Raw genomic sequence first — 288358 nt, forward strand, 5'->3', positions numbered from 1 at the left:
TCTGCCTATAATTCTTCTATGCACACAGAGTCATGTTTTCACATTAGTCCCAAAACGAAATTTCTTTGCCAATTTGAAAGCACACTTACTGCTCTTTTTTTTTAAGGGGCAAGTGTAAATCACTTTTACAGACTGACACATTATGAAACCACCATGTGTAACTACAACAAAAACAATTCCCATTTCTATTATTCATTTCTTAAGTTACCACATACATACCCTCTCAAACTGTAAACTCACCTTTAAAATTAGTTAGTTGTGAAAGAAATGTGACACTCAAACAGCAGATTATCAGAGCCAGGATCTCTGTTCTGTTCACCTCTCTCCTCTCAGCAGAACCAGATAATGGCAAACTTTCCCTCTATTTTTCCACACATATACATGTAAGTTTCAAATCTCAGTGCTTCCCCCTTTTTTTCAATTGTAATCACACATTTCTATTGGTTGAAAACCAACCCTTTTCCAAAAGTACCCTTCCCCCAACTTGACTTCTGCCTAGTACCCTTCCCCCAACTTGACTTCTGCCTGCTACCATAGCAACAGCTCATGGAACACTGCTGTGTGCAGTTAGGTCAGAAGTTCGACACACAATGTTTCAATTCCACAGAGCAAGAGTGCTTGACTTTTCAAACCTAACAGCAAATCCATAGTACTGTTCTTTGGTTACACATTTTTTTGTACCAATACAAAACATGCTTCTATTAATTTTCACATACAGCCTAGTTTTTATTCTAGAATGGTATGAAACAGCCAATCAGTTCTTTTTGTTTTAAAAAAATATGTATGCCTCCATTTCCAAACTGTCTTTCTTTTCATATTGCCATTCTACTGAAAGACACCTCCTGAGTGCATCCAGTTCTCCTTTGAAGATGTTCACAGTGTGGATTGTAGGGCACAGCTATGTCTTCTGGAGTGAAAAGTTTGCAGAGAAAACAGATATGGTGAGAGACCTTGCTTTGCCAAATGTAGACATTAAATGGATTGGTCAGAGAGGGTTAAAGTGGCACCAGTTGATGCCATTGGTGAAATCCTTCATGCAAATCCAACACCCTGACCTCATAATAGTGCACTGTGGTGGCAATGACCTAGGCACTTTGACTGGGGTAGGTCTGGAAATGCTTATGAAGGACACCTTTGCACAACTGTTTTCACTTTTCCCTAAAACTGCCTTTGTGTTTTCCAACATATGCCAAAGGCAAAAATGGAACTGGTCCAATCATTTCTGTCCGCAGATTGACAAAGCAAGAAAGCACGTCAACAAATCTGTTTCTGCTTTCCTCCGTGACTATGGTATGGGTGCCATTTACCACAACAACTTGCGTTATGACATGCAAGACATTTATAGAGGAGATGGTGTGCACTTCAATGATGAAGGGAACAGAGTCTTCCTCTTGAACCTTAGACTCTGCATCGGTACTTACTTGTAGGTACCACTAAAAAAATGACTTCATAAACACAACGGCTCTTTTTAGAGCCCCCTAATATCTATACACTTAAATCTGATTTTCATTTCTTTTTTTATTTTATTTTTTTTACCGTACGCTTACCGTAAGCGTACCCCGTGATTTTTTTTAAAATCAATAAATGTTTTTTTTGTATTTTTCTGTCCTTCTTTGACCCCCTTACAAATGTTAGGGGGTCTGTAACTCTCCTCATTGCCCCCTTTTCTTGTTTTCACTCTTTTTTTTTCAGAGTGAAACACAGAAAATGGCGGCCGCCGCTTCCTGGTTTCGGCCGATCCGAATGTTTACTAAGATCTAAGAGCCAATCAGAATCGCGCTCGCGCACGCCACCGTACGCTTACCGTAAGCGTACCCCGTGATTTTTTTTTAAATCAATAAATGTTTGTTTTGTACTGTACAGTCCTTCTTTGACCCCCTCACAAATGTAAGGGGGTCTGTAACTCTCCTCATTGCCCCCTTTTCTTGTTTTCACTCTTTTTTTTTCAGAGTGAAACACAGAAAATGGCGGCCGCCGCTTCCTGGTTTCGGCCGATTCGAATGTTTACTAAGATCTAAGAGCCAATCAGAATCGCGCTCGCGCACGCCACCGTACGCTTACCGTAAGCGTACGGTAAGCGTACCGTAAGCGGGCTCAGATATATATATTGATTTAAAGGCTATTTTCTCAGAATCTACTGAACAGATTTACACCAAACCTACAAAAGGCACTTCCTTGACCTAGGGACTACCTCTCTGCCAAATTTTGAGTAATTCTGTTCAGCCGTTCGGGCTGTAGCTCGTTCTAAAGGTCCTATGGAAAAATGCATGGGAAAAACGCGTTTTGGGACCCCCCTTTTATCTCAGCCCCCGCTTGACGGATCCCCCCGAGACTTTCAGGGTAGGAGCGGAGCGTAGCGCCCCACCTATTTTGACAAATTCGCGAGGATTCGTCGACCGGCGCCAAAGTTATTCAAAATAGAATGTTGAGGTTTTCCTATGGAAACGTGGTCCTAACTATAACTGGCGACCGCCAGTAGGTAATATATATATATATATATATACACACACATTACCTACTGGCAGTCGCCAGTAGGTAGTTATAGTTAGGACCTATTTTCCATAGGAAATCTGCAATATTCTATTTGGAATAACGTTGGCACCGATTGACGAATCTTCGCGAAATTTTCCAAACTTTTGGCCAGCTCTGGTCCGCTCCTATCCTGAAAATTTCACAGTGATTCATCAAGCGGGGGCCGAGAAAAAAGGGGGGTCCCAAAACACGTTTTCCCCATGCATTTTCCCATAGGACATGTTGACGCAGCTACAGCCCGAACCGCTGAACGGAATTACACCAAATTTGGCAAAGAAGTAGTCCTCAGTGCAGACTCGTGCCTTTTGCTCAAATGGTGTAAATCCGTTCAGTAGTTCCTGAGAAAATTAGAGTTAAAAAGATAGATATATCTGGGCGAAGCCTAACCACACATCTCATCGTGAGATCTGATTGGCTGTCAGCACTTCATCCAAGAAGTGTTGGCAGCCATCTTCGGACCAATATACATGATAGCACCTCATTAAAAAGCATTGCAGTTAATAGAAGGTTTTAAGACTTTAGTTACATTATAAATCATTTGTTGATGGTACCCTACTCATTTTAGGAATTGTGGTGTGTTCAAAGGTGATTTTACCATGTGAAACAGCCTTCTGCTGTGATATCATAAATCATGTTTGAGAGAAAACTATTTTCTCATGCTTTTCCCACAGAGGTTTGGAAGGTGACTATAACCTAAACTGAGAGCATATGTTCTGTAAATTCACATTATCTTTCTCAGTCATGTGAGAATGAAGTCTGACATTCTCAGTAAAACATGTACATCCAACAAGGGCAGAGACTGTCAGTTGATTCCTTTGTGTTCTACTGCAGCTTACCAGAGTGTTCTAAATAACAACTAGAGCGCTAACAGTCCTACTTATGACAAACGTATTGCACACCTGAAGCAATCTTGATTGGAATAAAGTGGTAACTCTTAAAACATTTAATTTACAAAGGAACAAAATGAGGGGGTTCATTTTGCCATAGAAATTATGATTAGTGCTGCAGAAAGACAAATTAGGGCACATTTTGACTTCTCAAATCCTCTTCTATTTCATTAAAAAATTCTGACATGCAGACTGAAACATGCACTTTGAATACCAGCATCAGACTTCCCTGGTCAGCAGTAGCTTTACTACAGTGATCTAATAAGCAACTAGAGTGCTAACATTCAGAATTTATGGCAAATGTGTGACACATCTGAATGCCTTCTTGATGGAACCAAAGTAAAAAACTGAAAGTATTTCGCACTGAGGAGACTGCAGTAAATGAGGAAATTAGGAAACTTCATAACAAATAAATCTCCCAAGATGGCCACCAGAGACAAAAGAGCACAAATGTAGCCCAAATATCACCCAAATGTAGCCCAAGTATAGCCCAATGACAGAATGTCCCAGAGTGTTCTAACGAACAACTAGAGCGCTAACAGTCTTACTTATGACAAAAGTATGGCACACCTGAAGCCATCTTGATTGGAATAAAGTGATAACACTTGAAACATTTAATTTACAAAGGAACAAAATGAGGGGGTTCATTTTGCCATAGAAATTATGATTAGTGCTGCAAAAAGAAAAATTAGGGCACATTTTGACTTCTCAAATCCTCTTCTATTTCATAAAAAAAATTCTGACAGGCAGACTGAAACATGCCCTTTGAATACCAGTAGCAGACTTCCCTGGTGAGCAGTAGCTTTACTACAGTGATCTAATGAGCAACTAGAGTGCTAACATTCAGAATTGATGGCAAATTTGTGACACATCTGAATGCCTTCTTGATGGAACCAAAGTAAAAAACTTTAAGTATTTCCTACTGAGGAGATTGCAGTAAATGAGGAAATTAGGAAACTTCATAACAAATAAATCTCCCGAGATGGCCACCAGAGAAAAAACAGCTCAAATGTAGCCCAAATATCACCCAGATGTAGCCCAAGTATAGCCCAATGACAGAATGTACCAGATTTTTCTTAAGAACAACTAGAGTGCTTACTGTCTTACTTATGACAAAAGTATGGCACACCTGAACCCATCTTGATTGGGCTAAACTGTTAACACTTAAAACATTTAATTTAAAAAGGAACACAATGAGGGGATTCATTTTGCCATAGAAATTATGATTAGTGCTGAAGAAAGAAACATTAGGGCACATTTTGAGTGACTTCTCAAATCCTCGTCTATTTCATTAAAAATTCTGATATGCAGACTGAAACATGCACTTTTAATACCAGCAGCAGACTTCCGTGGTGATCAGTAGCTTTAGTACAGTCATCTAATGAGCAACTAGAGTGCTAACATTCAGAATTTATGGCAAATGTGTGACATATCTGAATACCTTCTTGATAGAATCAAAGTAAAAAACTGAAAGCATTTCCTACTGAGGAGACTGCAGTAAATGAGGAACTTAGGAAACTTCATAACAAATAAATTTCCCAAGATGGCCACCAGAGACAAAAGAGTCCAAATGCAGCACAAATATCACCCAGATGTAGCCCACATGTAGCCCAATAACAGAAGTGTGCAAAACACTTATTTTTGTGTATTTGCAGTTTTATATAGTGCAGACTTGTCAGGTATTGGAGTGCTTTACATGAGCATTGGTTACATCACACAAGATCAAATTCATTTTGGTTGTAGACATGGGGAGATTAAGTGATTTGACCAGAATCACAGAATGTTGAGCTGAAGCAGAAACTCCAACCTGGTTCCCCAGTTGCAAAGTCTGCAGCTCTGGAAGTAACACCACATCCTCTCCCCTAGGTGCAACATTTAATCAAGTGGTCAACTGGATAAAAAAACATAAAGATTACAAATAATTTAAAAGTTCTTTGTCGCTATTTGAAAATTCTGAAAATATGTCCTCATTTTAGTTTTTTAGAGCACTAACCATAATTATGATGCAAATAAGACCCTCTCATATATGTAATTTCTAAAGGAAATGCTCTAGGTATTACAGTTTTGATTATATCAAGATGACGTCAGGCGTTCCACACTTTTGTAATAAATATAGAATGTTAGCAATCTATTTGTTCATTGGGATACTGTTGAGAGGCAGAGGACAGGGGCACAGACTCTGAATATTGAAGGCAGGTAGGAGAGTGCAGAGGCAACAATTTGACCACACTGGGCAGGCAGGAAGGGCAGTGGCAGCACAACAGACTATGGAGGGCAGTGATAATACCAAAGGGGGGGAGTAGAGAGGTACATCTGGATAGAATCTACCTCCTGTATAACTTTTAATAAACAATGTGATTCTACCCTATATATATGAACAATATTTAGTATTTTTTGTATTTTGGTGATGTGAAATAGGGTGTGTTTTAGTGATCCATGAAATGTCATGGAAAAGCACTAAGTGTTTTTAAAATACCCTCACACACTATGAATCCAATAGTGTCATGCTTCATAATAGGGGTCTTCCCGTCCCTCTACGGGGCGGGGCGTGCTACAACCTGCGGATACGCGGGAGCACTGTTGTTATGAAAAAATAATAGGCTATGTGTGGTGAGGGGGTGAGATTGGTAGGGTTAGTGAAAATTACGAAAAAAATAATTAAAAATTCCCTGGCTAGTAGAAAAAACAATTTTATTCATTTCTCTGGCTGGGAACATTAAGAATGGGGATGTGTAGGGCGTGTGTCTTAATGCGATACCCCCTACTGGGTCAACATGTTTCGTAAGCAGTCCCCACTGCTTTACTCATCAGGACCGAATATGATCCCTACTGCACCACAATATAAAACTAGTTTATATGTATTGTATGCCTATTATTCATAAAAACAAACCACAAAAAATGTATGGGTCTGGAGAAAGTTTATAAGGGTACGTTGACCCCTGTAAATATTAACCAACTTGGAATACTATTTGGAGTGATAATCGGGCGTCTTGAGTTTGCACTGGAGGGAATGATGCCTCGAATAAACAATGATAAAAGGATCTTTCCTCGCCTCTGTATGCCTCCGTGCTGCTCCGTATGGAGGGCAGTGGAAAGGGGGGCAGGGGCAACAAACCAACAATACAGGACTGGCAAGAGAGGCTGTGGCAATATAATAGACCATTGTAGGCAGAAGGAAGAGGCAGTGGTAGTACAACCATACATGCCAACAGACCCGTTTCAACCAGGAAACGTCCAATGTTTTTAAGCTCAAATGGGCTTTATTTGATCTGTCTCCTGTTTACAATCTCCTCTTTTTCAATGTAACTCAAAGGGGAAAATCAATACCCCAGTTTTTTTTCAAAATCTCCCTCTTACCAAGTTCAAAATGTTCGCAAGTATGGTACATTGGATCATGGAAGGCAGGAGGAATTGGGGTAGGGACATGGACTTGGATAACAGAAGACAGGAGGGACATGGAGAGGTGCACTAAACTGACCCTGATTTGCAGCAGCACAATACACCACACAGGGCATGCAGGACAGGAGTGCAGCACAACAATCCATAAAAAGCAATAGGGAGGGCACAGGACCATGCACATGGACAACAGAGAAAAGAGGGGAAAGAGGCAATGGTAGCTAGCTGACCATAATAGACAGACAGGAGAGAAAGCTGCAGCATAGCAGACCATAAAGGGCAGGAGGGACGGATCAGGGGCATTACAATGGAACAGACAAGCCAGGAGGGAAGGAATAGGGGTCTGCACATGGAAACAGAGGGCTGGGGGCAAGGGGGCAGGGCAGGAGCAGCAAGATGACCATGGAGGTCAGGCAGGATGGGCACTAGAAACAAGACACACCATGGAGAGCAACAATGAGACTATGGTGGCATACACACAGACCATGGAGGGAAGGTGGGAGGGGGTCAGGGGCAGCTAGCTGACCACACAGGGAAGGTGGGAAGGGCCATGGCAGCACAGAAGACCATGCATGGCAAGCGGGAGGGTTAGTGGCAGCACAATGGCTATGATGGGCAAGAAGGAGGGTACAGGGGCATGCACAAAGGACCATGAAGGATAGAAGGGAGGGTCAGGACCTGGGCACAGACAAGAGAGTTCAGAGGAAGGGGCCTCACAACAGACCGCGCGGGGCAGGCAGGAGGAGCAGTTGCAGCACAACAGACCAGGGAGGGCAGAAGGGTGTGGCAGTAAAATGGACCATGGAGGACAGGAGGAAGGGGATAGGGGCATGGCATGTGGACAGGCAGGGTGTAGGTGGCAGGGACAGGTTACAGTCATCTGACAATGCTAGGCAGGTGGGAGGGGAGTGGCAGCTCAACAGAACACTCAGAGTGGATAGGAGTGGCAGGTCCATGGAACATGGTGGACAAAAAGGATGGAGCAGGGGCATTCACAAAGACATCGGAGGGCAGGGGGAAGGAGAATATGGGCAGCAAGCTAAGCACAGAGGCTAAGCAGAAGGTCAATGATGGGCCATAGAATTGGGCAATGGAGGGCAGGAGGAGTGGACTGATACATCATGCTAAATGGAGGGCAGTGGCAGCACATCAGACCATGCATGGCAGGAGGGAGGAGGCTAGTCCATGGATTCAGACAACAGAGGATAGGGAGGAGGTGGATGGGGCAGCAAGCTAACTCCTCAGAGAAGGTGGGTATTAGGAACTTTATTGTTTTTAAAATGTGTGTCTGTGCGAATTACTTAAAATATGAACAAGTATGCAGCATAATCTCACTTTTATTCAGGAAGAAGAGGACGTTTGTGACTGTGACTCTGGGCTCACTTGGCAGAGACACCCCCTGACCCTCCACCCCCATCACAAAATGTAATGCCCGTGAAAAGGGTAGGTGGACGCAGTGTTATATACAACATAGTCCTGAGAGCACAATTGAAAATGAAAACTAGATATAGTATATGCTAAAAACTATGCACCAAAAAGTGTGATATAAGATAAACCAGGCGTGAAATATAATATGCAATACATTGTGCGCAATTACAGATTCATTGGAGAGCGCGAGATAGCACAGGCACTAGCGCGTGCTATGCGATATGCGCCTTGAAGTGTAATAGGCACAGGGCAGTGTTGTGTAGCCTAACTAGTCTCTAAGGTTGTAATATAAAATATGTGCTGGGGAGTGTAACGTTGCATATGCACTGTGACAAAGATATGGATCCCAGATTGTAATATGTATGGCATAGCGCTGTACGTTATAACATAGGCATCGAGAAAAGCAAGTTAGATGGTGCAATTTAACCCGTGCGAAGGCAAGTGTGGCATGACATATTCACGGGGTGGTGTTACAGTGCACATGGGCTAGAGAGTGTCATAGCATACGCACTAGCTGGTGGAATACAACACAGAGGTGTGTGGCACTCGGCGGGCACTGGTGGGTGTAACACAGCATTGGGCTCAGCCAGGAGCACGCTGTGACTCTCAAATGAGGTTCGTCTCCTTTCCAGAGAGTAAAATAAAAATCAGTGGTTTAACTACATGGTCCAGCATGCCCCTGCAAAGCACTACGCAAGCCCACTAAGGGCGGGAACTTGACCATAAAGCATGCTGGTCCTCTCCTAATGACTTCATCAATGCAGTGGCCCAGGAAGAAGAGGATAAATCCTCGAAACGCGTCGGCCTGAAACTGTCACTCTGGACTGCTTCTGCTGGTTGCTAACTTTAATAAAACCTTTGGTTTTCAACAGTAGTGTGTGCCTCCGGGAATGCTGGGGCATTTTGTGTTTGAATATTAAATCGCGGCAGCCCTGCCGCGCTGGAGAGCACCGTCTCGTACACATGGAGAGGCCGTGGTGGAAACCATTTCCTTACCTGCTCGGCGCTACTTGTCAAGAATTCCTGTCATACAGGAGAGCTGTTACATAACTCAAGGGAAACACGCCCTTATGTAAACAGGAGAGCTGTTACATAACTCAAGGAAAACACGCCCTATAAAGGGAGGAACCGGGAGGTACAAGGCTGTCGGATATTGTGTTTACACCGACGTACCTGCTTCGTGAAGAGCAGTGTTCCGGAGTGGTGCTCCAGTAAGGCAAGAACGGAGGTAGGTCGAGTCGTTACTCCCTGGGCCGTGTCTTGCCCCATCGTCACCTGTGAAGGACCCGGAAGCTCTACCGGTCAACCATTGAGCTTCGCTTTTTGACTCGGCTGAGTCCAAGCGCAGTGGCGCTTTTGCTGGTTGGAGTCGTAACTCCCAGCCCGACCAGAGACACAGGGACTGCCAGCTGTAACGCACACCAGGAGGTGTTTGCCGCGTTACAGACTCGGAAGTCCACAGGATCGATCGAGCGGCTGCTCTCGGTTCAGTCTTCTTGCTTGTGATTGGGGTATCGGTGACGCATCACCAGGAGGTGACTCCGCGTCCCGGTGCAGTCTGAGGAAGAGGTTGAGCGGCTGCTCCCTTCAGGTAGAGACCCCGGCTGGGTGTTTCCCTGACTCCTCGATTCTCCCCAACACTCTTCGTGCCCCTCACAGCCTACCGATTGGCATTGTCGGCCATTTCATTTCTGCCCTCTGTTGGCATACGCCGGGATCGGCGTATATGCAGAGGACGGTTAGGACCATCCGTGCTGTGGGCTGGTAACGTACTTAGCCTGGAGGATTCCAGTGACTATAACTTTTGTTTGTTCTTTGTATTTTATTTGCCTTCATTAAAAGAACTAACCCTTCACAAGTGGTTGCGTCCTCATTGTCGTGTCTGTTAAACGATCCTGAGACGTTCAGGGCGTTACACTACTGTTGTCAGCGAAGAAGACCAGCGAACCACCCAGAACCCTATTCAGGGTAAGAATATCTCTGTTTAAAAAAAGCCATCGGAGCCGCACTCAGCGGTTTAACTACATGGTCCAGCATGCCCCTGCAAAGCACTACGCAAGCCCACTAAGGGCGGGAACTTGACCATAAAGCATGCTGGTCCTCTCCTAATGACTTCATCAATGCAGTGGCCCAGGAAGAAGAGGATAAATCCTCGAAACGCGTCGGCCTGAAACTGTCACTCTGGACTGCTTCTGCTGGTTGCTAACTTTAATAAAACCTTTGGTTTTCAACAGTAGTGTGTGCCTCCAGGAATGCTGGGGCATTTTGTGTTTGAATATATATATATATATATATATATATATATATATATATAGAGAGAGAGAGAGAGAGAGATATATAGATATATAGATATATATATAGATATATATATATATTATCTACTGGCGGTCGCCAGTAGATAGTTATAGTTAGGACCGAGTTTCCATAGGAAATCTCACAATTCTATTTTGATTAACTTTGGCGCCGGTTGACGAATCCTCGCGAAATTTTCAAAACTAATGGGGCGCTCCGTTCAGCTCCTACCCTGAAAGTCTCAGGGTGATTCGTCAAGCGGGGGCTGAGAAAAAAGGGGGGTCCCAAAACACGTTTTTCCCATGCATTTTTCCATAGGACCTTTAGACACAGCTACAGCCTGAACGGCTGAACAGAATTACTTGAAATTTGGCAGAGAGGTAGCCATAAGGTCAAGGAAGTGCCTTTTGCAGGTCTGGTGTAAATCTGTTCAGTATTTCCTGAGAAAATAGCATTTAAAAGCATATTAATATCCATACGCGCGTACCGTGCGCGCACTGAGCTAGCCCTGTGCGCGCACCTTGCAGTGCGCGAGCGTAATTCTGATTGGTTGTTAGATGTCAGTAAACATTCGAATCAGTCGAAATCAAGAAGTGTCGGCCGCCATTTTGTGTGTCGCACTAAAAAGGAAAGGTGGAGACCGTGAACAGGGGGCAGGGTAGGGAGTTCTAGACCCCCTAGTCATTGTGAGGGGGGCGCAGTAGGACCACGAAGGGCAAAAAAAAGATTTAAATTTTTTAAAAAACATCGTGAGGTGCGCGCACTCTACGCGTACCCGAAAAAACCTTAAAAACATCACGTGGTGCGCGCACCCAGCGCGCACCCGAAAAAAAACATAAAAAAAAAAGAAATAAAAATCACTTTTAAGTGTTGAGATATTAGGTGGCTCTAAAAAGAGCCCTTGTGTTCATTGAGTGTTTTTTGGTACCTACAAGTAAGTACCGATGCAGAGTCTAAAGTTCAAGAACCCATACCATAGTCTCTGAGGAAAGCAGAAACAGACTTATTGACGTGCTTTCTTGCTTTGTCAATCTGCGGACAAAATTGGTTGGACCAGTTCCACTTTTGCCTTTGGCATATATTAGAATATACAAAGGCAGTTTGTGGAAAAAGTGACATCAATTGCACAAAGGTGTCCTTAATAAGCATTTCCAGACCTACCCCAGTTAAAGTGCCTAGGTCATTTCCACCACAGTGCACAATAATAAGGTTAGGCTGTGGGAGATGTAGAAAGGTTTTCAACAAAGGCATTAATTGGTGCCACTTTAACCCTCTCTGACCAATCCATTTAATGTCTACATTTGGCAAAGCAAGGTCTCTCACCATACCTCTTTTTTCTGCAAATTTTTCACTCCAGAAGACATAGCTGTGACCTACAATCCACACTGTGAACATCTTTCAAGGAGAACAGGATGCACTCAGGAGGTGTCTTTCAGTAGAATGGCAATATGAAAAGAAAGACAGTTGAAAAATGGAGGCATACATACTTTTTTTTAATAAAAAGAACTCATTGGCTGTTTCAAACCATTCTACACTAAAAACTAGGCTGTATGTTTACATTTTTAAAAGCATGTTTTGGATTGGTTCAGAAAAATGTGTTCCCACTGAACATTACTTTGGATTTGCTGTTAGGTTTGAAAAGTCAAGCAGTCTTGCTCTTTGGATTTGAAACATTGTCTGCTGAACTTCTGACCTCTCTGCTCACACCTGTGTTCCATGAGCTGTTGCTATGGTAGCAGGCAGAAGTCATGTTGGGGGAAGGGATGATTTGCAAAGGGGTTGAAAGTTGCAACCAATAGAAATGTGTGATTCCATTTGAAAAAATGTGGGAAGGACTGTGATTTTACATTAACATGTATATGTGGGAAAAAAGAGAGGGAATAATTGCCATTTACTGGTTGTGGAGAGAGGAGAGAGGTGTACAGCTCTGAGATTCTGGATCTGATAATCTGCTGTTTGAGTGCCACATTTCTTTCTCAACTAATTAATTTTAAAGGTGAGTTATGAGTTTGAGAGGGGAAGTATGTGGTGTATTTTGATATAAATAATAGAATTGTCATTCTTGTTTTAAAGTTGTGTTTTACATTTTGTGGTTTAGAAGATATTTAACTATCTTGAACTTGTAAGATATTATGGAGTATGTCTTCACTGTAAGTTAAGGTGTAGTGGTATCAGTGAGGAATATTGTTTTGTGACTAGAATTACATCATGAGTCTGTCTGCACACAGGATTTGTTGACAGAGATTTAATTCGTGTTGCTTTTGTTCTGTTAGCCTTGCACTCGCAGAAAAGGGTTAGTTTGTTATCTTAAAGTGTGATGGTTAGCATTCAGCAGAAATCATTTACTGACCAATGAGAGGCAAATGCAAACACATTTGAAAATAGTATGGTACATTTTCCTACCACTTTAAAAGTTGTGTTTTACATTTTATGTTAAGGAAGATATTTAAGTGGCTTGAACATGTTATATATTATGGAGTATGTCTTCATTATAAGTTAATGTGTACTGGTATCACCCAGGAATACTGTTTTCTACCTAGAATCATACCATGAGACAGTGAGCACACAGGAAATGTAAACAGAGATTTCATTCCGGTGGTCTTGCTCTATTACCCTTGCACTCGCAGGAAAGGGGCAGCTTGTTTTTTGTAACACTCTAGTCTAATCAGTAACCCTCTAACACATGGTCATGGACTCAAGGAGCTGTTAGGACATGTGCTCCTTTGTGCTTGTCTAAACTAGAAGGAACATGTGTCAGGCTGTTACAGTAATTATCACTTGCTCTACCCCAGTAGTAAATGTGCTTTCAAATTGCCAAAGGAAATATCGCTTTCTGCCTAGAATCAGACCATGAGTCTGTGTGCATACAGGAATTGTTGTCAGCGTTTTAATTTGTGTTGCTGTTGTTCTGTAAAACTTGCACATTCAGGAAAGGCCCAGCTTGTTTTCCTCCAATGTGTTGGTTAGCACTCAGCAGAAATCAGTATCTCAAAAATGTGAGGCAAATGCAAACACATTTGAAAATAGCATGGTAGATTTTTCATCAATTCTTGCAATGGCTGAGGTGGTTCCTACATGTTGAAAACTCCAATTAACCCTTACCACACATGTACTCTTACACACATGTCTGTACTCTTCATGCAGTTGTGGGAGTCTCCATGCAGATCTCTCTTGCAGCTGACAATACACAGTCTCCAGAAACACACTCTGCACACACGCAGCAGCTTCTGCTACACTCCCATGTGTAATAGTCAGCTCTGTGTGCTGTTTCAGATAGCAGTGTGTAACGCAAACAGATTCAACGTCACCAAGGCTCATTTCCTTTGCTCTAGTCTAATCAGTCACCCTCTAACACATGGTCATGGTCTCAAGGAGCTGTGTTGACATGTGCTCCTTTCTGCCTGTCTAAACTAGAAGGAACATGTGTCAGGCTGTTACAGTAATTATCACTTGCTCTACCCCAGTAGTAAATGTGCTTTCAAATTGCCAAAGGAAATATCGCTTTCTGCCTAGAATCAGACCATGAGTCTGTGTGCACACAGGAATTGTTGTCAGCGTTTTAATGTGTGTTGATGTTGTTCTGTAAAACTTGCACATTCAGGAAAGGCCCAGCTTGTTTTCTTCCAATGTGTTGGTTAGCACTCAAAAGAAATCAGCATCTCAAAAATGTGAGGCAAATGCAAACACATTTGAAAATAGCATGGTAGATTTTTCATCAATTCTTGCAATAGCTGAGGTTGTTCCTACATGTTGAAAACTCCAATTAACCCTTACCACACATGTACTCTTACACACATGTCTGTACTCTTCATGCAGTTGTGGGAGTCTCCATGCAGATCTGTCTTGCAGCTGACAATACACAGTCTCCAGAAACACACTCTTTGCACACACGTAGCAGCTTCTGCTACACTCCCATGCGTAATAGTCAGCTCTGTGTGGTGTTTCAGATAGCAGTTTGTAACGCAAACAGATTCAACGTCACCAAGGCTCATTTCCTTTGCTCTAGTCTAATCACTCACCCTCTAACACATGGTCATGGTCTCAAGGAGCTGTTAGGACATGTGCTCCTTTCTGCCTGTCTAAACTAGAAGGAACATGTGTCAGGCTGTTACAGTAATTATCACTTGCTCTACCCCAGTAGTAAATGTGCTTTCAAATTGCCAAAGGAAATATCGCTTTCTGCCTAGAATCAGACCATGAGTCTGTGTGCACACAGGAATTGTTGTCAGCGTTTTAATTTGTGTTGCTGTTGTTCTGTAAAACTTGCACATTCAGGAAAGGCCCAGCTTGTTTTCTTCCAATGTGTTGGTAGCACTCAGCAGAAATCAGTATCTCAAAAATGTGAGGCAAATGCAAACACATTTGAAAATAGCATGGTAGATTTTTCATCAATTCTTGCAATGGCTGAGGTGGTTCCTGCTTGTTGAAAACTCCAATTAACCCTTACCACACATGTACTCTTACACACATGTCTGTACTCTTCATGCAGTTGTGGGAGTCTCCATGCAGATCTCTCTTGCAGCTGACAATACACAGTCTCCAGAAACACACTCTTTGCACACACGCAGCAGCTTCTGCTACACTCCCATGCGTAATAGTCAGCTCTGTGTGGTGTTTCAGATAGCAGTGTGTAACGCAAATAGATTCAACGTCACCAAGGCTCATTTCCTTTGCTCTAGTCTAATCACTCACCCTCTAACACATGGTCATGGTCTCAAGGAGCTGTTAGGACATGTGCTCTTTTCTGCCTGTCTAAACTAGAAGGAACATGTGTCAGGCTGTTACAGTAATTATCACTTGCTCTACCCCAGTAGTAAATGTGCTTTCAAATTGCCAAAGGAAATATCGCTTTCTGCCTAGAATCAGACCATGAGTCTGTGTGCATACAGGAATTGTTGTCAGTGTTTTAATTTGTGTTGCTGTTGTTCTGTAAAACTTGATCATTCAGGAAAGGCCCAGCTTGTTTTCTTCCAATGTGTTGGTTAGCACTCAGCAGAAATCAACACTACATGAATGTTCTGTATTCAATCAAGAACTTTTGAAATTGGAAAATGAAGAGATTATAAAACTGGAAGCTGTGGATAAAATAGAACATGAACGAATAACTGTTATATTGACAGGAAAATTGGGTACTAAATTGGATTCTCTGGAGAAAAACATTTCAAAAACAGCAGGTGTGGAAAAGAATCTTTATGTGTGTATGAGCTGTAGAGGAATTTTAAGACGGAATTTGGATGTAGAGAAAGGTTTAGTGAATGGAGCTATGGGAAAAGTTGTGGGTTTTATTAATTACCAGAAAAAAGTTGGAATTGAATGTTTAAAAATAAAATTTGATCAGATACAAGAGGTTAAAGACATTTGTCGTTGTTCAGTTCGTTTCTTGCTTGTGAAAGACTTATATGTGCGTAGGAAGCAGTTTCCATTTTCTCTAGCATATGCTGTAACTATTCACAAATCTCAAGGATTAACTGTAGATAGTGCTTTTATAAACATTGGATCTAGTGTGTTTAAAGAAGGTATGGCATATGTTGCTTTGTCACGCGTGAAAAAATTATCTGGTTTATTCATGATAGACTTTGATGACTCAAAAGTAAGTGCTGATGCAAACTGTGTAAAGGAGTATAATAGATTAAGAAGAAGCTATGCTCCTCATTTAGGTCAGTATCCTGTGTTTGAAAAACGTGTTGTTTGTCGGAAAAGGAGATTTGAGGATATCTGTAATGAGGATGTACAGAAGAGAAAACAAAAAGATAGTGATGTGACTGCAAGCAAAAAGAAAAAGGACAGTGTGGAAGAGGTTGTTGGTTGTCATTTTGAAAATAGCTCTGGTGTCAACTGCTACGCAAATGTAGTGCTGAATGTTGTATTTTATCTTGAATTTTTGCAAGAGCATATAACACTAAATCATGAAAAAAGATTCTGTTCTTTGCTGAGTCTCCTCTATGAGAAGCTGAGTAATGATAAAACTAAAATAGAAAGTGCTTCTGATGTTAGAAATCTTTTAGATGTATGTTCTGGACGTACACAGTTTACACAAAATGTCCAGCAAGATGCACAGGAATTCTTGATGTATATCCTGATGGTACTGGAAGATGAAGGGGTAGAAGTAGAAAATGTATTTGGTGTCTCTTATAAATGGGAACATTGTTGTGAGAACTGTATGAACACAAGCAGAAGTAATGTTGATTCTGAAAGGTTCATATATTTACCATTACCAGAGAGTAAAACAGTGACTTTTAGTAAATTAGTTAAAGATGCTAATCACAACATGGAATGTTCTCAATGTAAATCAGACATGTTGTCAACGTTATTTTTAAAGAAATATGGACAGTATGTAATTTTAATGATGCAACGTTGTAGAGCTGATGGTTCAAAATTGGACACTTTAATAAAGAAGTTTACAGGACAACAATTATCAATATCTGGAAAAACTTTTGTTGCAGTTGTAATAATTTTTCATGATGGACCTTCTATAACTTCTGGTCATTACACAGTTTATCTTAAATGTGAAAAAGGATGGACACTGTGTAATGATTCTCAATTGATTTTCAAGCAACGTTTGCCTTATGATTTACCCAATTGTTACCTAATTTTTCTGAGACCCAAGTTTTAAATACTAACATCATCATTGGAAGAAAGCATTATTAAAATTTAAAAGGATTTAAATTGGATATTTCGCTCAAAAGAGATTTTAAACTTACCATTTGGCCGTAAGGAAAGGTAAAACAAACAATTGTGGACTTCTTTGACAGATATTATTTTGGAAAATGTTCTTTTGCAACAAGGTTTACAGATGTTATTTTTTGGAAATTGTTATTCTTCTTAAAAGGTATTTTTAACATTTCTATTAAAGTATGTTTTAGTGAGGATACATTTGGGGCTTTTTTAAACAATCTTTCAGATTGTTTTTTTTTTGCCCGCTGTTAAATGATGAATACAATTGATTTCACTATTTTCAGTGAAAATCAAAACATTCTGAAAACAGCAAAAAAAGGGCAAAAAATTGCTTTGCTAAATATGAAAAAACATGTACTGTTTAATAAAGTGTATTGTTGAATATTAATACTTTTTTTCTTTTTTTCAGAACTAGAAAGAAAATTTAGAAGATGTTATTCAGTTATCTTTGCAATTAAATAAAAACATTTAATTCTAAATTATTTATTTTGATGGTCAGGTAAGTTTAACATATCTGTATGTGTCACTGGTTTCGTTTCATGCTTCCTTTTCTTCACCTCTCCTTACTCTACTTTTCTCATTTCTCTTCTCACTCTCTCTTCCTGCTTTACTACTCTTTTGTAACTTCCTCACTCCTTCTACACTACTCCCCTTCCTTTACTACCTCCATCACTAATTTTTCATCCATGTTTCTTTTTCTGTATCCATATGTCTTAGTCTTTTTAACTGCCTTACTCCTTCTCAGTTGTTTGCTCTCTGTGTCTGTATCTGTCACTCTTAGTTTGTCTGTTTTACCCTTAATTTCCTTAACATCTCTGGGGCACATTTACAAGCCACCTGCGCCACCACTACGTCAATTTTCTTGACGAACTAGTTGCGCAGGGTGCTTTTCCATATTTACAAGGAGAGGATAAGCCTCTTTGTGTGTCTTTTCCTCTCCTTGTAAATACAGCCAATTCAAATGCAGCACTAAAATGAGCTATTATGTTTTTTGGGTACCTATACATAAATACTGATGCAGAGTTTAAAGTTTAATAGGAAGACTCTCTTCCCTTCATCTGTGAAATGTACACCATCTCTTTTTTAATTACCACTGCAGAAGAAGTGCTTGCCTGAGCTGCCGAAGATGTGCTCAGCTGAGCTGCTGCAGATGTCGTCGGCTGAGCAGGTGGAGGGTTTGCTCCAGAAGCTCGACGAAAAGTCACTGGATGCATTGCCTCAACGTGCCTCGTCATAGTATGAATACTAAAAGAATACTTCTTGTTAGGATTCCCACGTGACAAGACGCGCTGACACAGTTTGCAGGTGACCTTTGGTGCAGTCACCTTCTTTTGTCCCTCTGGAAAAGTGAAAAACTGCCATATAAAGGAGTCTTTCTGCTTCCTCTGCCTCTGTCTCTCAAGAGTGTCCTGTTCACTCTCAGAAGATGGCTGCTGCTCTGCCATTGTATCTCAACACACAGATTAGCTCCTTCTCCTAGGGAATCAGAACTAACAATGAGGGGGGTGGGTGTGATTTTGGAAGAATCTGGAACTAAAAGTACTTTGAACCAATGAAAAGTGATGTTTCTTCATCACATGACTTGCCATGAGGGGATTGGGTGTGGTATTGAAACAATATGAAACTGAAAGTAATGAAAACCAATTAGAAGTGTTGTTTTATTCATCACATACTCCGAGGTGCGCGCACCGAGCAAGCTCCCTGCGCGCACGGTACAATTACGCATGCGCGAACGCGTATGCGCGCATGCGCTTACGTACTGTGCGTGTACGTAACGCATGTATGCGTACGTAAATAACGTACGCCGGAATTCATGAATTCATGAAAAATGTACGCAAACGTACTAGGTGCGCGCTCTGAGCGCGCACCCTAAGAATTTATATTAAAAAAAAAAGTGGACATAACTTAATAGAAGATATTAACTATGCTGTTCAACTTTATCTTAATTAAAACTTTAAAAAAAAATGAGCCACACAAAAATACAAAAATTAGCATTTAAAAAACCTTTGAAATTCACTGAAAAAACCATAGGTTTCACACACGTTATAGTTAGGAATTAGCATTTAAAAAACCTTGCAAATTCACTGAAAAAACCATAGGTTTCACACACGTTATAGTTAGGAATTAGCATTTAAAAAACCTTGCAAATTCACTGAAAAAACCAGAGGTTTCACACACGTTATAGTTAGCTGGACATTTTACTCGTAAAAAACCAATGAAATTCCCCCGTTATAGTTAGTTCAGCTAACTATAACTCGCGCGCCCGCAATCCACTGCTGATGACGTCACATATTACATCACTCATGACATGGTCAGTGACATCACTGATGACATCTCAAATGACATCACTGATTACATCACTGATGACACCATCCTTGTGATAGAGTAGCACATCTTCTCACACTCTAATATAACCTTTGATACACCGACTAAAAATTTAAGAGTTCCATTCTCAAAACCATACATACTGCAATACCAATAACTACATACCCAATTATTAACTCTTAGGTCTACATACACCTCCACACACTCACCTGTACAGTCACTCATACTTACAGTCACTCCATACAAAAGTATCATATGAATTTATACACACACCTATATAGACACTCACACACTACCAATCATCCATAGAGGTACTCTCACACTTACTCAATCATGCAAATAATCACACTCCCATTTACTCACCTAGGCAGTGAAACACACTCACGTTCACTTACTCATAAAAATAGTATCACATTCTTACGCTCTTAGAGAATCATTGATACAAGCACACACTCATCCATACAGTCACTCTCACAATCACACACTCTCACATCTACCCATTTATATACTCTTACACGCATATATACTGCCTTTCACATATGTAGTTAGTCACACATGTACCACTGAGATATACATTCAATCCCTAACACACCTATACATACACTCACCCAACCATACAGTCCATCACAGATGCAGTCTTAAAACCATGCACCCATAGAATCACCCACTCACACATCTATGCATAGAGTGACACACACCCTACCCACACAAACATTCATGAACCCATACATATACTTAGACAACCAATCAATTACCCATATAGAGACTCATATAGCTGTTCTCAAAACCATGCAGCCACTTATACACCAACATACAGACACATACACACATTTACACAGTTTAGTCACTAGTCTGCAGTAAGATACATTTAATGACTAACTTAAAGAATCATGTTATGCACCACAGAAAATCATCCATTTACACACTTGTAGACCCACTCATTCTTAAACAGGCCTTTCCCTATATATATTAAACATATTGAAATTTTTCAAAAACACATACTCACTGGATGAACTAGCAGTTGCGTTTGCAGAGTGGTAGAGAAAGGGGGCTGGGCCTCCAACCAGCGCTCAGGAATTCCACTGTGTAGGACTTATAGGAGCTACCAGGAGGGCTTTTTGGCCCCCCAAAGCCCCTCAGGAGTAAAGTGGACCTCATCCCACAACCAGTAGTGCCCCAGGAGGTGCGTGTGCAGAGTGTTGGAGAAAAGGGGGCATGGCCTCCGAAAACGTCTTAGCCATGCCACTGTGTGGGACTTACTGGCAGTAACAGGAGGGGTATTTGGCCCCCAAGGACATCCTTGGGGGTCAACTACCCCTCCTATTACCTCCAGTAAGTCCCACACAGCAGGGTTGCTGAGTTCTGATACCAGGCCACACCCCCTTTGTCCACCACTCTGCAAACGCGCCTCCTGGCGCCCTCTTGGTTGGGCGATGAAGTCCTCTTTGCTCCTGGGGGACCTTAGGGGCCAACTAGCATATCTGTTACCTTCAGTGTGCCCCTCACAGTGGGATTGTTGTGAGGTGGTCACAGGCCATGCCCCCTCTCCCTATCACTCTGCAAACGCGCCTCCTGGATGTTTGTTTTTGTTTTTTGCGTTCTCTCACATAAAGCAGGAAAACACCCGAAAAAGGGGCTTCACCCTCACCAAATGAAGCACATCAAGAAACAGTTTTCAGAATAAAGCATGGGGTTTTATAAGAGCAACACTCTCTAACAGAAAGGCTTTCCCAGATGTCCCATGAATATAGCATGCAAATGTATATAGATATATATATATATGTGCAAGCAAGAGTAACATACTTACAAGTAAGCAGATTATAATAACGAAACATTCATAGATCAAATGAAAGAGAAATAGAACACAAGCCAGTAATAATAATAATAATAATAATAATACTGTACTTCCACTACATGAAATAGGAAGTAAACCCTATCAAAGGAAAGCATGGAAATATTTAAAATATATACACATAATACATCAGATGATTATGACACACATATAAATGAACGCCCAGAACCACTGAATTCCTGAATGTGCACACAGACACACTCACACATCACAATACCAATAATCAGAGAAAATACTGTACCAGTTGCAATATCTTCATCTTAGCTCTTAAAAGACTTGGGGATACCCAATCACAGTCAAGAGACTCCTCAAGTCAGGAAATGCAGCACTGAGTAGACGCGTCCATCCCTCAGGACAAAATCCCGCTTCCAGGTCAACAGACACCAGTTTTACAATATTCTCAATGCACTCAAAGTTTCAGAGAAGCCCTCCTCTGCACCCAGGAAACTTACTGGAGTTGGCCGAGCTCCATGCAAGCATTCTGAAGGCAAAGGAATTCTCAAGTATTTTCCTGCGCTCCCACACGTTCCAGACCCTTATCTTAATGAAGCTTACGAAAGTAGAAAACATCTCCAAAAGTACAGAAAACAATCTTGAACGTGAATAACCTAAATAACGTGAGAAACCTGGTGGCCTGCGTGTGTGTGCAGAACTCAAGCTAGACAGAGTCAGAATTCAAGGTGGAGTTTAGGGCATGTCAAAGCCAATAGTAAAAACTTCATAAAACTTCCCAATGTATAACATAATGCACATTTGTGCACCACTGCCTATGGCACCACACACTTCATTTCCCATTGTACAACAAAATGCACATTTGGGCACCACTGCATATAACACTACACTCCGAGACAGAGAAGTACATTCCACATATTTCTCTCTCTCATTCTTTCAAACGCACATCCCACACATTTTGTCCTGGCAATGCTAAGGCTGTTTCACTCTGTGAAACACTCCCACTCTGAAGCTACAAGGAGACGCAAAATGGAATCTCAAGGCAACTTCCATTTGGTAGTCAAAGGTCATCACGTGGTCCCAATACATGGGAGTGCCCACTACAACCTCTTAATTGAGTTGGTTGGTCAGTAATTTATTTTTGACCTACTCACTTACATTGTACTCTGAGAGAACATGTGAAACATAACCACACGAATGGTACACCACTCTCATACAAAGCAACCATTAATGGCAACCTTTTCAACTTTGCTCTCAGTGATACTGTCGTAGTAGAAAATCAAATCATCTGATTCATATTTTACTTTTGTTATTCAACTTCTCAAGGGTCAGTGTTTCTTAACCCTTTCTTTCACTTCGGCAAAGAAGCCCAATATGGTAATGGTTTTGGGCATATTCACAAATTCGTTGCCACCCTCAGCATGGACCCCTGTGTAGCTTTGCGACAAATTCAGTCAGTGGGTCTGTGAGTGGGTGTGTGAGTATGTGAATGGGTCTCTGAGTGGATGCATGAGTGTCTGATTGGGTCTGTGAATGGGTGTCTGAATGGATCTGTGAGTAGTTGTGTAACAGTGTGAGTGAGTCTGTGAGTGGGTATGTGACTATGAGAATGAGTCTGGGAGTGGATGCATGAGTGTCTGAGTGGGTCTGTGAGTCGGTGTCAGAAAATGAGTAGCTTTGTGTCTGGGTGTGTGAGTGTCTGAGAGGGTCTGTGAGTGGGTGCCTGAGTGTCTGAGAGGGTATCTGAGTGGGTGCATGACTGTCTGAGTGGGTGTGTGAATGGGAGTGTGAGTGTCTGGGTGGGTCTGTGAGAATGTGCATGAGTGTCTGAGTGTGTGTATGAGTGTCTGAGAGGGTCTGTGAGTTGGTGCATGAGTGTCTGAGTGGGTATGTGAGTGGGCACATGAGTGTCTGAGTGGGTCTGTTGCTAGGTGTATCAGTTTCTTAGTGGGTCTGTGAAAGGGCGTGCGAGTCTCTGAGTGGGTCTGTGAGTTGGTGCATGAATGCTTGAGTGGGTCTGTGTGTGATCACATGAGTATTTGAGTGGGTTTGTGAGTTGGTGTGTAAGTCTCTGAATGGGCATGTGAATGGGTGTGTGAGTCTCTGAGTTGGTCTGTAAGCGAGTGTGTGATTCTCTGAGTGAGTGAAAGAGTGTGAGAGCTTTTCTGAGTGAGTACATTAGTGTCTGAGTGAGTATCTGAATATATATTTTTTTATTTTTTCAGTGATATTCCCAAATACATCACAAGTGGATCTGTGAGTGTCTGAGAGGGTCTATGAGTAGGTGCATGAGTGTCTGAGTGGGTCTGTGAGTGTCTGAATGGGTCTGTGAGTGGGTGCATGAGTGTCTGAGTGGGTCGCTTAGTGGGTGTGTGAGTGACTGAGTGTCTGAGAGGGTCTGTGAGTCACTGAATGAGTGGATCTGTGACTGGGTATGTGAGTCTATGAGTGGGGCTGTGTGTGGATCTATGAGTCTCTGAGTGGGTCTGTGAGTGGGAGTGGGCTATCTGAGTGGGTCAGTACATGGGTGCATGAATGCCAAAGTGGGTCTGTGAGGGGGTGTGTAAGTCTCTGAGTAGGTTAGTGAGTAGATGCATGCGTGTCTGAGTAAGTCAGCGAGTGAGTGTGTGTGCCTGACTGGCTCTGTGATTGGGTGTATCAGTCTCTGAGTGGGTCTATGAGTGGGTCAGTGAGTCTCTGAGTGGGTGCATGAGTGCCTGAGTGGTATGTGAGTGTGTGCATGAGTGTCTGAGAGGGTCTGTGAGTGGATACAGGAGTGTCTGAGTGTGTCTGTGACTGGGTGTGTGAGTCTCTGAGTGGGTGTCCAAGTGAGTGTAAGAGTGTGAGTAGGTTTCTGAGTTAGTACATTAGTGTCTGAGTATCTGAATGTATTATTTTTTTTCGTGATATTCGTGGCGTTTTGAGCGCTACATAGTGTGTGTTTGTGGTCCACCCTTTGTGTTCCTGAAGGTGCTCTGGATGTGGATTTGATTGGGGGCACCAGTTTTCCACTCCCACACCTTAGCCTTCTTGCTTCGAATTCTTATTCCTACCCCCCTAGGGGTGTGAATGCTGGTGACAGGCTCTCCCATGGGATCTTCTTTTTTTGTGCTGGGGCTTGACTGCACTGCTGGACAGTCTTTGTACTGTTGACTTTGTGTTCCTTCTTTCTCTCATTACAGCATCACTTGCTGTAGGTTCCTTAATTGGCGACTTCTTTTGGCTTCCAAAGCTCACCAGTTGCCTCTTGTGGTACCTAGTTGTGGGTGTCTACTCTTTTCGGACCCTGCTCCTCTGAGCACTCTGGCTGTGCCTTCCTGCTTGTGATGCTTCTTGTTTTTAACGGCTTGCTTTGCCACTGTTTCCTGAGGATTTTTTTTACTTCGGGGTTTTGTCCTCCCCCATGCCCTTTCTTCTGGCTGCCTTAGTGGGGGACTGGTGTAAGTCAAGCCTCATTTGGTGCAGCTTCATGATGTAATGACTGGGATGACTATAAAGTGTGAGGAGGTAATGCTAACTAATGTTATGTTGTTATGTTATGTTTATTTTTACATCGTGCTAATCACCTGTGATGGTATCCAGGTACTTTGCAGGTGGTGGGCAGCTGTCTCTTGTTGAGGTTAATCGAAGAACCATGACTTCAGCTTCTTGCAGAACTTGAGAAGCAATGAGGAGGCTCTGATGTGGTAAGAGACTTGTAATCAAGTTATATTCATTCTTCTTCCTTGACCCAGTCTTTAAAATCTTCCTGCACTCCCTGCTGCGTGTCTGGCTCCATGTCCAGTCTGTTGTTTCCTTTGGTAGCTGCCTCAGGGGGTTCCTGGGTAGAGGTGATCCTTTAGAGGCACATTTGGAGAGGAGTAATATTTTTTTTAGGTCTCGCCTGGCATTAGCAGCGAGGGCTTTTTGTAATCAATTCAGATTTGAAAGCTAGATGTGCACGCGTACGGAGGGACAAAAACATGCACGCACATGGACAGACACATGTGCAAACGCGCTCGCCTGGACATCCCAACGCCATCTTTGTTTACTTTAAATAGACTTGCGCACTCTTGTCCACTTTTCCGACGGCCCATGTGGACAGCCCTTGGAACAGCCGCCGCTGCTGCTGCTCTTCCTCACGGCAGGCTTGAAACTGTTACTCCCGCCGGCACTGCGCTGCTTCTTCCCCAGCTTCGCGGCCGGGTTGGCTGCCTTGACCTTCTTCCGGGGACGGTACTTGTTTCCTCTGGCGACAGCTGCCGCTGCTGCTGCTGCTCTTCTTCACAGCAGGCTTGAAACTGTTACTCCCGCCGGCACTGCACAGCTTCTCTCCCGGCTTTGCGGCCGAGTTGGCTGCCTTGACCTTCTTCCGGGGACGGTACTTGTTTTTTTTTGTTTGTTGTTTAAACTTTAAGACTAAGTGCGGCGTAAGTAGACTCTGGCCACCAGGCAGGTGGACGACAAACGGGCATCTGCAAGAGCGGCCCCTCCGCTATCGCAGCTCGGCAAAGTGTGAGACTTGCCTCCCTCATCAGATAAACAGAGATTAGCAACCCTTGTGGGATTTCCTCATTAAAGCCCGAGGTGCCGGGGGCGGTCAGCTGCAGCCTTGATACACATGCGGCAGTGCCGGGCTTCTTCAGTCCCACCACCCCTCCCATTCTCTTTCCGAGTGAGACTGACCTTACCCTCGCCCATTTCCACTTGATTCGGTTGTTGACATTTGGGTGTTTGGATTTATACTGATACGCTGAGATAGAAGCTTCTGTGACTGGCAAGGAGGCCCGTCTTTGCACATGTGATGCATGGCACTGGTGCTAGATTAAAGAGACATATGGTGGAACCGAGACTCCGCCGTCTTGGTAGTCGCCACCTCCCCTCTGATATTTGTAGCACTGACAGGCCGCAGGTTTCTAAACAAAACTTCGGGCTCCAGCACCTATTGTTTAACAAATTAAGCTCTGCTCTACTGCGCGACATCCAGCCAGTTCATACAGATAATGGGAAATGGGAAACTGGAAGACCCTGAATGTAAATCGATATTAGCTAAAAGGTCAAGGTAGGTGGTTTTCGAAGTAAGACATCCAAAAGGCCTACTGACGGCTGTGACGTGCTGCCTGTTCTACCTGGATCGTATCATGTCATTTTGAGGGGGCGAGAGATGGTCTAAAGGCGTCTATTCTTGTCATATATTTTATTTATCAACCACTGTAGCTACCAACCCACGTATTGTTTTCTGTCTGACACATATAGTTTATTGTCTAAAGCCCATATGCTTCCCTACATCTGGATGAAATACATCATTGCAGCTGATCATGTGGATTTTCCACAAAAGACCTCTCTACGGATGCCCCCAGGCTTGGTATCCCAGAATCGGAATTACGGCTGTCTCGGACCGGTCTGAATCTCCACGTGAAAAACAGCAAATGCTGTCCCAGTTTTACTCATTTGAACTGAGAAATTTAGCAACATTCAACAGTATGTAAATACATGGAAGTTCGGATTTTAAGCAAACACGTAAGCTTGTGAATTGACCCAAATATTGCTTTACAGTGCTTAGTGAAAGGTAGATGGACACTTTCATGTGGGTAATAAGGCGCAATTCTGTTTTATTCCATGTTACCTCTCGGTACATTCTGTAGCTACGGTGGCCGGGACAAATGGAGCTGGGCACGAGCCCTTCCAAATGCTTTCACTGACTAGGACGGGACAATGCATAACGAAAGCACCACAATGCAAAGGAACAATCATAACTGAACTGTCTCCTCCCACGGAGCACAGGACATCACGAGTTCTCTAAAAACAAGCATTAAAAATGCAATAGGTCTCGCCTTTGATTAACTTAAAGCCATTTGCTTTGCTATACAATACCATTAGCAAAGCAAATGGCTTTAACTTAATCAAAGGCGAGACCTATTGCATTTTCAATGCTTGTTCTTTTAGGTAGTCAGCAAAGTGACTGGAAGCACTTCATGATGTAATACCGTGATGAGGAAAAGGGAATCAGGGTAAAGAGATACCAGTGGAACGTGTCAATGAATGCACTACAGCGCTACAACCTTGAAACGATATAACCTACAAACTGTTGTAGGTACAAATATATTGGACGGGTCGCAATTCATTAATATTTCACTAAACCTTATAAAGTCCCTCAGCCTAACTGTGGCATTACTTGTGTTTTTAGTTGACTCCACAAAGCAGTTTAACAACTAGTTTCCAGTTGTTCAGCTGTGTTGCTGTGGTGAGACAAACCATCTGCCAGAGGCTCTTGGCCACATCCGTCAGAAAAGTCAACACGATATCCGGAGGCTGCAGGACAGGCCACTCACTGCCTCTGAAAGTCCTGATGGCTCGACCTCATCTTCCTACTCTAAGGACATGACAGCCATTCTATTTCTAACCATGAAAAAATGGGTCTTTCTAGGACAAAAAGCATAGAACTCTGCCAAGCACAAGCTGACCTGTGTTGTCAGGAAGCATGCAGCACGTTTCATTAGCAGACCAATAACAGAAGTCAGACAAACTGCAATATTGCAATATACTAGAGAGAAACGTCATCTGTCGGGCACCAAATGCTCTGCTGTCACAGAAGACGGATGCTGGAGATCCAGGCAGGTACAGAAATAAAACAATAATTTATTTTATATTCTGAAACAGCACAGCGATAGGTGAGCACCGCCCAGACCAATGCATACTGCAATTTCTCAAATCAGTCGCCTCTATTTCAGAAGTCGTTGTGTCAGTGGGGGTGACTCTCATTAGTGCAGCAGGTGCAGTGGCACCGAGCACAGGACTGCGAGGGGCCGCGGCATCGCAATAATACAGTTTTTGATACACAACAAGAGGGCAGGCGTCCCACTTTCCTTACTTTCATCAGGCGCCATGCTGCCCTTGCCACACCACTGTCTTGTTTTAATATGGTCTGCTGTAAGGATAGTTAACATGAACTGTGTCGCTTTCATTTTTCACTGCTAGGTGACCGGGAGCCATTCTGGGTAGTAAAAGTAAAATGTTTTGTTAATGAAAGTCGGCGTCTGAGGCACTACAGCTGGAGATAAATAAAGAGTCTCAAGATAATCCCTGGATAAGATGGAGTATTGACAGAAGGGCCGCAGCAAATCTCCTGATACCAACGAGGTTCTATTTTGGGGCACTTCAGGTCATGGTAGGATAGGACTCTTTTGGATTTCCCTTGTACTTGTTGGACAGGATCCCTGCTATGCCTCTACTCTTAGATAAGCGAGCCATATGGCTGTAATAATTCACTCATTGTTGCGACTCAGATGTTCGCTGCCAAAATATGTGACGTTGGATTGTGGAGGCGCACATGTGTTCCCATACACAAGTGCACTTCCGGCCAGGTTGGCAGGGAGGAAGAGAAGCAAAATTCCAGGCCTTGCTGATAAAACAGTTGCATAAATCATAGCCTTTCCAAATGCTTCCCATCGGAAAAGACTCTGAATAGATTTGTGGGGATGCGTACTCAATAAAGCTTAAGAAAAGTCGTTTTCTAGAAAAATGTGTCAAACAAAGACCCTGACTGCAATTTGGGTGAAACGGAATCCCCATGTATAAATCTGCTCCCAGAATCACAACCGCCCAATATTCCAGCATTCGGGTTTCCCGGGTGCATGAACACAAGACTTGGTTTTTACATGACAGTGACTGTCAGGCATCAGCTTCAACAGCAGCCAGGACTCCGAGCCCAGCCCAGCCCTGCCCCGCATTTTTCTCTGACAAGCTACCAGAATCACTCTTCCCCGACCTTCCCTCTCTCCCGGTCCACACAGAAGCCCCTACATCCTCTCAGCAGGCGGCACATGTGCGTTGTAAACCTCCCAGGATAGGGAAAGCCGCGCAGAATACCACACAGAAATGCTATGTCGACACAGTTAATCCCCCTCCCAAGGGGTTACAGTTGTAACTGCACAATACAAGTGGGGTGTTACCGCATGGTAACAGTAATTACAAGTGCGGAGTTAGTGCCCACCAGTAGCATGCAACTCATAACTGGGGCCTTAATGAGTTCAGGGCTTGAAGGGTCAGTCTGGGGTACTGCACCGAAGTTGGTCGCGCATTTTCTCATTTAATACCCGTTTCCGTGTATAAATGAGAAGAAACATGTTGCCCAGCAGATGTATAAGTGTGTTGTTCAGTATGAAAGTGAAATGTTTGTTCCCCCGTAGCTTCAAATGATAAAAGATTGCTTGAGGCTCAATCAGGGTGGCAGATACGGGGCTGAAGAAGATTATGTTTGTTGGTGGGAGGGGCAGAATAGGAAGGTCGATAAGGTGGTAACAGAGTGGAGAAGATACAAAAATGCGGAAATATTTTCTAGGGATAGAATCTTTTTCAGGAGCATAGAGACAAAGGACAGTACAATTTCGTGAATGTGTGAATGCAGGAAGGGAGGCTCAGTTTGCATGGCGACCACATGTCTGAGGGGGTTAGCCCTAGAGAAATGTGGTACAGGTCAAATGTCACACACACATACATGTATAGAGGAATGCACTGTCAATCGAGGATTGATCTGAAAACACCTTATACACCTTAGAATCACTACTGAAGGGGGCTCTCTTTTCTTTAACTTCTCCAAACAATGATCTCAGGTTCAGCCTGGGACGGATTCTCTAACCATCGGCAGGCGGTTTCTGTTGAATCCACCTGAACTCCTGAAGCATAAAACAATGGAAAGTTGAACACATCAAAAATACATTTTTGGGGGGCGTGGCTAGCAGCTGTAGAACATGGCCGTAACCTAGAGAGGCTCCGAGCTCCGAGGACACCTTCTAATTAATCTGCATACTTATCCGGCTGCTCCCTCTCCACCAATTTGCAGCCCGTGACATCGGAGGCCTGGGGGAGTACGCCCAACCCGGGCTGAGGCAGATTCAGCGTTCCAGGCGGCGCGGACGACGATCGCATAAAGTGGGACCAACCCCGGCGAGGTGAGCCGGGGAGTAACGTGCCGGCAGGGCCAACCGCGGAGTGACGAGCGGAGGAAGGCGCGAGATACGGAGGAGTGGAGCGGGATGGGAGGGGCCGCCTCCCCGCCGGCAGTGATCCAGCACTGGTGCGGGCCCCGGGACGGGGGCGCAGCGGTGGAAGACAGCAGCGCGAAAACGGCGACAGGCTGCATACCGCTCCCTGGCCTTGCTGCGGCTCCCGCGGATCTCCGAGGAGAGGTGGTGAGGTAGATGTGCAAGTGCGTGCCCCGCTGTGCCGCTACCACATTCGGGGCACGCGCTGCTAAGAGACAGTGATATGGCGGCGGAGCGGCTTTCCCAGAGTGCGCCCACAAACTACAACATCCCCGCATAGCTGACGAGAGCGGCGGGGCGCGGAGCGCAGCGTTCTCCTGCCTGGACTATACCCGGTTCAGTCTGGATCGGCAGTCCGAAGGGCCTTTACCGGGACCCCCTGAACATATACGCAACTTGGTATGAGGCGGATTCACAGATCCAGGAGGTGAATACTTTTATCCAGCAGGGGGTCTACCGCGGTGAGGTGAGCCGGGGAGTGGAGTACCAACAGGGCCCGCTGCGTGAGGTGCTTGACACTAGGGGAGGGCGGGAGGCGCCCCCTCCACTCCGGCAGAAGTGCGGCAGTGGTACTGCTCCAAGAGCAGTAGTACAGCAGTGGGGGATAAAACGGAGACGGGCTATGCTCCGCTTCTCGAGAGGGTGCGATTCCCGCGGCTCTCCACAAGGGGGCAGTGCAGCGCCCATTGCACCACCGAGTAACGTGTTGGCAGATCATTCCTGTAGAGGTACGCCTATAAACTAGCTGCATTGCCCCAGCGTATCTGGCAGGGCAACGCAATGTGATGCGGGGGACTTTTGTGCTTGGGTCATCCCTGGATATGGTGAATAAGTGCTGACCGCCAAATTTAAGAACCTCTCTGAAGCGTAAAGACAGCGTGAGACACGCAGACAGAGCCAGTCATTGGGTAATTCGAGCTGCGCACTACGGGAGGAACGGGGGTGAGAAACCCGACAGGCCGCTGGGGCTGTAAGAGCCCTCTGGCAGGCGGCGGTGACTACCACCCCTGACCTCCATATTGGCGCGCACGTGCTCCAACCGCAAACATGAGCGGCAGACATGCGAAAGGACCGAACCAAACGAAGCTGGAAAAGTACGCATATACAAAGTCGCAACCGGATCACGCGGACCAGGATGCGACACCGGGGCCAAGTATGAATGCCACTGAAGCCCAGGATGTGACGCTGCAAGATATTATGGCTACATTAAATAAAGTACACACGTCCTTGGACTCACGCATTGGGTCTCTTTCTGCAGAATTCTCCTTAATCAGAGCTGACCTCAACAAAATGTCCACTAGAGAGTCAGAGGTGGAGGTCACGACAACAACCCTCACGAAGGACACGGATATCCTTAAGAAGCAAATGTTACAACTTACGGCGGACAACAAACTGTTGGCCGCCAAACTGGAGGACCAGGAAGGACGGTCGAGACGCAATAACATATGCCTTATGGGCGTGGCGGAATGGTCAGGTGGTCCAGCTCTTGACCTGTTTGTTGAGGACCTTATTACAAACCATCTCCACCCGCGAGGCCTATCTAACTACTTCTCAGTTGAAAGGGCACATAGAGTCCCAGGAGGCAGGCCCACACCAGGGGCCCCCCCACGCCCTATCCTGGCCCGCATTTTCAATTATCGAGATAGAGACATAATACTGCAGGTTGCATGCACTGCTTCCCCTTTACGAATTGACAACGCTACTATTAACATATTTTCGGATTATATTGCAGCAGTCACAAAGCAGCGTCGTGGCTTTCTTGAGGTAAAAAAGGCCCTCCATGAACGCGGGATCAAGTATTCAATGCTGTTTCCCGCGAAACTGAGGGTGGAGGCTGAAGGAAAAACATGGTTTTTTATGTCTCCAGAAGAAGCCCAGGAGTGGCTGGAAGGTTGGCGCAAAGCCCCGCGCTCGGATCGCCGGAGGGAAGGCCATGATCGCCGCCAGGGAACTGACGTGCAAGAAAAACGGGAATAGTCGGCCGTGAGGGGAAGACACCTTACTTCAGGGAGTACAGAAGGAATGAACTGCGGTGATAAGGCGATCAGACCATAAGCATGCTGTACTGCTGAGGCCTTGAATCCGACCAGTCTCACTACCTGTGACGACGATATTGTAACCGCACTGCAAAAACCACGCTTAAGGGCTCGAGAGGATGCTTGTCGGGATATGGACGGCCCATTGAAAAGAGTCCATGCCCTTCAGTCACTTCATTTGAGCTTGCCAGAGGGGAGGGAGAAGAGCCGCTATAGATACAGAGGGACAAGAGGTGTCCAAGGACAGCGGACGATTGCTCTCACCCCCAAGTTATGGTAACGGGACAGGGTATGAAGCACTATGCACTGTTGGGGTGGCGGGTAGTTGTAAGTCCGTCAAGCAGGGAGGCAGGGAGGAGGATGGGGGGTATGGGATTGTTAACACAGTATTGGATGTTATTGGTTAATATTTTCTTAAGGGCAGTGACTACAAACTGGTTTGTAAGGGCTGGTTACAGGAAGTGCATGCGATCTACATCCTTGACTACACGCATTAATTGTGACAGGACTGATGGTACAGGATCACTCACAGGCTGAGTCCGCAGCGTCCCCAGTGTCCCCAATTGCTCCCATGTCATTGGTCACGTGGAATGTCCGGGGGCTAGGGGATAAGATTAAAAGAGGTCTAGTCTTACAGTATCTGAAACGATGTGCACCGGCGGTGGCCCTCCTACAGGAGACACACTTAATGGGAGCAACCTGTAAGGCGCTGGACCGGTGGGGTTTTAAAATGATTGTGCACTCCGAGTTCTCTTCTGGATCACGCGGGGTGGGTATCTTGGTGAAGAAGCAGTTTCCGCTGATAGTTAATCAGAAATGGACAGATGACCAGGGCCGCTTTGCGGCTATATCATGTCAGTGGGAGGGAAGATCCTTCAATGTGGTATCGGTATATATCCCTCCTGCTCTCCATGCAGGGGCCCTCCCGGCCTTCAGTAGGTTTCTACTCGATCTCCCAGAGGGGGAAATGATAATTGGGGGGGACTTCAATGTCGCAATCAGCGGTACTCTTGACCGATATCCTCCTAAACCTCCCACTAACACAGTATCCCACATAGAGAGTTTCCTGGACGCACTTGGTCTTATAGATGTCTGGAGATGCCGTCACCCCACGACACGCCAGTTCACTTACCAGTCGGGAGTACATAATAGTCTATCTAGGATAGACTATTTTTTGACAACTTCAGATAGCTACCAGAACGTAGTGGACATAGACATCAGGCCTAGGGGGATATCAGATCATTCTCCGGTGCTGCTGACATACACGTGCCGCAACGCAGCTAGACGGTGCATTTACCCCATACACCCAGGTTATTTGCACAACCCCAAAATCCTCAAAGACCTCCACTCTACAACACAGCACTATTTTAAAGAAAATGCAAAGTCGGTCCAATCTCCAACCACCCTTTGGGAGGCCTATAAAACTGTTCTTCGTGGACAAGCTGTTACCTCCATAGTAGGTCATAAACGCGAAAAGCAACAGGAGGTACTTGATATAGAATCAAGGCTACGTCAGGCCGAAGAGCATCACGCCAAAAACCCGACGGTGGAAACATCCCACTCCCTGTGTATTAAGCAGCGAGAATATAGGAAAAACTTAAAGGAGATGACAAAGTCCAGACTGAAGGCTACACTCCATAAGCTATATGAAATTGGGGATAAGGTGGGTAAACTTTTGGCCTGGCTCGACAAAAAGGAGCGAGCACGGAGCTGGATAGCGCAGATAAAAACTTGAGAAGGAGTAACGGTCTCGGACCCTCAAGCTATTGTAAAGGAGTTGGCCAATTACTTCACCCAGGTCTATGCGTCCTCCACTAACAATATGATTGAGGAGGCACAGGCTTACCTTAAAGACATCAAGATGACCACGTTAACGCCAGAGGCAAACCACATGCTGGAAGCTGACATCACGACAGAAGAATTACAATTAGCAATCAGATCTCTGCAGTCTGGGAAGGTGATGGGGCCAAACGGCATACCCATCGAACATTATAAAAAAATGGCGGCCGTGCTCTCCCCCCACCTGTTAAATATGTATCTGGAAAGTCTAGAAGCGGGAGAACTCCCACGGGACCAAAGAACGGCCACCATAGTGGCGATTCCTAAACCTGGAAAACCTCCTGAGGAATGTACCTCGTATCGCCCAATATCCTTGCTTAACGCTGAAGCGAAAATACTCGCTAAACTTTTGGCGACTCGATTAACCCCGCACATGACTACCCTAATACACCCAGATCAATCGGGATTCATGCCAGGTCGTAACACGGCTCTTAATCTGCGGCGCCTTCAGGGGGTGTTAGACCTGGCATCATTGGCATGAGTCTCTCCTCCATTTTTTTCTGTTTGCCTCCTCTGTTTACGATGTTTTTGCTGGATTATTGCTTTGGGCACTGTGCCACTGCTGATCAGTGCCACAGTGCAAGTGCTCCCTATGTTAAATTGTTACCATGATTGGCTTGGTTGACTTACTGTTCAGACCCTAGTCTAGTGCACTGCGTGTGCCAAGGGCGTGTAAGTTAACTGCTGCTGGTGGGCTTGCAGCACTGGTTGTGCCACCCACAGAAGCAGCGTGTAAAATGTGTCTCAGGCCTGCCACCGCAGCGCCTGCGTGCAGTCCCTGACTGCCATGTCGACTTGGTAAGGAAACCTACTTGCCAGTCTCTAAACCTTCACTTTACCACATTTCAGACACCTCTATGGTAGGCCCTAGGGCAGGGTGCATTGTTGGTAAAAGGTAGGTCATGCCCTGATGTGTGTGGCATGACCTAATAGTGAATTACAGCCATTTTCGTTTTTTCACTATTGAAGGGCTACCTGCCTCCAATAGGCCAGACTGGGCAGACGGATTATTAACTCCATTATAATCTATCTGACTCAGGGGGCATGGTAGCAAGTCGAGTTTAGTATCCCTGAACTCAGAATTTAATAACACACCCTTTAGGATGGATGGTTTTTAAATTCTATGTTCGAAAATAGCACTTTTAGAAAGTGGCTATTTTCTTGTCCAACTATCTACCGGTCTCTGCTGGTTTGGTGTGTGTGTCAGGGGCTGGGTGGCTCCAGAGGTCTGAATGAGTCAGTGTGGGGTGAATGGGGCGTTTACACATAGAGTGAGGGAAGAGTAGCCTGCCCTGCCTGACACAATACTGGCTCCGCCTCCTGCTGGGTGACTGATAGCCCTGCTCCTGCCAGTGACAATACTGGCTCCGCCTCCTGCTGGGCGGCTGAGGACCCTGCCCTGCTCAGTGAATAGGCCAGGTGCCTCTGCCTGGCAACACCCACAACAAACCTGAGATGGTGGGAATTTCCCTGCTTGGACAAAGGGAACAAAGGAGAAATGGGGTATAAGAGAAGGACCCCTGAACCAAGAACTCAGATCACTTCTGACAAGGAAACCTGTACCAAGGACAAGAAGCCTGCTGATCAAAGGACTTGCCTCCCCTTTCTGCCAGAGTGCTGTTTTGCTGTGGAGGAACCTGAAAGCTGCTTCTTTATTTTTGCCAAGGAACAAGGAGAGAGGAACTTGGTGTGTACTCTCTGAACACTTGCTAGGAAATCTCCAAGGACTGGAAGAGTGCCAGTCTCCTGTTGAAGTCACAGGGCCAAAGGACTTCACTATCTACTGAATTGCTGAATTGCTGGAAAGCGTTGTTTCCAGTACACAAGGGAAAATCTGCAGTCTCGACGCCAGCAGCAACGCCAGTGAGCAGTGGGTATCGGCCCCGGCTCCAAGTGACCCCGTCTCGACGCCGGTATCGACGCCAGTGAGGAGTGAGTATCGGCTCTACCTCCAAGCGACCCCGTCCCGACGCCGCTGCTGATCGCACCGACTCGACGCCCTTCTCGACGCCGTGAGCGCTGCTCCGGCCCGACATCCCTCGACACCGCTGCGGATTGACCCGACTCCGAGGCACGATCGACGCCGGCCTCGACGCCGACATCTCGACGCCGTGGATCCTCGTTTTCTCCGTTTCTCAAGGTACTGTACTTGTGGGGTCTGTTGCGACTCCAGGCTCGACGTAGCGCTCCTCGCGGTCAACGCCGAACCTTGGGAATCTTGTAGGCTCGACGTCGTGTGACTCCTGTGGGGGTTACATTGTTGCCAAAGAACTGTGCTCAGAAGAATACTTTGCTAAAGAACTATTTGCCAAGAAGAAACCTTACTTGAACTATTATTTTTCCTTCCAAAGAGTATTTATTAAGACTGTGGTATATTTTTGTCGTTATTTGGTCTTGTGCTAAGCCTTATATAAAAATACTATTTTTATAATAACTTCTGTGTCGTGTCCATCTGTAGTGTATTCACTTTATTACTGTATGTGGTCATAAATGCTTAACACACTGCCTCCGAGATAAGCCTGTCTGCTCTGCCAAGCTACCAAGGGGGTAGCAGGGGTTATCTGAGTGTGTAATCCCCTTGCCCTGACTAGAGTTGGTTGGTCCCTATTTGTCAGAAGTGTATACCTCTGCCAACTAGAGACCGCCGGTTCTAACATTGGTGGTCAGCGGTGAGGATTTGAACTTTGCATTTATGACTCATGTGCAGTGATTAGTGTACGCTACATAGTGAAAGCAGACCATAACACAGCCACAGTCTGTTTGGTAGGATATTCTATTTTTGTTCTCCGCTTTCCTGGAGCTTATTTTTTTAAACACTGCCAGTTTTGACCATGGAGAATGCCAGAGCTGCTACACCTGTGGAGATTGTTGTGGGGGAATTTGATAAGGAGAAGATAGATTCCTACACGCTAAAAGATCTAAAAGGATTTTGCAAGCAGTTTAAAGTTCCGACCACAGGTGTCTCAAAGAAAGAGGGCTTCCTCAAAGCGCTGAAGGCCTGGTTAGAGGCCAGAAATCCCTCTGATCCGGTGGTGGTACCGGAAGAGGAAGAAGAAGAGGAAGAGGAAGAGCCCACAGGTGGGCCAGTGTCATCTCCAGGCAGTAGTGCGTCCTCTAGGAGCCTTTCCCCCGAAGAATTAGAAGACAGGGAGAAGGAGAGGGGGTACAAATTAGAAATGGCAAAACTTAAATTAGGAGGGCAGTTGGAATTAGAGAATGCAAGAAGCAAGAGAGAAGCTGAAATGGAGAGCAAAAGATTAGATTTTGAGAGAGAGAAATTAGCGTTTGAACGTGAGAAGATGGTGAGGGAGATGGAGCTTAAAACTAAGAGTTTAGAGTTGAATCCCTCTGGTGGCAGCACTCCATCTGTGCCTGCAGAAAGTAGGTTTTATTTTCCTAAAGATGTGATCAAAGATTACAGTAAGAATGAAGATATTAGCCAATGGTTTAAAGCATATGAGTTAGCGTTATTGGCCCACCGGGTCCCTGAGAAGGATTGGGGAACGGGGTTGTGGAGCCGCTTTACAAACGAGGGGAGAGATACCTTGTTGAGCATGCCTGAAGAAGAAAGGGCGTCTTATACTCATATGAAAAATGCTTTAATGCTGAGATATGGTTTAACTCCAGAAAAGTACAGACAAACCTTTAGAGAATGTAAGAAGTTGCCTGGTACTACGTGGGTTGAATATGTGTCTTTTTTCTGCAGAACCATGGATGGTTGGATAAAGGGTAGCAAGGTTGATAGTTATGATGCTCTTTATGATTTGTTTGCTTGGGAGCACTTGTCTAATAACTGTTTTCCAGAGCTACGCCAGCACCTTGTTGATAGCAAGCTATCTAACCCTAGAAAACTTGCTGAGGAGGCGGACCGCTGGGTCAGTACCAGGGTCCACAAGGGTCCAGTGGGAGACTCAGCCAAAGGTGGGCAGGGTCCCCAGCAGAAGAGTGGGGGGGACAGGGGTAAACAGAGGGAGTTTCAGAAAGGGCCCCAAAGTAGTCCCCAAGGGAACCAAGGGAAGGGTTCCCAGCCTCCCCCTGTAAAGAAGCCAGAGGCCCCGACAGGTAAACCTGTTCACAGGGGCCCCATGACCTGCTATGCCTGTAAGCAGGTGGGACACCGTTATTATGATCCCCAGTGTCCCATGAAGGATTCGAATGCACCGCCGCGTGCACCCCCTCGTCAGGTAGCGAGTGTAGCCCTGGGAGGGGATGAGATGGGTGCCCCCGGTGGGTGGGGTCCCGCAGAAATGTCCCTGGTCTCTTTAGGAGATGTGGAAATGGTCCCTCCAACCCCTCTGCCTAATAACACTAAGAAATATAGGCAGTGGGTGACCATTAATGGCCATAGGGTGGAAGCTCTCAGAGACACCGGAGCGAGTGTGACAGCTGTCAAGTGTCACTTGGTGTCCAGAGAGCAGGTGGTCCCTCATGCATTCTACCCCGTTGTAGCTGCTGACAACTCACAGAGTCAGTGTGAGGTAGCTCAAGTTCCCTTTGAGTGGGGGGGGGGGTCTCAGGTACTCTTCAGGTTGCTGTGAGGCCCACCATGCCTGTTGATTGTCTCCTGGGCAATGATTTGGAGGACTCCCCTTGGGCTAAGGTGGAGAGAAAATCGCATCTGGAAATGTTGGGTCTGCCTGAGTGGGTATGTGCGACCACCCGGTCCATGTCAGTCAGTAAGGGTGTTGATGGGGCCCTGGAGCCTGAAAGTATGGCCCAGGTCCCAACCGTGAAGAGAAGGGGCAGGGGGCGCGGGAAACCGTCCCCCATCGTTCCCGCGGTCCAGGAGGGAGCAGACCCTGAGGGGGATGCCCTGGAACCGACAGGAGAACAAGTGGCCGAACTGGGAGACCTGCCCGAGCTGACCCATTGGCAGCAGGATGGTGGTCCCTCCAGGGAGGAATTTTGTGCTGAACAGAAAGCGTGCCCTTCTCTTGTGGGTATGAGGCAGCAGGCCTCAGCCCAAACGACAGGTGATCAGTCAGGATCACATTGGGTCTACTGGGAGAACGACCTCCTGTATAGCGAGCCTAAGGCTGCTGAACCTGGGTCAGCCCGTGTGCTGGTGGTACCCCAGCGCTTCAGAGCCTTCCTACTGGGGTTGGCTCATGACGTTCCGTTAGCTGGACATCTGGGGCAGGACAAGACCTATGACAGGCTTGTCACCCATTTTTATTGGCCCCAGATGAGAAGGGATTCAGATATCCATTGTAGGACCTGTCAAACTTGCCAGGCAAGTGGGAAAAGTGGGCGGAAGCAGAAGGCTCCCCTCCAACCTTTTCCCGTCGTCAGTACCCCCTTTGAGCGAGTGGGAATTGACATTGTGGGGCCACTGGACCCCAAGACAGCCATGGGCAACAGGTTTATCCTGGTCTTGGTGGACCATGCCACCCGGTACCCGGAAGCCATCCCTCTCCGCACAGTGACGGCCCCCGTGGTGGGACGGGCACTGATGGGTGTTTTCTCCCGCATGGGGTTCCCCAGAGAGGTGGTGTCAGACCGGGGCACCAACTTAATTTCGAATTATATGAAGTCTCTGTGGAAGGAGTGTGGGGTAACCTACAAGTTTACCACTCCTTACCACCCTCAAGGTAACGGGCTGGTTGAGAGATTCAACCGGACCCTAAAAGGCATGATCATGGGTCTTGAAGAACCAATGAGGCGTAAATGGGACGTCCTCTTGCCATGCCTGCTGTTTGCTTACCGTGAGGTGCCACAGAAGTCTCTAGGGTTCAGCCCCTTTGAGCTTTTGTATGGTCACCCGGTAAGAGGACCTTTGAGTCTGGTCAAAGAAGGCTGGGAGCAATCTCCCAGGAAACCTCCCCAGGATGTATATAGTTACATGCTGGCCTTTAGGAACCAGACTCGGCGCTTCAGAGATCTTGCTCAGGCAAATCTGGAGGCCAGCCAGGAAGAGATGAAGCGGTGGTACGATCAGAATGCCACTCTGGTTGAGCTTCAACCTGGTCAGAAAGTTTGGGTCATGGCCCCTGTGGAACCTTGTGCGCTCAAGGACAGGTGGACCGGACCATTTGAGGTTGTGGAGAAAAAGAGCGATGTCACCTACTTGGTGGACTTGAAGTCTCCCAGGAACCCCTTAAGGGTCCTGCATGTCAACCGGTTAAAGCCCCACTTAGAAAGGTCCGAAGTGGGCATGCTCCTTGCCACAGATGCTGGGATGGAGGAGGAGAGTGAGCCTCTTCCTGACCTCCTGTGTGCAAAAGAAAAAGATGGGTCAGTGGATGGTGTTGTCCTCTCTGACACACTGACCCCTGAGCAGCAGCAAGATTGTCGCCATCTGTTGGTACAATTCCCTGATCTGTTCTCCTTAATCCCTGGTGTCACTCAGTGGTGTGTCCATGATGTGGACACTGGGGACAGCACTCCTGTGAGGCACAAGGCCTACAGGGTGACTGAAAAGGTCAGAGCATATATCAAGGAGGAGGTCTCCAAGATGTTTGCCTTAGGGGTGGTTGAGTCCTCTAGCAGTCCTTGGGCCAGCCCAGTGGTCTTGGTCCCAAAGGCTGCGGCGCCTGGTGCTTCACCAGAACTTCGGTTCTGTGTGGATTACCGAGGACTCAATTCGGTCACCAAGACTGACGCGCACCCCATCCCCAGAGCTGATGAGCTCATCGATCGGTTGGGGGCTGCCCGGTACCTTAGTACGTTTGATCTAACGTCTGGGTACTGGCAGATCGCCTTGACTGATGGGGCAAAAGAGAGGTCTGCATTCTCCACACCAGATGGGCACTACCAGTTCCGTGTGATGCCCTTTGGGATGAAGAATGCCCCTGCCACATTCCAGAGGTTGGTTAACCAGGTATTGGCCGGGCTGGAAGATTTCAGCGCCGCCTACCTGGACGATATAGCAGTGTTCAGCGCCAGCTGGGAGGAACACTTGCGCCACCTCCAGGAAGTGTTGTTGGCCCTGCGCAGAGCAGGCCTCACAATCAAGGCTAGTAAGTGCCAGATTGGGCAGGGTTCAGTGGTGTACTTGGGGCACCAAGTAGGGAGCGGCAAGGTGGCCCCCCTGCAACCCAAGATAGATACCATCCTGGCTTGGGAACCGCCCAAAACCCAGACTCAGGTGAGAGCCTTCTTGGGTCTCACGGGTTACTACAGGAGGTTTGTCAAGGGGTATGGCAACATTGTGCACCCCTTGACCTCGCTGACTTCCAGGAAGCAGCCGAGACTTGTGATCTGGACTGACGCCTGTCAGAACGCCTTTGACACCCTGAAAACTGCAATGTGTACAGCACCGGTCCTCCAGGCACCCGACTTTTCAAAAGAATTCATTGTCCAGACAGACGCTTCAGAGCATGGTGTGGGGGCTGTTCTAGCACAGATGAATGAGGAGGGCCGAGACTTACCTGTAGCCTTCATCAGCCGGAGGTTACTTCCCAGGGAACAAAGGTGGAGTGCGATAGAGCGTGAGGCATTTGCTGTGGTCTGGGCGCTGAAGAAGCTAAGACCCTACCTGTTTGGGACTCACTTCCGGGTTCAGACAGACCACAGGCCCCTCAGATGGTTAATGCAGATGAGGGGTGAGAACCCAAAACTGTTGAGGTGGTCCATTTCCCTACAGGGGATGGACTTTACGGTGGAACACCGCCCTGGTACAGATCACGCCAATGCTGATGGTCTGTCCAGATTTTTCCGCCTTAGTGATGAGGACTCCCTGGGTGAAGGGTAGTTCTCCCCACATTTCAGCTGGAGGGGACACGTGTTAGACCTGGCATCATTGGCATGAGTCTCTCCTCCATTTTTTCTGTTTGCCTCCTCTGTTTACGATGTTTTTGCTGGATTATTGCTTTGGGCAGCGTGTAAAATGTGTCTCAGGCCTGCCACCGCAGCGCCTGCGTGCAGTCCCTGACTGCCATGTCGACTTGGTAAGGCAACCTACTTGCCAGTCTCTAAACCTTCACTTTACCACATTTCAGACACCTCTATGGTAGGCCCTAGGGCAGGGTGCATTGTTGGTAAAAGGTAGGTCATGCCCTGATGTGTGTGGCATGACCTAATAGTGAATTACAGCCATTTTCGTTTTTTCACTATTGAAGGGCTACCTGCCTCCAATAGGCCAGACTGGGCAGACGGATTATTAACTCCATTATAATCTATCTGACTCAGGGAGCATGGTAGCAAGTCGAGTTTAGTATCCCTGAACTCAGAATTTAATAACACACCCTTTAGGATGGATGGTTTTTAAATTCTATGTTCGAAAATAGCACTTTTAGAAAGTGGCTATTTTCTTGTCCAACTATCTACCGGTCTCTGCTGGTTTGGTGTGTGTGTCAGGGGCTGGGTGGCTCCAGAGGTCTGAATGAGTCAGTGTGGGGTGAATGGGGCGTTTACACATAGAGTGAGGGAAGAGTAGCCTGCCCTGCCTGACACAATACTGGCTCCGCCTCCTGCTGGGCGACTGATAGCCCTGCTCCTGCCAGTGACAATACTGGCTCCGCCTCCTGCTGGGCGGCTGAGGACCCTGCCCTGCTCAGTGAATAGGCCAGGTGCCTCTGCCTGGCAACACCCACAACAAACCTGAGATGGTGGGAATTTCCCTGCTTGGACAAAGGGAACAAAGGAGAAATGGGGTATAAGAGAAGGACCCCTGAACCAAGAACTCAGATCACTTCTGACAAGGAAACCTGTACCAAGGACAAGAAGCCTGCTGATCAAAGGACTTGCCTCCCCTTTCTGCCAGAGTGCTGTTTTGCTGTGGAGGAACCTGAAAGCTGCTTCTTTATTTTTGCCAAGGAACAAGGAGAGAGGAACTTGGTGTGTACTCTCTGAACACTTGCTAGGAAATCTCCAAGGACTGGAAGAGTGCCAGTCTCCTGTTGAAGTCACAGGGCCAAAGGACTTCACTATCTACTGAATTGCTGAATTGCTGGAAAGCGTTGTTTCCAGTACACAAGGGAAAATCTGCAGTCTCGACGCCAGCAGCAACGCCAGTGAGCAGTGGGTATCGGCCCCGGCTCCAAGTGACCCCGTCTCGACGCCGGTATCGACGCCAGTGAGGAGTGAGTATCGGCTCTACCTCCAAGCGACCCCGTCCCGACGCCGCTGCTGATCGCACCGACTCGACGCCCTTCTCGACGCCGTGAGCGCTGCTCCGGCCCGACATCCCTCGACACCGCTGCGGATTGACCCGACTCCGAGGCACGATCGACGCCGGCCTCGACGCCGACATCTCGACGCCGTGGATCCTCGTTTTCTCCGTTTCTCAAGGTACTGTACTTGTGGGGTCTGTTGCGACTCCAGGCTCGACGTAGCGCTCCTCGCGGTCAACGCCGAACCTTGGGAATCTTGTAGGCTCGACGTCGTGTGACTCCTGTGGGGGTTACATTGTTGCCAAAGAACTGTGCTCAGAAGAATACTTTGCTAAAGAACTATTTGCCAAGAAGAAACCTTACTTGAACTATTATTTTTCCTTCCAAAGAGTATTTATTAAGACTGTGGTATATTTTTGTCGTTATTTGGTCTTGTGCTAAGCCTTATATAAAAATACTATTTTTATAATAACTTCTGTGTCGTGTCCATCTGTAGTGTATTCACTTTATTACTGTATGTGGTCATAAATGCTTAACACACTGCCTCCGAGATAAGCCTGTCTGCTCTGCCAAGCTACCAAGGGGGTAGCAGGGGTTATCTGAGTGTGTAATCCCCTTGCCCTGACTAGAGTTGGTTGGTCCCTATTTGTCAGAAGTGTATACCTCTGCCAACTAGAGACCGCCGGTTCTAACAGGGGGTGATAGCCCATGTACCCTATATTCAAGAACCAGCTGTGATTCTCTCATTGGATGCACGTATGGCATTCGATATGGTAGAGTGGCCCTTCCTTTTTGCGGTCCTTAGACATCTGGGCTTTGGCCCTAAATTCTGTGCTTGGGTGCACCTACTATACTCGAAACCTTTAGCACATGTCACAGCAAATGGTCACGTGTCGGAGCACTTCCCGCTGGGGCGCGGAACCCGTCAAGGCTGCCCCCTATCCCCATTGCTATTCGCACTTGTGTTGGAGCCACTGGCGGCGGTGATTCGGTGGGAACCGACTATTCGGGGACTTAGATGGACTGCGGGATGGGAAGACCGCATATCCTTATATGCTGACGACGTTTTGCTTTACCTGGCCTCCCCCAGGCGGTCCATTTTAGTACTACTGAATGTCTGTGAAAATTATGGGCGAGTGTCTGGCTACACTATTAATTGGTCCAAATCGGTCTTGTTTGTGCTCGTTGGCTCGACACCATACCTTCCTAAAGATTGCGATCTTCTAATCACGACAGAGGGCTTCAAGTATTTGGGTATTTATGTTATGCCTAGGCCCGATGAATTCTTTAAAAAAAATCTTATGCCCCCCCTGGAACGTCTAAAACGAGATACAGCGCACTGGCGCACTTTGCCTTTAACGCTGCTTGGTAAGGCAGCACTCTTTAAAATGATGGCGCTGCCACGGTTTCTATATGCCTTAGAGAACTCCCCATTTCCGGTACCAACGAGCTATTTTAAGACAATAACAGCAGAGGTCTCTAGTTTGCTATGGGAAAACAAACCAGCGCGCATTGCAATGGACAAACTGGTTAGGGGTTGGTATGATGGAGGTATAGCACTCCCAAACATACAATTGTACTACTGGGCGGCACAGTTGGCATTCCAGGCAGACAGATGCGGGTTGGGAGACGGGGGACTCATGGCGGCCCTCTACAACAAAAAACGATCTAATCCATTGATAGGAACGACGGCAAACACAGTGGCCATATAGAACTTGGCACATAGGAAACTGGGATGGCTGGGGGTCATAACACAACTCACTCCACTCTGGGATACACAGCGACTGGGGCGACTTAGGAAAAGTAAGGGATTCAATAGTTGGGACGCAATAGGCATCTCCACGGTAGGTGACCTCTGGGTCAAACGGGGGGTGATCACGTTCGAGCGCCTACAGGAGCAATACGAACTGGCACCCTCTGAGCAATTCAGATACATGCAGATTAAACATGCCTTACAGGCGGTTATACCACCGAAAACCGCATTGCCGGAGGCCTCACTCCTAGAGGATAAGCTGCTGACCGAATATATGCCGAAAAAGGCCACCTCTTTTACTTACTGTAAATTGATTAATAACCTACCTGACCCAACGCAAGCACTGAGGGACAAGTAGTCTTCAGACCTTGGGGATCTTGACGAGACAGACTGGCAGATGGCACTCTCATCACCACGGGAAGTTGCAATACCCTCAAGATTAAGATTAGTACAGTTAAAGATATTACACCGTGTATATTACACAAGGTTAACTCTACACAAAATAGGGAGTGCCCACCATCAGTATTGCTTGCGAGAGTGTGGGGAAGAGGGTACGTTTTACCACACTATATGGCACTGTCCGAAAATCATGCCATACTGGACGGCAGTGACGAGAACCATATCACAGACGGAGGGGGAGTCAGTGGTACCGGAGCCTAAAAGATGTTTATTAAATATATGGGAACCCAATGACTTGAATCATCCAGCACAGGACTGGGTAACTTTGGGAATGATGGTCGCAAAGCGAAACATAGCCAGACTGTGGGGTTCCAGGTGCTCACCGACACTCGCGGAATGGTGTATGGACATGGATGAGGCCATGGTCGCAGAAAAAGCTGCATATGTCAATCGAGGCTGTCCCCAGAAATGGGGGAGAATATGGGGAGCCTGGAACAAGTATAGGGGCTTTATATGTGACCCACCTGAATTGCCAAATGAGGACGTTTCGGATTGAAGTGGGGAGGGAATGTAAAGAATTGTGTGGATTGATTAATGTGATCCATTATGTACTGTTTGTAACAAGGATATGCATACTATCTAAGAGTACTGAACCAGCCAAATGCAATAACTGTTTCATTTATATGACTTTGCTATGCCCTAACTTTAACAAAATAAAAAAAGATTTTCAAAAAAAAAATACATTTTTGAACAATGATCACCATTAGACATTAATAAGCAACCCCGGAGTACAAGTGGAATTTTCTTTCTAGCAGTTGAGTTGAGCACTATGACTCCCACGCGGCAGCCATCTTGTCTCCTATCATTCTTTAAACTGCGCGTATAAAGAAAATGAAGATATATCAAAGACGTTTACACGTGGCCGCAACCATGAAATACAGCCTCGCACTCCAGGCAGAACTAATGTTAGAAGAACAGGAAAGATCGCCTATTAGGAGGATCTCATCTGAAGAAAATCTGCGAAGCCAAATATTTTGAAAACACGAGGTAGCAATGGGGCGCCCATTTAGACGACGGGGTCGAGATTCCTGCAAAAGGTTTATAACAACAACAGCTCGAGTACCCAGAGCTATCTGGCAATCTTTTCTGCTGCGACACACCGGGCGCCCGCCTCACCAGCCTGTAAAACTCTTACCCTTCACAGTTGATATAGCACAGTGTATTATCGCACCTCACAGAGCAGGTTATCGCATCTCTGCTGGCGGCAGCTTGGCAGGTTGCAAAGAAAAGCCACCTTGCATTTGTCAGCGGCCCTCCCCGGCCCCCTTCTTGACCTCAAGACGGAGCTGAGTGGGTTCTCTCTGGCGGGATTAGACCAGAGAGGCAGGAAGTGGAGCGAGAGCGCCCGAGAGAAGGTGTGAAAGCAACGCGGGGCATGTGTCTGTGTTTATTTTGGGAATTCGCTGCAATCCGCTGATAGATGCTATGAATAAATAGCAACTGGGGAGATGGCGTGTGAAGCAGAAACAGGAATCTGTAACTGCTGGCAGTTAAAAGCATCAGACACACACAAAGCCAAGAACTTTTTAGCTCATTGCGCTCTGAAAATGTTCTGCTAATGACTGGTTATCTAAGCCAAATAGGTCCAGGGACATTTTATAGTTCTGCACAAGAACATCCTCAGGGCACAGGCAATGCCTTTTACATTTAGAATTGACATTTACTGGTATTTATAGGATTTTCGATGCTTTTCATGCTGACAAATCATCTTTGGATTCGAAGACTGGGAGGGCAAACCCAGGGGGAGAATGTGATGTTGCCTCAGACTAAGATGTATTGATTTAACGATCCACATGGCTCATCTTTTACCAAGACTTTCAGTATGCTCCACCTGTCAGAGCTGTCATCAATGCATTTTAAAAAGGGACAGATCCTACCCATATGTGTGGTACACATTTTGAAAGTGGTACACTTTCCAGGACCCACCCATGAATGATAGCTCTGCCTGTTTTAAGTCTCGCTGCTTTTGGTAGCGGTGCTGTAAAAATATTAAGAGTGGGTTGCTGGCCATCAGCGTCACATAACTAAAGCTACAAGTGCTGCTTAATGAGTGAATGTACCAAGTGAGCCAAAGTCATGTAGGTATAGTAGTGGGCATCCACCAGTGCATTTTGGGGCATGACAGAACCACGTTCATAAAGTCAAGGGGCAATCAGGAGTTAATGGGCCCAACTGTGTGGGTTGAGGCCTTTTACTCTTGATATCCCGGGTTCTCAACCTACTATGGATCCTGAGCAACTGGGACAAGTACCCCTTCAGTACTTAAGCCTAAGGGCTTGTTTACAAGTCTGGCGGTCCATGGATCGCCTGACTTCCAGGGGTGCGTCAGTGGCAGTCCCCCGACCGCCCTATTACACTTAGGGCGGTCGGGCCGCCATTGCCCCATCGCAGCCGCCAGGGAACAATCATTCCCTGGTGGTGGTGCAGCTGTGTTGAGGCAGTAATACGTTTGGCGGGACCGTCACAGTCCCGCCAAGCATCTTGCAAGTTTCCTCTCCATCACGGTTTTCATGACGGCTCCTCCGTGATGAAAACCATGGCAGAGAGGAAACATAGGGGGCCCTACAGGGCACCCTTTGCCTCACACCATGTTGATACACTCCCCCTCTGTGTACACACACACCAGTTCTTGCACGGCATACACTTAGCAGTCCTTGCCGTGCGGAAACAGTTTTTGATGTTTCAATTACGGTGCCCATTTTTAGTGCACCACCGTGGGAACGCCTAAAGAAAGCCCGCCAGACAGGAGGAAACTATTAATCTCTCAGGTGTACCAAACAAGGCTTTCGTGATGCGGTGGCGGTGCGGACCTAGCGTCGCATGACCAAACTCGTAATCAGGCTCATAGTGTTAGTGCTGGTCGTGAAGTCCAAGGTTTTTTGTCGGGGCGGTAAACACTGAGGGGTGAGCACAAGTTCACAACTCAAAATATGCTCAGGAGCATCAATAAATGATTGTCCATTCAAAAACTAGCTTTTATGAAAAGGATTTATATACAAACACAAAGTAAAATACAACATACACAAACAATTCACACAGTCCACTGAGGTCAGGGTCTAGTGGTTCATAGGCGGGTCCCTAAGTCTCACTGCCCTCTCTCCCCCTCTAATTTTAGTGGTTATTCCTTATTCACTATAGGGGACATTCATGTTAAGCCACACTAGTAGTCTAAGTCTCTGGAGTCCCACTCTGATTCTTTATCAAAGTCAAAAGTGTCCCAGGGCTGAAGTGCTATTTGAAAGGGAAGTTCTCCTGGGGCCGTCTGGCCGGACAATCAATCTTACCCACACCAGCAGGATCTGAGTCTCTGAGCACGCCGCCTTTGCATGTGCTGAAGCTACAGCATGTGCCTTCAGTAGTGTGTCTTTGAGGGGGTTCTCAATGCTCCTCTGATACTAGTAAGTTTCTTGAGTTCCTCCCCACTGGTGGAGGGGCAATGCTTTTGGTGCTGGCCCTCAGTCATTGCTTGGGTCCACTCGGTCACCACACTCCTTGCCTTGTGCCCCTCCATTATATAGTGTCAAGGCTCCTCCTCCTCCACGCACAGCCTACTGGCATAGGGGCTTACCGACTTGGTACTTGCACACGGGCAACGCCCCAATCAGTGTAGCAATGATCACAGCTCACTTCACGGTGACCCTCCTCTGTCATACGAGGGTCGCAGACTGTTCTCTGCACACCGGCAATGGTCTGATCAGTGCAGCAGTCATCTCCTCACACCTTGCTACAGGCATTCAATCACCAGGATCCCCCACTGGACCTCGCTCCCTCCAACGTTCTCCTCTTCCTCACAGGGCACACTGGCCTCAGTAAGCAAGCAGGCGCTAGTGCACCGGGCTCCCTGAGTGATGTCCCCTCACCCAGTTGGCAGATTAGCAGGACTTGGCTCCCAGACCTGGTCACAGGCATACGTTTTGCAGAGCTTCTCCTCACACAGCCTGACTGGCTGCTTGACAGTTGACAAATTTGGGGGACTAGTGCTCCCTTTCTTATAGTCCATTTCCAGACACCAAATGTGATTTACAGTCTGAGTCTTTGAAGTCAATGTTGGGGGTCTGCTTCCATTTGAAGTATCCTCTCCTCTGTTCTGCCCTTTCTCTAGAAAGCAGTCTGTCAAGCAGGCATGACACAAATCTGATACTCCCACAACATATTCCATGGGAGTGACTAGAGTTTTACACCTGGATGCCCTCCACAGTGATATGTGTGTCAAAAAGTTACCACAGTGTCTCAGTCATACTCTTTATGGTTCACTTATCAGCCCCATCTCCTTCCTGAGATATGCCTGGCCCCTTCCCAGTGGGTGCTCTCTGAATCAAAGAGCACCATTTTAAGTGTACTTAATATCCTGGCTCTACCTTCTTCCAGTGTGTCCCACTCAGCTGACAGGAATGCAGCAATACACAAATCTGAATGGCAGAATTGCTTTACCTGCTCTCCTCATGTTTCAGCCCTGCGTCCCCAAAAACGGAACCCAGAGTATTCCATGTAGTGTGCACTTCACAGGTACATATACACCCAGCACATGTGTAACACACACACACACACTGCGCAGCACTCCACGTTGTTTAGACCAAGGGTGAGTTAAGCACACAACAGAAGAACTATAATGAGTGAGTCTGTAGGCCTCACTCCAGTGACACACATAACATGCATTGGCAAAGCCAATAGGTCTTGCCTATGCAAGATATATTGGCTTTGCCAATGTGTTTTAGCCATGGTGTACACCAGCGTGGCTGCTGTTTAGCATGGCTAAAAGTTAGTGGCATAGAGGAAAGGGGCGTGGAATGTCAGAGTGGAATGTTGTAGAGTGGAATAGAGTGTTGGAGAGTGGATTGGCAGAGAGTGGAGTGTATTTGAGTGACATAGTGTGAAGTTGCATAGAGTGGCATACATTGGAGTGGCATAGAGTAGAGTGGACTGGTATAGAATGCATTGGTGTCGAACGTGGAAGAGTATCATGGGATTGAATTCAATGGGGCACAACGCAACTTGGCACAATGCTGTGGCGCAGATTAAAGTGGTGCATAGTAGAGTGCAGTGATGCAGAGTGGAGTGGCACAGAGTGAAGTGGCGCAGAGTGCAATGGTACAGAGTAGAGTGGTGCAGAGTGCAGTAGTGTTGAGTGCAGTGGCATAGAGTGGCGTGGATTTGAGTGATGCAGAGGGCAGCGGCACTGAGTAGAGTCGAGAGGCACAGAGTTCAGTGCCATAAAGTGCAGAGTAGAATTGAGTGGCATAGGGTGGAGCAGAATAGAGTATAATAGAGTGGTGTAGAGCAGAGTATAATGCTGTAGAGTGCAGTGGCATAGAATGCAGTGGCGTAGAGTGAAGTTGTGTAGAATAGAGTGGTAGATTTCAGTGGTGGGGATTGCAGTGTTGCAGAGTAGAGCATTAGGGTGAAGTGGAATGGAGTGACGTAGAGTACAGTGATGCAGAGTCGAGTGCAGTGACGTACATTGCAGTGACTTAGAGTTCAGTTGTGCAAAGTGCATTGGCATAGAGTGCAGTGGTTAAGATTAGAGTGTCACAGAGTGGAGTAGAGTGGCATAGAGTGCAGTAGCGTAGAGTAGATTGCAGTGATGTAGAGTGAAGTGGTGCAGGGTAGAATGCAGTTGCATAGAGTGGCATTGAGTGTAATGACATATAGTAAAGTGGTGTAGAGTGCAGTGGCGTAGAGTAGATTAGACTGGCATACAGTGGATTTGGATAGACTGCAGGGGTATAGAGTAGCGTGATACAAAGTAAAGTGCATTGGCGTAGAGTTTATAGGCATGGAGTGCAGTGGAGCAGAGAACAGTCAGTGTTGCAGAGTGGCATAGAGTGGAGTTCTGCAAAGTAGATTGGTGTGACCTAGGCTGGAGGGGTGTAGAGTGCAGTGGAGAAGAGTGAAGTGGTGTAAAGCCGAGTGGCAAAGACTGCATTGGCATAGAATAGAATGGCACAGGGTAGAGTAGAGAGGCATAGCGTGAAGCGGCATAGAGTGAAGTAATGCAGAGTGCAGTGACGTGGAGTGATGTAAAGTGAAGTAGTGCAGAGTAGAGTGCAGTGGAGTGGTGCAGAGTAGAGTGTAGTAGCATAAAGTAGAGTATGCTAGATGTGATAGTGCACTGCCATTACAGACAACACATTTTCAATTAAAATGACCATCCATTTGCACAGGCATACAGTTTTACTAATAAAACTATACAGTGCACAAACGAAAATGCGTGGAAATTGCATTACCTAGTGTAATGATTTGTTTGATCATATTAAAGTATTTGTTTGCAACAAAAAAGGGTGCTTCAGTTTTGTTCCAAATTCTGATATATTCTGAAATACTTACACAGTTCATTTAAATGTTTAGTGATGAAAAATACTCTTTCCTACCTCATGTATCCTGCAAGATTGTCACATAAATCTTTTCACTTTGAAGTGAGAGAAAGAAAAGTAAACAAGCACCCCTGGAAGACAGCACGTGACATTTGACCTGGGTTTTTGAATGCACATTAAAAGTGACAAGATAAGAACAAGATTTACAGGCCTGTTTACGGAAAGGGAGCATTCGAATGGATACTGTAAATAAGGTTCGGGCAAGGGAAGGTATAAACTTAAGTTGGACAGTCTGAAACAAATAAAGCCAGCAAATGGAAAGCAAAAGAGGGTGAGTTACAAACCAGAAAGCCAATGGCAAGCGATGGGCAGAATGCATTCCTAAGTCAGCTTTCTGAATGTCCTCAAGATGTATTTAACAAACCAGACAGCTGCGTTGCCTGGTAGGCTGCGACCTAAAAAAGGTCATGCACACTCCTACTGATCACTACACAGTATGCTGGCACCACCGCACTCGTGCTGCTTAACTCCTGGAAAAGCCAGTCAGTAGCTTTTAACCCTTATGAGTATAGGGTTTGGGCACCCCTCCTGAACTGAACACACCATAATCTGTGAGACAGGCCAATGTCATGGCACAAACGCTTGATCCGTGTTGGACCACAACAACAAAAGTCAGCAGTAGGGATCCTGACCTCATTATAGCTGAGGCATTCAGGGCAGTGGCGCACATCCATCACCATGTGATAAACCTGTAGGGCACTTACCACAAATATATGAATAAAATAATGTATGGTATTATTATTTATTCAATGTATATCCTCCATCAAGTAATATTCTCCACTGAGTATCTATGTAACTGGAAATAACCAATAGAATGCAAGCGATTGAAGTCTTAATTGGTTTTCACAAATTACGATGATCAATTTTAAAGACGCATCTAGTAAACTATAGTGCTTTTATTCAAATTGACACTGATATATAAGCCTTCTTCACCAGATAACCAGGTTCCAACTTACACCAGTAACTGGTTTGACCCATGACTGATGCTGTTTAGGTAATAGTGCACTTTATCACAAAAACTTCCTCACCAGTTTGGGGCATCCAAAAATAACCAGAGGTTGTTCCTCAGTAAAATGACTAAGGATTATTGGATTACTTTTAAATTTGATTTATTTGCAGCTCCTTACTTCGTGTAGTCTTTTGAAAGAAATATAGTTCTGAGACCGTACTAAAAACTAATTGCAGGATGGAACATCTCAGGAGCAGACTCTAAACCAGCCAGCATTTGAGTGGCTATGAGTGGCTATTAAGGGTAAAGTGACTTAGTTGGTTAACATGAGGGAAAATAAAAATGCTATAGATAAAAAACACAGATTTAAAAAAAAACATAATTTACAATACGCTGAATAAACAAGGGTTGTCTAAGACCACAAAGTTAGAAAAGAATGCTGGTGCTTATTTACAGAAGAGAACTAAGGGCCCCTTTACGATGGCAGGTGGACAAAGTCTGTCCGCCACCATAACGGTAAACGGGATGACCGCCAGAGGTGCGCCGGTCCCGCTATGCCAATTAGGATGCGCCCGCCACCCTGGCGGTCGCATCTGCATATTATACATTGCGGTGGGCGGTGTTTCAGCAGCACCAGCCGCAATGCAAAATGAGCATGTTGTGCATTGGCATGAACAACGTGACAGGCACCGCGTGGTGCCTGCCACCCTGTGCATGCCAATGAAGGGGGGTACCATGGGTACCCCCCAAGTGCAGGCAGCCACCCCCATTCCCCCAGCCCCCCGGGAGCCCGCAAGCACGAGTTTCGCTTGTACCGGTAGGGTGGCAATTGCCACGGATTTACCTGACTATTATACTTCCTATATGAGTATTGTTTCACACGATTTTATGCACGAATTGTGTTTATCCTGCAGTAGCCTTTACTTTATTACATCTAGGTCCTGAAGAAAGCCGGGTCAATTGACCATTTCGGCTGAAACATGTCGACCGCATTAGACTTAGCCAGGAAATAGTCCATTTTTTCAAGACTATTAGGTTCTTTTAGTATGACACTTGGACAATTTTTAATAAACACATTTTTTGCCCAGGTAGCCATTTTTAACTTTCACTTACACTGGAGCACTGCACGTCACTAGAGTTCGTATAGTTTGAACATACACCTTGGCAAGAGTCTTTCTCAGGAGCATCAGGTCAGGTACCCAGCAGGGCCTGGTGGCTCAAGCCTGTGGCCCTAGATCTAGATCTCCTAGAGTCCCAGATGACGAAGCTCCGCCAGTAAGGGTGGGCTGATGGACTCTGAACTCTGGCCAGGTGATTAGCAAACTATCTGAAGAGGTCTCTTGGTATTTTTCACAGCGTTCAGCGGCCGTCTGTTCTCCTTGAACGGACTGAGCATCTCCTGTTAGTTGTTAGGTATTGATTGGGGATTGGAGTTGTTTCAGTCCTTAATTAATTCCACTGTGACCCTTATTCACATTGTGTTTTTGGAAATCTATTTCCCCTAAATAATTACTGATTGTTCAAACCTTCTAAATAAGCACAAATGTGTAAGAGGAAAGATACATTTCATCATATGCATCGAATTTGCCTACAATGTTACAAAATACAGGATTTTTTTGCTTTGAAATTAGATCAGTTTTAAATTAAAATTTGATATATTGAAAATAGAGAGATAACATATGAAATCGATTTTAAACTTTAATGCACCAAACAAATTAAACTTATAGTGTCATAATGCATTTGTGCCCTACTGAAATATGTGTTCTCATCACACTTCATGAGTAAGGGAAATAATCCTCAGTTGTACATATCATGCTACTGCTATATTTGAATTACTTGCAAAAAATGATGTTAAAAAGCAAGCAATTATTTTAAATTACAAGTATATAAGAAATTATTTAACATAAAGAAGCTGCCTGCTTTCGCACAGCAAGTGTCACTAAGTCAAGCTAAAAGTTACAAAATTACAGTCAGAAAAGTGAAAGTAAACAGACGTCTTTCTGTCCATGTTAAAAAAAAAACAATAATAGCACCTTGACCTTTAGCTGTCTGTCTTTGAACAACCAGAAAATGCTCAAAAGGAAAAAAAACACTTCTGTTGACGATTTGTTGCTTAATATTCATTTGAATCCCTACAAGGCCCCATGGGACTGCTGCAGGGTTGGATTGGGATTAAAATTCGTCCGGCCCACATTTGCATAATGCCTTTCAGCAAAACACTGCTTCTGCGAATTTTTATTTTAAAAGAAAATGGGGGGGGGGGGGTTAAAAAAAAATTACAATGGGTTTACAATGGTGAAACACACCTGAAAACAAGTGAGGCCACTTCTGCTCAGGCCCCTGACCCGCTCAGTATGCACACATTAATTGACCGGCCCAGCGAGAGAAAGGGAGTGAAACCTCTGCACGTTGATAAAAGGGAGGTAATGGACGCCCATCTACCTCCAGAAAGGCCACTCAGGCACCCACTGGGCCACTGGCGGCATCCGAACAATGCAGAAACCACCCAAATCGACCCCCAGGCTGCTCAAAAAAGCAGCAGCCCACAGCTGGAATTCGGACACCGGCCCCTCTGGCTGTCACATCTCCTGCACTCCCAACACCAGGTTTGCCTCAGCATGAGTCTTCCAAGCATATGGATTTAGTTTCAGTGAGGTTTTTCTGACTCAGCACCCCAACTTCACCTCAACACAATCGTGTTTCCGGAGCTTTGGGAAGCCCCTTCTTGTTAGGAGGGGCACTAAGAAAAAAACAAAAAATTGAATAAAATAATCAAATAATTTAAGCTCAACTTCGCCGTGCCTGCTCATAGCCCAAAGACAGTATTTGTTTAGTTAGGTCACAAAAGTGAAAGACATTCCTGAAATAATAATTGAAATATCTGTCCATCATACTTTAGAGCAGAAAAATCGGGATGAGTGGTGTTCCTTTCTTTTTCTTCCCGTATTTTTTCTCTGTAGAAGATGGCAGAAGGTGATGAGGGCCCCTCGCAGTCCAAGAATAGCAGCTGTGCCCATCGCCTAAAAGTAGACCAGCTAAATACGGTCTTATTGTGGGTAATGACAATCCTTATAAAGTCAGCAATATAATAGTGATTTGGATTTTCTTGCGGGGAATGGAAAGTACAGTGCTTAATTTGTAAACAAAAATGAAGTGCCAGGGCCCTTCTAAGAAGGTCACTGCAGCCTGCACCACCCAATGCCCCAGCCAGTTGTGCCAATGATAGTACAAACATAACACCTAACTATCAGACTCCTACAAGAGTGCCAATTTAGGCTATTTCAGGCCACACAAAGCTATAATAATGTTGTGAGAGGCTAGTATTATTCATTTTCAATGCCATTTGACTTAATAAACACGGCTGTTGTGCTCATCTCAGACAGTACCACCATGTGGTGGACTGTCACTAGAGCTGGTGCTCAGAATTAAGTGCTGGTGCCGAGCATCATAAACCACCTGCTCAAATTAAGCAATGAAAGTGCATTCCCTCAACTGAAAGTGCTGGACTATGAAATAAGGCCCTGCTTGACCATCAGCAGTGACTGGTGGTCAGAATTTCTGGAATTGGATTATAATTTCAGGTGGGCAACGGGTGGCCGACTAATCTCAACTCTTGTCAGGGTGAACCCTCATAGTCACTAAATTAACCCGAGTTCAACCCACTGGCCGTTATGGCACAGACCAGAGAGAATTTAGCACAATGTGCAAAGTATTTATGAAAGACCAAAACAGTAATATGGTCAAGACACCAAGCAATACAAATCCTAAACTCAATTAGAAGAATAGAACAAAATGTAATAACCAAAATGATACCATAATGTAGAAATAACATCAAAAAGAATGAATTGCCAAATTTACAATATATTCCAGTAGTTCGGGCTCCAGTTTTTAGATGGTATCTCCAATTTGTCGAATATGCAAAGCCCTGAAGAAGTTTAGCAGACAAAACACATGTTGGCTGTTATTTTAAAACTGGACATGAAAGATTTTTTTTGGTCATCAGTGTCCAACTTCTGAATTAATTGCACATGTATTGAGAAAATTTATAAGATCTCTGTACTGCTTACATTTGGTTTATACACAACAGATTGGCACTTTGTCAAATGCCATCTGTGTAATTTCTTGAAAAATATTGTGCATTTTAAAATATTGTGTTTTGTATGTATAATCAATTATGATTTTTTTGTAAAATATATTGGAATAAATATTATATCACTGCAGTCTTCTTTGGGATTTAATTCATATTGAATGCTCCAGACTATTATGAATTATCTCATTTGATATTGCTGTTAGCAATTTCCATATGTACACTCTGTGGCAGCATGAGTGTTGTCTGTTGCAGCACCTTCTCTTATTTGATTATTTGTTTGTGATATTGACCACACCTTGTGGGGGGATTGTGCGAGTGTGCGACTGCTGCAAATTGTGATAGTTGTTTGCTCTTCCCTCTTCTTGTGCTCTTAGAGTCTCTAAGTGCTCCACCTTAGGTCCATGGGTTCTTGGAGGTATACATTTTGGGATCACAAGACGCATATTCTGGATTAAAAGGGGTTTATTGAAGAAATGCACAGAGACCCCCAGGAGCTACCCTCTCAACTCCTCAGCCAAGCTTCACTGCTGGACTCTACAATCCAGATTCCAGCAGTAGAACCTTGTTGCTAGGAGATAGAATGAGTACAGTAAAACACAGAGAAATCAATAAAGCACAGATATAATCAAAACATAACACATCTCCCTTTTTCAACAAAAAATTATAAGTGAACAACTGAAAATCTGAAAGAATAAATAACAATGGCAATTGCAATCAAACAGATAAGAAGAAAAGATTTAAGTGATACAAACAAGACGATTAATAGTGATGATTAATTGCAAACATAACTCTCCAGTTTTTTCGGTCTAAACTTAATACGCTCACTTGGAACTCTTCTAGAGATGTCATTTGATCTGTTAACTAAATTAGGATTTTTATCCAACCACACTTTCACTTCAACATCGTTACATTTGACAGCCCTGCGTACATTCCACCATTTACCATCAGACAAATTGATTAAATTGCCTTGAACCTTCACAACTTTTTTAGGTTCAGATGATTTAGAAACACCCTTTTTCACAATATTGCCCGCACACAACCTTACAAAATCACCTTCCTTGAAACTTTTGAAACTCTTTTCTAACTTATCATTATGTCTCCTTTGATAAGCATTTTGATAAATCTCAACCTTATTGCGTATGTCCGTGTCATTAATATTTTTCTTACCACTCCTGCCCATCTATGCTGGTACCAACACAGTACAAGGAACTGTACCTTTATGCAAACTAAAAGGAGTCTCCCCAGTTACGGAATGTGGTGTAGTTCTGTAATTCCATAACAATTTCTTAACCTCAGTTCTCCAACATCCATTCATAGATAAAGATAATTGAATGTTTTCTCCCAACACATGGTTAAAACGTTCCAGTGAAACATTTCCCCTGGGATGATAAACAGGAGTCTTTAAATGTCTGATGCCTAACCTTTTAAGAAAAACACCAAACTCCTCAGAAATAAATTGTGGACCGTTATCTGTTAAAATCTCAGCAGGGCATCCCTCCCTTCAAAAGACTTCATCACAAAATGTAATAACACTGCTTGATTTGACTTCACTGACAAAAGCAACTTCTGGACACTTTGAATAATAATCCATCATTACGATGGCGTACTTTTCAGATGCAGCTAAACATTCAAATGGACCACATATATCAATTCCCAATCTCTCCCATGGGTTTTCTGGTAATTTAGTGGGAGTAATGGGTGATTCTCTCAAGACATGGGACTTGTCACTGCATGTGCAAGATACACACTCTCTCACAAATCTTTTGACGTCCCTATCCATGCCCGGACACCAGAAATCCATTCTAGCTTTTCTCTTGACTGCCGACATTCCTCCATGACCTTCATGCAATAAGTCCATCAATCTGGTCCTTAAGGATTCGGGCACAACTAATTTGTCACATCTCCTTACAATGCCACCCTCAACAGATAACTCCTCCCACACATCTTTGTAACTTCTAACATCATCATCTAACTTACAACCATAGGCAATAGGTAACATCTTGATAATCTTAACCAAAGTCGCATCTGCAGCAATAGCTTCCTTCCACTCATTCTCGCTGATAGCCTGACAAACATCAACGATGTTAGCTACCATCCACTCCTCTTCATCAATATTATCCCCCTCATCACTATCTACAGGCAAATGGGATAAACAATCCGCATTCACGTAATTCACACCAGGAACATACTTCAACTCAAATGAAAATTCTTGTAAACGATACAACCATTTTGCAATACGTGGTGTGGCTCTTCCAGCCCCTGCTGTGGTAAAAATATCCAGCAAAGGCCTGTGACCTGTGTAAAGCTCGAATTTAGTGCCCCAAACATACACTCGAAAGTGTTGTACACCCCACCAACAAGCAAGCGCTTCCTTTTCGATGGTAGAATAGGAAGACTCCGTACCCTTCAGAGTACGTGATGCAAAACCCACTACCCTTTCTTTTCCATCACTTCTTTGCATTAGTACCACACCAAGACCATAACCGCTGGCATCAGTCACAATTATAGTTTCATCCTGTGGGTTGAACGGACTCAAAGCAGTAGCATTTGCCACAGGTTTTTTGATGGCCACAAACGCTGACTGACACTCTGCAGACCATACAAATGGTCCCCCTTTTTCATGAGGTCACACAAAGGATATACCAGTTCAGAAAAATGGTAAACAAATTTGGCATAGTACTCGGTCAAACCGAGAAAAGATCTTAATTGGTCTTTGTCTTGAGGGGAGGGAGCCTTTTCAAGATCTTCTACTAAATTCAATCTAGGTTTGATTCCCTCAAAAGACAAGTTATGTCCCAAATAATCAACCGTTTGTTCACCAAATGTACATTTTTGGAGACTAATAATAAGGCCCGCACTTTCCAACTTAGTGAGCACTTCCAACAAAGTTGCATTGTAATGCATTTCATCTCCACCCCATATCAACACATCGTCTTGGAATATTAACACATTTTTTACATCTTTTAAAACCGATTGCATCACTCTTTGGAATACCGCTGATGCCGAGGCTAAACCAAAGGGCATCCTAACAAATTGAAAAGCACCTTCAGGTGTTATGAAGGACGTCAAGTGTTTTGATTCAGGTTGTAAACGCACCTGATGGTAGGCACTGGATAAATCTAAAGTAGTAAAACATTTGCCACCTGCAACACTAGACAACATTTCATTAATACACGGCAAAGGATGTCTGTCCAACCATATACATTCGTTTAAGTATCTTAAATCCACACACATGCGAATATTTCCATTGGGTTTGTGTGCGATCACATTCAGACTTAACCACTCCGATGCCTCTATGGGTTCTATTATTCCCTATTTGCATAATCTTTGTAGCTCATCCTTTAATTTTCCTCTTAATGCCAAGGGAACATTACGGACCTTGTGTACTTTGGGTACGGCGTCCTTCTTTAGTACAATCAGTCAAAGTAATTTATGGTAATAATGCATTTAGGAGGAACATATGCACCAGAGGTCTTGTAGAAGCATTGCTGTCCATTACAACCATTACTTCTACATCAGAATAACTTTCACTTTCTGCCTCAACTGTGGAATGGAGTAAAACAACATCATGTATGATGTTTACAGATTTTTTACCATTATGAAAGTTTTCTCCCTTACAAACTCTCGAAAAATGACCAATTCTTTTACATTTGTAGCAACGACTTTTAGAAGCAGGACAATGACTGGCTTCAGCTCTGTGTTTATTGCTACCACATCTATAACATAATTTTTTTTTTAATCCCGCATCTTGCTTCACAGAAGGAATTATCTTGTCTTCAATATCTATTCTTGTAGTTTTCTTAGAGGGATTTAGCATACATATCTTGCTTTGCTCTGGATAATTTTTTTGTTTATTGTCAGCTAAATCTTTGACGTATTGAGAGGTATTCTCAATACATTTCGCGATCTCCAAAGACTTATCTAAGGTGGGATATTTTAAGTCTAACAATTTCTCTTGAATCCTCAAATTATTGGTTCTATTAATTAATTGATCCCTGATGATTTCATCTCTCAAGTCTTTAAATCTATAAGTTACTGCTAATCTCCTTAGGGCTGCGACGTACTGGTCAATTTTCTCACCTTGTTTTTGAGTGCGAGAGAAAAATTTATGTCTCTCAACTACTAAACTAAATTTTTTACCAAAGTTCTCTGACAATGCGGACATGGCACTCCCATATACATCATACTGGTCATCCTCAGACTCAGAGTTCACGTTATCGGCATTTGCCTGGAAACTGGGCAACATGCTTAAAACCTTCCTACCCTCAACACCCAAACTTAGCTTCAAAATAGCAAATTTTCTTTTCGGCAAAAATATATCTCCCCCAATGGCTTCTAAATACATAACAAAAGCTTCCTTCCAATCTTCCCACTCCATGCATGTGGGACAAGGTTCCTGTAAAAAGGTGGGTGGTGGGGGAATGTTCTGAGTAGCCATGGTTCACAGTACCACTGAATCACAAATGTTAAATAAATAAATAGCGATATGCTATTAGCCACTAGTCCCAAAATAGTATCAAGTATCAATAAGTAGGTGTCCCAAAATAATATCAAGAGAAAACAATAGCAAAAAAAATTCCTTTAGTGCTATTTACTTATAAATGTCAACAATGTGTTTATGGAAAGGTAAATACTTCAGTTTCAGGTGATCTAAGTTCGTCAGATTCAGATGATCTCTCGTATTGATGTGAGGCTTAAATGCGATCTCAACGGAGACTTCCGTGTATCCAAGCAACAACAAAACACTGGGCAAGCGTCAGACGCGTCCTTGCATTGCACCAATCAAATGAGTTTTCTCCGGTGACGTCTGAACCTTTGTGCGGATCACTTCCGCATGAGTACGTGTATACGTCAACACGTTACAGATGCAGACGATGCGAACGTCACCCTTGAGACGCGGACGATGGCGATCCCTTTTTACCGTTCACAGTGCCCAGCTCATTCACGAATGGCGCACTCCCTCCTTACAGCGGCATGCTCCTCGTACATTCCTCAGAGTGGCACACTCCTTGCAGGCTCTTCTCTCTCTACATCTTCAACACGGTAAGAATCTTCAGACATTCGCAGTTCCATACCTTGTTTTCAAGACGTCTCTGATAGATTGTTCACGCAGAGGTAACCCGTGTACGTCACAAGCACTCACAGTTAATGTCGATGTTTTCTTACAAACTGCAACCGCCCTCTGTCACCAGGATGATAATGGTCAGGATCAATCCATTCAATGTCACAGCACAATCTCCTTCACGACTCCGGCAAGGAACAGTTCAGATTCGCGATGATCGTGAAACGAGTGCGAACTGGGGGTCTTCAAATTTTCCAGAGTGCCTAAAAAAGAACGCTGTAGTTTCTTCAAAAATAGAATGTCCTAAGATATCCAAAATTTTGGGGATCACAAGACGCATATTCTGGATTAAAAGGGGTTTATTGAAGAAATGCACAGAGACCCCCAGAAGCTACCCTCTCAGCTCCTCAACCAAGCTTCACTGCTGGACTCTACAATCCAGATTCCAGCAGTAGAACCTTGTTGCTAGGAGATAGAATGAGTACAGTAAAACACAGAGAAATCAATAAAGCACAGCTATAATGAAAACATAACATACACCTGTGGCTGCTTGGGCACATTTTCAAAACTTCTTTTCCAGAGGCCCAGAGCTTCAAGGGGACCGACCATATAAAGTATCCATACAGCAGTTCCACAGCATCAGAATGAATTTCAGGTTTGTCCTGTAGGAAAAAGAGTTTTTCTTTAGATAAAGTTTAAACAGTTTGGAACAGAGTTTTACTGTCATTAATTAAGAGCAATTATTTTCTTTTTTTGTTTTTACTCTCTATGATCATTGTAATATTAATATAGTAGCGTACAAAGAAAAGCTTACTGTGCAGCCTTAGAAGAATATAAAACAGCAATTACACTGGCAAAACAGCTTACTTTACCACCAAAATCCAGGAGGCCACAAATTCCCCAAAATAATTATTTCAAACGGTCTATGCGCTGATGAAGTGTCCGCGGGATACAATGTTTTCACCAGACCAAAACTTTGTAGACAAGCTGGCAGGTTTTTTTCAAAGCAAAGTTCAGTCTGTAAATAATGACCTTCTAAATTCAGCCAAGGATGAGGATGTAGGGCGCAATGATCCAGCTCAGTCTGAGGATAAGGCCTCTCATTGTGGCCTAGTGCAATTCCCACTGTTAGGAGAGGAGGAAGTGGCTGACTTATTGTTAAAAATCAAATCAGGCTCTCCTCTAGATCCCTGTCCACCGCATATATTACATTTGGTTTCAGGTGAGATAAGTATCCCAGTGTCTTCCATTTTAAACCAAATTATAGTTTCAGGGGTCTTCCCAACTATCTGGAAAAAAGCTTGTATTCGCCCTCCTTTAAAAAAACCTAAGCTGGATCCCTCAGACGAGAAAAACTACCGTCCCATCTCCTGCCTGCCGCTACCTGCCAAGGTTCTCAAGAAGGCTATGAACTCAGAATTAACAACATATCTAGAGACCAATTATATCCTTAATTCTACCCAACATGGCTTTAGATCATTACATTCTACTGAGTCAGCCTTAATTATGGCAGCAGAGGAAATACGTAAGGTGATGGATGGTGGAGGAAGGGTTGCATTGGTCCTGCTTGATTTAACAGCAGCCTTCGACACCGTGAACCACACAGTACTCGTACGAAGGCTACAGGAAGTAGGTATCAGTGGTATAGCTCTCGCCCTCCTCACCTCTGAAACTCAACGCAGATAAAACTGAGGTGGTAGAGTTTGGACAGAAAATCTCGGTCTGGAACCAACTTTGGTGGCCAACTGCAGCTGGCATCTGTCCGACTCTGGTTAAAAAAGCTAGGAACCTCGGTCTTATGTTTAACAAAGACCTTACTTGGGCTCCCCAGATTAATCAAGTCTCATCAGCCTGCTTCTTCATGTTAAAAGGCCTTCGGAAGATTCTTCCATGTATCCCTTTCTCTATAAGAAAAACAGTGGTAAGAGCCATGGTCCTATCTAGAATTGACTACTGAAATGCCCTCTATTTGGGAGCAGGTGCAGCTCAACTCTCCAAACTCCAGTCAATTAAAAACGCGGCAGCAAGAGTCCTGCTGAAACTACCTAAACACTATCCTACATCCACCAGCATAAAACAGCTTCACTGGCTTCCAGTGAGACGACGCATTGACTTCAAAACACTCTGCCTGATGCACAAAGCCCTGTTTGGTGGTGGGGCAAAGGATGTGCAATCCTTGTTTGCTGGATATGTACCAATCACGATCTTTAAGATCATCTTCCCTTGGTCTGGTACAACTTCCAAAGATAAAGAAAGCAAGGTGTGGAGGGAAGCGCTTCTCCTTCTTAGCGGCCAAACTATGGAATTCACTGCCCACACATCTGAGACTTAAACCCAGCAGATATGTGTTCTGAAAGGAAATCAAAACATGGCTCTTTTCCTAACCCTGAACATGGTGGTCACTGTCTCTGCACATAACTTAGCGCCAAGACGCCTCGGCAATAGTACGCTCTATAAATACACTCAGTCACTCAGTCAGTCAGTCAACTACAAGTAAACAGTGCATTTGAACATGAAAAATACCATTAACTGTTAAGATGTTTTCCATTTTCTAATCACCACACATTAAAATCAACTTACCAAAAAATTATTCTGTGTTCAATGCTAACATCTTTTTTTTGTAAAGAAAATACCAAGCTTTATATTTCATGTAGAATTCATAATCCACCTTGCCATTTTTTCATTAGACATATTTTTCTGTTTAAAAAGGGTAGAAGATGGCACCATAATTTGACTGTAGATTTTAATATTCTTCCAAGGACTGGACCTAGGATCAATGTCTTGCTTTCTGTCAGTTACACTGACTATATTTGTAATTGTTTTTCTAAAACGGGTTTTGTCATACACCCATAATAGAGTTTTGTTCTTGGTGCTCCAGACTGAATACATTTCTCAATAGTTGTACTTGTGACTTTTTAAACCAACATAGGAATCCATAACAGCCTTAATAGACTCTATCGTGCCTCCAGACTCCAGACTCCATTAATTGATTTTAGTATATGTTAATACTAACTGTACACTTAGGGGTCCATTATGATGTCGTGGCAATCCGCCCGACATCTTTGGCCGCCCGCCCACCATTTACTCCCCGCCATATTACAATGGCGGGGGTTACAGCGGCGGACGGAAAGACCGTCCGCCGCATTTCCGCTGGCAGGCAATCATTCCGATTGCCTGCCGGACAGAACTCGGGCCTTATATGGTGGTGGTGTCTGGAAGACACCGCCATCCATATCAGGATGCCTGGCAGAGAAGGCCTTTCCATGGCGGAAAGGCATGCATGAATTGCTTTGGGGGCCCGTTGCAGGCCCCCGGGGGGCTTGGGGTTGGGGGCTGCACTTGGGGGTACCTATGGTACCCCCCTACACTGGCATGCACAAGGTGGCAGGCACCACACGGTGCCTGTCACGTTGTGCATGCCAACATGCACATTTAATATTGTGGCGGGTGCTGCTTACAGCACCGCCCGCCACAATGTTAAATGTGTGGGATGTGACCACCAGGGTAGCGGCCGCATACTAATGCGCACAGCAGGACCGCCGCACCTCTGGCGGTCGGTCCCGTTCACCATTTCAGTGTCCGCCCGCCATCGTAATGGGCCCCTTAGAATCATGTCCACATGGAAGTCATTTTCTCAGATCAGAGGTATGATGTTACTCTTCCTGAGTCCAGATTATATTTTTCTATCCAACCAGAGTATCCCATTTGAATTTCTCTTGCCTCATCTTTTTTCTCAATTTACACCATGGGCTGATGCTGTTAAAAACCCATAATGTGTGAAATCATTAGGGTAGGACTACTTCAGCAAAGTGCCTCAGCAGAGGTCGTAGGGTGTTCATTATCTAGAGAGCGAACGTTTGTTCATATACAGAGGGTCCTATTTTTGGGTTAACTGAACTAAAAGGCCCTGAACTGCTCACCAACTAAGCCAGCAACCACTCAGGCTCACAATATGATCGAAATGCAACGTATAGGTATGTGAAGCACCAATAGCACACACAATAAGTTTCATTCCATAGTTTATAATATTCATTTATTGAATCATTTCATATGAGAAAACATCAATACATTGATAAAAACATCAGTATCATATATGTAAACTCATGAAACATTGTAATCCTCCAAATTAATCACTGTTGCGTACTTTCACTCTAGCATCATATTGCCCATTTAACAGATGAGAAAATACTTTGGGCAGATTTATCAAACCTTCATGCAGCGCAGCAAGCCATCTGTGCTGTGTGACAGGGAAAGGGCAAGAATGGTCTGTATTTAACATTATATGGTGCATACCTATCCTTTCCTTGAGCTGTCGCACAAACTGCTGCCTAGTGTCAACACAGGCACCCTTGCGCCATGGTGCATTGATGCATGCATTGTAGACAGGATCTTTTTTGTGCCGGAGAGGACACCCTCCTGCACAAAAGCAATTCTCTGAGGCATTTTCCTCTTTCTATGTCTGCTGCAGAATTCGGCACACATAGAAAGAGAAAAAAATGAGGAGAAATAAAGATATTTCTCCTCGTTACGCCTCACCCGGGGAGGCGTAGCATTTGAACGTATCCCCAGGTCTAGTACCAATGGTAAATATGGGAAACAGCCACTACAACGCAGCTGTTTCCACACATACCCTTCCATACATGCATTACAACATATGGTAAAACCTTTACCATGCATACCTTTACAATGAATTAAGGTGTAAAGGTATGTATGGTAAAGGTATGTATTTGATGGGTAAATACCGTTACCACGCATAGCTTTTATTACACATGCCCTTACAACGAGATACGTAGAAAAGGCATGTGTGTTAAAGGGATGTGTGTGGTAAGGGTGGTGGAGGCTATCAGTGTCATTAGAGGAAACAGAAAGACCGTTCTGCTTCCTCTTTACGACATGCACCGTGCCTCAGAAGACTTTTGGAGAGGAGACGTTGTGGAGAGGTAAGAGGGATTTCAGTTTTTAAATAAAATGAATTTAAGGGCTTGGGGGTTGGGTCATGGAGGGGGCTGTTTCTAGGGTTCAGGGGAGGGGTATTCGTTAGAAGGGTTTGGGGGTGGGGGAATCGATCAGGGGGCTGTTTCTAGGCTTCAGAGCAGGGGAGGAGTATTTGTTAGAAGGGTTTGGGGTGGGAGAATAGCGCAGGGGTTCATTTTTAGTGTTCAGGTGAGAGGTATATGTTAGAAGGGTTTGGAGGTGGGGGAATTGCGTGGGGGTTCATTTTTAGGGGTGAGGGGAATTTGTTAGAAGGGTTTTCAGGTAGGGGAATCAGGCAGGGGTCAATCTTTAGGGTTCAGGGCAGGGGAAGGGTATTTGTTAGAAGGGTTTGGGGGTGGGAGAATTGCGCAGGACTCCAATTTTAGGGTTCAGGGCAGGGGTATATCTTAGAAGCATTGTGGCGCGGGGGTCGCGCAGAAGTACAGGGGAGGGGTATTTAATAATAAAAAAGATCTCGGGGCTGGAAGGGGGAGGGCACAAGGTAGTAGTCATGAGACTTGGGGCAGGGGTCTGAGATAACCTTTACCAGGAATATGCCCTTACCATGCACGGCTTTATAAAAAAAATTGTTGTAAAGGTATGTGTGGTAAAGGCATATTCGTTGTGTGGTAAAGGCATTCAAGTTGTAACGCATGCATGGTAAAGGCATGCATTGCAACGGAATGCACTGTAACGTCACACAACCGGTAAATATGGGAATGTACCAAAATCCATGGGTGGATGCATGGGAACACCCAGGCTCCACAAATGGAACGCCGCCCTGGAGCAGAATAGCGCAATGTAGCAATTTTCCCTGCATTGCATAACTCTAGATTTATCAAGCCACGCAAGACTACTCAAGTGGCCTTGTGTGGCTTAATAAATCTGACGGAAGGGCGAGGCACCAATGATAAATCTGCCCCTTCATTTTCTCAACTCCATATTTCAAAACTGTTATCCAGCAAATGTAGACCTGTCTTTCACTGGGTAAAACCAACAGGTGTTTTGTGGTGCTAACACTGCTTCTTTGTGGTTGTAGAGATAACAGCAAAAAGCATAATTGTTTTCAAATTTAATATACATCAAAAGAAAAACATGAATCATTCTAATGTGATATACATTACCCAGACAATACAGTTAAAAATCCCAAATAAATTCACACCAGAAATCAAATAATATTTGTATGCTAATACCTTGCTCAAAACTGGTCACAGTTTTAGCATCCACCATATCATTAGAAATCATGCATCTTACTGCAATTCAGAGATCTTTAGTGTAATCTCAAAATAACAATAATCATACCATCAGTACAACCAAAAGAGTTATCTGACACCCAGTAGATTAAAACCAAATAACAATTATGTCGTTGATGGAGGTTTCACTAGTACAAAACATCATCTATTAATTACAAAACAGTAGAAAATGTTTATACTTCTATCCAAAGATTGGGCATAGGGTGATAGGTCATTGAGTATAGAAGCCAAGTTCAAGGAGGATAGTCTGTTTCAGAATAGATACCCAATTACTTAGATAAAATATCCCAGTAACTACCTAGACAGTCAGAACTGATGGGGAGTCTCTATGTGATAGTGATCTATTCTCCAAAGTCCTATTCTATATAACACACACTTCTAAGGGGAATTAAATGAAGTCATGGCTTTTCTACAATACTGCCAAATATCCTTAGTAATATATATAGTATTTCCATACCTATATTATAAAATGTTCTTTACTCTTATCGCACTGCGTTGTGTCTTTGGCGTACCAATTGAAACTCAATTCACTTTGCTTTAAGTATGTCAGTGTTTGTGGTAGGCGTCGAAGGATATTTCTTAGATCAATCCAAAATCTAAAAGAAATACATACAATCCATTACTTTTCAATATATGGAGGGTTTATGAAAATAAGAGACAAAACCCTCTAATTATTTATTTAGAGTTTTATATAGCGCTAGCTAGACCCAAAGGTATCAGAGCGCTTTAAAAGTAGTGTGCATAGGACAATTTTATATACAAGAGAGGATACGTGTAGGTCACATGAAGTCAGCAAGAGCTAAAAGCAGAACATATAAAAATAATGAGAGAACATCGTCAAATTACATTGATACATCAACAGGTCATGACGTTACACAATACAGCAAAAAGGTAATGACAATTAGTGAAAAAAGTGGGACATACTGGATCAGATGGCTATAACGAGAGAGTCACTTGAGTGGGGTAATGTCCGTGGGAAACGTAGATGGATTGTATGCGAGTTGATGCACTTGTTCAGTAGCATAGATTTGAGATCTCGTTTAAAGCGGAAGAAGGAGGGGTTGCATCTGAGCTCTTTTGAGAATGCGTTCCATAGCCTGGGGGTATTTCCTGAGAAGGCACGTGTCAGGGTGGATTTCTTTCTCAGCTTAGGGGGTATGAAAAGAAGTGTGCTGGAACCTCTCAGTGCCCAAGTGAGTTTATTTGCTTGGTATGAGGGATTGTTCGTATGAAGGGATTTGTGGGTGATACATGAGGTTTTGATGATTCATCTTCCTTCAATGGGAAGCCAGTTGAGACTCTAAAGGGCCAGAGAGATGTGATCAAGCCATTTTATTCCTGTGAGGAATATCGCCACCGCTTTTGAGAGTGGCTCTCAGAGGAGCAAGTTGACTTTTAGGAGTTCCAGCGATGATGGCGTTGCCATAGTCCAGTTTAAAGAGGACGAGCGATTGCACAGCAGTCTTAAGGTCATTGGTGGGGATAAAAGTTTTTTTTTTTAGGTGCTTTAGTGTTATAAGGGCTCCTTTCACTGAGTTTTTGATGTGCTCCTTCATTGCTCTCTTAACAGAAGCCTGGCGTCATGTTTCTGTCTAGTGTGACGCCTAGGGATTTTACAGAGTTGGAAAGGGAAAGAGAGCAGTCTAATGCATTCAAGTTCTTGAGCCATTCTAGGATTGGTAAGAAATTGTTTTTAGGTGAGAGGAGTAGCAGTTCAGTCTTGCTTGTGTCCAGTTATAGGTGGTTGGAGATTAACCAGTATTGTATCTTTTTTAGTGTGTCATTCAGATGGATGATGTCTCTAGGGGACTTTATATTGTAGTATAGTTGTGTGTCGTCAGCATATAGAGGGTTTCGACCCCTGCTTGTTTCAGAATCGTTGTGAAAGGTTCCATGAAGAGATTAAATAGGGCAGAAGAAAGGATTGAACCTTGAGGAATACCTTGTGGCGATAGAACAGGTTTTGAGAGACAAATGTTAATTTTTTTTTGTTGAGAACAATATTGCATCTAGGATGAGAACCATTTCAATACAGTGATGTTAATGCCAGAATGACTCTTGAGGGTCTCGAGTAGGGCCGAATGGTTCACAGTGATAAAAGCCGCCGATAGATCAAGTAGGATAAGAAGGCAAGAGTCCCTTTCATCAAGAGATTTGTGAATGTCATTAAAGATATTTAGCAGAGCCATTTCAGTGCTGCAGCCTCTACTGAAGCCTGATTGGAAAGTTGTCAAGAAGGATGAATTTGTCAATATGGTGGTTGAGTTGAAGTAAGACACATTTCTCGATTGCTTTGGCTAGGAATGGACGGTTGGTGATCAGTCTGGGGTTATTAAAGTTGTTGGGGTCAGTACCTAGTTTTTTAAGGATGGGTGAGACTTGTCCTAGTTGGAGAGAGTTAGGGACTCCGCCAGATGAAAGAGAGGCATTAACAATTTTGGTGCAAAAAATAGAGATGATATGGTTGAAGTTCTGTACTAAGGCGGACAGGAGTGAGTTTGTAGTGTGGGATGTGGGCTTCAAATTTACAATTATTTTGAAGACTTCATCTTCTGTGATCAGTTTGAAGTCAGTTCATTATTTTTTGGTTAGAGGGGATCAGTGCTGGTGTTGGTATTTCTTGGCTCCACTTGGTCCTTTGTTGAGTTATGTAATGTAGTCTCCATGGAACTTTGCATGTCAGTAGAGTCGTCTAGCTGGGATGATGGCACTGAATCTGGGATAAGCAAAAGTTCGATCTTAGCACTTTTGTCAGAGAAGAAGTTGCCTATTTCATTGCAGCGTTCGTAGGAGGCTGTTGTTTCGTGCTGGGGGTAATGGTGGTTTGTTGTTTGATGATATTGAATAGAGTCCTTGGTCTGTTTTTCGCATGGTCAAGTTGATTGTGAAAGAAAGTGGCTTCTTCTCTAAAGATGTGTTTTTTGTATTAGAGACATTCAGATCTGAGGAGTGCGAAGTGTTAAAGTCAAGGGTTCTGTTTCCATAGCCTTTCAGTCAGTCTAAAGTGTCTCCTCTCATCGTTAAGGTCTGAGTCAAACCAGGATCTGGATTGGATTTTTCTAGAACTCTTTAATTTGATCGAGGCCAGTTGGTCCAAAACATCCGCTGTCACTGAGCTATTTAGGGTGGTGAGGTCATCAACGGAGTTAGGGTAAGGTTATGAGTGTAGATGGGCACTGAGTCTAGATTCCAGCTGTTAGTGGGGGATTTGCTTGAGATTCCTTTTCCAGTGCATGAGTTTATTGGCTGATGCAGGGTGAGTACAGGGACTTGCCTTGAGATAAAATCATATTTGGTGGTGGTCAGACCAGTCTATGGGTATGATGGATTGGTGGGAGACAAGATCGTTTCCTGTAATTATAGCATCTAGCGTGGAGCCTTTTTTTGTGGGTCTGTTTGTTGCAGAGCTGTTTAAGGTCGTTCAATTTATGAATGTTTAAAGGATTCTTGACTGTGGTGTCTTCTGTGTCATCCCAGTGCAGATTAATGTGACCTAGAAGCACATCTATGGTCTCAGTAAGAGAGAACTTTGTTATTAGGTCGGTTAGTTCTTCAGTGAAGAGTATACTATCCCCGGGGGGGGTGATAGATCGTATGAAGTGAGATAGAGGTGGTGCCTTTTATTGAGAGATCAACTCCGAGATATTCAAAGGTTGAGTAGTTCATGGATTCCTAGTGTGTTCAGTTTGAATTCACCTTTATTGATGATCGCTAATCCATCCCCTGTTCGTATAGGTTTATCTCGTCTAATGATCGAATATCCAGGAGGAGTGAGCAAGTCCAACATGGGGGTAGAGTGTTCATGAAGCCAGGTTTCCGTTAAGAAAGCAATGTCAATGTCGTCATTTAAAATGGTTTCTGATATTTCTGTCGCATGTTTTACTGCCGATCTGCAGTTAAGAAGCATGCAGGAAAGAGAGTTGTTAGGAGTAAAGTGTAGTGTCTGAATCATGGTGTATTGGGTTGGTGGTCTGGGTGATACATTAGTTCAAGGGAATCCATTTGTGCTCAAGATTGCTGGGATTGCGGACAGAGACTTGGGGTCTATATGTTGATTATTTGTGTTGTATGATTTGCAGAGTGGTTCAACTTCAAGTGGGGATATGGGATTGAGTGCTCGGTAGGGTCTGCGGGACATACGACTCAAAGTGATGGAGGTTGTGCAGAGTGGCGGCTGATATAGTAAGAGTCTTTTGACAAGTCCACTTCTCTATATTTGGAGTAAGGTGGCGTGTTAATTTGGTCAGGATCGCAAGAACACATTGAACCTGAGAGAGGTCATTACCTAGAGAACCTGGAGAAATAGGGTAAGTGTGTCAGGGAGGGAACCAGTTCTATAGGGAGGAAGAAGGGCGGAGGGTCCCATGACAATAGAGGGCAGGTGGTGATCAATAGTGGGGAGGGCAGTGTCCTTGGAGCTGGAACTTGCGGGTAGGAATTGGTTTTGGAGAGTTCCAAATTGAGAGTGGGTGTTGTGAAAAAGATGGGTTCAAAAGTGTCTCTGAGAGCTCTGTGTTGTTGTGGCTTTTCTCTAGAGTTGTCGTGGTGGAGGGAAAATGGGTGTGCTCCAGAATAGGGGATGTGATATTAGAGGGGAGTGATGTAGAGGTGTATGGAACATCATTGGAGTCCCAGGGGATGAAATCATTTTGGTATAGTGAGGATAGAAGAGATGGGAAGTGCTGGCCAAAGGTAGAAAGATGACGGTCGTTCGCTTGTAAAAGGATGTTACCCATCCTGAAAATAGATATGAAGACTTCCCCCACTGAAACTCTGGGAAGGAGCAGTGGTGAGTTTAGTGCCGCAGAGAATTTGGGTGGTTTTTGTGACTTAAAGGTGGAGGAGGAATGTTTGCCTCCACTTTGCTGGGTATTTAGAGTAGAAAATCAAGTCAGTCTTTTTATTGCCGTTAAAAGTGCTAGAGTAGATATTTGCAATTCGTTTTTCTGGATGTTGTTTCAGTAGGTTATGTTGAAACTTTTTTTAGCAATACATGATAGATTAATTGGATATTTTATGTTCCACGAGTTGGGGCCGTACCTCTCGAGTTTGGTGACTAGGGGTCTAGGGTGGAGTTCAGGAATTGTTGCTGTGACTAGACCTCTGGGGAGGTGCTGGGGAGATATCTGAGTGGTCCTCAGGCAGGTCGCAGGCAGGGGGCTACTCTCGCAGATAGGAGATCGGTTGGAGGCATTTGAGTTGACTCAAGCAACAGTCACTATTCTGCAGGGCACCAGTGGACAATGATTGATTGTGGAGGAGGGGTAGTGGTGTCATAGGTGTAGATCAGTTCTGAGAACGGAAATTGAGTTGTAATGTAATTGTAGGTAAACTGGGTTAAGTTCATATAAGTCATTAGGGAGGGATCATTCCAAGAATGCCGCTCTTTTGTATAGACTTAATGTTGAGGACAGTCCTACTTTGCTTGTAACGAAGGTTGAGAATAGTCCTACTTTGCTTTTAGTTAAGCTGTATGTGTGAAGTCTTATCTCTGTGTCAATTAGGAAGGGCAGCCATGTCAGTAGAGAGATACCGAAAGATGGGGACTCAAAATGGATGAAAGGTCGACACAGTAAGCCCCCAGCTGGGCCACCGGGTCAACAGGAGTTTAGTGGCAAGTGGAGAAAGATTCACGGGGACCACAACAAACGTGCAGAAATAAAAGAAAACCTCCGGAACTCCGGTGGAGGGATGGGAGCCAGTAATTTTCAGAAAGGGTAATTACTGGGTAATTCCCTTATAGCAAAGGGTTGCGTAACTCACACTCTCAAGTAATTGAGTTCCGTCAGTAAGTAGACTTGAAATGGCATGGGAGTAGGAGCGGCTCCTTGTAGTCACACATTTGTCAAGGTGAGATCGCTGCCCGGCATTGCCCTCTATACACCGTGAAGGTAGCCACCACAGCGTGAGGAGGGCAATGCCATTTCGAGTCTACTTTCTGACGGAACTTGATTACTCGAGAGTGTGAGTGACGCAACCCTTTGCTATAAAGGAATTACCCAGTAAAAATCCTAAACAGGACTGGAGGGTGTTTTGATTGGGATCCTGATCGTCCTGATGAATGCCAGAGTAACCCAACACTGAGGGCGCAGTCTAATCAGCAGAAACATGTCGACACTTTTACAGTAAGGAGGGTTGAATTGATCCTAATTTTCTCTTTTCACCACCATCCTTCATGTTTTTAACCCTGGCCAGGTGATCCAGGAATAAAATAATACCACCGACACACCGAGCTAGTTTTCACCTTCATCAACTGCACATTATATGGTGATCCTGCTATTTTATGTTTGTATTGTCTTCCCCTCCCCTTTGCTCCACCCCAGGCATTGGTCTGAGCAGGGGTGTCAGTTAGCAAGCCCGATGATGAAGCATGTCACAATTTGTGAGTGAGGGCAGTCTTTTATCACAGAGCACATGCCACTTTTGAACCATAGTAGACATTCCTACCTCTCTGTTGTGTGAATTATACTATATCATATAACCCTTTTCCTTCCTAATAGTTCTAACTAACACTGCTACAATCTCCAAACAGACACAGTGAAACTGAATTCATACTACTAATTCTAATAGAAGTCAATAGCGTCAGTCAACGATATATTATCAACAACTAATTCCTGAACCCAAATGTAATTGATAGTCATGGTCCCACTGATTTACAGCTTGTCAAATCACATAGGCAAAGGACCATTCACTTTACAACATTTACCAAAAGGCTCTAAAATTCCAACTTCTAGGCTTGAGTGCTTAGATATCAATCTACAATAAGATAAAAAACACTCCTACGCTCTTCAGCATTCATATGTGAAAGTCAGAACTCTCACCTTTGTATTATTTTAGTTCCATCATATCAGGTAATTGGTACAAACCTGCCATATAGTAAACTGCCCTCCTATGTAGTGCTTCCCACAGCGTCTGACGTAATTTCCTGAGCAGCAAAAGCTCTCAAACTAACCGGAATTAAAAGTACTGAAAGAAGAGTCATCAGTTTGCACTTCTATTGTTCTCCATGGACCAAGAGACCAAATACAAGATAATAGTACAACTATTATACAGGGTTCATGGATTCTAACAGAAACACCATTCACCTCAATTTAAGAACAAATATTCTTGTTGGGTCAAAAAATATAATCCATCTAAAATAGAAGGATCCCTTATGAACTCTGTTTAGCATCCTATTGATGTGCAACATCGAACACTGTGCGTCTCGTATGATGTGTAGCCATAATGGTCCCCACGTCCATCGTGTATTCACTTTGCTATGTCATAATATTCATACCAAACAAATTCCTCAATCTATTCATCGTCACAAGATTCATAAATACATTCCTATTTAGAATCAAAGCTTTAATAATGTTCAAGTTTTTCTTCTTTTTTGCTGAATGTATTTTATTGACTTTCCAAAAAAAACAACACAGCTATACACAATAAACATGCTTGTTTTCTTCCACATGCATTCAGCACTGGAATGATTCAGTCTTAGACCCCCAAGTGACACACCTACCAAAGGTGTGGAGTGCACAGTGTTTCAAATTTCACAAGTATATTGTACCAGGGTTTTCATAGGCTTCAGGAGGAGCTCTAGTACACAGTGTTTTAGTGAAAGATTAATCAAACTGGCCACTGCCTCCTTCAGTTGGCCAAACCTTTTCGCCCCATAAGTCTACGCTACTCCACACACCTAAACCATCGTCTTGTTTACAGTGTTGGCATGGCAGGGATTCAAGTCTGTTGTGTAAATAATACTTTTATAAATGGAAATTAAGTTTTTTAATTAGCAAATTCAATATATTAGAAATTGTATATTTCACAAATATATATAAATGTATATATATATTATCTACTGGCGGTCGCCAGTAGATAGTTATAGTTAGGACCGTGTTTCCATAGGAAATCTGAAAATTCCATTTTGAATAACTTTGGCGCCGGTTGACGAATCCTCGCGAAATTTTCAAAACTAATGGAACGCTCCGCCCAGCTCCTACCCTGAAAGTCTCGGGGTGATTCGTCAAGTGGGGGCTGAGAAAAAAGGGGGGTCCCAAAACACGTTTTCCCCATGCATTTTCCCATAGGACCTTTAGTCGAAGGTACAGCCCGAACGGCTGAACAGAATTACTTGAAATTTGGCAAAGAGGTAGTCCTCAGGTCAGGGATGTGCCTTTTGCATATATGGAGTCAATCTGTTCAGTAGTTCCTGAGAAAATTGCAGTTAAATGTACATAAATATCTATAGGCTCGCACCGTGCGCGCACGGTGCCGTGCTCGAGCGTAATTCTGATTGGTGGTTTCATGTCAGTCAACGTTCGAATCGGTCGAAATCAGGAAGTGTCGGCCGCCATTTTGTGTGTTTTGTGTGTGACAGTGAAAAAGAAAGGTGGAGAACGTGAAAAGGGGTCAGGGTAGAGAGTTCCTGACCCCCTAGCCTTTGTCAGGGGGTCCCTGAAGGACCCCGAAGGGTGAAAAAAACATTTTATTTTTTTTTCAAAAAATCGCGTGGTGCGCGCACGGTGCGCGCATTGTGCGCGCACGGTGAAAAACCTTAAAAAAATAAATAAATATATAAAAAATTTAATAAAACATACATAACTTAGCATTTAAAAAACCTTACAAATTCACTTAAAAAACCATAGGTTTCACACACGTTATAGTTAGGAATTAGCATTTAAAAAACCTTTCAAATTCACTTAAAAAACCATAGGTTTCACACATGTTATAGTTAGCTGGACATTTCACTCGTAAAAAACCATTGAAATTCCCCCGTTATAGTTAGTTCAGATAACTATAACTCGCGCGACCGCCACTCTATCACAAGGATGATGTCATCAGTGATGTCATGAGTGATGCCACTGACCATGTCATGAGTGATGTAATATGTGACATCATGAGCAGTGGATTGCGGGCGCATGAGTGAAATGTCCAGCTAACTATAACATGTGTGAAACCTATGGTTTTTTAAGTGAATATATATATATTCACTGAAAAAAAACATAGGTTTAAGGGACGTTATAGTTAGTTGGACATTTGACTCATTTAAAACCAGAGAAATTCGCCCGTTATAGTTAGTTGAGCTAACTATAACTCGCACGCCCGCAATGCACTGGTGATGACGTCACATATTACATCACTCATGACATGGTCAGTGACATCACTTATGACATCACTGATGACATCTCAAATGACATCACTGATGAAATCATCCAGTGAATGTGTGTTTCTGTAAAGTTTAAATATTTTTCATATATATCTATGCCAAGGTATATTGAAGAAAGAGTGGATTTACAAGTGCCTGAATGGATTATTTAGTAGGTGTGTGACTGACTGTATAAGTGAGTGATTGAACATGTGTTACTGAATGTATGGTTTAGTGACTAAACTGTGTGAAAGTCTGTGTTAGTGTCTCAGTTGGTGTATAAGTGGCTTCATGGGTTGGTGAGTAGCTACATGAGTGTCTATATGGGTTATTGATTTGTTGTCTGAGTATCTGTATGGGTGCCTGAGTGTTTGTATGGGTGGGTGGGAGTGTATGTGACTATGTGCATAGATGTCTGAGTGGGTGATTCACTGGTTGTATGGATTACAAAGCGTATCTGGGAAGGGCTGTATGGGTGAGTTAGAGTGTGTATGGGTGTGTTGGTGAGTGAATGAATGCCTCACTTATGTGTGAGTAACTACATATGTTTTAAGACAGTATATGTGAGTGTTGGAGTATATAAATGACTATACGTGAGAGTAAGTTATTTGAAGAGTGGGTGTATAAATGAGTGTCTGCTTATATCAGTGATTGTATAAGACAGTAAGTATGTGTTAGTAGCTGCATAAATAAGTGATGTGGTGTGTGTATAAATAACAGAGTTGTTGTGTATAACTGTATACATGAGTAAATGGGTATGTGATAGATTCTTTGCATGACTGACTAGGTGTGTGAGTAACTGTATGAATGAGTAGCAGAGTGTGACTGTATGTATAGATGTATAAGTGCATATTATAGTACTGTATTGATGATTAACTGCATGTATAAGTGACTGGATGTGTGTAGACTTAGGAAATAGTGGGTGGTATGTAGTATATGGCATTCTTGTGTGTATGGTTTCAAAAATAGTAGTCTGTATTTTAGAGGGCGTGTATTAAAGTTTATATTAGGGCATCAGTATGTGCATCAGATTATCATGTGGATGATGTCATCAGTGATGTCATCAGTGATGTCATTTGAGATGTCATCAGTGATGTCATTAGTGATGTTACTTACCATGTCATGAGTGATGTAATATGTGATGTCATCACCAGTGCATTGCAGTCGCGCGAGTTATAGTTAGCTCAACTAACTATAACGGGCAAATTTCTCTGGTTTTATATGAGTCAAATGTCCAAGTAACAATAACGTCCCTGAAACCTATGGTTTTTTTAGTGAATTTCTAAGGTTTTTTAAATGCTAATTCCTAACTATAACATCTGTAAAACCTATGTTTTTTTTCAGTGAATTTCAAAGGTTTTTAAATGCTAATGCCTAACTGTAACGTCTGTAAAACCTATGGTTTTTTCAGTGAATTTCTAAGGTTTTTTTAATGCTAATTCCAAACTATAACGTATGTAAAACGTATGTTTTTTTCAGTGAGTTTCAAAGGTTTTTTACATGTTAATTTCATATTTTAATATTTGTAAAACCTATATTTTTTCTATTTTTTTTATAATATTTTGGAACTCTATTATCCTTTTTTTTTAATTTGAAAAATTATGTAATTTTTTATATCTTTTGTTGAGAAAACTAGACTCCCGTACTGGTAGTGTACCAAGCTCCATCACAACGCAAATCCTATCCGCCATATTGCAAAACTCGTTAAGGATGCGCATTTTGTATCCGACAGCTTTGTAGCACAGTGTCCCGCCTAACATCATATACGTGTAAGGTCGCGCCAGCTCCTAGTTTGGTATGCGATGGGTGCGCGGTACCAATACGCTCATTACGTCATATACGTATAGGGTCACACCAGCTGCGCGTTCCGTATGCGACAAGTGCACGCTGCCAGGCCCTGTGTTACGTAATAGACGTATGGTATCGCGACGGGTACGCCATTCCCTCAATTATAGTTTAAATGTATATGAGAGCAAGCGATAATCTAAAATATTTTCCACAGTTATAGATTTCTAACTGTAATAAACTTATATTATGGTAAATATATTTTCTCAAATCACGTCGGGTGCGGCCTCCTTGCGCGCTCGGTGCGCGATTGCCATGTGACCTTAAAAAAAATCTTTTGATTGGTTCATAACATTTCCCATTGTAACAGTTGGAGGACACCCCACCCATTTTAGTCATTCTCTCTACACCGTTTGATGAGAGACACCTCTTCTGCTTACAGAGCTTTTTTGAAAAGTTTTTTGCTGTATACACATATATTATAGTTCACACAACATGCAATGATCATCTTGATCAATAATCATGCTCTGTACAGTAGCCTTCCACATGTGATAGCCATGCATCTGAAACGTTACATCAAAAAACAAATGTGTGTTACACGATGCCCCTGGTGTGTGTGTGTGTGTGTGTGCGCCTTATTGAGCTCACTTTCGGCCTGGGTATTGGTGGCTCGAAGGGGTATCATCAGCCATGGGCAGAGTGCACATCCTAGATCACATGTGACAAACACTAAAGAATAATGTTTAGATTTCTGTTGCAGTATGCTCTGTTGTCAGGCTTTACCACTACAGTAGTGTGTCATATGTGAGACTTTCAGCTTCACGTTTGACATGCATTGCTTGACTGTAATGAGCGTTATCACTGTGTATGACGTAACCTCACTGCTGATCCTCCCTCCATCCGAGCACATTCACATGTGTGCGCTTCGCAATAGCAACACTTTCAATAATACCGCACACCATTGACACGCGTGTCTGCGCATATCCACCAGCTTGACAACGACATGTGATGTTGTCCATTCAATGTTTTCGGACAGCATCTCATTAGTGATAGTTGTCGCCCTCCTGGTACATGCTACATTAATGTAAATTGCGGATTGTACGACGTCAAAACTGCAACAGGGACACACACATAAGTACACTTCCTGCCCAGGCAGGAACTGAACAACGCCTAGGTCTCCGGAAAAATTATTTACACCCCTACGCTGGCCTGGCGTACGCAAGTCCAGCCCACTTTGCATGCGTATAAATAGGATAACGACGATGCCACATGTCCCAGTTCTTCCACACTGCTTCAGGTGATATGGCCGCATCCACCTCGCATATCACAATGCACAATAAAAAAAATTGATCCATGAAGTGTACATCATCCTGGCTATCAAAACTACATCTGAATTGTGAACCCTGCTGGCCGTCGTGTTTGGACACACACCAATGACAGCAGGTGAGCAGTGGTGCCTGGGTGCACAGGGGCTGCAATTGAGCACATTGCGGCGGGAGGGATGGGGTGCATCAGCCTGGGTGCACAGGTGCAAACAAGCGATGTTGCCGTGCATAATGATGTGATCTCTGACCTCATTCAGTCACATCTCTGTCTCATTTTAAGGACCTGCTGGACCGTACTGTAGGCCTGAGCCAGCGGGCAGCACTGCCCTACAGACACGTGGCGTTGGCTTTTGGGGAACTGTAATGAGCTCTACTAAGTGTACATGCACACAGGTTTGCGCCAATGCATTGCACGTGCACATTATGCTTCTAGCATGCGCTCTGTTCCTTTGTATGTGAACGTTGGCATAACATATTATTTACCTTTGTGTATTCTCATGCACTCCAACTCCTCTTTGAACCACGATTACCACTAACAGTTGGTAGATCGTACTTCAAGAAGGAAGGATGCACTCAACTGGCGTTCTCTCTTAAGCTTGAAATAAACCTTCATTTACCTTAAGACGTTTCCACCATTATATTATTTCTCCCTTTTCAGACACTAAGTTAGTTGCACGAAAAAGCACGCAGCAGGTGCTCAACCGGTGATAATGCTCTGGCCTTTCTGACGCCTTCCATCGTGGTATCAAGACACTGTCCCACATCGGAGACCTGCTGTGCCACCCTGAGAGGCACCCCGGAGTCGGAGCTCGCACCGGTACGTCGTTGGACACACCGGTTGTGGCAGGTGAGCAGTGAAGCCTCGGGGCGCAGGAGCTGCATTTGAGCACAGTGCGGGGGAAGGGGCTGGGGCGCAGCAGCCTGGGTGCACATGAGCAGGCAAGCGATGTTGCTGTAGATAATAATGTAATCTCTGGCCTCATTCATATCTCTGTTTCATTTTAAAGACTTGCTGGACCGCACTGTTTCTCGCGGACCCCAGCCTCCCAGACACACGGGTGACGAAAGGTGAACAGTGAGGGCTGGGTGCAGTAGGCCGACGCTCTGTCTCCTCCTCCCTCTGTTCTTTTGACTCTCCCTCCCCTTCTCCCTTCCACCCACTCGCTCTCTGTCCCATTCTCACTTTCTTCCTTTCATTCTGACTACCTTTCTTTTTCTCTTGGACATGGCACACATACTTATGTTTCTTTTTTCTCTTGCAGCTTTTGTACCCTGCTTCCGGAGGAGTCCCACCCACTTCTTTCATGTTTTACTGTTGTTTGTTCGAATAAAGTTACGTTTCCATTTATTTGTGTTGTTTTAATAAAAGCTTTTATTTTTACCAATAAATAAGTGAGTGTATGTGTCTTCTTTTTCTGACAGCACTTGTCTGTAGTTTATTGTGAAAATCGGCGGTTGATAGGAGGTTATGAGGGAAAACATTTGTAATTTTGCAGTGCAGCTACCAAATATAAACCAACAGACTATTACATAAATGAAGCCTGGGTAATTTTACAACGGCAAGGGTGCTATGAGTGTATCACTTTATAACACCATGAGTACTGCCCGTGTGATTACAGAACCAATATGGCACTGCCTAGGGCCACCAAGGCTTCAAGGACTGGCGAGACCCACCCTGCATATTTAAGTAAAGCCCCGGAGGTTGCCGATCCCCGGTCTTGAGTTGGCCTCGAAGCACCCCGAACAATTCGTAAACAATACGGAGGTGTCTATCCCCTAGGCTGCGAAACGTCTCTGTGCCCTGCCATGCCTAATTGACATGTGAGATTAAGGTCCCCAGCGCTGCAGAGACCCCGCAATATAATAAAAGGATTGGCCCCGGAACATTACCCACCAGTGGGCTCATTTAAATGAACGGGTGAGACCCCGCTTCATTTTTTTTTCTCCATTTTTACCATCCGAATCCGCTTTATTGAAGCGATGCGAGGTTTTCCTCCTCTCACTTCAATGATGCAAACAAGAATTTACTATCACAGGGTGGAAGCCATGCTGCAGCCCTGTAATAGCAAACATAAATGTCCCACAGATGCACACCCCGGGACATTGTATGAGCTGCGCCTGGGAGGTGGCACTCCATAGGGCCATGATGCATTGGTTACTGCATAACTACGGAATTAGTATAAACTCAGACTAACACTACTTGCACACGTATAGTACAGCAACCAGAGTGTAGTGAAGAGGCAGAGGAAGCCCAAAATCAAAAAATATAAATCCTACCAGAGGTAGGATCACATAGTTTGATGAGCCGACGACCCTGGTATGAGTAGAAACAGCTTCACCAAGAAAACGGGTCTTCAGCAGAACGCAAGCAAGCTCAAAATCTTGGTGAGTACTGCCTTCTTTTTACCTTCTCCTGCTCGTCGCCAAATTTATGTAGTGAAGAGGAAGACAGCAGTGGATTTGATAAGTAGATTTATTGCAGGAAAAGAAGACAGCTTAAACAGCCACCAACAGGACCAGACATCAAGGCAACCGTCTTCTACAGCACCGTGTACAAACTCCCCAAGATTCCCCTCATGACAGCCCTACATTCTAACTTTACATACTTACATTATAGTAGCATTACATACTAACATTCTACTATGACTTACATTGGAATACTACACAGAGCACATGACTTTACAGCAATGAGCTCATGGTTTCATCTTGAGACCGGTAGGGGTGAGTAGTTCGCTTCCCACTCCCTGTATTGTATAAATGCAAACTAACACTACTTCCACAGGTATGCTACAGCGCCCATAACACATCACTTTACAGCAATGAGCTCATGGTTTAATCCCCGAGTCTTCAGAGCAGTAGGGGTGAGTAGTTTGTTTCCCACTCCCTGTATAGTATAAACGCATACTAACACTACTTACACAGTTATACTACAGCAGCCAGTATGCTACAGCGCCCTGAGCCCATCACTTTACAGCAATCAGCTCGGATTGATCCCCGAGTCTTCACACCGGTAGGCGTGAGTACTTCACTTCCCACTTCCGGTATAGTATAAACGCACGGTAGAGGTCAGTAGTTCGCTTCCCACTCCCTGTATGGTATAAATGCCTACTAACACTACTTCCACAGGTATGGTACAAAGACCAGAGCACATCACTTTACAGCAATGAGCTCACGGTTTAGGCTCTCGGTTGCATACCCGAGTATAGCAGCATCTCATCTCATCTGAGCAACACCGCACTTTCAGTCTGGTAGGAGTGACTACTTCGCTTCGCACTCCCCCACAGAGGTTACAGTGCTCCTATCCTCCTGTTTCCTACTCTTTTCGCCCTTTTTCCCCTTACTCATTTCAACGGAATCACAAAATGGCTGCCAACACTTCCTAGTTGCAACAGCTCGCAGTCAATAAGCATCAAGCTTGTGCTCGTAATGACTCAGCCAATCAGATGGCAGAATTCCCAAATATCGATATCTGCAAATTTCAATATTTCTCCAAAACTACTGAACAGATTTACACCAAATAAACAAAAGCATGCTTTCTAGACCAAGACCCTTCTCCCTGCCAATTGTGGGGTAATTCCGGTCACCCATTCGACCTGTAGCCTGGTCTAAAGTTTCCTATGGAAATTAACATGGAGAAAACACGTTTTGGGACCCCCTTTTTTTTGGGCCCCCTTGATGAATCACCCCCAAACTTTCAACATAGGAGCTGATATGAACAAAGAATTAGTTTGGATAATTTCATGAAGATTCATCAAACGACGCCAAAGTTATAAGCAAAACAAAAAATGTTCTTCCTATGGAAACTTGGTCCTAACTAGACCTACCTACTGGCAACCGCATCGGTGCTATGTAACTTTGATGTGAGACTATACGGATTGACAGTTTTGTTTTGCTATTTCTACTCTGTTATGTTTAGGTGGTCTAAGAAGAAGATCGAGTTGGAATACTTATTACTCATATTTAGAATATAGAAAACAAAGATGAAAGAGGCTACTATCAAGAATAAGAGTCAGAAAAGAAGTAAAAAGACTAATTAAGGGCCCACTTGGGCTAAGTACATTTCGTATATTTCGTATATTTCGTATATTTTGTATATTTCTCATTCGAATATTTTCATTTATATGATACATTACGTACATTATTGAATTTCATATGTATGCGTATGTTCCTCTTTTCATCAATTCTTGAATCATTCACCCACTTGGGTATAACGTGAAATGCATTTAATTTCATTGATCTATAATAATTTTTACTCCACTTGGGGCGCTTGGTTGAGGTACCTGGTGTTTTAGAATAGGATACATAGAAAATGATGGCCAAGGAAATGTTTGATTTGGATTTAGGTGAAATAATCTAAAAAACGAGCAGCGGCTTTGAATTATGAATAAGCATATATTGTGCCAGCCGTTATATAAGCAATACTGTGTGTGCATTGAATTGCGTATATTTATGAATTTAGAATTTACTTAGAATTTACCATGCATTTTCTTTCCTTCAATTGTAATGCTTTATTGAGGTTCCATTGTGTTTGGAAAAAGTATTATGCTTTTTTTACCGTTCTAAGATGGCCGCCATGCCGCTTGCATGGAGTACATGCAAACCACTGTCCTCTCTCATTTTTTAGCTTCGCAAATTTTGAACGTAGCTCCGATGTTCGTTTGGATGTATTTATACTGTTGTGTTTTAACAGAAAGTTACCCGTGACCAAGACGATATGTTCGTCGAAACGCGTTGGGTACTTATTTGGCTTAAAATGCACATGAATTAAATCCTTTTGATTCATTCAAGACGCTGTTTTCCTCATTGGGGAAGGAGTGCATACGTGTATTTCATACACTTGGTGAAACTTTAATTAATACAGGACTTCCTCAGACCCTGCATTGCACCGCCGCTTTTGTGTCCCGGTATCTGAGGATGTGGAAGCTTTATATGTGTATATATATACATATATATATACATATATATATTCACTGAAAAAACCATAGGTTTCACACATGTTATAGTTAGCTGGACATTTTACTGATAAAAAACCAATGAAATTCCCCCGTTATAGTTACTGCAGGCAACTATAACTCACGCGACCGCAATCCTCTGCTGATGCTAATACTGTATTTAGACACTTATTTGCCCATGTCTTCTTCCATTAAATTTTAGCTTTACATATATTACAAATATTTTTTTTTCATAAAGACACATATGTCATCAGCAAAAGATTGCGGTCGCGTGAGTTATAGTTGCCTGCAGTAACTATAACGGGGGAATTTCATTGGTTTTTTATCAGTAAAATGTCCAGCTAACTATAACATGTGTGAAACCTATGGTTTTTTCAGTGAATTTGCAAGGTTTTTTAAATGCTAAGTTACTTTACGCCATTCGTGGCGTGCGCGCCCAGTTAACGCAGTTCGTTCCGTGCGCGCACGATGCGCTTCGCGCACCGTGCGCGCACAGTGAGCACGCGGTGCGCTTCGCGCACCGCGCGCCCACTTTACGCAGTTAGTGCCGTGCACGCACAATGGTCACGCGGTGCGCTGCGCGCACCGCGTACCCACGTTAAGCGGACCGTGCGCACATGGGGGACTTATTTTGCGCATCTTTGTGAAATGTATTCTTTGTTAACTTCTTACATGTTTTATGCCATGCACAAATGGTGCCCTTCGGGCAGCATTTGCACACGGGGTGGGGAGAATGTGGATAATTTTTTTGTTTTTTACAATTTTTTACCGTACGCGTACGGTAAGCGTAATCGGTGATTTTCCGAAAAAAAATTATTTTTTTTTTTTGGGCTTGGGGGTGGTTTGGGGACCCCTGTATCAATGCTGGGTGGTTAGGATCTCATGAAACTGCCTCTTTACACATTTTTGGGGTTCAATTTTGCTGCCCAACTCAGGAAGCGAGAGAGAAAATGGCGGCCGCCGCTTCCTGGTTTCGACCGATTTGAATGTTTACTAAGATCTAAGAGCCAATCAGAATCGCGCTCGCGCACGCCACCGTACGCGTACGGTAAGCTTACGGTAAGCACACGGTAAGCGCACCGTAAGCTGCCACAGATATATATATTGATTTAAAGGCTATTTTCTCAGAATCTACTGAACAGATTTACACCAAACCTACAAAAGGCACTTCCTTGACCTGGGGACTACCTCTCTGCCAAATTTCATTAAATTCTGTTCAGCCGTTCGGGCTGTAGCCCTGTCTAAAGGTCCTATGGAAAAATGCATGGGAAAAACGCGTTTTGGGACCCCCCTTTTATCTCAGCCCCCGCTTGACGAATCCCCCCGAGACTTTCAGGGTAGGAGCGGAGCGTAGCGCCCCACCTATTTTGAAAAATTCGCGAGGATTCGTCAACCGGCGCCAAAGTTATTCAAAATAGAATGTTGCGGATTTCCTATGGAAACGTGGTCCTAACTATAACTACCTACTGGCGACCGCCAGTAGGTAATATATATATATATATATATATATATATATATATATATATATATATATATATATATATATATATATATATATATATGTATATTACCTACTGGCGGTTGCCAGTAGGTAGTTATAGTTAGGACCTATTATCCAGGTAATCCGCAACATTCTATTTGGAATAACTTTGGCGCCGGTTGACGAATCTTTGCAAAATTTTCAAACCTGGTGGGGCGCTCTGGTCTGCTCCTATCCTGAAAGTCTCGGAGGGATTCGTCAAGCGGGAGCCGAGAAAAAAGGGGGGTCCCAAAACATGTTTTCCCCATGCAATTTTCCATAGGAACCTTTAATCGCAGCTACAGCCCGAACTGCTGAACGGAATTACACCAAATTTGGCAAAAAGGTAGCCCTTGGTTCAAAGTCATGCCTTTTGGTTAAATGGTGTAAATCCGTTCAGTAGTTCCTGAGAAAATTAAAAGTAAAATCACATATATATCTGGGCGGAGCCTAACCACACATCTCATCGTGAGATCTGATTGGCTGTCAGCACTTCATCCAAGAAGTGTTGGCAGCCATCTTGGGACCAATATACATGATAGCACCTGATTAAAAAAGCATTGCAGTTAATAGAAGGTTTTAAGACTTTAGTTACATTATAAATCATTTGTTGATGGTACCATACTCATTTTAGGAATTGTGGTGTGTTCTAAGGTGATTTTACCATGTGAAAAAGCCTTCTGCTGGGATATCATGAATCATGTTTGAGAGAAAACTATTTTCTCATGCTTTTCCCACAGAGGTTTGGAAGGTGATCTATAAGCTAAAACTGAGAGCATATTTTCTGTACATTCACATTATCTTTCTCAGTCATGTGGGAATGAAGTCTGACATTCTCAGTAAAACATGTACATCCAACAAGGACAGAGACTGTCAGTTGATTCCTTTGTGTTCTACTGCAGCTTCCCAGAGTGTTCTAAAGAACAACTAGAGCGCTAACAGTCCTACTTATGACAAACGTATTGCACACCTGAAGCCATCTTGATTGGAATAAAGTGGTAACTCTTAAAACATTTAATTTAAAAGGGAACAAAATGAGGGGGTTCATTTTGCCATAGAAAGTATGATTAGTGCTGCAGAAAGAAAAATTAGGGCACATTTTGAGTGACTTCTCAAATCCTCTTCTATTTCATAAAAAAATTCTGACATGCAGACTGAAACATGCACTTTCAATACCAGCAGCAGACTTCCCTGGTGAGCAGTAGCTGTACTACAGTGATCTAATGAGCAACTAGAGTGCTAACATTCTGAGTTTATGGCAAATGTGTGACGCCTCTGAATACCTTCTTGATGGAATCAAAGTAAAAAACTGAAAGTATTTCCTACTGAGGAGACTGCAGTAAATGCGGAAATTAGGAAACTTCATAACAAATAAGTCTCCCAAGAGGGCCACCCGAGACAAAAGAGCCCAAATGTAGCACAAATATCACCCAGATGTAGCCCAAGTATAGCCCAATGACAGAATGTCTCAGAGTGTTCTAAAGAACAACTAGAGCGCTAACAGTCTTACTTATGACAAAAGTATGGCACACCTGAAGCAATCTTGATTGGAATAAAGTGGTAACTCTTAAAACATTTAATTTGCAAAGGAACAAAATGAGAGGGTTCATTTTGCCATAGAAATTATGATTAGCGCTGCAGAAAGAAAAATTAGGGCACATTTTGACTTCTCAAATCCTCTTCTATTTTATTAAAAAATTCTGACATGCAGACTGAAACATGCACTTTGAATACCAGCATCAGACTTCCCTGGTGAGCAGTAGCTTTACTACAGTGATCTAATAAGCAATTAGAGTGCTAACATTCAGAATTTATGGCAAATGTGTAACACATCTGAATGCCTTCTTGATGGAACCAAAGTAAAAAACTGAAAGTATTTCCTACTGCGGAGACTGCAGTAAATGAGAAAATTAGGAAACTTCATAACAAATAAATCTCCCAAGATGGTCACCAGAGACAAAAGAGCCCAAATGCAGCACAAATATCACCCAGATGTAGCCCACATGTAGCCCAATGACAGAAGTGTGCAAAACACTTTTTATTTTTTGTGTTTTTGCAGTTTCATATAGTGCAGACTTGTCAGGTATTGGAGTGCTTTACATGAGCATTGGTTACATCACACAAGAACAAATTCATTTTGGTTGTAGACATGGGGAGATTAAGTGATTTGACCAGAATCACAGAATGCCGAGCTGAATCAGAAACTCCAACCTGGTTTCCCAGTTGCAAAGACTGCAGCTCTGGAAGTAACACCACATCCTCTCCCCTAAGTGCAACATTTAATCAAGTGGTCAACTGGATAAAAAGACATAAAGATAACAAATAATTTAAAAGTGCTTTGTCGCTATTTGAAAACTCAGAAAATATGTCCTCATTTTAGTTTTTTAGAGCACTAACCATAATTTTGATGCAAATAAGACCTTCTCATATATGTAATTTCTAAAGGAAATGCTCTAGGTATTACAGTTTTGATTACATCAAGATGACGTCAGGCGTTCCACACTTTGTAATAAATATATAATGTTAGCAATCTAATTGTTCATTAGGTTACTGTTGAGAGGCAGAGGCCAGGGGCACGGATTCTGAAAATTGAAGGCAGGTAGGAGGGTGCAGAGGCAACAATTTGACCACACTGGGCAGGCAGGAAGGGTAGTGGCAGCACAACAGACTATGGAGGGCAGTGGCAACAAACCAACAATACAGGACTGGCAAGAGAGGCTGTGGCAATATAATAGACCATTGTGGGCAGAAGGAAGAGGCAGTGATAGTGCAACCATACATGCCAACAGACCCGATTCAGCCAGGAAATCTCCCTCTTACCAAGTTCAAAATGTTCGCAAGTATGGTACATTGGATCATGGAAGGCAGGAGGAATTGGGATAGGGACATGGACTCGGATAGCAGAGGACAGGAGGGACATGGAGAGGTGCACCAAACTTACCCTACAGGGCAGGCATCAGGGTTTGCAGCAACATAATACACCACACAGGGCACGGGAGTGCAGCACAACAATCCATAGAAAGCAATAGGGAGGGGACAGGACCATGCACATGGACAACAGAGAACAGAGGGGAAAGAGGCAATGGTAGCTAGCTGACCATATTGGACAGACAGGAGAGAAAGCTGCAGCATAACAGACCATAGAGGGCAGGAGGGATGGATCAGGGGCATTACAATGGAACAGACAAGCCAGGAGGGAGGGAATAGGGGTCTGTACATGGAAACAGAGGGCTGGGGCAAGGGGGCAGGGCAGGAGCAGCAAGATGACCATGGAGGTCAGGCAGGATGGGCACTAGAAGCAAGACACACCATGGAGAGCAACAGTGAGAATATGATGGCATACACACAGACCATGGAGGGAAGGTGGGAGGGAGTCAGGGGCAGCTAGCTGACCACACATGGAAGGTGGGAGGGACCGTGGCAGCACAGAAGACCATGCATAGCAAGCGGGAGGGTTAGTGGCAGCACAATGGCTATGATGGGCAAGAAGGAGGATGCAAGGACATGCACAAAGGACCATGGAGGATGGAAGGGAGGGTCAGGACCTGGGCACAGACAAGAGATTTCAGGGGAAGGGGCCTCACAACAGACCACGTGGGGCAGGCAGGAGGAGCAGTTGCAGCACAACAGACCAGGGAGGGCAGAAGGGTGTGGCAGTACAATGGACCATGAAGGACATGATGAAAGGGATAGGGGCATGGAATGTGGACAGGCAAGGTGGAGGTGGCAGGGACGGGTTACAGTCATCTGACAATGCTAGGCAGGTGGGAGGGGAGTGGCAGCTCAACAGAACACTCAGAGTAGATAGGAGTGGCAGGTCCATGGAACATGGTGGGCAAAAAGGATGGAGTAGGGGCATGCACAAGACATCGGAGGAAAGGGAGAAGGAGAATAGGGGCAGCAAGCTAAGCACAGAGGCTAAGCAGAAGGTCAATGATGGGGCATCGAATTGGGCAATGGAGGGCAGGAGGAGTGGACTGGTACATCATGCTAAATGGAGGGCAGTGGCAGCACATCAGACCATGCATGGCAGGAGGGAGGAGGCTAGTCCATGGATTCAGACAACAGAGGATAGAGAGGAGGTGAATGGGGCAGCAAGCTAACTGTTCAGAGAAGGCAGGTATTAGGAACTTTATTGTTTTTAAAATGTGTGTCTGTGCGAACTACTTAAAATATGAACAAGTATGCAGCATAATCTCACTTTTATTCAGGAAGAAGAGGACGTTTGTGACTGACTCCGGGCTCACTTGGCAGAAACACCCCCTGACCCTCCATCCCCCCATCGCAAAATGTAATGCCCGTGAAAAGGGTAGGTGAACGCAGTGTTATATAGAATATAGTCCTGAGAGCACGATTGAAAATGAAAACTAGATATAAGATGAACCGGGGTGTGAAATATAATATTGTTTTTAATTTTTTAATTTTACAGAGTTTTATATAGCGCGTACTAGACCCAAATCGGGTATCAGAGTGCTTTACATAGCACCAGTTGCATTACATGAGCATGAGGACACATTCATTTTTTTTTGTTTTTTTTGTTAGACACGGGGAGATTAAGTGATTTGCCCAGAATCACAGGATGTTCAGCTTTATTGCAGAGACTCGAACCCAGTTCCCCGGCTCCGAGGTCGGCCGCCCTAGCCGTTAGGCCAACTCCTCTCCCCGATATGCAATATGCAATACATTGTGTGCAATGACAGATTCATTGGAGAGCGCGAGATAGCAGAGGCACTAGCGTGTGCTATGCGATATGCACCTTGGAGTGTAATATGCACAGGGCAGTGTTGTGTAACCTAACTAGTCTCTGAAGTTGTAATATAAAATATGTGCTGGGGAGTGTAACATTGAATATGCACTGTGACAAAGATATGGATCCCAGATTGTAATATGTATGGCATAGCGCTTGCGTTATAACATAGGCATCGAGGAAGGCACGTTAGATGGGGCAATATAACCCATGCGAAGGCAAGTGTGGCATGTCATATTCACGGGGTGGTGTTACAGCGCACATGGGCTAGAGAGTGTCATAGCAGAAGCACTAGCTGGTTGAATACAACACAGAGGTGTGTGGCACTCGGCGGGCACTGGGAGAGAGTCAGAGCTCAGCCAGGAGCATGCTGTGACTCTCAAGTGAGGTTCGTCTCCTTTCCAGAGAGTAAAATAAAAAGTATTTCATATCCGGCGGTGGATGTGTGTTGTATTAACCGTGAGGGGGGTTTCTTGCATAGTTTTGGTCGAATTTTTGTCGAATCCCCTTTGAATGGCTTGGTGTGCGTGTGTATTAAATGTGCCCGTCAATAGCTACCCATGTTTGTATAAATAAACGACAAGGGTTTCTACTTAGAGAGTACCCACCGGAGGGGGCACCAGGATTAGGCACGGGAGGGCGTCAGACACGTCAGAGCTTCACTAGCGGTGTAAATACATTCCACGTGGATTCATTGTATGCATAGTCACCTTATAATGAATATCACGCAAATCGTCGTGGTGATAGGTAGGTACAGTTTGTCCAGCATATCCTAGGTGTTTCTATAAATATATAAAAAAAAAAAGAAAGGCCGGCATCGGGGGATAGGGTCCCCGGGGCCATAAGCGGCCTGAGGAGGGGGGCAACGCAACCCCCTCCTAAAGAATAAAAAAAAAAGGCCATGCCCCGGGGTCGATTAAGGCCTCGGAAGGGGGGCCACGCGGCCCACTTCCAAATTATTTTTTTCTAAAAAATTTTTTAGGGGGCATGTCCTGGGGGATGGGGTCCCCAGGGCCAATAAATTAGAAAAAGAAGGGGGGCCGCACAGCCCCCTTCTAAAAAAATAAATAAATAAATAAAAGACCGGCATCACGCCGGAGGCCTCGCCCCCTCCTTGCCGCACTCTGCAAATGCGCCCCCTGGCGAGTTGTAAGCTGGGGAATTAATTCCCCTTCAATACTGAGGGTCCCTGAGGGCCAACTAGCCCAACAGGTATCTCCAGTATACGGCAGGGAGCTGCGTTGCAGACAGGTGTTCTGAGGCCATGCCCCTTTTTACACCTCTCTGCAACGCAGCTCTGTGGCGCTTACTGGAGGTACCTAGTGGGCTAGTTTGACCCTAGGGACCCTTAGGATTCAAGGGGACTTAATCTCTCAACTTAGAACGACCACAGGGCCCGTTTACACAATGGTGAAGGGAGGGGACGGGGCCTGAGGTGACGTGTGCAAACACGCCCTGTGGCGCGTTTTAAGTTGGGGAAATAATTCCCTTTCAATCCTGAGGGACCCTGGGGGCCAACTAGCCCACAAGGTGCTTCCAGTAAGCGCCACTGCACTGCGTTGCAGAGAGGTGGTGCAGGCCGTGCCCCTTTTTACACCTCTCTGCAATGGTGCTTACTGGACGTACCTAGTGGGCTATTTTGCCCCTAGGGACCCTCAGGATTCAAGGGGACTTAATCTCCCAACTTAAAACGGCCACAGGGCGTGTTTACACAGTGGGGAAGGGAGGGGACAGGGTCTAAGGTGACGTGCGCAAACACGCCCTATGGCGCGTTTTAAGTTGGGGAAATAATTCCCCTTCAATCCTGAGGGCCTCTGGGGGCTAACTAGCCCACCAGGTGCTTCCAGTAAGCACCACTGCGCTGCGTTGCAGAGAGGTGGTCCAGGCCGTGCCACCTTTTACACCTCTCTGCAACGCAGCTCTGTGGCGCTTACTGGAGGTACCTAGTGGGCTATTTGGACCCTAGGGACCCACAGAATTCAAATGAACTTAATTTCCCAACTAAAAACGGCCACAGGGTGTGTTTACACAGTGGTGAAGGGAGGGGACGGGGTCTGAGGTGAAGTGTGCAAACACGCCCCGTGGCGCGTTTAAAGTTGGGGAAATAATTCACCTTCCATCCTGAGGGACCCTGGGGGCCAACTACCCCACCAGGTGCTTCCAGTAAGCACCACTGCGCTGCGTTGCAGAGAGGTGGTCTAGGCCATGCCCCTTTTTGTATCTCTCTGCAACACAGCTCTGTGGCGCTTACTGGAGGTACCTAGTGGGCTAGTTGGACCCTAGGGACCTCTCAGGATTCAAGGGGACTTAATCTCCCAACTTAAAATGGCCACAGGGTGTGTTTACACAGTGGGGAAGGGCGGGGACGGGGCCTGAGGTGACGTGTGCAAACACACCCTGTGGCGTGTTTTAAGAGGTAGTTTTAATCCCCCTGCCCTACTATGTACTAGGGACTTACACAGGAGGTCATGCTAATCGCAGGGGGACCCCAAGGCATAGTGTTCCCTAGTGTATGTAGGTGTTTTCACTGTATTCTAAGTGTCTTTTAACATAGCACTGGCTCTAGGACTGGTTAGTCAGACTCAGTTACCACCAGTATCTGTCTGAAAAAGTTGAGGGAACAGGATGATTTTGCAACAAGGCTTCTTTCTGCTCTTCTGTTTGTTCTTTCTGCACATTATCCTTCTTCCTGCACTTTTCTTTGTCTTTGAGGACTTCTGTTGCTTCTTTCTGCATTCCTTTTTTTTCTTTCTGTGCGTTTTTTCTTCTTTCTTCACATCCTATCTCTGTAGTCATAGTTAGAAATTAGCATTTAAAAAACCATTGAAATTCACAGAAAAAAACATAGGTTTCTGGCACGTTATAGTTAGGAATTGGCATTTAAAAAACCTTAGAAATTCACTGAAAAAAACAGAGGTTTCAGGGGCGTTATAGTTAGCTGGACTTTTCACTCGTACAAAACCATTGAAATTCCCCCGTTATAGTTAGCTCAGCTAACTATACCTCGCGCGCCCGCAATGCACTGCTGATGACGTCACATATTACATCACTCGTGACATGGTCAGTGACATCACTCATGACACCACGGATGACATCTCAAATGACATCACTGATGACATCACTGATGATATCATCCTTGTGATAGAGTGGCAAACCTCCTCTCACCCTAATATAACCTTTGATACACACATTCAAAAATAGAAACTAAAATTTTCAAAACAATGGACATACCAATACCAGTTACAACAACCTATTCAGTAATTCTAAGATCCACATACACATTGAGATATACATATATAAAACATATTTAATTTTCAGAAAAACACACATTCACTGGATGATGTCATCAGTGATGTCATGAGTGATGTCACTGACCATAACAGGGGAATTTCAGTGGTTTTGTACGAGTGAAAAGTCCAGCTAACTAACTGAATATTTATATATATATGTTTAAAGGACACAGCACCTGCCGCTACCACTTTGGAAAGAAACACTCCATTATGGTAAAGAACTCCCTAACCCATAATGCACTTGCTACGAGGGCGGAGACTATAAGTTTGAGCAGCTGTGGGGGCTTGTGTTAATGCCAGTGATCAAGGGCAGATGCCCGAAACACGTATGGCGCTTTGTGTCATGGAGGAGTAACGCGCTGTTTGGCATACCTGCAATAAAGAAGGGTTTACCTCTGACTGTGTTGGCGTTCTCAAGCAAGGTGACTTTTTTCTGTTGGGAATTTAAAAGCGGCGCTCCTCATCGCGAGAACGCCCCTCGCATATCCTGCCGACCACGGACCCGTCACTGGGGTCTTGTGGAGTCTGAGGTCCATCTATTGTGGGCATGGTTATTTTGCGAGACTGTGCAGTTTTCCTCCATGTCAGCCCACTTGGGATATATTGTTTAAAGGACACAGCACCTGCCGCTACCACTTTGGAAAGAAACACCCATTATGGTAAAGAACTCCCTAACCCATAATGCACTTGCTATGAGGGCGGAGACTATAAGTTTGAGCAGCTGTGGGGGCTTGTGTTAATGCCAGTGATCAAGGGCAGATGCCCGAAACGCGTATGGCGCTTTGTGTCATGGAGGAGTAACGCGCTGTTTGGCATACCTGCAATAAATAAGGGTTTACCTCTGACTGTGTTGGCGTTCTCAAGCAAGGTGACTTTTTTCTGTTGGGAATTTAAAAGCGGCGCTCCTCGTCGCGAGAACGCCCCTCGCATATCCTGCCGACCACGGACCCGTCACTGGGGTCTTGTGGAGTCTGAGGTCCATCTATTGTGGGCATGGTTATTTTGCGAGACGGTGCAGTTTTCCTCCATGTCAGCCCACTTGGGATATATTGTTTAAAGGACACAGCACCTGCCGCTACCACTTTGGAAAGAAACACTCCATTATGGTAAAGAATTCCCTAACCCATAATGCACTTGCTATGAGGGCGGAGACTATAAGTTTGAGCAGCTGTGGGGGCTTGTGTTAATGCCAGTGATCAAGGGCAGATGCCCGAAACGCGTATGGTGCTTTGTGTCATGGAGGAGTAACGCGCTGTTTGGCATACCTGCAATAAAGAAGGGTTTACCTCTGACTGTGTTGGCGTTCTCAAGCAAGGTGACTTTTTTCTGTTGGGAATTTAAAAGCGGCGCTCCTCGTCGCGAGAACGCCCCTCGCATATCCTGCCGGCCACGGACCCGTCACTGGGGTCTTGTGGAGTCTGAGGTCCATCTATTGTGGGCATGGTTATTTTGCGAGACTGTGCAGTTTTCCTCCATGTCAGCCCACTTGGGATATATTGTTTAAAGGACACAGCACCTGCCGCTACCACTTTGGAAAGAAACACTCCATTATGGTAAAGAACTCCCTAACCCATAATGCACTTGCTATGAGGGCGGAGACTATAAGTTTGAGCAGCTGTGGGGGCTTGTGTTAATGCCAGTGATCAAGGGCAGATGCCCGAAACGCGTATGGCACTTTGTGTCATGGAGGAGTAACGCGCTGTTTGGCATACCTGCAATAAAGAAGGGTTTACCTCTGACTGTGTTGGCGTTCTCAAGCAAGGTGACTTTTTTCTGTTGGGAATTTAAAAGCGGCGCTCCTCGTCGCGAGAACACCCCTCGCATATCCTGCCGACCACGGACCCGTCACTGGGGTCTTGTGGAGTCTGAGGTCCATCTATTGTGGGCATGGTTATTTTGCGAGACTGTGCAGTTTTCCTCCATGTCAGCCCACTTGGGATATATTGTTTAAAGGACACAGCACCTGCCGCTACCACTTTAAAAAGAAACACTCCATTATGGTAAAGAACTCCCTAACCCATAATGCACTTGCTATGAGGGCGGAGACTATAAGTTTGAGCAGCTGTGGGGGCTTGTGTTAATGCCAGTGATCAAGGGCAGATGCCCGAAACGCGTATGGCGCTTTGTGTCATGGAGGAGTAACGCGCTGTTTGGCATACCTGCAATAAAGAAGGGTTTACCTCTGACTGTGTTGGCGTTCTCAAGCAAGGTGACTTTTTTCTGTTGGGAATTTAAAAGCGGCGCTCCTCGTCGCGAGAACGCCCCTCGCATATCCTGCCGACCACGGACCCGTCACTGGGGTCTTGTGGAGTCTGAGGTCCATCTATTGTGGGCATGGTTATTTTGCGAGACTGTGCAGTTTTCCTCCATGTCAGCCCACTTGGGATATATTGTTTAAAGGACACAGCACCTGCCGCTACCACTTTGGAAAGAAACACTCCATTATGGTAAAGAACTCCCTAACCCATAATGCACTTGCTATGAGGGCGGAGACTATAAGTTTGAGCAGCTGTGGGTGCTTGTGTTAATGCCAGTGATCAAGGGCAGATGCCCGAAACGCGTATGGCGCTTTGTGTCATGGAGGAGTAACGCGCTGTTTGGCATACCTGCAATAAAGAAGGGTTTACCTCTGACTGTGTTGGCGTTCTCAAGCAAGGTGACTTTTTTCTGTTGGGAATTTAAAAGCGGCGCTCCTCGTCGCGAGAACGCCCCTCGCATATCCTGCCGACCACGGACCCGTCACTGGGGTCTTGTGGAGTCTGAGGTCCATCTATTGTGGGCATGGTTATTTTGCGAGACTGTGCAGTTTTCCTCCATGTCAGCCCACTTGGGATATATTGTTTAAAGGACACAGCACCTGCCGCTACCACTTTGGAAAGAAACACTCCATTATGGTAAAGAACTCCCTAACCCATAATGCACTTGCTATGAGGGCGGAGACTATAAGTTTGAGCAGCTGTGGGGGCTTGTGTTAATGCCAGTGATCAAGGGCAGATGCCCGAAACGCGTATGGCGCTTTGTGTCATGGAGGAGTAACGCGCTGTTTGGCATACCTGCAATAAAGAAGGGTTTACCTCTGACTGTGTTGGCGTTCTCAAGCAAGGTGACTTTTTTCTGTTGGGAATTTAAAAGCGGCGCTCCTCGTCGCGAGAACGCCCCTCGCATATCCTGCCGACCACGGACCCGTCACTGGGGTCTTGTGGAGTCTGAGGTCCATCTATTGTGGGCATGGTTATTTTGCGAGACTGTGCAGTTTTCCTCCATGTCAGCCCACTTGGGATATATTGTTTAAAGGACACAGCACCTGCCGCTACCACTTTGGAAAGAAACACTCCATTATGGTAAAGAACTCCCTAACCCATAATGCACTTGCTATGAGGGCGGAGACTATAAGTTTGAGCAGCTGTGGGGGCTTGTGTTAATGCCAGTGATCAAGGGCAGATGCCCGAAACGCGTATGGCGCTTTGTGTCATGGAGGAGTAACGCGCTGTTTGGCATACCTGCAATAAAGAAGGGTTTACCTCTGACTGTGTTGGCGTTCTCAAGCAAGGTGACTTTTTTCTGTTGGGAATTTAAAAGCGGCGCTCCTCGTCGCGAGAACGCCCCTCGCATATCCTGCCGACCACGGACCCGTCACTGGGGTCTTGTGGAGTCTGAGGTCCATCTATTGTGGGCATGGTTATTTTGCGAGACTGTGCAGTTTTCCTCCATGTCAGCCCACTTGGGATATATTGTTTAAAGGACACAGCACCTACCGCTACCACTTTGGAAAGAAACACTCCATTATGGTAAAGAACTCCCTAACCCATAATGCACTTGCTATGAGGGCGGAGACTATAAGTTTGAGCAGCTGTGGGGGCTTGTGTTAATGCCAGTGATCAAGGGCAGATGCCCGAAACGCGTATGGCGCTTTGTGTCATGGAGGAGTAACGCGCTGTTTGGCATACCTGCAATAAAGAAGGGTTTACCTCTGACTGTGTTGGCGTTCTCAAGCAAGGTGACTTTTTTCTGTTGGGAATTTAAAAGCGGCGCTCCTCGTCGCGAGAACGCCCCTCGCATATCCTGCCGACCACGGACCCGTCACTGGGGTCTTGTGGAGTCTGAGGTCCATCTATTGTGGGCATGGTTATTTTGCGAGACTGTGCAGTTTTCCTCCATGTCAGCCCACTTGGGATATATTGTTTAAAGGACACAGCACCTGCCGCTACCACTTTGGAAAGAAACACTCCATTATGGTAAAGAACTCCCTAACCCATAATGCACTTGCTATGAGGGCGGAGACTATAAGTTTGAGCAGCTGTGGGGGCTTGTGTTAATGCCAGTGATCAAGGGCAGATGCCCGAAACGCGTATGGCGCTTTGTGTCATGGAGGAGTAACGCGCTGTTTGGCATACCTGCAATAAAGAAGGGTTTACCTCTGACTGTGTTGGCGTTCTCAAGCAAGGTGACTTTTTTCTGTTGGGAATTTAAAAGCGGCGCGCCTCGTCGCGAGAACGCCCCTCGCATATCCTGCCGACCACGGACCCGTCACTGGGGTCTTGTGGAGTCTGAGGTCCATCTATTGTGGGCATGGTTATTTTGTGAGACTGTGCAGTTTTCCTCCATGTCAGCCCACTTGGGATATATTGTTTAAAGGACACAGCACCTGCCGCTACCACTTTGGAAAGAAACACTCCATTATGGTAAAGAACTCCCTAACCCATAATGCACTTGCTATGAGGGCGGAGACTATAAGTTTGAGCAGCTGTGGGGGCTTGTGTTAATGCCAGTGATCAAGGGCAGATGCCCGAAACGCGTATGGCGCTTTGTGTCATGGAGGAGTAACGCGCTGTTTGGCATACCTGCAATAAAGAAGGGGTTACCTCTGACTGTGTTGGCGTTCTCAAGCAAGGTGACTTTTTTCTGTTGGGAATTTAAAAGCGGCGCTCCTCGTCGCGAGAACGCCCCTCGCATATCCTGCCGACCACGGACCCGTCACTGGGGTCTTGTGGAGTCTGAGGTCCATCTATTGTGGGCATGGTTATTTTGCGAGACTGTGCAGTTTTCCTCCATGTCAGCCCACTTGGGATATATTGTTTAAAGGACACAGCACCTGCCGCTACCACTTTGGAAAGAAACACTCCATTATGGTAAAGAACTCCCTAACCCATAATGCACTTGCTATGAGGGCGGAGACTATAAGTTTGAGCAGCTGTGGGGGCTTGTGTTAATGCCAGTGATCAAGGGCAGATGCCCGAAACGCGTATGGCGCTTTGTGTCATGGAGGAGTAACGCGCTGTTTGGCATACCTGCAATAAAGAAGGGTTTACCTCTGACTGTGTTGGCGTTCTCAAGCAAGGTGACTTTTTTCTGTTGGGAATTTAAAAGCGGCGCTCCTCGTCGCGAGAACGCCCCTCGCATATCCTGCCGACCACGGACCCGTCACTGGGGTCTTGTGGAGTCTGAGGTCCATCTATTGTGGGCATGGTTATTTTGCGAGACTGTGCAGTTTTCCTCCATGTCAGCCCACTTGGGATATATTGTTTAAAGGACACAGCACCTGCCGCTACCACTTTGGAAAGAAACACTCCATTATGGTAAAGAACACCCTAACCCATAATGCACTTGCTATGAGGGCGGAGACTATAAGTTTGAGCAGCTGTGGGGGCTTGTGTTAATGCCAGTGATCAAGGGCAGATGCCCGAAACGCGTATGGCGCTTTGTGTCATGGAGGAGTAACGCGCTGTTTGGCATACCTGCAATAAAGAAGGGTTTACCTCTGACTGTGTTGGCGTTCTCAAGCAAGGTGACTTTTTTCTGTTGGGAATATATATATATATATATATATAATATATATATATATATATATATATATATATATATATATATATATATATATATATATATTCACTGAAAAAACCATAGGTTTCACACATGTTATAGTTAGCGGAAATTTTACTGATAAAAAACCAATGAAATTCCCCCGTTATAGTTAGTGCAGGAAACTATAACTCACGCGACCGCAATCCTCTGCTGATGCTAATACTGTATTTAGACACTTATTTGCCCATGTCTTCTTCCATAAATTTTTAGCTATACATATATTACAAATATTTTTTGTTCATAAAGACACATATGTCATCAGCAGAAGATTGCGGTCGCGTGAGTTATAGTTTCCTGCACTAACTATAACGGGGGAATTTCATTGGTTTTTTATCAGTAAAATTTCCGCTAACTATAACATGTGTGAAACCTATGGTTTTTTCAGTGAATTTGCAAGGTTTTTTAAATGCTAATTCCTAACTATAACGTGTGTGAAACCTATGGTTTTTTCAGTGAATTTGTACGTTTTTTTAAATGCTAAGTTACTTTACGCCATTCGTGGCGTGCGCGCCCACTTAACGCAGTTCGTTCCGTGCGCGCACAGTGAGCACGCGGTGCGCTTCGAGCACCGCGCGCCCACTTTACGCAGTTAGTGCCGTGCACGCACGGTGGGCACGCGGTGCGCTACGCGCACCGCGTGCCCATGTTACGCTAGATGGGCCATGTACGCACGATGCGCTTCTCGCACCGTGCGCACATGGAGGACATATTATGCGCTTCCTTGTGATAGGTAATCTGTTGAAATTTTTTGGGGAAATGCTGTGCTCTTATATGCCATGCACAAATGGTGGCCTTCGGCCACCATTTGCACACGGGGTGGAGAGAGTGGGGTTTTTTTTTTTAAATAATTTTTTACCGTACGCGTACGGTAAGCGTACGGTAAGCGTAATCGGCGAAATTTTCGAAAAATAAAAAATTAACGTTTTTTGCCTTGGGAGATCTTTGAAGCCTCAACTAACATGGTTATGTGCATGGGCGCTGTCTAAACAGCCCCTGTATATGTTTTTGGCATTTGTTTATCAGCTCCCCCCTCAGAGTGCGAGAGAGAAAATGGCGGCGGCCGCCGCTTCCTGGTTTCGACCGATTCGAATGTTTACTAAGATCTAAGGGCCAATCAGAATCGCGCTCGCGCACGCCACCGTACGCGTACGGTAAGCGCACCGTAAGCGCACCGTAAGCTGGCTCAGATATATATATTGATTTAAAGGCTATTTTCTCAGAATCTACTGAACAGATTTACACCAAACCTACAAAAGGCACTTCCTTGACCTGAGGACTACCTCTCTGCCAAATTTCAAGTAATTCTGTTCAGCCGTTCGGGCTGTAGCTGTGTCTAAAGGTCCTATGGAAAAATGCATGGGAAAAACTCGTTTTGGGACCCCCCTTTTATCTCAGCCCCCGCTTGACGAATCCCCCCGAGACTTTCAGGGTAGGAGCGGAGCGTAGCGCCCCACCTATTTTGAAAAATTCGCGAGGATTCGTCAACCGGCGCCAAAGTTATTCAAAATAGAATGTTGCGGATTTCCTATGGAAACGTGGTCCTAACTATAACTACCTACTGGCGACCGCCAGTAGGTAATATATATATATATATTATCTACTGGCCAGTAGATAGTTATAGTTAGGACCGTGTTTCCATAGGAAATCTGAAAATTCTATTTTGAATAACTTTGGCGCCGGTTGACGAATCCTCGCGAATTTTTCAAAATAGGTGGGGCGCTCCGCTCTGCTCCTACCCTGAAAGTCTCGGGGTGATTAGTCAAGCGGGGGCCAAGACAAAAGGGGGGTCCCAAAACGCGTTTTCCCCATGCATTTTTCCATAGGAACTTTAGTCGAAGATACAGCCCAAACGGCTGAACAGAATTACGTGAAATTTGGCAGAGAGGTAGCCATAAGGTCAAGGAAGTGCCTTTTGAAGGTCTTGTGTAAATCTGTTCAGTATTTCCTGAGAAAATAGCATTTAAAACCATATCAATATCTATACGCGCGCACCGTGCGCGCACTGTGCGCGCACCCTGCCGTGCGTGAGCGCAATTCTGATTGGTTGTTAGATGTCAGTAAACATTCGAATCGGTCGAAATCAGGAAGTGGTGGCCGCAATTTTGTCTCTCGCAGTCTGAGGCAGTGAAAAACAAAGGTGGAGAACGTGAAAAGGGGGCAGGGTGGACAGTTCCTGACCCCCTAGCCTTTGTCAGGGGGTGACTGAAGGACCCCCAAGGGTGAAAAAAACATTTATTTTTTTGTCAAAAATGCGCGGGGTGCGCGCACGGAGCGCGCACGGTGCGAGCACGGCACCCACAATGCTTCGTGGGCGCTCGGTGCGCGTAGCACACGTTGCGCGCACGGTGAAAAACCTGAAAAAAAAATAATATTAATAAATACATAACTTAGCATTTAAAAAACCGTACAAATTCACTTAAAAAACCATAGGTTTCACACACGTTATAGTTAGGAATTAGCATTTAAAAAACCTTGCAAATTCACTTAAAAAACCATAGGTTTCACACATGTTATAGTTAGCTGGACATTTCCCTCGTAAAAAAACAATGAAATTCCCCCGTTATAGTTAGTGCAGGCAACTATAACTCACGCGACCGCAATCCTCTGCTGATGACGTCAGATATTAAATGTGAGGTGGGTCGCACACCGCTCGTCATACTAGCAAATAGCCCCATAGGATTCTGGAGGATGTAGTGACAGCGGCGGGTACACCTATGCCACGAGTAAAAAGTTAAAATGCCATCCCTGGACACGTGTTTCGAGGTAATTGCCTCTCGTCAGCAGGGAGCAGGTAAGTATGCGGGGTGCCAAGTAGACTGCCAAAAAATTATTATCATGTATAGTACCTCTCACGGCGCGCGGGTGCGGGATCCGGGCTCGTCAACCCATGGCTCAGGGAGCTTAAATACAAAATGTGAGGTGGGTCGCACACCGCTCGTCATACTAGCAAATAGCCCCATAGGATTCTGGAGGATGTAGTGACAGCGGCGGGTACACCTATGCCACGAGTAAAAAGTTAAAATGCCATCCCTGGACACGTGTTTCGAGGTAATTGCCTCTCGTCAGCAGGGAGCAGGTAAGTATGCGGGGTGCCAAGTAGACTGCCAAAAAATTATTGTCAGGTATAGTACCTCTCACGGCGCGCGGGTGCGGGATCCGGGCACGTCAACCCATGGCTCAGGGAGCTTAAATACAAAATGTGAGGTGGGTCGCACACCGCTCGTCATACTAGCAAATAGCCCCATAGGATTCTGGAGGATGTAGTGACAGCGGCGGGTACACCTATGCCACGAGTAAAAAGTTAAAATGCCATCCCTGGACACGTGTTTCGAGGTAATTGCCTCTCGTCAGCAGGGAGCAGGTAAGTATGCGGGGTGCCAAGTAGACTGCCAAAAAATTATTATCAGGTATAGTACCTCTCACGGCGCGCGGGTGCGGGATCCGGGCTCGTCAACCCATGGCTCAGGGAGCTTAAATACAAAATGTGAGGTGGGTCGCACACCGCTCGTCATACTAGCAAATAGCCCCATAGGATTCTGGAGGATGTAGTGACAGCGGCGGGTACACCTATGCCACGAGTAAAAAGTTAAAATGCCATCCCTGGACACGTGTTTCGAGGTAATTGCCTCTCGTCAGCAGGGAGCAGGTAAGTATGCGGGGTGCCAAGTAGACTGCCAAAAAATTATTATCAGGTATAGTACCTCTCACGGCGCGCGGGTGCGGGATCCGGGCTCGTCAACCACGCAGACTTGCATTCACACTCGAGCATAGGTGTATCCGCCGACGCTGACCTTCAGGGACCATTTTCATTGGGGGAACACGCCTGGTAGGTGTAGCAGTGTGCGACCAATCTGGTTTAACTTTATATTCAGGCTCCCTTGAGCCGGTGGAGTCGACGGACTCATGGTTACACACCTGCGCGCTACGAGAGGTTCTAGACCTGATAACGATTTTAGCAGCTTACACAGCAACCCCACACATTTTCCTACTCCCTGCTGACGAGAGGCAACTACCTCGAAACACGTGTCCAGGGATGGCACACGCCATGCATACTTGCATTCACACTCGAGCATAGGTGTATCCGCCGACGCTGACCTTCAGGGACCATTTTCATTGGGGGAACACGCCTGGTAGGTGTAGCAGTGTGCGACCAATCTGGTTTAACTTTATATTCAGGCTCCCTTGAGCCGGTGGAGTCGACGGACTCATGGTTACGCACCTGCGCGCTACGAGAGGTACTAGACCTGATAACGATTTTAGCAGCTTACACAGCAACCCCACACATTTTCCTACTCCCTGCTGACGAGAGGCAACTACCTCGAAACACATGTCCAGGGATGGCACACGCCACGCATACTTGCATTCACACTCGAGCATAGGTGTATCCGCCGACGCTGACCTTCAGGGACCATTTTCATTGGGGGAACACGCCTGTAGGTGTAGCAGTGTGCGACCAATCTGGTTTAACTTTATATTCAGGCTCCCTTGAGCCGGTGGAGTCGACGGACTCATGGTTACGCACCTGCGCGCTACGAGAGGTACTAGACCTGATAACGATTTTAGCAGCTTACACAGCAACCCCACACATTTTCCTACTCCCTGCTGACGAGAGGCAACTACCTCGAAACACGTGTCCAGGGATGGCACACGCCACGCATACTTGCATTCACACTCGAGCATAGGTGTATCCGCCGACGCTGACCTTCAGGGACCATTTTCATTGGGGGAACACGCCTGGTAGGTGTAGCAGTGTGCGACCAATCTGGTTTAACTTTATATTCAGGCTCCCTTGAGCCGGTGGAGTCGACGGACTCATGGTTACGCACCTGCGCGCTAAAAACTTTGAAAATTCACTGAAAAAGCAAAGGTTTCAGGGGCGTTATAGTTAGGAATTGGCATTTAAAAAACCTTAGAAATTCACTGAAAAAAACATAGGTTTCAGGGGCATTATAGTTAGCTGGACATTTCCCTCATACAAAACCCTAGAAATTCCCCTGTTATAGTTAGTTCAGCTAACTATAACTCGTGCCCCCGCAATGCACTGCTGATGACATCACATATTACATCACTCATGACATGGTCAGTGACATCACTGATGACATCACTGATGACATCTCAAATGACATCACTGATGACATCACTGATGACATCATCCAGTGAGTATGTGTTTCTGTACAGTTTTAATATGTTTAATATATATAGGGAAAGGCCTGTTGAAGAATGAGTGGGTGTACAAGTGTGTGAATGGATGATTTTCTAGGTGCGTAACTGACTCTATAAGTGTGTCATTAAATGTATCTTACTGCAGACTAGTGACTAAACTGTGTAAATGTCTGTATGTGTCTGTGTGTTGGTGTATAAGTGGCTGCATGGTTTTGTGAATAGCTATATGAGTGTCTATATGGGTTATTGATTGGTTGTCTGAGTATCTGTATGGGTGCCTGAGTGTTTGTGTGGGTAGGGTGTGTGTGACTCTCTGCATAGATGTGTGAGTGGGTGATTCTATGGGTGCATGGTTTTAAGAGTGCAACTGTGATGGACTGTATGGTTGGGTGAGTGTATGTATGGGTGTGTTAGTGATTGAATGTATATCTCAGTTGTATATGTGTCAGTAACTACATATGTGAAACGCAGTGTATATGTGTGTAAGAGTATATAACTATCTATATGTCAGCGTGTGTGATTGCGGGAGTGGCTGTATGGATGAGTGTGTGCTTGTATTAGTAATTGTATAAGAGCATCAGAATTTGTTAGTATTTTTATGAGTAAGTGAACTTGAGTGTGTTTAACTGAATAGGTGAGTAAATTGAACAGTGTTTAATTATTTGCATGATTGACTAGGTGTGTCAGGACCTCAATGGATGATTGGCGGTGTGTGAGTGTCTATATAGGTGTATAAATGCATATGATAGTCTTGTACGGAGTGACTGTAAGTATGAGTGACTGTAAAGGTGAGTGAGTGGAGATGTATGTAGACCTAAGAGTCAATGAGTGGGTATGTAGTTATTGGTATTGGAGTATCTATGGTTTTCAAAATGGCCGTCTGAAATTTTGAGTCGGTGTATCAAAGGTCATACTAGGGTGTGAGAAGATGCACTAATTTATCACATGGATGACGTCATCAGTGATGTCATCAGTGATGTCACTGACCATGTCATGAGTGATGTAATATGTGACGTCATCAGCAGTGCATTGCGGGGGCGCGAGTTATAGTTAGCTGAACTAACTATAACAGGGGAATTTCTAGGGTTTTGTACGAGGGAAATGTCCAGCTAACTATAACGCCCCTGAAACCTATGGCTTTTTCAGTGAATTTCTAAGGTTTTTTAAATGCCAATTCCTAACTATAATGCCCCTGAAACCTTTGGTTTTTTCAGTGAATTTCAAAGGTTTTTTAAATGCCAATTCCTAACTATAACGTGCATGAAATCTATGGTTTTTTCAGTGAATTTCAAAGGTTTTTTAAATGCTAATTCCTATCTATAACTTATCTCTAAAGATATCATGTTTAATGATTTTCGTTGGATTTCTATATTTTTCAAATTCAGTGTGTCAATTTCATTAATTATGTTTTTTTTTTAATTCTTTTTTCTCACCATTTTTTAAACCTATTTTTTAATTAATTCTTTTAAAAATTAAAAAATATTATTTGTTTTTATTGGGTTTTTCAAACATATTTTGTTATATTTTTTTAAAAATATTTTTTTAACTATATGTTCAAAACTTTATTTTATATATTTTTTTTTCCATGTTTTTGGATCCGCGCACCCTATGCGCACCGTTCTCGATCCCTACGCGTTAGCATCCGCGCATGGTATGCGTTGGGTACGTGCTTAGTGCGCGATCACAAAGCGACCGGTACGCAGCCCCCAGCCTATACGCGACACGTTCGATGTACGTAACGCGACGTTTACGTGCTTCCGCGATGCGTCATCTGTGTCTATGACGCGGTAGGTGCGCGGATCCCGCGAAATATTTGACATTTAAAAAAACATATATATGTATTTCATGTGAATATTAATTGAAGACAAACTCTAAACTAGTCTTAAAAGTAATATATTTTTACATGTAATCCTATTATTTTTTTTTTATTCAATTTCGCGGATGCGCGCTGGGTGCGTGATGCGTAAGCGCAGGGTGCGCGTATCCCATGTGACCTGCAAAAAAAGAGATTTGATTGGTTCATTACACTTCCTGTTCTAACTATTGAAAGACCCCACCCACTTAAATCATTCTTCTTTCACCTTCTTTGGAGGAGCATCTCTTTGCAAAGAAGAAGATTTGTTAGACTAAGTTTACACTTAGCTCTAACTTTTTTCAACTAAGAATGGCTTCAGGGCAGCAGGCATCACCTGCATCTCCTCATTCATCTGAGGATGAATTTTTGGAGGAGGCACCACGCCCACAACGTTTTTCTTCAGTGGTGTGGAAATGTTTTACTTTTCCCGAGGGGCAAACGAAGACCAATGCCACCTTGGTCACATGCAAGATTTGCAAAAGAGTGCTGTCACGAGGGGATCCTAACAAGAAATACTTGTGCGGCACAGCAAGTATGATGAAGCACCTAAGGACCCTTCATCCGAACAATCTTGCACGAGAAGAGTGCAAACGGATGAGAAACACTCCTGCACCTGTGCCTTCCACCTCATCGTAGCCGAGCACTTCAAGAGTTCATCCATCAGCCCAAAACTTGGACATCCGTCCTCAATTTCAATTTTTAAAAAGTGCTCTGCACTAAGTGCAATGCGACTTTGTGCTACGGTGAGCAGTCGATCGATCTGATCTGCCGCCGGCAAGAAAGTCACAATTGGTAGGTTTTTTGGGGTTTTTTTTTTTGTTCCCTGAAGTTGATTGTTTGGTTCCTCCTGTTTTGTTTTTTGGGTTTGTTTCCAGAAAAACCAAAAAAATCACAAAATTGTTAGAAAAACCAAAAAAAAATTTATAAAAGAAGAAAGAAGAAAAAAAAAAGTTCTTCTAAGAACTAACTTTCCTGGTTTAAAAAAAGAGCTAAATTTCTTTGTTAGTGTGTGAAAGTTTAGATGAATGTATGTGTAGTACGTAATTGACTGAATGAATGCATTAGTAGCATATGGTGAATGTATAAGTGCAGAACTATGAGGAAATGCTGCAGCATCACACAGTAACCTCTTTAACTGCAGTGTGCTGTAGTACTTCCGAAGCACAGGGATGCAACATATGTACATAAATATGTTGCAAATCTATGCTTCTTTCTGCAAGGCTGCTTAAACTGCAGCCATGTGGTGACACAGGCACCCTTGCACCATAGTGCAAGGATATCTGTGTCATATGCTGTTTGTTTTTCTGCAGGAAGACACACCTTCCTGCACAAAAACAATGAGAAAATGCATTTTTCTCCTGCAATGTATGCTGAACATTTCAGCATGCATTGAAGATATAAAAATGTGGAGAAAAGAAAACAATTCTCCTTGTTGTGCTTTCCTACACCAATTTTAGAATGGTGCAGCATTCACACACATATCGAGATTTATGATTTCTGATAAATCTAGACATGTGTCTTGTTCTATGAGTATTCAGTGCAATCATGCACAACAACAGCTATAGAACACCCTTTCAATGCAAAGTGGTGTGCATAATGAAGTTGTATTTACATGGAGTATAAAAAGTGCACAGAGTGCCTTTTCCTCTCTTTGTAAATATGAAAGAGTGTCTTGCGCAATAACTATGTTACAAAAAGTGACATATTTCCGGTTTTAAAATTCCTTGCGAATGATAGAAGGTAAGCACAGAGTTTTGTCTGCAAAGATGTTCAAAGAAGAATGATTGAAATGATTGCGGTCCTTCAATAGGTACAATGGGAAATATTATGAACCCCTCAAATCTCTTTTTTTGCAGGTCACGTGATATCTGATTATGGTCAGATTTCAAAACTACATAGGTATAAACAGAGTGTTTTTAGAAACGTGTTTCAACTTTGTAGCTTCTTGCAGACCTCCTCATTCTGCATATTGAGACTTAGTTAAACTTACCTTCACAATAATAGGAATAAAAAATGGTATACATTTTTTTCAGATTTTCATTGCAATCTAAATTCATATAACTTGCTTATTTTAAAATTTGGATCTGTGAAAGAAAAGAAAAAAATGTAATAATACATTTTTTACAACACAGCATAATTTCCACAAAGTAATTTGTTTGCCTTTTTTGCTGTTCTCAGAGTATATTGAATTTCACTAGAAATAGTGATTTCAATCGTACTCATCACTTAACAGCGGGCAAAAAAAAAACAATCAGAAAGATTGTTAAAAAAAAACAACATGCTATTCTAAGTAAAATACCACAAGATACAAATCACACATATATAACATGCTTATGGCTAATAAAATGTTATAAGTTTAACTTACAAAAACTGTAAATGTTGCCGCTTTAAAATATTCACTGAATCTAAGGATGAATTTTTGGAGGAGGCACCACGCCCACAACGTTTTTCTTCAGTGGTGTGGACATTTTTTACTTTTCCCGAGGGGCAAACAAAGACCAATGCCACCTTGGGCACGTGCAAGATTTGCAAAAGAGTGCTGTCGCGAGGGGATCCTAACAAGAAATACTTGTGCGGGACGGCAAGTATGGTGAAGCACCTAAGGACCCTTCATCCGAACAATCTTGCACGAGAAGAGTGCAAACGGATGAGAAACACTCCTGCTCCTGCGCCTTTCTGAGTTTCTTTTTTTTCTGGCATGATTTCTCTATTTTAACGTTGAAAAACAGTATCTGTAAAAAAGAATCACAAATAAATGTATATTAATAACTTTCAAATTTATACTATTCATTACTGTACAAACACATTTTATATCAAAACTGACTAAGAAACTATAGCCCTGAACCACAAGTGTGACGATGGTTAAAACACTAGATGCATAGTGCATACTACTTTGAATCAGTTCATGCCCTAAAGCCTATCTCACTAAAAGACTACATGCTAACTGACTGAATGATTACAGTACTATAAGGAGACACACTGGGTGAGTAACAAGGTGTTTGCTAGAAGTGTATGAATACTGACTGGGGAATTGAAGGTGTGAAAGACAACTGTGTAGGTGGTTAAGAGGACTGCATACATAGTGGATAGGCGTTTGAAGCAGTCCATGTGCTAAGGCCTGGCTCACTGCATGAGTACTTGGGTACTGACTGAATGATTAGAGTACAGCAAGGAGAGTGCCTGGCTGAATTTATAAGTGGTTGGCTTTTGGCACAGTGAATGGATTAGTACTTGGTACTGAATGGGTCACGAGAGGAATGCAAAGGGAGGGACAGGATGTTTGCTGGACTGTATGGATACTGACTAGGGAATTGAAGGTGTGAAAGACAAGTGTATAGTATGTTAGAAGACTGCATGCATACTGCATAGACATTTGAAGCAGTCTATGTGGTAATGTATGGTTCACAACATGAGTACTTGGAAACTGACTAAATCATCAGACTACTGCTAGGACAGTGCCTGGGTGAAACTTTTAAATGTTCAGTTCTGGCGCAGTGAAGAGAATAGTACATGGTACTGCACTTTAGTATCAAACCCGACTCATTTTATCAATGCATAAGCAAAGACTAGCTTCTAATGCTACTAAAACTTGACAACATGACCGGTTTTAAAACAGTTATCTGTCAGCAAATACACGATGTTACCAAATGCTTCTCTCACAATCCTTACCCAAATGCACACAGACTCACAGTGTGATTTTAGACAAGCAACACTATCCTAGGAGTTTACCAAAACTCATTCACTAGTCTAGAAGAGGTAAGGGTACTGCACACAATCTACATATTTAGGTACTGCACTTTAGTGTCAAAGCCTGACTCATTTTATCAATGCATAAGCAAAGACTGGCTTCTAATGCTACTAAAACTTGACAACATGACAGGTTTTAAAACAGTTATCTGTCAGCAAATACACGATGTTACCAAATGCTTCTCTCACAGTGATTCCCAAATGTACACAGACTCACAGTGTGATTCTAGACAAGCAACACTATCCCTAGCAGCTTACCAAAACTCATTCACTACTGTGCAAGGGGTAAGGAGACTACACACAATCTACATATTAAAGTACAGCACATTAGTGTCAAAGCATGACTCATTTTATCAATGCATAAGCAAAGACTGGCTTCTAATGCTACTAAAACTTGACAACATGACAGGTTTTAAAACAGTTATCTGTCAGCAAATACACGCTGTTACCAAATGCTTCTCTCACAGTGGTTCCCAAATGCACACAGACTCACAGTGTGATTCTAGACAACAACCACTATCCCTAGGAGTTTACCAAAACTCATTCACTACTGTGGAAGTGGTAAGGGAACTGCACACAATCTACATATTTCAGGACTGCACTTTTGTGTCAAAGCCTAACTCATTTAATCAACGCATAAGCAAAGACTGGCTTCTAATGCTACTAAAACTTGACAACATGACAGGTTTTAAAAGAGTTATCTGTCAGCAAATACACAATGTTACCAAATGCTTCTCTCACAGTGGTTCCCAAATGCACACAGACTCACAGTGTGATTCTAGACAAGCACCACTAACCCTAGGAGTTTACCAAAACTCATTCACTACAGTAGAAGTGGTAAGGGAACTGCACACAATCTACATATTTCAGGACTGCACTTTTGTGTCAAAGCCTGACTCATTTAATCAAACCATAAGCAAAAACTGCCTTTTAATGCTACTAAAACTTGACAACAAGACAGGTTTTAAAACAGTTATCTCTCAGCAAATACACGATGTTATCAAATGCTTCTCTCACAGTGGTTCCCAAATGCACACAGACTCACAGTGTGATTCTAGACAAGCAACACTATCCCTAGCAGCTTACCAAAACTCATTCACCACTGTGCAAGGGGTAAGGAGATTACACTCAATCTACATATTAAAGTACAGCACATTAGTGTCAAAGCATGACTCATTTTATCAATGCATAAGCAAAGACTGGCTTCTAATGCTACTAAAACTTGACAACATGACAGGTTTTAAAACAGTTATCTGTCAGTAAATACACGATGTTACCAAATGCTTCTCTCACAGTGGTTCCCAAATGCACACAGACTCACAGTGTGATTATAGACAACAACCACTATCCCTGGGAGTTTACCAAAACTCATTCACACCTGTGGAAGTGGTAAGGGAACTGCACACAATCTACATATTTCAGGACTGCACTTTTGTGTCAAAGCCTAACTCATTTAATCAACGCATAAGCAAAGACTGGCTTCTAATGCTACTAAAACTTGACAACATGACAGGTTTTAAAAGAGTTATCTGTCGGCAAATACACGATGTTACCAAATGCTTCTCTCACAGTGGTTCCCAAATGCACACAGACTCACAGTGTATTATAGACAACAACCACTATCCCAAGGAGTTTACCAAACTCATTCACTACTGTGGAAGTGGTAAGGGAACTGCACACAATCTACATATTTCAGGACTGCACTTTTGTGTCAAAGCCTAACTCATTTAATCAACGTATAAGCAAAGACTGGCTTCTAATGCTACTAAAACTTGACAACATGACAGGTTTTAAAAGAGTTATCTGTCAGAAAATACATGATGTTACCAAATGCTTCTCTCACAGTGGTTCCCAAATGCACACACACTCACAGTGTGATTCTAGACAAGCACCACTATCTCTAGGAGTTTACCAAAACTCATTCTCTACAGTGGAAGTGGTAAGGGAACTGCACACAATCTACATATTTCAGGACTGCACTTTTGTGTCAAAGCCTGACTCATTTAATCAAAGCATAAGCAAAAACTGCCTTCTAATGCTACTAAAACTTGACAACTAGACAGGTTTTAAAGCAGTTATCTTTCAGCAAATACACGATGTTACCAAATGCTTCTCTCACAGTGGTTCCCACATGCACACAGACTCACAGTGTGATTCTAGACAAGCAACACTATCCCTAGCAGCTTACCAAAACTCATTCACTACTGTGCAAGGGGTAAGGAGACTACACACAATCTACATATTAAAGTACAGCACATTAGTGTCAAAGCATGACTCATTTTATCAATGCATAAGCAAAGACTGGCTTCTAATGCTACTAAAACTTGACAACATGACAGGTTTTAAAAAAGTTATCTGTCAGCAAATACACGATGTTACCAAATGCTTCTCTCACAGTGGTTCCCAAATGCACACAGACTCACTGTGTGATTCTAGACAAACAACAATATCCCTTGCACTATACCAAATCACATTTCTTCATCTAGAAGGAGTACTACATTTTAGTGTAGAAACATAACTCATTTCACAAATTCATAAACAATGACTGGTTTCTAATTCTACCAAAATATAAAAATAGCACAGTTATCTGTCTGCAAACACATGAAAACACAAATGCTTATCACAGAATGGTTTCTACATGCACACACACTGTCAACAAGATTGTAGAGAAAAAAAGTACTCCCTACACTTTAGCAGGAGAAATACATTAGTCTGATTAAATTCAAAATAGTCTACATACATCCCCTCACAATTAAATAACTCACCTTTCAAGTTGTTTTGTAGATTAAGAAGTATATCAGTCACACACCAGATATCAGTCACACACCAGATTTTCTTATACAGAATCTCTGCACTGTGCACCTGTCAGCAGAACCAAAGAATGGCAAAGTTTCCCTCTCATTTCCCACACATATACATGTAAACATCAAATCACATTCCTTCCCACATAAACTCAAAAGCAAACACACATTTCTATTGGTTAAACATTTTAACCCTTTCCAAATGACATACATTTGAACCCTTCCCCAATCTGCCTTCTGCCCGTTACCATAGAAACAGGTCATGGAACACTGTACTGAGCTCACAGGTCACAAGTTCAGCACACAATGTTGCTAATCAAGACAGCAAGTGTGCTTGACTTATCAACATATCAGCTTATCATATATAATGTTCCTTACAATCAGTTTTTGTTAACCAATAAGAATCATGCATTTAAAAAACAGAAATATACACCCTACCTTTCAGTGTAGAAGGTTGTCAAACAACCAAGGATTTCTTGTCTTTTTTCAAAACTGCATCTTAGCCACCATTTTAGAAACATCTTACTTTCCAAACTGCCATTTCATTTACAAGAGACCATCTGAGTGCATCCAGACCTCCTTTCAAGATGCTTAGAGTGTGGATTGTGGGACACAGCTATATTTTCTGGAGCCAAAGGTATGCAGAAAACAAAGGCATTCACAAAGACCTAGGTTTGCCAAATGTAGACATTAAATGGATTGGACAGAGAGGGTTAAAGTGGCACCAATTGATGCCATTGGTGAAATCCTTCAAGCATATCCAACACCCTGACCTCATAATAGTGCACTGTGGTGGCAATGACCTAGGCACTTTGACTGGGGTAGGTCTGGAAATCCTTATGAAGGACACCTTTGCAGAACTGATTTCACTTTTCCCCAAAACTGCCTTTGTGTATTCTAACATATGCCAAAGGCAGAAATGGAACTGGTCCGATCATTTTTGTCCACAAATTGAGAAAGCTAGGAAACATGTGAATAAATCTGTTTCTGCTTTTCTCCGAGACTATAGCATGGGGTCCATTTACAATAACAATCTGCACTTTCATATGCGAGAGATGTATAGGAGAGATGGAGTACACTTTACTGATGAAGGAAACAGAGTCTTCCTCAACAACTTTAGACTCTGTATTGATACTTACTTATAAGTACCAAAAACTCTCAATGAACACAATGGCTCTTTTTAGAGCCACTCAAGAACAAAACACTTAAGCTTGATCTTTATCTCCCAAAAATTTTAATGATTTTTTCCTTATATCCGCGCACCCAACGCGATAGAATCCGTGCACCTAGCGCGTTAGAATGCGCGCTCCCTGCACGCATTTTGCCGTTTAAAAAAAAAAGGGGCCCAGGGGGTCCTTCTGGGACCCCTAAGCACCTCTAGAGGGTCGGAGTATTTCCACTCTTCCCCTTTATATGTTTTACACACTTATTCCCCTTGCTTCTTCAGCCTCGCTTCTACCGAGGCAGAAAATGGCCGCCAACAGTTCCTGGTTTCGAATGTAGACAGATACTCAACAGCCAATTAGCATTCAGCGTGCGATCGGGAGGGTGCGCGCTCGGTTCGGGGAGGGTGCGCTTACGGTGCGGGTAGGGTGCGCGGATCCTCCCCGGCCATAGATATCACTAACTATTTTACCCTAAATTTCTCAGGAACTACTGAACAGATTCACAGAATTTATGCAAAAGGTACGAGTCTGAACTGAGGACTACCTCTTTGCCAAATTTGGTGTCATTCCGTTCAGCGGTTCAGGCTGTAGCTGCAACAACAGATCCTACGGGAAATTACATGGGGAAAAAACGTTTTGGGACCCCCCTTTTTTCTCGGCCCCCGCTTGACGAATCACCACGAAACTTTCACGGTAGGAGCGGAGCAGAGCTGGCCAAAAGTTTGGAAAATTTCACGAAGATTCGTCAACCGGCACCAGACTTATTGGGAATAGAATGTTGCGGATTTCCTATGGAAAATAGGTCCTAGCTATAACTATCTACTGGCGACCGCCAGTAGATAATATATATATAGATGTATGTAAAGGTTACATTTGTTCTTCTTGTTTTTGATAATGTTTTAGTTTTTTATGTTATTTGCAGTTAGAAATTTATGTTGGATTCTTTTCTTTTTCTAAAGAAATGTAACTGTAATTTCTGAGTATTTGATTTTGTTTATTTAAATTTGTTATGTATTTCTAGTGTTAATGTCTAATAAAATGTATTTTTTTGTAAATGCATTTATATAGTATTGCAACATTTATTTAAGTTTTATTTTAATTAATAAATGTATTCTAAGTTATTTTGTTTTTCCTGTGTAATCTTATAAATTGGAATTTTTTAATATTTGTTTTGGTAATTATACGCCTTTAGTGTCCAGCACCTTCTCCAAAATGGGTTTGCATTGGAGTGGGAATAGTAAATGTGACCCTTTTGGTGTTGAACACCTTCTCCAAAATGGTTTGTAGTTTGCACTCATGTAAAGTGTGTTTTATCAGAATAATAATGAATACATTTATTATTTCAATATTTTATTGTTACATTATTTTAAAGAAAAATACATAAGTTTTACATGTTACAGTGGTGTAACATTTTTATGTGCCTGTTTTGGTATATTGTCACATGTAGTGTATTCTTAACAGTTTTAGGATGCATATTTTTTTAAAAGTATAAACAAATTGCATATAATTATTTATTCATACGTATTTTTTATACCTAGGCCATTGTATTTTTGCATTTTTATAATCCATGATTTAGTATATATTATTTAGCACTATATAAGAAGGAGTTATATTTTTATGGAGCTATTTTATTTATGCTTTACATATACATTTGTATGTGTTCAATACATTGTTTAGTAGTTTTTAATGTTTTAACAAATGTTTACAAATGCTTTTTATACTTTTAAATAACTTTTTGTAACATTTCTATTGATTTATATTGGGAAATCTTTTTTTATTTTATTTTAGCAGCCATTATTTTACTGCTACCTGTATTTTGTACTCTATTAGTTTCATTTTGAGGTGGATTTCTTTTATCTTGGTTGTGGTTCCCTATTGCTGTTTGAAAGACGAGGTAAGAGCTTTATTAGGCTTTTATTTAGGGTTTTGGGGTAGGTGTTGAGCGGCTTGGTGTAGTTAGTGTGGGTTATGGTGTTTCATTTTATTTGGTAAGGTTGTTTAGTGGTAGTTTGGGTTTTGTTGTTATGCAGAGTGGTAGGCCTAACTATACCAAGTTAGGAGTAGTAGTATGTTATTGCAGATATAGTCGTGTTTTGTCCTATGAGCCTGATTAAGAGTTTGGTGGTGTGGAAGCGGGCTACCACACCACCGCCCCGCTCCCACACCGCCAAACAGGACCGCCGGCCACCTGCCAGATTACGTATAATTTCGTGGTGTGGGGTCGGGTGGCATGGCTGTCCTGCAGTAGTGCAGTACAAAGGCTTAGACTGCCAATGCACGTTCCACCACAGCATGGACTGTGCAGTCAGTGCCGTGCAGGGGCAGAGGTGCATGCACACAGGGGGGCACAGCATGCGCCCCCCTTCTTGCACCACCATGCACACGGGCAAGAGTGGGCGTTTCCTCACTGCCAGCAGTTTCATGGCATGAGAACAGCCATGAGACCCCTGGTGGGGAAGAAACTTGTAGTATGCTTGGCGGTGCCGCAGCAGCACCACAAAGCATATTGCACCCTCAAGACCGCTGCGCCACTGCCAGGGATCACGGCTCCCTGGCAGTTGTGGCGGTTCCCTGGAGGTCCTACCGCCGCACTCATAATACAGCGGTCACACTGCTGGTGCGGCTGCCCCCAACTGCCACCGCACCTCCACTAGAAGATGGACCGACAAACTCGTAATTTGTAGAGTTGTAATGTTGTGTTTGTACTGTATGTCGGTATGGTATGTTTTTAGGTTAGGAAGTTGAAAAGCAACATTTGCAGCTATTTTCAATGCATTGATTAAAAAAAGGAAATTCATTTGGTATCAATAAACATTTGTTAATTTCCTGGAGCATTTATCACTTTGAATGTTTCAGGTTTTTTAATGGTTTCCAATGACTGTGGATTACTTTGTAAGATTTAATTTGGACATATATTTTTTGCATTTTTTGGGATATTAATTTTTATTTTTTGCCTTTTTGTGGATTGCATTTGTTGGAAGTGAAGGTGGATCAAGAACATCAGCTACATAACTGTAAGTGCAATATCTTTATTTTTCGGTGGAACATATTATATTTGATTATTTATTTTAGTTTTACTGCAATGGGAACATTTTATACTATACGTGTGTTTAAATCCGTCAACTTCTTTTGAGTATTTTAATTAAATATTAAAATAATGTATTTGTATTTATCAGTCTTATTTTTGTTAATATATTTTGTTATAGACTAATAATTATTTTAATATTTATTTTAGATTATTTATGTTATAGTGGTGTTGGTTTTTATTGTATTTTAGCTGGGAGTATATTGGTAAGTAGGTGGTTTGAGTTTTTCCTAGTGTGGCCCAAAGGTATTGTGCCGTCCTTTCAGTGCATTGTTGGTGTTGGTTTGTTGAGCCATGGTCCTGTCATACACATTCCATCATAGTATTTGGAATTTGAGTTGGCATCTGTGTCCAGAGCAGTGCAGTCTGCCAACCCCAAGTATCTTTGAAGTTGACCTTTATTGGACATAGTATTTGTTCAATATTTTGTAAAATGGGTATGTTAAAGGTACATAGCCAGGGCTTTTAATGTCCCCCATGGTGAATTATTGCATGGCTTACCATGGCAGAGTCTTCGCCAAGGAAAAGCATTTCAACGCAGGAATCATAATATGAATGGCGGTGCCTGCAAGGCAATGCCACCATATTGTGTGCCTTTTCCGCCCGGCCGGCAATCCGACTGGCGGAAAAGCAGCGGACGGTCTTTCCGTCTGACGCGGTGCCCCTCGCTATACTAATATGGCGGGGTGAAACAGGGACATCTGGCAGGCGGATCGCCGGCCCGGCAGTGGCGATCCCCCCACAATCCTAATAGGCCCCTTAGCGCCTCATTACGACATCGGCAGTTCATCAGCCAGATCGCTGATGCAGTGTTCGCCAGAGCACCACAAAGGCAGCGGTGTTCAGACCACTGTATTCTGAGTGGACCACCGGGCCAGCAGTCCGTAGTCAGAGGTCCCACCAAGACAGAATGGTTCAGCCATTGAGAAGTGCAGCGCCTTCTGCAGGTCCATGCACTGTGTGCCATGCACTATGTCGTGTATTGCACACAGTGTAAGCACGATAGTGCATGCAGAGGGGGGCATAACATGTGGCCCCAACACTACCCCCCACTTGGGGCACCTTACTTCCCTTTTGCCATCCATTTAAAGGCTGTGGGACAGGGAACGGGTAATCCCGACGGCAGTGCCTGCCTTAGCACCGCCGCTATTCCCAGCCACCTTTGTCTCCGTGGCACCACCGGGATCCAAGATCCTAGCAGTGTCTGCAGTTTAGTAGCAGGCTGGTGAGGGTCCTGGGACTGCCGTACTTGTAATAACACACTTAGATAGTTTTGGGGGATGATGGGGTGTTAGGGTTAGGTTTAACATACTTACTTTGAAAGTTCCTTTGTCCAGATTGAGGAGTGTGGAGTTGCATTTTTCAGTGTGCAGTACTTCATTTTAGCTGAAGTGTTTCTTCAGTACCTTAGAAATGATATGCATAATAAATGAGTGAGTTTAGTAATTTATTTGTATATCTGCGTTTTAAAATTATGTTGTTACGTTGTTGTTACATTGTTTTTTTAAACATAGGTGCCTTGTTATTTTGTTGGAGTATTCCTTTTGGTTTTTTGTCCTGCAGTCCGACACAGTGTTGTTTTCTTCTTAATTAGGTTTATGTTTTGATTTTCAAGATTGTTTTATGGTAGTTTGTTTTATGGTAAATTGTATTGGTTAGTTTGTGTAAAGTAAAAAAAAAAATCTTCAGTTATTTGCTTTTTGTTGGATGCTAATTAGCATTTCTGTTTTAATTTTAAATATGTGTATTTGTTTGATTGTTGCATTATTGATATATTTTAAATGCATTTTATTTAATTTTTTGTGTGTGTGGTAATATTAATTTTGTTGTAATAATGTTAAATTTTTTTCAAATGCGTTTATTTTGAATATCATATCTATTGTGAATAGATATCTTTATATATGTGAACCATTTTATTTTTATTGTTTTCATGTTTTTATATTTTATTTATGGGTACTTTATTGTCGTATTTTATATTTATTTTATGTAAAAAATTAGTTTAGGATTTAAAATATTAGTTTTTCCTCATGTTTCACAATATTATTGTAGTCGATATTGTGTTTCAATATTTTTTATATTGTCTATATATTTAATTCGTAGAGGATATTTTGTGTTTTCAATATTTGTGTATTCGATATTGTTAAATTTAGATCTTTTTAACTGTAATATTTTTGTCATTCATATTTGTGGCTTGTTTTGTAAAGTACAAAATACCACTTTCTTTAAAAGATATTATATTGACAATATTCTGGTGAATCAGTATTGTTCTCCACAATATTATGTCATGTAACCAGTTAAATGTACAAACATTCTTGTATTATTAGATTATTATTAGATTGGCCTGTGTTCTTAGCAATAAATAGAAAGGTTTTAAAGCCATTGATTTTTAAGTATACCTCTTTAATATGCCAGATAGCACTGAACATTTTAACTGGGGAGAGAATGTAGCCTAACGGGCTAGGATAGTCGATCTCAAATCTGAGGAACCAGGTTCAAGCCTTCGACACCAGCTCCCACTGCACACTAGTCGCCAGACTACACGACGCAGGCATACAAGGAACAGCCCTGGACTGGATCCTATTATTCCTCACCGGAAGAAGCCAAAGGATCAGACTCCCACCCTTCCTCTCCGACTCCACGAAAATCACCTGCGGAGTCCCACAGGGTTCATCCCTGAGCCCCACCCTCTTCAACATCTACATGGCCCCCCTCACAGCCATTGTGCGACAACATGGCCTCAACATCGTATCCTGCACCGACGACACCCAGCTCATCCTCTCCCTCACCAAAGACCCCACCACTGCCAAACTCAACTTCCAGAAAGGAATGCAAGACGTCGCAGTCTGGATGACCAACAGCTGATTGAAGCTCAATGCCGAGAAGACAGAAGTCCTTGTCCTTAGTACCACCCCTCCTGCATGGGACAGCACCTGGTGGCCGGCCACCCTTGGAAGCCCACCTACCCCCTCAGACCACGCCAAGAACCTCGGCATCGTACTCAACTCATCACTCACCATGAACCAACAGGTCCAATGCCGTCACCTTCAGCTGCTTCAACACCCTCTGCATCCTCCGCAAGACCTTCAAGTGGATCCCCCCTGAGTCAAGGAAGACAGTCACCCACACACTCCTCACCAGCAGACTGGACTATGGAAATGCACTCTACGCCGGCATCAACAAGTCCCTACTTCACGAACTCCAGACAATACAGAACACCACCGCCAAACTCGTCTTCGGCATCCCCCGACACGAACACATCAGTCAACACCTACGAAGTCTCCACTGGCTCCCCGTGGAGAAAAGAGTAACTTTCAAAATCCTCTCTCACGCCTACAAATGCCTACACAACGGACCCAAATTCCTCAATGACAGAATCAACTTCCACGTACCCAAAACAAACCTTCGATCTTCCAACCTCGCACTGGCCGAAACCCCACGCATCCACAGAGCCAGAGCAGGCAGAAGATCATTCTCTCACATTGCAACCAAGACCTGGAACGAGCTACCGGCAGACATCAGATGCACCCCCTCCCTGAACACCTTCAGGAAGACCCTCAAGACATGGCTGTTCGCCTAAACAGATCTGCGGACCCCCCCTCAGTGCCTTGAGACCCTCATGGGTGAATAGCCCGCTTACAATTCCCTGATTGATTGATTGAAGTCTCAGCAATGACGTTCAACATACTATGATTCTGGGCAAATCACCTAATTTCCCCGTGCTATATAAAACTATGGGAAAAAATTACCATGAATTTTTTAAATAGGGTAACTGGCAAAGGATATCTTTCAATTTGTCTTAAAAATATACATGTGAATTTTTAAATCTCCTAAATCTCCTAAATAAGTTGTATGGCCAGATTGTTCAATAAACTTGATCTTTGAATTGAATTACAACATGGTCGAAAATTAGCATTGACCAAGACCTTCCTTGTATAAGAAAGCCACTATTACCATTCAGTATCACTCAGGTGGTCCAAACAGTCCTGTTGCCAATTTAGATCTTAGGGGCCGATTAAGATTTCGGTCAGAGTTTCCTCTGACCGACACCGTGGCGAAAACTAGACCGACTGACCTCTGGTTGGTGGTCCTGACTACCTAACTATGATTCTCCCATTCCTCTATGGGAGCTTGTGTTACGGCTGTACACCGGCCGTAACATAAGCTCCCATAGAGAAATGTGTTAATTCCTGTACCTTGTGGCAGGCACCTCAAAGTGCCTGCCACAAGGTGCAGATATTAACAGGGGGGCACCATAGGTGCCCCATCGGCCCCCAACCGCTTTCCGACAGGGTTTCCATGTCGGAAAGGCCGGCATGGATACCCTGCCAGAAACCGTGCATCGTAATCCTGACGGCGTAAACAGCCCTCCATATGGATTACGGGCAGGTTCCAACTGGCTAAGGGGATCCTTGAGCCCGTCCGCAGCCAGCCGGAATGACCGACCAGTTTCAATTCCGACCAGCTGTATCGTAATCAGCTGGTCGGAATTGAAACCGATGATGTTGGTCGTAATGCCTCCGACCTAAGGTTGGAGGCTTTACGAACGACATTGTATTCAGCCCCTAAGCTGGCAAGTACAGAAGTTTGCACACATTCTAGAATTTGTATATTAAATATTAGGAATTATAATTAATCAATTGTTTTGTTGACAAGTCTTGTTTAGTTTATTATAAACTTAAACAGTGTACATTAGTTAGATTTGAAAAAGTCGCTTCTATCCTTTATAGCCAAGTTCAAACCAAATTTTATTTCAAACAAGGCACTTTGAGAACTTGTTTGTTATTAGTCCCAGTGTAAGAAGGGTACAATGCAAATTTCGAGACCAGGTTCACCAGCTGTGTCAGATATGAATAGCTGGCAGTGGCATTGTGTGACTTAGATGTTTCAGTTAAAATGTTCCTGGGAATACTACATTTTGACCACAAAGGAATTTTATCCCTCGGTCTAGGTCTGGTGCAGAAATGGAAGATGCCACGGGAAGAGAAGGCTCCATATAGTGGGATTCCAACAGAATATCTATAACAGATCATCATATGGCCAAAATATTGTGTCAAAAAAATCAAGGATCAAAATATTGTGATGGGAGGTTGAATTACTATACTTAACTCAACATATATGTTCCATGACAAAATATATATCTAGCTATGTAGATATGGAGTTAAGAATAGTAAATTTCTTCTTACCTGTGCATACCTTCTAGTTATTTTGTTCTTCAATATTTTGATATTTTTGTTCCACTATACAATCTCATACAAGATAAGGGTACCAATAAACAAGATATAGCATGAACACAGAATATAACAACTCTGTCATCTATAGCTATCTGTGTGCAGCATCCAAAGCAAGGGGTGGTACCTATGCCTTAAATGAGACAGAAGGGAAAGGGTCATGTGGCCTCATGGTCACAAATAGATAAGTAATACAGGGATCCACAGACCGATGGATATGGGAGATGTTATATATTATTGCATACTAATGGTTGACATTTTCCGTTCCTCTGAGAGCAAACAAGTTGTATCCTGCTGGGTTCCATGTCTGGCAGTGGCCCCTCCAGTTTTATTGCATTGCTCAAATTTCAGCCCACCCAATTTTGATAAAACGAAACGAGCCAGAAAAAGCATAAGAATATAGGGAGCTCATCTCTGGTATTCTTCATACTCTCATTTTAGTATCACATCAATGTGCTCTAGCTACATTGGGAGCATCCTCTTTTTTCCAGGACTTAGATCACTTGGCTGGGCTTGCCACACTTTTTTGGAGAGTCCAGGGAGACCCTAATCATATCTACTGGTAGTAATCATATGATATGTTGTGTCATTGACGAATAGAGCAGGCTTGCATGTAAATCTATAAATAATAGTTGCAACACAAGCACATGGCCAGGAAAATATTGATGCCCCTATGCTATTATTCTGATGGGCCTGCCCTTGGTCAGCTGTTCTCTTTTACTACTTCTATATTTCCATCAACAGCTATGTGAAACAAACTGGAATGTATCTCTAAGACATCTTGCACTGCAAAATGGTCTTTGCCGACATGGTTATTATTAAATAATACATATCAATTAAACAAGTAAATAAATGTAGTGGCCTTACCTATAAACTAGCTGAAATACACTGTCAATTGCTTGTGAAAGTGTATGAAATGCAATCCTATGAATCGAATGAGTGGCACATACCTTTTAATATTCAAACCGGTAAGGTTATTAGCATTTTAGTTAGTTTACTAGGTGATGGAACTATAGTTAAGTACTTCTGCTTCAGATCAAAGATTGAGGAATTGCATAGCCAGCTTTAGCCTCTGATAATCACACTTAGAAAGCCTGAGCACTGGAGTGCCCTCTTTTAGAAATGTTGCTAATCTCACTGAAAAAACATCTCTACAGAACCTGGGCAAGGGAATTGGGAGGATGGTACTTGGTCTTTGAAGGCAAAGACCCTGATTATAAGTTAAGTAGAGGAGATGTCCCTGATAGGAGACAACTCCACCCATTTATAACCGGCCTGGTGATCATACTCCTCACTTTCTTGAGCACAAGAACACTGAACACAATTTTAATGGCCAGAAAATCTGACTAGTAAACTTTTTTTAGGTTTAGGCTGCAAGAGCAAGCCAGCCCCTGTCAGACACCCTCCTCAAGCACAGGGGAAGCAAGCACTATCCTTATCTTCCAGCATGCTGTTTCCTGTCTCTGGTCAGATTGCTTGCCATTTTATAGCACTTTAAATGGCAAGTGTTACTACTAGTCAGCAGATTAGCATTCATTTGATTAATCACAGGTTGAAAGGCTGCAATGCTCCAGCTGAGATACAAGCTTGTGTACTACAGGTTAATATTATACATTGTATTGATACTTGACATGTGTATAGTGCCTTCCTATCCTGTTTGTTGCCTAGAACCACTGCACATTTTCCAGCTCTTGTATGTATGGTTGTAAGTGTGAGTGAATGGATAGTTTCCAATATAGAAGAGCTTTGTGCACTGCATGAGATTCTGAGTGATGCTCCCGACTGTGTACACTGATTCTGTGCTTGGAAATGTATATGATTAGATAAAGTGTGCAAGGGCAACTTTACATTTCACACATATATGTGTGTTTGTGTGTATGTAAATATGCTTTCACAAAAAAACAAAGGTTAAATATAAGTTATAGTTACGAAAACTTTATTCATGTTTGTTATACAAACCCAAATAAAACTACATAAACATTAGAAAGTCAAAAGTTATAGTTATATCTTTTATTTATCATTTACACACCACTTTCAAAGTAATATCTCATGCTTATAACTCACATTTATTTTTACGCACCACCTTAAAATTCAGAACACAGTCACCTCCATACACCGTTTTCTCACCTCACTCGCCACACTACATTAACTATAACTAGCTACTGTAGTAGACTTCTTCCACCAGTTTAATTGTGGAAGGAGTAAATAATTTGTGGGGTAGGCTGAATGATGTGTAAAGAAAAAAGGGGGTACCAAAACGTGGTTAAGTTGAATATATTTAATATACACTATTAAAGTTCGTGTTGGGCCAAAACCGGGAGTCGATTTTGTTTAAATTTGGCAGGATTACATATTATGGTGCACACATACTTATTTTATGTAATGCAAGTAAATTATGTAATTATGTTATAAGGTTTAATGTATTGAAAGTTAGTAATATTTGTTATTGGGGTACCTTTGCAAAATATGGGGGTATTTCGCTGTTGTGCCACGGTACATAGTTACCACAAGTCATTAGCTGATTAGATACTCATTGGCTTTACAAAAATAAAAGGCAGACATGTTGTTTATAAGTACGTTTTCTCTGTGTTGTGTGTGACACACCTTCCGATGTAGGTAAGTATTAGGTTTGGTGTTTTTGCCCAAACTATTACCATTTTAGTAAAGTGGTAATAGGTAGGGCAAGTCAGTATAACTTTTTATATAACTTTTTTAAACTATTGGGTAATGTGGGAGTAGTGTGGTGGATATAAACAAGGAAAGGAGTGAAGAGGTTCAATAGGTAGTGGACTTCCCCTCCTCTGTAAATTATGAAAAACCAAACTAAGTCCAACTTTTAACTACAGAAATGTTACTATCCTTCTTTCTTCAGTATTGGAAAAAGCTGGACAGTTTTCCTAAGTCTGTATAGGAAAAATACACTGTTTTGTTAAAACAACCCTCACCCACCAAAAGGTCCCTTGGTGGCATGCTTCATCATCGGGTTCTTCCCACCCCGCTGCGGGACGGGGCGTGCTACGACGGACGACGAAGTGGGAGCACTTATTAGTAATGTGATGATATGTGTGATGTGAGAGTGGAAGGTTCTGGATATAGTGGGATTAAAAAATACCTTGCTGTGTGGAAACTACATTTTAATACTCCTTGTAGCTTATATTATTAAAATCGGGGAGTAGCGGTTTGTATGCTACAATGGGCTACTACCTCCCTAGTCTACATGTTTCGAAGCCATCCCCCTGACTTCTCTTCAAAAAGTGATCCCTGTACCACTCTATGTTAGAAAACAACTTTGTGGTTGTGCCTACTCAATTTTGCACATTATAGTGCCTATAGAAAAACATGCACTGATACGATACCTAATTGGTATGATCATACGAGTTTTGGTTACTACTGTTACCAAACTATAGCCCCATGAGCTTTTTCATGGGAGGGGAGAAGCGCTTGTAGTCACAAAGTTATCAAAGCTGCTCTCTCACCCCAGCAATGCCTCCCCGTGGCCCGTGGTTTTTCCTATGCAAACTTAGGAAAACTGACCAGCTTTCTCTAATACTGAAGAAAGAAGGATAGGAGTACTGTGGTACTCCAAAACATTTTTCAAAGTTTAACATTTTTGTTTATAAATGTTTCTACATTTTTATACCACTGTATGGTGAAGTGCATTTTTTTAAAGTATGACAGTAATTTTTTATAATTACTGAGCTACTTCGTACACTTTTATGTGCATATGTAAATATGTAAAAAATTAAAAAAACACTTTAGCACATTATATGATTAAAATACTGTGTATTATAGTGTATTTCCATTTTATTTTCTGTACCACGGTACTCCCTATTTGTTTTGAAAGATAAATAAACTTAAATATTATTCCCTGTGGACTTCAACTGAAAACAAGATGGCTGCCTTTCACTTTTGTAAAGGAAGTCATTAGCAAATCAGCAAATGACTTGTCATCGCTAAATACCTCAGGAGTACTGCAGTATTACCACGGCCACAGATATACCTAAATGAAAAACACTTAAAACATATGAAATACTTAACCTACTTTCGTTCAGTTCTCCACAAAACCATCTGCGCACCATAACATATAACCCTTCCAAATTTTGTAAAACTCAGATGAAAGGCTATGTAAAATGCATTGGATTGTATGCCTGTTTGGTGACCCTCCCCTTTTCTTTGCACCCCTTAACAAAACACCACAAAACATTCAGGACTCCAAGAATTATATGAGGGCAGTAGGTCTGCAAACTCTTATGGACATTCGTCAAACAGATGCAATGTTATTAATTGACAAAAAATATAAAAAACCTAGCTGTGATCACGTGCCACTCTACTATAAATATATATATGTGTGTGTGTGTGTGTATAAAGAACCCACATTCATCCACATATACCTCCCATTTAAAGGGGATACTTCCTCTATTAGTGAAGACAGTTTGCTTCGGCAGAATGCCGTCCCTCATAGAGGAAGGAACCAAAGTTTCCAGTGGCCTGACCTACTGGCCTTGCAAGCTGTGTGGTGATTAGAAGCAAAATGTGGATGTCAATTGAACAAACCAGTGAGTTAAGATGGCTGGCTGAAAGACCCTCTTAGTAAGTATGCTTTTATTTAAAAAAAAAAACGTTATTAAAACAAACGACCTTCGCTAATGCCAGATTTAAAACACAAATTCTACATAGGTGCCTATGGCCAGAGTTCGGCGGACAGGTTACCCCGTCACAAACATGACAGATATCCCATCCACTGTATTACAAATGCATTATATACAATGGTACTTCTAGCATGGCGGACAGGATATCTGTCACATTTGCCAGTAGGTAGTTATAATTAGGACCTAGTTTCCATTGCAAAAGCGTTTTTTGTTTTGTTAATAACTTTAGCGCCATTTGACGACTCTTCACCAAATTTTCAAAACTACTTTGCCAATCACTCCTACTGTTGGCTGCAAAGATTCAGGGTGATCCATTAGGCTGGGGCCAAGAAGAAGGAAGGGTCCCAAAATGTATTTACCCCATGCAATATTCCTTAGGAATTTTAGACACAAGGGGAGCTGCATGTTTGCAGCTCCCTTTGCCCAAAAGCAATGCCAGCTCCTGCAGGAGGCGGGGAGCCGGCGGGACTGTGGGGGCATTGGGGCATGACCATGTCATGAATGATGTAATATGTGACATCATCAGCAGTGCATTGCGGGTACGCAAGTTATAGTTAGCTCAACTAACTATAACGGCGGAATTTCTCTGGTTCAGTACAAGTGAAATGTCCAACTAACTATAACGTCCCTGTAACCTATGGTTTTTTCAGTGAATTTCTAAGGTTTTTTAAATGCTAATTTCTAACTATAACGTGCCTGAAACCTATGGTTTTTCCAGTGAATACATATATATATATATATATATATATTCGCTGAAAAAACCTAGGTTTTACAGACGTTATAGTTAGGAATTAGCATTTTAAAAAACCTTTGAAATTCACTGAAAAAAGCATAGTTTTTACAAATGTTATAGTTAGGAATTAGCATTTAAAAAACCTTAGAAATTCACTGAAAAAACCATAGGTTTCAGGGACGTTTTAGTTAGTTGGACATTTGACTCATTTAAAACCAGAGAAATTCGCCTGTTATAGTTAGTTAAGCTAACTAAAACTCGCGCGCCTGCAATGCACTGATAGTGACGTCACATATTACATCACTCATGACATGGTCAGTGACATCACTTATGACATCACTGATGACATCTCAACTATCATCACTGATGACATCATCCAGTGAATGTGTGTTTCTGTAAAGTTTAAATATTTTTCATATGTATCTATGCCAAGGTGTATTGAGGAAATTGTGGATTTACAAGTGCCTGAATGGATTATTTAGTAGGTGCGTGACTGACTGTATAAGTGAGTGATTGAACATGTGTTACTGAATGTATGGGTTAGTGACTAAACTGTGTGAAAGTCTGTATTAGTGTCTCAGTTGGTGTATAAGCAGCTGCATGGATTGGTGAGTAGCTACATGAGTGCCTATATGGGTTATTGATTTGTTGTCTGAGTATCTGTATGGGTGCCTGAGTGTCTGTATGGGTGGGTGGGGGGTTGGGTGACTATGTGCATAGATGTCTGAGTGGGTGATTCACTGGTTGTATGGATTAAAAAGTGCATCTGGGAAGGGCTGTATGGGTGAGTTAGAGTGTGTATGGGTATGTTGGTGAGTGAATGAATGTCTCAGTGGTATATATGTGAGTAACTACATATATTTTAAGACAGTATATGTGATTGTTGGAGTATATATAAATGACTATACGTGAGAGTAAGTTATTTGAAGAGTGGGTGTATGAATGAGTGTCTGCTAATATCAGTGATTGTATAAGACAGGAAGTATGTGTTAGTACCCGCATAGATAAATGATGTGGTGCGTGTATAAATAACGGAGTTGGTGTGTATAACTGTATACATGAGTAAATGGGTATGTGATAGATTCTTTGCATGACTGACTAGGTGTGTGAGTAACTGTATGGATGAGTGGCGGAGTGTGACTGTATGTATAGATGTATAAGTGCATATTATAGTACTGCATTGATGATTAACTGCATGTATAAGTGACTGGATGTGTGTAGACCTAGGAAATAGTGGGTGGTATGTAGTATCTGGCATTCTTGTGTGTATGGTTTCAAAAATAGTAGTCTGTATTTTAGAGTGCATGTATCAAAGTTTATATTAGGCCATCAGTATGTGCATCAGATTATCATGTGGATGATGTCATCAGTGATGTCATCAGTGATGTCATTTGAGATGTCATCAGTGATGTAATCAGTGATGTCACTGACCATATCATGAGCGTTGTAATGTGTGACATCATCATCAGTGCATTGCGGGCGCGTGAGTTATAGTGAGCTCAATTAACTATAACGGGTGAATTTCTCTGGTTTTATATGAGTCAAATGTCCAACTAACTATAATGTCCCTGAAACCTATGGTTTTTTCAGTGAATTTCTAAGGTTTTTTAAATGCTAATTCCTAACTATAACGTTTGTAAAACCTATGTTTTTTTCAGTGAATATATATATACACATATGTGTATCAATAGAACAATTGGTTTGTCAGGTTGCCACATTTCTTTTGTTTAGTTTACATATAATTTGTTTTTTATAAAGTGACTGGCTACACAGCACTAAGAAAATGCAACAAAAATGCAACAAACCACCATTAAGATACATATTCTAATGTCATACCCATTTTAATGTACTTTTCTTGGGAACACATACAGATACATTGCTTTAGTCATATTGCTGCCTTTGTCTCTTAATTACATGTGAGCTTGCATTAGATATTTTGTATTGTTGTCAGAGTGTTACAGGAAAACCTGCTGTTATTGTGTATTATTGAGCGATATGATAACAGCAGCTTTCACATCTGCTGGCTTCGTGGTGGGAATACTGTCTGACAGACCGAAAATAAACATTGACATGCCAGGGAGGCTCTCTCAACCAAATGTGAGCTTTAGGATTCAGTGAACACTAAAAAGATTCAGTACCCAGCTTGGAATTAATATTGAAATGTAGGACGGTCCCCTCCAGTCACGCAGTGGTATATCATTTCAAGGTTAAAGATGAGTGAGGGTGCATTTAAAATTTGATTTAATATCAGATATAAAACTACATTTTAACCCTCTGTGGACTCCATTAAATCCCTTGTCAAAGCACAAAGTCCGGACCAAGAAACAAATTGGGCCGGGTCCAGCAAAGCGAGCAGCCTGCTAATTGACTTTCATCACAACAACACAGAGATCAAAAAATTACTCACGTCTATTGATGGAAAACAGATTAGCAATTCACCCACTGGTATGCACCCATGAATATATCAGCAAAAGGATGTACAATCACACACAGCAATGTCAGGGCATTAAAGTTCCAAAATGATAAAAATCGAGTCCAAATTGAAATATATTAAAATAACACAAAAGAAACGCTATCTTGGCAAGCAGGGTACAAAAGGGAACAGGAAACAAAAGAAACATGGAAAAATATGAGACATGTTTTGTAATCTGTGATGAAGCTGAAGAGCTGTAAGAATCTTTATGCGACACAAACTAATTTTGAACATTTCAAGTAACATATGAATAAACATGCACTAACCACATGTTGAAGAGACTTGGAAAACAAATGTGAGAGAACTTAGTTACTGCAAGCTAAAAGTATGGAGATGATTGTAAGATAGATTAAATCATATTAATTTGAATAATATAGGTTTATATTTTATTAATCAACATTAGCATAATTATTTAGTGTGATAGAATTTCAAAGTGATGTACTTATGTGTTATAAAACTCCTAACCATCCTTATGGAAGTAGTAAATTGTAATAAGAATTCATAAAATCAAACGTAATGTAGATAACTTTATGTGTGTTATTGAGAGTTATCGTTCTGAATTTCATCTTCTGCATATGTGAAATCGTGCACCAAATGAGAAAAGCAAAAAGTGGTGATACACTGTCATATTGAGGGTAACTATCATCAAACCTTCAGATAATAATCTTCACCTATGTGCTAATATGGGTCACTTGAAACTAGATTTTTTATAATTTGGAATAATTGTATACGTTGGTACTTTAAAATTACAGTAAAATGACATAGTTACATGAATTCTTTGCAAACAGATTTTAACATTTCTGAATTCATATAATTTGAAATGGTCTATTACAATATCTATTTACCTTTATGAAATGTATATTTCACTACTTATATCCCGTATATTCTTAAATTGACTTTATCCTAGGCCTGCATTTTACTATACTTGTCTTATGCTCGTGAGAAGCTTTCTCAAACTTACACTGTGAAGTGAAACTGTTACTTCCTAGAAGGAGTTCTCCCTTGCTTAGTAGGACTGCTTGCAACACAATTGATACTTTGGGAACATATGCGATGGGAAACTGTCCTCTTGAACTTATGTGCGTACTGCTATAGGATCATTGTTTGGAGGTTTATGTGTACAGGATGACCCTACAATTTACATGACTAGTACCACCTCTTTCTGTAATATGTTTCTTCCTTTTTGCCTTATGACAATCATCTTATATGAACTTACCAATTGACTGAGTAGTCTGGCATGATGAGATGACTAAGGAGGTATCACCCCGAAACTAGAGGACTGTATTATACCTTGATTTGATGGATGAAAGGCTGCTGCTACTGGGGCTGCTGCCGCTTTCCTCTGTTGAGGAGAGGCTGCTTTGATTTCCTGCATCTTTCATTGGGAATTCCTGGCTGACTTCATTCATGCTCATTCCTTTTTGTGGACTATACGAGCTCACTCCCTTTGGACTGACGCATACGCTGTGTGCGCCATACTTGGACTCCTTCTCGATAGGACACTGCCTATGAGCTATTGTGGCTCAGGTTATTGCTGAACTCTCCTAATCCTTTCGTCAACTTATGGCAAGCCCAAACTAACTAGACTATCCTGAACACGTTTAGGCAAGAAATGTTTGCTAATAATGTGATGACCTTTATTTGAAACCTTTCATAAACTAAAATTTAACTAGAAACCTGAGTCTATGGTTTATCATGGCTTGTCTCTTTGAAGTTGGTTGTGCATTCTGAATTCATCTATTAATGCCAAGGAGAGACCAGCTTAGAGAAATCTCCGAGCATCAGGTACTAATGTTATTGTTTTGTATGACCCTAGCAGAATTATTGGTTTGAATGATTCAAGTCTGTCTACATTTCTTCAGAAGGTTCAGACTAACAGTGATAATCCTTTAATTGTATAGTCCGGTTTTGAGAGTCATATACATGAACTTAATTATTAGCTTGTGAATTGGTTATTCAATTCCTGATCCTCATTAGATATCCGGATATTGTATCCCTTAAATCCAGCCCCTCACAGGCAAACAACAAGATCCATTGGAGGATCAAGTGAGTGCTGATGAGCTTAGTCACGTAAAATAAATCAGATATGAAAAAGGGCCCAGTTTCCGCTGGAACACCTGCTGTGGGTGGCGTTCTTGCAAACCTTATGGATAAGCAAGAGCTATAATTATAAGTATCCCACCTGCATCACATTGGCCAAACACATGGGGAAGATGAAAGGTCAGGCACCAATAAAGAACAATTTGAGGCTGGCTAAAGATCAAGCCACTAAATCACAATCCAATCTTTAAATCAACTTTTATGCTCAGTCATGCTGTGTACACACCATCACCCACAAATAACATTATCATCAAGGGCATTGTATAAATGGCAAGCAGCTGCAGCCATTCAGCAACACAATACACCATGGGCAAGAAACATTGATGCACAACAAAGCACAGTTTTGCAAGTTTCAAGGATGTGCAATGAAGCCAATAAGAAAATCTGCACAACTAATCATTTGATGAGCATAGGCCAGATGCTGGGTACCAAAACTAATTGACGTGTTCCAGTGCAATGTGATGTCAACAGAAATAAACTGAAAAATGAAAACTCCAACAGGAGATAGATACTGCCAACACCTACATCATCAGGCAAAGGGAGCCCACTCATCCTCTAGTAGATCCGCTGAGAGGTTCAAGACACACAGCTGACACAGGTCAGTTGAGTAGGAGACTCTCGTTTACACAACCATGTCTACTGCTTGAATGCTTTTTATTTCAGTATTCATGCATTTCCATGGTGTGGTGTGTGTACGGTGGAGGTGCGCTGATGTAAGATGTATGTCAATTCATTCCAGGACACAATGATGGTCTCAGATCTGGAGGGTCATGCATGCTTGAGCATGTTATTAGCAGTGGTAAGCATGTGTAAGATCAGTGGATCTGTGTCACAGGCACAATACAGCTGCTGGACATGGCGATTGTTCGTGGTGTTTGTAATGATGTGATGTGGAGCTGAAATCTCCTGGAATCTCACAACAATATTACTACAGAACATGAGAACAAATACATCACTGTGTTTGGAAGGGGAACTCAGGGAGTGGTTTCTGGCGGTACATGGGCTGTATCCTGCACTAATGTGGTGGGTGTGAGGATATTGTCGTGGGCTATGAAGATTCTGACACAACGGAGGAGTGTGCATCTGTATGACTATGATCTCCAGAGCTTGTTCGAGATTTCTGCTGCCAAAGGCGTGAAGGCCAAAGTACACATATAATCACAATCCTCATTTCCCAGCAAATGGCCATAAACTCATGGACACACACAAGCACATCAACATGTTATTTATTCCGCATAAACATTACACCCAACAACATATTTAACAAGGTGTGTGCAGACTTCATAGCTCTTTACTAGTGAACATATCTCTGCAGTCATCCCATGCCTGAGGGTATACCTGTCAGGCAGTGATAAAATATAAATTAAAGAATAAAAAGATTGCTTTAGGAAGCCACGCACTCTTAATATTGTTATCTTTTACATCTCAGACGCATTAAACTGATATGATAGATACATCTAAAAAACACAAGTGACTTGGTATATGAGATGAGTGATCTTGTTATGCTTTTATTAGCGCTCTGGCACCCAAACCTGTGTGCGCTAACAACAAATAAAACTATTAGTACATTGGAATGTTGAGAGCTATTGAAGAAAGCAGGCTATAAGGCAACAGAATCACACATATAAAAGCATAAATAACATTTGAGTCATTTTCACGTATTTTGAACCACATGCATCTTTCTCGCGGACAGGAATAACTGAGTTTGCACATCACTCAAAGTTAGAACATGTTTAAGCAAACAACAGATTACCTTGGTTAGAACGTTTAAAATGTATATCTTTTACTTCTGCTTGTGTGTTAAATGGAAGGAATGTCTCTGAATGGAACCCATATATCCTTCTGAGCATCAGCCTTTCAATTGTACACACGCTGTAAAGCTGACACCTTGGCAAAAAAACAATGTCTACTGGATAAATTGGTTTCCTCGGATGAACAAATTGTGCCGCCCTTTATATCTTACCACCTGAGGCGAAGGTCTAGGTGTGCCAAGTAACAGGGCAGGCTCTGCTGACCTCTGCGCCATTTCATGGTGGTACCTGAATGGTAGGCCTACTTCATTTCTGAAGGTGAAAGCTGCATTAGGCGACGGAGTACGAAGGCACGTATTGGAGATGGGTCTGAGGGAGGGAGAAAAAAACATCACACAATTGGATTATGATGAGGATAGCATAGAGGAGGGAGAGATTATTGAGGAGGAAAGAGGGGGGCACAGGAAGGATGGGGGGCAGTAATTATGTGCCTAGTATGTTGCAGATACAAGAGAAAGGAGATGGTTGCCTGGCCCAGGTCAAAGCCATTCGACCCCCTGCACGACTGGTTAGGCACCTGGATCTAGTGCGGACACCTACCTTGATGCAAGGTAAGGCTGATGGGGGATATGGTCATCACGTTCTTCCCAAGAGCAGCGTGTCAACAGGGATGGACCCGGGCAGAGAGGAGGCGGATTGGGAGGTCCTGTATGTGAGGGATACTGGTGTAGGCACGGAGGCGTAGAAGACGAAGGGGAGGCTACTAAAGCAGGGGCGATGGGAAGTCAATGCGACATCATACAGAGAATTATATCAGACACGAATGACGCAGGAGAGGGAGGAAAAGACGGTAATAAGTTGCAAATAGAAGGGGCCAGGGAAAGTCACAAGATTAAGTTGCAGAAACTGCCATACATGGCTGCGACAAAGCCACTGGGGGGACACCTCATGCTGACCACAAAATAAAAAATATGGAAGGGAGAGTATGTAGAGATGCTGAAGCTACCACACAGGAAATTAAGGTCAAAAGAGGGATCAAAGGAAGAGGAGCTGGAGTTGTTAAAGAGGCCTAAAGTGCCCATGCCAATAGAAAACTGGACAGCAGCTTCCCTGATATTTGCAAGCGTGAAAAGTACCCAGAGAGCAGCATGCCCTTGTTTAAATTAGGAGGGCACAGGTGACTTATGGGGGATATGCAAAGTCACACTATTTTTTTTGTTGCCACAGTCAGCTAAATACATTTAGATGAATACATATATAAATACACGAGGAAACACTACCAATGATAAATAGGTTAAAAAAGGAAGAATAAAAAAACAGTTTATCCACATTTCATAACTAACAGTAAAATAGCATTATTAAGCTGTATTCAAAACACCAAAGACACCATATCTTTTGGGCTATGGCTTTAACGAGCCTCGCTGTTTCTTTTCCATTTATAGATGGGGGCCCAGATACATTTCCCTAAGTTTTTTAGCCCTCCATCCTTTCCTTTCATATATACCCTTTTTGAAGTTATAAATAGCTAAAAGCCATGTAAGCCACTGTTGAAATGTGGGGGGGCCCGAATCCAGACAAGCAGAAGCTATACAAATTCTTGCTATTGCCATGGCCACAAAAACAAACTTTTGTTGCGCCTCTGGCACTCCTTCCTTCGTGACCCCTAATAACATACAATCTTCTGTAAGGCTTATTTTAAGCCTCGTAGACTGCTTCAGAAAGTTTTCTATAGCTGTCTTCAAGGGTTTTAAGGTCGAACAAGAAGCAAACAAATGGATAGCATCAGCCTCAGTGCTACGACATCTAGGGCAGAGGACTCCTTCAGTGCCACCCTATTGAGTGATCTTGGCTGGCGTATAATATAGCGAAAACATTGTTTTATAACGCTGTGCCTGCAGGCCGGTCAATCTCAATATGGAGTGGCCCAGTGTGAGTGAGTCGAAGAACTCAGCACCATCAATACCTAGCCTTTGCTGCCGCTTCTCACAGTGTTTCTCTAAATCATCAGACAACAACTGCATCAGCCCTCCATATATCTGGGTGATAGTACAGCCCTCTGGATCCCTTATCGCCTCCATTATGGGCTCTCCCCCCCCCTTTCTTTTTCCCAATATAGCTTCGGACCTGTAAATATTTGAAAAACTATTTCCTGTCAACGTTAAAAAACAACCGGACCTTCTCAAATGGTACTACTCTGCATGAATCAAGCAGATCCCCAATCTTCCCCACTCCTAATGCATCCCACCGCAACATGACTCCATCATAAAAGATTTCAGGAAATGATGGGTTTCCAAAAAAGCGGAGTGTAAAAATTCATCCTACCTAACCCTAGTTTTGTCAAACGATAGTACAGACAGAGGATGCAGCCCCTCAGGTCTTGAATTTAACTTTTTTTTAGTAGCTAGGTTTGCTGTATTTCAGAAGCCAATTAGAGGCCTCTTTCCCTAGTAGCAATTCGTATATATCTGGGGGGCATCACTTCTCCACAGATCTACAACATTTCCACCAAGCAGTCCCCGGATATACTGAGTTACTGCAGCCCAATAATACATTTTTAAATCTGGGACAGCCCACCCCCCCCTCCCTAGTGAGGGACATGAATCTAAGCGCCCTTCTGGACTTTCCATGTGCCCATATAAACTTATTAACCATCTTTTCCATCCCCTTAAACCAATGATTTTCAAACTCTAAGGATATCGTTCTAAAAAAAATACAGAATCTTTGGAAGAAATATCATTTTAATGATATTGCACAGTCCCACAATTGAAAGATGCAAATTATTCAGCCTATCTAAATCTTTCTTTCTCTTTTGAATTGCTGGGACCAGATTTTCTCCTACAGTTTTACTCAGTTCGGATGTTATAGTGATCCCTAAGTGAACTGCAGATCCTGTCACACGTGGATACGACAGGCAGGTCTTACTATTTATTACAATTTGTGTTTTATACCGATTAAGCAAGTAACCTGAAACCCCTCTAAATGTTTTTCCTCATTCTCGATCTCCCTTAGGGCTTCTTAGGGGTTAGGTGTCATTACTGCAAGATCATCCGCATATCCCAGGATTTTGGTGTCTAGGCCTTGAAGCCAGATGGGTTAAATTATCGTATTGGCCTCAATTTTCTGGATTAGGCGGTCTATGTAAAACACGAATAAAAGGGTAGAACTGGGACACCCCTGTCTAGTCCCCCGAGTTATATGAGAAGGATCGGTTTGACCACCCATTAATCGGAGTCGGCCACGAGGGGCTCTATACAGTGCCTGAATGGCCTCGATAAGCCCCTTTCAGATCCCCACCCTCCTGAGAGAGGCCCATAGATACTCCCAGGAGACCCTATCAAACGCCTTCTCTGCGTCAAGTAGGATAAGCGCCATGGGGTCTCCGGTGACAGATGTACTATCAAATAGAGTAATCACTCTGCGTATATGATCGGCCGTTCCTCTGCGTGGAATAAGCCTGTGTTGCCTGGGGGATATCATCTTCCCTATAGTACTACTCAGCCGATTGGTCAGCATTTTAGACAAGACCTTTGTGTCACTATTCCTAAGGCTTATCGGACTGTAGGATCCCATCTCGTTTGAGGGTTTCCCCTTCTTTGGAAAAATAATAATGTTAGCCCAAGCCCAAAAATCTGTGGGAGCCTCTCCTTTCTGCACTTGACATATTATATGGATTAGGTGGGCCCCTAGAGCAGGAAAAACAAAACTTATGGAACTATAGCGGAATTTGATCGGGACCCACAGCTTTACCAGAGGGGAATTCTTTTAGCGCGCTTTGTGTTTCTTCCCCTGTGAATGGAGCGTCAAGGGAATCCGCATCTTCCTGTGAAAATTGCTCAATCTGGAGCAACTTTAAGTATACCTTTATATGCTTCACGTCCTGATTTCCCTTCTCTCCATATAGTTTTTCATAATACCTGTGGAATTCCTCCCGTATATCCCTGGATCTGGAGACAAGTCCATCCTTGTAGTTCTTAATCTCCATAATCTTCCCCCAACAGTTTTCTGTCTTGTCCATATGGCTAATAAGTGCCCCACTTGCTCACTATATTAATTGCAGTTTTGCCGCCAGGCCATATATTTCTCTGACGCCCTTGATGCCGAAATTTTGCCAGCAGATGCTTTTGCTAAGGCGAGTTTCTGCAGGATTCCCTCAATTCATAAGCCAATAGTTATAGCCCTGACAAATTGCTCTTCTATATCCACCATTGAGCTATAAATCAAATTTAAGCGCTGGGATACTTTCTAATTCCAATTCAGAGAAAAGCTCAAAGTCTCCCCTCTGATCGCAGCTTAAAGAGCATCCCATTCCACTCCACACCCCACACTTCCCCTGTTGACCTCTAGAAACTCTCCCAGCCATTTTTTCACATGGCTAATATATTCAGGATCCTGCAGCAAACCCCTATCAAATGTCCAAGTTCCTTCTGGAATGTCTACCCCTGTGCTAATTACTTCTAAAACCAGGGGGTTGTGGTCTGACATGACCTTGGTGAACTTATTGATGGTGCATGCCGCAAGCAGTTGCTGTGAAACCAGAAAGAAACCTAGGCGCGCTAATGCTCTATGCAGGGCAGAGAAATATGTACTACCCCCCTCCTGAGGTTTTAAATATGACCGGACATCTATAAGTTGGTTATCTTGCAGCAGCTGAGTGAGGTTGCAAACAACTTTCTTTTTTAGGCCAGAGTAGTTCCGGGAGTTCCCATTCCATAGCCCACCCAAGCCATTGATATTCAGTTCACCACAAAGTATAATTGGTAGTGGCCATTCGGTGAGCTCCGAATTAAGAAATTTAAAAATGTCATGATCATCACTCGTGGATCCATAAACTGAGCAAAGAGTAAAATTAAGCACCATACATTGACACAAGTGCCCAGTGACCAAATCTATTAGTTGCCCTTTTAAAGAAAAAAGAATTCCCTCTTCCCGGCCAAAATGGCCACCCTCCTTGTTTTGGTCCCTTGCGTATTGTATGCCACTAGCTAATATCCCAACTGCTCTAATGGACTTTTCTTGCTTCCCTCAATGTGCGTTTAATGTAAACAGACTATATAGGCATGCATCATCTGCAATTCTTTTTTGATTTTCCATCGCTTCGCCGGGTCGTTTACTGTCACAATTTGCATACTAGTTGTGCTATTTTAAGCCGTACCAACATTTTCTCCTTTTCTGCCCCAACCTCTTTAGTTTCCTCATGTAACTGTGTTTTTCTCTTTTCCCCCATTGTCCACCCCCCTGGGTGGCCTACCCTCTACCTGAACCCTTCCCCCTCCACTTCGCCCTTGCTTACCCCCCAACCTCCTCCCCCACCTACACTGTGAGACCAGCAGACCAAAGGTCTAAGTGATGGAGCCTGTACTCGAACCCCCCCGTCACCCACTGGGTCATAACTAGCTTTTTTTTATTTTTTACTTTTTATTTCCTTCTTCCCCATTTTTTATAGTTGTTATTAGAGATATCCCATTATGTTCCCTCTTATTCCGTCAATGAGAGCCATGCGTTCCAAACCAGGACTAAATTGCTAAAGATAGGGGCTATTCAGCCTGGTCTGTTTCAGTTTACCAATGTACTCTTTTGAGTGGATTTCATCGGTAAAAACTCTCATGTTGTTTTGAAATATGATTTTCAGGGGGCCGGATTCATCAGGTATGCTTCTGCCCCCAGAGCCTGGCATGGTTGGATCAATTGCCTAAGCTTCCACCGTCTCTCCACTGTAAAGTGACAAAAATCTGGTCTTGTGAAGAAAGACTGTACTTCATACATTCTTTTGGAGTCGGGCATGCATTTGAAAACACTTCTTCACCGAGTAGTAAGTCCCCAAAATAAATTAAGATTGCTCTTGGTTTCGAAATTCCTCCATTACGTGACTGACGTGGCTTTTTAAGTGTCAGTGGAAAGCGAACCACCCGCTGAATATCTAGGTCCCAATTCCAGTCTTAGAGTTCTGGAAAGGCTCCCTTAATTAGATTCAACATATAGGTCCAAATATTGTTGCCCTCAATACCTTCTTTGATGCCTATTATTCTTAAATTATTCCTCCGCAGGTTGGATGTCTGCTATTTGTGCCTCCTGCACCTCTATCTGGGTTTCGGCTCTAGCCACACCCTCTTCAAGAGTAGCATTGCGCTCTTCTGCAACCAACAGCCTTGTGTTCATGTCTGCACAGGCTTTAGCCATCTTTCTAACCATACCTTGAAGCTTTTTAGTTACCAACCATTTTTTTTTCCATCCAGTCTGGTTTCTTCTTGGAGCTGCTTGATGGATTCATAGATTTCAAGGATGGCTCCTCCATTTGCGTTGTCTTTGCATGACTGGAGATTTCCTCTCGTCCAAAAAGATCAGGGTAGACTTTCTGTGTAGCTGAACAGTCCCATTTCAAAGCAGATTTTGCATTATACTTGGATAATTCATCCGCAGTCCGCCCTGATGACTGTGGGTCTCTGTTCTTTCTGGAGAGCCTTTTCCATCTAACCACTGTCTCGGGTTCTGCCCGTTGGCTACATGGGCTTGAACTGGAAAGTTGGACATTACTCCCGGCTTATGAGTCCGTAGAACTGACGTTGGAGCCATACGTGAATGAGAAAAATGTATCCCCCAGCTCCTGAGCATCTTCCAGCCCCTTGAGCCCCATTGATTCTTCAATCAATGCACTAGTGTCCATATTGTCTAATGCCTGTGTCTGTGAAAGCCGGGCAGGATAATGGTGCCTAATTGCCTCAGTTGTAACTATTTGCGATGGAAGCTCCAACTCCTTTACTTGGCACTTCTACCATATTAGAGAGTCTGCGCCGTTGAGGCCAGGCTTAATCTTCACGAGGTTGTCAGCATCCCCATACAAATCCTTCGGAACGCCATCACCAAGGGCTCCCACTGCTTCAGCCACGAAGACTCCAACAGGGATAGTAATAGTAGGGAAAAATTCAGTGATACTCTGTTGCTGCTGAAATTGAGACTGGGATTGTGTCTGCTGTTGAGGTGGATATTTAGTCGGAGAGTCTCGTATTTCTCCATTCGTTTTCTCCAACCTTCCTTCCCCTGTCATTTATCTTTTTTATGATTATCCAGGCTCTGCTTTCCCTTCGAGAGCATTTTAGGATTAGCAATAACAGTACTGGTGCAATTTCCTGGCTTCCCCACCTTAGAACGCTGCTGGGACATAGTGCTTTCATTAGGGGATGCTGCTGCTGGAGTAATTGCATTGATATTGGTGTTTTTGGCCCGAACAGAGCGGTTTGCCTTTGGAGGTATCCTTCCTCTCATATAGATCCTGGCCATGAGCAACCTGTCCTACTGGCTCCTCCTCCTCCCAAGATCAAAGCCAGAGACGATGTGAGCCACAGCACTCAGCGAGACCACAGCACACCAGCCGGTACGGTAATCATCAATGCCGCCTCAGCTTGTTGGGACTTTAATAAAACCCACCGCTATTGATAAAGCAAGGAGAAAGGTAATGAAGGTTTTGGTAGAGTAGAGCATCCTGAATTGAAGAACGCAGCAATATATTTTTTCAGGGGCGCAGAGTACACTTGTCTCGCTTCGGGATGGAGCTCTACCTGATCCATATAAAAGAGTTTCTAGAAAAGGTCTTAGATATACAAAGGTATCCTAGAGCTTCCTAGGTTGGGGGTGGGGGGGTCAGAAAAGTCATAAGGACTTTTCTGAGTGCCGCCTGGTAGCTACTTTTTACATGTTTACAAATTTAACTTTATGGTTGGGAACAAGTTACTCTGGGAGCAGGCAATAAGGTTAAGATAGGACATAGATAGATAGATGTTTTGAGAAATAGAGAAGAGGTTACAGGGGTAAAGTTCAACAGTTAATAACCGAGCAGCGATTTTTTAAATAGTTGCAAAGAAGGGAGAAGTGTAGGGAAACCTTAGGGGTGGGGGAGGAGGATATGTAGGTGAATCAATGTATAGCAAGGTGTAGTTTTGTAAGGCAAAGGCCAAAGGTAATGTTTGTGAGGTGCACCTGTCTTCATTAAAGCAGACTTTTTCACACATATTAGAGCATTATGGTGGTCTGTGCTGCGCCCTTTCGGCCCAATAAAGGCATATGGTCCACCGTAGCGCATCCCTTTGAAGATATCAGTCCCCGGTGGAAGCAGTGCATCACAGTAAGTGAAGGCCGACACAAGCTGAGATGCCTGTGATCAGGAGCCTGCTGCACTGCCACCATACATAAGCTGCCATCTTGGGCATGTGAGCTTCCACGTCAATCCAGAATGACGCCGACCCTTGAGTGACTGCTATTCCCACGAGATGGGGCAGCTGTTGAAACACCTTGAAACACCCATGGTGCATCCAGGATAACCTGCCAGCCTGACAGAAGCTTTTCCCCAGCAAAGAAGAGCGGCAAGTCCACTGCACAGGGGAGTGGCTGGGAAGCCTGCATGAGGTCTTTTTTAATCTATACAGCGGAACCCCCCCATTAAAGTGGTGCACCGGAGGTCGATCTCGACAGCTTCCTGGTTCTGAGAGTGGGGCGACGGGAACCCATATTGAAGGTACAGTTAACAGCTGTTGGGGGCAGACTCAGCTATCTCGCTCCCTAAGTGCCCATAAAGAAGAGTGCATATAGACAAAATCGAAATGGAGACTGCTGGGGAAAGAGAATGTTAACAGCTACTGAATTCACACTGGCATTAAACCCCACCACACCCTCAGACATATGAGACAATGGAATGACCATGTCCTTGAAGAAAGATATGGGGGGCAATAATAAAAGAGAATTTCCAAACATGCCTTAGCAACCTCCATAATATGATCTCAAACATGGTGACCACTCAGATGCAGGCCTTGAAATCTGACATGGCGGTGGGCTTCTCCGTTATCACGAAACAGTTACAAACCTTGGGGGATCGAGTGGCCACAAATGAGAACGGCATAATCACCATGAGCCAAGAGATGGAGAAAACATAGGACTATGGTGCTAAGCTGGAGGTAGAGGTACACTTGCTATGGGAGAAATGCACAGACCTGGAGGATCACATAGACAATATATGCATATGCAATGTAAGAAAGGCGCACAAGGGGGAAGATGTGGTTCAGTTCTGTTGAAACGTCCCCAAGGGAAGCCCAAAGTATGACATACCCATTGTTCGGGCACTTAGGGTGGAAGCCCCTAATCTACTCCTGGATTGAGACCGAGAGATATTATTTCAAAACTTGGTATCTCAAAGATGAAAGATAGAATGAAGTGAGAGGCATGAAAGATGGGCCAGATGAACTACAATGACCAAAGCATACCCATAGATCTTTATTAGGATCTCTCCTAGACCACTCTCAATAAGAGGATCTGAGAACGCAGGCATCAAGCAGACACCATACCTCTAAACTTTCTCACAGGTGATAACCACGGAACACCTTTTAGAACTTGCTGCCTGTAGTGGAGAATTATTCAAGGACTCCGGGAGGAGGTGTGGGGTGGGTTTAAGGGAGGAAAATGGTGAAGTTGCTAGCTTTGAATCAAAGTGAGCAGAGGTGTCTATATACCAAGCTTTTCAGTGTAACTAAGGGCACACATACCACACACAAAGTTTGGGATGGGGCGGGCAAATAGAGTGGACCTAACTATCTGACCCAATGGTTAAAATAGTTTCTTGAAACATAAATGGGTTGAACTCTCCTGTTAAATGCCATAAAATATGACGGTTGCTCAGGGAAGCACATTTAGATATTGAGTGTGAATAGGAGATGCAACTGAGATTGGCAGATACCTGTTTGATCAGGCATAAACTTTACCCCACTGAATACTTTGCCGCCGACACAGACAAGAAGGGAAGAGTGATGATTGCAATTCATAGAAACTTCCATTTTGAGACACTTAGAATGCCTAGAAACTGGTATGTTCATCTGCCGGGAAAATACAAAAGGTTACCTTGCAATATTCTTAACATATACACCCCAAACCAGACAAGCACAATTCTTGTCCTGCATGATGGTGCAGATTGGAAAATGGGATCCCTCCAGCTTGATCTAGATGGGGTTTTTTAGACTAGCCCCTGATGCTTATCTAGACTGACACCCACAAGACTGTTATCTATATAACAAAATGTCATCAAGGGTGTTGCAAGAGATAACGGACTTGGGTTTGGTGGACCTCTGGCGAACCAAGCACCCAGATGATACCAAATTCACTTTTTTCTCTCACGTCCACAGGTCCTATTCTCATATCGATTTGATGTGGGGTGCACTAGACATATTGGAGGACATCCTCTATGTTACCCGTAGTATAGTAGCAGTATCAGATCACACCCTGCTTGGTTGGAAGTGTAGAAAACACCTGAATAGGAAGAATCTGCTGGACTGAAGATTCAATAAGACACAGCAATTGATCAATACATCGAACTAACAGCCCTCAAGAGTCATCCCCAAACACAAGGTGGGGTGCTTTCAAGGAGGCTATTCACGGAAGGTGCATCGCAAAAATGCGCATCTACACCACTCAGGAACATGGATTAGAATCTTCCTAGAAACCCATCTGACCACAGCAGTAGAGCGCCACTGAACCATGGGTTGCCTGAAGGCTTTACTTGAAGCTGTCTCCATAAAGGGGCAGATTGCCCTCCTGAAAACTGAAGAGTCAGAGAAAGCATTGATATGCTTACAATTGCAATTCTACGAACATGGTTAAAGGACGAGGTCCTTCTTGGCAGGGTGGTTAAAATCCCACAAAACTCGCAAACAGATTCGCACAATCCACTGGGAAGGGCAGGAGGCCCTGGTAGTAAATGTAGATAAGATCCAGGCTTTCCAAAACATCTATGCATCCTTATACCAGGAGGAGAGGGTAGCATCGTCAAAAGTGGAAGCCTTTATCTCTGCCACCCACCTACTGAGCCTAAATAAAGCTAGCTAGGACAAATTGGAGGAGTTCTTCATTGTGGAGGAGGTTAACATGTCCATCTGTGACCTCCACCCTGACACGTCACCGTGGCCAAACGTGCTAACAAATCATTTCTATAAGCATTTTAGGCCACTAATAATTCCACACTTAGGTGCCGATTCCGATCCGGGTCAGAAACCACTCCGATGGTGCCGGATCCGGAGTGTTTTCCGACCGAGCCGGAGTCCTGCAGTCTGACCGAGCGAGTACACAGACTCGGTTCGGTCGGACTCCCGTAGAAGTCAATGGGAGTCGGTCGTACGACGTGTACATGGGCTCCCATTGACTGAATGGGTATGTCTCACGCAAGGGTGCCCTCTACAGTGGGTACGCGTCGGTGCCATCCGCACCGTACATGCCTGTGTTGGGGGGACCTTTGGGTCTCCACCTGTTTCCTAGTCGTAGGGCTGCAGGTGACAGGGGGTCCGACAAGGACCCCCAAAGGCAACCACCCGGACGTTTTGCGAGCCGGACACTCAAGCTTGCACAGGCTGTCCGACGCGTGCATCGTACTGGCTCGGTCGTAAATCGCATCCATTGCACACCACGGTTAGCTTCCGACCGAGACGTAACGAGCGGTTCGGACCCGGAAATGACTCGGTCGGTGAATTTCACGTAGCTCGCATCATACTTGCTCGCTCGTACAGCTGCACGAGTCAGGCGGAAAATGCTTACGGCTCGTAGTTTTTCCGGCCGGATCGCGTTCGGTGCCCTTCCGACCCGGATCGGAATCGGCCCCTTAGTGGAATTGTTTAATTCCTTCCTATAATCTCAGGCCGTAACCTCAACAATGGCAGAAGCCAATACTATTCTTATACATAAACCTGGCAAACCAGCAGATAGATGCGAGGCATACGCCTGATAGCACTGCTAAATACAGATGTTAAAATCTTCATAAAAGTGCTAGAAAACAGGCTGGCCCCATCCATGCTGTTCCATCTACACCCAGATATATCAGGATTTATCTCACAGCAGCAGGCTGTAGATAATATTAGGAGAGTACTGCACCTGATTGAGAAAGCCAACTGTAGAGGGATACCTAGGGGTCGATTCCGATCCTGTATTTTTTTGTCCCGTACGACTCGTATCCGTATTTTTTTCCGTACGAATCGTACAAGTCACGTCCAACCCGTGAAGTACGATTCGTACGGGAAAAAGTACATACGGATCAGCCCTATCCGTAAGAATCAGATCGGGAAAAGTTGTACGAGACGTACCCGGACACTTGTCCGTACGAATCGTAAAAATGCAGTCCGACCGTCCTAGTACGATCCAGACCGGCTTTCCGATTTACACGGGGAATGACTTGAACATATGCAATGTCTGTGTACGCACCGTACAGTAGCAATGTCGGTGTACGCACCGTACATAGCAATGGGGGTGTACGCACCGTACATAGCAATGGGGTTGTACGCACCATACATACCAATGGGGGTGTACGCACCGTACATAGCAATGGGGGTGTGCGCACCATACATAAGCGATGGCGGTGTACGCACCGTACATAGCAATGGGGGTGTACGCACCGTACATAGCGATGGGGGTGTCCGCACCGTACATAAGCGATGGCGGGGTATGCACCGTACAGAGCAATGGGGGTGTACGCACCGTACATAAGCGATGGCGGTGTACGCATCGTACATAGCAATGGGGGTGTACGCACCGTACATAGCGATGGGGTTGTTCACACCGTACATAAGCGATGGCGGGGTACGCACCGTACAGAGCAATGGGGGTGTACGCACCATACATAAGTGATGGTGGTCTTCGCACCGTACAGAGCAATGGGGGTGTACGCACCGTACATAAGCGATGGCGGAGTACGCACCGTACATAGCAATGGAGTGTACGCACCGTACATAGCGATGGGGGTGTTCGCACCATACATAAGCGAAGGCGGTGTACGCACCGTACATAGCGATGGCGGTGTACGCACCATACATAAGCGATGGCGGTGTACGCACCGTACAGAGCAATGGGGGTGTTCGCACCGTACATAGCAATGGCGGTGTACGCAGCGTACATAGCAATGGCGGTGTACGCACCGTACATACACAACGCATGGGGGTGTGTGTCTGTACAGCTCGTACCCCTGTACCGTACTAAACCACGAACACTGTAAAACAGCACAAGGAGGGTCTATTCGACTCGCACAACACCACAAAACACGTCTACACTGCACAAAAAATGGAAAGGACTGACCTGGACACATCCAAACAGGCAAACAGAGGGGCAAACTCACAACCACCCCTTATAACACACCCACCAAAAATTCAAACTGAGCCACACCCACAAATGGACCAATAAAAAGGGCCCCCACACACAAACCATGAGCCTTTGCAACAGACTCACTGCAGCTACAGAGCACAACAACAACAGCACCCATCCACCTTAACATATACACCTTCACACACCCTCCTTCACACATACCCCCTCTACACATTCACACCCACACCGTCACATTCAGACCCACAACCATCCACACCCTCACCCTACACCATGCCCACAGACAAGAATCCAAATTTCACAAGGGAGGAGCTGGAGATCCTTGTCAATAAAGTCATCAGAGTCTAGCCACAGCTATTTGGAACATTGGTAAGACAGAACAGCATAGCTGAAAAGTCACGCCTGTGGCAGAGGATTGTCGATAGGGTGAATGCTGTTGCACCCATCAGAAGGACCAGGAATGAATGCCAAGCCAGGTGGTACGATCTGCGGAGGGCGGTCAAGCGCAAAATGAATGAGGACTACGCCCAGAGCAACATCACTGGAGGTGGTGTGCCCCGCAGACCAGTACATTACCATCCCTGGGAGGAGAAGGTGATGGCCATGCTTCCGCCGGTGGGAGTACATGGACTCCAAGGAGTTGCAGAGCCTGGTGGGTACACAAACAACTTACGTAACATGGAGGTAATTCCATCCACACCCCAACTACACCAAATGCACGCAACTACCCCCAAGCCATCACCGGCCAGAACAACACTAATGCCAATAACATGTGTATGCCTCATTGAGAAAGCAAGGCCATGCTATGTCCCATGCTACATGAAGCACCAACCCAAGTATGGATGTCCGGTATGCTGGGAGGGTGGGTGGCACAAAACGCATGTTTGAATCATAAATCATACACAATTGCCCTCATCCCATATGGCCCAGCTACATACCCATGCACCATGCGCAATGCACAGGGATTGGGAAAGTACTGACAAGATAGCTCACACTTGGCCCTGGTGTAGGCAGCACAAGGCCCTCCTGTGACCAGTGCAAACACAAACACCAAGACAACAAGGTCAGATATCTAGGACAGGAACTCACACTCACTCTCAAGGCAGCATGCTCCATGGGGGGACAGCTACATCACCTGGGAGCCCCAGGGCCAAATCACACTACACACACCAGCAGGCCCTGTCACACACACCCCTTACACAAGCAGACACCACCAGGACAGGCAATGGATTTACCCACTGTCACAATGGACATGCAACACAACAACACCAATACATAGCCGAAGAAGCATCCAAGCCACAAATCGACATGTCAAAGACTCAGGAGAACATATCAAACTGTCCCCCGCAACATACCCATCCACAAGTGAACATTGAGGAGAATGCTAGGCACATACAACTACCTGGAGGAACAGTGCCAACTTGAATGTGTATCAAACATGCATGTTGCATGAAACAGCATTAACATTGTCTGTCTCTCACACACAGGGCAACGTGATGAATATCCCCCCAACAATGGGGGGGGAAGAATCACAGTCACAGGCTCTGGAGGAACCTGATCCCACCGGCAGCGACGCCTCTCAACACTCCGCCGATGACCCCGACCGACCTGGACCCTCTGGTGTCCAAGCCCCTGCAGAACCTGGTTCAGGAACATCTGTGCCAACCACCACCCCCATTCCTGCCACATCCCAGGAGACACCGAGGAGCCCTGCCCGCAGTGAACAACTGAGCCAGTCTGACTAGGAGGGACAAGGTGCGGCGGGCACCCAGGAGGAGGCAGACAACACCGCCACTGCCGTCCCTCAGGGGTCCCGTAGACCAGATGTGCCCACAACGGCAGGCCAGGCTTGTGTGGGCAGGGATGGTGGGAGTGGAGGACGGCGGAGGCAAGAACCTGATCAGCCAGCTGAAGGGACTGGTATGTCACACATCCACCATATCATGGAGGCATACCGGAGTGACACCAGGGAGTTCAGCCAGGTAGTGGTGACCATCACAGAGATCAAGAACCAGCAGGCCGAGCAACACGCCAGTCAACAAGAACACCAAGGACGGATGGAGGCAAGACTGGCTGAGCTCCTGGCTGTGCAAAGGGACATAAGCCATTCACTCCGTCGGATCGCTGACAACATGGCCAACCCTCCCTGTGCCACCAGGCGCAGACCACCACCAGCCACAGGGAGGGAGGAGGAGGAGGATTCGTCCGACGGAGCGTCCCAAGCATCGTCAAGGCCTGCCTCTGAGGGTCCCGCGAGGAAGGTGGGTCGTCCACGGAAAAGACCATGAGAGGCAGCGGCCCATCCACATCTCCCAGGTCACCTGGCCTGCCACCTGGCATTCATGTGTGACAGCATCACCTCATCTGACATCATCTGCCACATGGACTTGCTGGTCACAGTCTGACCAATGATGCCAAACACTGTGTTCTGGACTCTGATGAATTCAAATGCCAAGGATCCCATCTCCCCCTGTGAACTTTGGATTCTATGGTGCCTGCATAGCACTTTTTTCTGTGCACCAATCACGCCCCAGACCTATAAATAAAAAATTAAGACATTACATTTTATGTTGCAGTCATTTAGCATGAGTCCACAACATACGTGTGGGGATGTGTCGAAGTATGCCTGAGTGTGGAACAAACTCCAGCCATCCATACACTTGGATCTGAGTCCGGTCGAGGACACACATGGGTCACAATGTTTCACAAAATACAGACATGGAGCCCAATACTCACCCGTGATGGCCTCAAGCTGCTGAGGGGGTGCTTGCAATACTGCTCAGACAGACCAATTTGGAAGAGTATCATGAAGGTGTAGAGGTCATGGTGTAAATTGAAACAACGATGTGATTAAGCATTTACTAAAGACATTAATTCCCTTCTCTGGATCGTGTTTTCTCTGTTATGTTGACCGAAGCTTGGACTCCATTTTGTATTGTCATGCTTCCACGTGTTCCCCACGAGAAGAGTCCAACCTCTGTGTTAGTTGCTCTTGTAATCTGCCTAGTAACAGTCTATAAATAGCTCCTTTGTCCATCTGGCACATGCCCAGACTTGACCACATCTGTTATCAGTTAGCCTTGCTTGACCATGTTTTCGCGGGCTCAAGGAGTGCGTTAGCTCCGCCCACATATTGATTCAGTATCGAAAATGACCATAAATGGTAATGTTCTTCGGCCTCATGTTGTATCCACCCACTTATGAGCCCCTCTACTGTGTATAAAAGGGGACCATGTACGTAGGTTCTTTGTGCTACTCTATGCAATACTGAAGAGTGTTGTGTGGATTGTAGGACCACCCTTAAGGGTTAATAAATGCTGTCTTTGTACTTTGCAGTTTCCGTGCCAACTTCCTTATAGATTCCATTACAGGAGAGCGAACCCTTGTGTCCTGCGGGCCTAGCTGGGGCCTGTATTCATCAATTGGCGCCCGTCACGTGGGGCTCATCGGCGACTCGGATGCTCGAAGGACTGGTCGCGACGAAGGTGAGGAATTTGGCCGGGGACATGATCACTGCCAGCGGCGCCTTAGCCCTGGCATCCCAAGGTTTTTCTTCCTTCCCTTCCGAGCTGACCGTCTGGGTGGCGCCGGTCCTCGACTGAGACCTCTTCTGTCGGTCTTGCCGTGAAAGCCGTTTGGGCGATTGTGGAGCTTGGCAGTTGGAATCTGGACTCTTGATTGGTAAGAACCGGTGTACGGTACTTGCTCCGAGTTTTTGAAGCCTGATCTGGCTATTTGAGTTTGATTTGTGATGACTAGTCATATTTTGTATTTGTGAATATATATGCGTTGCAACCCATATAGGCAGGTCATGTGGAGAGATTTCTCCGGAGCTGTGTAACTTTGAACGGCGCAACGATTAAGTGCCATTTTTCTATAATATTGCACATTTTGCATTATTTCTGAGCATGCCTGCTTTCAGCGCACTCCGTAAGTGGTGTTGCTGTTTTGGGAACCGGTTGAACCTCGAGGAATCTGCTCCAGCTCCCCCAGAGGGGACTCCTAATAGGGATATGTATGTGAAGCATGGTCTTTCTTCCATAATGTACAGCACAGTATGGAGGAAATATACAAAAAAAGATCCTGAGTTGCGATGGCCTTTGTATGGATCGTTTGATATACGTAAGATTGAGTATGTGGAACAGTGTATGTGTAAGCGGCGTGCTCGTCAGGATTTGTTTGAGTGTGTACGGTTGTGGGTGAAGGAGGTGCGTGAGCGAGAGAAGCGTGAGAAAGCGCTGTTTGATAAAGAACAACGGAAGAATGATCATGTGCGAGCACAGGAAGCGAAGCGTCGGGAGGACAGAAAGCAGACGGACAGGCAAGAGAAAGAGCGTAGGCTGCAAGTTTCGGGTCAATATGCTGTTCGGCAGCCACTTTATCCTGTCCTTAATAATCTTGATGATGATTTTTATTTACTAGATCGTTCTCCGCCCCCTTATGTCGGCGCATCTGCTCCGAGGCCGCAAGATTCTGTCCCGGGTCCGGGTAAGGTAGATACGCGGTCCATGTTATCAGCCGAACAAATGGCTGAGCTTCGGCAAATTTCCTTCCGTGCACTTAAAGGCAAGATATCCATAGAGGAATTATTCCATACTTGGGGGCCGTGGCAGGAGAGAGATAAATTGTATTTTCTGGGTCATTTCGCGGAGGAAGTGATTGATGCTTTCCGGAAACGTTCTGGTGTTTTTGAGCCCGACGAAGTGTCATCGGATGCTAAAGCATTGCGTAATGGTGTTTTCTCTTTTTCTAAGGCTCCAGATATGGCTCGGCGGCTGTTCGCCTTGCGGGACGAGGTGCTGGTCTTTAAAGAGAAAGCGCGCCAGCGAGCAGGGGAGGAGAAGCAGTCGGATTCGTGCACAACAGAGGGCCACTCATCCACCTCCCAGTCAGATAAGGATGACATAGTGCATGTTAAACCAATGCGAGAGGCGGCGCCTTTGTATGTTCCTCCTAAAGGAGCGGGGACTAGCTCGGACATTACCTCTGCCGATGCTAAGGGATATTTTGTGTATAATTGGGTTTACACTCCGTGGCATAGGGCTGATGTTATGGCATTGAAGAATGCGCTGCCCGACCCCCGCAAGAATCCAGCGGCCTTCTATGAAGAAGTCGAGGGGGCCTTGAATTCTTGCGTTATGACTTTAGCAGATATAGATTTGTTCTTTGGGCTTATTCTACCACCAGATATGTGGCGATCTGTGCGAAAGGTAGATGATGTTGCCACTTTTAAGGCTCGATGGTCTGAACTGGAGGATGAGGATAGGGAGAGGAAGCCTGCGCAGAAACCGCCCCAGAATATTTTAGATCTCCCTGCTGCTATTGTGGCTAAGTTGAAGACAATTATCCCCCCTAAAAAGATTGACTGGAATATGTTAGCTGCATGTAAACAGAAAGTTGACGAGTCAGTTGCGGACTTCTTTACGCGCTTTGAGGAGACGTTTCATGATTTTAGTGGACAGTCGCTTACCGACGATACGGGACGCCACCTTTTTGCGGATAAATATGTGGCTAATCTGCTGCCGGCAGTTGCGGCTCGTCTAAAAGCGAGTGAAAGTTCTTGGTCCTCCGCTACACCGACGGCCCTCCTGACTATCGCCCAGTATTATGAGCGTCAGGAGCAAGAAGCAAAGGGCCAGGAGGAAAAGAAGTCGAAAGATTTGAAAACAAAGGTGATGTTGGCGCAAGTCTATGGCCCGCCTCGACGGGGTAGTAATAGAGGTAGGGGAGGATCTTATGGTCCTCCCTCGGGCCGGTCTGATTTGAATAGGAATCAATGTGCGTATTGTAAGCAATCGGGTCATTGGGCTAGGGACTGCCCGGTGTTGCATGCATCGCGTCAGGGGCATACCCACGGTGGCCCGCGAGGTAGAGGGGGTTTCTCGAACTTTCGAGGGAATTCTAACGAACAGGCTCGTTTTGACTCTGCTGGGCAGCACCGAGATAGATCAAATGTTTTTGATCGCCAGCATCAGTATCAAGCGTCAGGGATGACCGGTCGGGGTACCATGACTCTCAGCATGCATAGGAATGCGTTGGATGGGGGTTAGAATCAGTTGAGGTGCCGGTCGATCAGAAGGGCCCTTATGTATCGGCTGAGGTTTTGGGCTCTACTGATCAGTTCCTAGTGGATACAGGAGCGACACGTAGTGCGCTATCTAAGCAATTGGTTCCGGGGGCTCCCCCATCCGGCTTAATGGTCACATCGGTAGGGTTTGACGGTACACTCTCCCGAAGCCCTCTTTCACAGCCCCTCATGTTTAAGGTTGATTCTTTTTCTGCACCTTGTCCGTTTCTGCTTGCCCCGTACACACCGGACAATATTATGGGTCTTGATATGTTAAAGCATTTTAGGGCTACGATCCGTTGCTCCCCTGCTGGGGTGCGGGTAATATTGAATGACAATTACCCCCGATCTGAACGGATGTGTACGATGTCAGAGGATGCGCTGTTATCTACCCTCCCTCGTGCTTTGTGGGCAACTTCGGATACTGATGTAGGACAAATGGTGATTCCACCGGTCCACATTAGCGTCCAGGAGGGGGCGGCGTTACCACGCCTCCCACAGTACCGTATTTCCCAGGAGGGGGAGGAGGCTCTCATACAGATAGTGCAGGATTTGATAGCGGTAGGGGTAGTGGAGGAAGTCCCCTATAACATTTGTAACAGTCCGATTCTTCCCATACTGAAAAAGGATACGGATGCCAGAGTTTATCGGTTTATAATTGATTTGAGAGAAGTGAACAAGATCGTGATACCTCAATACCCAGTGGTTTCCGATATCACGACGTTGCTTACTTTGGTCCCGCCTACGGCGACCATGTTCTCAGTGATTGATTTGAAGAATGCCTTCTTTTCCATTCCCATTCACCCTGATAGCCGATATCTTTTTGGGTTTACATTAAATAATACATCTTATTGTTTCTGTAGGATTCCCCAGGGCTATACAGAAAGCCCTAGCATTTACAGTCAGGCTTTGAAACGACAATTGGATTCCTTTGTTCTGCTCGAGGGGGTCGCCCTCATTCAATATGTTGATGACATCTTGCTGGCGGCTGACACCCTGGAGTTGTGTGAAAAAAGTACGTTATCCTTACTTTCCTTTCTAGCGTCCCACAATCATAAGGTATCTAGGAAGAAATTGCAATTCTGTAGACCAAAGGTGACTTATTTGGGTCACCTTTTGTCTAAGGAGGGACGTGCACTCACACCGGATCGTATCCAAGTAATTTTGGATACACCGAGACCGTCCACACAGAAGGATGTGCGTGCATTTTTGGGCCTTGTTTCTTTTTGTAGACAGTGGATACTGGGGTTTTCGCACATAGCTAAGCCATTGTTAGCCCTCTTGACAAAGGACACGCCTATCCCAATCCCTTGGTCAGATGAGTGTGATACTGCTTTTCAGCAACTACGACAGGCCCTTTGTTCAGCACCAGTGTTAGGGACCCCGGATAATGCAAAACCCTTTTCGTTGTATGTGCATGAGAAAGATGGATGTGCATTGTCAGTTTTAGTGCAGATGCACGGCGATAAGCAGCGCCCATGTGCATATTTTTCGGCTGTACTTGATCCTGTCGCCCGAGCATTACCCGGGTGTTTTCGCTCGGTTGCGGCGACAGCTGTGTCAATACGCCAAAGCGAGGGAATTGTGTTATCTCATAAGGTGTTGGTATTAGTCCCCCATGCTGTTGATGCCCTGCTCAATCAAATATAGACGCAGCATTTGACCAGCGCCCGTTTAACGGGATATGAGTTGACGCTTTTGGCTCCTCATATTACGTTGAAAAGGTGCGTAACGTTAAACCCGGCAACATTGTTGCCATACCTCGAAACCCAGCCTGAGGCGCGGAAAGCGCATGATTGTATTCTCTTGACTGAGGAACAAACAAAGGGTCGTATTGATCTCCAGGATACGCCCTTTCCAGATGTAGATGGAGAACTGTGGGTGGATGGATCCTGTCTGAAGCTACCAGATGGTACGACTTCAGCAGCATATGCAATTACCACATTACACACGATAGTGGAGACAGCACGCATACCACAGAAATCGGCTCAAGCAGCGGAACTGATAGCATTAACACGAGCATGTGAGCTCAGTACAGGACTATGTGTGAATGTTTATACAGATAGCCGCTATGCCTTCGGAGTAGCGCATGACTTTGGCCTACTCTGGAAGGAGAGAGGGTTTTTAACGTCACATGGAGTACAGATAATGCATGGAGAGTTAGTTCATAATCTTTTAACTGCATTGACATACCCAAAGAAAATTGCCATCGTTAAGTGTAGCGCCCATAGGAAAGTGGTTGATAAAGTTGGAGAAGGGAATGCGTTAGCGGATCGAGTAGCACGGGAGACTGCGATGCAGCCCGGTATTACTGCCATGTATGTAGTGAAGTCACAGGTGGAGCTTCCGCAATTGTAAAATTGCTTACCCAAGTCTGGGAGCATCCAGAGATTGCTAGCACAGCAAAGAGGGTGGTGCAGACCTGTATGATCTGCCTGAGGTACAACCCAGGAAAGGGTACTCGAACTCCAGCAGGAGGGTTTGTGACACCCACTGCACCCTTTGAGGTTCTGCAGATGGATTACATCCAGCTGGAGCGCTGTAACAATCTGAAGTATGTTCTAGTAGTGGTTTGCGCCTTCAGCAAATGGGTTGAAGCGTACCCTACGAAAGACAATACTGCAATGACTACTGCGAAACTGCTGCTGAAGGAGTTCTTCCCTCGATATGGCGTTTGTAGACTTCTGTGGAGTGATAACGGCCCTCACTTTGTAGCGGATGTTATAAAGTATGTCCTGAAGGGTCTAGGCATCACTCAGAAGTTCCACGCTGTGTTTCACCCTCAGTCTGCAGGCCTAGTTGAGAAGTATAATGGTACACTGAAGCTTAAGATCGCCAAAATTCAAGCTTCGACGTCTTTGACTTGGCCAGACGCTCTGCCACTGGCGTTATTGTCAATTAGATCAGTACCGCACTCTCGAACTGGCCTTACGCCATATGAGGTTGTTTTCGGACGCCCAATGAATATTTGGGGTCCGCCAAAACCTAAGGCTGTGTATGATGTACCTTGTGTAATGATGAGCGATTATCTGGCACAGTTAACGGATAACTTGGTTTCTATCCATCAACAGGTCCGAGAGGCGCTCCCTGATCGGTCTACCGGCGAAGGACATGGTCTCCGGCCTGGTGACCATGTCATGGTGAAAGTCTTCGACAGAACGAACAGCTTGGAGCCGAGATGGGTGGGCCCTGAGCAGGTCCTCCTCGCAACGAGGACGGCTGTGCGAGTCTCCAACCGAAAGAATTGGATCCACTCTCTGCACTGTAGGAAGGTGCCGCCCGGATTGGTGGAACCTGCCGTGCTGACCGATCAACGAGAAATTTTGGCTGCAGAGACAGGCCGTGCTGCGGAGCCAAACGCCACTGAGGAGCTCTTTCCGGACCACGCGACTTCTGGAGGAAGGCGATATCATCTTCGACCAAGGAAGTGAGTTTTCCAGTACCGGGACATACTGTCAGAACGGCCCTTGGGTTAGTGAAACGGAGAGCCGATGAGGCAAGGGGGGGGGATCAGCCCTGCATTAGTGTAGCGACACCCGTCTTGGCCCGCTGGTGAAGAAATCAACCGCTGCCCAAGGGGAAGAGTTCTGACAGACTTTTAGTTTCAGGAAGATATTGGGTTTTATTTTTGCTTTGATATGGAGAAAAAGAAAATCCTTTGTGCATTAGGGTTCATGTTGACAGTAGCCATTGTTGGGATAACCACATGGTTCGTGGAGGATGTAACTCCCGCTCGGAAGATTCTTGTGTTGACAACTCCGGTGCCTGAGGAGCACTACTTTTATACATTACCGTATCAAGAGTTGAAGCATCGACAATCTTACTTGAATAACACTTTCATCCAGATGCTGCATCATACCCACGTTGCTACGAATGCTACGAACTGTTGGATATGTGGGATGATGCCAGCTCATCAGAAGAAAGGAGGAACGCCATTTATACCACTTCCTTTCTCTCATAATGGCTCTTGTAGAGCATGGTATACTTTGCTTTTTGCCACTCGGAAACCAACAGTGGGACGATTGCTTTTCAGACTTAATAAAGAATGCCATCAAGACAAAAATGGGTATCCACAAGCGAATGGGACAATTTGGGAGTGGGAAGAGTACCGACCAGACAATGAATCCATTCCCTACATCTTCACGAACACAAGAGACACTGTGGGAAAAGACAAATTTGTGATTCAAGTAGCACAAGCTCAAGCGGACCTGTGTGTCCAGAGTGTGGGTTTCATCCCTGTTGGTGTTAGTGATTGCATTACTGTTTTGAATATTGATGGGTTGAACAATAGTACCTTCTTGGCCTCCCATAATACGTACTTTGTGTGTGGAAATAAAGGTTATTACCGTCTGCCGGCTGGGTGGTCTGGGGTATGCTATGTATCATTTCTATTACCTCCTGTATTCCTAGCACCCGCATCTTATCATAAGGATCTGAAATTATTGAATAATGTGACTGTAAATAGGTATAAACGTACTCTATCAATTGACGATGTAGATCAGACTGACACCAGTCTGCAGCAGTATATTGATTTTAACTTAGGACTGTTTTTCTTTGTTGGAGCTGCCCTGAACAGTAGGAAGATCCGAAGATTAACAAGAGTGGTAGAAGCTGTGACAAATCAGACTGCTGCTGCTCTTGAGAATCTTACGGAGGAATTGCAGATTACTAGAATTGTTGCATTACAGAATCGTATGGTATTAGACGTTATGCTAGCTGACAGAGGAGGAGCATGTAAAATTATTGGAAGTAGCTGTTGTGTGTTTATTCCTGATCATACGCCATCAGTTTATAATGCCATCAATAAACTGCATAAAATTGCAGCTGAGATCCATACAGAAAACGGCACTTGGTCCTTTTCTGGATGGTTTTGGGCGTTAATTACTGCCTGGGGATGGAAGGTTCTAACTGGTCTCTGCATTATTGTAGCGGTTCTGTTTTCGTGCTGTATCTGCGTTCAATGTGGTCCCTTGCTCTGCTCATTATGTGTATCATTCTGTATCCCTGATAAGAAAGCTATTGCCGATGTTGCTCACCAGAAACGTTTAGCTAAAGAAGTTGAAGAAATGATGACAATTGACATACATGATGATTATCCTAACAAACCGGATGTCTTCAGTAAATGCTGAAAGGGTCGTCTGTTGTAAATTGAAACAACGATGTGATTAAGCATTTACTAAAGACATTAATTCCCTTCTCTGGATCGTGTTTTCTCTGTTATGTTGACCGAAGCTTGGACTCCATTTTGTATTGTCATGCTTCCACGTGTTCCCCACGAGAAGAGTCCAACCTCTGTGTTAGTTGCTCTTGTAATCTGCCTAGTAACAGTCTATAAATAGCTCCTTTGTCCATCTGGCACATGCCCAGACTTGACCACATCTGTTATCAGTTAGCCTTGCTTGACCATGTTTTCGCGGGCTCAAGGAGTGCGTTAGCTCCGCCCACATATTGATTCAGTATCGAAAATGACCATAAATGGTAATGTTCTTCGGCCTCATGTTGTATCCACCCACTTATGAGCCCCTCTACTGTGTATAAAAGGGGACCATGTACGTAGGTTCTTTGTGCTACTCTATGCAATACTGAAGAGTGTTGTGTGGATTGTAGGACCACCCTTAAGGGTTAATAAATGCTGTCTTTGTACTTTGCAGTTTCCGTGCCAACTTCCTTATAGATTCCATTACAGGAGAGCGAACCCTTGTGTCCTGCGGGCCTAGCTGGGGCCTGTATTCATCAATGGGTCATGTTAATGTGCCCGGGGAGGGAGTCCCAGGTCTGTTTGGCGAGGTGGGAGAACTATCTCATGCATGCAGATTTTATGTGGATGTGATGAATGGTGGCCAGGGCAAGGTGGGCTGCATGGAGTTGGGCCAACGGGATGTTGGATGACAGACATCCAAGGTCGGTGTTGGGTCTAGGGTTGTGGACTGCCTCCTGAGTGTGGTTGAGGAGTCTGAAGGTGATCCTGCAGCACACGGTGAGCCATTGTACCTATCTCAGGTGGACGGTGATGTGGCTGGGGCGGGGGATGTTGCAGATGAGGTGTGCGGATGCACCCTGGATGTGGACAACTTCTCCTGCAGTTGTGCTGTTGTGCTCCGTAGAGGCCGGTGCTGTAGTTGAGCCGGCTGGTGTCGTGGACCAGGGGGACGGACTGTCTTGCCTTGGAGTGGATCCATCTGTGGGTCATTTGCAGCATGTGGAGGGTGTTTCAGCATGAGGTGCAGATGGTGGTGAGTTGCATGGAAATTGTCAGCGATGGGTCCATGATGAACACCAGCTTGCGTGCGTGGCCACTGGGTGCTGGTGCGGTGCACAGACCAGTGGGACACAAGGAGTTGACCCAGCTTTAAGGGGACAATCCTCAGATGATGACCTCTGTCCTGTCCAAGTCCAGCCTCAGGTGGCTGATGTTCAGCCATTCCTCAACGGATCTCATGCCTTCTTGAAGTTTGGATCTGACAATGGCTGGGTCTTTGGTGAGTTCGAGGAGCAGCTGGGTGTCAATGGCATACGAGATGATGATGAGGTCGTGTGCGTATGTGATGGTGGAGAGGGGGCTCATGGAGACATTGAAGATCGTCACGCTGAGAGAAGAGCCCTGTGGCATGGGCCAGATGACCCCAGTGTACTACATGTTGCAGGGTGGAGGCAGACTCCCTGGACCTTGCTGGTGAGCGACTTTCCGATTTAACCCTGGGCCCTCCTCTGGATACCAGTGTTGGAGATGTGTGAGCTGACAGTGTGGTAGCACATGGTGTAGAATGCCATTGAGAGGTCAAGGGTGGTGGCATCACCATTGTCGAGCATGGCAAAGTTGGCGTTGGTGTTGGCAATGCTGACAGTTGCAGTGGTGTGATTACTGTGGAAGATGGTCTGATGCCGGTTGCCTGGAGATGGTTGCATGGAGGAAAATTGTCTTTTGCTTGTTGAGTGTCTTCCTGATGACATTTGCTGGGTAGGGGAGCAGGGTGATGTACCAGGAGATCCTGCGGTACTGCCGTCCGTTGTTTAAGAAGGGCCTGGGTCTCTGCATGCCTCCTGCACCCATGGAATGTGGCAAACTCAAAGGAGACATTCAGTACACGCTGGACGTGGGCTTCAAGGATGTGGAATGATGTGGTTTAGATGTTGTGTGGGAAGGGGCCTGATGGAGAGCTAGAGTGTATGTTGCACATGAGCCAGGTTGTGTCATTGCTGCTGATGGGAGTCCATAACCTGATGGGGGTTTGTCCTGCGGATAATAGTGCTGTCTGCCTCTGGGTGCCAAGGCTGTCGTGTATGCCCATGAGCTTGCAGTGGTACAAAGTTGCAAGGGATGTGATCTGCCTTGCAAGGGTGGGGTGTCTTGGATGGAGATCTGCTGTCAGTTCACTCACAATGCTGATGAGCTCCTTAATGTTGTGTGTTTGGGTGTCTCGGCACTATCTGAAGGATCTCCACTGATGGCTCTTTGTGTTGCAAGGTTTGCACAAGAGTCCGGCTAAGTCTGTAGGAGTCCAGTAGGTCTGCCTTGTCCCAGGTGCCTTAACTGTTGTTCTGCTTCACAGGAAAGTCCGTAAATGTGGCAAGATTGTTGGATCAGTTGCTGATCCAGTGCGTGAGGTTGCAGGGTGTGGCGGGGGTGTTGTTTTGAGTGTCCCACACAGCTCGTCTGTGGTGACTTACATCAAGCATCTTTGGGGGATCGGTAGCGGGGTGTGGGGCAGTGTGTTGCTTGTCGGAGACGTGGTTTCAAATGTTGATGGACCAATGATGGATGGTGGTGTGGTTCCCCTCCAGCAAGAAGTTACTGGCCCCCAGCCACATGTAGCCCGCGGAGGTGAGGGCGTGCGTGCAGATGTACGTGTTGATGGCTTAGCGGAATAGTGGATGTAGGCCCGCAGATCTGTAGAGGAGTGTTACACTGAGGGTTGCCATGGAGTTGCAGCAAACCCGGATTTGTGACTCTGAGGGTGTACTTGTGAATAAATAGCAATTCATCCCCCGGGATTGGTGTTGCCGTCCCTGCGGGTGATCTTGTATCCGTCTGAGATGGCAATGAAGACGTCATGTGCTGAGGATGCTTTTGTCCAGGTTACTGTCATGAAGGTGATGTGTGGGGCTGTTGAGGAGGTAACAGAGTCCAATGGCGTGCTGGTAGACGGAGAGGGTGTGGGGTAGGAGGCACATTACCTGGTTGTTCTGACAGGGTCTTGTAGGCTGTGCAGCGCTGTGTAGGCAGTTGGAGTAGCACACTCAGCATGCAAAGGTGTCGTGTGTGTGCTTAGGGGTTGCCTGATAGCAGGAGGATGATTGTCACGATGACATTGCTTGGAGAGTGGCTGCAGCATGAGCCTGTTGTGTGACGTGGGTCATGCAAAGACTAGAGGGTCGTTCACTGTGCATGTTGCAGGCGCAGACGTTCCTGCCTTTGGCACGGCGCTGGGGCTACAGTGGCACAGAAAAGCTGCTGCCTGCATTTCGAATAGGTGGAGGGGGAAGGGCAGAGCATTTTTGAGGCGTGGGGGTTGCAGAATCAGGGCACTCGGTGGAGCGGTGCCGCAGGTGAGGCAGCAGCAGGCGGAAGGGGTTAGAAATGAGGCAAAAATTAGCACACAAAGACAAGGTCTGAAAGTCACAGTGCAACAGGTGTATGTAAAGGAAGGAGTGTCAGGTTACTCATGGGTCACTACGAGAAAATGTATGAACAGTCACCATAAATTACAGCCACTGAATCAGGCAACAAAATGCGGAGAGGCGCAAAGGAGACACACCATCAGCAGGCGTTCACGTCTCGTTGTGGGGAGCAACCTGCACAAATACATACCCAACCAGGTACTTCATGCACACTAGAGATCATTACCCATAAAGCACTGCATGCATGTTGCCAAAGTACACATACACACAGATGCTCAATCTTTGACTAATATGCCATAGATTACGCATTCAAACTGTCAAGAGAGCTGCAGTGGCAGAGATGAGGCACTTTGGATTGTGCTGAACACCTTTATTCCTGTCAAGGCTCACCTTCAGCTTCCCGCTGGTTGCCGTTGTCTTGCACAGGAACAGAAGCTGCTAGTTTCCCGACTCCAACTACCAATCATTCAGCCCCAAGGAATGTCTTGGGCTCTAACTGATCAGCAAGGGGGAAGGGGGAATTGGATAAAATAACAAACGAGAGAAGAGACTGGTTCTGGACCTTCTGGTTTTCCTATCTGGAATTCTTCTTCAGCTATCTCTCTGCTACTGAAGATTCCTGAGGTAACTAAGCATACAACATAATATTATTATTATTCCTCCTCTACTCTACTCTGTCTCTTTTCTTCTTTCCTGTAATGGTGTTTCCTACCTACCCAGGTATCCTGAACTCTGTGCCTCTCTTCTTGTTCAACTCTGCCTTTTTCTTCTTTCTTGTTATTGATGTCACTAATTATCTGTAAAACATATATTCGTTATTATCCCTATTTATCTTGTAGTCTTAATATCTTTTAACCCTCTCTCTTTTGACCTACCATCAATCTTTCTTCTCGTGAATTCTCTTCTTTCTTTTCTGCTTCTAGTTATACTAATAACTGTAGAATTCTAGAGGATTCTTTATACTTGAACTTCTCCAGTTGCTTCCTCTCCTATGGTTACTGCGGATTGTTATGGCTCTGGTAAGTCTTACTCCTTACTTTCTTAGTTGGCTTTTTTCTATAGTCTTAATATGTTTTTTCCCTAGTAACCTTTACTGTAAAACTGCAATGTACTTCTTTTCTTTTCAGGACTCGGTAACTGATCTCAGCTGTCCCTGGTAAGTCTTTATTTATTGCGTCACCCAACACTACTTATCATTTAATGTGACCTTTGATAATCTATCAATGATTCACTTAGCTTTCTTCTGTCTTCTCTTCAGGTGCTGTAGAAGTCGTGTCTCGTTTCCTGAAGCGACGAGGAAAAACTCCGAACTCTACTCTCAGTAAGTTGCCTCTACGGACTCTGCGACTTTTTCTGTTCTCTTCGGTAAGTATCGACACAACTCTCTTGCGTCACTCTGGAAAACTTCTTTGACAAGTATTCTCTTCAGAACTGGGAACTCTCTCTAACACGTCTTCTCTGAGGAAAAATCTTGGTGAAGTGCACACTACCTCAGGCGCGCGCGCGTCACATCATCTCCCTCTAGATCTGTTAGCAACTAGACCGCCGACTCCAACGTCTGAGCGGCCATCTTGGAAATGTGGGCATGCCACAAACTCGACCATTGAAAACCATTCAAAACTGAAGCGCCCATAGAACTTAATTCCTTGCGCTTCGTTTTGGAACTCAAAATAGGGATCCTGACAATTCCACATACACACACAAAGGGATATGCATCCATATTAACAGACTCACAGGTCAGTTGACAGAACATGTGCGACATACGCTGGACACCCCCTGCACAACATGGATGATGTAAATCCCAATGAACTGGCACACAAGTTAAGGGGATGAGCCAAACACATCCTGCTGCACACGGAGAGGCTGCAATTCCCCATGGAGCCTGTTGTTGTGATGTCCCCCACTATGTCCACCCGTAGCATCTGCACTGTTTCAGAGGCAAGGTTTACACACATTGATGCCTTCATCAGACGCCACACTCAACTACAGATGACTGTCAAGAAGGGTGACTATCATGTCATGGGAGTGATGCTACATGTGATATGCTCCATGGTGATAAGACATGTATGCATGATACCACAACATGCACAGAAGCAGTCCCCACACATTCCAAACCCGTACCACCACAAAAAATCCTTGCTGCAAACCTTCCCAAGACTGACCTTTCCACATGTCCATGCATGGAACGCTGATTCAGCACACGTTGGAATCCTCATGAGGAATAGCAGGAGGACAACGATGACACGAGCAGACAACAGGCGCAAAATACCTGGGAATGACAGACACACAAGAAGTCACCTAAAACAAATAACATGAACTATGTTTGACACATCTAAATTGCTAAGAAAGTCTCTCCGCAAAACTGTGTGGCATGACATCATCATTCGAGTGACCCATCAGAACACACATCCAAGTCACTTTGCATTCAGTCATCTGGACACACACATTGCAACACATGCCACTCAATGCTACAAGCTTGCACACTCATACCCAGTGACTCACCATTATGAGAAGAAGTTGCGTATCATCCTCCTCCTCATCACTAGCCTCGTGAGCAAGCCCTTGATCCTCCACGGGTGGATGTTCCCACTCATCCGAATCCAGGATGAGTGGCACTGCCTTCTCAACTGCCATGTTGTGCAGCATGCAGCACACGAGGAAGATTAGCCAGACCTTCTCCGGGGCATAAGGGAGGGACCCGCCTGTCTTGTCCAGGCACCGGAATCGTCTCTTCAGGAGGCCAAACGTCCTCTTAATCACTCGCCTGGTCTGCCCCTGTGCATTGTTGTACCTGTGGTCTGCAGCTATTCTTGGGTTGCGGAGAGGTGTCATTAGCCATGGCATGTTGGGATATCCAGAGTCCCCTACATGGAAATATCATGTAAAAAAGTGGGTCAGGAGATGCCGTAAGAGCCAAAGATACCGCAACACAGAGGACAAACAGAGTATGCCCACCAACAAGACATGCTCGTTCGTTGTGCAGCCGCAGCATCATTTGAGGCACCCTGCTACACCTCATGATGTAGGCATCGTGTGCTGATCCTGGAAAACGTGCACAGACATGGGAAATCAGCATGTTAGCAAGACACACCACAAGGGCATTAATCGAGTGGTAATGATTTCTATTGCGATAGACTTGTTCCTGTGCCTGTGGTGGTACCAAAGCCACATGTGTACCATTAATGGACCCAATGACATGGTGCATCCCTGCCAGGGCATAGAAATCACCCTTGACATCTGTCAACTCCTCAGGAATAGGAAATGTGATGAATTCATCAAGGTGCTCCAACATGGCTGCTGAAACATCACGCAGGACACGGCTGAACATTGTCTGTGACATGCCACCAACATCAGCTATGGTGAATTGAAACTTACCTGTGGCAAAAAAATGTAGGGCTGCCATCACCTTCATCTTTGGGGTCAGCGCAGTAGGATACCTGTGTCGCGGTTGGAGGTGTGGTGCCAGCCTGTCGGTCAAGTCCTCAATCAACTGTTGAGTGAATCTGTAACGTCGGATGCAGGCACGTTCCCTCATGGCACCCAAGTCTGGCATTGGTCTTGGGACAGGCGGTGCCCTGCAAGACAGTGATTGTAAGAATGAAGATTGAGAGTCTGCCAATATCAATGTCAATGAACATAGCACATGCTACACTGCTAATACACATCAGGTAACTATGGAGTCGGGTGTGTGCAATACATACAGGACACATATGCCAGCTTGCTGGCACTCCTACAAAACGCCAGATACACCTGTTGATAGTCAAGTCAACATGACATGCCCTGAAATGATTTGGGGGCCAGACTGAGTGAAGAGCCACAGATATCACCGAGTGACACACAACCACATAGCTGCAGTGGAAGGATGTCATCTCATCCAGACAGCTGACTGAAAGGCACACGCACAGGTCACATGGAATGTCAAATGTACATATCAAACACAGTGCGATGAAAGGGTACACGTGACAACACAAAGACACAGCCATTGAGACAACGCAGACATGTATGACTGGGAAAATATGATGTCCGATGCACACAGACCCTACAGCCGTGAGAATCCACATGTGGCATGGTGTGCGTCGATGTGTTCCATGCCCATCTCCACACAGACCTGCTGACAGACCATCTGCTGTTGTATGCACCAACAGCAGATGCAGTTGACGGGACACTGACATCAAGCTCATGGGAACACATGACACACACCTGACATAGTCCCAAAGGGGCACGCTGATCGTGACAGGTCAGTTGATAGAGTGTCCCTGTCCCTGGCATCAGGAGACAGGTGCGGGTGTTGATGACTGTGCCATCCCACTGCTGCTGTGCATGACACAGTTGGACTACAGACACACATGTGGCAAGTGTCACGGTGATGTGTGCCACATAGTGCCCCATCACACATGACATGTGTCCACAGGTTATCACACATCAATTGTGCAACTAGATGAGATGACCTGGGCAATATCACTGGCTAACACACCTAGGGCCTGCACATAAAAGTATGCAATGACAAGTACTTCATGGACATCCTTGTGCGACTGGTAGCCCTCCATTCCTGGCATGTGTATGCCTGTATTACCATTGTAAGCGTGTGAAATGCTTACCCGTACGTGTGCGCACTAGTAGTACACGTATGTGTACTACTAGTGCGCACCCGTAAGGGGATCGCAATAGTAGTACACGTACCTGTATGCACTAATAGTACACATACGTGTACTACTAGTGCGTATCCGTAAGGGGATCGCAATAGTAGTACACGTACGTGTACGCACTAGTAGTACATGTACGTGTACTATCAGTGCGTACCCGTAAGGGGATCACAGTACTAGTGCGTACAGGTACGTGTACTACTAGTGCGTCCCCGTAAGGGGATCGCACTAGTAGTACACGTACCTGTACGCACTAGTAGTACACGTACATGTAGTACACGTACGTGTACTACTAGTGCGTACAGGTACGTGTACTACTAGTGCGTACCCATAAGGGGATCGCAATAGTAGTACACGTACGTGTACTACTAGTGCGTACCCATAAGTGGATCGCAATAGTAGTACACGTACCTGTACGCACTAGTAGTACATGTACGTGTACTACTAGTGCGTACCCGTAAGGGGATCGCAATAGTAGTACACATACGTGTGCGCACTAGTAGTACACATACGTGTACTACTAGTGCGTACCCATAAGGGGATCGCACTAGTAGTACACGTGGTGTGAAGTGTTGCACCACAGCTGCATGGTGGAGGCAACATATCTACCCATCTGATGTGACAAGTAAGCCGTGCTTTGTGTCTGACTTGCAGAGCTAGCACGACACCTGTGACTCCCCACTGGCAAATGGCACATGTGCAGAGTGAGGGTTGTATCCGCTGTTGTCAATGACAGGCGAGTGATCTGTTCCTGGGTGTGTCTGTCTAGTCTGCTGAGGGTGCGTCAGTGGAGTGGGACATGTGACTGCTTGGCATGTTCTGGCCATCAGCCTGCTGTTGCATGTGCTGCACAGTGTGTGGCATGATCAGTGAGTGTGTTGCACCCCTCATGCCACCTGTTGACTTCCAATGCCATGTAGTGCATTGGCGCTTGCACACAGGGCTATTTCTAGTTGTGAATGAGGCAATTCATGTCAGCATCCTATGCCCTGTTCAACATTTCAAAGATGTTCTAATGTGTGTCTCTGGGACATGGAGCAGGTGTATTGATGTTGTGTCACTTTGTCATCCTGACAGGTAACTGCCTACGAGAAGGGAGTGATCTGGAACAACGTTGTCAGGGCCGTGAGAACTGCGGGGGAGCTTAGTCGGCAGCTGCCACAGGTCCGCAAGAGGTGGCAGGACATCCGGTGCTGAACCCGACGGACCGCCCGGGTCCAGCTGGGGCTGGACCCTTCTCGCCCCCACGGCGGCAGCCGATGCCTGACCCCCCCACATGAGACGTGTCCTGGCGGTGATCTTCCCTGACCTCCATAGGCAGTTACAGGAGAGACTGCAGCAAGGAGGGGTAGGTACATGGCTTTTGGTTGTGTTATGCGTCGCCTGCTTTTGAAAGTGCTCTTTTTCATCCCTTCCCCTCCTTGACATGTGTCCCCTGGTCTGTGTGTAATCACATTTGCACATGGTCATCTAGGGTGCCAGTGAATCTAAGTGCACATAGCTGTCTGCATCATGTTGGAGGGTGGTCTGTGACTTGTGTTGGTACCTTGCCTGTGCCATGACCTGTTCACTATGTTGGGGGTCCATATTTGTTGTCACTGGTGATGATTCTCAACATAGGAGTGTGAGCTTTCAACTGAGCCCCCTTGCAGCATGCATGACCAATGTTGTGGCCTCAGACATGATGTGCATGAGTGGGAGATATGCATAGTGCCATGATGGTTGAACATGGTACAGTCAGCTCATTCCAGGACCACGGAGCAGTGTGCCCACTACAGTCCCCTGAGACACCCTGGCCTCCTAATCATGTGTGTCATCCAACACTGTGCACATTCACTGTGGGTTCAGCATAGGTCTGCCTCTGTGGCATTGTTCCCTGGCCTAGTTTGTATTTTTCAAATGTGTGCTACATGTGTCCACTGGACAGGGATACACCATTTTGCTTAGGCATACTCACACTGGGCAGTGCCTGTGTGGCTATTCACAACAATCTGTTGATGGTTGTTTGTCACAAATATGTGTTGCCAGCCCCACGAGGTGATGTTGTGTCAATGAAGCAAGTTTTCAAGCACAGTTATTGTAACCCTGAATAAGAGGTGTCACTTCTTGATCTGTATCAGTCACATTGACTCAGGTATGGGGGTGTGTGCGGGAGGGGCATACATGTGCAACCCTGATTTTTCATTGCCAGGTCTGACTTGTGTGTGAGAATTGGCTGTACAGAAAATCAACGTGCAGTGCCCCTGTGATGGTGGCCAGTGCTTAATATTCGTGCTTTGCAGCCTGTGTCAGTTTTTTACAAACATGTATCGTGCTCATACATTTTTGGCACCTGTGTGTGGTTCAGATGCAACACAGTTTTGACTTTGTGTGCTGACATCTGTGTGTACATTCTGGCTTGCCATGAGGGTGTCCCCACAGTACAGCTACGTTTTTTTTCAAACCAATTGCAGGCCCATTAGCTTATGCATTGTCCTGGGTGTGGACATGTGTGCCACTCCAGATGACAGGCAGTAGGTCATATGTGTAGCCAACTGTGTAATCAGGTGACGGATAGCCATGAGACAAATGACATAATTCAAGTTGTTACTCTAAATAATTTGTACCTTGGCACTCACAGCACTTGTCAACAGTTCTTCATGTTTTAAATGTGGTAATTTGATGATTTGTGTTAAGAACAATTATGTGCCTGCATGAAAGATATCTCCAGAGGAAGTGCACGCCAAACGGCATTTCCACTTTCATTGAACACACTGGCACCTTTTCAAAGAAGCCACTGTTAGAATTAATTGGTGTTGCAGATTCTCCATATACAAGTTCCCACTGAGGTCTGGATTTTGTGAGACTCCTTTGTTGTTGGTGATACGAACTAACGAGTGTCAAGACATCAAGACCTCCGTGGGCACATGTATATGTACTTTCTGCAACACCATTCATTTCTAACTGTGGCTTCTTAGAAAAGGTGTCAGCTTCTTCAATGACAGGGTAAATGTACTTTTATGTGCACTGCCTTGTGCGACATATTTCATCCAGGCACATGAGTGTTCTTTTCACAAGATGGCGAATTTCCACATTCAAAACATGTCGATTGTGTAAAGTATTGTGAGTCCCAAGGTAACCACATTTTTTTGTTTTGTGTTCCAAAGTACTTACAGGTCTCTGAGTGTGGTGACACCTGGAGTATTGAGGTGTGTTAGTTTACCTTGGGTGCACCACTACTTTTTCTTTCAGGGTAAACAAGAGGTGGCATGAATTCATTGTATTGCTGTGCTCACCGGTTCACAGACACTAGCTTCTCAGTGTATTTCTCATTCAAGTTGTGGCCTGGTGTGTTCTTTTTTTCATGGTGTCCAAGTGGCATAGTGGGTCTACCAACTGGGCAGTACAGGGCATACATACGTGCGGAGTAATGTAGCTGTTACTCATGATGCATTGCCGGATATGCACTGTGACCAATTGTTTTGTGCTCATGTGTCAGATATATCTTGGAAAAGCCAGAAGCAGAGAAATGGGTCTAAAGTTACTATAGATCTTACGTTCTAACAACATTGTTTTGAGCAAAGGAACAACCTTACCAGCTTCCAAATAGCTGGAACAGTACTGGATAATAATGAAAGGTTTTATCACCTGCTTAATGACCTCCACCACCAGTGCTAACATCGCCGGAGGACAAGAGACCAGGTGCTTTCTCTCCAGGAATGTTAGAAGCTGTAGGTTTGGGCCCCTGAATGAGAGCGTGGCTGTTCTCCAGTTTTATCTACCACATGGTGCTGGTATTGGTTAATGGGGAGAAATCAGGAATGGTTCCTATATATAGAGGAACACGTCAGAGCTGCTTACTCACTCCCTTTCTGTTTACTCTTGCAGTGGAATTAATTGCAGCTATTATTTGCCACCAGCTAGAAATAATGAGCATGCTTTTTGGTGGGGAGCAACACAAAATACACCTGTTTGCTGAGGACGTGGTATTCAGGCAAAATGTCAAAAATGTTATATCGACCTACATAAATATCGAGTTGCAAATATTGTAATACAGAAATATCGTCAGCAAGAAGGTCACTGACAAGAATATCGATTGTAAGGTAAGTATTAACGATGTTGAAAATATAGAATATGTTAATATTAATTACAAAAATATCTATGTTGGTAATATCAATGTTAAAAATATCGTTGTTTATAATATCGATTTTCTCTTATTTTTGTGTATTTTAATATACATGTTAATTGTATATGTTATAAATTGTATAAATATTGTTAATATTTTTTAACAGTTTGTAAATTTTTAGTCGTTTTTAAATTTAATGTCTTACACCCTTATGCATCAAGCCAAAATCCAGTCGGTAAAATACCGATTCCTTATTAGCTCCCGGTATTAAGTAGCAAATACCCAATCCCAATGCATCAACCCAAAAGCAGAAATCGGTATTTAAGGAATCCTTAAATAGCGATTCTTTAAATAGGGATTCCTTAAATACCGATTCCTTAAATAGCTCTTGCATTTAAGGAATCCCAAAGTGAGATTCCTTAAATGCAATGCATCAAAGTTAAAAAATTAGCGATTTCGCTAATAAGGGGAGCAAATTACCATGAAGATGAACTGCATGGTAATTTGCAAAAACTTTGAAAAATGCACTTTTGTGCATTTTTCAAAGTGTCATGTTGCGCACACACATGCCCTTAGAGCATGTGTGTGTGCAACATATGTGCACATATCATTTTCAGGGGTGCAACAGGGTGTCCTTTTGACACCCTGGCACCCTTGAAAGTGCTCCAGCTATTAGCGATTCGGTAATACCGAATCGCTAATACAGAATGGCTTTACATTCATTCCTATGGGCCTCCAAGCCCATAGGAATGAATGGGTAGGTATTCCTTATTACCGATTCGGTATTACCGATTCGGTAATAAGGAATGTTAAGGAATCGCTATTTGAATAGCGATTCCTACATGCATAGCCTTTTGCCATTCCTTATTAGCGATTCCTTATTTTTCGCTAATAAGGAATCGCAAATGCTAATGTTGATGCATATGCCCCATAGTTTTTTGTCATTTTCAATAGCATAGCGGGTTATGGGGTTTATAAGGGTATAGGGTGGGAAGTAAATTGGTTGTAATTTATTAATAATACATTTCTAATTAATATTAATTATTTAATTGATAATTATGTATGTTAACTGTATAAAAATGTTTTTTTAAAGTTACGTTTTGGTGCGAATTTTGGGTTTTGTAGGGGTATAGTGTGGGAAGTAAATTAACTATAATTCATCTTTAATTAATTATTTAATTGATAAATATTTATGTAAATTGAATAATTAATTTTTTTAAGTTAAGTTTGAGGGATGGGTTGTGTTTTTTGTAGGGGTAATGGGTTGGATGTAGATTAATTATAGTTAATTAATAATTCATTTTTAAATAATAATAATAATTATTCCATTTATTATTATTTATGGTAATTGTCTAATTCATTTTTTTAGGATAAGTTTTAAATTTGGGTTGTGGGTTTTGTAGGGGTACACGATGGGAAGTGAATTAATTTTAAATAATTAAAAATATTTATTATTCTAATTAATTATTTAATTGATAATAAATTATGTAAATTGTGTAATACATTTTTTTATTATTGGGTGCGTTGTGGTTTTTGTATGGGTAAAGGGTGTGTAGGAGATTCATACAGATAACTGTTGAGAAGTTAATTAAATATAATTATTTTACTATTCGTTAATTATTATTAATATAATTGAAACTGAATTATGTAAAATGTGTAAATATAATTTAAAGAAAAAACTTAGATGTGTGTTGTGTAGTTTGTATAGGTATAGGGTAAACATTTATTTAAGTTATAAAAAAATAAAAATTGTTCTTTTTTTAATTTATGTTATTTATTATTGTATATGTTAATTGTTTTCTGCTTTTTAAATGCAAATACTATTGTATTTATTTGTTGATGTTATTTTGAGAATATAGGGCCTCATTACGATCTGACCGCCATTGTTTCGGGCACAGGACCGTCCAACAAGGATAGTCGTAAACATGCCTATGTCTATTGTGGCGGCAGCACAAGCGGCAATAGAAAATGAGATGTTTGGGAGGGGCACCACATGTGACCCCTGCCCTGCTGGGGCCCCCAAATTCCCTTTATGTCTGCCTTTACATGGCATTCGGACTGCCATGCAAAGGCAGAGGGAAAGGGACATCCTAATCCCTATGGTGGTGCCTCCGCAGGCACCATCCCCACTGTAGGGATCAAGGCTCCGATAATTGCCCCCACGGGCTTCTTGAGCCGGTCAGAGACGGCAGTCTTTACCCCCCCAAATTGCTCTGACCGCCGGTATTGTAATCCAGTGGTCGGACCAATACTCTAGATGTCGGCTGGACCGTCACCGACGGCCTGTCGGCGGCAGTTTGCCCGACATCCTTATCGTATCCACTGTTTGGTATTTTAATTATAATAATATTTGCATTCATTTATGATATGTATTAAAGATTATAAAAAATATGTAATTAGTTTTAAAAATATATATATATATATATAATTTTCAAATTGAAATATTTATATTTTTTGTTCTTTGTTATAATTTTGCTTATATTTTGTTTTCTCGAAGTGAATTAGTCTGTTTCTAATCTTACATAGAGTGAAATGGGAAAAATAAATTTAACCCTTTGCAATCCAACACTTTCCCTAGTTTTGCACTGAGCGGGGTGGGAATAGTAAATTTGACCCCTCTGCAAACCAACACTTTCCCTACTGTTGCACTGACTGGAGTAGGAATAATAAATGTTACCCCTCTGCAATCCATCACTTTTCCTATTTTTACACTGACTGGAGTGGGAATAGGAAATTTTACCCATCTGAAATCCAACATTTGCTCTACTGTTGCACGGACTGGAGTGACAATAGTAAATTTGACCCCTATGCAATCCAACACTTCACCTACTGTTGTACTGAGTGGAGTGGGAATAGTAAATTCCTCCCCTCCACAATCCAACACTTTACCTATGGTTGCATTGACTGGAGTGGGAATAGTAAAGTTTATCTCTTCACAATCCAACACTTTCTATACTTTTGTACTGACTGAAGTGGGAATAGGAGATTTTTCACCTGCTGAGTCCAACAATTCCCTACTGTTACAGAATTTGGAGTCGAAATAGTATATGTATTATTTGTATAATTGTATAGTTTAGTTTATATTGTTTAAATGTATATTATGTTTTTGTGTATATACATTATATTAATTATAATTATTGTTTTTAAAATGCAATTTTCTTTTCTAAATTGTAATTTGTTCTTTGTAAGTAAATTGGTATGTTTTCAAATATATATATGTTATTGGGTATACGTATATATATATATATATTTATTTGGTATATTATGACATTTAACATAAATTATAAAATTATATTATAAATTGAAAATATTACTTTAATACTATTTTTTAATTATATATAACTATATATATATATATATATATATATATATATTAATATATCTGCGATTCCACAGCGTCTCAGCCTTTTCACAGCCACACAGGGACACGGACCACAGATTTGTGCCAATTCTCGTTTTTATTCAGATGCCGCCATATTAATATATATGTGTGTTTTATTTTGTGAATAAGTATTATAGTTATATTTATTTTGAAATTCATTAAGCACAGTTAATATGTATTATATTACTGTTACTTTTAAATATATTTAATGTATAATATATATTTTTTAAACAATATATTGTACAATTATATTAGTGATAATGATATTTTTAATCCTATATTTTTGGCCTTTACATTATGGTGCCGATTCCGATCCTGTAAAACCCGGGTACGAATGGTCGTACGGAGCGTATTCTCTGTACGACTCGTACCCGGGAAAACCACCTTACAAACCCGCAAGTACGATTCGTACAGAAATACCATTTCCGTACAAGTCGTACAAAACACCGACCGGGAAAAAAATACCCATAATTCCGATCCGGGATGTGAGACCGGCCTTGTGGCGTGGACCCTCCCGACCAGTAAGCAACCCTGCAACCACACTTGATCCCCGGTATCACAGACTTCCGGCCACCATGGCCCAACAAACCCGATGGCCGGCCGGGGCCCCAGCAAAACCCAAGACACTACCACGCATGCCCGGCTGAGGGAGAGAGAAACCCCCAAGCCAGACCGGGAGACGCCGTCTCTGTCACACCTCTGATCTCCTCCCCAAGGAGGGTTTCGATCGGCCACCAGGCCCCCGGTGAGCGGGCGCCTCGCATGCTGGGCGTCTGGGGTCCCTCCCAGACCAACCTGAACAGATCAAAGGGCAGAGCGGCAGGAAATCCCGACACACCGCTCCCAGGCACCAAGACCCCTCTCTGCGAGGACTCCGGACTTCAAAGAGGAGGGGGAGTATAACAAGGGGTGCTGAAGGGACAGGCGGTAGAGAAGACCTGGACCTACGAGAGCCCTGCTGACCTGGTCGCGGCTCGATCGATCTCTGAACCCAGGGACGCTACCTGACCCACGAAACCATCTGAGCCCTGCTGACGCTGTCGCGGCTCCCCGAACTCTGAAACCATCTGAGCCCTGCTGATGCTGTCGCGGCTCCCCGAACTCTGAAACCATCTGAGCCCTGCTGACGCTGTCGCGGCTCCCCGAACTCTGAAACCATCTGAGCCCTGCTGACGCTGTCGCTGCTCCCCGAACTCTGAACCATCTGAGCCCTGCTGATGCTGTCGCGGATCCCCGACCTCTGAACCATCTGAGCCCTGCTGACGCTGTCGCGGCTCCCCGAACTCTGAACCATCTGAGCCCTGCTGACGCCGTCGCGGCTCCCGAGAATCTGAAACCACCTGTGCCTGCTGAGAGACTCGCTGCGCTCCCCTCCAGGAGAATCGGCGGAGATTGCCGAGTGAACCCAAATCCCCCAGCTCGAGGATTGAGAGCTGTGCGAAGGATACTCCGCAGAGACACTGAACTTAAAGACTGTCCCGCTACCCCAATACCCCCATCACGAAACCGCCGCCGCATGTGGCATTGATTCAACAGCTGCATCTCGGATCATAAAGATCCCCTGAAACTATCGATAAAGTATACTGTCTTACTAAGAACTACTGTGTGGTGTCCCTCTGTCAAATAGTGTAAGCTCAGCATGTGCGATCCTAGGAACGAGACACTTCCAGGAAGAGCCTCCCCGCCATTGCTCGGCCTAACTCTGGGAGAGGTGGGTCAAAGGGTGGTCAGGAACGTATTCCGAAGCCCCCCGGAGAACGCCCTTCCAACACGGGACATCGCGTACGTGACGTCCGGACGGAGTCAGGCAGCATTTTACGGACCAGCTAGTACGATCCGTGCCGACATCAGTCCGCACCGCTCATTTTTTACGGCAGCCAAAAACTCCCGGGAAATTGAGGACGACGAGAAGAAGGAGCACCGGTACGCGACGGACAGCCATGGACCCCATCCTACGTGTCATCCCGGCCCTCCTAGCCTACGACCTGGTGCACCGAAACCGACGCAGACACCGCAGAAGGTCAGAACAACATCCAGGGGCAAAGGGGTGGGGGGGGCGAGGGGCAGGAAACAGAACCCCCCCCCAAGTTAAACATATATATCCTGCACATAACTTACCCCCATGGTCTGGTCACTTCGGGGGGCGTGTCCACCAATCCCACGTACCACCACAACGGAAGTGGACATGGACGCGTACCCGTCACCACTACAATGGTGGTATGGGCCGTACCCACACTCTGGGGGCGTGGGTACGGGCCGTACCCCCATTGTTGTGGTGATGGAGGGGTATGTGCCGTACCCACGCCCTCACAGCGTGGGTACGGCGCGTACCCCTCCATCACCACTCCACTGGTGGTACGGGCCGTACCCACACCCCCCAGAGCGTGGGTACGGGCCGTACCACCACTGTAGTGGTGATGGAGGTGTACGCGCCGTACCCACGCTGTGGGGGCGTGGGTACGGGCCGTACCACCATTGGGGTGGTGATGGAGGGGTACGCGCCATACTCACGCTGTGGGGGCATGGGTACGGCCCGTACCGCCATTGTTGTGGTGATGGAGGGGTATGCGCCGTACCCACGCCCTCACAGCGTGGGTACAGCGCGTACCCCTCCATCACCACTCCACTGGTGGTAAGGGCCGTACCCACGCCCCCACAGCGTGGGTACGGCGCGTACACCTCCATCACCACCCCAATGGTGGTACGGCCCATACCCACGCCCCCACAGCGTGGGTACGGCGCGTACACCCTATGAATGCGGGGTTAGGGTCCGTCCCACCTGTACCCCTACGGCACCAGTACAGAATGTATACAAGGCGTACACACGCCACAAAAGTTGGCTAAGGGCCTGTTGCAGCATATAAGCAGTATATTGGTGTGTGTGTATGCACAGGACAGCAGTGTACTGCACCAAGGGGGTGGGTGGTGGGTGGGTGGGGGGCAGCAGAGGACTCCCAGCAGTGGACAGAGACATGGGGGAGGGTGCATATCATTCCCAGCAGTGCCCAGACACATGAGGGGTGGGTGCATATCACTCCCAGCAGTGCCCAGACATATGAGGGGTGGGTGCATATCACTCCCAGCAGTGCCCAGACATATGAGGGGTGGGTGCAGAGGACTCCCAGCAGTGCCCAGACATATGAGGGGTGGGTGCAGAGGCCTCCCAGCAGTGCCCAGACATATGAGGGGTGGGTGCATATCACTCCCAGCAGTGCCAGACATATGAGGGGTGGGTGTAGAGGACTCCTAGCAGTGCCCAGACATATGAGGGGTGGGTGCAGAGGCCTCCCAGCAGTGCCCAGACATATGAGGGGTGGGTGCAGAGGACTCCCAGCAGTGCCCAGACATATGAGGGGTGGGTGCAGAGGCCTCCCAGCAGTGCCCAGACATATGAGGGGTGGGTGCATATCACTCCCAGCAGTGCCCAGACATATGAGGGGTGGGTGCAGATGACTCCCAGCAGTGCCCAGACATATGAGGGGTGGGTGCAGAGGCCTCCCAGCAGTGCCCAGACATATGAGGGGTGGGTGCAGAGGACTCCCAGCAGTGCCCAGACATATGAGGGGTGGGTGCAGAGGCCTCCCAGCAGTGCCCAGACACATGAGGGGTGGGTGCAGAGGCCTCAGATGACCACAACTCCATGGGTCCATGAACGCATCCCCAATGTGCGACTATGTTGAGAGTGCCATATCAACACATCACTGACAGCAGTGTCCCACTCCCATGAGGATGGATGTCATTCCCCCACTGCATGACACACCACATGTGGGTGCGATGACAAATGACACATGCATACCCACCCCTTGCGGAGGCTGCACAATACACACACTGAGATCATGTCACAAGACTGTATAGTCATGTGAAACCCACTAAACTAAGAGAGCCAAAGGGAACACACACTGTCACGCACATTCCAGGACTGATAGGAATGTACAGGTGCTGGCACAGCCACCAAGTTGCTGTCTCTCATGGAAGGAATAGGGTGGACTTCCCACAGATACAATGCCCACAATTGTCAGTCAGGTGACCAAATACCCTGCAGAACAAGTACCATATGTGTGCTAGGCTGGAAGTACACACATGCATAGTGCGGAAAAGGGACCATTTCCCCATGGAGGCATGGCAACATACTCTATACACAAGTACAGTGACTACCAAGGATGGCACAGACGATGCAGCTGAACACATTGCTGAGCAGGCATGGACATAGTTGAAGGGATCCATCAGCCACCAAGGGAATGTAGACACAGGTCAGCACAACAATGGTGCAACTCCCTGCAGGGAAGATGTCAGGTGCCACAGAGGAAGGAACACTCCTTGGGACAATGTCTCAAAACACAAAGAGCATACACGACCAAATAATCATTGCAGAGACCTTGTGATGCCACGCAGATACCAGGGTCCACCCCATGAGCAGCAGACAACTACATTTCCCAGATACCCAACACATGATCACGACCCCAACTCATGGAGCATCGGAAAAGCAATTGTGTGCAAAGGAAAAACAAAATGCTTTATTCAGCATGAAAACAAAAAGTAGAAAAGGACACTATTTACAAAGGCCATAGGCCAGTCCAGACACGAAGTCCTGGGGGGGGACACATGGCCATGCGTCTCCCCTGGCTTGCCTGCACATTAGATACCTCTGGTTGATCGACTGGGGTGGGGGCATCATGTGGGGAAGGACCAGGCACCGCAGGGACAAGAGGGGGTAGGGCAGGTGTTGGGGGTGCAGGGATGGATGACTCCACCACAGGGGGTGGGGCAGCGCCAAAGGTGGAGGTCAGTACTGCGCTGCACACATCCGCAAGATCTTGCAGCGTCTCCCCTGCACCCGAAGAAACCACAGGCCCCAAGGAGGGGGGGGTTGGAGGGATGGGTTGCAGCGCTACTGGGGGAGGTGGTGGAAAGGGGGGGGACTCTACTCCCCTACCCGTGGAGTGCCTTGCCCGTTTGCGCACAGGTGTAACAGTGGGGCTGAGGCCCAGCACAGCCAAGTAGGTCTCCTTCTCAGACTGTGGGGCAGGGGAGCGGAGGGGAGTGACATCCGAGGGACTGGGGAGTGAGGCATGCGGACTCCTACTGTGGCTGCGTGTCTGCCTGTGTGCCCTAGACCCAGTGGGTGTGCCTTCTTCCCCCTGAGTGTGCGTGACAGGAGGTGTGCGCTTGCCCTTCCCTGTTGGTGTGCTGCCTGTGTCTGGTGTGGTGCCTGCCCGGGAAGGTGTGTGTGTGCTTGGGACAGGAATGGGAGTGGGAAGTGTGGATAGCGCAGAGGTAGGTGGGGGGACGAAGCGCTGCAGGAGACTCACTGCTGCCGTCAGTGACGAGTCCATGGACCTCAGCAACATCCGTTGGTCAGACATCGCTGATGACATGCCCTCCATGTACGACACCATCTGTGTCAGTAGTCTGGTGTGGCCATGGAGGACAGTCAGGATCGATGTCTGCCCAACCTGCAACTGCCGCTGAATGTCCACAGACTTGGAAGTGAGGGCAGCAGGGGAGACAGGAGCAGGGGGTGCGGTGCCTGGCACGAAGGAGACACGTTGTTGCCCTACACGGACAGAAGGGACCCGAGCAACTGGGAGGGCGGTGATGGGAATGGAGGGGGCGGTGACAGTTGTAGTGCTGCTGCCAGCTGTTGGAGCAGCCTCCGCCCCCTCAGGGAGTTCAGCTTCGGACCCGTCTGCATCGTAGTCGGTGGTGGTACTACCCAGGTCTTCCGCCGCACTCCCCTCGCCCTCCGTGCCACTTGATGCTGCCGACTCGCCAGGTGTGGTGGCACTGGTGCTGGATCCCTCCTCCACGTCCGTGTAGGTGTCTCCCTCGGTGTCCCCCGATGATGCTGTGGGCAAGGTGAAGAGACAGGAAATAATCAGTCACCTGTGTACATCTGACACATGAGTCCAAACTAAATAGGTCACAGTGCATATCATGAAAAGCATCATGAGGAACATCTAGAATACCCAGCACATATGTAAGCCCTGCACTCCCCAGTTGGTTCACCCAACATGCCCCCTGAAATAATGAAAATCAGGACACCACAGCAAATAACTGGATATCCAATTATACAGAGAAGCTAGTGTCTGTGAACAGTGGAGCACAGACAGACCATGACGGCATGCCACCTCCTGCTCACTGTGAACAAAATAGTATTGGTGCACCCAATGCCAAATAACAGACGCCAATGCTGAAGGGGTCCCCACACTCATAGACCTGTGATTACTGTAGAAAAGCAAATGTAATACTATCTGATCCATTGGGAAGCACAAAACTTTACACAATTGACATATTTGGAATGTGTGAATGCCCCACCTGTGGAACAGAACACACATGTGCATGAATATCAGAAGTCACACAAGGAGGTGCACACAAAACTACATTTACACAGTCATAGTATGAGCTGCCCGCCTAATGCCAAGAAGCCAATGTTAAGAAGAAATGTGGTATCAGGAAGTACACATACATGGTACCACGGTGGTCGGGATGACTTGACACCGGTAAGTTGCCTTCAGCAACAACCAAGGACTAACCCAAATGCTAACAAACTGTGGGAACATGGATATGTATAAATCCTAAACAACTTTTGGCCTGAAATGTGCCCATGTTCTAATTGTTCCAGCGTGTTCCACAAAAGTCTAAAAGTGGTACTTGTGCACTCCCTTGGGAGACATCTGTCATGCAGGCACATCATTGTCCTTCACAAAAATCAAAGTGAAGCATATAAACTATTGGGACATGTTGACAAGTCTAGTGAGTGCCAGGGCACATGCCTTCTTGAATAACAACTTAAAACATGCCACCTGTCACATGGCCATCCGTACCATGATGACACAGTTGGCAACACATCTGACACACTACCTGTCATGTGGAGTGGCACACATGTCCAGACTCAGGACAATGCATTAGCAAATGGCCCTGAAATTGTGTTGGAATAAGGAGCACCTGCACTGAGGAGCCACCCTGATGGGAACGAAGAATGTCCACACAGATGTCAGCACACACAGACCAAACCACATAGCATCTGGAGCACACACCCGTGCCAATAATGGATGAGCAGGAAACATGTTTTTTAACTTGTGACACATGCTGCAAAGCACAAACATGACACCCTGCACAACATGCCTGGGTCACTGCACGTTGAGTGCCTGTCCAGACAATCATCACACACTGGTCAGACCTGGCAAGGAGACATAAGGTATGGACACGTAGTCCTTTCCCGCAAAAACACCCCATACCTGAGACAATGTGATTGAGACAGCTCAAAAAGTGACATCTCTCAATCTGGGTTTACTAAAAAGTGCATCAGGAAATCCTAAATGTACTCCACATCACCTCGTGAGGCTGCCAACACATATTTGTGACACAAAACCTCAACAGATTGTTGTACATAGACACACAGGCACTGGCCAGTGTGAGGATGCAGAAGCAAAACGGGGTCAGCCTGTACAATGGGCACATGTAGCACACTTTAGATAAATACAAATGAGGCCAGGGAACAATGCCACAGAGGGAAAACTATGCTGAACACATTGAGAATGGGCACAGTGTTGGATGACACACATGATACCGAGGCAAGGGTGTCTTAGGGTACTGAAGTGGGCACACTGCTCCATGGGCCTGGAATTATCTGACTGTAACATGAGCTACCGTCCCGGCACTATGCATATCTCCCACTCATGCACATCATGTCTGAGGCCACAACATCGGTCATGCATGCTGCAAGTCTGTTCATTTGAACACTCACACTCCTATGTTGAGACTCAGCATCAGTGGCAACTGATATGGACCCCCAAATGACTGAACAGGACAGGGCACAGGCAAGGTAACAACACATGTCTCCGACCCCACCCCCACATGATGCAGACAGCAATGTGCACTTGGATTAACCGCCAGCCTAGATGACCATGTGCAATAGTGATTACACACAGACCAGGGAACACATGTCAAGGAGGGGAAAGGAGGAAGAACAGCAGCGGATGACTTTGGGGAACAGAAAATGCAATGCACATATTAACCCTGCCAGTGTATCCATGCGACTGGGCACTTCCCAAAGCTGGTGACACACAACAAACACACATGTACCTACCCCCTTGCTGCTGCTGCATCGCCTGTAACCGCCTATCCATGTCAGGGAAAACCACCGCCAGGACACGCTTCATTTGGTGGGTCAGGCGCCAGCGCCCGCGGTTCTTGCCTTCTGGTGAGTCCCCCAGCAGGGACCGGGCGATCCTCCTGGTCCAGCACGGGATGTCCTGCCAGCGTTTCCTAACCTGTGCCAGGCACCGACTGCGACCCTCCACAGATCTCACGGCCCTGACGGCCCGCTTCCATATCTCCCCCTTGGCGTAGGCAGTTACCTGTGAGGATGACAAAGTGAGACAACATCACTACACCTGCTCCACGTCACGGAGACACACATTTGAACATCTTTGATATGTTGAACAGGGCATAGTATGCTGCCAACGAATAGCACCTTTGTCATAGGGACATTAGGCTCTGTGGAAGCCCCAATGCACTACATGGCATTGAAAATACACAGGTGGCATGAGGGGTGCGACACACTCCCTGATCATGGCACACACTGGACCTCACAAGCAACACAAAGCTGATGGCCAGCACCTCCAAGCAGTCACATGCCCCAGGCCACCGACCCAACAACAGCAGACTACACAGACACACACAGGCACAGATCATTCACCTGCCAGTGGCAACAGCCGATACAAACCTCACTCTGCACATGTGCCACTTGCCTGGGGGGTGTCACAGGCGTGGGGCTAGCCCAGCAAGTCAGACACACAGCACGGATCACTTCTCACATCAGATGGGTCGAGCTGTTGCCTCCTCCATGCAGCTGTGGTGCAACACTCCACATAGACACTCACCCACATGACAAGGAACATTCACACACATCAACGTCCAGATCATTTGGACACTCTCACCACAACTCCACTCAACTCACACACATCTGTGGGTACAGTCACCTGTCACACGGGGGGAACACTGAATCACCTCAGGACTATAGAACAAGAAGGGCCAAGAGAATTAGCTATGCTGAATGTGCCATGCAGCATGCAGTGAATGTCACAGTAAGCACAAGCAAGTGAGGAGTGCACACATGAACCACATCATGCTCTGCATGACAGACATGAGCCATTCCCCCCCCCCGGACCCACTCTAAACAACATTTCATGTCTGTCACACCTGGACACAATGCCAGAAGTGCCAGTCACAAAAAGAAGGGGCACAGTCAAAGGTAGCGGAGTCAGCACTCACCTGCTCCCCTGGTCTACACTACAGGCTGGGGAACTGTGGGAGGATGACGTCCAGCAATGCCTCATTCTCTTCCTGTGTGAATTACTGGGCCCTCTCCACAGACCACGACATGGTGCCAGAGGAATCACAAGCCGCAGCAGTGGTGTCGAATCAAAGGTTGTGCAGGCAAGTGCCCTCTCATGGGTTCTGCCTGACATATCTGCCTTGCTGGCCTGTTTCAGTAACAGGAGTGCAGAGTGATTGGTCAGACTCCTTTGCATCCTACGTTTCCTCCAATCCCTTTAAACATACACCAGTGACAGCATTAGCATTTTTTCAAATTTGCAGCATCATGTCAAGTCAACAACCACTTTGCAACAATGTATAATGTGGCCAACTGCTTTTTCCAGGCCACATGATGGAAAAATTTGATCTTCAAACTGGGTATCCATGACAACCAGCATGCATGTAGGCCCTAATACTTGTCCCTTATGTGTCCCCATTGTAAATTTCAAATCCCCACACAGGTACGGTGCGTTTCACACGTACCCCTAGGGCACCACTACTCTAGTGCTACGGGCCGTACACGCGTGTGTACGGCCCGTAGCACTATGGTAGTGTTGCCGTAGGCATACGCCATAGTGCTACGGGCCGTACACGTGTGTGTAGGGCCCGTAGCACTATGGTAGTGTTGCCGCAGGCGTACGCCATAGTGCTACGGGCCGTACACACACGGGTACGGCCCGTAGCACTAGAGCGTACGCCTACGCCAACACTACCATAGTGCTACGGGCCCTACACACGCGTGTACGAGCCGTATCTCTATGGCGTACGCCTACGGCGACACTCCCATAGGGATAGGACCAGTGTGTACACGTATGTGTGTACGGTCCGTACACACACGCGTACTCCTACCCAAACCCCATATAGTGATATGACCATACACACGCTCTCAGAGCGTGTGTACGGTGCGTTTCACAGCTTACACTGGTGATAGGAGGCGCACAGGAAAGGAATGGAGGTGTCTGACTCGCACAAGGATGGACATCAAGTCATTGTCAGTGCAGTCCTTCATGTGTAGGGCCTAGGTGTGTCAGGCAGTGAAGTGGCACATGTCTCCTCATGTTTTAACCCAATAGTTGTGTGATGACCTGTGTACACATGTCATGTGTGATGGGGCACTATGTGGCGCACTTCCCCTTCACACCTTTTACATGTGTGCATGTAGTTCAAACTTGTCAAGCACTGCATCAGTGGCATGGCACAGTCACCAACACCCGCAACTGTCCCCTCATGCCAGGTACACGGATGATGACACCTGACATCTCACTACCAGCGTGCCCCGATGTGACTATGTCATGTGTGTGTCATGTGTTCCCATGATCTTGCTGTTGGTGTTCCGTCAACGGCATCTGCTGTAGCTGCATCCAACATGTGTCTGTGTGTAGATGCCCATGTCACACTATTACGCACACCAGGACACATGTGGAATAACAAGTAACGTGTGTCTGTATGCATCGAACAGGGACTTGCGAGCTTGGGACACATCTGCGTAGTCTCAATGTCTGTGTGATAATTTTTTACATGTACCCCTTCATGGCAAGGTGTGTGGTCTGTCCTTTTTCCATGACATGTGACCTGTGGATCTAGCTTGCCGGCAGCTGTCTGTATGAGATAACATCCTTCAAATGCACATATGTGGATGTATGTCACTCCTGTAATGTGTCTGGCTGTTCACTCACACTGGCCCACAGCTACTTTCATGGCATGTCAAGTAGACCCTGACAATCCACGTTTGTAGCTGGCTCTTGGTAGGAGTATCACCTTGCTGGCATACGTGTGCAGGATGTATTGCACAGGCCAGACTCTATATGTAGCATATGTTTATTAGCTGTTGAACATGTGCTCAGTTCATTGACAATGGTGTAGTTATGTACTCAGTCTTGGTTATTCCTTCCTAATTTCTGCAGGGCACCGCCTCTCCCCCGACCAATGCCAGACTTGGCTGCCATGAGGGAACATGACTGCATACGCCGCTACAGATTCCCCCAACAGTTAATTGTGGACCTGACAAACAGGCTGGCCCCACACCTCCAACCGCGACACAGTTATCCGACTGCGCTGACCCCCAAGATGAAGGTGATGTCAGCCCTACATTTCTTTGCCACCGGTATGATTCAATTGACCATAGCTGATGTGGGTGGCATGTCCCAGACCATGTTCAGCCGTGTCCTGCATGATGTTTTAGAAGCCATGTTGGGGCACCTGGATGAATTCATCCATTTTCCAACTCGTGAGCAGTTGACAGGTATCAAGGGTGAGTTCTCTGCCCTGGGAGGGATGCCCCATGTAATTGGGTCCATTGATGGGACACATGTGGCTTTGGTACCACCACAGGCACAGGAGGTGCCTATCGCAACCATAAACATTATCACTTCCTTAATGCCCTTGTGGTGTGTCTTGCTAACATGCTGATTTCCCATGTCTGTGCACGTTTTCCAGGGTCAGCACACGATGCCTACATCATGAGGCGTAGCAGGGTGCCAGAAATGATGCTGCAGCTGTACAACGAACAAGCATGTCTTGTTGGTGGGTAGACTCTGTTTGTCCAGTATTCAGCGGTATCTTAGTATGTGACGTCATCTACTGACCCACTTCTTTACATGATGTTTCCATGTAGGGGACTCTGGCTATCCCAACATGCCATGGCTGGTGACACCTCTCCGCAACCCCAGAACAGCTGCAGATCACCGTTACAACAACGCCCATGGGCAGACCAGGCGAGTGATTGAGAGGACGTTTGGCCTCCTGAAGAGCCGATTCCGTTGCCTCCACAAGACCGGCGGGTCCCTCCCATATGCACCGGTGAAGGTCTGCAAAATCTTCCTCGTGTGCTGCATGCTGCACAACATGGCAGTGGAGAAAGCTGTGCCACTCATCCTGGATCCCGATGAGCAGGAACATCCACCCGTGGAGGATGACGGCCTTGGTCACGAGGCAAGTGAGGAGGAGGAGGAGGAGGAGGAGGAGGACATCCGGAGTCAGCTCATACGCAACTTCTTCTCATAATGGTGAGTCCCTGGGTCTGAGTGTGCGCACTTGCAGCCTTGTGTGGCATGTGTTGCAATGTGTGTGTCCAGCTGACTGTATGCTAAGTGACTTTGAGGTATGTGCTGATGTGTCACTCGAGTGCTGATGTCATTCCACACCTATTAGCTGACACACTCAATTGACAACTAGCATGATGTCAACCTTATTCATGTAGAGTACATGACCATGCATGCGGATGACTATGTTTTCCCTGACTTCTTGTGTGTCTCTCATCCCCAGGTAGTTGCACATGCTGTCTGCTCGTGGCATCGTTGTGCTCCTGCTATTCCTCATGAGTAATGCAACGTGTGCTTAATCAGCGTTACATGCACGGACATGGTGAAAATTCTCCTTTGGGTAAGGATTGCAGCAAGGCTTTTTGGGTGTGGTAGTTGTTAGTAATGTGTGGGCACTGCTCCTGTGCAGGTTTTGTTACTATGCATACATGTCGACTCACCATGGGGCACATGACATGTAGCATGACTCACATGAATTGATAGTCACACTTCGTGACAGTCATCTGTTATGGGATTGTGGTTTTTGATGAAGGCATCAATGTGTGCACAACTTGCCTCTGAAACATACGGGAGGCTACGGGTGGACATATTGCGGGACATCCCCATAAGAGGCTCAATGGGGAATTGCAGCCTCTCCGTGTGAAGCAGGGGATGTTTGGCTCACCCCCTTCACTTGTGTGCCACTCCCATGGATTTACAGCATCTGTGGTGCGAAGGGGGTGTCCAGTGTAGGTCCCACATGTTAATCCAAAAGACCTGTGAGTCTGTTAATGTAGATGCATTTCCATAGGTGTGAGCCTGAGTAATAAAGGTGTTCCTCAGCCTCCAAGGTGCCTCATCTCTGTCAATGCAGGTCTCTTGCCACTGTGCATGCGCCATCTCTGGCATGGTTGTCAAGGATTGTGCATATGAGTCTATGTGTAGATTAGCAACCTGCATGCTGTTCTACATGAATTTGATTCTCTATTGTGCATGAAGTCCATGGCTGTGTATGTGTTTTGGTATGTTGGTCCCCACAACGGACCGTCAACACCTTCTGGGGTGTGTTTCCTGTGCGCAGCTTGGCCTTCAGTTTCATGATCCGGTGTCAGTCATCTGTGGGGATTGTGCATCCTTTGTCTCTGGGTGTGCCATTGAAAACCGGTCACTCCTTCCTTGACATACACCTGTTGCAGTAGTCCTTTCTGACATCCTAGTCTTTGTGTGGAAATTGTGGCATAGTTCCCAGGACATGCCGCCTGCTGTTGCAGCCACTGCAGCACGGGCACAAGACGTTTCCTGATTTGGCAACACACACACATCAAAGATGCTCCTCCCTTCCTCCATCAACCCATTCATTTGGCTGTCATCAGCTTGTCTGTGCCACAGTTGCGGCCACGCGGTGCCAAATGCTGGACCGTCTGCACATGCAACTTGCACATTGCACGAGCCTCATGTCCTTGCATGACCCACATCACACTACAGTCTGATGTTGCAGCCATCCTCCAAGCAATGTCCATCCACACATCTGCCGCCAGCCCTCAGGCATACACTAAGCGCACACACGACACCTTTGCATGATGAGTGTGCAACTCCGGCTGCCTACACAGCGCTGCCACGCCTTCCAGGCCCTGTCACACCCACCAGGTCATGTTCCTCCTACTCCCCACCGGCTCAGTACCCCGGCAAGGCCATGGGAGTGGGACTCAAGCCTTCTGCATGTAGTATGCTGTTGTGAGGCACATGGCACAGGTATCATCTCTCAGAGTGTCAATCTACAATGTGTCCAGGACCCCCCTCTCCACCTTCACATGCGCACACAACCTCATCATCAACTCGTATGCCATTGACAGCCAGGTGCTCCTCACCCTCACCAAGGACGCAGACATTGCCAGTTCCAATATTCTAGATTGCATGAGATCCATTGATGAATGGCAGAACAGCAGCCACCTGAGGCTGGACTTGCACAGGACTGAGGTCAACATCTGAGGATTGTCCACTTACAGCTGGGTCAACTGCTTGTGTCCCACCCGCAGAAGCCCCGCACAAGCACCCAGTGTCCATGCACACAAGATGGTGTGCATCATGGATTGGTTGTTCACATTTGGCATGGTAATCACCAGCATCTGTGCCTCAGACTGCAACACCCTCTGCATTATGCACATGATCTCCAGATAGATCCACTCCAAGGAAAGACGGACCATCCCCCAGGTCCACGACAACATCCATGTCAAATACTGCCCTGCCCTCTACGGGGCTGCCACATCCATACTCCCAGGACACTTGTCCACATCCAGGCTGCATCTGCACACCTCAGCTGCAACATCCCGCGCCCCAGCCACATCACCGTCCAGCAGAGATAGCTGCAATGGATCACTGTGTGCTGCAGGATGACCTTCAGACTCCCCACCCACACTCAGGAGGCAGGCCACAACCCCAACCCAACACCAACCTTGTACCACTGTCATCCGAGAACCCGTAGTGCCATCTCCGTGCATCCAACCTTGACATGGCCACCATTCTTCAGATCCACCGTACTCCAGCATGCAGGACATAGTTCTCCCACCTGGGAACACATACCTGGGACTCCCTCCCCGGGAACCTCCAAATGAGGCATGACCTCTACGCCTTAATGATACTCTTCCAAATAGATCTGTCCGCACAGTGTTGCAAGCAACCCCTCAGCAGCTTGAGTCCATCACAGGTGAGTATTGTGCTCCATGTCTGCATTGACTGATAAATTGTGACCCATGTGTGTCCTGTACCAGACTCAGATCCCAGGGTATGGATGGCTTGAGTTAGTTCAACACTCAGGCATAGTTTGACATTTACATACACATATGTTGTGGACTAATGCCAAATGACAGCAACATCTCATGAAAAAAATAATATTTATTTATGGTGGGGTAAGTCTTTTGGTAGATGTACAAAGGTGCTCTACCGGGTGCATAGAATCCAAAGTTAACAGGGGGAGATGGCATCCTTGTCAGTTGGAGTCATCAGAGTCCAGACCACAGTGTTGGTCATCATTGGTCAGACTGTGACCAGCAAATCCATGTGGCAGAGAATGTCATTGGGTGAGGTGCTGCTGTTGCGCCAGTGGGCCAGGTGCCAGGCCAGGTGACCTGGGAGATGTGGATGGTCCGCTGACTCTCACGGTCTTTTCCGTGGACGACCCACCTTCCTTGCGGGACCCTCAGATGCAGGCCTTGACAATGCTTGGGACGCTCCTTCGGATGAATCCTCCTCCCTCCCTGTGGCTGGTGCTGGTCTTCGCCTGGTGGCACAGGGAGGGTTGCCCATGTTGTCGGCGATCCGACGGAGTGAGCGGCTCATGTCCGTTTGCACCGCCAGGAGCTCAGCCAGTCTTGCCTCCATCCATCCTTGGTGTTGTTGTTGACTGGCATGTTGCTCGGCCTGCAGGTTCTTCATCTCGTCGAGGGTCCCCTTCATCTCTGTGAGGCTCGACACTACCTGGCTGATGCCCCTGGTGTCACGCCGGTATGTGTCCAGGATGTGGCGTATGTGTGACATACCGGTTCCCTCAGCTGGCTGGTCAGGTTCTCGCCTCCGCCTGCCTCCACTCCCACCACCCCAGCCCACACAAGCCTGGCCTGCCGTTGTGGGCACATCGGGTCTACGGGACCCCTGAGGGATGGCATTATCTGGGTTGTCTGCCTCCTCCTGGGTGCCCGGAGAACCTTGTCCCTCCTGGTCAGACTGGCTGTGTTGTTCAGTGCGAGCAGGGCTCCTGGGTGTCTCCTGGGATGTGACAGGAATGGGGGTGGTGGTTGGCACAGATGTACCTGACGCAGGTGCTGCAGGGGCTTGGGCACCAGAGGGGCCAGGTTGGTCGGGGTCATCCACGGAGTGGTGAGAGTCGTCGCTGCCGGTGGGATCATCTTCACGCTGAGCCTGGGACTGTGATTGTTCCCCCCCATTGTTGGGGGGAGGTCGATGACGTTGCCCTGTGTGTGAGAGAGAGACAATGTTAATGCTGTTTCATGCCACATCCATGTTTCATACATATTAAAGTTGTCACAGATCCTCCAGGTAGTTGGATGTGCCTAGCATTCCTCTCAATGTACACTTGGGGATGGGTATGTTGCGGGGGACAGATTGGTATGTTCTCCTGAGTGTTTGACCAGTAGAATTTTGGGTCGGATGCTTATTTGGCGATGGATTGGGCTTGTTGTGTCACATGTCCATTGTGAGAGTGGGTAAATCCGTTGCCTGCCCCGGGGGTGTGTGCATATGTGAGGGGGGGTGTGTGACCAGGCCTGCTGTTGGGTGTAGTGTGATTTGTCATTGGGTCTCCCAGGTGATGTGTCTGTCCCCTCATGGTGCATGCTGGCATGACAGTGAGCTTGAGTGCCTGTGCTAGATATCTGAGCTTGTGTAGTTGGTGTTTGAGTGTACAGTGGTCACAGGAGGGCCTTGTGCTGCATACAGCAGGGCCAAGTGTCAGCTACCTTGTCAGTACTTTGCCAGTCCCTGTGCATTGGGCATGGTGCATGGGTATGTACCTAGGCCATATGGGCTGAGGGCATTGGTGTCTGCTTCGGAGTTGCACAGTGTGTTGTGTGAGCCCCACCCTCCCAGCATCCCGGACATCCAGTCTTGGGTTTGTGGTTGGTGTGGCCTGGGACACGGCATTGACTTTATTTGTGAATGTTGACGTTAGTGGCATAAGCGTGGTTTCTGAGTGTGGTTGTGTGCGGTGAGGGCTTGGGGGAAGTTGCGTGCATTTTGTGGATTTGTGGTGTGGATGGCATTCCCCTCATGTTACGTGAGTTGTTTGTGTACTCACCAGGCTCTGCGACTCCTTCGACTCCGTGTACTCCCACTGGCGGAAGCATGGCCATCACCTTCTCCCCCCAGGGATGGTAATGTACGGGTCTGCGGGGCAGCCCGCCTCCATTGATGTTACTCTGGGCGTATTCCCCGTTCATTTTCCTCTTGACTGCCCTGCGCAGATCGTACCACCTGGCTTGGCATTCATGCCTGGTCCTTCGGATGGGCGCAACAGCATTCACCTTATCGACAATCCTCTGCCACAGGCTTGTTTTTTGGGCTATGCTGGTCTGTCTGACCAATGTTCCAAACAGCTGTGGCTCGACTCTGATGACTTCGTTGACGAGGAGGTCCAGCTCCGCCCTTGTGAACTTTGGATTCTTGTCTGTGGGCATGGTGTGGGGTGTGGGTGTGGATGGTTGTGGGTGTGTGGGTGTGAATGTGACGGTGTGTGTGTGAATGTGAAGAGGGGGTGTTTGTGAATGAGGTTGTGTGAAGGTGTGTAAGTTAAGGTGTAGTGAAGGTGTAAGTAAGGTGCAGTTGTTTGTCTTTGGGGTCTGTCAGCAGTGGGTCTGTTGCAAAGGCTCATGGGTTGTGTGTGTGGGCCCTTTTTATTGGTCCATTTGTGGGTGTGGCTGGGTTTGAATTTGTGGTGGGTGTGTTATAAGAGGTGGTTGTGATTTAGGGCCTATGTTTGCCTGTTTGGATGTGCCAGGTCAGTCATAGAGATGTATGTTGTCATGTTGACGTGTTTTGTGGTGTTGTGCGAGTCGAATGGACCCTCCTTGTGCTGTTTTACAGTGTCCTGGTTCTGTATGAGTATTTTTCGCGTAGGTAAGGTCCGTACATACGCGATGCTGCGTTAGGGTGCTGGGGTACGGTGTTGGGATATGGTGCGTACAGGTATGGGGCTGGGGTACGAGCCTGGGGTGCGTCGCGTACAGGTGGGGGCTGTGCTACGGTGTTGGGGTACGGTGCGTACAGGTGCAGGGCTGTGCTACGGTGTTGGGGTACGGTGCGTACAGGTGCGGGGCTGTGCTACGGTGTTGGGGTACAGTGCGTACTGGTGTGGGGATGTGCTACGGTGTTGGGGTATGGTGCGTACAGGTGCAGGGATGTGCTAGGGTGTTGGGGTACGGTGCGTACAGGTGCGGGGCTGTGCTACGGTGTTGGGGTATGATGCGTACAGGTGCGGAGATGTGCTAGGGTGTTGGGGTACGGTGCGTACAGGTGCGGGGCTGTGCTATGGTGTTGGGGTACAGTGCGTACAGGTACGGGGCTGGGCTATGGTGTTGGGGTACGTTGCGTACAGGTACGGGGCTGGGAGACGGGCCTGGGGTGCGGCACGTACAGGTGGGGGGCTGCGGTACGGTGTTGGGGAACGGTGCGGAGGGGGGGTACGGTGCTGACATGTGCGGGGTGAGGGGGGCTGTACGACTCATATCCGGGCACCAGTTTACCCGTGTACATGTGTGCTACAGCGTTCGGTCCGTATGGGGCCTTTTACATGCGGTTGTGTATGCGGACGGGCGGTACGGATCGTACTTGCGCGCTCGGACTTCTGTTTTACGATTAGCACATAAAAATGTCCGGCTCCCTATCGGACACTTTTCCCGACGCTATTCGGACGTAAAAATTTACGGCTCCCTCTCGGACCATTTTCCCGACGCTATTCGTATGTATTTTTCACATACGAATCGTACTTCGCAGTTTGTACGGTACTTGTACGATTCATACGTGAAAATATACGGATACGAGTCGTACGCAAAAAAAAATTCCCGGATCGGAATCGGCACCTATATGTATAGGATGACAATATTTTGGCCAACGATATTTCTGTCACAATATTTTTGTAGGATGATATTTTAAGCTTCGATATTTTGTCAGTGAACAGATGACATGCTACTCAAATTGACGATTCCAGTCAGCTCTGTCTCTAAAATAGCGGATATCCTGGAGATCTATTTTAGAGTCTCAGGATTTAAAGTTAACTACAATAAGTCGAATATGCTCAAAATAAGCCTGGGAACTGACCTCAAATATACACTCTCAACAATGACCTCTTTCCACTGGGCACCTGGCAAAAAATTGATGTATCTTGGTATCTCTATCACCCAAAACTACAGACATCTTTACACTGCAAATTACTAACGCAGAATTGGTCCGCTTGAGGAGTCTCTATGTGCCTTGGATGGGAAGGGTGGCAGTGATCACAAAAAATTTACTTCATAGACTTTTGTTTATGTTCCAGCCTCTCCTCTTGAAACTGCCTGAAACCGGCATACGCAACTTACAAAAGACCATTCATCTATTTTTCTGAGTGGGCAAGGGTGTCCAGGAAAGTGATGAGAGCCTCCGGAAGCTTGGGGGCTGGTGCTCGCTGATATAAAAAACTACTACTGGGCACCCCAACTGAGGGTTTTGTTTGAATAGACAGTGGTTGAGACTAAACGGCACTGGATAAATATGTATGTAGCCATAATGGGATGGGCCCTATGGGCAATCCCATGGCTACTCAGACATGCGAGACCGCCAGTCTGTTACTATTCAAATTTATTTGGACCAACCATGGAAATATGGAATAAAGGCTTAGGTAACTGTTAAGATTTCACTTTGTTGACATTCAAAATATGCCAACTAGAGCACACTGCTTGTCGTAGTCTTTCATTCATCATGGAATGACGTGTGACGAAGACAATGGAGGACTTGCCTTTCTTTGTGGAACTGGTATGTAAATGTTGTCTATCATAATATCGTAAATATCAAAGGGGAGGGAATGAGAAGCAGTGATCCATCCGGCTTCCAATGGTAGTACAAATAATCAAGTTAAGAGAGAATGGATCACGTGATCCATTCTCTCTTAACTTGATTATTTGTATCATAATATCGTGCCCGTTTCATGGAGTCCCTAACTAGCCTTTTCGGATAGCCTCTTTTAAGGAATTTATCTTGAATGACGATGGCCTTTATGTCAAAATCTTTGATCTTAGAACAATTGCGCCTAAGGCGTAAAAATTGTCCAAAAGAGATGCTGTTTTTTTGGGCGGAAGGGGCAGGCGGCTTGAAATACTTGGGGGAGGTGCTCTCAGATGTTCCGGCAGTGGCCTGGGAGTGTAATTTGACGCCGGTATGGGATCGTGTTCGGGCAGACATTCAAATCTGGGCTCGTATGCCACTGATGCTGTTTGGTCGATCGGCCATCTTTAAGATGGTCGTGCTCCCCTGACTCCTGTACCAGTTACAGAACCATCCCTATCCGATCCCGCCCAAATGGTTCCGGGTGGTGAATTCTGTATTGGGTCAGTTTCTGTGGGGAGGGGGGATGGTGCGAGTGGCCATACGTACGTGCCTCCTATCTACTTATAGCGGGGGTCTGGCGTCTCCAGATTTGCTCTCGTATTATCAGGTCTCGCACCTGTTGATCCTCAATGTGTGGTGGTATGGGGAAAGGGGGCACCCAGCATACGCCCTGGATCGCTATCTCATGGGGAATCATGCGCTGCACACAATATTATACTCGGGGAGGCTGCGGAGTCATCTGCCACCAGTCACTCGATTGGTGTTCACGGTTTGGAGACAGGCGCTGAAGCGCATGAGATGGTGGAATGTCCTGACCCAGGAAACTCCGCTGTGGGATAATGGGCGGTTGCCACAGATGGCGGCCCTTCGGGGGTTTCGGGGGTGGGACGCCATAGGCATCTCCACCCTGGGCGATGTCCTTAGGGGCACGACCCTGAAATGTTTTAGGGATCTCCAGGAGGAGTTCCATATGCCACAGGCGCATTTCTATCGTTACCTACAGCTGCGTCATGCGCTGTCTCCTAGCATGCAGGGCGTGGAGTCCATACCCGAGTTCAGTCCGGTTGAGGCGAAAGTTTTTATGGGGGACCTGCATGACAAAAAGATTTCGCGCATCTATAGTTCCCTGGTAATACACTGCTCCCCTACGTTACGGAAACTACGGGAGGACTGGGAGGCGGATGTTGATGGACTGGAGGTGGAGGATTGGACGGAGGCTCTGGCATCACCGCGGGGTGCGGCTATAGCCATCCGCTGACGCCTTGTCCAGTTCAAATACCTACACAGAGTGTAGTACACTAGGACACGGCTGTGGCGGGCAGGAATGATTGCCAGTCCGGACTGTCTTCGTTGTGGGCGGGCGGAAGGCACATTTATACACACTGTATGGCAATGTGCGGCATTGGACCGCTTCTGGAGGGGAGTCTTTGCCTGTCTTTCAGAGGTACTGGGGTGGGAACTTATCCGGGCACCGAAACTGGCGCTGCTGCATGTTATGGAGGGGGTGGGGGAGAATATATACAAGCGTCATCTCCTGCTCCTGGGCCTAACTTTGGCAAAACGAGATATTGCTAGGGAATGGAAGGCGGCGAGGGCTCCCTCTGTGGCGGCCTGGAAAATGGTCAAGACTTCTGCATGGGACTGGAACAGCCTATCTTCGTGGCCAGGGGGTGCCCGCGTAAACACTATCGAATATGGAAGAGATGGGCGGTGTACAGGGGCCTCTGGCTAGACCCTCTGGTGGTGGAGGAGCCTACGCAGTTGAATTAAGACCGGTGGTTGGCTTATGGGGAGGAGTGGGCAGGAGCAAGGGGGGTGGTGGGCTGGGGGTGAGACCCGCGGCGTGCTCCTTTGGTGCTGCAGTGGGAGGGAAATGGACTAGTGCGACCTTTTGGGGGGAGGAAGTGGTGGGGGATGGGGGTAGGGCAATGTCGTTAAACGTCACTGTGTTGTGCTTGGTTGTTTATGGGGGAGGGGGGGGAAAGTTGGTTGCTGTAAGGTATGTCTTCTGTTTGATTTGGCGGGGATCTCTGGAGGGCAGAGTTTTGCGACCTATATGCAAATTGACCAATAAAATCTGTTTTTAAAAAAAAAAAGAAGAAGGGAGAGAGAGATTTGACATTTGAGACGCCAAGTTCAAGTTTCCTATCGGCTTTAAATATACAAAAGGTTAGCAATAGAACTGCACATTTCAACTATAGGTAGATCAATCCCCTTTGGTAGGGGGAAAACATCTTCCAAATGCCGATATATGCCTCCATTGTTGCGGGACATTAGCTACGATTCTAGGGCTAGACAGCCGATAACCAGATTTAGCGTTCACCTTTATGGGAATGTTCTTCCTAAACAAATCAGGTAATTTGGTCAGAATATAGGGATTATTTTATTTAATTCGACATCTATTATTGGCTCATTTATCGGCAGTGTTATGCTAATTCGGCCCTCTTTCTCTTCCCCATTTTCACCCCCTTCCTTTATTCTATTTATTCTATCTCTCTGCTAGAAAGTGCCATACGCTTATGATTGTCACACGGTTTCCCCTGGATAGAAGCTTCGTCATCAGTTTCATTGATTCATTGAATCTGACAGGTATATTCTATTTCCTCTAAACTATGGGCCCGATTCACAGAACTAACTTAAGACAAAATCCTAAACTTACTACCATTTTGGTATTCACAGAATGCACTTACTGCTTTTGGTATTCACAGAATGCACTTACTACTTTTGGTATTCACAGAATGGATTTACGACTACTAACTTTACGTCCGCACTCGGGCCGGAAATTCCGGCCCGTAGGCAGAGCTTCCGGCCCGTAGGCAGAGCTTCCGGCCCGGAGGCGGGGCTTCCGGGCTGGAGGCGGAGCTTCCGGCCCAGAGGTGGAGATTTTGGCCATGGCTAAATCTCCGCCACTGGCCAGAATCCCCACCTCTGGGCCGGAAGCTCTGCCTCCGGCCCGGGAGCCCTGCCTCTGGGCCGGAAGCCCCGCCTCCGGGCCGTAAGCTCCGCCTCCGGGCCGGAATTTCCGGCCCGAGTGCGGACGTAAAGTTAGTAGTCGTAAATCCATTCTGTGAATACCAAAAGTAGTAAGTGCATTCTGTGAATACCAAAAGTAGTAAGTGCATTCTGTGAATACCAAAAGTAGTAAGTTTAGGATTTTGTCTTAAGTTAATTCTGTGAATCGGGCCCTTAGTGTTTGTATGTATCTGATCACAACATTTGAGGCTCCTTGAACTCATGTAAAACATTGCGTCTCTTTCAGTTATTCCGTTATGTAAGTTAACACCCTCCTCCGTTTTTACGATAAAGGATCAAGATTCATTGGAAAAGTATTAAGTTATTTCTCTAATCACAGGTAAACTCTTAGAATCATGTTTATATGGACTGCTCTCATTGTTCTAAATTCGGTGAAATGACGAATACCATCTTACATTTTCCCTTTATGTTTCTGATATTTCCTGTTTTTTTAGGATAAGAATTTTCTGTAAATTCTAGCCACTTTTGCATGGTTTCAAAGGTATACTATGACTTCTTCTCTTTTGCGGCCAGTAGGAATCCTCCAACTATCATTTAAATTACAATTACACAGGTTAGTAAAATGACTCAGACTCCTAGTGGACCTTGTCCACGCATGACTATGCTTGTAAAACTAGAGGAATTCACTGATATACTAATATCGAAAATATATATATAAATATATATATATATATATATATTTTATTTTTTTATTTTATTTTTTTTAAATTCCTTTAAGCATGCTGGACACAGGATCTTTGTCTTTTTATTTTTTTTATTTTCCTTTCTTTTGTGAAAATCCACACTTGTTGCATGTATAACTCACAATCTTTGGTTGGTCTTGGGACTATAAATATAATGTTTTAAGCGTTAACAGCGAGACACAGCGTTTCTTTTAAGACACTTTCGTGATATACCCATCTTCTTTGGCTTTCTTGGCTAATTACTGTAAATAGCCGGCATACAATCTCAATATCTAACGTTGTGATTATGTGTTTTTCTTTCAGTGACTTTTGTGACGGAACCCTGATGAAGGCAATTCCGAAACGCGCGTAGTACAACAACATACCGCCAATTCCTGTTCATTGTGTTTATCTGTCATCACATTGTTATATTGTGATCACGTGTATTATTAGTGAATTGTCTTTTGAAAATAATTAGGTTCTTAAGACCTTAATACAGTGTATCATGTACTAATAACTTGATTAGCACTACACTAAATGATTGAAATCTTGCTTTAAGAAAAATGAAATATGAATAGATCAACTTGATTGACTATAAATATATAAAAAGTACTTGAATATTCTCTCTTTATATAAAATGATACCAAATAAATATTTATTTTGAATATAAACTTTTAGAATGATTGTCAATGTTTCAGCTGAATTGAAATTGTCATGCCTGTGTATGTTGCTATTCACCTTGCCCAGGTGCTTTCTTACCTGCTAACAGCTGAGATTACCTTCACAAAATGGGTAAGTAGAATGCTACGGGATCGATTCCAGGGGGAGGGCAGACAGCAAGGGTTTCGCCCAATGTTAATTAGACTACCACCTGCATGAACAAGACTGTATGTAATTTCCTCAATTGCGACTTTGGAGCCTCTATCCTTTAAATAAACCTTTGGCTCCCACACTCCTCACAAAATTGGAGACCTTATTCACATCATACGAGACTCACAGAGGGTTCATCTCCAATATCTATGAGAGGCTTTCAGAATTACATTCTAAACTTAAATGGCCATACATGAAGAAATGGGCCATCTACCTGGGAACCCCAATATCGCCTGTCGACTGGGAGAAACTATGGTATGATATCCAAACTCTGATCAAAAGTATCCAAAACAGGGGTCTAATGTACAAAATCATGATGCATTGGCCCATCACACCAGCTACGTTACAGCAGATGTATAGCTCAGCAGAGTCTACATGATGGAGAGGGTGTGGGCAACTAGAATAACATACACATCTGGTGGGCCTGCCCAAATGTAACAATATTTTGGAAATAAATTCAGGTCTGGGGGGTTTCGTGATTACCACTTGAAGCCGCACCCGATGGTGATGATGTTTCTTGGACTCCGACCATCAGGCATAATCTATATGACAAAACAGAACTAGAGGCCAACACTGAACATATTGCAGGCAGCAAAGCAACTACTCGTGGTAAAATGAAAGTCCCCCCCCCCCGTGTCCACAATACAGGAGTAGGCATGGAAACTGTAGACATTAACGGGCATCAAAAAACTGACATGGTCACTGCTTTGAATGGATCATAAATTCATAAAAAGATTGGCAACCTCTGGTGGAATATTTAACAGGCAAAGGAGGGTTACTGAGTTGCCCCAGAACCTTGAGATCTCTCAGCATGGCTTTGCAGGCTAGATCGTAGGCGCTTTGCAAAGGCACTCAAGGCACTTGCAGTTCTTTTTTAACAGCAAAAGTTCATTGTTAAACCAATCGGCTGATGGTTTTTGTCTATGACAAACCTGATTTACCAGGAAGGAAATTTGCTTTAATGAACTGCAGATCCAGTTATCCAAATGTGCCTTGGCCTTGTCAACATAGCTATCCAATGTCAGTGGGCTGGTATCTAGTGCTTGGTTGAATCTTGAAGGGGTCACTTTAGCCCAAAGACGCGCCCGTACAGTATGGGTAGGAGTGTGACTAGTGGGCAGCTTATCATAAGTTACAAGAAAAGAGATGGCAAGACGGTCTGACCAGGTCAGCTGCAGGGAAGGGAAAGTCACTAAGAGGGCACAGTTTGGAATAACAGGGTCAAGAATGTGCCCAAGTCTGTGTGTGGATTAGAGACAAGTTGAGAAAGCTGTAAACCCTCCACATCTGCAGTCAATGCAGTGGCCGCCGAGCAGGTGGTGTCATCAAAGTGTAAGTTAAGATCCCCTACACTATAAAATAAGAGTAGTGCTGAACTAATGGAGACAGAGCTAGAGAGGTGGAACAATTAGATACGGTACCAGGCGGACGATACATCAAATTCCCTGAAACAGTGAAATTGCTAGTGAGGACTAGGGAGAAAAGGGACGCTTCACACCCATTAAAAGATAGCTCATAGAAGGAGCAGTGCAATGTCTGCTTAAAAGGGATGGCAATTCTTCCCCCTCTCTGGGTTCGCGGGACCAGTCTCACAATGGAGAAACCTTGGAGAAAAGCTTATATTATGTCAGGGGAAGAATCCTGAGCGAGCCAAGTTTCAATCAAAAAGCCTGCGTCAGCAAATGCTCTTCAAGAAAGGCATGTACCTTGAGTTTGTGCTTAACTAGCCACTTACAAATGAGAGAAAAGAACTTGGCAGAAAGCTGGGGCTGCAATGTAGCACTTACCTCCACTCTCTGAAGCAAGGAGGCTGTGGTATTGGGATACTCGTGCTATCCATGCGCGTGGATCTGCTTTGCCACGAGCCAACTGCATGTTTTGATTCTTGTTCCACGATCGATGGTGGAAGGATGTCTGCGTGAGTTCTGAAAACGTTTATTCAGTTTCTAGAGGTCTACTTAGGCATCGTGAGCCTCAATCGTGGGTGTCTGCATTTCGTTGGAATAAACTACATTTAAACACATCTGCCTCCTGTGGATCATTTCAACGTACTACATCTTGGTGACGATTTGGTTTCCACGCCGGGCAGACACCCACCGACGCTTATCCTTCATTTTCACGGATCGCTTCATTTCCATGTTGTGATTCATCGGACCGGATCGCTCCACAGGCTCTTCTTCATCTCCAATTGATTTGCTCCTCCTGCATCTCATTATCGGCACATTTGGGATTTTCGAGAATCGCCCTTGCTGTTTGCGTAGTGGAGGAGCTGCCCTGATGTCGTCACGTTCGAGGTGCCACCATATTGCATTGGGCACTCAAGTTAGTGACATCAGCGGCCATGTTGAATTTTATTGTATCGGAGCGCTGCAGCTTTTCAGGTACGATCTTTCTGCCTGCACCCACGGTGACAGGCACACCTTCTACTTTAGCGACAATACACCTACCATTATATTATCAGGTACTGTCATTTTGCCTGCATCCACGATGACAGGCACACCTCTTATTTTTATATATTATATTTTCTAGCTTCATGCCTGCAGTCACTGTGACAAGCACACCTTATTTTTAAATGCAAGTTAAAAAACGTTTTTAAAAAGAAAAGAGTGTGAAGAAAGCTCACATTCAAATTGAAGATACTCTGTGAGTCTTCATACTTGGTGATAGGCTCACCTTACATTTTTTTTTTTTTTTTTTTTAAATGTGTTTATTGACCATACTTTATACTGCTATTCTATTATGCTACCATCCTTTTAACTATATTACTTGTACATTTAGTATGGCATCACACAACAATTTACTCAACCTCCTCCATTTTTAAAACACCATGGTAAACCAAACATTAAGGGGCCGATTCCGATCTGGGTTGGAAAGCTCTATGACCGAGCCGGATCCGGAGTATTTTCCAACGAGTCGGACTCCTGCAGTCCGACCAAGCGAGTACGATGCGGCCGCATGCTACCGGACTCAGTTCGGTCGGACTCCCATAGAACTCAATGGGAGCCAGTCGTACGTCTCGCACAAGGGCACCCCCTACAGTGGGTACGTGTCGGTGCCATCTGTACCGTATATGCGTGTGTTGGGAAGACCCTTGGGTCCCCCCCTGTGTCCGAGTCGTAAAGCTGCGGGTGACAGGGGGTCTGATGCGGACCCCCTAAGGCAGTTTCCTGGACATTTTGAGAGCCAGAAACTTCAGCTCGATCCGGCTGTCCGACGCGTGCATCGTACTGGCTCAGTCGGAATTCGCCTCCATTGCACGGCACGGTTTGCTTACGGACGAGGCGTACAGAGCGGTTCGGACCCGGAAACGAGTCAGTCGGCGATTTCGCGTTTCTCACATCGTACTTGCTCGCTCGTACAGCTGTACGAGTCGGTCGGTAAACACGAGTACGGTTCGTACTTTTTATGGCCGGATCGCATTCGGAGCCCTTCCGAGCGAGATCGGAATCGGCCCCTAAATGGCGTCAATGGGTTAACATTTTCGAAAACCATTTAGTTGCTATTGATGCCACCAAATTTCTCCTGCTCGCAAAGTTGCAGTTTTATGTGGTTGTCTGGGTCTTACGGCACAACATTTTTTAAAAAACTTTCCTCCTCCTCAAGGAAGCTCTGGAGATAGTGAGCATTGGGATGCTTACAAAGAGGCCTTGGCTCGTTTAGCTAAACGTTATGATGAGGAACCGAGCATAATGTTGGAGAGACATAATTTTTTTAGAAGGAGACAAAGTTCTGATGAGAGTGTGGATGATTACATTTCTGCTTTGCGTGTACTGGCATCCACCTACGAATTTGAAGCTCAAACTGACATTTACATTTGAGATCAATTTGTTTTTACTTGTTTTTCAAAGAAAATTCAAGAACGTTTACGTAGTTGTAGGAAACCCACTCTATGGTCACCTCAAAGGCACTTCATAACAAACAATTTGTAAATGCTGTTAAAGTGCCTGTTAATGAAATAACAGATTCTGTTAATGTAGTAAGTGCACCTAGATATTCCAAGCAACCTCCCAGATGGATTACCAGTTGTTACAGGTGCGGGTCAAGGTCACACTTAAGCAATAGTCCTACTTGTCCTGCATTGGGTAAGAAATGCATGCTTTGCAAAACAAAATAGGACATTTTTAAGGAGTCTGTAGGTCTATGAGATCCACCACAAAAGTCAAAAGCTTGGAAGTTGTTGAAGCGGTTGAAAGGTGCTAAGAACAATTACAGGATCTGCTATTAACAGTAGACTGTAACATGATTGTTGATGGAAAAAGGTCAAAGGACCTTGGTGTAATGCATTATTTGGTAAATGTGAGGTTCCTGTTATGGCAGATTCAGGATCTCCCATTACTATTTTATCAGAAATTTTATTTTTAGAAAAATGGAAAAGTTCTGTTACTCTAATGAATACTGACGTAAATCCCAAAACCTTCGGAGAATTTGATATAGACATGTTAGGTTTCTTCATTTCCAGGGTGGAGTGCTTTGGACAAATGTTTATGTTGACATCATAGGACGTAACATAATCAGCTGGCAAGATCTAGCTAAAATGGGGTTACATCTTATTCCAGGTTCAGATAACCCCATTGTTTTAGGCGAACCACCTAAAGGTTATGTTGACATTGAATTGGATGATGATGCATCCCAAGTAAACTGTTTGGGACTTGAAGAGCGCAATGTAGATGTTAAGAAGGTTTTGGACTGTTTTCTAAGCTTGTTTTGTGACAAGATTGGGACTGTCATAGGTTTTCAACACCAGATTAAACTCAAAGCTGATGCTCAACCTATAGTTCGTAAGGTACGTCCACTTCCCCTAAGTGCCAGAGGTGAGCTTGAGACAGTTCTTAAGTCTTTATGTGACAAAGGTGTCATTGCACCATGCGACTCTTTGGAATGGGTTTCTCCCATAGTGGTCGTTAGGAAGAAGTCAGGAGAGGTCAGGTTATGTGCTGATTTGCGCTCACTTAATAAGAACATCCTTATCGACTGTCACCCTCTTCCCAAAATACAGGAACTTCTTGCTAGTCTTGGGGGTGCGAATTTCTTTTCAGTAATTGACTTACGATCAGCGTATCATCAAATATCTTTATTTGCTGACTCTCAGGTTCTAGCCACATTTGTCACTCCTTTTGGAGTGCACAAATGTCTCAGATTACCCTTTGGCCTGGCCTCCGCTGCCAAGGTCTTCCAGAAATTCATGGACAAACTTTTTGGAGACATGCCAGGAGTCCAGGCCTACCAGGATGACATCTTGATATTTGCAAGTGACTGGGAAACACATTTAGTCAATCTTAGGAAGGTTTTAAGTGAGCTATCCACAACAGATATGACCATCAGAATCGACAAGTGTGAGTTTGGCATGCAAGAATTAGATTATTTGGGTCACACGGTTTCCTCACAGAGCATTAAACCTAAATTGTCTTTGGTTAACGCAATCAGTGATGCCAAAGATAAGGATGCTCTGAGATCCTTTTTAGGATTGGCAGAATACTATACAAGATTTCTTAAAGGGCATGCTCAGATAGTTGAGCCTTTGCGGGCTCTTTTATGAAAAGGTTCAAAATTTGCATGGACGGATGAAATTTCAGCAACCTTTGACCAAGTTAAAACATTGATTATTGATGCACCCACACTGCATGCTTTCCAAGACAGCTGTAAGTGTTTTCTCATGGTAGACGCAAGTCTTACTGGGTTGGGTGCAATACTTGGTCAGTGTGTTGATGGCAAGGAACACACAATAGCTTTTGCTTCGAGAATGTTGAAGTTATCAGAAAAACATTATAGTACCATCGGACGGGAAGCACTGGCTTATGTGTGGGCAATTGAGAAGTTTAAGAACTACATCTGGGGACATGAATTTGAGTTTTTCACAGATCATAAACCTCTCATGCACATATTAAATGGTGCAGGATTGGGTAAAGATTCAGCTAGGTTGATGAGGTTATTGTCCAGACTACAAGTGTTTCATTTTTCTATTAAACATTTCTCAGGTGGTAAAAACTTCAGGGCTGACTGCCTATCACGCATGGCCTTGGATGATGAATTGGATCTTTCTGATAGTATGGACAATGAATGTGTGGTAGCGGCATTAGATGCAGTTAAAGAGTGTTCCCTTATTTCAGAGCAGTCTTGGTTGGAAGCTTATAACAATGACAACAATTTTAAAAAGGTCAAGGAATTCATTGTAAAGGGTTGGCCAAAAAGTAGGAAATTGACTGGAGAGTTGAGAGCTTTTGCCATGGTTGCTTTGGACTTATCACTTGTCAATGATATGGTCATGCAGCATGATTTCTTTGTTCCTCCAGAAAGTCCTAGGAGAGATATAATTCAGTCTGCGCATCGTGGCCATCTGGGTGTTGCTAAAACATCACAACTTATTCAATCTTACTACTGGTGGCCCTCATTAGAGGCTCAGGTCACATTTTGTATAGACTCTTGTTCGGAATGTCTTCTGTCAGACAAAAAATGGAAATTGATGAATACACCCATGCATCCTGTTCCTTTTCCAGTCAAACCTTGGTACAAGGTCGGTCTGGATTTTTCAGGACCCTATGATGTTTTGCCCAGTAATATAAGGTTTTTAATATTGATGATTGATTATCACTCAAAATGGATATATCACATGTTTTGTGACTCACCAAGGACAGATAATGCAATCACGTTCATGAAAAGAGTTTTTGGAATTGAAGGTTCATCCTCCATTATTGTTACTGATAATGGTACACATTTCGTTTCTCACAAGATGTGCACATTCCTCGTAACCAATGATGTAAAACATTTTAAAGTTACGTTGTATACACCATTTTCTAATGGGTTGGTTGAGAGGGCAAACAGATTGGTAAAGGAAGGTATTCAAGCAGCTCTCTTGTCTGGCCAGGATGTTCAGAATTTTGTTGACACCAAGGTGTGGTCCTATATCATATCACCTCATTCTACTCTTGTGAGAGGGAGAAAAGTTCATACAGATTTATGTCCAGATTGGCTTTTCAACAAACAGCATATTGAAAAAGCAGGCAAAGAAAGCAATGGTCTTTTGTCTCATGTTTCGCAAAAACAGGAAAATATGAAGTTTAGGCAAGATGATGGGAAAAGTTTTAAAAATACAGATTTGTGGGGCTTGGCCTAGCTTCGACGCAAGATGGCTGCGTAAATCTTCGGCTCCGTCGAAACCTCTTCCCCGGCACAAATCCTGCTAACTATCCTGGCCTCTAACGCCTAATACGGAGTGCTGAGGGTGAGCGGTGCCTGGCCATGCTTTTTCGGACTCCGATGCTGCCTCCAAACTAAAGAAACGGGTCCTGTCTTCTGGGGCCTGGGCGCGCCCCTAACGCCTGGGGCTGGAGTGATCCTGCAGGGTGGCGCTGTGCGCAGTGAGGGCGGCCACCTCAGACCGGAAGGCGACGGTCGGCGGAAAGCCTTGAAGTGAGCGAGCGCTGCGGCATCTGGATGCGGCGGCTCCAGATCGCGGGGGAAATAACGCTGCATGTTTCTTTGACTTCCCGTCTGGGTGCTTTAACATCGGCGGCTCGAGTGCGGACTCCGTCGGGACCCGCCCGGGAGCTGCGCTGGCTGCTTGAGTGGTGAGTGCCCCGCCGAACCCCTCAGCCTTGCTCGGCAATTGATCTGTGGCCTACGAGCATTTGGGGCAGATCTTTTTGGAAACGGGCATTTGTGCAAGCCCATTGTTTGGAGGCTGTGGGGGGGAGCGCTCACCTACTATCATTGAGGCACTCCATTGCTCATACCATCACGGAGCGGACCTGTGGCGTCAGTGTACCCTGCAGCTGGAGCCCTGTTGGTGGTTGGAGGTGTGTGCGGCACGCCGCTGGATTTGAACACTTTGCTGGGCCCTACCCCGGCCACGCTGCCTGATGTGAGGGTGTGCTCTGGTGTGGAGAGTCTGTGCACCACCAACAAAACGTAATTTATCACACTGGGAGCGGTCCTGGCCTTCATGCGTGCGGCCACACTCTACTTCAGTTACACTGCTGCTGCTGCCCTTCGAGACTCCCTCTTGGGACTATATTAGCTCACAACATGTGAGAGATTGCCAGAGGGGACAACGTGCGCCGCCATTTGCGCACATCTCAGCGGCCGCCCAGGGTGTACCCTACTCTCCAATTTTACAGCCTCTTCTGACCGGCCGAGATCGTTGCAGCGGCTGCTTGTGCGCAGCCTCCACCTCCCCTCCCTTCCTGCCCCTCGCTCAAGGAGTGGCGGCCAGGCCGGTCGCAGTTAGTGGACCTTGCAGGTTGAATATACAATTGCGGGGAGGAACGACTCGGAGAAGAGCACAACCCGGGGTCCCAGAACTACGCTGCCTGATGTGAGGGTGTGCTCTGGTGTGGAGAGTCTGTGCACCACCAACAAAACGTAATTTATCACACTGGGAGCGGTCCTGGCCTTCATGCGTGCGGCCACACTCTACTTCAGTTACACTGCTGCTGCTGCCCTTCGAGACTCCCTCTTGGGACTATATTAGCTCACAACATGTGAGAGATTGCCAGAGGGGACAACGTGCGCCGCCATTTGCGCACATCTCAGCGGCTGCCCAGGGTGTACCCTACTCTCCAATTTTACAGCCTCTTCTGACCGGCCGAGATCGTTGCAGCGGCTGCTGGTGCACAGCCTCCACCTCCCCTCCCTTGCTGCCCCTCGCTCAAGGAGTGGCAGCCAGGCCGGTCGCAGTTAGTGGACCCTGCAGGTTGAATATACAATGGCGGGGAGGAACGACTCGGAGAAGAGCACAACCCGGGGTCCCAGAACTACGAAGCAAGTCCAATCCAATAAGCTCGATTGCTACACCCTCCCTAGGGGTTCGCCCGCAGACTCACGCAACACACCAAAGGCAGCAGAGGTCCTCGAGATCGCCGCCCCGGAGCTGACACTTCAGGATGTCATGGCAGCCATCAATGGAGTCAAAGATTCCTTAGAACACAAAATGGACACTATTTCCATAGACGTGAATCTAATCCGCGCAGACCTCACGAAAATGAACGAAAAAGTCAAGAATTTAGACATTAAAACCGCCAGCTTAACGGACGATGTCTCCCTACTCCAAAGAGAAGTGCAGGACCTTAAATCCTTCTGTGAGATGGCAGAGCGTAAGCTGGATGACTGCGAGGGCCACACAAGCTGCAATAACATTTGCATCCTTGGTGTGACCGAAAAAGCGGATGGGCCGGCCCCAGATCTGTTTGTGGAGGAACTCATCCTTAATCACCTTCGGCCCAAAGGCCTGGAGAAATTCTTTACCATTGAGAGGGCGCACAGAGTTCCGGGTGGGCGGCCCAAACCTGGGGCACCTCCACACCCATTAATAGCATGAGTTCTTAACTTTCGAGATAGAGACGCGATCCTCCAACATGCTCTGACCATAACCCCCCTCCGATATGAAAATGCAGACCTCTCGTTCTTTCCTGACTTCACTCAACTGGTCCAAAGACAACGTCGAACATTTATGACCATCAAGAGGAGGCTCTGGGAGAAGGGACTCAGGAATGCAATGATGTTCCCGGCCCGTCTTTGTGTGGAGGCGGAGGGATGAGCTTGGTACTTTGACAATCCTGCGGTGGCTTCAGACTGGCTCGACAGCCGAGTAAACAACGGAACCAGAAACAGCGATGGGGATGGTGATCCGGACTTGCAGGACCGGGGGTGAGACTCGGGGGGTACTGTTGGCCTTCTCACAGTTAACTCGGGTAGCGGGATGCAAATTGTCCTATTGTCAGATTCAGATTATTATGCTAGCCCTGCGCCTGGGATGTTATCCTGTTAGAGTCTTACTATTCAGAGAGTTGCCAGGGGGCGGGTGGATGGAGCGTTGATATTGCCCCCTTCTTTTTTCTACTTTTTAACTCAATGGGGCGACAGGCACTCTGCAAGTTCGGACCAGGCAGTTTTACGCCTAGGGGGCAGGGTAACAGGGTGGTGGGTGTTGGGAGTTGGGTTTGGGTGGGAACAGGTCCAGAGATATACGTGAAGGGGATGTATGTTTGATTTGTGTTAAAGTTGTTGTTTCGGCAAATTTCATAATTCGCATGACCAAGGCTATGGACGACGCTAACAGTTATGATGCATACGCAGTGGGATAAAAGTGCCAGGATCCTGAGCTGGAATGTCAACGGGCTTGGAGACAAGGTTAAACGCAGTATAGTTCTCCAATATATTAGGAAGCAAGCCCCAGATATAGTCCTGCTCCAGGAAACGCACTTGATAGGTAGCTCATGTAAAGCACTGTGTAGATCTGGTTATAAGCTGGTGGTGCATGCAGGGTTCCCCACAAGCTCCCAAGGCGTGGGTATAATGTTGAAAAACACCTTCCCGCTCAATGTGGACCGTGCTTGGACAGATGTCAGGGGCCACTATGTAGGTATCACTGGGTCCTGGGAGGGACGAACTATCACTCTAGTTTCTGTCTATGTTCCGCCTGGCCTCCAGACTACCACATTTCAGGACCTGCGTACCACTCTCCTCTCACTGTCTGAGGGGGTGTTATTGCTGGGAGGAGACTTTAATTCCGTGGGGTCGGGTGCACTAGATCGCCACCCACCGCGTGAACTAGGACCCTCACATAGATGGTTGCCAGACTTTCTTGACACCATGGGACTAGAAGATGGCTGGCGCACCTATAACCCTGACAGTATACAACACACTTTTCACTCGGGGGGCTCATGGCAGCCTATCCAGATTAGATTCGATTTTGATCCCCACCCCCCAAATCTCACTCATTCATGAAATCAGGCACCTGGCTAGGGGCATTTCTGATCACTCACCACTCTGGGTTCATATACTCCTTGATCAATCTAGGGTGGGTAGAGTAGTCCCTATTAACCCCTGGCATCTTCGCAACCCCAAAATCCGTCAAGAACTCACTAAGACAATAGATACATATTTTGCCGAAAACTTGAGTACGGTGGACTCCTCCCAGACACTATGGGAAGCATTTAAGACAGTGATTAGGGGAGAGGCCTTGTTGCTGATTTCCGGACAAAAGAAAGAAAGACATAAAGAAATTACAAGTGTAGAGGACGAGATCCATCGCTTAGAGAGAGAGATGGAGATGACGATCACACCTGACTTAACTCACTTATTGCGACTTAAACAAGATGAATATAAGGCACTATTGATAGAAAGAGCAAAAATGCTGGGGAGAGAGAAACTCAGTAGGATCTATGATCTCGGGGATAAAGCCGGGGAACTAATAGCCTGGTTTGATAAACGCGAATGGTCGAACAGGTTGGTCCCAGTCCTACAAAATATTACTAACATTAGCTTGACTCATCCCCAAGACATAGCAGACTGCTTCGCCAGGTATTTTGATTTAATATACACCACAGTGGCGTCTTACACCGAGGACGAATCTTCCAAACTATTGTGGGATATCAAACTCCCCACTCTTTCCTCAGAAGACCAGCGTCTTTTAGACAGCCCCCTGACTGCAGATGAGATAGCGCAAGCAATCAGGTCACTGCAATCAGGTCAAGCTCTTGGCCCGAACGGCATCCCAATAGAATTATACAAACTCAGCCCTGACAAACTGTCCACTCATCTTAAAAGCATGTTTGAGGTAAGTAGAGAATCAGGTGTGCTCCCAATTGACCAACGTATAGCTACCAAAGTAACTATACACAAGGAAGATAAGCCCAAAACAGACTGCGCCTCCTACAGGCCGATTTCCCTCCTTAATGCCGAACCAAAGATCCTTGCTAAAGTCCTAGCCAACAGTCTAATTAACGTAATTTTGGGACTGGTACATCCAGACCAGTCCGGCCTCATACCGCACAGGAACACAGCAATAAACCTGGTGTCTTAGGCAGAGCGGACACAATCCTTGAATCGGCTGTCCTCGTGTCTCTAGATGCCACTATGGCATTCGACACTATCGAATGGCCTTACCTCATAGCGGTCCTCCGAAAATTAGGGTTCGGCCAGGAATTCATACGATGGGTCCGTCTTTTATATTCAGAACCAATATCGCAAGTCGTGGTGAATAACAAAAAGTCGGACTCCTTTGTCCTGAGCCGGGGCACCCGCCAAGGATATCCACTTTCTCCCCTTCTCTTTGCATTGGCGCTGGAACCACTAGCTGCATGGATCCGCCAAGACCCAGTTGTTCGTGGTATGCGGTGGTCACCTGAATGGGAAGACTGCATTTCGCTCTATGCGGACGACATACTACTTTATTTAACGGAGCCTAAAAAGTCTCTAATAGCAGTTCTTGACATCTTAGCCATGTTCGGTAAATATTCTGGTTTCAGGATTAACTGGTCTAAGTCCCACCTCTATGTCCTTTGGGAAGGCCCTCCTGTTCTACGCCACAACTGTCCCATCCAAATTAGCACCACTGGGTTCAAATACCTGGGTATATTTCTCTCCCTAGATCTTATACTCCGATATGAAAATAATCTTCTCCCTCTATTGCTCCACCTAAGGCGAGACATTGCCAGCTGGAAGTCCCTTCCCCTCTCCCTATTGGGCAAGGCGGCTCTTTTTAAAATTATGTCCCTACCCCGTTTTCTCTATGTTTTTCAGAACTCACTTGACCCAATCCCCTCTAAATATTTCAAAGAAATCGAGTGCCTCCAGAGGGACCTGCTATGGAACGGATCACCACGTATAGCCCTGGGTAAACTCACGTTAAAATGGTACGACGGTGGCATCAGCCTACCTGACATTAAAAAATATGACTGGGCTGCACACCTGGCAGCCATTAACCATAGCACATATGGAGATCTCGCCAACCCGGGCTATCAGATGGATAAGTGGCTCCTTCCCGGAGGAAGCTATAACCGATCCCTCCACTCGACACCAAATGGATCCAGACTCATAGGGCCCACTGGACACTCCGTTAAGGTATGGCACGCAGCAAATAAATCCCTGGGGTGGGAAGGTAAATTAACATTGGCTACCCCCTTATGGGACTCTGCACAACTTGGCAATCTGTGGTCCTCAAAAGGATTTGATAAATGGGACTTGATCGGCATATCACAAGTCAAGGATCTGTGGGTACAGGGTGGTGTAAAACCCTTCGCTGCCCTTCAGACTCAGTACGAACTTGCTGATGCCGAGCTCTTTCGATACAATCAGGTTAGCCACGCACTACATTCTCTCATCCCTAGAGGCACATAACTTCCCGACTCATCCCCGTTAGAGGACAGAATATTAGCTGGCCATGTTCCAGACAAGACCATTTCGCTAATTTACAATAAATTAATAAACCACACGGACGATCCTCTTTTAGCTTTGAGGGGAAAATGGGTAGCTGATGGGATAGAATTGGACGATGAGGATTGGCAGGAAGCGGTCTCCTCACCCATTTCGGCCCGATTACGGCTGGTCCAGCTTAAAATCCTGCACAGAGTATGTATGACCGGCCCTCGGCTGGTGATGATGGGGAGAGCCGAAACAGGGGAATGCCGTAGGAAATGTGGCCTCACCGGCACATTCATGCACATTATGTGGCGATGCACCCTAATCCAAAGGTACTGGAAGGAGGTACATGAAGCGATGAGCGCGGTACTGACTGTCCCTATCCGTCCGGAGGCACGTAGATGCCTACTAAACATATGGGAGCCGACTGATCTTAACACTTACCAAACACAATGGGCAACTTTAGGCTTCATGCTGGCAAAGAGAAACATTGCTCAGGCCAGGGAGCGGCAGCCCCTCCTACTCTGGACACATGGGAGAACAATATAGACTGGTGTATGTTCAAAGAAAAGACAGTGTTTACAGCCCGAGGCTGCCCCAAAAAATGGGCCCACATTTGGTCACTTGCATCCCCCCACAAAGTATCAAGCTTGACAATTTGCTTCCCCCTTGAAAGTCTTCACTGCATGTAATTTGCTATTGTACTGCCTTGATTGCCATACATATATTTGTATTGTACTGATTTAAATGATGATATGCCGACGATTGTTTAATAAAAAGTTAAATAAAAAAAAATACAGATTTGTGCATAAATTACTGGGTCCTTATTAAAAATCACAGAAAGGTCAGCAAGGGTTTGTCAAAGTTCTCCTCACCAGTTCAGGTTACTAATGTAAGTAAAATATCTGCTCTACTTGGTGAAAGGGGTTGGTGGAATAAGAGGTCGCTGGTTTGACTCAAAAAATACGCAAGCTTGTTCTTTAATGAAACTCAACAAAAGATGTTGATACCTGTGACTGGTCTAGTTGGTTGCAGGATTCTACCTCATTTGTTTCTCATGATACCTCTCATGAGCAACTTGATCCTTTGTCTGTTGCTGAGCGAACCTCCAAGGAGGTTTTCCACAGACTTCGGAAGAGTTGTCTCAGATAATGCAGTGCCGAGCAGTCCTTTGAGGAAAATACCTTCAAAGTTTAATGATTAGAGTTTAAGCTAAACTATGTATCCTTTGAGTAATTCATGTTTTTCTTGTTTTTTCTCATGTTGTTATTTTTGCTTTCACTTTGTTAAGGAGGGAGAAGTTGTGGTATTGGGATACTCGTGCTATCCAAGAGCGAGGATCTGCTTTGCCACGAGCCAACTGCATGTTTTGATTCTTGTTCCACGATCGATGCTGGAACGATGCCTGTGTGAGTTCTGGAAACTTTTATTCAGATTCTAGAGGTCTACGCAGGCATCGTGGGCCTCGATCGTGGGTGTCTGCATTTCGTTGGAATAAACTACATTTAAACGCATCTTCCTCCTGTGGATCATTTCAACTTACTACAGAGGCCAAGACTGAGAACCCACATTTATCATAGCATGTCTCAGCATTCATGAGGTTCAGTGCGTGGCTGAAGGCGTTGGGCAGAGAAGTCGTGAGGTTCAGCAGCTTTTCTGCTACCGTAAGGGTCTGACCCAAAACGTGCAGAGGTCCTGGCCCCTGGCTGTGTCTGGGCACGGACAGGCTTAGACAGGTTTGCCTTAAGTGTGCCTTTGGTGGGCCAGCATTGCACCAGCAGTGTAGTGCATGGCAAAATAGCCCACCTCCTAAAAGGGGGCATGGCTATGGGTGTGACGAATGCCAAAACTGGGAGGACATAGAAAAACAACCTGGAGCCCAGCCGCTCCCCTACCTACTGGAAGGTTTCTCCAACAGGCGAGAGTACTGGCAAATGAAATAGACACCAAGAAAATGGTGTGAAACATGAATCATAAACACATTAAAAACAATGTAGGCAGTCTCTACCAACATGGCTCCCAAAGAGTATAGAGCCAGGCATCTCCACACTGTATAACTGCGACTAGGAAAAGAAAGCGGGAGATAATCCAGCTCTTGCAACAATGTATCACTTGAGAGGACTTCTTCCAAACCTGGATTTCTTGGTCAGCAAACCTTTGCAGGCTTGGATTTTTACGCCAACACCAACTACAAGTCAGAGAATATAAAAGTCTATTAGCTGAAACACCAGAACCTGCCGAAGGTGTGAACAGTGACATGGGCCATTTGACAGCATTGTATATCAAATGCTGAATGGGAAAAATCATAATTTGCTTTGACATAAACGTTTTGTTCCTTTAAGATTTCTCTGTGTTTTTTCAGAAGGTGTGGGATGATAAATTCACTCAGATCTTTAACTGTGAAACAACCATGGGTCCAATTTCAGAGAACTGACAACTATGGGGCAATACATCAGGCCAGGAAGGTGGGAGTGCAGGGAGTTGGAAGAAAAGCAATTAGCTGAGTTGGCTGAGCAGCTTCTCAGGATCAAGAACATCAAGAAGTAAAGGACCTCTGAAAAAAGTAAAAGCATAGGCCTCCAGATTTTCAATTCTTCTAATTCTTGGTAGGTTCCAGTGTTGAAGAAGTGCTTCTCCTACTTTGTCATCAACTTCTCCTTCCTAAAATCATGGTGCAGTAGCGCAATTGTTCCTGTCTATTAGAACGGATCCTAAGTCATGTAGACCAATTAACTTGATGACACTGTAAAATATTTTAACAGACAATATTGACAGTACTCAAAGTAGTGCATAAGGTGATTACTTATGAAGATTTCTTGTCTCAGGTTGAATGTGGTTTACCTTCAGGGTTAACTCTCATCCACCTGATCTTCATAATATATTCATTTATAAAATAATGTTCTCTTGTTTTTATTGTTTCAGTGCTAATTGTTGTCTCTGGACTGCGCTCGGACTATTATACCTGCCAATTGCAGGATGTTTACAGATTTTCTATATGTAAGTTTTTTCTTTACGCGCATTATGTTGTTCTAAACTGCAGCCGCGGTCGGTAGTAGGAGTAACTGCAGGGTGGTGACGTGGGGAGGGGGAGGGGCAGGGTGGGGGGTAGTAAACTATTGATTACGGAGGTTTACAGGTAAGTTAACATATAAATTAATAAAACGAATTTCGTTGCGTGCACTGCATCACATTTGGGGATGCAGTGCACGCAACAAAATTTGTTTTATTAATTTATATGTTAACTTACCTGTAAACCTCCGTAATCCATAGTTTACTACCCCCACCCTGCCCCTCCCCCTCCCCACGTCACCGCCCTGCAGTTACTCCTACTACCGACCGCGGCTGCTAAACTGTATGTTTCCTCTCTCCCATTTATGAAATCTTTAAATAAAGTTGTAGGAAATATAAGGCATGCACAGTCATCTTGCATATCCAACGTCCATGCTTGAGACCTTCAAAAGGAGTCTGAGAGTCGATAACAATGAGGGATGTAACCAAAGGCAGACTCAAAAAGGAAAACCTGTATTTAGAAGCGTACACACATGTAGACGTACATCTACTACAGTGCATACATGTTTTTAAAAAATGGTACTCAGAAAGAATATGTGCAGATGTAGTCCTGCGCATAGACATACATCGTTCTGCCCCATAGGCATATGGAAATCATGGAGAGAATCAACATACACCTGCAACTATTTACTTAATATTACTACACCTATACATCTTAATACATAAAGTAGGTGGAATGATATGCATACTATACTGAATGAAGGGAATAGAAAAATGCCCACAAAAATACACCAGGCATCAACAAAAATCCAAAACACACAAATACAAGCTACTTCCAGAGCCATGCTCTTTTTTTCCCTTTTTACAACACAACCGTTTGTGGCCACAACACTGCAGGATGTAGATCAACACACTGAAGAGGAGGAGGAACTTGATAAAGGCAGAGGCAGGCAATGTTGCCAACTTTGTTCTTCATCAGTATGGAGGTCTACATGGTCTGCCTCTGCACACTCTCAGTGGAGCGGAGAAGCAGGGCATGTGACAGGATATCACTAATAGGCTAAAAGCATTTTGGTAGAGTTATACAATGTGAGAGAAGCATAAACAAAACGGCATGGTGAGAGGAGACATCTGACAGATACAGGTGGCAGCTGCACTCACTGCCAGTGGACCTGGCAACATCTGTGACTCATCACAATGGAGCAGTACATCACCCATACCATGAAATCCTTAACCAGAAGCTAGAGAGCCTGCCAATTACTGTGATCACCATCACCAGGTCAGTTACCATGCCTCCACAAGTAACAATATTCTTCAGACCCTGCAAATATCACCATAGGAACAAAATGCGTGCCAATAATACACACAGGGCCAAGTCCAAGACATAAACCCAAAACAAACTGAAACAGAAATAACAACACACTTACCTTTAAAGACAAAACTCCATACAGGTTTCAAATAAAAACAATCATCTACTTTACCCCTCCAATACGTTGCACAAAATGTGAGAAGAAAAAAAGCAGTATCCACCCTTGGTGAGGCAGAGGCAAAACAAGGAGTGGTTCCATAACCTATTCTCCTCACACATTCTTGTAGGTGTATCATCAATGTTGGACTTTCCCACACACAAAAGACCATTTGCTGAGCACCATCGCCTTAACAGATGTCCACTGTCACAATTAAGGGCCTGAGTATGATCTCGCTAGGAAGGCCTCCAGACGGGGTCCGGAACGAGCAAATCCGATTCAGAGCTTATGTTTCAGACTGAATCGTCCCCCGTTCCGAACGACCAAGTACGATGCTAAGACCTCATCTGCGTCGACCGAATCATTACCGAACCCGATCCTGTCAGTCTGACTCGTTCACAGCCGAATGGTGCCGCGCAATGGGGCCAGCTTCTAAACTAGCGAGTATGATGCACGATTCGGACAGCCGTATTGACTCGGTCTCAACAAGATGAAACGGCTGTGGGAATCAGACTTCGGGGGGCTGTAGCAGGCCTCCTTTCACCCAGGGCCCTCTGAATCTGTCCCATGGGGGTACCCATCGGTCCCCCCTTTCCATGCATACACAGTGTGGCGGGCACCATGGAGTCACCGCCACAGGGTGTACGCTTTTCACACCCACCGCTTTTTGCTATGGGAGCCCGTGTACACGTTCAGTATGCATAGAGTTCAATGGGAGTCTGAGCGAACCGAGTCCGACACCATACGGGTGCATTGTACTCAGTCGCTCGGACTCGAAGAGCACAATTCGCTAGAAAAGTCCTCCGAATCAGAGTTGTACGGAGGGCTTTCCTTGCGAGATTGTACTCAGGCCCTAGGTCTCACAACCACCCATTTCTGTATGTGAACACAAACCCCCTCACCATAAAAAACTCTACACAACAGCATTTCTTAATGGAATTTCATATGGACATATAAAATATTTGCCCTCTAACACACATTTCTCCACTCCTTGTATGTGAACATGTCAAAAACATTTCCCATTTTACATTGTTAATCAAACACTGTACCTCACAATAACAGTGTAAGAAATTGGTTTACTGGTTAAGGGGGTGAGACAATACTCAAGCATCAACCACATTCTCTGTCACAGTGAAATACAAACAAGCCCCAAATTAACCTGCTCAATCCTCTAGTAGTTGCCACAAAAGCAGTCAGGCTCAACTTAGGCAATGTGTAAAGCCTTTATGCAGCACTTTAAAAAATAATAATAAAGTGAAAACACAACACAAGAAAAATCCCACACCAATTTAGAAAAATAGATTAAAATGTAATAAATTATTTGAGACTAAAACAACAAAAATTCAATCAGTAGCACCCGGAGATACGCAATTTCAAAGTTTTAAGTAAAAATAGCACCTAGAAGCACAAAGCGCCAACTGTGGTTATCTGGTTGTGCCGGACTAAGACACAGTCCCAAGTTCAGACTGACTGCGATGGACTGTGGCCCGGATACAAGGACCAAGTTAATCACGCTGTACAAGGTACCTTAAATCATGGTTATGGAATGGTGTGAGATCCCACATTGAGGATGCGTCACGCTGCGGTAGTTCCGAGGAGTTTTAGGCTGTGATGCAGAGTCCTTTATCATCATCGTCAAGGGCGCCGTTGATGAAGGGCTTGTGATGCTAAGGCCTGGGTCCAGGATGTGTGGTTCCGAAGTAGGGCTGCGAGGAGTTGCATCATGCGGCATCAGTTCTGACCACAGCTGGGCTGTCAGAGCACCTTCAGGTTCACTTCCAGTGGTCCACAACTGTGGTGGTACCACTTAGAGGGGGGTTAGGACTCACAGCAGACAAGAGCTCAGGTGCTGAGTCAATGATAGTTGGGGCCTTTTTTCCCTGGGGTTCTGATCAGGAAACCAGACAACTAGCCATTGGAATCACTCTGGAGGTCCTGGGTTCAAGATGCAAGTCCAGCCCTTCCACTCAGGCACCAGGAAAACAGAGTAGCTGCCCTTCTTGCAGAGCAGTGCAGATGTCCTTCTGAGTCTTCCACAGGAGCAGAAGTGTACTGAAGAGTTGGGTCTGAGTGTCCATTATTTATACCTGGTGCCCACTTTGAAGTAGCAGAAGTCTGTAGATTTCCACCCCCAGAGGTGCTTGGAATTTCCTGCCTCCCTGCCCTGGCCCCAGCTTGACTCTGATCACAATAGACTAGTGTCAACCCCTTGATGAGGATGCTCAGGGTGAGCCTTTGTGATGTGCAAGTGTGGTTGGTGACAGCTCCTCGTTTCATCAAATCAGAGAAGGTCCATCCTGCCAACCCCCATGCTCCTTTTTCCCACTATCTGGTAGCAATACACAAAGACCAACTGCCAGCTACACCTAGTCATGTGACCCCGGATACAGACTGCAGGCACAAAGGGCCCGATTCACAGAACAAACTTAAGACAAAATCCTAAACTTAGCACCATTTTGGCATTCACAGAATGCACTTACTACTTCTGGTATTCACAGAATGAACTTACTACTTTTGTGATTCACAGAATAAACTTACTACTTTTGCTATTCACAGAATGGATTTACGACTACTAACTTTACGTCCGCACTCGGGCCGGAAATTCCGGCCCGGAGGCGGAGCTTCTGGCCCGGAGGCGGGGCTTCTAGGCCAGAGGCGGAGCTTCCGGCCCAGAGGTGGAGATTTTGGCCATGGTTAAATCTCCGCCACTGGCCGGAATCCCCACCTCCGGGCCGGAAGCTCCGCCTCCGGCCCGGAAGCCCCGCCTCCTGCCCGGAAGCTCCGCCTCCGGGCCGGAATTTCCGGCCCGTGTGCGGACGTAAAGTTAGTAGTTGTAAATCCATTCTGTGAATAGCAAAAGTAGTACGTTTATTCTGTGAATCGCAAAAGTAGTAAGTTCATTCTGTGAATACCAGAAGTAATAAGTGCATTCTGTGAATACCAAAATGGTACTAAGTTTAGGATTTTGTCTTAAGTTAATTCTGTGAATCGGGCCCCAAATGATTAGGACCAGAAAAATACCAATTTTTTTAAAGTGGCATTATCAGAATTGTAACTTAAAATCTGACTATACCAATAAAAAAAGAGTTTTAAATTACAAATCTTTAGACATCAAACTCATCATCCCTACTTACTACTAATTGAAGGTTAGCACTTATTAAATGTAATAAGGCAACCCAATGTTATCTTATGGGAGAGGGAGGCATTGCAGTAGTGACAAACACATTTAGGAGTTTTTCACTACCAGGACAAGTAAAACAACTTTTTAAATACATTGCATTCTACCTTAGGGGCGACTTGTATGTATTAAAAAGGAAGGTTAATGCCTCGAAAAAGGTTTATTTTGCGAGGTTGAATTGACAGTTTTAAGATCTATAGGGCATTTGCTACAAATCGCAAGCGTAAGGATACCAATTGAGTGTGTCCACATTTTACATGTGTGTGTGCCTACCCGACATAGCCCACCACACGTTCCTTCGCATATATCGGTAATTTCACTAAACCGCATCACCACTACGGTTTCACCTTTTGCCGTATTTTTACCATCCATCTAGCACGTATCTACCGGCAAATGTGTACTTATGTGATTATGATTTTAACTAAATCCTACTAAGACTCTTTATTGTATGTCCGTTTGTCATTAATGTTGTATGTCCAGTAATGCTTGGAGATGGAATCCCCCTCCCACACGTATGGCACCTTAGCGCATGCAACACATTTTAGATTACACACTCACTGTAAGTGTAGATCTCACCTTCACATAGTTTACGGTCCTGAGGAAAGCCAGTATTACAGAAAGGCCTGGCTGAAACATGTAGACCACCCACCGGATGCAGGAGTCCCTAACTATTACTCCACCTACATCCTTTGCCTTGCTTTTACTGCTATCAGAGGCCCAGATATTAAAGACAACCCCCTGGGTACTGGGACCACTGAATAGCTTTTAACCTTTCACTTTCACATCACCTTCACTGCACACTCAGTAAAATACCTGCTCCGCTGTAACACAGGCGTTGAAGCACACCCGGGACACATTCGGTGTCACTGGGTGGGCCCGATGATGAAGCATGCCACCAACTAGGTTGGTTGGTGAGGGCTTCATAAGGAAACCAAACGGTTCCTTTTCCTTTTTCATACAGTCCTGAGTCCTGTATCACATCAAATTAGGCTAGTCCTCTCTTGATTATATATATTCTATACTGGTATAACATCATGTTAACATATGCAGTGTATTGTGATATGTGAAAACAATACAACCAAAACTTTCCCACTAACATCAACAGCCATCCTCAAGCAAGAAGCATCAAGCACAAATTAATTTAAAGAAACCAAAATATATATATTTTTTTAAATGGTCTTAGTAGTAATATGAGAGTTGATGAGAGAAAAATCGGATGTACACTAAAAGTGAAAAATAACTAATAAAATATTGCCAGAATAGAAGGAAGGATGCATAACTTGGTGGTGTAGGTGTAGAAAAATGCAAAAAATAAAATATGTGTATAAATGAATGTTTCAAAGTAAATGTTCGACAAGACTCCAGAGAGAGTAAAGTAATTGCCCCAAAATAAAACACAATGCAAACGTCATATGTCAATAATCAAGTGTAAAGTTCAAATCCAAAGAAAATCCAAAGTAAACCTTACAGTGAAGACAACTCACTCCCGGGATCTGTCCTGCGTTGGTGAAAGCAGGTCCTGGCCATCGTCATTCTGACTTTCAGGCACAGAGAGCAAACCACCATTTCCTCTGGTGCAGAAATGTGGACAGAAAAAGTAGAGCCAGACACCTCCTAAGGAGCAATACATGCTGAGGAAAGAGTACTGAAATGGGTAGAGCTAACAAAAACAACAACTGGAATAGTTCTGGGATCAGTGCGGTGGACCAGGAGGTGTCGGGTGTCTGCTATGCAGTGAGGTCATTCTCTGCACATCAGGGTGCTGTTGGCCTTCCTCGTGCCTTTTCTGGGGCCCTCCTTTTCAGTGGGGTGAGCTGCTAGATGGTCCTCCCATGGCATCTGCTGGCCCACCCAGGATGTCCTGGATGTCTGTCAGTGGTCCTCCCAGGGCTTACTTATATCCCAACCCTTTCAGGTCACCAGGCATGCTGAGGGAACTGTTGAGGAGACCCTGCTCCTGAAAAATGGGTGCCCACGCGGTCCTCTCCTCAGCCATTTTAGAGACAAAGAAGGAGTAGCCAGTGGATGGAGAAGGATGCTGTCTCCCTAATCTGGATGGAGGCTCAGGAATGGCCAGTTCTGTACCTTTTCATTGTTTACTTCCAGGTACACACAGTAGGAGTAATATTATACACTTTTCAGCACACAAACGACAAAACAGGTGACAGAAATAAGATGGTGCTGAACAGCAGTTATTTTAGCATTGGAAGTTCACCGAGGACAATATAAAGAATAGTTAGCATCTGTCTCATCCACTGATAAACAAGGTTCATATTGTTTCACCCAGAAGATGTATGTGTATAAGTAGTAGGTGTAGCAATCTGCACAATTCAAATAAAAAAGGGGGTTATGTTACACACTCACCACACTGTTTTTACGAAATTCAACAAAAATGTGGCCATAAGCATGTACAAATTCACGAGTGTATCTTTGAGCCTTCTTCGCTTGTAGTATCACTTGAGTGGGACTGTGTGAATCTTTTGTGAATTAACATTTCTGTAGGTTGATATATACTTGTTTAGATGTATTGCTGGATTCTCATAGCCATCTCAAAGTCTTTCCTTCCTTTTCCTCCAGTCATACACGTTTGGAGGTGCTATTTGCTATTTTTTGGTCCAACCCCTTGTACAGGCCCATATTTAGATCTTGTTGGCACTTTTTCAAATGTGGACTACTACGCAGGTAAGCGGACATGTATGCCTGCATATGTCAGCTTACTGCGGTATGTACGTGTCTGTATATGCTATTGTGAATTGTCTACTAACGCACGCTTCAGAAGTATGCTTGGTGTAATATACTGCAGGTTGGCAAATGACTGGGAATCCGGCATCAGGGCCTTTGCATAACTTTTTGAAAAATGGGTAAAAGGGTGCACATTTACATAATTTTGCGAAAATAAAAACCGTAGTCTCTGAAGTGGCACTTTCATGGCATGTCAGGTACGCCTGACTCTCCAGTAGAGCTTTGTAGGTACACTTACTCTAAGGTAGCTTTGAGAAAACGGTAGAAAAAGGGTACATTTTCCGCCCAATTTCCTTAACATTTTTTAACAAGCATTGGCATAGCCAATAGGTCTCGCCTTTGGGACCTTATAAGTGTTTAGCCATGCAACAGTTGCATAACTAAATACTTATAAGGTCCCAAAAGCGAGACCTATTGGCTAAGCAAAGCGGCCACGATCACCATCAAACATCAAAGCGGCCGTGCGGCCACGAAAGTGAAAGAAATCGCGGTAAAGCGCGGCGCGCGCGCCCGCGCACATGCACTGTAGCTCTGGGCTGGCCTGGTAGCACTTTTTGGAGCCCTCTCAATAAGTCTCGCCAGACCAGCGAATGCGCTGGGTCAGGTGAGACCTAAAAAGCAGTAGCCTTTCAAGGCAGTTCACAAAATGCAATTTCACGAGTTGAACCATTTTAACATCAATCAACAGCACTACATTGTATTTCCTTTTTATCTTTCAATTATGACCCTTCCAAGTACATTCTTAATTTTGTTTCTGAATCTCTTTGGAAGGTGGAACACAAAAACAAAAAATACACAAATTCCGCAATCTCTGGCAGTACAGAGCAGGGCCAGACAGAATTTAGAGACTCAGAGCAATCAATTCACCCAGGAGACAGAGGCCTTGCAGGTTCCGGAATCAGACAGTTACACTTATTATCCAGATTAGGGCTCCAGGTAGCAGCATTGATAATTACACAATTAAATGCTTTAATTATGTATTTGGAAATGCAATCATTTTGTCCCCAAACGTCATCTTTCATTTTGGAACAATGAACTTGATTTTCAGGGAAAAAACACAGGCCAGGTTCTGTACTGAAATACAACTTTTTTGTTTTTAGTAAATATATTTGGTGGGCCAAAGCCAATGTACCATTTTCACCAACTATGCATGTGTACTATGTGGTATCTTGCTGTGTCTTCTGGAATCTAGAACACCTTGCGTGCTCGGGATTCCAGAGGACTCGGTTTGACCCAGGCTTACTGGAAAGACGTACTTAAATTTTCTCTACATAAATAAACCATCTTACCTTAAATGAAGCGTTCTGAGAAGATTCATTATTACACTGGCGACGATCGGAAAATAAAGGTGATTTAAGCCTGGAGTCCTGCGGCAAGCAGGCCAAGCAACCGCCATCCTCCGTCATCGGTGATCTTTTCACAGTGTTCCTGTATTGATCCTGTATCATGCAAGGTAGTTACTGAAAATGCGGCATCTGTCAAGCCTCCGGTGAGACTTTTACGTATTTTTAATGAAATCGTCAATTTCAGCGCTCCTTTGAATTTGTGCGCAGGCACGCGTCTGAATCAGCTAAGCGCGATGATGTCATAACGCGGCAACGCATCGGCGGCCATACTTTGGTTACCTTTTACGTAACGTGACGGCCATTTTAAGTGCTAAGTTCAACTCGAGAACGATTGAACTGGATAACACGGTTGCCACGCTACTACTACCGCTTAATCAAGCTGCACATCGCTGATGCGCACAGCAATTGTATTCAATTTAATGATTTTGGGAAAAAAATATAATTTGCATGGTCAAGTTAAAAGTGCACATGTGAGCTGTACACCGCTGATGTGCACAGCATTGGTATTATATTGATCTCTTGTATCTTAAAATTTACCTTTACATACAGTTATTGCTTTGTTTTGAAAAATTTAATAATAAAGGAAGAAGAAAACATACGTGCACACCTGAGTCAAACATCGCTGATGTGCACAGTTTAAAAAAAAAATAATAATTAAAACATTGCCTTCACATTATCACTTTATTCTTATTATTATTTTTTGGTTTCTCTATTAATGGAGGGTTTCAATGCCCCTACTCCATTTTTACCATCTCCTGGTGAACCGGTGTTGGAAAGGAAACGCTGGAAAGAAGGTTTTGAAGCATACGTTGAAGCCATAGGTGGCGAAGACTATACTGATAAAAGGAAACTTGCCATTTTAAAACACTGTCTTGGTGCTGAAGGTAGACACATTTTAAGCCATCTACCACCCAGTACTAATCGCATATCTTCATCAGACGAAGATACTGATGTATTCGAAGAGGCCATTATGAAAATGGATGAACGGTATATAAAAAAGGTCAATGAAGTAGTGTCACGTCACAAATTTCTCAGCAGAGGTCAACTGGTCAATGAATCCATAGACACATTTGTAAATGATTTAAGAATATTAGCATCTAAATGTAATTATACAACTTTCCATGATCAAATGATTCGTGACCAAATGGTACATAAAGTTGCTAATGTAAGACTTCAGGAAAAATTACTTGCGGCAGAAGACTTAACTTTGGACAAAGCTCTTGACATCGCTCATCGTTTTGAAGATATGGAACTGGGTTTAAAAGAACTTGCTGAGCAAAAAGCATCAGAAATCAATTCCGTCAAAACATTGAATCCTGCGGAAGCCACGTCCAGTAAAGGGAAACTTAAAACTCAGGTCATTGAGGAAAAAAAGAGTACATTTGTTTTAAATGTGGTATTCCTGGTCATTTGGTCAACGACAAAAGGTGTCCTGCTGTTGGTCAAGTGTGCAGATATTGTAAATTGAAAGGTCATTATACAAGGATGTGTAGAAATAAGAACAGGTATGGTAGGAAACCTATTGATGTAATTGGATTTTTCACATCCACTCTTAGCTTCAAAAGTAAAACCATCTCTTCCAAAATTTATGTTGCTAAAGAAGGCTCATGTCTTCTGGGGTGGCCTTAACAAAGAGATCTTATGATCACTTTAGACCCCAATCATCCTGATCAAGTCCTAGGATACTCGGATTTGATTTTTCACATTGATATTGATCCTGCGTCTGAGTGGGAAAAAAGATTTCCGAGTGTATTTTCAACTACAAAATTGGGTCTTCTAAAAAATTTTGTACACAAAATTATTTTAAAACATGACGCTACACCAAAAGTCCATAAGGTTAGGAATGTTCCTTTACATTTAAGAGAAGCTGTTAAAGATGAGCTTAAAAGACTTTGTGATCTCGACATTATTGAGGAAATAGAATCATCTATATGGTTAAGTGTAATGATGTAACATGGCTCCATGCCAGAACACTAGGCATGGAACCAGCTTGTTCTGAGGTTCTGTCATGTGAGGGTTCTATGATGACAGTTGATATGCTGGCTGTTGGTTGAGGCTGTAATAAATACCTCTTACCACATATCTTCATCTGGTGTGGATTTACTTTATTACACTGGCGACGTTTGGGCGGAGAAAAGAACCCAGAGGAAGGGACAGCTTCAACAGCAACAAAGAAGGAAGAGCTTGGATTATTTCAGAGAAAAAAAAGGTGATAACTTACAGAGACGTGCTGGATGAGGATCCAGCGTTTTGAAGCATGTTCAAGCAGTGAAAAGTGGGAAATTGCGGTTGTAAGAGCCTTGTGGAAAGCTGTTTGAGCAGGTACTGAGGATCAAAGTGGTCTCTGTATGCTTCACGACGTCTGAAGGTCAGTGAGCAATTGAAAAAGGACTGAAGGCTGTGGGAAAGGTTGGCGGCCATCTTGAGTGTGGTGAAAGGAGAAGAACAAGCCAGACTAACTAAAGAAAATAGACCGGATGTTTGGTTGCGGCCATTCAGAGTGAGGAAAACGATCCGAGATTGCTCAAAGAGGAAGCAAGCCCAACTGCCTGAAGAAAATGGACCAAATGTTTCGTGGCGGCCATCTTAGATGAGGAAGAGTTTGGTTGCGGCCATTTTGAGTGAGGAAAACGATCCGAGATTGCTCAAAGAGAAAGCAAGCCCAACTGCCTGAAGAAAATGGACCAAATGTTTTGTGGCGGCCATCTTAGATGAGGAAGAAGGAATTTTTTCTTATATATTTTTTTTTTTTTTAATTCTTTTTTGCAACACAAGTGTTGGAGGACATCGAAGAAGATCATCGACGGTCTATTGGAAGTTGAGAATTGGACGGAGACTGGATAAGGATCACTATATTGGTTGGTGGTCAGGGGAATAAACGTTTCTTTTGAAACTTGATTACACTTGTGGAATACAAGTATTTGAGCGTTGTAAATTGAATTAAACTGAAAAGGTCATCTGCGGTGACAAACACACCATCAACAAACGTGTTTGATATAGCGGTATCGTGCTGGGACATATGGTGACTGACACATCTTTTGGACTTTAAGCACTTTTAGCAACTAGTTGGGTTGTGGGGAAGTAGTGATTTACACCTCTTGTGAGTATGCAGAATGTTACAGCGCCGCCGTTTTTCTTGTCAGATCCAGGAGAACCGGTTATTAAGTGGAAGAAATGGAAAAAGATTTTTGAAAATTATGCCAGGGTGTGTGGAACGAATTTGAGTGGTGAAAGGAAGCAGGCACTTTTGTTACATTGTTTAGGGGGCGAAGGACAAGAGGTGTTGGAAAATCTACCTCCTTTGTCGCAAAATGATCAGAGGGGGTTGAATGAATATGAAATATGTGCAAGACAACTAGATTTACATTACTTGCCAAAGATTAGTACTATTATGGAAAGGTACCATTTTGGTTTTCGGGAGCAAAGAAAAGAGGAGAGTGTGGAAGAATATATTACGGCTTTGCGGAAGTTGGCTTCAAGTTGTAAATTTGGGGCGTTGGTAGAGGAAAGGATTAGAGATCAGTTTGTGCTGAGGTGTTGCAGTGATAAAGTGAGGGAAGAACTCTGGCTAAAGGACGAGCCACCGTTGGATGAGGTTATTAGTATTGCAAAAAGGGTAGAGCATATGTTAAAGTGTGTTGGAGAACTAAGTAAAGAACATAAATAAGACAAGATCAGTGTAAAAGCACAAGAAGTGGAGTGTCGAGCCATACAAAAAGATGAGAGGGAAAAAAATTATGAGGGTGTCTGCGAGAAAGGTGTTGTAATAGAAAAAAACGCAGGAAAGACACAAGGGAATAGGAGGTTTGCAACAACTTTTCAGGGAAATTGCTACAGATGTGGAAGATTTGGACACATGGCTAATGCAAGTGAGTGTCCTGCTAATAGGGTTACTTGCAATGTATGTGGAAAAAGAGGACATTTTGGGAAAAATTGTAGGATGAGGAATAGGAGAGATTCAAGATCAGAAATAAAGGAAGTCAGTTTTCAAGTTAGTGAGAGTGAGGTGGAACATCCCTCTGAGTGGGTTTTGGTGGGGGATGTTAGAGTCAAAATGAAATTTGATTCATGCTCTCACATCACGTTTCTCTCAAAGGATCTTTTTATGAAGAATTTTCAATGAAGGAAGAAACTGTCCAAACCTAATATTAAACCTACGGGTTATGGTGGGTTGCCAATTAAGTTATTAGGTTATTTTGATGACTGCATTGAGTACAATGGTAGGTTCACTGATGCTAGGATTTATGTTGCTGAGAGGGGTGATAATTTGTTGAGCTGGAGTCATCAAGCTCGTTTGGGTGTCATTCTCAATCCTAATGCACATCCATCTGTTCAGGTACAATCTATTGAGGGTGACGAAAACAAGTTTGTGAGAGCGTTTGGTGAATTGTTCAGTGACACCTTGGGGTGTTTAAAGGGGTACAATCACCATATTAAGTTGAAACAGGGTGCAGTACCAGTTGTGGCAAAAGTTAGACGCATTCCCATTTGTATCCAAGATGCTGTACAAAAAGAGATAGATAAATTGTTGTCCACTGGTGTTATACAGCCTGTAGAGGCAACGGAGTGGTTAGCTCCCATTGTTGTGGCACGTAAACCAAATAATGAAATCCGTTTATGTGTGGATCTTCGTGCCTTAAATAAAGAAGTAGTGGTTGACAAGTTCCCACTTCCCAATATTGAGGAATTAGTATCATCGTTGGATGGTGCTGGTTATTTTACCACTCTGGATATGGCATCAGCATACCATCAGGTTCCGTTGAGTAAAGAGTGTCAAGAATTAACAGCTTTCATTACGCCAATGGGGGCCTTCAAGTTTTTGCGTATGCCGTTTGGGCTTGTTTCTGCGGCCTCTGTATTCCAGAGGATTATGGAAGATCTTTTTAAAGGAATTTCAGGCGTAAAGTGCTACCAGGATGATGTATTAATATGTGGGAGAGACGTGAGAGAACATGATGAGAGGGTACATGCTGTGCTTAAAAGGATGCTTGATGCTGGGTTATCTCTTAGGCGAAGCAAATGTAAATTTGGAGTCACTGAACTGGACTATTTGGGTCATCATATTTCACGGCAGGGGGTAAGTCCAAAAAAGGATTTGGTGGACACTATTGAAATGTTAAAAGAACCGTGTACAAAAGATGAGGTTTCTTCATTCTTAGGTATGGCAGAATTTTATAACAAATTTATACGAAATTTTGCAGATAAGACAGTAAATCTAAGGAAGTTGATGTGTAAGAATGCAGAGTTTGTTTGGACGGAAGAGTGTGGTGCTGAGTTTAAACAAGTAAAAAATGATCTCAGGAATGCACCAAACTTACAAGCTTTTGTACCTGGGAATCCCACTTTCATTGTTACTGATGCGAGTATAAAGGGGCTGGGTGCTCTTCTCTTTCAGATGAGGAAGGGCCAAGAGGTGCTAATAGCTTGTGCTTCAAGATGTTTGAAAGGTGCGGAGATAGGTTATTCTGTTATAGAGAAGGAAGCGTTGGCAATTTTCTGGGCCATAAACAAGTTCAGAAAGTTCGTGTGGGGATCTTCTTTCGTTGTCAGGTCTGATCATAAACCCCTGAAAGAAATTTTTGAGAAGAAGGGTTTGGACTCAATTTCCTCGAGGATCAGGAGATGGGTCATTTCCTTACAGGAGTATAACTTCATGTTTGAATACATTCCAGGAAAGGCAAATGTAACGGCAGACTGTCTGTCGAGATTGGTGGAGGTGGTAGAGAATGATAAATCTCAGGATGAAAATGATCAGTGTGATGCTGAGTGTGGCATAAGAGTTTGTGACGTTACGCTGGGGGCTGTAAAGGAAGATGAATGGAGGGATGAGTTGCAAAAGGATAGTGAATTGTGTTCTGTGATGTCTCTTTTGGAACAGCATAAGTCTCGAAGTCTGGTTAAACCTTGGTCCTTAGTTGCGAATGAGTTAGCTGTTGTTGATGGGGTTCTAATGAGGGGCACAAGAATGATTCCCCCATTGAGTTTGAGAGAAGTCATCGTGAACATGGCTCATGAAGGGCATATGGGCATTTCTAAAACCAAAGAGCGCATCCGACAGGATTTCTGGTGGCCTGGATTAGATTTGATGGTGGAACGTACTGTTAGGGAGTGTACGCCTTGTCAAGCTAGTGATAAGGTGCTCAAACCAAGATATTCACCTATGGTTTGTAGAAGTTTACCAAAAAGTCCATGGGATGAATTAGCTATCGATATTGTGGGACCATTGCATGGAGAACATCAGACTCCTTACCTGTTGGTGTTGCTGGATTTGTATTCACGATGGGTGGAGGTGAGTTTGGTGAGAGAGATCACTTCTCTTTCTGTGATCAGTTTTTTAGAATCTGTGTTCAAACGAGAGAGTTTTCCTAACTCTATTTTTTCTGACAATGGTCCGCAGTTCTGTTCTGCTCAGATGGAGGAGTATTTTGTAAAATGTGGAATTGAACATAAAAAAATTGCATTATATCATCCAGAGGCAAATGGTGCTTTGGAGAGATTTAACAGGACTTTAAAGGAGAGTATACAATTAGCAAAGGTAAACTGTTTAGATTGGAGAAAAGAACTGCAGTGTCGTATAACAGCCTACAGGTACACTCCTCATGCATCAACGGGGAAGTCTCCTTTTGAACTGCTCAGGGGAAGGTCTCCAAATACTTGTTTGTGTCCTGGCTGGATGGTTGCTGGGAAGGGTTTGAAAAACAATGGTATTGGGGAATGGAGAGACAAAGAAGTGTCTCTGCAAAACAAAAGGAAGATTTATGTTGATAGAAGGAATAATGCGAAAGTTACAAATTTTGAGGTTGGAGATAAAGTAAAGGTCAGAGCTCCTGTTGGGTGTCAAAATTGGTCAAAATATACCTCTCCAAAAACTATCATTAAGCTGTTTAAAAATGCTGTCAAGACGGATGATGGTCGCATCTGGAATCATAGTCGTGTAGCACATTTTCGGGGGTGTGGTGTGGCCGACAGGAGGGATGATACTTCTTATCGTTTTCCCTCAGACATTGATGTAAGGTCTGATAGTACTTGTAGGGGTGTCAGAACACGCAGGTTTCCTTTGCATTTACGTGATTTTGTGTAGTTCTTTCTACCTTCTTTTTCTTGTTGTTCAAATGTGTTTATTGTTCTCATGTTACTTTTGTTCTAATGTAAAGAGGAAGAAGTGTAATGATGTAACATGGCTCCATGCCAGAACACTAGGCATGGAACCAGCTTGTTCTGAGGTTCTGTCATGTGAGGGTTCTATGATGACAGTTGATATGCTGGCTGTTGGTTGAGGCTGTAATAAATACCTCTTACCACATATCTTCATCTGGTGTGGATTTACTTTATTACATTAAGTCCAGTGGTAGTCGCGCACAAACCTAATGGAAAAGTCAGATTATGTGTTGACTTGAGGGATCTGAATAATAGTGTATGGGTTGACAAACATCCTCTACCAAATATAGGTGAGATGTTCACGAAACTGAAGGGTGCCTCGATATTCTCTACTCTTGATTTATCTAATGCTTACCATCAGATAGCTCTTCACGAGGAAATCAAACATCTTACTTCCTTTATAACATCTGAGGGGGCTTTCAGATATAAGAGAATGCCTTTTGGATTAATTTCTGCATCCTCTGTTTTTCAAAGGTTAATGCACAAGTTATTTAAAAACATCGATAACGTGCTTTACTTCCAAGATGATATTTTGGTTTTTGCCTCCAATCCTACTGAACATACTGACACTCTACATAAAGTTTTGTGCATTCTACAAGATAATGGTTTAACTTTGACTAAAGATAAATGTAAATTTGGTGTATCATCTGTTGATTACTTAGGTCATTCAATTGACAAACATGGTGTTTCCCCAAGCAAAATTTAATCAGGGCCATTGAACAAGCTCCTAATCCACAAAACAAAGACCAGCTAAGATCTTTTTTAGGTCTTGCTGAATACTATGCAAAATGTATACCATTGTTTGCTGACAAGACTGCGCATATGAGAAACCTACTAAAAAAGAATGTTTCCTTTTTGTGGGATAACAATTGTATAAATGAATTTAGGCAATTGAAAAAGTATATTTCTTCTGCACCTGCTTTGGCCACATTTAACACTGCTCATGACTCAATAATCATTTCTGATGCTAGTAATGTTGGGTTAGGCGCAGTTTTGATGCAAAATCAGGATGGTCGTTTAGTCACCATTGGTTTTGCATCTAGACCATTGAAGGGTGCAGAATGCAAGTATTCAACGTTAGAAAAAGAAACTCTTGCTTGTTGGTGGGGTATTGAGTATTTTCGTAAGTATGTATATGGTACTGCATTCAAAGTCAGATCTGATCATCGTCCTTTAGAGGATCTTTTTACAATAAAAGGTTGTGGTAGAGCCACTTCAAGAATTGCTAGATGGCAATATAAATTACAGGATTTTCACTTTAAAGTTGAATATATTCCAGGTGTAAGAAATATTCTGGCAGATTGCCTATCAAGATTACCTGTAGTTGATGACAATGTGGTAGAAGAAGATTATGATCTAGAAAAGGTGATTTCCATTTGTGAAGTGTCCAATGGATGTATACAAGAGAAGGAATGGAAATTTGCTTGTGAGAATGATGTCATACTTAAGAAAGCAAATCTTCATGGCCAAAGAAGGCTGATGTCCCGGAGTCTTTGCGTCCATTCTTTCAAATTTCTCATGAATTGTCTTTAAAGTATGATATTTTAATGAGAAGCCTACAGCTTGTTGTTCCCACTGATTTACAACAAACAATTTTAGATATGGCTCATGAAGGCCATCCTGGTATGACAAGCATGAAACGCCGAATTAGAAGTGAATTTTGGTGGCCAGCCATGGACAAAGCTATTGAACGTAAGGTCAGGGATTGTATAGAATGTTGTATAAGTGACAAATCTCAGAAAACTATTTCATACGATCATCTTCCTGTGTCTAGACCATCTCGTGTTTGGGAATGTGTTTCTTTAGATATTGCAGGTCCCATATGTTTAGGTCAGAATCCTGTTTATGCAATTATACTCATTGATCAATTATCTCAATGGCCTGAGGTTAAAATTGTTTCTCATATTACCTCTAATGTGGTTATTCCATTTTTAAATGAGGTGTTTGAGAGGGAGAGTTTCCCAGAATCTCTTATAACTGATAATGGGGTACAGTTGATTTCTACTGAAAATAAAAGCTTTCTCGATAGGCATGGCATCAGTCACAAACGCTCTTCTGTCTATTATCCTCAGAGTTATGGGATTGTAGAAAGATGGATTAAAGTTTTAACGAAGGTTTACAACTAGCTATTTCAAATGTCAAGAATTGTAGTCAAGCTATTAGTTAAGTTCTTTGGAGTTACAGGAATACTCCTAGGAGTATCGGTGATCTTTCGCCTTTTGAGAAGATGAGGGGAAGGAAGAGTGTATCTAATTTGAGTCAAGCATGGATGAGAGATATATTTATCAACAAGAATGACAGTGCTGTGTCGGTTCAAGTTCGTCTTGATAAAGTTGTTACTTCTCCTGTTAAAGTCAATGACTGGGTTCGTGTGAAGAAAGGAAGATTTGTTAAATCTGGAGAATCTCGTTATTCTCATCCTTTGAAAGTAATTCGTGTTGGTCGTCAGGTGGTTGAATTATCTGATGGAAACGTTTGGAATTTTTCCAAGGTAGGGAAGATTCCTCAGTGGTTGTGGCCTGATAAGGAGGTATCTGTTTCTACCGATATATCATTACCTAAAATTTCTTACAACAAAACAAATTGGAGAAAGTCTATTTCTTCAAAAGACAGCATTCTGAGTAAGTGCCATGTACAAAGATCTCGGCAATGTCCTGTTTGGATTATTATGTAAGCAAGTGATACTTATTTGTTCTGGCATGTGTAAATCTGTTTTATTTTCTTATGTATAATTTATGTGATGTTTGAAGTTTAGTGCACACATGTTTATCCATTTACGTATGTTATTCCTTTAAATGTTTTTTCTTTGTGTTCCCAAAGGAGGGGAATGTGTGGTGTCTTGCTGTGTCTTCTGGAATCTAGAACACCTTGCGTGCTCGGGATTCCAGAGGAGACGGTTTGACCCAGGCTTACTGGAAAGACGTACTTAAATATTCTCTACATAAATAAACCATCTTACCTTAAATGAAGCGTGCTGAGAAGATTAATTATTACATACTACTACCACACATTGGAAAATTCGGCCTCGCATGCCACCTTATCCTGACATAGATGCCGCCAATGGGCCAAGAATAAGCGCTAATATGAGAGGGGCATCCAACGATAGCCATCGTCATATTATCGATGGTCCCAAATACATATAATTACCATCAATATGTCACGGTCAGAGTCTTACAGAGGGTGGCATCGTCAGACACATGAATTGCTCCAAAGTGCCAAGAATTATCAGCAATGTATAAGGGGCAACATCTTCCCCAAGGTGGCACCATCATACCAATGACTACCACATGCACACCAAAGCACAAACATAGGCACACACACACACACTCGCGACCTCGCCTCCAAAAACACAAGCACACACACATCCTCACCTAGATGTGCACAGGCACACATTTACACACTCTCGCATATACATTCATATTAATTTATATTCATATAAATGTACACAGCGTGTAAGATTTTTTTTTTTTATGTAGGGCTACCCGTGACATAGGAGGCCTGGTGTCCCTGCAAATCACATTTTATGTAGGGGATAGGAAATTTGCACAGTTCCCATTTGCATAATTATGTGAAATCTCATAGAAATATGTGAAATTGCATGAAATGCAAACCTGACAGTGCTATATTTTAGCGCAAAAGTCATCCTCACTTCCATCTTTGGCACGAGGATACATTTCACACACAAAAATAGCACAATAAATACAACCACGTGCTTGCTGTTCGTTTGCGTTGTCTTGTTTTCATGTTCCTAGAATAGGATTTGGGGATGGATTTGAAATGGCGTAATACCGTAATTTGGGGCATTTCTCATAACAAGTGTAAAGTGAAATGTCAGCAATTGTGCAAGATTACGCCAGCGTAACAAACATCTTGCCAGTGCCTAATTATATGTGCTTATTTGTTAATTTGCACGTTTTTGGAAACATGCCTGCTCCTGCACCAGGTTACACGTGCTCAGACCATCCTTCTGCAGCTGAATGAAGCTCCGTGCATTTACTTGGATATAAAAATAAATACTTCCCCGAATGAAAAGAATATTTTTCAACGGCCTGCTTGCAGGGTGCACGTGTACAGAGGACACTGGAATCTCTCATCGAAAGCATAACGAATGCATGATCCCAAAACTCTCAGTCATTCGCCACAGATCGGAGAAAAACACATCAAAAGGAAATCGGATTTGATTCTCACCTTGTGAAATCTATTTCCGAAGCGACCTCCGGCTGCTGCAGTGCACCAGAAACAAGCGGCTCATCCCCAGTCCTGTCTCTTTACGGGGGAAAAGCAGGGAATCACACAGAGCCACTTTGCTTTCCTGCTGACAATTTCTTCTTTTTTTTGGAATTCTATTTATTGATTGATACATATGCCCTGCAGCAAGTTCTATTGTACAATGTATGGCATACATGAAGCAAGCAATTACAAAATGTATTGCAATTTGAGAGCCCGGGGGCTTTCACAGATCTGCTCAGCTGTTGCAGAAAGGGGAGAGAAGAGGGAATATCAACCAAACATAGTCTCAGTGTGTAGCTTACTCATCTCACAAGAAAAATGATATTCTTTAGCCAAGTTTATATTTATTTTATTTATTTATTTAAGCTTGTACCGCGCACAGCTACCCACAATGGGTTTCCCGGCGCCAGGGATAGACTGTAGAAGAAAAGAGAATGTCACCTTGACTTAAGGCCTCTGCCGACTATTGGTCACGCTTAGTAAAGAGCAGGGTCTTCAAAGCCTTACGGAAGCGGAGTAAGTTGGTCTCAGATTTTAATGCCAATGGGAGGGAGTTCCAGTATTTAGGACCAAGAGTGGAAAAGGAGCGGCCTCCCATTTTTGCCAGCTTCCATCTTGGTACTGTGAAATTGCCAATGTCCGATGACCTTAATGAGCGCAGGGGTCTATAGGGTTTTACCAGCCCCTGAACATATACTGGGGCGCTACCCTGCTTAGCCTTGAACATATAGCAGAGTGCCTTGAATTTAACGCGTTCTGGGATGCTCAACCAATGGAGGTCACGCAAAGCGGCAGTGGCTGAGGTGCGTCTGGGGACATTCTTTAGCAGGCGCGCGGCCGCATTTTGCACCACCTGCAGCACATGTATAGTAGCTTTATCTGCGCCCAAATAGAGAATGTTGCCATAGTCCAGGCGTGATGTTACAAGTGCCTGGACTACAGTTCTGCGAGAGGAGAGGGGGAGCATCCACAAAATCTTGTGAAGCCATCGCAAGGTTGAAAAGCAGATGGCTGAGACCTTAGTAGCCTGTTGTCTCATAGTTAGCCTGTCGTCAGTAATGACGCCCAGGTTGCGAACTGCAGTAGATGGTGTAGGCGCATTTCCCAGTTCCAGTTGACTCAGATGGAACCAAATGAAATAGCATTTTGAGAGTGACATCAATTCTGTAGAAGAATTCAACAGAAGTTAAAGAAGGAAATCTGCTCACAGTGATGGGCCAGTGCGAGTTGGTCAGTAACTAAAAGAGGAAAGAGATACTGGGCTTGTAGTTGTCGATTATGGACCCTAAATCCACCTCAATTACTGACCATCATGAGGTTCCTGGTCTGGAATATAGATTAGCATCTGATTCAGGCCCTTTTTCGTGCTTATTTACTGCATGGTTTCAGCAGGAGCATCTGAGTCTCGAAAGCATTGGGTTTCACCTGGTGCATTCTGCACTCAGAAAAAAACTGAATTTTGCGTTGTTTATTGCTCCGGTGTAGATGCCATCCTGCACAACTTGGAAAGCCCTCTAAATAAACAAACACATTGGTAGAGCTATTATTGAAGACAAGGGGCTGAAAACAATGATTTCTATGGGCAGGTAATTTGTTTTTCTTTTGTTTAATTTACTCGCCTGTAGCCCAAATATGCAAGACACATGTAGAGTTTGGTGATAAAATAAAGTCTTCTGAATGCTGCCTGATTTGGGTCAAAATCCACTGGTGGAATGTTCCTGACCATAGGATGAGTATGGCGGAGGAAATCCAACCAGTGGATTATTCTGTCCGAACTGAGAACTTTTTTCAGAAATCAGAGGGTTTTCCATTACCAGCAAATCTTCAAATTATGCACTAAGTGCCTGATTTAGAGTTCGGCGGACAGGTTGCTCGGTCACAAATGTGACAGATATCCTGTTCACCATACCAGAAGTACCTTTGGATATAATGCATTTGTAATACAGTGTTTGGGATATCCGTCATGTTTGTGACTGGGTAACCTGTTCTCCGAACTCTGGCCATATGCACCTATGTAGAATTTGGTTTTAAAATCTGTCATTAGTGAAGATCGTTTGTTTTAGTAACGTTTTTATTTATAGAAGTATACATACTTAGAGGGTCTTTTAGTCAGCCATCTTCACTCATTGGTTTGTTCAGTTGACATTCACATTTTGCTTTCAATCACCGCAGCTTGCAAGACCAGTAGGTCAGCCCACTGGAAACTTTGGTTCCTTCCTCTGTGAGGGACGGCATTCTGCCAAAGCAAAATGTTGTCATTAATAGAGAAAGTAGTCCCTTTAAGCATGAGGTACTTGTGGACCAATGTGGGTTCCTTAAAAAATATATACATGTATATTTCTTTACTTATTTTAACATTTCTAAGAGCTCAGCCATTCCCCACATACTGCTACCTGGCTATTACTGCCACCTGCAGTGGAATGCATCCGTGCACAGAACTTGCAGTGGCCATATTTTAAAATAGGCATTTAACCAATTCCAAAATGGCCACCCTAGCGTGGCCATGTACACGAACAGGCAGCCATCTTTGAATGTTCTGTTAAATTTTATTTCTAAAATCATTCAACAATGATGGCCTGACCATGCACAAGCATATGCACAAACAGGCGCTGTCTTTTAATTATTATTTTTAATATTAAAAGACAATCACCTGTATGTGTGCACAAGGGCCTGCTTTGCAATGCTTTTGTAAAGTAGTTATACAAAACCATTAAAAAAAAACCATTGGCAAATCCAATAGGCTAGCAGACAATGTATTATAGCTCGTAGACATCATGAACTTCAAAGGAGGTTTATTAGTAACACCCACCAGCTGTACATCAACTCCAGCTGGCCTCCGTGAATCAACCGTCTCCCCACTGTCAAGTCATTCTCTTGACGTCATTACATTCTAGTGAGGAGGCATGACTTAAAGGGGAAGTTACAACACATCTTCCCTATATAAAAAAATTTAAAATAAAAAAAACAAAGAAAAAATAGAAAATAGGAAACAAGGAAAATGCAACTTAGATTGTTTACATAAGCAAACTAATAATCCAGAAGACAATGTAAATTCTAGACAGCTCAAAGATAATTAAATAAAACAGTACTGATTCTACTAATATTTTACACAGTAATCTTGAAGATACAATGGTGGTCTCCTGACTCTAGAATCATGAGAAGATGGATCAGAACGAGGACAATCATCATTGCATTTGAGAAACCTTGACTGAGGCAAAGAGCTTCTGTGTCCACTCTCCCTTGAATATTTTGACAACCGAGACATACTCCATACATCACCCCCTTCAAGCATCACCACATTCCTCATTACCTTGATAATGCGCCTAGGGCCAAAATATTTTGTTTCACCTTTAGGAGACCAAACTGCCTTCTTCACAAACACAAGATCACCTATTTTCCAAGAAGAATGACATACTCCATTTTTCGTTTCAAATCTACGCTTATAATTATCTTGATATCTATTAAGTCTCCAATTACTCACAACACAACCCCTGTCTTTTACACTCAACCAAAGTGGATTTAACTTTGAACCAGCAGTCCTCCCCTTCAGTTTTTTAAACGGCGAACAACCAGTCACACTGTTAGATGTGTTCCTGTGTGCCCACAGTTTTTCCCTAAGAATGGGCTTGAGTGGGACTCTTCTCTCCAATGCCATCTGAGCAGAAGCTCAAATTAATCTATTCATGCTCTCAACTAAACCATTTGCCTGAGGAGCATAGAGAGCAGTTCTGTGATGTGTGATGGAAAGCTCTTTTAAAAAAGCTGACATTTCCTGGGAGGTGAACTGCACCCCATTGTCTGAAACAAGGACATCAGGTACACCTTCACATGTAAAGGCATCTTTAAGAAATTCAATGATATTCTTTGTCACAACTGAATTCATACAAACAGCAGAAACCCACTTAGAGGTATAATCTACAAGTACAACAACAAACCTTTCTGAAGGAGACAAAGTGTCAAAAGGGCCTACAATGTCAACAGCAAGCTTTGACCAAGGGCGTTCAGGTATTGCAACCAGAGAAAGAGGAGTAGTCCTCACTTTCCTCGACTTGTCATTGCCTGCACACATTACACAATCCCTGACAACACCTTCTACTTGCCGATCAACCTCAGGCCACCAATAAGACTCTCTAACTCTCGCTTTGGTCAAACACCGACCCAGATGACCCTCATGTGCTAGATTGATAATTTTCTCTCTCATACTATTAGGAGGTATCAATCTTTCTCCACGCAAAAGCTCACCTTGTAAAATATTCAATTTGTCACGAACATTCCGGAAACCTGTCACAGAATTTGGAACCTCATTCAAAAAAGGCCAAGCATTGATAATAAAATTCATGATTATACCCCTGGCCTCATCACTCTCACAACTAGATTCCCATTCTCCCCTGTCAATGGCTGACTCTTTCACCCAGGCAACAGTGTTGTCAAAATTGTTAGTTGAATTTCCTTCTAAAGGCATTCTAGATAGAAAATCAGCTGGTACATTTTTTAAACCAGGCAAATATTCCACCGTAGAATTCTATTCCCATAATCCCTCAACCCACCTTTTGATTCTAGGTGTAGTGCTCTCAACATTCCTACAGGAAAACATATGCACAAGTGGTTTGTGGTCCGTTCTAACAAGAAACGGTAGACCCCACAAATAAAATCTGAAATGATTGATAGCCCAATAACAAGCTAAAGCTTCACGCTCTATCACAGAATACCGCTCTTCAACTCCCTTCAACGAGCGAGATGCAAAACCAATAATTTTCTCACTGCCATCAACCACTTGCGATAACACCGCACCCAAGCCTCGCACGCTGGCATCTGTGGTCAAAATGGTCCTTTTCTGTACATCAAAATGTCCCAAAGTTGGCATACATGCAATTTTTTTAAAAACTTTTTTTAATGCATTTTCACAATCATCGGACCAATTAAAATCAGTACCTTTTTTCAAGAGTACTCTTAATAGCTGCATTACACTTGCAAAATTATACACAAACTTCGAATAATACTCAGATAAACCTAAACAGGCCTTCACTTGATCTTTATTTGCAGGAGATGGTGCCTGCAAAGTTGCGTCCGCAAGATCAACTTTAGGGCTAATCCCCTCACCAGAAATTGTGTGCCCCAAGTAGGAAACAGAAGTAACTCTGAATCTGCATTTCTCACTTTTCAACATGAGTCCTCGTTCTTTTAACCTTGACAGAACACGGAATAGAACCTCATCATGTTTATCCCTATCGTGACCATGGACAAGTATATCGTCTTGGAAAAATAAGACATACTCAATGCCACTCAAAACATTTTTCATCACTCTTTGAAAACAGGCCGCAGCACTTGCCAAACCAAAAGGCATACAAATAAATCTGTATGCACCTAGAGGAGTTACAAAGGAAATAAGTGGTTTGGAATCCTCATGAAGTAAAATCTGATGATATGCCGCAGATAGATCCATCACACTGAATAAATTGGCACCTCCAAGTTTTGATAACGCTTCATTAATATTGGGTAAAGGCTGCCTATCCACCCAGATACAGTTGTTAAAACTTCTCAAATCCACACACATCCTGATTTTTTCCATTATCCTTGGGAACCAAAACTATGGGAGCCAACCATTCAGAAGACTCTATCTCTTCTATCACTTGCAAATTTAGCAGCTTATTGATTTCTTCCTGTAAGGGCTTCATGATAAGGTTGGGAACTTTCCTTACCTTGTGTACCATCGGTATTGCATTTTTTAAAAAAATGATTTTATGATTAAAGCCATTAAGACAACCCCGTTTATCACTAAAAACTTCAGGAAACTTTCCTACAATGTCTTGAACATCACTCTGTTGTGAAACAAGCATGACTTGATTCGGCGCATTAGGGTTCAGAATGATACCAAGGTCCCTTTGATGGCGCCAACCCAAGAGATTATCCCCTCGCTTCGCAGCATAGATTTTTCCTACTGTTTCTCTACCTTTGAAAACAATAGGGTGAATTGAATAACCTATTAGGTCAATTCTTTGTCCTCCGTACCCCATAGGATTGATGTCAGGTGAAACAAGTTTTATATCACATGAACCAAACGTGGAATACCAAAATTTATCACTCAAAAGCGTATAAAGTGAGCCTGAATCTGCTAAGACAGGAACACATTTACCTCCAATGTATACATCACACTTAGGCATGTTAACATCACCAGTGTCTACTATTCCTTCATCATTTACAGAATCAACCCTGCTGTCTGTGATACAATGAATCGCTAATTGAGAGAATTCATCAGCATCACTTAACATATTCACTTTTGTATTCCTACACATATACGAGCATAATGTCCTCTTTTGCCGCAGTTCCTGCAATTAGTACTCTTTGCAAAACAATTTGGGAAATTCGGTCCATGGTTCTGGCTACCACACCTAGGACATTTTAACTTGTTATCCTTATTGAAACTATAATTAAACTTCTGTCTCTCAAACTTAGTGGCAGTCTTCTCCTGGTTGGTATTCACTTTACTAACCACTGCAACAGATGTGTCACATGGTACACATTCCTGATCCACTTTGCTGACACTGGAGACCAGGTCACAGGAAGTCGTGCTACTACGCATCTCTTTGACCCAGAAAGACGTGTGCTCAACACTTTCCACAATCATAATAGCTTCTTTAAGGTTTGGATTTTTTTATAACAACTTTTCCTGGATTTTCAGGTCATTAGTGCATCGCACTAATTGGTCGCGAATGAGCGAGTCAGTTAATTGCTCAAACTCACAAGTTTGCGCCAAAGACTTTAATGCCGCTACATAGTTGCCTGCTCTCTCCCCTTTGGCTTGCACACGCATAAAAAATGCATGTCTTTCCATGACTACATTTATGCGAGGTCCAAAATGTGTCTGTAACTGCAGTAAACTCATTTCATAAATATTATTTGGTTCACCTGCACCTCTGCCAATTGGTATAGGATCTAAACTGTCGTAGATATTCCTTCCTTCAGTGCCAAGGTTGTGGAGTAAAATAGCTTGTCTCCTAATGGCCAAAAAATGTTCACCACCAATGGCCAAAAGATATGAATCAAAGAGCGGTTTCCATTTCTTCCAAGGAAGCACAGGTTCCCCCCGTTCACTTAAAAACTGTGGAGGTTGACTCATACCACTAGACGTCGCCAGTATTATAGCTCGTAGACATCATGAACTTCCAAGGAGGTTTATTAGTAACACCCACCAGCTGTACATCAACTCCAGCTGGCCTCCGTGAATCAACCGTCTCCCCACTGTCAAGTCATTCTCTTGACGTCATTACATTCTAGTGAGGAGGCATGACTTAAAGGGGAAGTTACAACACATCTTCCCTATATAAAAAAATTTAAAATAAAAAAAACAAAGAAAAAATAGAAAATAGGAAACAAGGAAAATGCAACTTAGATTGTTTACATAAGCAAACTAATAATCCAGAAGACAATGTAAATTCTAGACAGCTCAAAGATAATTAAATAAAACAGTACTGATTCTACTAATATTTTACACAGTAATCTTGAAGATACAATGGTGGTCTCCTGACTCTAGAATCATGAGAAGATGGATCAGAACGAGGACAATCATCATTGCATTTGAGAAACCTTGACTGAGGCAAAGAGCTTCTGTGTCCACTCTCCCTTGAATATTTTGACAACCGAGACATACTCCATACATCACCCCCTTCAAGCATCACCACATTCCTCATTACCTTGATAATGCGCCTAGGGCCAAAATATTTTGTTTCACCTTTAGGAGACCAAACTGCCTTCTTCACAAACACAAGATCACCTATTTTCCAAGAAGAATGACATACTCCATTTTTCGTTTCAAATCTACGCTTATAATTATCTTGATATCTATTAAGTCTCCAATTACTCACAACACAACCCCTGTCTTTTACACTCAACCAAAGTGGATTTAACTTTGAACCAGCAGTCCTCCCATTCAGTTTTTTAAACGGCGAACAACCAGTCACACTGTTAGATGTGTTCCTGTGTGCCCACAGTTTTTCCCTAAGAATGGGCTTGAGTGGGACTCTTCTCTCCAATGCCATCTGAGCAGAAGCTCAAATTAATCTATTCATGCTCTCAACTAAACCATTTGCCTGAGGAGCATAGAGAGCAGTTCTGTGATGTGTGATGGAAAGCTCTTTTAAAAAATCTGACATTTCCTGGGAGGTGAACTGCACCCCATTGTCTGAAACAAGGACATCAGGTACACCTTCACATGTAAAGGCATCTTTAAGAAATTCAATGATATTCTTTGTCACAACTGAATTCATACAAACAGCAGAAACCCACTTAGAGGTATAATCTACAAGTACAACAACAAACCTTTCTGAAGGAGACAAAGTGTCAAAAGGACCTACAATGTCAACAGCAAGCTTTGACCAAGGGCGTTCAGGTATTGCAACCGGAGAAAGAGGAGTAGTCCTCACTTTCCTCGACTTGTCATTGCCTGCACACATTACACAATCCCTGACAACACCTTCTACTTGCCGATCAACCTCAGGCCACCAATAAGACTCTCTAACTCTCGCTTTGGTCAAACACTGACCCAGATGACCCTCATGTGCTAGATTGATAATTTTCTCTCTCATACTATTAGGAGGTATCAATCTTTCTCCACGCAAAAGCTCACCTTTTAAAATATTCAATTTGTCACGAACATTCCGGAAACCTGTCACAGAATTTGGAACCTCATTCAAAAAAGGCCAAGCATTGATAATAAAATTCATGATTATACCCCTGGCCTCATCACTCTCACAACTAGATTCCCATTCTCCCCTGTCAATGGCTGAGTCTTTCACCCAGGCAACAGTGTTGTCAAAATTGTTAGTTGAATTTCCTTCTAAAGGCTTTCTAGATAGAAAATCAGCTGGTACATTTTTTAAACCAGGCAAATATTCCACCGTAGAATTGTATTCCCATAATCCCTCAACCCACCTTTTGATTCTAGGTGTAGTGCTCTCAACATTCCTACAGGAAAACATATGCACAAGTGGTTTGTGGTCCGTTCTAACAAGAAACGGTAGACCCCACAAATAAAATCTGAAATGATTGATAGCCCAATAACAAGCTAAAGCTTCACGCTCTATCACAGAATACCGCTCTTCAACTCCCTTCAACGAGCGAGATGCAAAACCAATAACTTTCTCACTGCCATCAACCACTTGCGTTAACACCGCACCCAAGCCTCGCACGCTGGCGTCTGTGGTCAAAATGGTCCTTTTCTGTACATCAAAATGTCCCAAAGTTGGCATACATGCAATTTTTTTTAAAACTTTTTTTAATGCATTTTCACAATCATCGGACCAATTAAAATCAGTACCTTTTTTCAAGAGTACTCTTAATAGCTGCATTACACTTGCAAAATTATACACAAACTTCGAATAATACTCAGATAAACCTAAAAAGGCCTTCACTTGATCTTTATTTGCAGGAGATGGTGCCTGCAAAATTGCCTCCGTAAGATCAACTTTAGGGCTAATCCCCTCACCAGAAATTGTGTGCCCCAAGTAGGAAACAGAAGTAACTCTGAATCTGCATTTCTCACTTTTCAACATGAGTCCTCGTTCTTTTAACCTTGACAGAACACGGAATAGAACCTCATCATGTTTATCCCTATCGTGACCATGGACAAGTATATCGTCTTGGAAAAATAAGACAGACTCAATGCCACTCAAAACATTTTTCATCACTCTTTGAAAACAGGCTGCAGCACTTGCCAAACCAAAAGGCATACAAATAAATCTGTATGCACCTAGAGGAGTTACAAAGGAAATAAGTGGTTTGGAATCCTCATGAAGTAAAATCTGATGATATGCCACAGATAGATCCATCACACTGAATAAATTGGCACCTCCAAGTTTTGATAACGCTTCATTAATATTGGGTAAAGGCTGCCTATCCACCCAGATACAGTTGTTAAAACTTCTCAAATCCACACACATCCTGATTTTTTCCATTATCCTTGGGAACCAAAACTATGGGAGCCAACCATTCAGAAGACTCTATCTCTTCTATCACTTGCAAATTTAGCAGCTTATTGATTTCTTCCTGTAAGGGCTTCATGATAAGGTTGGGAACTTTCCTTACCTTGTGTACCATCGGTATTGCATTTTTTAAAAAAATGATTTTATGATTAAAGCCATTAAGACAACCCCGTTTATCACTAAAAACTTCAGGAAACTTTCCTACAATGTCTTGAACATCACTCTGTTGTGAAACAAGCATGACTTGATTCGGCGCATTAGGGTTCAGAATGATACCAAGGTCCCTTTGATGGCGCCAACCCAAGAGATTATCCCCTCGCTTCGCAGCATAGATTTTTCCTACTGTTTCTCTACCTTTGAAAACAATAGGGTGAATTGAATAACCTATTAGGTCAATTCTTTGTCCTCCGTACCCCACAGGATTGATGTCAGGTGAAACAAGTTTTATATCACATGAACCAAACGTGGAATACCAAAATTTATCACTCAAAAGCGTATAAAGTGAGCCTGAATCTGCTAAGACAGGAACACATTTACCTCCAATGTATACATCACACTTAGGCATGTTAACATCACCAGTGTCTACTATTCCTTCATCATTTACAGAATCAACCCTGCTGTCTGTGATACAATGAATCGCTAATTGAGAGAATTCATCAGCATCACTTAACATATTCACTTTTGTATTCCTACACATATACGAGCATAATGTCCTCTTTTGCCGCAGTTCCTGCAATTAGTACTCTTTGCAAAACAATTTGGGAAATTCGGTCCATGGTTCTGGCTACCACACCTAGGACATTTTAACTTGTTATCCTTATTGAAACTATAATTAAACTTCTGTCTCTCAAACTTAGTGGCAGTCTTCTCCTGGTTGGTATTCACTTTACTAACCACTGCAACAGATGTGTCACATGGTACACATTCCTGATCCACTTTGCTGACACTGGAGACCAGGTCACAGGAAGTCGTGCTACTACGCATCTCTTTGACCCAGAAAGACGTGTGCTCAACACTTTCCACAATCATAATAGCTTCTTTAAGGTTTGGATTTTTTTATAACAACTTTTCCTGGATTTTCAGGTCATTAGTGCATCACACTAATTGGTCGCGAATGAGCGAGTCAGTTAATTGCTCAAACTCACAAGTTTGCGCCAAAGACTTTAATGCCGCTACATAGTTGCCTGCTCTCTCCCCTTTGCCTTGCACACGCATAAAAAATGCATGTCTTTCCATGACTACATTTATGCGAGGTCCAAAATGTGTCTGTAACTGCAGTAAACTCATTTCATAAATATTATTTGGTTCACCTGCACCTCTGCCAATTGGTATAGGATCTAAACTGTCGTAGATATTCCTTCCTTCAGTGCCAAGGTTGTGGAGTAAAATAGCTTGTTTCCTAATGGCCAAAAAATGTTCACCACCAATGGCCAAAAGATATGAATCAAAGAGCGGTTTCCATTTCTTCCAAGGAAGCACAGGTTCCCCCCGTTCACTTAAAAACTGTGGAGGTTTACTCATACCACTAGACGTCGCCAGTATTATAGCTCGTAGACATCATGAACTTCCAAGGAGGTTTATTAGTAACACCCACCAGCTGTACATCAACTCCAGCTGGCCTCCGTGAATCAACCGTCTCCCCACTGTCAAGTCATTCTCTTGACGTCATTACATTCTAGTGAGGCGGCATGACTTAAAGGGGAAGTTACAACACAATGCCAAACCTACTGGCTATCTCAATTCTTGTTTCTGATGTGGTGCAAATGTGTATCGTTATTTTGGAGTTATTAGGCCTAAAACAACTTTGTGTATTATGAGTGAACTGATTTGTCACTATAAGAACTGTATCTGATTTCAGCTATATGGAGATCTTGCTCTGATGATGGTGATGGTTGAGACTCTATAATGCTATTCCTCTGCCTGGTATTCAACCCTTTCTGCATTACTCGTCCTTATTTTCCCATTTTCTGGGTTTCTAGATTTATCCTGGTGGAGGGCAATTTAACGTTTCATGCAGTTATATATCATATTTAGTGAAATAGCATGTCCCTACTCGGGATATGTCCCTCCGTACGCACTGCCGAAAGCACAGAAGTTAAACAGAAGTTTTGTTGTAATAATCAATAAAGTTTGATGGCTTCAAAATTAACTTTATTCAAATAATTCTTTGAATCAAATCCTCATTGTATTCATGGGATATGTGAAAGCCATTACAATGTGTTGAGTGGGTTGTTCAAAGCTCATAGATACATCATTTGAAAAAACCCCAATGCATTTCGGGCAATGATAGACAATAATCAGGCAACCTGTTGTTAGAATCAACCCGCTAAAAGTCTTGGTGTTGAAATAGAAAGGAACCGTGTGTTCTATTGATCGTTCCCGAGTGCAGCAAAAAAACTTGATCAATTGGTGAAGCATATCCCACGAAAAGGAAGTTTAACGGAAAGAGGTGTGATGATCCACTTAGTACAGTGAACAAAAAGGTTACAGGCTGGTGAAAGTAAATGTGAACGGTGACCAAACTAAATCGAAAAGTGAACGTGTTGAGAGGCATTCGGGTTAGACGCAATAATTGATTACGAAAAAGGATTCCATATTAAATCTGAACTAGAAAGATCATGAGAACAGCAGCGTGACTATGTTAAAGTGCCAAAACAAAGTTAAAACTCGGTGCTGTAAAGTAATCGGTGCCTGTTAGTTATTTACCTTAACGTGAAAGTATCGATCGCATATCTCCCGAAACTAAGTTAAAGCGCGGTGCTGTAAAATCATCGGTGACTGTTAGTTGTTTACCTCGACGTGAAAGTGTCGATCGTATATCTCCCATGGTTCATCAGGGACGCAGTGACGCAGACGTTTGTTAAGAATACGGAAGTGAATGGTGAAAAGAGAAAACGGTGTTGTGTGGTGACCCTTTTTTGGCAGATACGTATCGGACATCATGGAAAAGCCTGTAACACATGATAATGTGAAGGAAATTATCGAAAAAACAGAAATAAAATGAAGATATACGAAATAGGAACGGTGTAACCCATGAAAAATGTGTGACTTAAGAAGAGTGGGAGCGTGGATAGAGAGTGAATTGAAAGAATAATTAAATAAACTGTCTATAAAAATGAGGATAAAGTAGACATGGGTATGAAAAGGATAATTCAGACAGGTAGATATGTACATAAATATAATCGATGTACTAATAAATGACTATATGAAAGGTATAGTATATGAAAAGTGTAGTGTGGTCAAAAACTTAGGTTTGAAGAAAAGATGAAAGAAAGACTAAAAAAAGGACTGAAAAAATACTGCAAAAAATGTATATGAAATCAAAACAATAGTAGAAATAGATTTGAAGAAAATAGAAAGGTGCTGGGTATATAGACCAGTGGAAACGTAAGTGTTGGGTTAAAAGCAAATCATTCTGAGGATGCTGGAACTCGTGGAATAAACATGTCAAGGTTATAAAAAGCAACCGTATTCAATCCGATCATTTAGGCCGTGTGGCACCAATGAGTTCATTTTCTTGATCCAAAATGTCTCTCTTTGTAAAAGGTATTTCCTGTTGTCTCTTCCTTCTTTGATATCCACAATTTCACATACAAGAAAGTGAAGTTGGCTAATATTGTGCTTGTGATCATTGAAATGCATAGCCACCACTGATTTGGTATTGTTATTCCGTATGTTGCTTTTATGTTCATTTAATCTTGTTTTGATTTTCCTCTCGGTTTTGCCGATATATACTAGACGGCATGGGCATTTTAGTAAATATACCAAATTCATGGAATCACAAGTGGCTGTGGTATAAAGTTTGATGTTGTAACCTTGTGTCGGATGACATATAGTGTTACCTTTGATGATGTTGTTGCAGTTGCCACAATTGTGGCAATGTAAAGTCCCTTTATATGTGAGATTAGATTCCAAGGTAGTTAATGGTTTGAGGATTTCAATGAGATTTTTACTTCGCTTGTATGCAAAAAGAGGTTTCTCTGAAAATATGTTCTTAAAGTCAGGTTCTGCTTGAAGCATTGGCCAATGTTTTAATATGATCCTTTTCAGGCTGATGCTTTCAGTAGAAAATTTTGTAACAAATGTGGATCTTGATGTGGTTTTCGTATGATCTTTAGGCGTCAATAGATTTGTTCTAGAAATTGAAGAGACTCGGTTGATTGCTGCAGCTGTGATGTTTGCGGGGTAACCCCTGTTGTGAAAACGTTTCTCCATATCCATTATGTTTTTAGGTAGTGAATCTGGATCAGAAATGATTCTCTTGACCCTCAATAATTGGGAAAAAGGAAGATGGGCTTTCAAAGATGGCTGATGAAAGCTGCTGTAATGTAACAAATAGTTTAGATCAGTAATTTTTCTGTATAAAGTTGTTTCAATTTTCTGTTTTTTGATGAATAACAATACATTCAAATAGTTAATCTGCCGATTGTCGATGTTGTAAGTGAATTTCCATCGATCATTCACAGAATTGTGTTGATCAATAGCAGCGATCAGTAATGTCTTGGGGCCATGCCAAATTAAGAAAATGTCATCAATGTACCGAAAGAATGTTATTAGATGTTTTTGCCACATAGTAACATTGAGAATGTGGTCAATTTCAAATTTGTGCATGAACAGATTTGCGTAGCTGGGAGCTGCGCAATTTCCCATTGATGTACCGGTGAGTTGAGAAAAAAATCGATTGTCGTGAAAAAAATAACTGTGATAGAGCGTAAACTGTAGGAGTTCTAGCAGAAAAACCTTAAAGTCCTGATTGAGGTCTGTGTTGAGTAAAAAGTGTTCAACAGCTTCAATGCCCAAATTGTGGGGAATTGAGGTGTAAAGTGCTGTTACGTCTATGGTACAGAAAAACATGTGATCATTCCATTGTATGGAGATGGTGCTGATTTTGTTGAGAAATTGGGTGGTGTCCTTAATATAGGTTGACATAGTTTGTACCAGAGGTTGTAAATGCTTGTCTAAATATTTGCCGACTGGTTCATGTATCGATCCTCTTGTGGAAACTATCGGCCTCATGGGTGGATCTCGAAGGTTCTTATGAGTTTTAGGAAGTATCCGTAATGTCGGACATACTGGAAATTCCTGGGTTAGATATCTGCAGTCAGTATCTCCAATGGTACCATCGCTGACAGCTTTGTCAAGAATAACCTTTAATGTTTCTTGAAAATGTTTGGTGGGATTAAATCCAATTTCAGAGTAAATAGTGGAATCTTGAACGTGTTCGTTGATCTTTCTATTGTAATGTGAGGTATCCATTATGACCAACGCTCCTCCTTTATCAGCATTAAGACACATGATCCGTGTGTTGCTCGTCAATTGTTTTAGAGTGTTCTTATCCTTCACGGTAAGATTAGAATGTTTGGATTTGTTATGTTTGAAGATCCTTTGTATATCGTTTTTGACTAGAGTTTCAAAAGTGTCCCATAATTTATGACTGATGGGCGCCATGTAGGTACTTTTGACTTTCAAACCTTGCAATGTGTTCTCTTTGACTTCAAACGGAGTTGTCAAAATATTATCAAAAAAATGTCTCAATCTCAATGTACGCATGAATTTAAATATGCTGACTTCTGCCTCCAGAATGTTTGACACGTAAGTAGGTACGAAGGAAGATCCTTTCAGTAAAAATGTCCGATACGTATCTGCCAAAACAGGGTCACCACACAACACCGTTTTCTCTTTTCACCATTCACTTCCGTATTCTTAACGAACGTCTGCGTCACTGATGAACCACGGGAGATATACGATCGACACTTTCACGTCGAGGTAAACAACTAACAGTCACCGATGATTTTACAGCACCGCGCTTTAACTTAGTTTCGGGAGATATGCGATCGATACTTTCACGTTAAGGTAAATAATTAACAGGCACCGATTACTTTACAGCACCGAGTTTTAACTTTGTTTTGGCACTTTAACATAGTCACGCTGCTGTTCTCATGATCTTTCTAGTTCAGATTTAATATGGAATCCTTTTTCGTAATCAATTATCGCTTTAAATTTGGAGGATTTTCCTCGGACAGGTGTTGATGAAGGTCTGGACTTTGTTTGTGGTGGTCACTGTTGTCCTCCAAGTTTCTCCTTCATACATAAGGACCGATTTTACATTGTTGTTAAAAAGCTTGATCTTGGTTTGCAGCCTAAGGTCCTTGGAGCCCCAAATCTCCTTCAGCTAAATAAAGGCAGCCCCCGCTTTGCTGATTCCTGACTTCATATCAGCGTCTGTGCCGCCCTGCTTGTCTTTGACATTGCCCACGTAGGTGAAGGCCCCAACCTCTTTCTGTGCATCGCCTACAAGAGTGACTGCAGTTGTGCTGGCCTTGTTAGCCTTTAGGATCTTGGTTTCTGCTCTGTGGATGTTGAGGTCAAGTTGTGCTGATGTAACTGCCACATTGCCAGTCTTCTCTTGCATCTGCAGATGGGTATGGGAGAATAGGGCCAAGTCATTGGCAAAATGCATGTCATTGAGCTGTGTCCAAGGTGTCCACGGATCACATTTCTTCTCCTTGCTTCAGATGTCTTCATGATCTAGTCATTGGCCAGCAGGAGGAGAAAAGGCGAGAGCAAAAAACCCTGGCAGACTCCGGTCCCCACTTGGAAGGCTTCAGCGAGTTATCCCCCATGGACTATCTGCAGGTCATTCCCTCATAAATGGTTCTGATGATTCTTATAAGTTTATCTGGTACACCATAGTGGTGGGGGAGTTTCCAAAGGGTCTCTCTGTCCACACTGTTGAATACCTTCTCATAGTCAATGAAGTTGGCTTTTATTCCATTAATTGCACGAGGGCAAGAGAGGCAGGGGGACATGGGAGATGGACACTCTTTGAGTGGGTTTGTAAGCCGGAAGGTAAGACTGAACATTTTGCAAACCATGTCTTAAGAGAGCCACTGCAGTGCTGCTCTGACAGTTGTTTGTTACCTAAGCTGCAATTCAGGGCTCCTATAGTCTGCAGTTTGGTAGTGTAGATGCCATTTCCAAAGTTATGGCAGACTGTTTTATATAACCTACATTGTGACTCGAGCTTGTCCTCTGAATTTTGGCCATCATTTTCTCTTGCAGTCTATGTAGTCTATGTCACTCTGCTTAGAGAGCCATCCATTTCCAACGGACACCTTCACCACTAGAATTATGATGCCGATTAGTCTGCAGTTCTTGGAAAGGTCGGGAGCAGATACTTGAATTGAAATGTATGCACATTCATCAGTGTTCATATTTGAGGTTCGCAGGGCATTCTGGGTAGGACAATGTTTGGTAGATTCCCAAGATGGCCGCCGTGCCTGGGGCCAAAAACACAGGTGACCCCCCTTGCAAAACCAGGTTGTTTTGTGATAGGCAATTTTGATGTCTCCTCAATACGTTTTGGGCCCTTGCCTGTTGCGGGTACTTGACCCAACCATGCAAGTGAGGTATCATTTTTATCGGGAGACCTGGGGAAACGCTGGGTGGTAGGAAATGTGTGGATCCACGAAGATTCCCGAACTTTGACAAAAAAGTGATTTTTTTCAGCTAAATTTGAGACTTGCAGGGCATTCTTAGTAGGAAAACGATGGGGGATCCACGCAAACCATACCTCGCTGGACTCCCCCAGGTGTCTAGTTTTCAGAAATGTTTGGGTTTGGTAGGTTCCCAAGATGGTCGCCGGATCGGGGGCTAAAAACCAAGGTGACCCCCCTTGCAAAACCAGGTTGTTTTGTGATAGGTAATTTTGATGTCTCTTCAATACGTTTTGGGCCCTTGCCTGTCGCGGGTACTTGACCCACCCACGCAAGATGTATCATTTTTATCAGGAGACCTGGGGGAATGCTGGACAAGTGATTTTTTCAGCTAAATTTGAGGTTTGCAGGGGATTCTGGGTAGGAAAACGTTGGGGGACCCACACAAACCATACCTCCTTGGACTCCCCTGGGTCTCTAGTTTTCAGAAATGTATAGGTTTGGTGGGTTTTCCTAGATTGCTGTGACGCTGTTACCAAAATTGCAGATGCCCCCTATGTATCTGAAAATGACCATGTTTTGCAAGGGGGGGTCGCATGAGTTTTTGGTCCCAGGCTTGGCGGCCATCTAGGGAAACCTACCAAACCCACACATTTCTGAAAACTAGAGATCAGGGGGAGTCCGGGAAGGTATGGATTGCATTGATCCCCCAACGTTTCTCTATCCAGAATCCCCTGCAAACCTCACATATTGATGAAATAATCCCTTTTTTCTCATATTTCTGTGTGGGAGAGTTCTGGAATCTACGTGGAGCCACAAATTTCCTACCACCCAGTGTTCCCCCATGTCTCCCGATAAAAATGATACCTCACACGCATGGGTGGGTCAAGTACCCGCAACAGGCAAAGGCCTAAAACGTATTGAGGAGACATCAAAATTACCTATCACAAAACAACCTGGTTTTGCAAGGGGGGTCACCTGGGTTTTTGGCCATGGGCTTAGCGACCATCTTGGGAACCTACCAAACCTACACATTACTGAAAACTAGACACTCAGGGGAGTCCAGTGAGGCATGGCTTGAGTGGATCCCCCGATGTTTTCCTACTCAGAATGCCCTGCAAACCTCAAATTTAGCTACTGCCCCCATATGCCCCCCCTTGGGGGGCACAAAGACTGAATTTAGCCAATTTTATTGGGAGGAGCAAAGACCCTTGCCCAAGGGGCTGCTCCCCCCTCCCTGGTGCCTAGTGGGTGGATCCCTCCTTGGGGATCGCCCTCCTGGTGCAATCCCCAAGGAGGGTTCCACCGGGCAGGGGTACCATTGGAAAGGGGAGATTCTCCCCTTTCCAGCGATACCTCTCCTGACTTTCTACGTGCTCAGGGGGCAGAGAACGTAGAAAGCGAAACTGAAATGAGCCTCTTGACTCATTTCAGTTTCGGTTTCCCTGAAATGACGTCAGCCCGATGTGCGCGTTGATCGTCATTTCAGGGAAACCGGGGGGGGGGGGGATTCGGGAGCTGGTGAAGCTCTTCCCCAGCTCCCAAGGCTGTTAGGGGATACAGGGAATACCTCTGGTGCCCGGACCAGAGGGATTCCCTGTGCCATGGCGTCGGATGTGCGGGAGCCGTCCAATGCACATGAACACTTATGCATCGGACGGCTCCCGCGCGTCCGACGCATAGAAGAGGTTAACAATGCTGGATCAGAATAAGCGTGTCTTGTTATCCTCCTTGACTTATCCTCTTAGTTTGATACTGTGAAACACGAAAATCTACTAAACCTACTTGAAAGGAGGATGGGGTTATCAGGGACCGTCCTACATTGGTTTACTTCTTTCCTCGATAACAGAACCCAAAGAGTCAAGGTTAACCAATCTCTGTCCAAGCCCACTGCGGTCACCCTAGGGGTCCACAGGGATCAGCCCTATCATGCACTCTCTTCAGCTTACTCATGGAACCTCTAAAAGATTCATTGACATCCCCTAGCATTCATTATCCCATGTATGCAGATGACTTCCAATTGTACCTAAAAATCTCCTCCCCAGAAGACATCATGTCCTTCAACACTAAATACTCAGAATTGGCTTACTTGCAACCATCTCAAACTTAACGGCGTCAAAACGGAATTCCTCCTCATTACTCAACCTAAATACAATCTCAAGATCGATCCATGGATGAAGCATCTAACTGCCCTCACCTGCACACCACACATTTTTGACTCTGCAAGATCTCTGGGAATTAGAATTGACAAACACCTGCACATGCAGGATCACATCAGTACAGCTACCAAAGGAGAAAAGTATCAGATTAGCATTCTAAGGATATTAAAACCCTTCCTCCCCCAGGACAACCTTAAATCTGGGGTCCAAGCCCTAGTAATTGCCAGGTTGTATAACGGAAGTGCTACACTCTGTGGCCTGACGAGCTACATGCTGGCCCCTCTACGGGCCTCGCTTAACGCTGCTGCCAGACTCGTCACTGGAACAAAAAGAAACAAGCACATCTCCCCCGACCTGAAATCCCTAAATTTACAAGGTAAGAATACAACAAAAAATTGTGTGCATGACTAAAGCCTTACATTTCAATACCCATAGGTTCTTGGCACCAAAGTCAGAATAATCAGGAGGATGCAGATCATCGCGAAGTACAAGTTCCCTGCAGCTGAAACCACAGATTTTCCACAAAAAGAAAAGAAAATGTGCAACAGAGCCTTCTCGGGTATCGCCCTGAAAATTTGAAATTTTCTGCGACCTTTAAAAAAGAAATGAAAACACTTCTGATGAACAAATGGTTGACGTAAGATCATACCTTGTGTTGCTTGATCTTACCCTTGTCTATTTTTTATTTGCTGATCATAAATACTATCCTGATTCTTTCCTATGAAGGCCATGTTCTCACATTTTCATTCTTCTCTGATTGTACTTCTCTCGTATTTGCAATTGTACTCATGTCTTTTACTTGGTTCTTACTTTGCCCACCTGTAAAGCGCTCTGATACCCTCACAAATCATGATCACGCAATATAAACCATATAACTAAATAAATAAATAAAGTGGTCCATTGGCTATCGGAAAGTGTTAGTAATATCCACTGTTTCCATGATGAAATATTCACTGTGAGGAGAGTAAAGTGTGTTGGTAAATCTAGTAAGACCAGTGATGGACATTGTGTTGTCACACATTTTCATTGTCCCCTTAGTGTTGAATTCATATTATCATTTCTAACCATCATTCAATCTGTTGACAACTGTATTGGAGGGCATATTGATGCTCTGCCCTTTGGGTTATTTTTACAAGCCTGAATTATATGTATTGAACAATGCAACTCATAATTTTGCGTTTTCTGGATTGGAGAGCTAGTGCTGTCACATCTAACAGGTTTGCTCCCCTTGAGACAGAAGACAAAGTAGAATGACTTTCTGCCCTAGAAAGAAAACATCCCATATCTTCCCAGGTTGTTGCACACAACTTTTGCACAGAAAAGTCTAGTACTAATAATTGTTGTTCATTTTGCCGTGCTGCCCCATTTAATTGACAGAAAAATGCTGAGGTTGTTATAACTTCATGGAATGTTGCAGGTCTGGCAAATAAGTTGAAGTCAATCTATTGGCTGAATTATATTATGGCAGCCCAGTACATATGCATATAGGAAACGTGTGGTTCTGAAGATTGATGTTGATGGCTTCTTATTTTTTGTTACCACCGATACACCTTCTAGTACAGGTAGGGCCAAGGCCCGAGTCCCAATGTTGTCACTTTGGCCATAGACAAGCATATACCCACTCTTTGGGCTCCCTTGTCCATCATGGTCCTAAATGCGGTTGAAGCTGGGTATTTTCGCTCCACTTGGTTTAAATCAATTATTGTTCCAATTTTTAAGAAAGGCAGTAAGAGTGACTGAAAATGCTATCGACCTTTATGCCTCTTAAACTCATCTGCAAAACATAATGGGCAGAGTCATCTTGGAGAGGCTGGAACAGTGGGCAGAAGAAAACTCCATCTTGGCCGAGGCACAATAAAGGGTTTGAAAAGGTATAGGCACAGTGGAGCAATATTTAAATTGTAATCTTTTGCTGGAGAATTACACAAAGGCAAGGGATGGATTTCTATATTTGTGTTTCATAGACTTGAGTAGTGCCCTTGACTTAGTTAATCAAACAAAACTATGGCAACCTATGAATTTGCTAGGTGCCACCAAAGGACATAATTTATCTGCTGGCTCAGATGTATGACAACTTGAATGCCAGTGTCTGTTTCGGACTTATAGGGACCGCACAACACCCTTCAGAATAAGGAGGTGGGTTAGGCTGGTTTGCATGCTTGCACCCTTTCTCTTCTCTCTGTATATAAATGGGGTAGATGAGGAGCTTCAGGCTTTATGCACTGATGCACCTAGAGGGGCTCACAACCTGCTCCCATCCTACTATATGCAGATGACACTGTATTACTATTACAGACCTCAATTGGATTGCAACACCGTAATAACTTCTCTACCTCCTATATGGAGGATAGAGATTTTAAGGGAAACCTAAATAAAACATTTACGATGACCTGCCCGAAGAGAAGGTTGAAGTGTCACTTTCATTACATCAAAAGGGTGTGCATCACTAATGTGCAAAACTTCTATCCAGGAATACACTTCTTGTCTTGCGATAGCTGGTGGAATCAAAGACGCGCGAGCCAGTCCAATCTGCTGAGATCCACTGAAGGTGTATTTAGGTTTGCCGCCAAACTACGCACAAAGCCTATCAGAGAAATGTTAGCTCTTTACAGAAGTAAATGTATCTCTCCTGCATTGTATGGGGTAACTTGTGGAGTTTCGTTAATACCATGGTCTTACAAAGACAGGAAAATATTTTTTTACGATAACTACTTGCAACGCCACAATCGATCCCAGAGTCTATTAGTCACAAAAAGGCAGGACTCCCCTGATTGAGGATTCTTTATACAAAGAATGTCCTTCTTTGCTATGCAATTTAGACTAAAATTGAGACTTCAAATACTAAGGCTTTCCTCAAATATTGTCTAATTCTAGACCATGCTCTCAAAATTCCTTGGCTCTCAAATATTAGGAATACTTTGAGCTTGATCAGTGGCTTAGAATCTAACTGCTTAGATCCCCCAAGGCTTATAGCCTATTTTATGAAGATTGAATTAAAAGCCTTGTTCGCTAGTATTAGAGAGCATGAGAGAGCCTTAATAGATTCAGGAAAAACTATGATTTAGAAGCTATTTACCAGTCTATGAGCAAGTTGGGATCCAACCTAAAAATCTATACTGGATCAAACACATTTCACAGGTATATCTTGATTCGTTTTCGTCTCGGGCAAGTAAACCACATGGTTGCATTCCCAAAATGGTGCATTCTTGTGTTAGTCCCTCCCTTGTTGTGTCCTCCCACTGCTCATTTTTAGGTTCTACTTTTTTCTTTTTGTTTAAGCGTTCCATGACATGGGATTTGTTTTCCAGCTGTCTCCCTGGTGTGCTTATCTTCTCCCCCACTCCACGTTGCTCTCTCAACAGTTTACTTCCCCCCATGGTCCACATTGTTCTCTTTCCCTGTAAGTTGGCTAGCTTCCCTGCTCCCTCCATATTGCTTCCTCTCACCTGCGCCCTTCCTGTAGTTTTACCTCTGCCGTCTTGTTGCTTCCCCTACCCAATTCTTTGTGATTCTGCCCCCTGCCCTTCATATTGCTTCTGTCCCCGTGCTCCATGTTCCTAGCTCTCACCCGTGTTTGTCCTTTGCCACCTGTTCTCTGCCTCATGTTGCTTCTCTTTCCGCGAAAGACTGCAAGCAATTACTAGCCGATCACGCAAACTTCTTAAAGAAAAGAACATGTTCCTTTCAGTCTCTGTGAAATTCATGCATTATTTTTACTTTAGTGATGTCCTATGAGAGTGTAAACTTAGCACAGAGTGTGTGCTCATTATTCTCAATACCTAGTTCAATCCCCAGTTTTGCATTAAGTTTGCCTGCCATCCCTGCCACTTGAAACCCAACAAAGCTGACAATATCTGCATCTGCTCCATCAGGGAACAAATGACCTGCACGTCTTTTGGATCAACTTCGCTGGGGAACAAATGCTGGTGCTTCAAATCTACAGGGGTGCAGTGCTACCAAGAACCCAGGGCCCTGCTGTCAGGCCTAGAGTTTCACAATGGAGGAGGTGCACGACTCCCCCCTCTGATGCGTGCTCCTGCTCTCCCGGAGACACTGAAGAGTGAGTGCCGCAGAGGAGCAAAGTGATCGCTCCTAAGTAAGGTTGTGGCTTAAAATATGCGAACAACAATCCTGTGATTCTGCTATTGCATCCAGACATGTCACACAACAAAAAAAATACACCTAAAAGAGCCAGATCTAATCGGTTTGTGAGTGCTTGTTAGCAGTTTAATATACATGAGCAACAATGATTTTGTTGTAAATAATTAGAGTTAGTCATTTTACAAATGATACATATGTGACCATCACTATGTGTGCACTAAAGCGAGGCCAAGGATTGGATGAGCATGTAAGCTGAACACTTTATGGCTCACTGACTCATACTACTCTGAGTCTCATCTCCGGAGCTCTTAATACCATCACATTATGAACAACTCCGGCAACCAGAACCCACTCACCACCAAAATGCAACTCCGCTCATATGTACCATACAATACAAAATTGCACTAAAGCAAAGAGAAATTACAAATGTTAACAAATTCCAAGTCTTTAATGTTAATGTTAAAGGTACTTATAGAGCGCAAACAATCATCCCGGGTAGGATATCACGGCGCTACAGTGGCATTGAAGAAATAAAAGGTAAGTACAAGATGGTTAGATTTTAGTCAGGTTTAGGGAAGAGAAATGTTTTCAACTGCTTCCTGAAGGGTAGGTAGCTGTTTGTTAGTCTAAGATTCACAGGCAGCTCATTCCAACTGGTTGCCGCCAGGTGGGAGAAGGCTCGCCCGCCCATCTTTGCTGTTTTCACGTGTGTGGTTCTGGCTCTAGCTGTAGTTTGGGAGCGTAGATTCCTAGATGGGACATAGAGTTTGACTTTGTTTTTTAGAATACAGGGGCCTATATTATGCAGTGTTCTATGTGTTATACACAGTAGCTTAAAGATAGCTCTTTGTCTCATTGGCAGCCAATGCAATTCTCTCATACAGCTCTTGGCTGAGTCGTATTTTCTTTTATTGCATATTGCCTTGGCTGCAGCGTTTTGTACGACCTGTAGTTTGGAAAAGAGATAGTCAGCCATTCCTACAAACAAGGAGTTTCCATAGTCCAGCCTACTCATTAGTAGAGACTGGACCAAGATCTTTCTACATTCAATGGGAATCCATGGGAAGACTCTTCTGAGCATTTTCAGTAATGCGAAGCCTTTACCACAGATTATTGATACGTGGGTTTTCATACTTAAGGTGTTGTCTAATGACACCCCTAAATTCTTGGCCGTCAATGTCGGGCTAGGGGGGGTGCCTAATGTTGTGGGCCACCAGCTGTTGTCCCATAGCTGTGTATGCCTGCCAAACAACATTATTTCGGATTTGTCTGCATTTAGTTTAAGACAGTGACTATGCATCCAAGTGGCTAATTCCGTAAGGCAATTGAGTAATCTATCTTTAGGGTCATCCTCCTCGTCCAGTGTGATCATCAATTGGGTGTCGTCTGCATAAGAACATATGTCGACACCCCATTTTCGTCCTATTTTGGCCAATGAGGAGACAAACACATTGAACAGAGTCGGGCTTAATAAAGCCCCCTGTGGGACCCCACACTTGATGTTCCGGGGAGGGGATGAGAAGTCACCCATCTGTACTGATTGTGTCCTGTCTTGCATGAAAGACTGTAGCCACCCTAGGGCTTTTTCCTGGATTCCTTTTACTGCAAGGATTTCCAGTAGCCGATTGTGAGGTACAGTATCAAATGCCGCCGAGAGGTCCAATAATATCAGGACGACTGTTTTCCCGTGATCTACCTGGGTTCTGATGTTATCCATCACTGCTAGGAGAGTTGTCTCCGTACTGTTGTTAATCCGGAACCCTGTTTGAGATATATCCAGTAGATCATTGGCTTCCAGGAAGTTGGACAACTGTCTGTTGACTAGTTTTTCCAACACCTTAGACAAGTAGGGTAACTGAGATATAGGCCGATAGTTTGCCGGGTTGTTAACATCAGTACCTGCTTTTTTTAATAGAGGGGTGACTATGGCGTTTTTCCAGATTTTAGGAAATTCAGCGGAGTTTAGAGAAGAGTTCAATGCTTTTGTAACGGCAGGGCATATTATCGGAGTTAATTGTGAAAAGATGTGATGTGGACATGGATCTGAAGAGGAGCCTGATTTTACTTCTAGCATAACTTTGCTCACCTCCTCCTCTGAGAAGGGGCCGAACCTGAGACAGTTAGCCTGAGTTGAAGATGGTACATGAGGTTCTGAATGTTTCAGATCAGTATTGGAAAAAGGGGCATAGATTGTGTCTATTTTCTCACAAAAATATTCGTTTATTTTGTTGCAGTTTTCTTGCGAAGTAGTGAGATCAATTGAAAGACTCGTAGGGCTGCATAGTTCTTTGACTATTTTGAAAAGTTCTTTTGAAGAGTTTTTATTTTCTGTTATTCTATGTGAAAAATATTCCTTCTTCGCTTTCCTAATGGCTTTATTGTAAAGTGAAAGTTCTTTTTTGTAAATGGCTCTAGTTTCATGAGTTTTATTGAGTCTCCATTTATGTTCATATAATGTGCATTTCCTTTTCATTAACTTTAGATCTGATCCGTACCATTTTTCTAATCTAGTGGATCTATTTTTGTGTTTAGAGTGTGAGACAGAACAGTGTTCCAGTGCACTGCTGATGTTGTTCTGGAGTAGTTCTATTTCATCATTCGTGTTAGTGGTTATTGTGTTTATGTGTGTAAAATGTTGCTGAAATTTTTCTACCGAAAATCTTTTCCAGTTCCTTGTTTTCACTGAAGCCCAGGTCGGTAATTTGAGGTGTTTAGAGAATAGATTGATAGAAAACACAATCAGAAAATGGTCTGTCCAAGTCAATGGTTTTATTGCATTGATGCCGATAGTTCCTATATTGGAGAACATCAGATCTAATGTGTGTCCTGCTATGTGTGTGGGCTGGTCAATTCTCTGAGTCAGCTGTAGGATTTCCATATCCTCTAGTAGCTGTTTAGTAAGGGCATTATTGCCGTTGTCATGGTGTATGTTGAAGTCCCCTATCAGCAGGATGTTTTTATTTTTGAGACAGACTGGCATGATTTGTGCAAGGAGCTGGACACAGAAATCCATCGTGCTGCCTGGGGGGTTGTAAATTATCACTCCGCCAAATAGAATGTTAGTGTTTATAGACACCGAAAAGGCCATAGCTTCGTGACTGTTGGCCTGTGTGATCACCTCTTGTCTACAGGAGAGGGAGTCCTTAAAAAGCAGAGCTACCCCTCCACCTCTTTTCTTCACTCGATTTAAATGAAGTATTTTATAGTCAATTGGAAGGGCTGTTGCGATATCGGGGGTGCTATGATGATCAAGCCAGGTCTCTGTTATAAAGGCTAAATCGGGTTTGAGTTCAGTCAAAATATCCCATATTTCCATAGCGTGTCTGGGTAGGGATCTGGCGTTAATGTAGATGCACTTGAGGGCAAGATTTGGGGTACTTATTGAAGTGGAGTCGTGCCAGCTGACACTCTCCCATCTGCAGTTAATGCAACAGAAAGGGCCTGTGGTGTTTAATGGTCCCATTCGTGCACATAGTGCTGGTTTGCTTGCCTTTATATTATTGAGGCTCCTGAGCTCATCACTAGAGTAATGAGTACGGCAGCTCGTTTTTTCTAGGATGGGGCTACACATTTGTGCAGGGGATGTGGCCCCTGGTCCCGGCCCGTCACGGACGGGCGCAGACGGGCTTGCCTTTGGCGCGCCTTCGGCACGCCGGCGGCGCGCCCGCTGTGCGCGTCTGCTGCGCGTTGCGCTGGGCATCTGGCTTTCACTATCTTTGCCAGCAGCTGATTGGAAGATTGGACCGGAAGTGCCGGCCCCTTCCTGTTGCACGGGAATCCCTCCACGCAAGCCGAAGAATCGGTGGTGGACCGGGGATTGTGTGCTACAAAAGGCGGTGAGAATGCGGCGCAAATATATGTTTCAGTTAAAATAAAGGTATTGGTGCAATTTTAAAAGATATACAATTGTAAAAACAATAGGTGAATTATATAACAGCGTAATTGGGAGCCCTTAACCAGGCGCTCCATGCAGTCAGTTTATCCAATAGAACGGAGGAACCCTTTGCCAGGCGCTCCCCTAACGTGAATACAGGCACTCTTGCTCTCACCTTTCACCTTTCAGCGCGTCCTTCTGTAAAATACGCCAAGTATATAGAGTAACACATTACATAATTGGCAAACCCAATATGAATCAAAGGAATGACCTATTGGCTTTGCTAATAGTTGCTTGCACTTAAGATCTAGCCCTGCTTACGGTACAGAGTTATATTTAAAAAAAATCAAAAAAATAAAAGAATAAACGTTGTGCCTGGGGGGACGCAGCTACCTCCTTGGTGGAAACTGCTTTGTTTATTGAGTTACACCGGGTTCAATATCAAGTTGTCTTTGATCAAACATTTAATGAATTTTAAAAAATATATAAAAATAACTTTCTACTGATACAGATCAGGGTATCAGAAATATGCCCGCTACCACAGATAGAGTAATTTCACAGTTACACGCACATACGTTCATCATACGCTAGGGCCCATTTCACTAACATACACTCTAATACTCTACCAGCAGCAAACCTGTGGGAAGAAAACTCCTAGAGCACCCTGCATCTATATCTAGGCGATAGGACCAGTTTAGTGGTTATCTAACATAATATAAACAATCTATAAACAATGATTACAAATACTCAATAATTGACAAGGAAAGAAATATTCAACACCATGTTTAAAAGTTATATTGCTTTATCTAAAATTAGTCAAAGAAAACCCAGAATAAATCATTTCTCATAGTTACCTATTCTAACTAGTGTCAGAACGAGTCAGGACCAGTCTCTCAGAAAAGTCTTTCAGAATTAGGTCCTCAGCATCAGTCCTCAGCAACGCAAGTTCACGCAGCAAGGCGACGAAAGAAAGTGTGGGGAGAGCCCTCCCTAAGCTAACATTTTATAATACAAAATACAATGAAAACCCACATGAATTCAACAAGTAAAATTGTAGCACTGAGCAGAACGAGAAGGAAGGGATGTAACTTTGCAACATCTTGAAATCTCCGCTCAGGAAAAGTCATAATACGCAAACCTCGGAACAGGAACCAAAGATTAGAAACTATTAAAGTTCATTTCCCTCGGCAAACCGGCTTTAGCACAGAGTTCTTTCTGAGGCTCTTTGTTTACCAAGGACAAATCATTTCTTTTGGAGATCCTCCAAACCTGCTGATGTCCTCCCGGAAATTTCCATATAAGGACTACGGTCAGTTGTCTGTAACCGAATTCCAGCAGAGGTCTCCCTTGTCACATCACAGATTTCGCCTGCACCAGAGCTCAGCCAGGCTTCAAATTATTCTCAGTTATTTTCATGAAGGCCTCCATAGGCCATAATAGACCATCTTTAATTAAAGAGACAAAATAAAGATTACTACATCATAATGATTAGACAGTGTTAACCCCACTAACACCCTTATGTGTATGCATTTATCTAGCTTTGCGACATATAGAGCATTAATCCAGACAGCGTTTTGTGCTCAAAATAAATAGCACACAGCAACATTTAAACATGAAAACTTGCACGTTATTGTGAATACATAAACAGCACACACATGCTAACCCTCGTGTAACCTTCTCTTGTGTTAGGACAAACAGGTTGATTAATAGAATGCACTTGCACAAGACAAATAATTAGTTGTTAATTATTAATAAATTAATAAAACGCATAGACATGCCAGAGCTTCAAAAGCCCCAGAATTTTCTAACAGAAAACTCTGCTCCAGCAATCCCCCCTTTGGTGATTTTATCACCAAATAAACCCAAAAAAAAAATTAGTGAAAATTTAGTCCCATTTTAGGAGAAATCAGAAATGTCTTTTCCCCTTACACAACATTAAACACCAGTCACTCTTTCATCATCTCTCTTAGTCTCTAAATAAACACTCTCCCTTAATTCTTCTAATTCAATCTCTTCTGGTTCTCTTTTCGAATTTTTCGAATTCTTATTTTTCTTTTCATTTTTCAATTTCTCTTTCCCTCTCCTGTTTTTACAACACACACACACTAATCTCAGTATCAGCACAGCAACAATTATACAAGACAAAGGAAACAATATTCTACCTACGATAGTACTACCTATTTTTGCAATAAAATCTTTAACAGCTATCATCTTATTAGCTAGTTTAGTCCATAAACTCCCAGTTTCAAGTGGTACTAAATCTTCATGCAAATCAGTAATATTTTTAATATAGACTTTCAGGTCTTTACTTTCATCAGGAATGTAAGTGCAACAATGTTGAACTTTCAAAATTCCACAGACTCCACCCTCCTTGGCCAAAAGAATATCAAGGGCAAGTCGATTTTGCATAGACATGGCACGTACGGCACTTAACTCCGTATTTACCAAAAGAAATCCTCCTGCGGTATTTGTCGATAAACGATCAACCACTGTGGACAATTTCCGAATTCCATAAGCATTTAAAGAAATTCCCACTGCTGGAATCAAAACCCCAAAAATATCACCCACAATTTCAGACCAAGTTTCTCTCTTAAAACGTTTTAATAGGTTAATATCTTCTACATCACTTATTTTATCTGTATGAAAAATCTTAGGAAAAACCAAACCCACATAACATGTGCCATACCAATGGTCAGGCAACTTGTAATAAGCCTTGTTCCCACACACATAGTACACTCCTGGAAAAATAGTATCTTCTCCACCTCTGAAACCCCAACCAGTCGCAACAAAGTATGTATCATGACACTCACTAGTCCCCACAAAATATGTATCATATTGGGATTTCCTTCTGGTAATGCATAGTTTACCCTTCTGCGGTGCATCTAGAGCCAAAGTTGGACTAGCCCCATTTCTCAACTCTTTTCCCATTTCAATGTCCCAAATTGTCTCACTCACTTCATATTTCCCTGCTTTCTCATGCATGTTCACTCTCCTTTCCTCTACCATATCTAGGAAAGCTTTCTCCTCTTCTTTCAAACTGCAAGTTAAATTATTCTTAAAAATGTAATCTAATGTTAGTCCTTTTTCTTCAATAAAAATCTCACCAAAAGTGTTAGCTTCTTTAGCTGGATTCAGCTCTTTGTTCATTGGCAAGTGCCCAAAAATACTATCTCTGTTAGACATGTTATAATCTATTTTCCCTAACAAATAAAAAACACTACTTAAAATACTACAAGAAATACCATATGTAGCTGGTAAATGGTGATAAGTAACACCCTCTGAAACGGATGCAGGTAACTGCATGCAGACATAGCAATCCCTCACTTCCATTGTCTTCACATATTCATATAACAGTTTAGAAAAAACATTACTAGAAAAATTGTTAATTGACCTGTCTTTGTGTATGTAACTATTTCTAATTGGAACTACTTTTTGTGAATTCTTCTCTATATTAGTCATATTTTCTGTGTCCATCCCAAATTCAACCTTAAAAGTAACTAATAAAACTAAAACACCCCATAGAAGCATTAATATTCCAGTACAACAGCAGCACATCTTGCACCACCTTTTAAAGAAGGCACATCTATTTTGATTATTCTCTATGTTAGCCATTCTGCTTTAATTTCTACTACTCCACTACTGAAATTAGAATTCTTCAAATCTCCAACGTTTATTCCAAACTCTTCAGCTTCTTCAAAGATTTTTCTGTTCACTCAGTCCAAGTGAATCCTTCTTTTACTCAGTTTGGATACTCATCATTTTTCACTCCAATTTCTTCAACATCAAATTGTATCAGATCTCCAACATTCAAATCCTCAGTATCTGACTCTTCTCCAATGTCAGTCAAAAGTACTTTCAGGATTTCACCAGTATCTTCCTCAACCACTTCTCTCAAGACCACTTCCGGATTATCTTGAGTCACTGTTTCTTCTTTTCCTTCTTCAGACAGTGTCACATAAGACCATTCCGGTGATCTGTACTTTTGGTTGGGTCTTTTAACTCTTTTTATCTCTACTGGTTCTTTTGTTTTCTTTGATTCTTCTTCTTCAGCTTTTGAAGTTTGACTGGATACATCATTCACTTGTTCAGCTTCCGATGTATTTGCTTTTATTATCCTGTATCTCAGTCTTTTCACTCTGTTGTTAGGCCAACGATCTCCTTTCACGACCTTCTTCGGCTTCACTTCTTTAACACTCCTTTCTCCAATCGAAGTTCTCTTTCTCAGAACTCGACCTTCTGTTTGTTCATTCTCATCATCCGATTCTGTTTCAATTGCCTTTTGCTTTCGTTTCTTAGCAGTTTTCTTTTCTTCCACAGATTCTTTCACCACTGTCTGAGACTTCCCTACTTCTATCCCTCCTCGGGTCTCCGACACGCAATCTTCTTGCTGTCTACTTATCCCTTCACCTAGCTCCTCATCAATGTTCCCTACACCTCCTCGGGGGTCTTCCGCAATCTGTCCCTCTCTATCTTTTTCTGACCCTGTTTCTTCAAGAATAATCTCAAGTGGTTCTTCAATTTCCTCCTCTTCCGATTCAGGAGTAGTCTCTGTGTGTTTTCTCTTTTCTTTTCTTTTTCCTCCACTGCTACCCGAAACTTCAGGCTCTTTTACAGAATCTGATCTTCCCTCTGATACTCGCAGTGAATCTCTTGAAGCTCTCTCTGCTTCTTTTCTCACTGATTCTGTATCTTCAGGATCTTCACCATCACTGGAATCTGACTCTTCATAATACTCTTCACCAGTTCCCTCTCTCGGGCTTGGAATTCTCAGAGTATGACTTGCATGTACCCAGTGTCTTACTCCAGCACACTTTACTGCAGTCGTTGTAGTCAGAATAACTTGTCTTGGCCTTCCCCACCTTGGAATCAAGCAATTTCTTCTTCTGTGCACCTTAATCCTCACCCAGTCACCTGGACTCAGATCATGGGCTTGCTTCTTCTCAAGTGTGGTAGCTTCTTCTCCAACCTGGTGAAACACAGAATGAACTGCGTCAGCCAGGCCTTTACAGTAATCCAAAATCATGTCATCAGTTATTGTCATCAACTTATTCACAGGCACGAATGCATGGCGCATTGCACGTCCCATAATGATTTCATGCGGACTCAATCCTGTAGTCCTGTCTGGAGTAGATCTCATAGTCATTAAGACTAGAGGCAGAACATCTGGCCATTTCATGCCAGTGGCTAAGCACATTTTTCCAATTCTGTTTTTGATTGTGCCATTAATCTGCTCAACCACACCAGAAGCCTCTGGTCGGTATGCACAATGTAGCTTCTGCTGTATTTTTAATGCTTCACAAATCAAACCAATGAGTTCATTTTGAAAGTGTCTACCTCTGTCAGATTCAACTGTAACTGGAAACCCAAACCTAGGAATCAACTCCCTCAACAGTAATTTTGCCACTGTTAATCCATCATTCCTCCTTGTCGGGTAAGCTTCCACCCACCTTGAAAACAAACAGACTACCACCAGGACATACCTCAGTCTGTTCACTTGGGGCATTTCAATGAAATCAATTTGCATCCTTGTGAAAGGACCTCCTTCTCTGCCAATTGTCCCTAAACTCACCACTGTCTTTTTCCCAGTGTTAAACTGCTGACAAATTAAACACCTTTGACAGATGCTTTCCGCAATTGTCCTAAACTTTGCATTGTACCAGGTCTGTTTAAAGGACCTAATCATCGCGTCCCTCCCCAGATGTCCCTGGCCATGATACATCCTTGCCATTGACGACAAAATTGAGTTTGGCATCACTGGTCTGCCATCTCTGTAGACCCAAACATGGTCTGTTTCTCTTGGAGCACATCCTGCCTTAACCCAATCTTGTTTCTCTTCTTCTCCTGCCTCATCTTGTAACTGTTTCACTTCATCCCACGTTTCTAGGACATTAGTAAACATCACAGAAGGGAAAGACATTTCCTTTTTTTCTCTTTCCCTGTTAATTGATTGGTTTAGTTTCGCACAATACTGTGCCACATCGTTAGCATATCTATTACCAACAGTGATAAAATCCTCTCCTGAAACATGTGCTGCACATTTTACAACTGCTAACTCCTTAGGCAGCTGTATCGCCTCAAGCAATTTTCCAATCAACTCAGCATTCTTTATCGGAGTTCCACCCGATGTCAAGAAACCTCTTTGTAGCCACAGTTGGCCAAAATCATGCACCACTCCAAACCCATACTGACTATCAGTCAACACAGTTGTTCTCAAATCTTTCCCAATCTCACAAGCTTTTGTCAATGCCACTAATTCAGCAACTTGCGCAGATTTTACTCCTTTCAATGGTGATGCTTCCATAACCTCTGAAACTTTGCACACTGCATATGCTGCACAAAGCACACCATTATCATTTCTCAGGCATGATCCATCCACAAACAACACATGATCATTCTCAGGCAAGGGAACATCCTTGATATCTGGTCTTGGTTTCGTACAGTACTCAAGCACATCCAAACAATCATGATCATCTTCCATCTTTATACCCACATTCTCAATATCCGGCAAAAGTGTTGCTGGATTCACATTCGTACATCTTTCAAGAGTCACATTTGATGCTCCCAAAATCACTTTCTCATACTTAGTCAACCGACTATTTGACATATTCTGAGTTCTGCTTCTTGTCAAAAGAATTGCCACGTTGTGAGGTACGAATACCCTTACAGGATACCCCATTATGATCCCCTCACTCTGTTCCAGGCTTCTGCATGTTGCAGCCACAGATTTTAGACAACCTGGTAAACCCACAGCTACAGGGTCAAGTGTCGATGAGAAGTACGCAATAGGCCTTCTCAATTGTCCATGTTTCTGGATTAACACTGAAAGTGCACATCCATTTCTCTCACTGCAGTACAGTTCAAATTCTTTTTCATAGTCTGGCATACCCAGAGCTGGAGCTTCACACATTTTTGTTTTGAGCTCTTCAAATGCTGCCAATTGTTCTGCATCTAGATCCAATGGATCTGTCATGTCACTTTTTGTCAATTTAATCAATGGTTTTGCTATCAGGGAAAAATTAATTATCCACTGACGACAATATCCCACCATACCCAGGAACATTCTCACTTCTCTCTGAGTTTTTGGAGCTTTCATTTCTCTGATTATTTTGATCCTGTCAGTAGTCACTTTTCTCAGACCCTTCTCAATATTATGTCCAAGATAATGCACCTCTTTCTTGCAAAATTGTAATTTGGCTGGGGATACCTTTAACCCTCCATCTGCCAGATGATTCAGTAAAGCTATGGTATCCACTTCACAAGCTTCACGTGTCTTTGATGCCACCAGTAGGTCATCAATGTATTGTACTAGCACTGAGCTTTCAGGCATGATCAGACTTTCCAACGATCTTTTCAATAACTGATTGAATATCGAAGGACTCTCCGTATACCCCTGTGGGATACGACACCATGCCAAAATACGCTGGCCAAACCTAAATGCAAAAATCGGCTGGCTGTCATGATGCAATGGAATTGAAAAGAATGCATGACACAAATCAATCACTGTATACCACTCAGCATCATGTGGAATTTGATACAGAATCACTGATGGATTTGGCACAATGGGACAACATGCCACCACAATTTGATTAACTTTTCTCAGGTCCTGCACGATCCTAAACTTGCCATTAGGCTTTTTCAGTCCCATTATCGGTGAATTACACGGACTACTCAGTAGTTCTCTTAGGACTCCTTGCTGAATCATTTTCTCAATTATAGGGGTTATCCCTTCAATTATTTCTGGCGTCATTTTGTACTGAGGAATGTTAGGATATGTAATTCCCTCTTTCACTGCAATTTTCACTGGATTTACATTATTCATCAATCCCACATCCTCTCCTGTAAAATCCCAAACTGCTCTTTTCACTGTGTCTCTCAGCACTTGAGGCAGATCCTCCGGATTGAACACTGGAAATGCACCAATTAATTCATTTTCTCTATTTTCTAGAGTCATGCGGTAGAAAACATCATCATCTGGTGTCTCAAAAGCTATTCCATCTGGTGTACAGAAAATCGTGCAGTTCATCTTACATAATAAGTCCCTACCTAACAGGTTCACTGGACTTGTGTCACAGACAATAAATCTGTGCATGTCTGAAAATTTCCCTATCTGTACTTTCACTGGTTCAGTAAGACGTGTTCTGATTTGTGTATTGGCTACACCAACTACTTGGATTGCTTCATCCGAGAGAGGAAGATTTCTAACATCTGTTGACCTGACAGTTGATCTTGTCGCACCTGTGTCTACTAAAAAAGTAACACTCTCTTCATTTATTTTCCCATCCACAAATGGTCCTGCCTGGTCTATTTCTAGAGTTGCACCAAGTATGCACTCTTCTTCCTCTCCTCGGCACCGTCAATAATCACCCTCAGACTCACTCCCTTCACTCTTTAACAAGTACTGCTGTACTTTGTTAGTACGTCTCGGTTTGTTTACCTGCTCATCATTGAAGAATCCTGAATCCTGACTGTACTTTTGTACCCCTCTATTCTGCGGTAAAGGTGGTTTTGGCTCTTGACTCTGCTGCTGTCTCACAACTTTCTGCTGTTGTTGCTGTTGCTGCTGGTTATTCCCTTCATTCTGCACCTGTTGATTTAAGGATTTACCCTCATTTAATGGTGGATTAGGACATTCCGACCTCCAATGTCCCAGTTGGCCACAGTTGTGACACGGGAACTTTTTCTTTGCTTCCTCAAGACTTCCCCTTCCTTTACCTGCAAATCTTGGTCTATTTCCTGTATTATTTCCTGGATTATTTGCCTGTTCCACCAACTGTGCTTCCTGTCTTTCTGCAACTTTCACCTGTGCCCACATTGCTTTTTCTTTCAGCTTTCTTTGTTTTGCCTCAATTTCATCACTGAAATATTTTGCATGTCTCAGAATCTCATCTACTTTCTTACTCTGCCAATCCACTGTGTGCTCACGAATTCTCTCACCAATTTCAGGTCTAAGACCATATACAAATCTGTATACAAAATGACTCAAATCCTTGTCACCCAGGTGTTCATCTCCACTGAATTGTTTAAAAGCCAGTATCAGCCTTTCGTAAAAAGCATGAACTGATTCTTTTGCTTCCTGTTGTGTCCGATCTATTTTAACCCAGTCTGTCTCTTTTGGAGGAACTTTACTCTTCAGGTATACCATCACCTGATCGTACTTCCTCATCACTTCTGGATCTGGTGCCCCTGTTCTCGGATCTCTTGGATATTCCTCACTAGGCCAACTCACAACTATTTTACACTCAGTCCACAAGTCTGCTGGAACAATTATATCAAACAGACTATTCAGGTCAACCCACAGCACTTTTGACAATTTCACAAACCTGTCTACCTGCCTATACCACTCAACGGGCTTTTCTCTCAATCGAGGGAAATCATTCGTAAATGATAAAATATCCTGTCTGGTCCATGGAACATGTACATATCCTCCTCCAGGTATTTCTCTCATGGGAAACTGCTCCACTGGTTTCTCTTTTTCTCTCACTGGAAATGCTGAGTAAGTTGTTCTATCTTCAGATTCATCTCTCTTCTTATACCACCTATCCTTCCACTTTTCCACATCACCCCATCTACGCAATAATGCCACCATTTCTTTAATCTGTCCTGTTCTACCAGATGTATTCAAATTCTCTATGTCCTTCTCTGTGAAATCCATCCTGTACGTTTTCTGTAAAGCCTTTACTTTATCAATGTCAACTCCTTGCTCATTTGCTATCGCTCTCAGTCTATCATGTGTATTTCTTGCCCTCCATGTTATGCTCTTGCACATGAACAATAATTCACCATCATGATGACTTTTCAGGATTTCTGTCGGAACTGTTCCTGTCACAAGCTCTTCTAATTCTATACGTAATTTAACCACATCAACAACTTGTGAATCTTTATCCTTTTTCTGAAGAACCTTCATCCAGTCATTTAGGTCGTCAACTGTTATTTCCGCAGTTTTTCTCGCTGAAACTATTTTTTTCTGTGGTTCTAAAATTGGCATCCCTGAACTACTAGAATCACTAACATCCATTAATTCACTACCTGTGTCATGTCTTGTTTGTCTCAGGTCATTTCTCCCTGTTCTTTTACCTGAATCTCCTGAAGGACCAGCTGAATTATTTGCAATATATGGAATTACCAGCCCATTTTCACCTGCTCTCTGTCCGTCAAACATAGGAATTACCGGACCTATAGTAACAGGCACTGTAACAGCTTCCATATTCATCGTTAACTCTCTAATTTTCTCAGTCAGTTCTGTTGTCGTCTTTGCTAATTGTCTGGCATTTCTGGCATTTTCCTCTCTGAAAGAACTATTATTTCTTGATTCAGGTGTCATTTTTTCTTTCTCAACTGTATCTCTTATCGGAGAAACAACTGGTGTACTCTCTTCCGATTCTGATCTATATGGAGGTGGTCTCTTGTACATCATATCATTCAATACCTCATCCTCATACTCTCCATATCTTCTCTTATCTGACTCAGAAACCCTTTCTTCTGAAGGAGCCGAAGCTTCAACTGTTCTCATAGGATATAATCCATCTGACATGGTAGCATCTCGCCATCTTTTCATTCGATCCTGATGTGTCTCACGATCATGTCTCCTCCCAAACATGTACCTGTAGTACCCTCCAGACCTTTGCTTTTCTCGGTCATGAACTTCCTCTTCCCATTCCACTAAAGCCTCAAACTGTGTAGGTCTCGGCTTCGGATCTAAGCATAACATCTTTTCCCGTAAATTTCTCAACACGGCCAAATTAAATGAACCATGTTCTGGGAATGCTAAAACACCATCTTCTTTAGTATACCTGACCCAATTCTGCAACCATATACAGGTATGTAATCCATATTTCGCAACCATGAAGGATGCAGGTGTTTTCGCTGGAGGTAGCAATTCACCCTCTCTTGTCTTAACCTCTTTATCCTTACTAAACCACTTTTTAACTTTTCCAAAGAAGGTTTTCTTCTTTTTCTCTTCTTGATAATACATCTTAGCTAATACTTATTAAACTCTCTACTTTTAAGTCGAAAACTCAATTCTCGTTAACGCACCAGTCCTGGAGCGTCTACGTCACTAAGCAGTTCTTCCAATCCCTGCGCAACTCACACTAACGCACCAATCCTAGCGCGAACCCTATTCTGAGTCACTATCCAATCAGTGCGCGAACCTTCTGACGTCAGTAACCGCTGCAGTCTCTGTCTCCTGTCTCTGTCACTCGTCTACCCCTCCTTTACAAAAACTCTTCAGTAGACTTCGTGTGTCACAATTTCTACAAAATCTATTAGTTACAACATAAAAACATCTCCATTGTCTGCTTCGCTAACCACAGAATAGTAAAAGAGTGTCTATTTCTCAAGAGTCAACAACTTTACATACATCTCATAACTGTTTCCTCTAGGACGTATCCAAAAGAGTCTTACAATCAATAAATGTATATGCATTCACGCACATTCATACAAGGGAAAAAAATATAGTACATACACACAAAATCCTGCTTCTTGAGAACAGTGCACAATCTGCCTCTGTACAGAATTATAACTCACAACAACTAAGCAGCTTACCTCCGCCCAGTTCTGCAAACAAGCTCAGAGAATACCTATTACTCCTCCCGCAATAAGCTTTAACGGCAATCCTTACGGATCCCTGGGACTTAAGACCAGAGTTTCACAGATAACCTTCACTACGATACACACTCCTTATATACCAGAAATGTCTAAATAGTAACATACAATGTCACTGATTCCGAACCCAGACAATGTGAACGCGCAACTTCAATTGTCACACGTAATTCCTTACAATCCCGTCTTTCCCGAGAGCAGCATACCTTCCTCTGCCCTACTACGGAACTGTTTCCAGCTTCCAAGTTCCAGAAGCACTACATATAACTCAACATTACGACTCCGACATATAGTATTAGTACATATACCCAAAACATCAAAATAAATCAATAATCAATAAGCTAATTTACAGGCAATCTTATCTTATCAGATCAAGACAACCATCTAAACCATCCTCTGCTACCAGAGAAATTGATACAGATCAGGGTATCAGAAATATGCCCGCTACCACAGATAGAGTAATTTCACAGTTACACGCACATACGTTCATCATACGCTAGGGCCCATTTCACTAACATACACTCTAATACTCTACCAGCAGCAAACCTGTGGGAAGAAAACTCCTAGAGCACCCTGCATCTATATCTAGGCGATAGGACCAGTTTAGTGGTTATCTAACATAATATAAACAATCTATAAACAATGATTAAAAATACTCAATAATTGACAAGGAAAGAAATATTCAACACCATGTTTAAAAGTTATATTGCTTTATCTAAAATTAGTCAAAGAAAACCCAGAATAAATCATTTCTCATAGTTACCTATTCTAACTAGTGTCAGAACGAGTCAGGACCAGTCTCTCAGAAAAGTCTTTCAGAATTAGGTCCTCAGCATCAGTCCTCAGCAACGCAAGTTCACGCAGCAAGGCGACGAAAGAAAGTGTGGGGAGAGCCCTCCCTAAGCTAACATTTTATAATACAAAATACAATGAAAACCCACATGAATTCAACAAGTAAAATTGTAGCACTGAGCAGAACGAGAAGGAAGGGATGTAACTTTGCAACATCTTGAAATCTCCGCTCAGGAAAAGTCATAATACGCAAACCTCGGAACAGGAACCAAAGATTAGAAACTATTAAAGTTCATTTCCCTCGGCAAACCGGCTTTAGCACAGAGTTCTTTCTGAGGCTCTTTGTTTACCAAGGACAAATCATTTCTTTTGGAGATCCTCCAAACCTGCTGATGTCCTCCCGGAAATTTCCATATAAGGACTACGGTCAGTTGTCTGTAACCGAATTCCAGCAGAGGTCTCCCTTGTCACATCACAGATTTCGCCTGCACCAGAGCTCAGCCAGGCTTCAAATTATTCTCAGTTATTTTCATGAAGGCCTCCATAGGCCATAATAGACCATCTTTAATTAAAGAGACAAAATAAAGATTACTACATCATAATGATTAGACAGTGTTAACCCCACTAACACCCTTATGTGTATGCATTTATCTAGCTTTGCGACATATAGAGCATTAATCCAGACAGCGTTTTGTGCTCAAAATAAATAGCACACAGCAACATTTAAACATGAAAACTTGCACGTTATTGTGAATACATAAACAGCACACACATGCTAACCCTCGTGTAACCTTCTCTTGTGTTAGGACAAACAGGTTGATTAATAGAATGCACTTGCACAAGACAAATAATTAGTTGTTAATTATTAATAAATTAATAAAACGCATAGACATGCCAGAGCTTCAAAAGCCCCAGAATTTTCTAACAGAAAACTCTGCTCCAGCACTACATTCCTCCCTTTCATCTCCATTTAACTGCTAGAATGGGAGGCTGAAAAATTCACACATTCATAAGTAGACCACATCTGCTGGGGAATCAGCAATGCCCTGAAAAGCTTCCAGCGCCATGGATTCTTGACAGTATCTCAGTATTTTGGTGAGGTAAAGTCAACTGCTTTGAGCCATCTATACCACCATGGTTAGCTAATGATAAGATCTTCCCACTTGACGAAATGAGGCAAATCATCACTGACAGTGATGAATTTTGCATACATTACAAAGTTTCTCACTTCATGGCTTCTGTATAAAACGGTTGGCCCAAATTTTGCAAATTGTGCCTTACTCCTGTGGTACTTCCTGTAGTACTTTAGGCTTACTACTAAATTGATCTCCTGACCTACTGCTGGAGCCAAGGAGTCACCAGGAGTACCACAAGAGAGAGACACAGATAAATCTTTTGAATAGGGCCTTTTGACTTGTGCATCCAGTTCTATTACACATGTCTTTTGTTACTGTTTACAAATGGTTTTGCGGAGATATAATTTACACCTAACAGTTTTCTTTACTGTGAAATACTATTAAGCACAGAAAAAAACAGGAAAATGGAAATGATAGAAAAGAATGTGCAGGTATTTTCCAGTGTAGAATAACGTCACAAATATGAGACTGCATGAATGAGGAAACAGTCAATGGCGGACACTTCACCGGTACATTATTGAAGTAGCCTAAGTCGCATTTTAGTCCTCTGATTAGGTAACTCGGTGACCCCTATCTCAGTTTCACAACATCGAATCACACTACAAGTCAATAGCACACCTTTGGGCTGATACTCCCCCAACCTAGTCTTATTTCACGTACAACATAGAACCCATGTGTCATACTGAAAGACTGTGCGCCTTCAATAACAGAGGAACCCTGCTTAAGGAGTACGGAACTCCAAGCTGTGAGGCTGAGGAAAATATGCCATATCAACGTTCTGTTGTCGATCACGGCAACTGAACCTCACACATAAAACAGAACAAGCTAAAATCAATCTAGAGCATATATTGAACCATTCATCAATTTATGGACGAATTGTTGGACAATAAAGTTCAAAGCTACTGAGCTCCTGAACATTTCCTCATTTTGCACTCGCCTATGAACATGCACTCCCTTTTGCGCTGCGTTGCACTCGCCTATGAACATGCACCCCCTTTTGCGCTGAGTTGCACTCGCCTATGAACATGCACCCCCTTTTGCGCTGAGTTGCACTCGCCTATGAACATGCACCCCCTTTTGCGCTGCGTTGCACTCGCCTATGAACATGCACTCCCTTTTGCGCTGCGTTGCACTCGCCTATGAACATGCACCCCCTTTTGCGCTGCGTTGCACTCGCCTATGAACATGCACTCCCTTTTGCGCTGCGTTGCACTCGTTCTTGCTTGGTGGCTATTTCGTTTTTAGAAGGGATTTTTACTTTTATTACATGTAAATATTAATGTAACGCCACTTTGTTCTGGTCCATAAATGATGGCTACCTTGCTCCAGAAGAGAACGTTTATCTAAATATTAATGTGCTACTGTTATACTTTCATTGATTGCGATGGGATCAGTACAGGGCAAAACGTTTGACCAATGTTTTAAGTTTTTACACATATTGTAATGATTTAATTAATCAAACAATAAATAAATTACAATTGACACTGCATGTCTCATGTTTAGCTTGGCTGGGTTTAATTAGAGTGAAAACTATCTCAATATGAAGATAAACAATCTTTGGGTTTTATTTAGAGTTTCGCAGGCAGAGTACTCTGTTAAAAATATAGTGGATGCCCCATCCGCCATATTTCATGGGCATAATAACCAATGGCACTCTTAAAATAGCAGCTGGGACATGTGTGTATATATATATGTGCGTGTGTATTTGTGTGGTCAGAGAGGTCAGATTAGTTAATCCATTAATACATAATACCAAATACCGAATTATCAAGCAAAGCAAAAATATATACACATATTTGTACTCACTGTAAATATGTGTTATCAATATTATGCTATTTAAGCTTCAGATTTGGTAATAAGCAAAACAGCACGAAATGCGTACTCTCATTCCACCCTCCATCCATACCTCCTAATGACCTTCCATTATACCAGTCTTGTACTCATATACTCAAGTATTAGGAAAATGCAGCCCACTTATGGTTATTATAATTAACATTTAGAAATGTATTTAGCAATTGTTTTGTATTGCATACTCGTAATTAGTTCCTTTAGATAGTGCACACTATGCATACCTAGAGCCTGATTTAGAGTTTGGCAGCCGGGTACTTGATCACAAACGTGACAGACAGCCGGTCTGGCTTTTACAAATGGCATAAGATATGATTAGGGCTCCTGGTTTTATGGTATTTATTTTGAACATTTCCGTCTGTATTTATCCACATTTAATTTTTAGGCATCTTATTGGCATTAATCCATATTTATTTTGTGTTTTGTACACAGATAATGTGATAACTCATATTTCCACATTTATTTAACAGATAAACATGAACACATACTTTGATACCAGTCAGGTTTTAGCACATTACACAGCCAAAAATATTAAACCCACATAAAATGTTTTGCATTAGAGCACAAAAACACATTGAGATATGCAGTAATTTAAGCAAATCTCATTCAGCTTTGTAACTCTCCATGCTGCCAATAAGTACAGTGATTGGCCATGCTGCCAATATGTACAGCTTTTGGCCTGAAAGTCATTAATCTCAGCATGGAGAGTCACTCAAAAGAAGCCAAATTGTTTGTATTTTTATTCTTTTAAAAATAAATACAGGCAGGAAACACAATGTTTTCTGTCTATATTTATCTGTAGAAATCAGTAAAAACGGAAAATAGGGAGCCCTAGATATAATGCACTGGTCTTAGACATTGGGTTCCTAGTTGACTGGGGTATGTGTCCTGGTCAAACAGTAATCACAATACTGGTCAGGATAAATCACAAACACATTCTAAATTATCCCATGCTCACCCTGTGGTAGCTTGGCACAGAGCAGTCAGGCTTAGCTTAAGAGGAAATTTGTAAAGTAGTTGTGCAACACCGGAGTAATCGACAGTGAAGCCGACAACGCCGCGGGGACGGACGACAGAGGCGGGACCACGATCGTGCGGATGAGGGGCGCATTGTGGTGGGACCAGACAGCACGCTCCTCACGGAGGGAGTGGGAGTCCAGACGCAGAACCAGTTCTCCCCACTTTGTCTGGTTCAGGAAACACAGTCGGACCTGGAGGGGGCCGCTGGCTCGGACATGGTAGGCTCTGAACATAAGTGAGGGAAAGTCCTGACGCTGTGCCTCTGGGATGGATAGGTATGGATACCGTGAGTACTGGGTCTGGCCCGCCGGGCACTTGGCTTTCCTGGGACAGGTAGCAGCACGAATATTGAACCCTCTGAACGAGTGGGAGGGGGGGGGTTCGAGACTTGCTGGAGGGAGGTACTGTATTCCGCCTACACGCTGGTTAGGTGTGCTGGCTGTGGAGTGTCGAGGCGACCTGGCTAGACTTTGGTCGGGCGGGGTTGCATGGTGCCAGGCAGTCGGCTGCTTCCAAGAGTTGATTGGAGGGTGAGAGGGTCAAGAGGTTTTGGTTGACCAAGTGAAGTTGTAACTGTCTTTATTCAGTTAAGTTGGGAGGGCTATCTTGAGGGGCGGGAGGGGCTGTGGGGTGGGGTTCTGAGTCCTCAGGCTGGGATCGGTTGTGAGAATGACGGGCTACCGCCTGTGGGTGGGGGAGTTGGGATTTACAGTTGGGAGTTTGTTGGGGTTGCTGCCGGGTCAGGTTCATGTTGGCGCATAGGGGATCAAAGTCTTGGGTCTCGGGCGGGGGCAAGATACGGCATTGATGGGAGGTCCACGCACCGCGAGCGGGGGGCTAGGATGCCGACTTATGTTCCCTTATGACAGGGGGTGCTCAAAGTTACAAACTAATTACGTGGAATGTGTGGGGGCTCAATAACAGGGTGAAACGGATCCGAGTAGCTTCATACCTAAGGAGATATGGGGTCAGTGTAGCTTTACTTCAGGAAACCCACTTATGGGGAGACTGTCTTAAATTTGTCCAACGTAGGTGGAGGGGTCAGCTCTTTGCCACATCCTACTCAGGGTTCGCCCAGGGTGCGTTGATATGGGTGGCACCGGGAGTCCCCTTCCAAGCTCTCCATGTTAAACAGGATCCAGAGGGTAGATTCGTGGCGGTGAGGGGGACCCTTGATGGATGCAGTATCTGCCTGGTGAATGTTTACGCCCCGAATAGTGACGACGGGGGGTTTCTAAGCCGTGCGTTGGGAGTGCTGGATCTGGACCCGGGTACGGAATTGGTGGTGGCAGGGGACTTCAATTGTGCCCTAGATGGGGAGCTCGATAGATTCCCCCCCAAGCCGGATGCCAAACCACACGTCAGGGAGGCTATGAGCCGCATGGTACTTAATTATGGCCTACTGGATGTGTGGCGCCACCGTAACCCTGGCCGCAGAGTGTACTCATGCCACACACCTGCTGCCAACACCTTTAGCAGACTGGACTACTTCTTCATTCAACAGTCAGCAATCTACCGGGTAACGGAGACGCAGTATCTAGCCCGATATTTGTCGGACCATTCCCCGCTCCTGATCACTTACTCACTGGCCCGACCGCGATCGAAGATACCTCTTTGGAGGCTCAATACTGAAGCCTTGAGCGACCCGTTTTATAATGACGCTATCTTGATGGGGTTAAATGAATACATGGAGATCAACTGGGGCTCCGCCAGTACCAGATCGACCGAATGAGACGCAATGAAAGTGGTGCTTCGTGGGATATGTCGGTCCACGGAGGTAGGGGTTAAAAAAGTATTGGAACGTGATCTGAGGAGGCAGGAGGTGCGGTTGGAGGAGTTGGACATGGAACTCCCCACGCACAAGGAGAGGTCGGCTGAAAGGGACGAAGTGCGACGGCGAATAGGAGACCTATGGGACTCGTTAGGCAAATATGTTAGATCGGAGAGTAGGCGTCGTTGGTACACGGAAGGAGATAAGGCGGGGCGGTTGTTGGCGCGGCTGATTCGAACGGAGACTCAGCCACGCCCGATTTTGGCCCTTAAAAATGATCTGGGTCGGATGGTGTATACCCAACATGAAATAAATAGTGTGTTTGTGGCCCACTTGCGTAAAGTCTACTCTGGGACGCGGTCTCCCTCGACCCCTGAGGCGGTGGAGGCCTATTTGGATGGGATGGATTTGCCCAGCATAGCCGTAGAAGACCGGGACGCACTGGGAGGCCCCCTCAGGGGGGAAGAAATACGGGCAGCTATTGCCCACTTAAAAACTGCAAAATCCCCAGGAATGGACGGCATGCCCGCCGAGCTTTATAAGGAGTTCGGTGGACTGCTGGTCCCCAAACTATTGGAAACCGCGTTGGAGGCCGGGACACGCGGTGTGCTCCCGGACTCCATGCGGGAAGCATTGATTGTAATGATCCCCAAACCTGGGAAGGACCCCCTCCTACCCGGCTCTTATAGGCCCATTTCCATGCTGAATGTGGATCTTAAAATTTTCAGTCAGGTGTTGGCGTCCAGGCTCCTCCCTTATCTTCGGCGGCTGATCCATGATGATCAGTCCGGCTTTATACCGGGTAGAAATACTCTGAGGAATATTCGACGCCTGGCGCACATTATGCAATCGGTGGAGGGACGAGCCCAGCAGAACACTTTAGTGTTCCTTGACATCGAACAGGCGTTTGATTCCATCGGATGGAGCTATCTCTGGCATGTTCTGCTTAGGATGGGGTTGGGGGCAGGCTTCATTAATTGGATCAAGCTTTTGTATACTCGGCCGCTGGCACGGGTCCGTACGGGTCGATACGTGTCGGATGCATTTACCATTGAGAGGGGAACGCGGCAGGGCTGCCCGCTTTCCCCATTGTTGTTTGCCCTCGCAATGGAGCCGTTGGCATGCCATTTGCGCAGGATACTCGAGGGACAGGGCATCCGGGTGGGGAACTCGGAGCATGTGGTGTCACTGTACGCCGACGATGCATTAATATACCTGAGTCGGCCGACCCAATCACTGCCGATATTGTTAACAGCGCTGGCCAAGTTCGCTGACGCCTCCAGACTCTATATTAACAGAGCAAAGTCACAGCTCTATACGATTGACTCTCAGATCGCCTGGGAGGCGGACCAGCGACCGGAGCTGGAACATCCCTGGGCGGAGGATACGATCCGATATTTAGGGATCTGGCTTGATAGGTCCAGGGAAGGGTTTTACCAGCGTAACATGGGGAGGATCATCCAGGGGTTGAGGGGTAGTATTACCTTTTGTAATACTCTTAACCTCTCCCTGATGGGAAAGATTACACTCGTAAAGATGGTGGTCCTGCCCCGTTGCCTCTATACCATGCAAGGGTCTTTTTTCGAGATTCCACACCGGGTCTTTCGGGAACTCGACTCGCTCCTGGTCCAACTGCTATGGAATGGGAAGCGATGCAGGGTTAGTTTGGAGGTCCTGAAACGTAGCTGGGGTAGAGGGGGTTTGGAGATTCCCGATCTAGAGCTTTACTACTTTGCGTCGCAATTGCATCATGCCATAGCTTGGTTAGACGCGGATCCCTCTTGGGAGCGGTCCCTGCTGGCGGGTACGTGCGGGGACCGACAGCTAGGGGCTTTGTTGTGGCGGGCTGGGGGGCAGGACCCGCCCCTGGTGCAGCTAGGGGCCACAATTTGGAACCGAGTGGTTCGCAAAACTATTCGAGAAAGGCCCTTCGCCCCGGAGGCGGATTTCTGGCAGATGCTGCCCTTTGCGCAGATCGAACGGGTGATGTCAACGGAGGCGTGGAAGTCAGGGGGCTGCCTGATGTTGGCCGACCTGTACCCGGACGATAAATTCATTACGTATCAGGAAGCAATGACCACCTTTGAGCTGGGAGCGGGGCAGTTTCTGCATTATGCAAAAATAGCGGCAACAGCACGACAATTGTGGCCTACGTTTCCGGAGGCGCCGGGGCACACTCAGACCTTGGTCACTATGATAGCTATGGCGGGAGGGCAAAAATGTGTTACTCACCTCTATAAGGCGCTACGGGATGATAAAAAAACCGGCCCCCTAAAAATAGAAGACAGATGGCAGCGGGTGTGCCCGCAGGAGCTTGCACCGCGCGACTGGGTGCGAATCCACGAAAGTGTGCGGAAGGTGGCGGTGAGCAATCGCTTTAAGCAAATCCAGTACAATGTAATACACATGACATACCTATCCCCTAGACGGTTGCACGCCATTGATGGCTCCAGGGACGCCCATTGTCCCAGATGTCGCGGTGAGCCTGCAGATTTTCTGCATATGGTATGGACGTGCCCAACAATCCAGACGTACTGGGAGGCGATTATTGACGAGCTGACCCGGATAACCGGTTGGACGATCGCATTGGATCCCCGTGTATGTCTGCTGGGGCTGATTCCGCGAGACCCGAAACGCAAGATAAGCAGGCGGTTTCTGGTCCTGGGGCTAGTGATAGCCAAACGGCGTATAGCTATCCACTGGTTGACGCAGCAAGGACCTGTAGTGGCAAAGTGGAGGTCAGATTTACGGGAATGGGCCCTGGCAGAGGAGGGACACATACGAAGCACTAGGAAAGACCCCAAGTTGCCTGAGGTGCTACTAGCGTGGGGGGCAATGATGCAGGACATAGCGGGACAGGCCTCCCAGGTCACTATATCCAGTACAGCGGGACTGTCCATCGGGGCGGGGGAGACCCCAGGTCGAGGGAGGGAGATCGCAGGTGGCCCCGTGTGAGTACTCCGATACGCGACCCTTGAGTTACGGAGACCCAGCAGCGGGGGGGGAGGGATAGGGAGGGGTAGGGGGGTGGTTGGGTTGGGGGAAACAGATGGGAGGTGGGAGGGGGGTATTGTTTTTAAGATTGGTTTGGATAAAGCGAATTCGCAGTGACATCGACTGTACATTATGGAAGAGAAAGGCCTCTACAAGGAGTTGCACCCATATGGGGGCAAGATTGCTGCAGACTTACTAAGAGGTCTCTGGATGACGCAACGGCCAGACCGCTGCTGGGTGCCTCGTGTGGGCTTGGTCCCTTGGTAATTAGTAGATAACTGTCCCACGGTTTCTTGGGTTGGAGTCCCTTCGAGGCACTTGTGGATATGGTTTTGTTATGTAGTGTACTGATGATGATGTATGTCGTGATCTTGAGGAAACCAATAAAGTTTGTTGAAAAAAAAAAAGTGTTAAAAAAAAAAAGTCGTTGTGCAACACTTCAAACAGTAACACAGTGAAAACAACATAAAAAGACTACCCCACCGGGTTAGAAAAATAGAGCTTAATTTTATACATAAAACAAGACCAAAATAACAATTTGATAAGTAGATCGTGTCAGAGGTCCAGTACTTACACCTGGTGGTGCCTTTGAAGTGGGGGAGACTTCAAAGACATGGCTTTAAAGTGCACAGAGTCCCTGCATTTGCTGCCCTGGCTCCAGACTCACGACTGGAAGAATGCAGCCCTTTGTGTGGGGACAGGACACAGCCTCATCAGGTGTAAATGTGCGGCTGTTCCCAGCTTCTCACTCCCAGCCTCCCAGGATGGTCCATCAAGTCACACCTAAGCTTCCATTGTTTGTGACTGTGTAGGGGAAATACACAAAGCCCAGCTGTCACCCTTTCCAGATGTGTATCAGAGGCAGGCAGCAGGCATCAAATGGCTAAAGTAAGAAAATGCCAGCTTTCTAAAAGTTAAATAAACGCAGCTGTGATGCACTCAAATAATCAAATTAAACCTATGTTTCTATGGAATCAGGTTTTATACCAAATTATTTACATTCCGTGTGCACCAGATAAGGGGCTCTGCAAGCCACCTGATTTAATGTGAGAAAACAAACTATCCAGATCAGAATCTGGGAATGTCCAGTGCACTACGATTAATACACTATCCAGTGTATGTTAAATAAACCACATATACAGCAAAAGTTTTTTTTTTTAAAATCAAACACTTAGTTATCATGACAAAACATCATCCAATGACATGGAGTCCAATATTCAAGTAATCCAAATTGCGAGGTTGATATCAATCTGTTTAATTTCTGGTAAATGCAGAAATGATTTTGCAGGTTGTAACAAAACTTTTTGCTTGTAATCAGCAGTAACTTCAAAGATTCAAAAATCCCAATGCATTTCGGGCTCTTCCAATTGAGCCCTTCGTCAGGGGAGTCTGCAAAAAGCGATAATAGACTTATTGTAACTCATATATCATTATAACATACATTTGGTTAACAATGTAAGGCTTTTTTGGCGGCAGAACATGTATGGAATAACATAATCATTCAATGGGGGAAGCGAAAGATCAAAGAAGATAGAATCAAAGCTAAAACTTCAGTGTAGGTTTCCCGAAACCATGGTAACTGGTGAACAATAAAAAGTCTCAGAGAATACCATAGAGTCACAGTGAAATTAAAAGCAAAAGGGCGTTTAATACCTCTACTGTTTGAAGAGTGTAAACTCCAAACAAAAATGGAAGCAACGTAAAACCAGCTGTCAAATTCTAAAAGAAAACATTATAAAATGAAAAAATGTGTAATGAATGGGTATCAAAGAAACTAGTCAAAACAGAATCTTTTTCAAAACAGCGCTTACCGCTTAATCAAAATGGAAAAACGCACATTCGAATGTCTCTGAAAAAAACAAAAAGAACACGAGATGTAATATAGAAACCCCCTGGATGGGACATACAATCATGAGTTAACACTATGAGTGAGGAGGAAGCTGGGAGACATCCTGCTTTAACGGGACCAAGATTTCTAAAAAGGGGCTGACTTAAAGAAACTACTATCGCCAGCAGGCATTCTCGTAAGAGTCGCTGAATGTACTCTTGCAGTGTGATATATAAAATCTACTCCGCGTAGCAAAAAAGGCGCAAACGCCAGCAAATAGTCTCATTTGAAAATACGAGTAAAAGACATTAATCGCTGGCCGTGCCCGCAAAATACTATACTCACCTCGAGGAAAGTGATTGAAACGATTCGTGAACAGCACGGAGAACGCCGGCAACAGCAGGCATTCACTCGCACACCCGTGCTAAAGAGCAAGTGGATTCGCAAAAGTGTGAACATAAGGATAGGACTATGAGAACGAAAATGGTGGCCATGATGAAAGAGTCAAAATAAAACACCACAGTGCTGAAACGGAAAAAATAGAATGAAACGTGTAGAAACGTTTCAGCACTGTGGTGTTTTATTTTGACTCTTTCGCGTGTGCGAGTGAATGCCTGCTGTTGCTGGCGTTCTCCGTGCTGTTCACGAATCGTTTCAATCACTTTCCTTGAGGTGAGCATAGTATTTTGCGGGCACGGCCAGCGATTAATGTCTTTCACTCGTATTTTCAAATGAGACTATTTGCTGGCGTTTGCGCCTTTTTTGCTACGCGGAGTAGATTTTATATATCACACTGCAAGAGTACATTCAGCGACTCTTGCGAGAATGCCTGCTGGCGATAGTAGTTTCTTTAAGTCAGCCCCTTTTTAGAAAGCTTGGTCCCGTTAAAGCGGGATGTCTCCCAGCTGCCTCCTCACTCATAGTGTTAACTCATGATTGTATGTCCCATCCAGGGGGTTTCTATATTACATCTCGTGTTCTTTTTGTTTTTTTCAGAGACATTCGAATGTGCGTTTTTCCATTTTGATTAAGCGGTAAGCGCTGTTTTAAAAAAGATTCTGTTTTGACTAGTTTCTTCGATACCCATTCATTACACTTTTTTTCATTTTATAATGTTTTCTTTTAGGATTTGACAGCTGGTTTTACGTTGCTTCCATTTTTGTGTGGAGTTTACACTCTTCAAACAGTAGAGGTATTAAACACCCTTTTGCTTTTAATTTCACTGTGACTCTATGGTATTCTCTGAGACTTTTTATTGTTCACCAGTTACCATGGTTTCGGGAAACCTACACTAAAGTTTTGGCTTTGGTTATATCTTCTTTGATCTTTCGCTTCCCCCGTTGAATGATTATGTTATTCCATACATGTTCTGCCGCCAAAAAAGCCTTATGTTGTTAACCAAATGTATGTTATAATGATATATGAGTTACAATAAGTCTATTATCGCTTTTTGCAGACTCCCCTGACGAAGGGCTCAATTGGAAGAGCCCGAAATGCATTGGGATTTTTGAATCTTTGAAGTTACTGCTGATTACAAGCAAAAAATTTTGTTACAACCTGCAAAATCA

The sequence above is a fragment of the Triturus cristatus genome, chromosome 5_2 (genome assembly GCF_964204655.1).
Source record: "Triturus cristatus chromosome 5_2, aTriCri1.1, whole genome shotgun sequence".
NCBI lineage: Eukaryota > Metazoa > Chordata > Amphibia > Caudata > Salamandridae > Triturus > Triturus cristatus.